The 288,358-nt window shown below is 38.2% G+C and overlaps 5 protein-coding genes, 1 long non-coding RNA gene and 3 pseudogenes across 13 annotated transcripts; 4 read left to right on the top strand and 5 right to left on the bottom strand.

The window, feature by feature from the left end:
- The first annotated feature begins 28,018 nt into the window (after positions 1 to 28,018).
- On the top strand, positions 28,019 to 59,782 carry LOC128567382 (complement component 1 Q subcomponent-binding protein, mitochondrial-like; annotated as a pseudogene).
- Positions 59,783 to 83,954: 24,172 nt separating this feature from the next.
- LOC128567381 (dual specificity protein phosphatase 12-like) lies at positions 83,955 to 101,559 on the top strand (annotated as a pseudogene).
- A 4,172-nt stretch (positions 101,560 to 105,731) lies between these two features.
- On the top strand, positions 105,732 to 123,997 carry N6AMT1 (N-6 adenine-specific DNA methyltransferase 1). Its single transcript, XM_053564945.1, has 6 exons — positions 105,732 to 105,865; positions 107,589 to 107,675; positions 108,399 to 108,489; positions 113,927 to 114,010; positions 119,940 to 120,081; positions 121,055 to 123,997. Exons 1-6 carry the CDS (start codon positions 105,732 to 105,734, stop codon positions 121,159 to 121,161), a joined length of 645 nt encoding a protein of 214 aa, XP_053420920.1. The 3' UTR covers positions 121,162 to 123,997.
- On the bottom strand, positions 118,557 to 119,955 carry LOC128567613 (high mobility group protein B1-like; annotated as a pseudogene).
- Positions 123,998 to 133,362: 9,365 nt separating the features above from the next.
- On the bottom strand, positions 133,363 to 205,739 carry LTN1 (listerin E3 ubiquitin protein ligase 1). The gene is made up of 30 exons (XM_053564932.1): positions 205,542 to 205,739; positions 200,534 to 200,737; positions 199,512 to 199,610; positions 198,711 to 198,941; positions 193,629 to 193,681; positions 192,164 to 192,344; positions 179,800 to 179,973; positions 178,956 to 179,146; positions 177,828 to 177,963; positions 174,482 to 175,291; positions 173,665 to 173,706; positions 168,412 to 168,601; positions 167,747 to 167,986; positions 166,784 to 166,937; positions 165,943 to 166,087; positions 165,328 to 165,514; positions 163,152 to 163,311; positions 162,008 to 162,112; positions 150,717 to 150,859; positions 148,842 to 148,977; positions 148,483 to 148,627; positions 147,405 to 147,618; positions 146,313 to 146,550; positions 145,672 to 145,746; positions 142,904 to 143,090; positions 138,511 to 138,682; positions 137,093 to 137,313; positions 135,367 to 135,561; positions 134,360 to 134,527; positions 133,363 to 133,798 (listed from the first exon to the last, which is right to left on the bottom strand). Exons 1-30 carry the CDS (start codon positions 205,581 to 205,583, stop codon positions 133,736 to 133,738), a joined length of 5,301 nt encoding a protein of 1,766 aa, XP_053420907.1. The 5' UTR covers positions 205,584 to 205,739; the 3' UTR covers positions 133,363 to 133,735.
- A 4,277-nt stretch (positions 205,740 to 210,016) lies between these two features.
- Positions 210,017 to 212,363, bottom strand: LOC128567614 (uncharacterized). The gene is made up of 2 exons (XR_008374902.1): positions 212,089 to 212,363; positions 210,017 to 211,819 (listed from the first exon to the last, which is right to left on the bottom strand). It is a non-coding gene; the product is annotated as an uncharacterized LOC128567614 (long non-coding RNA).
- A 271-nt stretch (positions 212,364 to 212,634) lies between these two features.
- Positions 212,635 to 226,151, bottom strand: RWDD2B (RWD domain containing 2B). 2 transcript variants are annotated; one of them, XM_053564942.1, is made up of 6 exons: positions 226,014 to 226,151; positions 223,420 to 223,535; positions 214,605 to 214,831; positions 214,447 to 214,514; positions 213,963 to 214,364; positions 212,635 to 213,025 (listed from the first exon to the last, which is right to left on the bottom strand). In XM_053564942.1, exons 2-6 carry the CDS (start codon positions 223,445 to 223,447, stop codon positions 212,791 to 212,793), a joined length of 960 nt encoding a protein of 319 aa, XP_053420917.1. In that variant the 5' UTR covers positions 223,448 to 223,535; positions 226,014 to 226,151; the 3' UTR covers positions 212,635 to 212,790. The 2 variants fall into 2 exon arrangements, with proteins under 2 accessions (XP_053420917.1, XP_053420918.1); XM_053564943.1 differs by having other exon boundaries at positions 213,963 to 214,325.
- A 3,357-nt stretch (positions 226,152 to 229,508) lies between these two features.
- On the top strand, positions 229,509 to 257,737 carry USP16 (ubiquitin specific peptidase 16). Of its 6 annotated transcripts, none has more exons than XM_053564936.1 (19): positions 229,525 to 229,662; positions 232,499 to 232,569; positions 233,156 to 233,257; positions 235,733 to 235,911; positions 239,446 to 239,549; positions 240,466 to 240,569; positions 242,764 to 242,951; positions 243,478 to 243,573; positions 244,140 to 244,270; positions 244,569 to 244,656; positions 245,751 to 245,829; positions 247,564 to 247,655; positions 247,995 to 248,051; positions 249,746 to 249,922; positions 251,978 to 252,641; positions 254,269 to 254,363; positions 255,491 to 255,577; positions 257,052 to 257,208; positions 257,308 to 257,737. In XM_053564936.1, the coding sequence occupies exons 3-19, from the start codon at positions 233,197 to 233,199 to the stop codon at positions 257,430 to 257,432; spliced, it is 2,484 nt and encodes an 827-aa protein (XP_053420911.1). In that variant the 5' UTR covers positions 229,525 to 229,662; positions 232,499 to 232,569; positions 233,156 to 233,196; the 3' UTR covers positions 257,433 to 257,737. The 6 variants fall into 6 exon arrangements, with proteins under 6 accessions (XP_053420909.1, XP_053420911.1, XP_053420912.1 ...); XM_053564933.1 differs by lacking the exon at positions 232,499 to 232,569 and adding an exon at positions 230,545 to 230,607 and having other exon boundaries at positions 229,551 to 229,662; XM_053564934.1 differs by lacking the exon at positions 232,499 to 232,569 and having other exon boundaries at positions 229,509 to 229,662.
- A 1,599-nt stretch (positions 257,738 to 259,336) lies between these two features.
- On the bottom strand, positions 259,337 to 273,829 carry CCT8 (chaperonin containing TCP1 subunit 8). 2 transcript variants are annotated; one of them, XM_053564940.1, is made up of 16 exons: positions 273,582 to 273,829; positions 272,085 to 272,175; positions 270,948 to 271,027; positions 268,533 to 268,682; positions 266,683 to 266,863; positions 266,515 to 266,576; positions 265,206 to 265,343; positions 263,944 to 264,122; positions 263,074 to 263,140; positions 262,912 to 262,999; positions 262,713 to 262,828; positions 262,178 to 262,249; positions 261,927 to 262,091; positions 261,230 to 261,349; positions 259,878 to 259,985; positions 259,337 to 259,556 (listed from the first exon to the last, which is right to left on the bottom strand). In XM_053564940.1, exons 1-15 carry the CDS (start codon positions 273,639 to 273,641, stop codon positions 259,890 to 259,892), a joined length of 1,665 nt encoding a protein of 554 aa, XP_053420915.1. In that variant the 5' UTR covers positions 273,642 to 273,829; the 3' UTR covers positions 259,337 to 259,556; positions 259,878 to 259,889. The 2 variants fall into 2 exon arrangements, with proteins under 2 accessions (XP_053420915.1, XP_053420916.1); XM_053564941.1 differs by lacking the exon at positions 259,878 to 259,985 and having other exon boundaries at positions 273,582 to 273,741.
- Between the last annotated feature and the right edge of the window lie 14,529 nt (positions 273,830 to 288,358).

The following is a 288,358-nucleotide window of genomic DNA, read 5'->3' as shown; positions in this document are numbered from 1 at the left end:
TTGGGTGATTTCTCGAGGGGCGTGGACAGTGCCTAAACTGCAGCTGGTTAGTGCTGACTCTGGGACACGGGAGTGAGGAGAGGACGGTCGGCTGAGAGGGAACCACACCAGAGCAGCAGTTCCCTGAGACAAAGAGCAGCAGCCATCTTTTAGCAACAATAGGGCTCACTCCCAGATATTCTGAAGCCACACCCCCTGTCTCCCTGGGAAATCAGAGGAGGATGGGCATCTACTCAGGTGGCAACCACCATGGAACAGATCTGGAATGGAAACGCAGGCCCTGTGAGTAAAGGGTTTGCCTGAGGCGGTACCGACCTGGGTGGAGCGCAGGGACTAGAAACGCACTCACAGACCCAGGAAGGTCCCAGGGTGGGGCTGACCTAGAGGGCCACTTTACTGAGCCTAAGACGCACCCGGCCCTCAGGGGATCATCAGCCTATAGACAAAGGAAGACAGGAGGCTAGAACTGACAGGAAACCGAATACAAACCTGCAGGAGCAAACACAGGGCCTGAGGTGCAGGCTCTGGGAACTCAAAACAGCTTCTCTTCTGCAGGGGAATTTAGCAGGGACAGAAACAAATTCCCACAAAGTTGTTCTGTTCTGTCAGTAACATCAATCAGGGGCGGGGCTGGATCTGAGTGAACACCCCCCAGCCTCCATCAAGCGTCCAAAGTTGTCAGGCCTCACCTCTCCCTGCTAGATAGAGGCAGAGAGCAGTGGCCTGGACAAGCAGAAATAGATTAACTTGTGATTCAGGCAGGTGCAAACCCCTGGAGTATCTGTGAACTACAGGCAACTGGGTCAGCCAACTGCGGGGCTATCCGTGACTGGGTGTAACAGAGGTGCAAGTTGGGGAAGGGGGCATCAACCTTCCCAGACTGATGATCCATTTGCAGGGTGGCTCCTCCCAACTCCATACAGCACTGGAGCAAGCCACCAGTGGCTTAGGATAGTCACCAGACCCCTGTGATCCAGTTGCTAGAGAACTTTTAAACTCTCCCACCTGAGACAGGTGCTGACTGAGACAATTGATTTGGACCTTTTGAACTGAGCCAATCGCCCAAGGACTATTCAGGTGATGCCCTGGGTGTGTGGTTGCAGAAATGTTTGATTTTCCTTTTCCAATTGTTGCCTGTGAGGGGCGGGGTGACTTAATTGCTGGTATTTCTCCACAGCTGAGACTTCAACTCAGAGTAACTGTTTCACTAGGGTCAAACAGAAACCAGCTGAAAACAAGACAGAACCACTTAGCCCCACCACACCAAACAGGGCCCCAGTTTCTCAGGTCATAGCACCGTATGGGTCCTCGACAAAGCTCCAGGGAAAAATCAAACAGTATAAAACAATCATGGGGCGGAATCAGCGGAAAAACTCTGGTAACATGAATGACCAGAATAGATCAACCCCCCCAAGGAAAGATATGGCAGATGTAACTGAAGATCCCATTCATAAACAGCTGGCCAAGATGTCAGAAATCAAATTCAGAACTTGGATTGCAAACAAGATTAATAAAATGGAAGAAAATTTGGAATTAGAAATTTGAGTGGCATTTCAAAAGTCGGAATTAGAAATTTGAGGAGAAATTCAAAAGTTGTCTCAAGAATTTAACAAATTTAAAGATCAAACCACCAAGGCTTTTGATGCACTGAAGCAAGAATTTGCAGCCTTCAAAGATCTGAAAAATACAGTAGAATCCCTCAGTAACAGAGTGGAGCAAGCAGAAGAAAGGGTTTCTGGCATTGAAGACAAAGCCTTTGAACGCTCCCAAACTCTCAAAGAGGAAGAGAAATGGAGAGCAAAAATGGATCATTCTCTCAGAGAGCTCTGGGATAATTCGAAGAAGGCTAATATTCACCTCATTGGAATCCCTGAAACTGATGAAGTGGTCTTATGGTGCAGACACAGCTGTGAAGTCTCAGGGGTGGAATTGCAGGCCCAATGGGGCCCTGAAGCTACAGAGACCAAGCCTTGGTCTTGGGCACAGTAAGAGCTTCAAAGGTGGCTCTGATTTGGGGGGAAGAACTATCCAAATGGGGGGCTTTCCCACGATTGTGGAGACTAATGATGTCCAGTTGCACAATTAGGGTGGCCTCAGTAGCCCAGGGTCCATGTAAGCAGGCTAGAGCTACTGGTTGGCTAAGGTTTTCCCCCCATACCTATGACTTATTGATTCAGTCACCCCAGGTGGGTGACTATGGTGTCTGGGGCTCCTACTCTGTTCAACTTCCACAACAGGGAGAAAGTGTGCTCAATCCCTAGTCATAGGGTATGACATAGGAGAGTATCTGTTCCTTCTCTAGGGCCTGGTAGGGGTGATACAAAGTCTACTGCTGGAAAGCTGGGCTATCAAGTGGACCTGGATCCATGTGCCATAGTGATCAAGATGGCATCCACCGAAGAAACCTGGGATTGGCAGGCACCAGATGTCTACTGCATCTGCTTTCTGGTAGAATGTCTCTGAACAGATTCTGAGCAGCTCCCTAATCAGCCCAGAGGTCTGCAGTGGAAGAGGGAGACCCTACATAGATTGAACTACCTGTAATTTTTATTTCTCTCCTAAAATGCAGTGTCCCCTTGAGTTGCTTCTATCCAACTGTCTTCACCTGTTCTCAAAAGTATGAATTGTTCTAAGACCCCCAGCTTAAACTCTGAGATGGTGTATGATGCTTGTAAGAATCAGCCTTTGAGCTACAGGTGCTGCCCATAGGTCCTAATGCTTTCTAATGTACTCCAAATTATGGCTCTTAGCTAGTCATTATTCTCACTTCTGGCTTTCTCTTATTTCTCCTGATACTCATCCTGGAGCTCAAGATACCAAATATTTCCTCCTGCTTGGAGGTTGCTTCTGACCCCTTACCAGGTACAGTAGGACTTCTCTCTTCAAAAGGCTTACAATGTTTGAAACTTGTCTTTTAGCTCAGTATCATATGAGAGGCCTTTCTTGTCTCCCCCAAAATGAAGGTCAAGGATCCCACTAGAACCTTCAATGAGGCAGAGCAAAGCCAGAGGTTTGGTTCCTAATAGCATTGTCTTTCATATTCCAGATGTAAATTTTCCGGAATATTTTTAAAGTGTAGTTGCAGAATCTTAGAGATGATACAAAATAATAAAATAATCATAGATATTTTAATTCCTTCAAATTTAAATATTTCCCATTGGAACAGACCCTCTTTTCCTTGCAATTGGTCATAATGATTCAAACAGACGACCAATGAACTTAAAATATTTTCCACAAAATCTATAAAGTGAAGCCTCTCTTATCCTATGTGGAAAATCCTGTACATAATAAAATCATCTTGCTCAAATTTTAGTTGTCTAGTTCCAAGGACAAAAAAAATCAGAACTTTCTAACTCTAAGGCTTTCTTATTTGTAATAATTCTAAATAAGCTTCCTTTGTGAACAATAGTTTTCACTGAATGAATTGTTCTGACTAAGCATCCTCTGCCTTTGGGCCAAAAGGTTGCATCAGAATTAAATTTGGAAGCATCGAGGTCATCTGCCAGTACTCTTGGCACCATAGGGCAGACTTCTAAGGCAATAGTAAGAACTGCTTGAGCACCATATATGAATGGTTTTTATTTGCCATCCCTGGAGCAGAGCTTTTGTAATGTTGAACAAGGCTTGTTCTTTCAGGTTGTACTTTCCAGATAACAAAAGATTTTGCAAGAAGGCACAGTTATGCACACCCTGACTGTGAGCAGGCCAATGTGTTCACAGTTGGAAGGAAATCTTTATTTCATGATTTTTCCTCTTCTCTATACTGTGGCCCACTCTCTGTAAGCCCCTTTACTGCCTTCTCTCTGGGCTTTTTATATTAGGTTTTCCCTGCCCATTCAGTGCTACCTGTTAGCAGGTGAAAAGAGGATGGGGAATGAGGCTTCTCAAAGAGGAGTCCAGCCTCCACAAGACACTGAGGCCTTTCTGAGTGCTGTGGTTTGAAGTACCCCATAAATTTCACATGGGGGAAACTTAATCTCCAATGCAACAGTGTTAGGAGATGAGGCATAATAAGAGACGATAAGGCTCTCATAATGGATTAATGCCACTATTGTGGGAATAGGTTAGTTATCATGAGAGTGGGTTGGTTATAATCATGAGTTTACTTCACTCTCTCCTCACCGTGGAATAATGTAGCAAGAATGTTCTGGCCAAATACCAGCACCTTGATATTGAATTTCCTATCCTCCAGAACCATGAGCCAAATAAACTCCTGTTTGTTTGTTTCTTTGTTTAAACTCCTGTTTGTTATAAATTACCCAGTGTGTGGTGTTCTGTTGGAGCAGCATCTAAATGGGCCTATGCACCAAGACTGAACTCCTCTTAAGATATTTCCTGACGTTGCTATGATACCTATCCATCTCTTCCTCCACCTTCAAGTCTGTGCCAAATGCCACCTCTCTTGAGCTAGCCATGACTCCAGTTGGAAAAATAAGATTAAAGGTGGAGAAAAACTCACACACAACCCACTAGAATGCATAAAGCACTTACTAAATGCTGTGATAAGTGTTTCAGAAACATCAAGCCAATTAATCCTTACAAACAACCCTATTATTCCTATTTTTTTTATTAAATCATAACTGTGTACATTAATGTGATCATGAGGCAACATACACTGGTTTTATAGACCATTTGACATATTTTCATCACATTGGTTAATATAGCCTTCCTGGCATTTTCTTAGTTATTGTGTTAAGACATTTATATTCTACATTTACTAAGTTTCACATGTACCCTTGTAAGATGCACCATAGGTGTAATCCTCCCCCCTCCACCCTCCCTCCACTCCCTCTTCCCCATATTCTTAGGTTATAACTGGGTTATAGCTTTTATATGAAAGCCATAAATTGGTTTCATAGTAGGGCCGAGTACATTGGATACTTTTTCTTCCATTCTTGAGATACTTTACTAAGAAGAATATGTTCCAGCTCCATCCATGCAACCATGAAAGAGGTAAAGTCTCCATCTTTCTTTAAGGCTGCATAATATTCCATGGTGTACATATACCACTATTTATTAATCCATTTGTGAATCGATGGGCACTTGGGCTTTTTCCATGACTTAGCAATTATGAATTGGGCTTCAGTAAACATTCTGGTACAAATATCTTTCTTACAAGGTGATTTTTGGTCTTCTGGGTGTATACCTAGTAGAGGAATTATAGGATTGAACAGCAGATCTATTTTTAGATCTCTAAGTGTTCTCCAAACATCTTTCCAAAAGGAATGTATTAATTTGCATTCCCACCAGCAGTGTAGAAGTGTTCCCTTTTCCCCACATCCACACCAACATCTCTGGTCTTGGGATTTTGTAATATGGGCTAATCTTACTGGAGTTAGATGATATCTCAAAGTGGTTTTGATTTGCATTTCTCTGATGATTAACGATGATGAGCATTTCTTCATATGTCTGTAGGCCATGCACCTGTCTTCTTCAGAGAAGTTTCTCTTCAAGTCCCTTGCCCAGCCTGCGATGGGATCACTTGTTCTTGTCTTGCTTATACATTGAGTTCTCTGTGGATTCTGGTTATTAAACCTTTGTCAGAGACATAACCTGCAAATATCTTCACCCATTCTGAGGGCTGTTTGCTTGCTTTACTTACTGTGTTCTTGGCTGTGCAGAAGCTTTTTAGTTTGATATAAAAACTAGTAGTTTTTAGTAGTGTATTTTTGTAGCTGCTTCAGTTGCCCGGGGGGTCCTCCTCATAAAATACTCGCCCAGACCAATTTCTTCAAGAGTTTTCCCTGCACTCTCCTCTAGTATTTTTATAGTTTCATGTCCTAAGTTTAAACCTTTAATCTAGTGAGAGTCTATCTTAGTTAATGTTGAAAGGTGTGGGTCCAGTTTCAGTCTTCTACAGGTTGCCAGCCAGTTCACCCAGCACCATTTGTTAAATAATGAATCTTTTCCCCACTGAATGTTTTTAATTGCCTTGTCAAAGATCAAATAACAGTAAGTAGCTGGGTTCATCTCTTGGTTCTCTATTCTATTCCATACATCTACCTCTGTTTTTGTGCCAGTACCATGCTGTTTTGATCACTATTGATTTATAGTATAGTCTGAGGTCCGGCAGTGTGATTCCTCCTGCTTTGTTTTTATTTCTGAGTAATGTCTTGGCTATTTGAGGTTTTTTCTGATTCCATATAAAATGAAGTATTATTTTTTCAAGATCTTTAAAGTATGACAGTGGAGCTTTAATAGGGATTGCATTAAAATTGTATATTGCTTTGGGTCGTATGGACATTTTAAAAATGTTGATTCTTTCCAGCCATGAGCATGGTATATTTTTCCATTTGTTAACATTTTCAGCTATTTCTTTTCTTAGAGTTTCATACTTCTCTTTATAGAGATCTTTCACGTCCTTTGTTAGATAAACTCCCAAATATTTCATCTTTGGCACTACTGTGAATGGAATAGAGTCCTTAACTGTTTTTTTAGCTTGACTATTGTTGGTATATATAAAGACTACTGATTTATGAATGTTGATTTTGTAACTTGAGACACTGCTGTATTCCTTGATCACTTCTAAGAGTTTTGTAGTAGAATGCCTGGTGTTTTCCAGATATACAATCATATCATCTGCAAAGAGTGAAAGTTTGATTTCTTCTGACCCTATATGGATACCCTTGATTGCCTTTTCTTCCCTAATGGCAATGGCTAAAACTTCCATTACAATGTTAAAGAGCAGTGGAGACAATGGGCAGCCTTGTCTGGTTCCTGTTCTGAGTGGAAAGGATTTCAATTTAACTCCATTCAATACGATATTGGCTGTGGGTTTGCTGTGATGGCCTCAATCAGTTTAAGAAATGTCCCTTCTATACCAATATTCTTAAGTGTTCTGATCATGAACGGATACTGGATATTATCAAAAACTTTTTCTGCATCAATTGAGAGAATCAAATGGTCTTTTTTTTTTTAATTTGTTTATGTGCTGAATTATACTTACAGTTCACGTATATTGAACCAGCCTTGAGACCTTGGGATAAAACCAACTTGGTTTTGATGTATAATTTGTTTAATGTGTTGCTAGATTCTGTTTGTTAGGATCTTGTTGAATATTTTTGCATCTATATTCATTAGTGATATTGGTCTATAATTTTCTTTTGTTGTCGGGTCTTTTCCTGGTTTGGGGATCAGGGTCATGTTTGCTTCATAGAACGTGTTGGGTATTCTTCCTTATTTTTCTATATTTTGGAACAGGTTGAGTAATATAGGTACTAGTTCCTCTTTAAAGGTTTGGTAGAATTCTGACGTGAATCCATCTGGTCCCAGGCTTTTCTTTCTAGGGAGATTTTGTATGGTTGATGCTATTTCAGAACTTGGTATTGGCCTGTTCAACATTTCCACTTGATTCTGGCTAAGTCTTGGAAGTTCAAAAGGTCCAAATAAAGTGTCTCAGTCAGCACCTGTCTCAGGTGGGAGAGTTTAAAAGATCTCTGGCAACTAGATCTTAGGGGTCTGCTGACAACTCAAATATGACTTGCTCTGGTGCTCCATGAAGTCAGAAGGACCCACCCAGCAAATAGATTAGTCTGGGAAGGTTGATGCCTCCTTCCCCACCTTGCACCTCTGTCACACCCAGTCACTGATAACCCCATGGAGCTGTGACCCAGTTGCCGCCAATGAGCAGATACTCCAGGGGTTTGCACCTGCCTGAATCACAAGGAAATCTATGTCTGCTCAGCCAGGCCGCTGCTCTCTGCCTCTATCCAGCAGGGTGAGGTAAGGCCTAACAACATCGGGCGCTTGATGGAGGCTGGGGGGTGTTCACTCAGTTCCAACCCTGCCCCTGATTGATGATACTGACAGAACAGAACAACTTTGCAGGAATTTGTTTCTGTCCCTGCTAAATTCCCCTGCAGAAGAGAAGCTGTTTTGAGTTCCCAGAACATGTGCCTCAGGTCCTTTCTTTGCTCTTGCAAGTTTGTATTCGCAGCACGGTTAGCTGTCAGCTCTAGCCTCCTGCCTTCTTTTGTCTATAGGCTGACGATCCCCTGAGGGCCAGGTGAGTCTTAGGCTCAGTAAAGTGGTCCTATGGGTCAACCCCACCTTGGGAGTCGGCCGGCACTACGTGTGCATTTTCTAGTCCCCACGCTCCACCCATCCTGTTACTGCCTCAGGCAAACCCTTTATTCACAGGGCCTGCGCTTCCGCTCCAAATCTTTTCCATGGTTGTTGCCACCTGAGAAGATGCCTGGCCTCCTCTGGTTGCCCAGAGAGTCAGGGGGATGTGACTTTGAAATATCTGGGGGTAAGCCCTATTGTTGCCAAAAAGGGCTGCTATTCTGCACCTTGGGGCACCACCGCTCCAGCATGGTTCCCTCTCAGCCAACCGTCCTCTCCTCACTCCCGTGCAGCATAATCAACACTGACCAGCTGCAGTCCAGGCCCTGTCCACAACCCTCAAGAAATCACCCAAGAATCTGGACTCCTGAGGGACAGGCCTCCAGATCTCAGAGTGAGAGTGGAGGGGAGTGCTGGGAGCTCAGAGTTGCAGGTAGAGAATATATACAGTTTTATACAGTTTTATGCCTGGCAGGAGAACACTGTGGCACCCTAGCAGGGGAGATAGGTCCAGTTTTTAGAGGGTCTCTCTCGTAGAGTGTAGTGGAAGGACTTTTGAACTCTGCTCGTTTGTTTGTGGGGCACTCCAAGCCTTTCTCATGGGGAATGGGACTCCCGTCCACTTGGTAATGGATTTTGTACTTTTTGTTTGTATCCTTGGGGTTGCAGCTTGCCTCAGTGGGGTTGATGTGCATTCTTCAACCTTCTATCTTGGTGCAGCCCTAATCCACCAGGTTACTTGCTAAATTTCTGTCCTTTAACTCTCCTTCTGGATGGGAGCCTCTGTGGAAAGCTGGCATCAGTCAGCCATCTTGTCTCCGTCCCCCTTATTCCTATTTTGTAGGTAAGGATATGAAGACATAGAGACCACACAACTCTTAAGTGGCAAATGAAGGTTCTGAATTCCAGTTTGAGGTCACTACCGTGCTCTGTGGACAGAATTTATCATGGTCAATACTATAGTACAATATTGGAACTTATATTCTCTGGAGCTACAGTTCAAGGGGAGACATTTTGGATGTATAAAGTCAGGTACTTTCTTTTCAATGTTCTCAACTGGGAGATGATTTGGCCCCCACCCCCACCCCAGGAACGTTTGGCCATGTCTGGTGACTTTTTGTTGTTGTTGTCACAAGCGGAGACTGCTACTGACATCTAATGATTAGAGAATGAGAATGATGTCAAGAACCCCACAATGCACAAGATACCCCCCACGACAAAGAATTACCCAGCCCAAAATGCCAGTGGTGTCAAGGTCCAGGTACCACCTGCCAGGGTTTGGTCTCATTGGAATATTTCCTTCTCTCCACCTCATTCTTCTCTGTGGATTTTGATTCTCTGTGTTCTCTATAACAATCTTGCCTTATATTAATTTTTTTATGGTGAGAGACCCCCAAGTCCTTTCAGGAAGCAATAAGAGCATAGCTAAAGGAAAAACTGACTGTCAAAGAATCTCCCAAGAAACAGCACCCTGCTTGGGAACAAATGCTCCTCCGAGGGCACTATTTTGGGAACAGTGTCCCAGCAAGCTAACTCTGCTGTTTACACACCCATCACGCTCACGGCTGGTGCTTCCCGGAATCCTGTCCCAAGAAAGTGGCTGGGAGGGTGGTAAGGAGGGTGTTTACCCTGGAACATACCATTGCAATGAGAAATTTTGAAAGGAAAAAAAAAAGGAATCAAAACAACAAACCTGTAACCTGATATGAGCCCTACATATTCTACACTAACCATAAGTCAAGAGAAAGTGAAATGATTTCCATCCCACTCACATGACACGTTCTCTGGGGTTTACAGAAACAAAAGAGGCAACGTGGACAAAGTGCATCCTTCTGTGGTTCTGAAATCAAAGCCTAATTAGTCGGAAAATAAATTCAACAGGCTTCAGTAATAAAACCTATGTCTCAACTATGCCTGTATTAAGCAAGGCCTAAAAGTCAAAGAAAGATAAGGCAACATTAGTGGAGAACATCTCTGTTTACATTACAGGACCCACATGTTACTTTGAAAGCATGCTCTCCAGTGAGGAAAATATTTTAATTGGCCTTTAAAATACTCCTATGGGAGCAAAACCAACTTGTGTAAAGTGTTGTCTGTCTGGTCTCTGGTATTGGCGGCTCATTATACTGTCTTAACTCCATAAGATTTATTAATCATTATGTCAGTTTCTCTAGAAAGCCTTCCAGATTTCGTCTAATTCTGATCTTAACTGCTTCATGTTAAAGGAAAATACAGAATGAGCCATAATTTTTACCTTGCTTGATATATTTTTAAATTATAATGTCTTAGCAAATTTTGCTTGTATACTTCTTTGAGTTTGGGATGGTTTTAATCCCCTCCCAGTCTCCCAAAAATATCCTCATCACTCAGAGCCTAACTCAAATGCCACTTCCCCCACAAACCTGTTTCTGATTCCCCTTTAGCATTAACCAAATACGTCTCTCTGCTCCTAACTGCATTGCCTTTACCTTCACTAAGCATCAATAATGATCATTTTGCTTTAAATTAGAATTATTTTTGTCTACCTTCCTGAATTAAAACACCTTTAGTGGGAAAAAAGCATCTTATTCATTTTGCATTCCAGGAAACTGATAGGGTATCTGGAATTAGTAAACAGCTAATAATGACTGAAATATGTGAAACTGTGTTTCATCGGATAGAAATCATTTTTCAGTTTATTCTCTTGGTTTGTCTGAAGCAGTTTGCTCATTTCAGTAGTGACATGAGACCCAAGGCTTAATCACTTAGAAGTAGCTCTGGTCCCTCTCCATGTAGACTTAATTTTGTGCTTCAATCCTGCCAGGAAATGAACAAAACATTTTCTGGTGCTCATAGAGTCTCAGATTGAAACCACACTAAATACCTCAATTTGTCTAGGTGAATAATGCACTGAATATTTGGCCTGATTTAGGTGCTGGCAGGCAAGCCAGCTAATAATTAATTAAGGTAGTTTCTTCTATAAATACTTTGTTTCAAAATTCCCCCACTTGTTCCCTTACTCAGTAACTCCCTCATTTGTTATTAACTAATGATGTATAAACACCACTAGTCCTCTTCAGCATCTAGAAATACAGAGTTCAGAAAGGACATAGAACTGACCTCCTATAAAGAAATATAGGCACTTATTAATAGACAGTTCTACCTTTTAATGTGAAAAAAATCTAAAAACTTTTGAACGATTGTTTAACAGAAAACATTCACTCAAATGTGGCCTAAGTGGATAAGAAGAATATGTTTTCAGGAAATACAGAAACTATTCTAGTAACTGCATTTTAAATATACACAATATGCCACTGAAGTCACATAAATAATGCACACCAAGGTCACTAGTCATGCCTGGGAAGAGTGACTACAAAAATTAATTCAAAACAAGGAACACCTCTGAGAAAACCCCAGCCTCAATGTTGCTCTGCCATTCTGTACTGTTGCTCGAGACCTTCTATCTGAGAGCCAAGGCCCACCACTCTGGTTAGATTTTGTTTTCTTCTGACCTGACACCTAATGTCTTATAATAGGGAAACTATTCACAAGTTGCAATTTGTGACTCAGAATCTGCTGACAAATATCAATAATGTATAAAGTTTCTAAGGTTGTGAGTTTATTTTCATAGAGGAGGATATTAGGTGCAATTTAAGAGGAGATTTCCAAGTTTTTCCTATCATTTGAATTCTTTTTTTTTGAGACAGAGCCTCAAGCTGTCAACTCCAGCTTGAGGTAGGGTGACTCCAACTCCTGAGCTCAAGTGATCTTCTTGCCTCAGCCTCCCAAGTAGCTGGGACTATAGGCGCCTACCACAAAGCCCAGCTATTCTTTTTTTTTTTTTTCGGTTGTAGTTGTCATTGTTGTTTAGCAGGCCCAGTCTGGATTTTAGTCCGCCAGCTCTGGTGTATGTGGCTGGCACCTTAGGCGCTTGAGCTACAGGCACCGAGCCTGTCATTTAAATCCTTAAACCTGCAATTCTGGCGAGAAATCCAGAGACATTGGTTCTAACCTGTATAGACTTTTCACAAGTTGTGTAAGTATCAGCAAATCACTTAACTTCTTGGTCTCAGCTTTCTCAGCTTCAAAATAAGTAGGCTGACAAGATGACCTGTGACATCCACTCCCAATATGGAGGTGTAACTTGTTTGGTTTTTAAATCCACATGTCTCAGATGTCGTCGGGAGCATGCTATCAAGATATTTGGAAAATCAAGCAGATCTACAAAAAACTGTTCCCAATATTGAAAAATGCCCATAAACATAGCAATTCAGACTCCCCTTGAAAATTTGTAAATTTAATTAACAAATTAAAATTTTGTTATTATTTCTCTCTAGTAATATGAAGATCTCATACAGACGTTACCAACGTCATCAAGAGTAGAAATATTTCCTTACCTCAAACCTACTGTTAAATACATAAAAATTATTTCCTTTATACCTGAATTATCTATTCCTGGGTGATGTGCAGCAATTAAAAAATGAACATCTTTGTAATAATTTGTTTAATTTTGACAAGAATATCTCTTCAACTTATCTTCAAGGTGCATCTAAATTTGAATCTATTTTGTTTTCAATACAGAATTCAAGAGAAAAACATAGCAGAAAGGAAGAGCTTTTCTTCAATAATGGGGATATTTATGTCATAATGAAAGAGTACCTTCAGATAAAACTCATCAAAAAGGTTTTTATTCATTTTTCATTTAATATTTTATGAGCTCAAAAAACTGAAAGTAACATCAGAGATGATCTAATGCAACCTTCTTATTTTGAAGATTGGGAAATTGAGGCCATGGTTTATGGTGCATGTAGGTGACTAATATTGCCATTTACTGAAACTGGAAGCTATAAAAGTTGAAGTCATTGGGGGGGGGCGGGTACAGGAAGAGGAAAGATGATGAGTCAAGGGTTTAAATTTACTGAGACTGAAATGCCTGCACAATTCTCCATCTGCCAAGAAGTGATGTCCAGAAAATAGAGAGATACACAAATCTTCAGCTCCGGAGAATTTGAAATATGTGTTTTTGAGTGTACATATAAAATATTGAAATATACATATGTGTGTAAAATTATCAGTATAGGAATGGTAAACTTTAGCCACAGTCATGTCTGAGAGATTGATAAAAACAAGGCAAAGGAGACACAGAAAAAACAACCCAAGGGTCAGAAGAAAAACCCAGAGAATAATGTTCTGTGGAAGCAAAGAAATGATACTTTTTTCCCAATTGTGTCAAATTCTTCTGAGAAGTTTAAGAAGAAAGGCTGTAGGCGTGACTGAATTTAGTGACATACGAGGTCGTTCTGGACATTAACACGAGTAGTTTCAGTGGAGTGATGGGTAACAAGGCCAAATGGTAAATGATGGAATAGTGAGTGGGAAAGAAGAAAATGGAGATTAAGTGTACACAACCCTGTCAAGTTGCTTCTGAAGAGGACAAGAGAAATTGGGCAATGCTGAAGAGCAAAATGAGGCAGAGAAAGAATTTTATTAATATGGGAGTGACTGAAACCGTCCTTTTGATATTAGTAAAGGGCTGTAGGTGGGAACTGCAGTAGTGGCCTGAAATCTGCAAAGGTACAGGCCTAGTTAGAGAATAATAATCCTAACAACCAGCTCCTGTTCTCTAGCTTGCCTTCCTGTCAACTTTTACTGCTCAGAACTCATGTATCCTTGACTAGGATAAGATTTGTGACTTTCCCAGTCACTTCATTTCTAGAGATATGTCGCTATTATAAAACCTAAGATGTATTTTCCAGATTTTGCACTTGAAAGGACCCACTGACACCCACCAAACCAGTGGCCTGACAGGGGAACTAATCCAACAGGTCCTGTGACCCTCTACCCAAGAACTATCTCAGTGCATGAAGATAGTTTCTGCTTCTCAAGTCTATGAGTTAATCCCCAACCACTCGGCAGATCCATTTCCCTAACCCTTTGTTCATCAAACTACCTTTAAAAACTTTAGCCTCAAAATTCTCCAGGAGAGGGCGGCACCTGTGGCTCAGTCGGTAAGGCGCTGGCCCCATATACCGAGGGTGGTGGGTTCAAACCCGGCCCCGGCCAAACTGCAACCAAAAAAATAGCCGGGCGTTGTGGCGGGTGCCTGTAGTCCCAGCTGCTCGGGAGGCTGAGGCAAGAGAATCACGTAAGCCCAGGAGTTGGAGGTTGCTGTGAGCTGTGTGAGGCCACAGCACTCTACCGAGGGCCATAGAGTGAGACCCTGTCTCTACAAAAAAAAAAAAAAAAATTCTCCAGGAGATGGGTTTCAGAAATTTCTCCTGTCTCCTCACTCAGCACACTAAAATATTAAACTCTTTTTCTGCTGCAACCACTACTGTCTCAGAGAATTGGCTTCCTGTGAGCTGCAGGTAAGACAACCTGGTTGAACAGAACCGTTAAGTGTTTAAATGTCACTGGAAAATATTCAGGAGAGGTAGAGGGAAGGCATAAACATGCGGTGACCTCTAGGGGATGTGGGCAGCAGGGCTCCTACCCAGGAGTTGCAGGCTCTAGTTCTTTAAGTTCTTAAGAGAAACAGGTCCCTTTTTTATTGAAGGAAGGGAGGAAATATAAGAGTAATGGTATAGAAAAAAGAGGCACTACCAGGAAGAGTTTGTGGACTTCTGGGAATGCCAAGGGTGACATCTCAAGCCTGAGAGTAGGGTAAGCACCCTGGCTTAGGATTTCTTTTTGAAACTTGAGGCATGAAGAAAACATGGGAGAATCTCCTATGCCTTCTATAGGCAGCCTACCTAACATGAAAGTGGACACCACAGGGCCAGCAGATTATCTGCCCCGTGGTTCAGCTGCACCAGTCCAGAATGTGGTGCAATTCAGAGACTCCTTGCCCCACCAATAAGCTGCTGGGTATAACCCTATGTTGAAAGAAGCTCACACAAGTGTGGGGAGAGTAGAGGAACGACTGTGGACTGTAGTTATTTTATTTATTATTGAAAACTTTGTTTTGGTAACATTTGCTCATTTGTTTTTCTGTAAGAATTAAGTGTATCTGTTAGAATGATTTCTATGCCAGTCACAGATTATGCAATTTGAAGAAGTTCAAACAATAACAAGCCTTGTGATAGGGCAATATGAGATTCTTTAATTCAGTGGCTAAACAATATCATCAAGAACCTTGATGTTGGGCGGCGCCTGTGGCTCAGTGGGTAGGGTGCCAGCCTCATATACTGAGGGTGATGGGTTTGAACCCAGCCCGGCCAAACTGCAACAAAAAAATAGCCAGGCATTGTGGTGGGTGCCTGTAGTCCCAGCTACTTGGGAGGCTGAGGCAGAGAATTGCCGAAGCCCAACAGTGGCTGTGAGGTGTGACGCCACAGCACTCTACCGAGGGTGATAAAGTGAGACTCTGTCTCTGAAAAAAAAAAAGAGAGAACCTTGATGTCTGTTGTATTTCAGTCTGGGCACCCCCAATATGTAAAGGTGACTTCCTTTAGAATCCAAACAACTCCAGAAACAACTATATCCAGGGAAAAGAAAGTGAGTTTTCCAGGATGTCTCAATTGATTTTAGTAAGGAAATTTTCAGAAGCTCCCCAAGGGACTTCTTCTCAGATCCTACTGTTTAGAAGTAGTCGTGTGCCCACCCCTAAATCAATACCTGTAAAGAGAATAAGTCTACCATGATTGCCTTACACGAGTCATAATTCATTCCCTGGGGTCCACTGCATTGTTACCTACCCTGAGCTCATGGCAAGGTGATGCCAGCACAAAACCAGGCCTCTGCCCTCAAGGAACAGGTGCAGGGAACGCAAACAATGGTCTCAACAGAATTAAAGAACGCATTCGGCAGAGGAAGAGGTCTGGCACAAATCAAGGACTTTTGTTATTAGACTGTAAACCAGTCTTGTCCTCCCAAAGATGCAACACAAGCTCCTAAACAGTGTTCGATTTCAAAGAGATTTTCAAAAGACTAGCGAGTGAATTCATTTATTTATTCAACAAAGTTAATGAAGATCTTGGGTCTGGGAGACACCATTAAAGTTGTAAGGAAAATTTCCTAAGTCTAAATAACATCTTTACTTACAAATAAGACCTCCAAAATCCACAAGAAGCTTTGTTTTAAAAATAAATATTTACACTTGATAACATTCTCTATAGTACAAAAGAATCGTTCTACTTTTTATTCCTATTCCAGTATGAGGTTTTAATTGAAAAATAAAGAATTACATGTGTTTATGGTATATAGCATGATGATTTGTAATATGTATACACTGTGGAATGATCATGGTAATTAATATATTCATTACCTCACATATTTATCACTTATTTGTGATGAGAACACATAAAATATACTTTCTTAGCAATTTTCAAATCTATAATACATTGTATACCAGATCTTGCGAACTTATTTCTCCTGAAATTTTGTACCCTTCGACGAACATTTCTCCCATCCTGTCCCTACCCCCAGCCCCCGGTAACGTCCCCTCTACCTTCTGCTTTTATTTGTCCCACTTAGATTCTATATGGAAGTGAGATTGTATGGTATTTGTCTTTCTGTGCCTGGTTCATTCCCCTAAACATCAAGTCCTCCAAGTTCATTCATGTTGTCACAAATGACAGAATTTTATTCTTTCTTATGGCTGAACAGTATTCCGTCGTGTATAAATACTGCAACATGCGCTCATCCACTGACGGGCACTTAGATTTCATATCTTGGCTATTGTGAACATGCCACAGTGAACATGGTGGTGCTGGTCTCTCTCCATATACTGATCTCATTTCCTTGGGACATATACCCAGGAGCAGGATGGCTGCATCACATGGTTGTTCTATTAAATATTTTCAACCTAAATTTCAACAGTTTTCTTAAATATCAAAGGGCAGAATAAAACTTTTCCTGGAATCCACAGGACAATTTTGAAATATGCGATGCCTTATATAATGACTGTGGACACAGTACTGTGCAGTACATCTAACAACCTACTCCTTCCTTCTGAGTCTTTGTACCTTTGACTAGCTTCCTAATCCCTCCCCTCAGCCTCTGGTAACCACCATCCTATTCCCTATAAGGTTGACTTTTTTGGATTTCACATATATGTGAGATCACGTGGTGTTTGCCATTCTGTGCCTGGGTTATTTCATTTCGCATACTATTCTCCAGGTTTATTCATGTTGTTGCAAATGACAGAATTTTCTTTCTTAAATGTCTGAATAGTATTTCTTTGTGTTGTATCCCACATTGGATGTGTCCCTTGATCCACTGATGGACATTTTGCTTGCTTCCGTATCTTGGCTATTGCAAATAATGTTGCAATGAACACGGGAGGGCAGATGTCTCTTCAACGTATTGATTTCAGTTTCTTTGAACATATACCCAGAAGTGAGATTGCTGGATCATATGGTAGTTCTATTTTTAGTTTTCTGAAGAACCAGAAAGACTAATCTTAATGTTCAGCATCAAGAAGCCACCTTGTCTTACAGCTTCTTGTCAGGCTCATCCAGTGAAAGGAACCAGCAGGAGGCTGGAGGGAATGGAGAGAGGTCATGGCACTTCCATCCTTTTTATGCCAGTTGCTTTGGGCTGACTGAATTCCTCCACCTAAGACCTAGACTCTATTTTATCCTTCTGTTCTCTCTGAGCTTTCAAGAGTAATTTAATTAATGATTTTTAAAAATGTTTGTGGCACACCTAAGATCCTCTCACAGCAGACCAATTGAAGATCATTCCTTGTCATTATTACTCACAGAAGTGTAAACTGGCAAACTTCTAAAAAGAACAATTATCAAAATAGAACTAACCACAGTGCACCTATCTTTTGACACAGCAACCCCATTTGTGGGAATTTATCTTACACTATATCCACACTTCTAGGAAATGTTGTATGTTCAAGGTTATTCATTATAGCATCATGCTTAATGTAAAAAGATGGAAAATAACCCAAGAGTCTGTTTATATGTGAATGGTAACATGAGCTTTAGTATGTTTGCTTAATGGTATACCATGCTGCTGTCAAAAAGAATGAAGAAAAGGTCTAGATACTAACACGGAAAGAGTTCCAAAATGTGTTAAATACAAAGTGAGGTGCACAACAGCATAAAGGATGCTCACTCATCAAGTGGGGAGAAAAATAAGATTCTATTGTCTGCGTGAAAAAATAGTGAAATTTGCTATATTAAAACAGTGTTAAGGACACAAGGCAGAAGTAGTGATAAAAGTCTGATTTCCATAGAAGTGTAGATATACCTGAAAGTTAACCAGCCATTGCTCCCTAACTTCCCTACTGCTATAACTGCCTATTATTAAGTGGTACACAGACTCCTTGACAGGGGCAAGATTTATAACTTCCTCAGTCACCTGGATAGCTAGCATCACTATTGTAAACCCTAAGAGTGGTCTTTGAGATATCTTCTAGACTCTGCATCCAAGGGCACCCGCTGACTTCCTCTGAACCCAAGCGAACAAACCTTGAGATCCCCTACCCAGGAATGATCCCAGCTGAGAAGACAATTTCTGCTTCCCAGCCCTGTGAGTTCGTCCCCACTCAGCAGACCCAATTCTCTAGCCCTTTGTTCACCAAACCACTAAAATCTTTAGCCCCCAAATTCTCAAGGAAATAGACTTGACAAAGTACTCCCATCTCCTCGACAGGAGCCTCATGAAATTAAATTTTTCCTCTGCCACAACATCTGCTGTCTCAGTATATGGGCCTTTCCTGGTGGTTGGCAAAGGACTCAGTTGGGTGGTGACAATAAGAGAGTACATGAAAATGTGACACAGTGTTACCATGACAGGGTGACCAGGAGCCAGAAGATAAGCAAGACTTCTCAATAAATAACTTTTTGTATAAGTTTAATATTTTGAACCATGCGAAAGTGTTATCAATAAAAATAACTTTTAAAAAAAATCATGTTTTCCTCCTTGAAACCCTAAAGTAGTTATGAATGGAGAGAAAATGATCAAAGGGTTCACTTAGCTCTCACTTCTTCTTTTCTCACAACTTAATTCTAGGACTCAACTATTCTAATTGTTAATAAATCTTCCAGCCTTCTGAGGTCCTTTTGATTTAACTATCCAAATAAAATTGAGGGTACAAATGATTAGGTTACATTGTGTTTCTAAGGTAAAAGTCAAGTTTCAGTAGTAAAACTAAAACTACATCCAGAGGGTGTACTACCAAAAAAAAAAAAAAATGCTCATCATCCCTAATCATGAGAGAAACGCAAATCAAAACCACTCTGAGATATCACCTAACTCCTAGAGAATAGCTCACATCACAAAATCTCAAAGCTGCTGATGCTGGCATGGATGTGAAGAAAAAGGTCCACCTAGCATTCTTAAGACAATAAACTACTTTATTCAAGAGGCAAAGATTGCTCAAACATCAATGTAATGTGTATCACATACTAACCACTCTCCCCTATGACCTTTCAAGACTGAATAGTCCTAATTCTTGCAGGACTAGCTTTGATCACAAGTGGGAGTGGCTTTATTTCTTTGGTCATCTTTCTTCCCTATTTTAATTATAGAGAACAGAATTCCACATAATAGTCAAGCTAGGTCCAATACTATAATATATAGATAATATTAGGAAAATATATTATGTCCAAAATGTTTCTCTTTGAACCCCAATGTTTATAGTCTCTTTAGGCCAAAAGAATGAACCTGTATCTTTATGAAACAATCAAGATTCAACAACCAAGGATTCCTTTTTGAGCTGAATGCAATAAACTCAATTCTATATTGAATGACCCAATTCAGTAATAATAAAAGTTATCTATTCATGCCTTATCTTGTGATTTCACTAATTCACATCAAATTATACCTATTTAAGAGGAAAATATAAATAGTTAAATAAAAATTAAAACTTCTTCACCTTGTACAAGGAGAAATGAGCCATCCAAAAACCTTGGTATTAATTCTAATATATAATAGGAAAACATTTTTAAATCCTTGATATATAAAGAACTCATAACAAGAAATGGAATGGATCTTTATGACTTTCTTTCAGATAATTAAAAGTTAAAAAAAATCTAGGAAAAGAGAAAACAAAGCTTTTCCTGGAAAATAAAATTTAAAACTGGCAATGATGTTTGGTAATGAAATATATGGGACAAAACTTATAAGTAGAAAGAACATTCAGTCAAAACAAATACACTAAAGTAAAATACAAACTTCAAGTAATAGCTTTATCATCATAAATATAATGTCTGTCATAGTCCTATATTTAAAAAAAAAATGAAATAAAGGAACTCTCTGCTATGAAACTCTGAAATTTCCAATAATGAAATGTAAGGATGTATTTGATCTGGAGCTTCTAAAGAATCCAGAATTTCAATTTGTTCTGCACGAAGAAAACCAAATTAACAATCAAATGAATTGTCAATGTTTTTTTTTCTATAAAAGCAGTCAAGGAGAAATTTCAGAGTGCAACATGTTTAAAAAGTGAGGAGCACATACATAATTAGATGATAGAAGATGCAGGAAATTTCAAAGAACATCCATTGTTGTCTTTGATTTTGCTGTCACAAAGATCTAAATAATATAGATAAGACCCACAAATAAAGTAACTCAGAATCACTCAAGACCAATATCATTACAAGGAATATGTGACAGTGGAAAGAGAAGAAATGGGGTAAAATCACAGGGTGTGGGTTACAGGCTGCTCCTTATAGCACCAGTGCAATAATGATCATTTACTAGTAGAAGGAAAGAAATAATTTGAAATAAAAGAAAAATGTGTTGTCTTCTTGAAATTATCTGAGCAAGAAGGAAGCCCACTAAGAAAGATATAAGATTATCTGAATTGGAACTGGAAAGAGAAGGAGAGTTTACTTTGATTGGACAGCTAAATGACCCAGACACAGGGCTTGGCATCCCAGGACACTGTTGTTGTCCTGGAGACTCGCAACAACCCAGGTAATGAATGTACACAGGGTATTATTGATCCTGTTTTACAAAAACAGCAGGGATGATTGTGTGCCAGGAACTACATTCATTAAGCCCCAAAATCTCTATTAAGTGAATGCATATGTTACTCACTTTATAGAAGCAGAAGCTGAGGTTCAGAATGTTTAGGTCCCTTGTGTATGACTGCACACGCATTAACAATACAGCTGGGATTTCAAGAACCCTGGACTCCTTCAGAGCACAGGTTCCTTCCACTATATAGACCATTTAATAAGGAGCTGTAGAAAGCATATAGATCCAGAAACTTACCCAGGCAAGTTTCTCATACAGGAAAGGAGAGGCACTCAAGGGAAGTCACTAAAAAAGGCTCCTAAGTATTCTTCATCCAAATATATTAATCGAATAACCAGTTGGTATCTGGCATATTGTCCAGTCTCTTTAGGAAGAATGAATCAAGCTACCCAGACCAAAGTCAGCCCAAGGCTACCAGTGTTAGACCTGGTGCACTCCCAGAGGCCATGGTTTAGGCAGATACCACAAAACTAAGTCCTGATGACAAACACTGTTTCCTTTCTCTGTGTGGACACAGACAGAAATCATCGAATAAACACATCAGAACAACAAAAAGCAAAATTTCAATCTTTCTTAGAGCCATTGAGATAGAGTTGTTCATTGTTGATTTGTATAGAAGGGGAATATTCACAGAACAGAGATCTAAATTCTCAGAGTTAGTTCTATAGCCACAGTGCAGTCATTAAGTGAGGGCTGTGTCTGCCCTCATACAGGTTACTTAGCAGGGGAGGTGACATTGAACAAATAATCATCAGAATGATAAATACCATGCATGATAAGAATTATGAAGGCTTACAAGTCATGGGTGGGGGCTAGGGATTGTTCAGTTGGCAGTTGATTGAAAGAGTTAAGCTTTATCCAGAGACCTAGAGTCAGTAGAAAGGAATGCTTGAGTTAAAGGGAGGGGGGTGGGGCCTTGGTGTGTGTCACACTTTATGGGGGCAAGACATGATTGCAAGAGGGACTTTACCTAACAATTGCAATCAGTGTAACCTGGCTTATTGTACCCTCAATGAATCCCCAACAATAAAAATAAAATAAAAAAAAAAAGAGGCATCTGCTTCAATGCTTGAGTTAAAATAGGAGATTTTTCTATCTGTCCAGTGATGCTATACTGGAATCAGGTTGGAAAGTATACCACGTTATACTGGGTTATAAAACTGGTTTACTGAGATGTTATCATTTCTAAGCCTGACTCATCAGGCCTCTTAAAAAGGAATTTGGGGATTTTGGCAAAAGAAAAAAAGGTCAGAGTTCAGTCCTCAAGGCTTTCCTGAGGAAGTAATATTTAAGGTGAAGGTGAGTAGAGATTGCCAGAGCGCAGGGTGTGTGTGTGCGCAGGGCCAGGTAAGGGTAAGTGTGTCCGGAATGGGGGCTGGGAGTTGACAGAGAACATCCTCGAAAAAGGGAGCAGCATTCCAATTATGTGCACAGGAAAGAAAGAGCACGGGACATGCAAGAACTCAAAGAAAATGATTGTGATTGGAGTAAAAGGAACTATGAGGGAGAGGCCAGGAGAGGCTGGAAAAGTAGGCAAGGGCATTCTCATTTCATTTCTCAGCCTTGTGAGCTGATGTAACAAGTCTGCTCAGGAGCAATTGATCCACTCTCTGTGTTCTGCCAAAATCCAATTTAAGAGCCTGCAAGACAGAAGGCCAGGCCAGACCTTGAGCTTCCCAAAGCAGTGATGCCACCCTCTTGGCCTCACGGGAAGCAACCCACCAGCCCTTGGTTCAGCTGCATGCTACAAAAGTGTATTTTGATTCTTCTGTTATTAGTCACAGCTTATCAGCACAAACACAAGATTCTGTGTGCTGATTTGTAAAAGACAACTTGTTGATGCATTTTGGTAGAAATCTACATATCTATTTGTTGCTGGGATTTTATACATTGGCCAAATATCCTCCTTAACCAAAATGTATATTGTAGTTGACCAACGTAAGTTTCTTTGGTTCTAAAACCCAATCAATAGGGTCCTTGCACAAATTCAGAGCATGCCTAGATTGTGATTTCTGTGCCTATTACATCTACACCTTATACACATAGAACAGTAATTATGATAACATAATTTAGCACAGTAATTCTGAATGTTTATGTTAAGCCCTCATAAGAATTTTACAGAATATCACTTAGTGAGATCTGGACCAAAAACCCTTTCTTGCAAGAAAAGTTTATGAAAATCTTAAAACTCAAGCTTTTCCTTTTGGTGCCCTGCCAAAATGTCTGAACACGAGTCTGAAAAATCACCATATCTAATGGTTATAATTTCCAGAAGCAGACAATTCTGGAAACAGATGTGGCTCTGCAATATGCTTAAAATTTTTCTACATTTTACCAACTTTTCTGTGCTAAACACTGAAAAAAGTAAGTTCAAAATTGATACGTAATATCTAAACCTTGAATGTACGTAGATAAAGGATACAGAGCTTTCTAAGTAAATTTTATAATTTGCAGTTTTGTATCATTGGATGTTCCCAAAGAAAAACAGAAAGTCAGTGTGATAAGATGAAGGCAGAGGAGGAAGATGAGAACCGTGAGTGTGGGGGGCTTAGCGGAGACCGGACTCAGTCCACACATGGCAATATTCCATGTGCTATGTTCTCACTTACAAGAGTCAGATGAGGCTGGATGTGGCCAATTTTCACCAGAGTTTGGTGACAGATAAGATATAAATTCATAGCCCATGTATACTAAGCATGATACTATAATATTAAAAAGCAAATCCTCAGCTCAGGATGAGTTGTGATGCTAATTGTCCACTTTTAAATCCAGAAGAATATTGAGTAATAGCAGGTCAGAAATGCTTGCGAAAGTGGCAGATCAGGTTGCAGGTAAAACACAAATGTCCAGTTAAATCTGCATTTCAGGTTGAATATCAAACAAGTGTAAGGATGTCCCATGCAATATTAGCAGTGTTTTTATTTTCTAAATTGGGCAACCCTTGTGATAGGAGACAACATTTTTATTCTTAATTTCCTACTGTTTTCCAAGGGTTTGAGATTACAAGTTTTCCTATCAGGTGCAGAGACAAAGCTCAGTTGCCCGTCACACAAAGAGGAGAGAAACAAATGCCCAACCAAAAGCTGGGAAGATTAGCACCAGCAAAGTAAGGGTCAGAGTCCTGAGGGACATGGGAGATAGGACACAGCAAGGAACAGTTATGAAATCTTACGGCACTTTCTGGAGGTGTAAGGTCATCCTCCTTATCTTCTACAAATGTATCAGTAAAATCTGCACTGCTCACTAACAGTACTTACGAGAAAGTAGATTCTTTCTAGAGTGGATTCTTACTTGTTCACTAAAAGATGCCAAGTCCTACTTAAAAGTTTGGCACAAAAAAGCCAACATATGGATTATATGAATAATTAGAGCAAGTCTTTTAAACCATGTTAAGTCCACATATATTTGTGTCAACTTCTAACCGGACAGTCTGCAAAACCACCCTGAATAAATGTGAACCAAAGTTGATAGGCTCTACTTGGGGATAGAACATGATAGCCCCTGAACAATTAAAAACAGAGTCTTTGGACCCAGAACAGACTGCAATCACAAACTCACTCACAGACAAGGGCATCAACACCATACTACTCGTGGGAGACTACACCAATACCTCTATGAAAATAATTGTATTATTGTTTAACATTGGTCTAATGCTGGAAAGTTTAAACACCAACATAGCACTGTTATCTCCAAACCCAACAAGTTATTTAACTAAACTCAGTGGTTCCATTTTTAACAACTGAACAAACTTGGCCATTTTACAAACACTTCATGGCTAATCACTTTATAATATAATATGTTTACATAAATGAAATGAATTTTGGTAATTTGAAGCAAGTGAACTACATCATAAAATATCTCTGGAATCTTCTGGAATGTCGGCTTTCAAAACAAAAACTTGGAAATGTGATTCCATTTTGATGATAAACACCTGCAATAAGTGAAGAACAATTTTCCAAACCACTCTCCCAGTTCTGCTGCGCATCGAAGTGCCATTTGGTTAGGCTTGGAGAAGTGAGTGGGGGTCCTGGTCGTTACCTAAAATGTTTTGTATTATTCAGAGAGAATTTAAGTCAGTAAAACCTGCACTTGTCAACCGTGTAGTGGACTGCCTCAGGGGCTACCAGCATTCAGGTGTGTTCTACTGATCCTTTGCTTTGAGCGTTGTGGAATGGTTCCGAGTACAATGGTTTCCATTTGGTGTTAACTGTGAAAGACAGAGCCCAGAACTGGTCCCATAGCTGGTGTGACAAAGCCAACCAGAAATATCTGATGAAACAGCACTGGGCACTGGGGGTGAAGGTTGATAAATACTCACTGAATGAATAAATATTTCTACAGCTTCACTCTAACTTTTAGGAAGAAAGATTAATGAAGGAAAGAAATGAATTCTGAATTCATTTTGGAATTCAGAATATTTTGGAAGTAACCTAAGTGATGCCATATTCTAAATGCAGTCTTGTCTTTTCTAAAAACCTCTGTCTGACAGTGTTCTCACTGTCAGCTAATGGCTGGACATAGAAAATGCTGGATTGAGGAGTGTGTAGACCCAGAGTTCTCAACATCTGCTGAGTGTTAATATTATCTCAGTTGCTTTTTTTAGAATCACAATTCTCAGACCATACCCCACAGTCATTAAACCAAAATCTGTGTGACTAGAACCCAGACATGAGTCTTTTAAAAAGGGATTTATTGGGGTGGGACACAATTATAAGAGTGACTTTACCTAACAAATGCAAACAGTGTAACCTAACTTTTTGTACCCTCCATGAACCTAAGGCAATATATTAAATAAATAAATAAATAAACTAAAAGGGACTAATTTCATTATGCAACTGAGGTTGAGAATGACTGGTATAGACTTTAATTCTCATCTCTTTCCATAGAAAAGTATGCCTAAGGCTCCATGCTAGATAAGGAATGGATAAACCCACTTTCCATTTCTGAGACAGTGGGACATTATCCCTCCATGGCTGAGAACCATTCATCTTCTACATTATGTTCCCAACTGGGAGGTGAGTGAAGCAGTCATCAAAAAAAAAGTATAATTTCTTAAAAAAAGAACAAAAAAAGGTGGGGAATGGAAAATTAAGGGAGGCTGGGCATTCTATGTTACCTCTTCTCTTGAGATTCCTTTATAGCGCTCTGTTTGATGTAACTTGATAAAAGTTACATTTAAAAGAAACATACAAATGCTTTCAAGAAATCCCTAATAGAAACAAAATTTTATGTTAGTCATAAAGGTCAAAGACCCACTACTCTAGAGCATTCTGCTTCTGGATTTGTTAAATTGGCGGCTGGGTTGGCCGTGAGCCAGTCACCAGTACCAAATCCCCAAAGCCCCAGGTGGGAGGGATGAGACTAACCTTCCTGTCCAGTGGAAGGTCCTCTGTGCCCTTGTCTTTTACCTACAAGAACAGGGTCCCACAGGTTATCTCTCAAGTCATGAAATCTTGCTGGGTGGATACTTGGACCAATAAGAGAATTGTGAATTCCACAAGAACCCCCAGATTGTGGAATGGTCTCACTCAGCAATTCTTCCCATCTCAGCTTCTATCTTCACAACAGCTGCTGAATTTACCAACCTCCTTCCACTGTACACTGTGTCTTGTCGACCTCATTGTGTCTCAAGAGGACAGCTCCCTACGCCTTCCTTTTTTCCCTCTGTCTGGATATTTTCATCATTTTCTCCCACTGCCCAGGGAAATCAGATTCTCTCCTGGAGCACCCAGGCATCAGTATCTTTTAAAGCTCCCCAGAGAATTCCACTGTTTAACCAAGGCAGAGAATCACTGCACCAAAAAGCAAGGGGTTCAGGTGAGCCAACTTGGATTTCTAATTACTGCCTTCACTAAAAACGAAGAATACCGGAGAAGGTGTCTCATAATGCCTGGGAATTCTGTTCTCCTTGCATTTTTGTTTTAATTCATTGTCTTCTCTGTAAATAGAGTATACATTAATTCATATGTAGTTTAGTATTTTAACTGTATTGTACTTAAGGGGAACCAAAAACTGCCCTATGAGGTGATGGTCTCTGAGAAGACATTTATGGGAGAAACCGATAGTCAAGAGTTGGTGTTCTCTAAGCCAAGACTCCCATCTAGTGGTCACTACCCCTGTATTGCAAACATGCATTTTCTCAACTTTTAACAAAGCTCTTGGGGAAACAGCTGGTCAGTTTCCACAACTCATCTGCCTACAGCATAATGCACCTATTTGCAAAAGAAGCCTTTTCCCTTTCAAGCTGTGTGTGCAAATATCCCCAGGAAAAGTTATTTTTATGAAACGTAACTTATAAAGGAAAACTAACTTCTTGATTCTGCCAAATAAGTTTGTTTTACTGAATTCAGAGGTTGTGTATCTGATACAATAAAAGTAAGTGGTTATTATGAAAAGTAAGTGGTTGTTATATGCACCTGTTAGGTAGTTAGCGTGATTTTAGCAGGGTGGATGACAGAAGCAGTTAGGCTATTTCGGACTGGTCTGGGTCAAGCTAGCCTGGGCTATTATGGGAATAAGATTGATTAAGCCCCTGCAGATGGGTTGTTTTTAAGACTTTGCATGTGGGCTATTTTGAGAACAGAGTTAATTAAGACTCTGGTAACCTTCCAAAAAGTAGCCGATACTCCTCAAGGTTGTGCATAAAACCCAAAGGCTGTGCTTTCTAGGGTGCCTGAAAGTCACTAGCACTGGCCCAACTAGCTGTGCTGGTCATTCATAAATACTTTCTTTTGCTTACTAAAATATTACTTGTTTTCTTCAATTATTTGGGTGACTACCTTGAGCCACCCCACCACTGTAACACCCCCAAAGTGAAATGATTAGTAATAAAACTTTAGCAGATGCTTGAAGGTGGCCCCTGAAAAGATAAGTTCACAACCTAACACCTGAAACCTGTGACCATGACCTTATTTGGAAAAAGGGTCTCTGTCGGAGTAATTTAGCTAAGGGTCTTGGAACCAGATTATCTTGGACTATCCATCTGGGCCCTAAATCCAAAGATAAGTGTCCTTCTAAGAGACACAGAAAAGAAGAGATGACGCAGGGAGAAGGCAGGGAAGGCCACGTGAAGCAGCAGCAGAAGCTGGAGGTGAGGCACAAGGAGCCACCAGAAGCTGCAGAGGGAAGGAAGGAATCTCACATTTCTGGCCGCCATAACTTTGAGAATAAACTTTCACTGTGTTGAGCCCTCATTTTATGGTAATTTGTTACAGCAGCCTCAGGAAACTAATAGAGTTTATTCTTTCTTCCTTTTCAGTAGACTCCTTCAGAAAATAAAAATAGTATATTTGGAAATGACTCAGACACTTAAAGTTTAAAAAAAACCAACATACATAAGAAAAACAAAAATAAAAAAGCATACATGTAAATTCATTGTTCTGTCATGGTTGTGATCTAGGCAACAACAGACACATTTCACTTTCTGGCCACTGTGTTCCATGGCATTTTAGATATCAAAATTTTCATTTCAGACATTTTTCTCTGAAAAATACCTAGGCTAAAAAAATTGGTCAACTAAAATTCTCTTCTCTAAGGTAGAACATGAAGCAACAAGAATTTGGCCTAAATATAGATATGTGATCATCGGAATAACTCCACTGTCAGATCCAGTTGGGACAACAGAGTAAATGCAACAGGAACGCTCATGGGCTGCCCGTCCCGGGAGGTATGTGGAAGATATGTGAACCCTGAGAACAACAATGTCATTACAATTGAATGGAGACATTAATAAAAATGTTGTTCAGATCAGCAGATGATCTTGTCACAGATATTTGAGAATCTGCGGGAAGAAAATGTACAAATAATCAAAGGCAGCAAATTCCCTTCAGGACATGTGGAATCCGCACATTGTATCACGGTTGGGTTTCACTGAATAATGCATGAAGACGTCTGGTTTGAATTACTCACTGACGGCAAGCAACCACTGAGAAACAATGGGATTTGGCCAACAGGAGCCTCTGTTTCTCGCCTGACTCTATGGTGGCTGTTCCCTGGCCCCGCAAAAGGGAATGAGGGGTTCCAGGTAATGTGAAACTCCAATAAGAAGTGCGGATTCTGTGGTATGCTCACGGATGGTTCCATTAAATGTGCTGATAGAATTCTAAGAGCCTAAGAGTCTGCAAATGGGTGCCACTGAAGTCCCCACCTGGCCAGAGCACTTTCATGTGTCAAAGATTTAGGTTCTGCCATTTTTCTTAACAAATATATCCAAATATAACACTACATAAAATTTTAAAATAAAATTGTAAGGTCCAAGGCATCTTTGGGCAGAGAATTATCAACGTCCCTGTGAGGACAAAGGGCTGTCTTTGTTGAATCTAGTCTATTACTTTTTGTTCACGTTGTTTTCAAAATGTTTTAGATACGCTGAGAAAGAAGGAACACAAGAGAGCTACTCCGATAACAATGGCTCTTACCTATAAATCCATGAAGAGTAATGTCGATTTCCTCCCTTAAAAGATGAGAAATCTAAAGCTCAGAATATTTGAGAAACTTGCCCTAATGTCACACAGCCAATAAATAAGGTCTTTGTCTCCCAGAGCCTGTACTATTTCCTGCTTGATGTCAAAACATACCCTACTAAGGACCTCAAAAATCTTTCTCATCAGGTGCCCCTAGCCAAGTGCCTCCCCTCTCCAGTTCCAGCTACTTGTGCTGGAAGTTTGGAAATTTCAGGGACCGATAACTTGGATTCCAAGATGTTGGGTTCCCTCTTCACCTTTACCTTTTCATCTGTACCACCTAGTGTGCATTAAGTATTTACTGAATGAACAGGTAAAAGGTACAGAAAAAGAGGAAGGGCTTGGGAAAAATAATATAGAACATTTCAGAAGTATTTGTCATTTCCATATGTAAATATCAATCATGAATAAACATGTTGATACATATGTAAAACACATTAAAAGAAACCCATGTATTCAGTAAGTGTAAACTATTTGCAGTGTGAGTTTGAGGCAAACTTTTTTTTTTTTTTTTTTTTTTATTGTTGGGGATTCATTGAGGGTACAATAAGCCAGTTACACTGATTGCAGTTGTTAGGTAAAGTCCCTCTTGCAATCATGTCTTGCCCCCATAAAGTGTGACACACACTAAGGCCCCACCCCCCTCCCTCCATCCCTCTTTCTGCTTCCCCCCCATAAACTTAATTGTCATTAATTGTCCTCATATCAAGATTGAGTACATAGGATTCATGCTTCTCCATTCTTGTGATGCTTTACTAAGAATAATGTCTTCCACTTCCATCCAGGTTAATACGAAGGATGTAAAGTCTCCATTTTTTTTAATGGCTGAATAGTATTCCATGGTATACATATACCACAGCTTGTTAATCCATTCCTGGGTTGGTGGCTGATCAAGAAGAAATTTCATTTAGCATTTTATAATGTTTTGGTGTGTGACCAAACTCCAGAGTCTAAGTAGAAACTAAATTAAGGGATGTGTGGTCACTCATTTCTTTTTTTTTTTGCAGTTTTTGGCCAGGGCTGGGTTTGAACCTGCCACCTCCAGCATATGGGGCTAGAGCCCTACTCCTTTGAGCCACAGGCACTGCCCTCTTTTTTCTTTTTGATCCCCTCCTTATGCTTTTTGGGAGTGAAGGCAGAAAAACAATGGTAGCGCCAGAGCTGCCAATGGATAAATAGTAGTATTAATAGCAGCAGTGGGGTCACAGCAGGCATCGTGCCTCTAGTAGTAAAAGCTATAGGAATAGCTCAAAGTCAGCCCATGATGGATGAGTGCCAGGGACTGTGCTAAGGACACAAATCCTCATCGCCACGCTCATTGACACTGTTCTTGGAGCAATTACATCTTCTCCAACAAAAGGCATCTCTGCTCTTCACCCAGGAAGTTGAGATGTCTGGGCCTTCCTGAGGATCTCTCAAGATCTGTCTGCCTGCTGGAACCCCCATTTGAGCAAGTCCTAAGATTATAAAGAAAACACTGAACTTGTGGTCTTCAAACTACATTATACACACCACAGAGATTTCCAAATTCCACAACACCTAGGGTTGGCAGGGCAGGAGGGAAGGCCAAGAACTTGGGTTCCAAGATGCAAACCCTCTTCACCCAGGGTACTTCTGCTGTGATGTTTTTCTGCCTCGACTTCCCCGCATCATCACTTCATTCTGAAAACTTTGGGCTCCCAGTTTTCAAAAGACTGCGAAAGCCAAGGCACTAAACTTGGTTCCCCTGAGTAAAGCAACAATTCTAAACCCTCTATAGTATGTCCACAGCACACCAATGTGTAATTCCTGAAGGTTTAGAAAGCCCTGTGAGCTTTTTAAAAATACTCCCATGTGAATATAAAACATTATACTTTCTTTGCTGTCTCATTCCTCTGTTCGTATATTTATTTGTACAAAACTGTCCTTACAGCTTGATTTTGATAAGGTATAAAGTTTGGCATGGCCAAATCTGGAATATCATTTATCGTTCCCTTCTCTGTGTGGGTTAGTGATGAGAAGGCCCACCTTCAGGCAAAGAAACCGACCCACGATAATAGCATTTGCCAAGAACACTCAAGTCTAGCAGTATGCACTCTGAGATCACAGTGTAGCTTTGCAATCCTGTTTCACACACATGATGCTGCACTTTATGTGCAATAATACTTTCCAAGACAGGGAAACTCCTAAGAGCTGTACTCAGGGGTCCAGAATGAAAATGGGTTGGGAAATCAAAACACTGTCACCATGATTAAGTCATCTGCCTCCTGCTTCCAAGTGGGCCCTTTGTTTTAAAGCAGTGATGCTTATATAAACACCAGACTGATTCGTCTCCTGCTTACATACCTATGAAATTCTCTAACTATACAACGTTGGGTTGCTCAGCATTGTAAAAAAAACTAACCCAATCACTAAAAAGTCCACTTAAAACAAAACCTTAATATAATCTTTTTTTTTAATATAGTAGAGGCAGAGAGAGGACACAAAAGCTCTGCGTTCGGAACCCTCCCAGACCATCCTTTATGTGCCTCCGTATTTGGCTGGTCCCAGTCTGTACCCTATATAATAAAACTAGAATCATAAATGTATATAATTTGTATGTTTACATATTTGTAATATATATCATAAATGTATTTGTCTTTATCATAAGTATGTGTGTGTGTACTCTATCTATATAAGAGATCTGATAGTTAAGCTCCCGAACTCATCCTAGAAAAAGTGCTAGAAAAAAAAGTGCATCCTAGAAAAATACATCATTGCTGAATATTACTACAGTCACCAGATGGCCAAGGGGAGTAGGACAAAGGTGTACTGTAGTGATCTTCAGCAATGAGGTATGTAGCACTTTCTTGAGGGTGAATTCGCAAACTTAATTGTCCAATCTTAGTAGAAGATTGCAAGACCTCTAAGGATTGGTTAAGCCCCAAATAGTCACTGTATTTTTTAAAAGAGCTCGTTTTCAATATATGGAGTGATAATGTTAATTCCTGAGTAAACACTCTCTTAGGAAAGGCCAATTTTCAATTATTTCAAGGAGCTCCTGTTATTTGGTAATAATCTCAGATTTCAAAGGTAGTCAAAAGAAAAGCAGAATAACCTATGGGCCCATGATGGAGTCAACAACCTTTCTACTCATCTCAAAAAATAAAGCAGGATAGTGAGAATGATAGAAGGAGTACACAGACAGGTGTCTGTGGGGCAGGACGGGGTACCAGGGTTGGGGGGGACAGGTGCAAGGAAAGAGGAACAGAATGTGCTACGGGAGAAAAGGGGGCACCAGCTCCACACCTGTGCCTAAGGTCAGCTCTGCCAACAGTGCTCTGAGCACATGACATGCTCTCTAAACAGTCATTCCCCAACTACACAGAGGGCACAGTACTGAGTAGGAAATAGTTGGTTAAAAAAAAATCTGATCAAAGTGTTAACCTCAGTCCCTCAAGTGCATCAGTCAGGATTGTTCAGAGAAACAGAACAAAAAGGATATATATAGTAGTATTTATTTTAAGGTATTGACTCACTCAATTGTGGAGTAACACATCTGAAATAAATGGGGTAAGCCGGCAGGCTAGAAATTCAGGTAGAAGCTCTCTTAAGCCTAAAATCTGTACAGCAGGCCAGGCAGGCTGGAAACTCGGGCATGATTTCTATGTTATAATCTCTCTCTCTCTCTCTTTTTTTTGTAGACACTTGCTCTGTCACTCAGGCTGGAATGCAGTAGTGTCATCATAGCTCACTAAAACCTCAAACTCCTGGGCTCAAGTGATCCTCCTACCTCAGCTTCCCTATTAGCTAGGATGACAGGCCCTGTTAATATTTTCTATTTTTAGTACAGAGAGGTCTTGTTCTTGCTTAGGCTGGGCTTGAGCTCTGGGCCTTAAACAATCCTCCTGCCTCAGCCTCCCAGACTGCTAGGATTACAAGCATGAGCCGCAGTGCCCAGCCCTACAATCTTGAGGCAGAATTGCTTCTCTAGGAAACCTTGGTCTTTGCTTGTAAGGCCTTCAACTGATTGGATGAGGCCCACCCTCGTTATGGAGGGTAATCTGCTTTACTTAAGGTCAACTATTTATAAATTTTAATTAAATCTAATAAAATGACTTTACAGCAACATCTACATTAGCATTTAACCAAACAACTAGGCACCATAGTCTAGCCAAGTTGACATATAGCCAAATAATCAAACTCTATTCTCTTCTCAATTTTCTACTGCTATAAATTAGCTTCCTCCAGAAAAAAAAAAAAAAAAAAGTTTTTTTTTTTGAGACAAGGTCTCACTGTATTGCCCAGGCTAGAGTATAGCAGTGTCATCATAACTCACTGCAAATTCAATCTACTGACTTCAAGTGATCCTTCCGCCTCAGCCTCCCAAACTGCTATTAACACAAAGCTGCTTCCATAGTACTTTATGTTCTAAACTAAAGCTATCGGGGCATTAAAATGAAAAATTACCCTTATTAAGAAAAATATTCTCTCTTGCTAGATGTTGCTTTGGGACACAGGGCTGATCTCAAAAATTAAAGCACTACAACCTTAAACTTCCTGCCACAGGAAGAGACACAGAAGTTAAAGAAACTAGAAGGACCCAAAATAAAGCTAAATGTTTACAGGGACTTAGCATATGATGAAGATGGCATATCAAGCAGCAGGGGGAAGGTCCTATTCAGTAAATAATTTTGTGTCAACTGGTTAGCCAACTAGAGAGAATAAAATAAAATGAAATGAAATTAGATCCATACCACACATATTATATCAGGACAAATTACAAATGAATCAAAGATTTTTATATTAAAAAGTAAAACTACAAATGTATATTTTTAAAAAAGAGAGAGATAACATCTTTATAATTTTGGCATTATAAAGGAATTCCTTTATAATTTTAAATAAGGATCTTTCTAATTATACTTTAAAAACAATAAACCATAAAATAAAAAATGATAATAGGGTGACAAAAAACTTCTATATGGACAGAAATATCGAAAAGCAAAAAGGGGGGAAATATTTGAAATTTTTATCACAAAAGACTAATCTACTTAATATATAAAGATCTCCTTGAAATCAGTAAGAAAAAGACCAACATGATATAGGTAAAGGATATGAGCAGACAAGTCAAACAAAAAGCATAATATTAAGTTGAATCATGTGAAATTGCAGTTTCTGTATGTCACGAAATGTTTGAAATGACAATTTCTTACTGTTCAAACTAATAACATAAACATGTGAAAGGATGTTCTATAATACTCATAATAAAAGAAATGCAGATCAGAACATCACTATGGGACTGGCAAAAATAAAGTTTGGATACCCACTATTTTGGTGAATAGTGGGAAACAGAGACTCACACACATTATTGGTATGAATTAATATGTCTTTGGGGCCAATCTGGCATATCTTTTCAAATTACAAATATACATAACCTTTGGCTAAGCAATTCTACTTTGGAAAATTTATTCTATACTGACACACGAGCAAAATAATGAATGTACAATGTCGCTTATTTCAGCCCTGATTATAACAGCAAAATACGAAAAATTAAACCACACGTCTAGCAACAGGGACCAGTTAAATACACAATGGGGCACTGACAAAACGCCTTTCTACATAGCTTGTAAAAAAAAAAAAAAAAAAAGAGGACATTTCTTATGTAAAGATATGTTAAGCTCTCCAAAAAATATTAAGTGGAAAATTAAGTACAAGAATAGTGTGTGTGATGTGTTACTTTTGTGTAAAAGAAGGAAGAGAGGGAAGACTCTACATTCATATTTCTTTTGTATTCACAAAGAAACTCTGAAAGGATACAGCTAAAAAACTAATGTTACCAGGAGAGGTATGGCTGAAACTTGATGAGTGGGGACAGAGATGGAAAAAACATTTTTTGTCAATTTTTCCATAATTTTATCATTTTCAACCAGCATTACCTATTCAAAAAACTTTAAAATAAGTTAGTTCTATGACTGATTAATAAAGAATTTGGAACAACGTTGCCATGTGTCATTTATACATGGGGTCATCTACATAATTTGTGGGGCCTAGTGAACATGAAAATATGAGGCCTCTTGTTAAAAAAATGTGTTTAAGAATTTCAAGATGGGCTTGGTGCTTGTAGCATGGTGGTTATGGCGCCAGCCACATACACAAGGCTGGTGGGTTCAAACCCGTCCCAGGCCTGCTTAACAACAGTGACAACTGCAACAAAAAATAGCCAGGTGTTGTGGCAGGCGCCTGTAGTCCCAGCTACTTGGGAGGCTGAGGCAAGAGAATTGCTTAAGTCCAAGAGTTTGAGGTTGCTGTGAGCTGTGATGCCACAGCACTCGACCAAGGACAACAGAGTGAGATTCTGTCTCAAAAAAAAAAAAAGAATTTCAAGATGAGGGCCGGGTGCGGTGGCTCATGCCTATAATCCTAGCACTCTGGGAGGCTGAGATGGGTGGATTGCCTGAGCTCACAAGTTTGAGACCAGCCTGAGACAAAGAAAGACCTCATCTCTAAAAATAGGCACTATGGTTTGTACAAAATGCCTTTCTACACAGCTTGTAAAAAAGAGGGAGGCTGAGGCAAGAGAATTGCTTGAGCCCAAGAGTTTGAGGTTTCTATGAGCTGTGACGCCACAGTACTCTACCGTGGGTGACAAAGTAAGACTGTCTCAAAAAATAAATTTTTTTTCAAGATGACAGTAGCAGAGTATTAAACAATCACAGGGCCCTTCTAAGCCTGGGTCACACTTTCATGAAGTTGGCCTTGGTTGTACACACGATTATGCTCATGAGAATGTATGGTTGGAAATACCAGTGTAGTTCCCAAACTAAAGCAACTTCCTTCTCAAAAATCTAGGCAACAGAAGTTTTAGAAAAATTCATATTAATTTCTCTCAATTTCTCACATGGTTCGTGTTTCTTAGTTCCTAAGTAATTAACCTGAGTATACAGTGATTAACATTCACAACCTAAATTCTGCACTTCGCGTCTAATTTGTCATTATCCAAAGTGATATAACCTTTATAAATGGCATTTGTAAACATAGTCATTTTTTTTGAAGTAATAAAGTTATCACTTTACTGCATTCAATTAAGTTGTGAAACTCAAATAAATCCTGGAGCCCAAAGTTATCCAATCTCAGCCTAGCACTGCAGTCAAAAAATCACAGTTTAGCAGCCAAAAGATAATGAAAGGAACTTCTAAGTTCCAGGCTCTTAAGGAAATGCCAAAAAAGGAAATACATTCTTAAGGCACAGGAAAATATCTTTAGAATCCCCCCCTCATTACTGTTGCTATCAGACTCCTCCAAATAGATGAAAGATTCCCCAAACTCTCCTTAGCTATTACTCCTCCCCTCCACCCACACAGAATTTCCATTTCTTACCCTTTTATTTCTACCTTCATTACTCATCCCTCTTCTCACATGTTGAAACGTCAATCACCCATTCCCATTACCTGGATACCCCAAGTATCGTAATTGTCTGACTAATATGTGTGTTGTGTGAGGGCTTCTCGAGCGGTCGGCAGTGCAGGTGCAGAGCCCGCTATTGAAATGGTATGGAGCAAGGAATGACTACAAGCTCTGAGTGGCAAGTAGTGACAAACTTTATTTTCTGCTGGCTTAAATAGCCAACTGGTCACGTACCCTCTATTAAACTATAATCTTTTTCAAAAAACAAAAAATACATCACAAGACATCATAAATGTTTTCTTGGATTAACTGATACTCTTTTTTTCTATATCTTACGTACAATTGACATAAAACTTCTTACGTCTTTCCTGACCCATAAACATTTGTTCTTCTTAGGGGAACTGTTGAATATCTTTCCAGTCTCAAAATGCCTTATGCCATCCGGAGATGCATAGAATTCTTATTTTATCAGAGCACAGCCCGGAGGTTCCATTAGCTTACCACATGTATGTTTTTTCCATGCATCGGTCTCCTGACCATGTCACCAGTTCTGAAGTATTATCTTCAAGGCACTAGGCTTAATGGTAGCTGTGTTCTCTGATGCCGGGTTGTTATGCCCAAAAGCGATCAGGCTTAACAGCTTTGTTTGTGTGAGTTCAGCCTGGCCTCTATGGAACAGGGCCTGTCAAACACAGAAGCTGCTCTCTGCAAAACGGCTTTTCTCTTTTAGACACTGAGACACATAGGATTTCATCCTATATATGTGTGAATGGTGAGGGCTGGACTGGGGGATAAGAGCTGCGGGGCAATGCCAGAATTGTCTTTCATTGGCAAGAGAAGGGGAAGAAGTTATCTATCCTCACAAATAATAATTTTTATCACTTCTATAGTTGCAATTATCAACTTTGTGCTCTTAGTAGTTCTCCCATAATGACCAGAGCGTATTCCTTAAGAAAAGTCACAACTAAAGATCATTCTGGAATGAAGAAATTTAGCAAAACACAATTAAGTACTCTATCGATGTCTAAAAAATGAAGTCAACATTCTAAATGATCTTGTTAAATTGACACATGGTATCTATTAGCTTTGTCTCTAAAATATAAATGTTACCTTTTTATGAACCAGGTTTTTTTTCCCCTATATTCTTCAGAATCATAAGGCTCAGATAAATTTACTTGATTTTCTGTGCACTTCAAACCACCCCAGGAGTTACTATCTGATCCATTGGTAACATTTAAGTTTAGCGAGAGGTGCTCCACTAAAAAAAAAAAAAAAAAAAGCACAAAACAAGACTTGAACATTTTGTAATTCAAAATAAAGATAAGAACAGCCAGATTTTTTTTTCAGCTGCCAACAGAAAAATTCCAGTAATAAGTTTGAATATGTCATATAATTAAATGTTGAAATCATTTTTAAAGGTAAAATGCACTCCCTTTGGTGAAGGGATCATGGCCTTTGGTAGGCTGATGGACCATAAACCAATAAGCCTATCCAAACATTTTATCACTCAGAACCCTTGGCTATATGGAGTCAGACAGACACTGGAAAAATAGCTCTGTGATGCTGTTCAACTCTGACCACGTTACATGAGCATATTTCTTTCATCCTGCATATATAAAGGAAGGGGTGGGGGAGAAAACTAGCATTTACTGAGTGCCAATGACACTACATGTCCTATTCTAGGCAGTTTGCATACCATTTGTAATTCGTGTAACTCAAAGCACCCTGAGGACTTATTAAGCAAACAGAAACCTGGGTTATTAAATATACAGATTCCCAAGCCCTTGCCTCTGAGAATTCTGACTCAGCAGGCTGTTGGAACTCAGGGATCTGTATTTTTAACAACAACAACAAAAAGTACTCTTCAGTGCAATTTTGTGAGACGATTTTCACTGTTCCTGTGCTGCAGAAGCATTGAGAATTAGAAAATTTGTCAGGCCACCCAGATGATGATATAAGGTAGAATTGAGTATTCAGTTTCTAATAAGTTGGCTGCAAAGCCAAATTTATGACTGGGCCACAACACAGACCAGTGAAACTCCACTTATGCCTTGTGCCTGAAACAGTGGCTTCAGGGTCTCATCTGTAGCAGCTCCTTACTGTCTGCTTCCCTTCCCACCACTTGCTCTTAAAACCAGGACCATGCTGTGTGGGTGCAGTAGCCCATACCTGTAAGCCTAGCACTCTGGGAGGCTAAGGAGAGAGGATCCCTTAAGTTTGGGAGTTTGAGACCAGCCTGAGCAAGAATGAGACCCTGTCTCTACTACAAAGAGAAAACTTAGCCAGGCTTTGTGGCAGACAACTGTAGTCCCAGCTACCAGGGAGGTTGAGGCAGGAGGATGACTTAAACCCAAGAGTTTGAGGTTGCCGTGAGCTAAGTTGACAGCACAGCACTCTAGCCTGTGCAAAAGAGTGAGATTCTGTCTCAAAAAACAAACAACCAAAAAAGAAAAAAACAGCAAAATAAAAGCCAGCACCATATAGGCTCTTGAGTTATAGTATTGGCTATTATGTGATAAAACTTTGCATGATAACTTGAGCAAAAAGACAAACTGATAAGTACTATATCCTATTTCTTAATTGTCTGTAACCATACAAATTTCAGTTACATAATTTTCATTTGAACATTTCAGGCTGATGTTATAAGTGTGCCCTTCACCCAGAATATATGCATTGCATATAATGAATATATTCATTAGGTGTGAATTTATCTTATCCCTCCCCCTCCCCCTCTAAGATTTCCATTGATTTTTACTTCTATATGTGCACATAAGTGTTAATCAACTATCACTAGCCACCTCTAATCAACACAACTTGTCAGAATTTGGAGGCTGCTATCAGCTGAGTTGCTTCTCAAACAAAACACAGCCTCAGATTCGAGAGTATGTCCCTGAATCTTTCAGCAGGGTAATATCTCCACAGACATTTCTGTATGATTTTACATTGTTTTACTTGAAATTTATGCCTTCTTTTTTCTGGAACTAGTGTATTTATTGCTGCTACATGCTTTAAAAGCATACAATTGTGAAAAATGATGTAACACTGAAGCCAGCAAACCCTTGACAGAAAGTTGAAATTAAGATTGTCCAAAAACTCAGTCAGAACATAGTGTTTCTGCCTACTCTTGATTCTTCAGCACTTTTGTGAGCTCTTTCCCCTTGTTTGTTTTTGAGTACACACATCAGTATGTCCTGTGGCGTGGTGTCTGTTCTCCAAAAATCCAGAAACATGAGTCAGCTGTTCGGCTATTATCTACAAATTTGGTAAATGCTGTATTCATGGAATTCAAGTGTGTTATCCAGGAATTGCATCTCCACAGTGCCTCCATACTGACTGTTGATCTGCATGGGATCTTCAGAAGTGTTCTGCATTTACTGTCTAGGGTAAGTGTCAGGATAGATCATTATGGGCTCTTATTTATTCAAAATGGATGTCAATGCTATGGTTTAATGATATAATATATTCTAGTTCATGAAAAATGTCACTTAATAGTATCTTTTTAATTCAGTAAACTTAGCAGAAAATTCTTGTAGGAGTCTTTTCTCAAAAAAGGTAGGTTGAAGCCCTAACCCCTGTAACTGAGAATGCACCCTTAGTTAGACATAAAGTCACTGCAGGTATAATTAGTTAAGTCACATTGAAGTAGGGATGGAACCTTGGTCCAGTATGACTGATGTCGTAAAAAAAGGGGAAAACTGGCATATAGACATAGGCACACACAGAGGAGAGATTATGTGAAGAGACACACAGGGAGAAGATGACCATGTAAAGATGCAAGCAGAGATTCAAGTTACACTGCCAGAAGCCTAAGAATGCCTGGGTCCACCAGGAGCTAGGAAGAGATAAGGAAGAATCCTCTCTAGATGTTTCAGAGGGACCATGGCCTTGCCAACATGTTGATTTCAAACTGCTAGCTTCAAAATTGTGAAATGGTACATTTTTGCTGTTATCAAGTCACTCAGTTTGTGGTACTTCTTTAAGATAGCCTGGGAACTAATATAGAGACCTACTTTTAGCTGTGACTGGTGGAAAATATCACAGGGAACCAAGACTAAATCCAGGAACCTGCTTAAGTAAACTTATCCAGCTCAAGATTTTAAATGCTATTTTTAACATGTGACTTCAAAAGGTATTAATTATAGCTATAACCTCTTTCTGAGTTCCAGAATCAAATCTCCAACTACCCACTGGACAGCTCCTCTGGTCTAATGGGATTTGAAAATAAGCACAACCAAAGTAGGACTGTGAATTCACTACCTGCCCATATTTTCCCTAGTCTACTCCATCTAAGTAAATGGCGTCACCACTTTTACTACATTATTTAAGCCAAAACCTTGGAGTCAATCCTGATACCTTCTTGTCTCCCCATCACCTCCAATCCACCTGTGAGTCCCGTAAGTTCTACCTCCAGGTCAGCTCCCTGAGTGACATACTCTGATATGGAGAACAACATGCAGGATTGCTATTAAGGATTATACTCAGAATCGACACCTGTGGATAGGGGGAGAAGCTGAAGTGCGATGCAATCATCACTAAGAGCTCAACTCATCCATGAAGAATTCTAGAGCTGAGGGCCATTTGGAGATATTCCACCTTGAGTTATCTTTACCCCCACTAGACTGACCAGTCAGTGAATGCAGGTTATCCCTGAGAAGGAGAAGTGGCCTTGGCTGTGGTGGTTCTTTTTGGCAGAGAAAAACTTCTAGAGAGGATCCTTACCAGAGAGTTATTAACTTCCAAAATTTTCAATAACTAGCTTGGTTCAAAAAGGAGCTCTGAGGAGCACACCACAGTATCTGCTATACTGGAAGTGAAAGAAGAACTATCTTAACCAAGCTAAATCCTACAAAACTAAAAGAATATAAAAATTTAGAAAAGAATGCAGTGACTGGCTATTGCAAGTGTGACAAGACAGTAATTTACAGCCAATGATTAATTTTCTTCTAGTAGTTTACTTTTTTCCTATATTTCCCCTCTCTGTTCTCACTGAAACAGGTAGTCTTTGTATTTTTTGCTTTAGGAGATGGATGTCAAGGAGTCTGCCAGGGCTGCATCTCTATCAACTGAGGCTTTCCAGAGTAGTAACTTCATGTCTAAAAAGAGAGTTTGAGAGAAGCAGAATATATAATAAAGAACATGAGGAGAGTACAGTCTGCTCACCCCAGAAACAAGATTGCCCTAAGATGAAGAAAGAGGAGACAAAAGAAAGATGTTGAGAGCAAAAATATCATGGCTCCAAGAAAAGGGCAAAATCTAAAGTCGGCTGCATGGATAGAGAGGAGAAGACATCTCATCAAAAATCCCTGTGAGGAATACTGTTCCAGTAGTCTTTTTTTTCAAAACTTATTCCAGTGTCACATTGGTTGCTTTACTATACCTTTATAGTAAGTCTTAAAGTCAGGTAGTGTAAGTCATCCAATGCTGTTCTTCTTTCCTAATATTTCCTGAATACTCTAGGTTCCCTGAATTTCCATATATATTTTTAAATGAGTTTGTCAAATTCTATCTCCCCCAAAAAAGCCTGCTGAAATTATTCTGAGTATTGCATTGAATCAGTAGATCAATTTGGCAAGAACAGACATCTCAACAATATTGAATCCTTCCATCCATGAACATGGTATATCTTTCCATTTATTTAGGTCTTGTGTAATTTCCTTCAGCAATAATTTGTGCCTTTCAACATAGAAATCTTATAAATGTATTTCAAAAAATGATGTGCCCTTAGGTTATTATAAATGCAATTGTTTTAATTTCACTTTCCAGTTATTTACTGCTAGTGTATTGAATCCTCGGACCTTGCTAAATTCACTTATAATTTCTAGTGGCTGTTTTGCAATATTTTAGGATTACTTATGTAAACTATATCATTTTCAAATAGACACAGTTTTACTTCTTCCTTTCTGATCTTTGTATTTTAACAAAATTCATTCAAGTAATTCAAAGTTAATAGTTTCAATTAAAAGAATGGTATTATTAATGTTAATCAAGATAACTCATTTTTAAAGCACTTAAGAAAAACAGGTCAAAACTATCATTTTATTCATCAAATTTTATGTACTCTTTTGCTAGTTTATACATAAACACATATATGTGTTTATACATAAAGCAGAATGAGATTCTACTCTTGATAAATTTGTCCTAGAGGAATTCATTATAGAGGTTATACATACATTGTGATTCCAAAAGATGGAAAGAATTACTGATTAGATGTATGAACTAAAAAATAAAAATTGATGCCTTTGAAGAAAGTTTAACATTTAGATTAATGCTAGGAAAGATATAGATATAGAGTAAGCAAAGGTACAAAAGATAAATAAATAAAACATGTTTCAAATACAGAAGCACTGATCAAATCAGAGTTTTAGGAGGAATACTGACATCTAGTAATAGAGAGTCTCAAATAACAAGCTACCAAGTTTGGATTTTATACTATACTTACTTAAAGATTTTTCACTAATGAAGTATGACAAGGGTAAACCTTCTAACTAGACAATAGTCAGAAAAAGCTAATTTTTGATAGGAGATAATAGGTATAAATACCACTATAGCAGACAGTCCACCTAAGGGCTGAGTACAGTTTTCCTACATCCCATTTTTTGTAAAGCCAAATAAATCATTCATGTTATTGAAAACATGCTGATAAATTCACTTAAAATGCCATAGCTGGAAGTCACTATGTTAGATCCTACAAGAATAACTTAATACAAGGTTGACATGCATTTAATATTCTAAAATGGGGAAGTAATTTCTAATATATAGATGAAATTGTTCTGTGAAAAAAATCTTACACCATAATTTTTAAAAATGTTTTGATATAGTATGCTGCAAAATTAGTATGTAAGTATTAATTACAGATAAGAATTCACTAAAAGTTGAATCTATCTTGAGTGCTACCCAAAGGGAGTTTCATCTTTGAAATATTCAGGGAAATGCTTCAAGGAATGAGTAGCAGTTGATCTAAACCTTTTAGTATATTGATGTCTAGGTATAAATTTCCTTGCATTCTTTCATTACCTTAAACTCCTACATGATTTCATGGTCTACAAGATTACTGAAATGGTATATAACAAAGCCCTACAAGTATGAATGCTCGGAGCCACTGTAGTCACAGAGCCCAATGCCAATGCCCTGTCCTGCAAGAAATGTGCTCCTCTCTATTTGGCAATATCCATGCCTCTAGTTATTAGGGAAACTATCTCTGGAAAAGTGCTAGATTAGGTTCCCCCAAAGGGCAAACACACCTTCCTATAGGTTCAAGCAGCAGTCTTTTCCCTTTGGTCAATCAGGTTTCCTTCAGGAAAACAGAAGCCACCCTAGGTATTCCAACCAAGAAATAATTTAATAAAGGGGATTCAGAGACTTACAAAACTGTTAAAGGACTGAAGAAGCAACAGTTGTGGACGCTTCCACTTATATTCAATAAATCAAAAAGTGCAAGAATCCCAAGAATTATCCACCAGCATCAGAGTGGCTAATTCTCAAGACTCACCCAGCAGCCATTTGAAAACCTCACTTTTGTCATCTGCTGATGACCATTTACCTGTCTGCTACTGCAACCAAAGCTCACTGGCTCCTGCTTTTCTGTTCCTTTAGATTCACATACATGAGGGAATCTAGACTTGAACTTGCCGATGAAGAAAACTGGGGAATGTTAACTTTTAGCAGTTAATCCCCGCAATGCAGCATGTGGTGCAGAGGACTGACAACCAATAGACAATATCCAGCACATCTTTCTTCCCTCCACAACCCATAGCCAAAACCACTTCCAAGAAGGAACAGTTGCGGAAGACTCATTCTCACTGTGGTGATTTCCCTTTGGAAATTGGTTCAGTCTTCTCCCTTCCCTTTCTGTGTTCTGCTGGTCCTTCTTGTAATTCTATCTGCTCCCCACTGGAAATCAGTATCCCCCACATCTCATCTTCCAAACAGCCACTTTTCCAGAGTCCAAATAACAATGTCTGGATTACAGTGGGTAAGAGATGGAGAAGGAATCATGTGGAAAGACATTCACCAAGCCCAAGATTAAGCCCCTGACATAAAAAAGTTAGGTTGTGCAATGTGTAGTGAATGGTGCTCCAGTGAGCCAGCCAAGCACATACAAACAAGTTCAGAAATAAATGCAGTACATTAGCACATTTCAATCTGAAAAGAATCTACAGATGAGGGTGAGGTGTCCTCACCATTTCACTCATCCTTCCATACACTTTGAGCACATCTCTTTAATAATTCTATATTCATCTGATTCTACATGTGTCTGAGTCATTCACTAGATTGTGAATAACTTGTGTGTTTTGTCAATCTTTGTGCTTCTGCTTATATAGATGGAATGGTTAAGTGAAGCTTGAAAATTTTACCACCCCATCTCCAACTGGCTCCATAATGTTCCTATGTATATATTATTTATTCACATCCACACCAAAAATAAAATTCATGAGTTGCTTGAAACTTTCTCCCCTTAACATATTAAAAATGATTTTTTTAACGCTACAGTTCACCAAAAAGGTGAATAAATCCTAAGGTTAAGGTGGCTTATGGATTTACATGGCTGCTGAAAACATTCAGGAAGCGATGTGGAGATGAAAAAATAGCAGTAGTAAAAGTTCTCTAGGAAAATAGAAATGAAGATTGCTGGACATTAGACAACTATTTGCCATCTATCCAGAGGAAGTGATGGCATTTTTAAAGTATCTGAATATCAGATGCTACTGAATGATAATGGTTTATTTCATATTGTTAAAGAATTTTAGAAAAAGCAATTCTATATACATTAGAACCTTCATAGTTGACCACCTCCCTACATAAACCACCTCCTAAAGTTGAACTAATTTTTGTAAACCATGTACATATCAATAGAGTAGGCCTAGATTTTTTGTGTTGACCACTTCCACATGTTGACCAGATTGTTACCATCCTTAGGTGATCAACTTACAGAGGTCCTCTTGTATTGTCACTCCTGTCCCAAATTTCATGAAAAGCAAAAAATAATAAATAAATAAATAAATATGTTCAACACCATGTTGAATGAAATTTGCAGACACTTTGAGGAAACTCAGAAAGGTAGTAAGCAGACAGACTCCTGTTTTAAGACTCACAAAACCAAAAAGAGCTTTATTACAAAAAACACATTCAGGAGAAAGCTGTGTGCAGCTAACTCTGAAAGTTCCAGAATCAGGCTAGATGGGATGGCTTACACCTGTAATCCCAGCACTCTAGGAGACTGAGGCAGGTAAATCACCTGAACTCAGGAGTTCAAGACTAGCCTGAGCAAGAGTGAGACCCCATCTCTAAAAAATAGCCAGGTGTTGTTGCAGGCACCTGTAGTCCTAGCTACTCAGGAGGTTGAGACAAGAGAATTGCTTGAGTCCAAGAATTTGAGGTTGCTGTGAGATATCACACTATGGCACTCAACCCCAGGGTGACTGAGACTCTGTCTGGAAAAAAAAAAAAAAAAAAAAAAGAAAGAAAGAAAGTTCTAGAATCAATACATAAAAGAATAGAGAAGAGTCTAAAGTAGTTTTGAGATGCCAATTTGGTTAATACCTCCCATATCCTACTAAATGGCTGCCAGGAAAAATATTGACAACTGGGCTAAAGCACCACTGTCAACTTCAGGGAAGACATAGGTGGTATCCAGGTAAAAACTGACCTAAGAAGGATCAGGGCAAAGTACCTCTTACCACCAGGGCATTCCATCTCTGCAAGCTAATCACTGGCAGTGAGCTAGTCACCATAATCAGCATTCTCAGGCAGGTGACAAAGATGAACAAACAACCAAAAATTATAAAACATTTGAGTGAAAGCAACAGCATCAAAGAATAGCACCAACTAAATAACTAATATCTGAGAAAAGAAAATTGATAGAACAATTGAGGAAAGAAGGTCTTGAAAGTAAAACTTACATGCAGTTGTTATAGACTGAATTTTGTTCTCCCCTCTCAAAATCAAAGCTCTACCATTCAACATGCTCAGAATATGACTGTATTTAGAAATAGGGCTTTTAACAACAGAATTAAGGTAAAATGAAGCCATTAGAATTGGGTCTAGTCACATCTGACTGGAGATCAGTACACACAAAGGGACACCAGGCATGTGCACCAGGATGACCACATGAGGAGACATCAAAGGATGGCCATCTGATAGCCAAGAAGAGAGGCCCCAGAGGAAATTAATCCTGCTGGCCCTTTGATCTGTGAGAGAACAAATTTCTTTTGTTCAAGCCACCCAGTTTGTGGTATTTTATTAAGGTACCCCTAGCAAACTATAGCAATATTCTCAGAAGTCAGGAAGACATTGCCACAGGAAAAAAAAAAAAACTGAAGAGTTTGGAAATTTTAAATGTGATTGATTGATAAGCTTAATTTTTAAAATGTTATATAAATGGAGCAATAACTGAAGAACAAATTGGTGAGATGGAAGATCAAGCTAAGCAATTCTCCCTAATTGTCGATTAAAAGAAAAGTGAGAAAGAAAGCGTGAAAGAAGAGAAAGAAGACTTGGAGGCTACATCCAAGAGTTTCAGCAGCTTGACTGGCAGGTGTTCTAGAGTGAAATCAGGGATAAGAGAAGAAATAAGATAATTTATAAGTCACTGAAGAAAAGTCCCCAAAGCTGAAGAAATACATGAACCTTTCCATTCAAATGAACCATCAAATGTCAAGCAAAGTGAACAAAAGAACCACAGCAAAACACATGTACGTGAAACCTCAAATATCCAATGAAAAACAAAGTGCTAAAGACTTCTGGGGTGAAGGTAGTGAGGATTATCAACTAATGAATGAGGATTAGATTAATATCTGTAATATCAACAACAACACTGGATGCTGGAAAATGCTGGAGTACTATGTTCAAATCTAAAGAAAAATTAACATTGAACCTAGAGTCCTATTCCCAGAAAAATTTCAAGCACAAAATAAAATAAAACATTTTCAGATATACACAGGCTCAGAGAGTTTATTTGTTCACACTTTCTGGAATAATGTCTCAAGGATACATCCCAGAAGTATTCAATATATACATTGTTTTATATATATATTCAATTATATATATATAAATATATATATTATATTATATCAATTATATATATAATATATATAATATAATATATTACATTATATTGATTTACTTTTATTATAATATATTATTATATATTATATTATATATTATTACATTATATAATTAATAATTCATTATATATTATATATAATATTTATATATATAAAACAAAGAGGAATATGTGAAATACAATAAGCTGTGGAAAGCAAATTTAAAAAATAGGTATTTCAGAAACTATGAGGTATTCCTTAATTTAATAATTGTTGATAATCAAAACCACAAATGATCACATGGCAGGTAAGAGATTCAGACAAAGGACAGAAGTGGGTATGTACTTCCCTTGTTTGGAGACATGCTTATTATCTCTAGATTTCAACTGACAAATGAAAGCCTAAGTATTTGTTTTTGAGAAATAAATACCCCATGGGAGTCACTGAGGAAGGAAAATGAGGCATCTTATTAAGATTAGTAATTGTACCAAGTAGCTGCTCACAGATGTCTGATGAAGGGAGGAAAATGGGTCTATGAACGCAGCAGTTAACAATGACCCATTTTAATTGCCCCTTGTAACCCTTGGCCATTAATGTTGGGAGGTGGTATAGTCATCAAAAGCATAGATGGGGCTTAAGTCCCAACTCCACAGTTACTAGTTATATGTCCTTAGTCATGACACTTAGCTTCTCAGAGCTATGGTTTGTCCATGGTTAAAGTGGAATGGATGTCTTCTTGTAAAATTGCTGTGCAAATAAAAGATAAGCCTCTCTTGCTGACCTACAATCTATGTATATGGAAGGAATATAGAGTGATAGAGAGAGTCTGACACACTCCTCCCCAAACATCTTCTGTTTTTCTCTCCCTTCCTATCTTTGCCCACTATCTCCCCAGGAGTTTTCAGCCAATTCAAATACTGAGACAGTTGTAGGAAGAAGTTGGCAAGATGGGCTTGCTGCAGTTGGATCCCATTGTGTTTTCCCTGGAATCTCACAGGACCTTCATCACACTTCATGACTCAAAATAAAGCCCTGTTAGCATCAGCTTAGCATCACCATTGATTGCTACCACACTGAGGTTAAGGGAACTAGGGAGTTCATGTCCACCTAAAATCAAATTACATGAAGAAGTGAAGAGGACCACAAGGAAAGGCATTAGGGTTCACTTCAAATGCCAAAAGCAATATAATCACAAAAGGATGTTCTTTCTGATTTAAACGTTGGTTTTTGGTATATTGATCTATGAACCCTATTTCTTGTTTTGTTTTAAATGTTCCTCCTCACATGTCCCTTCTTTGGCACTTCCAAGCCTAGGAACTGTGGGTTATCTATAATCAGTCATTAATGTTTTAGATACCCTCTCTTAGTGAATACTTGAAGAAACCGGAAATTCTTAAAACTCTGGTAGTTACTCAAGAAAAAGCCAACAAATAATAGGGTATAGAAAAGCCTCAAGTAAATCTAGATGGGTATTGTAGGGTCCCCATGACGTAAGGATACAACAAAGTCTGTTGTGTTGCAGACTGAATGTGTGCCCTATAAACAAAACAACAACCATGTAATTTATTAGCTTAAGAAAAAGCCTAGTCACGTAAATCTGTGTCATTTATGTATTTATAAGCATTTTTATATAATTTATGTACAAAAACTTTTAACTTCTTTGATTCAAGCATAGGTAAAAGTCATCAATTAATTCAAATTAATGTGAATATTTGGGCAACCTTTTGACTGATTGAATTTCTAGTCAGTGGAGGAGTTACAAATTGTTCTGTTAGCTTTTCACCTTTACTTTTTAATGATTTCTTTAGCAAGTCATCCCAGTTCCCTTACTCAATAGCTGTCTCTCACTTAAGGTATATGACTTTTCAACCGATGAGTTCTTATTTTAAAACACCTCAGGAATGTCATTCTGGCTTTCAATTTATTATGTTATAACTGATATGAATTCAGAGATAGAATATAGGAAATTTGTCTGATAGTATACTCAACCTAGATGATGACATTATGTGTCCTTTTTTGAAAAAAAAAAAAAATCTATCTAAAATTTACCTCTTTTTCATAAAAGTTAAATGGATAAGACAATGTCCAGATTTCATCATGATGTCCAAATGCTTTAAAGCATGCAGCTTTTGGTTTATTATCTTTCCGAGGCTTATTTTTGAATGTTCACTGTAATGGGTTATAAAAACGTAAAGAAGCCAAATGCAGGGAATCTGAAGCAATCCTAGGTGTTTTGCTTGACCTCAAACATGAGATATCCAAACAACATGGCTTGTTCTCAAACACACATATCAGGGGCTAAATTCCAAAAGTATCCCAGTTATCTGAGCACTCTCCACTCCCAAGAAGTGTGTTCCTATCCTTTTCCATTTTCCACAAGCCAAAAGTTTTCATTTCTTATATATTTTAAAGCTTTAACTCTTAAAGAAGAAAGTAAAGTACAAACAGTAAATACCTGAAAGATAGCTTTGGTCTGACTTGGGACTCATTCTGTTGTTCTGTTTTCTTTGCTCCCTCCCCACCACATCTGTTTCACTGACACCTTCCAAGACCTATTGTAATGTCTAGAGTTATCCTGCACCGAAGGGGCAGAGGGTGTGGGCTTCAGAATTAGCAATCTCAGCTTGAATTTCTGCTGTCCCACTGAGGAGGGCTGCGATATCAGGCAAGATTCTTAATTTCTCTGATGCTCTGTTTTCTCATCTGTAAAAGTGGAGATAATAGCGCAAACTAAGTAATCTTGAAATGTTTAAATAAGATGACCTATGTGAAAGAAACTGGCCCAGGGCGGCGCCTGTGGCTCAGTCGGTAAGGCGCTGGCCCCATATACCGAGGGTGGCGGGTTCAAGCCCAGCCCCGGCCGAACTGCAACCAAAAAATAGCCGGGCGTTGTGGCGGGCGCCTGTAGTCCCAGCTACTCGGGAGGCTGAGGCAAGAGAATCACTTAAGCCCAGGAGCTGGAGGTTGCTGTGAGCTGTGTGAGGCCACGGCACTCTACCGAGGGCCATAAAGTGAGACTCTGTCTCTACAAAAAAAGAAAAAAAAAAAAAGAAACTGGCCCATAATAGATACTTAATAAACACTAGTCTTTTTTACCCAGTTGAAGGAATTTGCAAAGAAGAATATCAATGATCATGTAAAACCTTGTGCCACTTTTCCACCACATGCCTTTATGTTAACAATCTAAATGAAAGTTCAATGGCAGAGTACCAAAAAACTAGGCTAAATTGTTTTTCCAAAAATATCAGTATGGTCTTCCACCAACTTCCCACAGTCTTAGAAAACTCAAGAATACTCTTTCTGAGAATGTCCAGTGTGCCTCCTTTAATTGCTCATGATAAGCAGTCCTACAGTCTTGACATTTGTTTGCTGCTAGAATATACAGGTGGTTCAATCTTCAATAAATTTTAGTATAATCAACTGTATTCAAATTAAAGCACAATGAGGCAGGGCTTTTACACATTAGAAGATATTTCATAGCCGGGCGTTGTGGCGGGCGCCTGTAATCCCAGCTACTTGGGAGGCTGAGGCAAGAGAATCGCCTAAGCCTAGGAGTTGGAGGTTGCTGTGAGCTGTGTGACGCCACGGCACTCTACCAAGGGTGATAAAGTGAGACTCCGTCTCTACAAAAAAAAAAAAAAAAGAAGATATTTCAAAACGCCCTATCTGTTTGCTGATGGGAACACCCATTAGTAATTCATTCTGGTTATTTTCACTGCTCACCTATTTGGAGCTGGATACTGGAAGTTTACTATAGTAATAAATCCTAGAGGACTAAAAAACAATAAGATAAACACAAATATTAGCATAACTGAATAAGGGAATATGGACAAACAAGTAGAAAGAAGAAAGTTATTCTATGTCATAGAATATCACATTCTCTTTCTCCTTTTATGGACCTTCTCCCTACTGTAGAATTCTAATCACCAGTTTAGCCACATTCCAAAAAGTCATTTTCCTACTCGACATTACAGTGGAACCAATGAGGAGGTATCTTATATACCATCTGGGACAAAGAAAAATTTTTTTCTCATTTCCTTGGCAGTTACAAACTTACCTAATGATATAATTCCAAATTAAGCAGAAAACAAGTTCAAATTATTTCAATCATTTGCCAATTATATTCTAAGTCCTATTAGAATATGGCGACACCTACAACTTAAATCACAAATCATATGAAATGGTAGTTTTCTTTAAAAATGCTAGATTTTGGATCCCATGTTCTAATAAGGTATTATATGGGACCATTTGCAGCAGAAGTTTTATAGAACATTTGTGGAATAAAATATGTGAGGGATTTCTCTAGTTTATTTCCTTAAAATGAGCCACACCATAAAAGTGGTTAAAATGCACTTTTATATATATAAACGTCCCTAGGCCCTCATAATTATTAGATTGTTAGACTAGCTTTGCTGTGAAAAAGCTGAAGAACTCCAGCTGGGGCCTTTCCTTTACCCAGTTGTTAGTGAAGGTTATATTTAATTATCTAGCTGAGCTGCTGTAATTAGCATCAACAAAACTTTGTCCCCACAATGAGTTGATACGCACACTTTTGGTAACCCTATTACACTGTGGATGGACCTTCTAAAATATAGCATTCCTACCTGGCAGCTAACCCCAGAAATTAATGTCCATTCAATTTCCATCCCCCCCTCCTAATGTGTTTATGTTCTGCTCACTGACAACTGTAACATGTTTGTAGTACAAATAGTACTTTGAATTTGGGGTTTAATTCTGTTCAGGCTCTCTCATGTGGCTGGAATGTTGGCATGGCTCAGAAAACAAAAGTCAGCTTAAAAAAAAAAAATTGGTTCCTCCAGGAAGCAAGAGATGGCTATCAAGCTTGACAGATGGACTGTAATGTGAACAGGGCGGCAGGGCTAATTCTGTTAAGTGATTGCTATAGACCTTTGCTTCTCTTGGACTTTTAGACTTTTGCAGCGAACAGGGTGGGCCTTGTGAAACTGCCAAGTCAACAATTTTATATCCAAAGGCTTTTGACAATTTTATATCCAAAGGTTTTGCTTTTCTGTTCTGATTTTTCAACAGGAAAGCTCAAAGTGGTCTGGTGGGGGGAGGGGCTTTCTTTTCTGAGGCCTGGATTAACACTTAGAAAATTCAATGGATCAATGTTTGCTGAATCCAAGTCTAGAAATCAGGTTCTAAGAGGAAAAAAAAAATAATAATTGAATAAAATCATTGATTTGGATATCATAGTGCACTCTGCTCATTTCTTTTGGGTGGGAGTTTTTTAAAATGTGTATAGGATTTCTGTTTCCTCACTAATCTCTTCCTGTTACTGGGGCATTTTCCAACTGAGTCAGGATACGAATACAGTGTAGAGGTATATACTGAGCTCTTACATTACATTGTCTATGTCAGATTTAACTGAAACCCAGAAAATTTTAAAAGTAGTTCTCAAGGTGTGGGGCTCTGTGCCCTACAATCTAAGAGCTGAGAAATTACTGCCACTTGGGCACAAACCAGCAAGCCTCATTTAGCACACATTTATCAAGTACCTACCATACGTTAAACCTTCCACTAACCTTGTGTTACACATTGTACAAAAAAGAAAGTTGACATTGAAGATTTCTAAAAGTGAACCAATCTGCCAACCATCTCCATCCAAACCCTTAAGTAAGTGTGTGTTATTAAGCAGATTCTTGAATCCCTTTTCAGATCTACTTTCATTAGAGGAGGGAGTTAATACTGCATTTCCTATAAGCTCCCCCCAAATGCTATTTGTGACTAATGTTTGAAAACTATTCTACACTCATGATTCTCAAACCTGGCTGCACATTTAAATCACCTAGTGAATTTAAGACCACCAATACCTAGCAACACAGCAGACCAATTAAATCAGACCCTCTGGGGTAAAACAGAGGCTGGGCATTAGTGGCAGTGGTCATGGTGGTTGTTAAGTCCCTAGGTGACTCTGATGGGCACCATAAAACAGAGACCCACAGTTCTAGACTGTAATCCCTGTAGGAATTCACAACAGAAAGAAATCACTTCCATCTGAGGTGATCAGAACTGGCTTTGATTTCCTTTCATGTCTTGCAAAAGACATTATCTTCTCTTTGGAAAGTGTCTGTGTACAAGTTTGTTATTGTTAATGAAATGACATATTTATATAACAACCATCCAAGAAATAGAGTATTTTTATAGATTCCACTTAATCTCATTTATCCTCAGTTCATCCCCATAATGTAATTAGAAAAAACATTTATTAGCATCCCAACTACAGATAAGCAAAAGATCAGTACTTTGCCTGAGATGACACAGCAAGTTCGTTCTAAAATCCTGACTCCACTGGAGTTGCTTCCTGGATTGGGTGGGGGCTGGGGGTGGGGAGGATAATAAGATTCTTTGAACAGGATTGGCTGCAGTGTGACCCCGTTCAACACTGAAAATCATTTAAGGATACAGTTAGAGCACACCAACACTATAACAAACAGTCTTTCTTTGGGCTTTTCTTTCTTTGGGTTGCAAAGGAGGGGATACTGTAAAGGATCAATAATCTTCTTTCTAATTCTCCATTTCTTTGCATAAGTCAAAAGCATTGACTGTGTTAATAGGCTTATTCACTTAGGGTTTTTATCCATCCAAGTTTGCCCAGAACTTTCCCAGTTTTAGTGCTGAAGTCCCATGCCCAGGAAACCCCTGTCCTGGGCAAACCTTGACAGTCCCTATCAGAAATGAAAGTAAACGGCACTTTGAAGATCCATTTAAGAATGAGAGCTCAAGGTCAGTCAGGAAGTTGATGAGCCAGGCCAGCAACAGACAGGGAACAAGACAAGACCCACCCAGGCAGGCAGACCTGGCTTTAGGCTTTATAGTCTAGCTGAGGAGGCCCAGTACATGACCTAGGGAAATGGCTCTCAAACTTGAGTGTGCATTAGAATCCCCTGAAGGGCTTGTTAAAATATAGACGGCTAGGCCCCACCTCCAGAGTTCCTGGTTCAGTAGATGTGGGGATGGACCTGAGAATTTGGCTTTCTAACACATCCTCCTGTGATTCTGATTTTGCTTGTCCTGAGATCACACCTGGAGAAGCACTGGTCTGGATGCCAGGTAGACTTCCAGTTGAGTGTAAGCAATAGGTGTGCAGGTGGGATCCTGGTAGAGCCAGAAGCAGGTCACATGAAACAGACAAGCAAGCTAGGGACAAAGGACAGGACTCAAGGCCCTGAGAAGATCTAAGCTAACACAGAGGACCTGGGCTAAGGAGCTGGAGTACCAGGCAGATAAACATGCCTAAACAAGTATGACCAAAATGTTTCCACTAGAAATTAGGCAGGGTGTTGGCCATAGAACCAGACAAAATTCAGAGCTGGAGCAATCACCCAAAGGCACAGACTTAACGTCCAGATGCTGAAGTCCTGAATTAGGAATTTTTAAAGATCCCCTGATAAGAATAAGAATAGGGGATCAACCATCAATCAACCATCCTGGTTTTCTTAGGACTTTTCTGATGGTAGTACTGAAAGTCCAGGGCCTAAAAAAACACCTCAGTCCTGAGACAATTGTTCACCCTAATTGTGATATCAGGAGACTAGATCCCAGATCCACCTGTATCTCCTGGTCAGTCAGCTCCAGCTGTGACAGAAGAAGGCGCAAGTGGGAAGAGGAGGGTGGAGAGCGAAGCACCAGGCTGGGGTGCTCATTGCAACCTGCAGCTTTCAAGAGAGAAAAAAGGGCATCAAGAAATATTGGCTATATATGGGGAAAGGAGAGAGTGAGGGGAGAGAAGGGGGGAGGATGAGTGGAGGGAGGGTAATTGGTGGGACCACACCTACTGTGCATCTTACAAGTGTATACGTGAAATTTACTAAATGTAGAATATAAATGTCTTAACACAATAATTAAGAGGGTGCTGTGAAGGCTATGTTAACCAGTTTGATGAAAGTATTTCAGAGTGTATATAAAACCAGCACATTGTACCCCATAATTGCATTAATGTACACAGCTATGATTTAATTAAAAAAAAAGAATCAAATTTAATGCAATTCCAATAAAAATCCTAAGAGGAAAAAAATAGAAATATCAGTTATAAAGGTTGATATGCATTTGCTTTAAATGGGCAAAACACGTTAAATGACTCCACAGTCCTGCAGCTTTTCTAAACTTACCGAAGTGGAAAAGTTCAGTACAAACACAGCAATCCAGACGCCCCGTAGATGGAATTACCCGCACTGCCTTTTGACAATCATCAAACACACTTAAGATCTCATTGCAAGCATAGCCTTAAAGGGCCCTGATATGCACACACCAGTAGGGAACAAAAAATTGTAAATATTACCAAAGAACCCATGTTCTTTTGGTTCCCTTCCTAAAAAAAAAAATAAGCTAAATGGAATGAACACACAATTCAAAATGATTAAAACACTAAAGAACATTTAAATCCGGGGAAAGACTCTCTGGTTGGAATGAGGATTTTACCCAGGATCCTTAGTGCCATCAGCTAGCATGCCAGAGCCATCTCACATCTCTTCCATGACCAAATATCAACTCATATTCCACCAGATGGGGAGCATGAAGGCCACTGTGGACAACAGCATGGCCTACTAATAATTATAGCTCTTGAAGGTCATCCATAGACTGTACAAAAATAAATTAACAACACAAAATATTCCAATAGTAGCAAGGTTCATCATCAAAGAAAGTGCTTAAATCATCCCAAAGAATCTGAAAAACAAACACAGAAGTAACCCATCCTCCTAGCAACTAAGTAAATTCTGCAAGTTGCTGATTATATAGAAATGATTTCCTCAATCACACTTGAAACATTTGGCCTATGTGGACTGAGTGTTTTCACATAATGAGGGTCTTCAAAATGCAACAACTGTATGACCTTCCTGAATGAGCCATCTCATCCAGGAAGCTGAAACAGGGATTTGACAAGGCGATTCCCTAAGATAGAAAGTGGGAGTTCAGAGCAGAGTGAACAGATTGAAAACCTTCCAGATAGTCTGTCGGGAAATGCCAGAAGAAACACAAACTTGCTTATCCATTCGGTCCTTCATTCAACAAATAGTTACATACTTTCTCAATGCCAGACCCCATGCTAGGTAGAAGGGCTACAAAATTTCACAGAACTGGTTCTGGGCATTCATAGTCAAATGGTGCAAACAGACAAATTAACAAATAACTGCAGCACCTCTAAAATACGTTATAATAGGGGGATATAGGCAACCCTAAACCCCAAAGAAGCACAGAAGAGAGAGAATTTTCCCCAACTTTTATATTGTTTTCAGCACAATGAATTGTTTTGTCATCTAAGAGTTAAGCCCTTCCTTCTTAAATGTTTGTTATTTGAGTCACTTGTGGGAAAAAGTAATTATTGCTTTTCTGAGAGATCAGAGTCCAATCAAATATGACTATGGCTGGCTCTAAGACTGTCACCAAGCACCATTTAGTGAGTATTTACTACGTACCAGATATCAAGTGGTTTACACACATAACACCCCTTAATCCTTAGCCCACATGACAGGCAACATGCTCCTTCACTTTATAAATCAAAGGAAAATGAATCACAGTGGGGTTTAGTAGTTTACCCAGAGTCAGTCAATGATGGGACCAGGAAGGGAACCCAGATAGTCCACTTCAAGTCCAAGATCTTAACCACTATGTTGGAATCACTTAGGTAAAGAACTTTTAGAAATTCTGTATTGATTGTTTTTATTCTATTGTTATATTTACATGCATCTAGTTTTTGCTTTGATGAGCTCTTGGAAGGAATTGCATGCTGCTTTTTTTTTTTTTTTTTTTTCGGTAGAGACAGAGTCTCACTTTATGGCCCTCGGTAGAGTGCCGTGGCGTCACACAGCTCACAGCAACCTCCAACTCCTGGGCTTAAGCGACTCTCTTGCCTCAGCCTCCCAAGTAGCTGGGACTACAGGCGCCTGCCACAACGCCCGGCTATTTTTTGGTTGCAGTTTGGCCGGGGCCGGGTTTGAACCCGCCACCCTCGGTATATGGGGCCGGCGCCTTACTGACTGAGCCACAGGCGCCACCCTGCATGCTGCTTTTAATTTTGGAGTAATTATGAAAGTTTTGAGATACTAAAAAATCAAGAAATGTAAAATCTGAACATGCAGAAACAGATGAAGCCCTTGCAGCAACACTGATCAGCCAACCAAGTTGAAACCTGAAGGGGTGATTCAGAAAGGTCGCTGTCAACTGTGTGTCTTAGAAGTAAAATAATGGACCATAGCACAGTCTGTCTCAAAACTTTCATAGTGATCGACATACCCCCTAATTTGAGTTGATAATCTGCAAGCATCTTATTTAAACCAACATTTGTGGCCTTAACTATAATAGCTGCAATTCATTGAAAACGTGCGCTAAGCCAGTATACGTGATCTCTTTCAACTCCCACAGATCCCTGAAGGGTGTCTGTATACATGTGTGCATATGTTTACATTTATGCATAAATGGTGCAGACCGGTAACTAACCAGTGGTCACATGTACACATAGTGAAGCTTAAACCGTAGCTCCCCCCTAGCATAGCACTTTCTAAGACCCCAGAAAGAGCCTTTAGAAACATGTCTTGTCATACATTTTCATACCTAACTTTTAAAGAGAATCTCAAAATGTGTATAAGTTTAAGATTCCCAAAGCAAAGCCTGATCCACGCCAGCACACCACAGGTCACAGAAACAGGGTTTGGGTGCGATAAGCTCAACTCTGAAAACTATGGGTTTAAACACCGCATGCGGTCAGTAAAGAGGAAGGGGTGGGGGATGGGGACAGAATTTAGACGAAAGCATTGGGCTCATCAGCAGAGATTTCAAGCTAAGGGGCAAGGAAAGCTGGTCTGAGGGGACCGAGTCTGTCTTATAATTTGACTTTGGAGCCCTCATTTTAACGCTTCACGTACCACCGACAAGTAGAGAATGTGGGTGATGCTCCCCTAACACCCAAGAACTAAGACCAAGGTGAACATGCACGATAGTGGTGCAAATTGAGAAGATAACTGGCCAGGAAACAGATCAGACAGACCAGAGGTGACTCCTAGGCACATAGTGTAGGCTGCCCTGGGACTGTCAATCCTCCATAATCTGGAAGCCATAGAGAAAAGTTCAGTATTGACCAACAACTGTCAAAAAAATGTTCTCTTTGCTCACATTTGCACATGTGGAGACTGCAGCCTCTGGCACGATGCTGCCTCTGCTCCGCTGTGTGCCCTGTGTCCTGGACCCCGCTGCTATGGATTGCTCTGCTTGAGCGCAGGGTCAAAGCAGCGGCACAGCCTCCTGCGGCCTCCCAGGCCCTGCGCCTGTGGCTGTGGCCGCTGCACACCAAAGAAGACAAAGCTTTTGTTGAATTTCCGAGTGATGAAATTAAGGAGAAAAAGAAAATCCAGAGCATAAGTCTCTCCCCAAGATGTCTGGAGGTTGGGAGTTGGAAGTGAATGGGACAGAAGCAAAATTAGTGCAGAAAGTTGTTGGGGAAAAGGTCACTGTCGCTTTCAACATTGACAACAGCATCCCACCAACATACCAGGGTGAAGAGGAGCTCTCACGAGGACAGAAGGTTGAGGAACCTGAACTGACATCAACTCCTAATTTCGTGGTTGAAGTTATTTAGAATGATAGCAAGAAGGCCTTGTGCTGGACTGCAGCTATCCAGAGGATGAGGTTGGAGAAGAAGAGGAGGCTGAAAGTGACATTTTCTCTATCAGGGCAGTTAGCTTTCAGTCCCCAATGATTCTGAACACACTCAACACAGATTCCCCGGACTGGGCCTTGTGTGACCATCTAATGGATTTCCTTGTGGACCGAGGGGTGGACAACACTTCTGCAGATGAGCTGGTAGAACTCAGCACAGCCCTGGAACACCGAGAGCACATTACTTTTCTCAAAGACCTCAAAAGTTTTGTTGACTGTGCCCTTGAGGTCTTATTCATATTTTCTTCTAGTGCTTTATAGTTCAAGGGCTTACATTTAGGTCTTTGATTCATTTTGAGTTGATTTTTGTAGGAGTAGGAGATGGGTGCAGAGTTTCATTCCTCTACATTTGAATATCCAGTTTTCCCAGAAACATTTATCTAAAAGAAGCAATTCTTTTTAAGGCAAAACTCCATTGATTGTAAGTTATCTAGATAGGGAAAGTTGATTACATATTTTGTAAGAGGTATTTTCCTTAGGCCTTCCAAGAACATTCAAATAGCTAGAAGGGAGATACTGGATGTTACAGCTTTAAAAAACCGACACTCACTTCTTACTCCTAAAACTTTGGAAAACAGAGATGTGGTTCCCATCAAAGCAAAAGTTTCATTGATACCCATTATAATGAACGTGTTTTACTTTAGCCAATTGACATTGGCTAAACATTTCACTAAATTGGAGGAAATCCCGGGAAAGGTGATTGGCTGAGGTTCCATCTCCCAATATGGAATCCTAAGGGACAGATGATCCTTCTGTCCCTAGTCCCAGAGAGTGGGCTTTTTCTACACTACGATCATAGCCACACTTTGCCTCCTTGCATTCTTGCCAGAGATAAGAATGTGAGTTATCCACACCAGTTCATTATATATGTATTTTATCCTATGTTAACTAGAGTCCAATTCTTAAATTCCACTATTTGAAACCAAGAACCCTGAGTATGGTATATCTCAAAAAAAAAAAAAAAAAATGAATGGATAGGAGAAAGGAGTAGAAGGAGAAAGGCAGAAAAGAAAGGAAAAACTAATATTCTAACCATCAATGGAAAAACTTTAAAAATATGTATTGTCTTTAATTCTCATTTCTTATGGATTTATGAGCCCATGACATTGGTATTGAGTAAATGGGCAGAAATCAATTTATAGATACAGGAGAGATGTAACATGATGTCACAGCTGCACAAAGAGCAGAAACTTAGAGATTAAAAACTACATAAAAGAACAACCTCACCTTCCAAGCAGAGAACAACCTCACCTTCCAAGCAGAGATTGTCTTAGACATTCAAATGCCAAGAACTGTCAGATTCAGGTCCCTTGGCACTCTGGGTCATGTTTCACCATATGTGCACAAGATAGAAGACAAAAAACACTGCTCAGTTCAGTGTTTTTTTTTTAATGTAATGTGCATACTAGAATTGTTTAGTAAAATAAAAATTATATTTGCAGGGGGTAGAGGGTTTAATTTATTAGCAAGCGGCTAAAGGGACTTTTCTATTTTTAAGAGAGATAATATACTTATGTAGCTCTCCACATAAGGCTTTTGATTTTCAGTTTTTCAGAATAAACCCCACAGAGCAGGGGTCAGACACTGGGCATTTTTCCCTGGAGTCACTCTGCCTTTTTATCGGGGCTGAACTTGAGTATCCTTCCCTGGAAAGAAAACAAGATCTCACATCCTTGAGCTGGTACAAAGAGGCACAGTAATATTTCAGGATGTGGTTTCAGTCAAAGGTGATAGAATCACAAGGCTGGGTTGCAAGAGGAAATGACAACCGTCAGTTGTCCTGAATGCGTCCCCATTACCTGGTGTCTTCCTGCTCTTTCCCCCTCCCTAACTCTCCAAGAGTCTCAGTTATCACTGATGGGAATAATTAGCAATAAGAGCAAGAGGCAAAAGCATTGGAGTACTTGAGCTTGTTTGAGAACAAATTTAATTGCACTAGTAAGTTAACAAATGAATCACTGAACTAAGGACAAGTTCATTTGTATTAAAGAATTTGCATGAGGACATAAATTGAGAAGATTGTCCTGAACTTCTCAAAACATCGTGTTTCACCTAAGAACCATCAATTCACCCATTCTCATAATCTGGGTGACAAATATTCACACTCTGAGTCTTTGGCCTGTCTCCCTTATCCATTACGAGATATAGAGCAACACACAGGTTATACACAGACACGGACTACTGCGTTAACTGTAATCACTCAAGTATTGACTCCTACTCGTAGGTGGCAACCATGAATTTCAGTATTTCAGTATTTGCCCCCAAGGAACTGAAATTCACATTCAGCTTATATTTTTGAGTAACAACCACATACCAGGTACTGAGCTAAATACTTAAACTTACATAGTTTTGTAGTAGTTACAAGCTCAAGCTTGAACAAGGACAGGCAAGGTTTGAATTCTGCCTTTACCATCTTCTCACTACATTTGTAACAGGTCACTAAACTTCTTTTAAGCTTCTACTTCTTCATCAGTAAAATGGGTATAACAACAATTTCTGTCTGAGCTGAAAAAAGTTAACTCAGCAGGCCTGAATCGTTCAAACCTTGCACATTAGCAAGAGGAGCTTGTTTTCCTGACTGGCCTTTGGCCAATTCCTGGAGTTGAGCTGTTAAATGTTCCAAGAACTAAAAGAGTTTTGCACTTTTGGGTCCATGGGCCACAATGTACCAGTTTATCTAGATAGTTGTGCAAACATCGTGGTTATGCTTGCCTTCTGGGGTTCTGGAGCCTCGATGGCTATGGCCAGTCATGTCTGTACATGAAAGATGCGCAGTAAAGCCCCTGGGCTGGTAGGCTCCAGGGAGCTTCACTGATAGCTTTCATATGTCTCGTCTGAACTCATTCCTGGAGGAATTAACCACGTCCTGTGCAACTCTACTGGAAGAGGACCCCTGGAAGCTCGAGCCTGGTTTCTTGTGGACTTAGTCTCATGAACCTTTCCCCTTTGCTAATTTTGCTAATTTTTATCCTTTCATTACAATAAATTGTAACTGTTAGGTATTACAACTGAGTCCTATGAGCCCTTCAGGCAAATCACTTTACCTGAGGGTGGTATGAGGGATGCCTGACCTGCTATTCCGAAAGTTGATTACAAATATTAGATGACAGCATGCATATTAAACCCTGGACACAATGCCTAACCCACAGCGTTCAGTGGGTGTTAGTGATATCATTATTCAATATTATGGTATACAGTCATATAAAATTATATCTTATTACATGGCATATATAACTATATAGTTGGGTACTACACTTCCCTAATAAAAGATTGAGATCATTCTTTCTTATCTTCTCAGTCCTTAAACATTCATGTACCTCTCTCATGCTTGTTGATATAATTACATTTCTACCAAATATACAAAACTCATATGCTAACTTCTAAGGCTGTTAACAGATGCCATGAAATAACTGGATTCTTGTTAGCAATTGGCCAGATAGTACTCAATTATGTTTCCTACAGCTCCTTTCTGATGCCGTGTACAGGATGGAAAAAGATGACATCTGGCAAATAGGTGCTCATGTGGCACAGCCACTGTTGATCGCCTACCCAAAGCCATCATTCTCCACCTGCATAACAGAATCTCAGTTTTGTTCAGCAACAATAAATCTTGATTGGTCTAAGCCATTGCTAGCAGTTAATTTTTTTTTAACCAATGATTGAAATAAAGACTTTCTCACACACACAATTTTTTAACCATGATTTGGGATGGTGATGTGACCCGATTATGAATGACGAAACAAAGAGAGAACATCCCAGAAAGTGACTGGGACAGACCTTCCCCTCTGATTGTACAGAGAGAGTCAGAGGGGCCCTTTGCTCCCCTTGTTGCCCAACTTTGGAGATGGATACATGAAGACCTGCTGTGCATCGTGTAATTGTGGAGACACCATCAAGTTACTGGAGATGGCAGGATGGAAGGTTAAGAGAGTTTGGATTCTTGATAAAATTGAGCCATAAAACTAACCCTGGAACAACTTATCTTCAGACTTCCTATAAATAAGGAAAATAAATCTTCATTTTGTTTAGTCTCTATTGGCCAAGTCTTCTCTAACTTGTGACTAATAGTATCCTGCTATACTGATTTCAACATGTGCTCTGTAAACACAAATCATGCGCAGCCCTTGTCTGGGAGTCCTAAAAAGGTAGCACATGTACACATTAGAACTTAGTGATGTGTGTGCTCTCCTCACACAAAAACACCTTGTGGAAATCACTACAAGGCAATAGGTAAAGCACTAATTCATTATTTTTAACGAGATTTTTGCCACTACATATACAAGGTCTTAACATAGCAATGTCTTTCTTCCTATGGTACAGAGTCCAAGGACTGAAATTGCTGGACCAAAAAGTATACATATTTTAAAAAAATTAATAGATGTTGGCAGATGTCTTTCTCAAAACCTATAACACCTCTTATTTCAACTAGCCATGAAAAGAATCCTTTCCTAAGGATTATTCTGTAATAGTTGTCATAGGTCTTTTCAATTTTCATCAGTCTGATTGGCATAAATTACATTTTATTTTTACTTTAATTTGCATTTTCCTTGCTAGTAATGAACTTGAGAATCTTTTTCTATATTTGTTAGCCATTCAAATTCACTTATCAACTGGATTATTCTTCTATATTTGTTGGCCATTCGTTATCGGCTGTTTGTTTCTCTTTGTCTCCAATGTTTAGCTATTTGGACAAAATAGTTACAAATGTTTTGTTCTAGACTGAATGCTTATTGTTTTACCTATGGTATCTTTTAGTATATCAAGGTTCCTAGCTTTCACAAATTCTTCTACATTTTCTGGAAAAGATGTTCTTAGTTCATATATTTTATACATTTAGTTATCTGGATCTTCTTGCAAGAATTTCACAATTCTGTCTTAACCATGTAAGCTTTCTTAGACATCCGGAATTTATATTTAAAGGTAGAATAAGATGGAGATCCACTTTTCTCTCCTTCCAGAGGGATAATCAGTTGTGCAAGCATCATTTATTAAATAAACTGATTCATTTTACACTAAAATGAGCTACTACTGCTTTAAAAATATATTAAACTCATCTATACTGTTCTTCTAGAGTTGGGGAAATCTGTGGTCTTGGGAGCATGAGTGGCCTTCTGGCTCCTTGAGTGCAGCCATATGACTAAATCCAATTTTTATAGAACAACATATTAACAAGTTGAATTAAAAATTAATGTTTAAGTAATATACTTTGGTCAAAATCAAAACCAATTTATGTGAAAATTAGTCACTATTTTCTTTTCTTTTCTTGATCTTTTTTTTGAAATTATCTTTTACTTTTATTTATAGATATTAGTTATGTATTTTTTCATACTTAAAAAAAAGTAATAAGAAGTTAACTGATGACTCCATGCTGAATCTCAGAGTCAAAGCATTCTACAGTAGTTATACTCTTGTCTGACAATGTGAATGTTACTTTCTTTGCATTATTATTATTATTATTACTTAATATTTCAATGCAGCAATTGTCTAATTCCTTTTATGAATGCATTTATGTTCGTTCATTCTTTACAAGGTTTTGGTTTCTGGTCCTTATCTTGGACATTGTTATTGTTGTTAAATTTTGAATCTTTTTAATTTTGTGAAGGCAAAAAAATGGAAACCTGATTAACACATGTATATGTAAAAATAAAAATTAAAAAAAAAGATGTGGTCATTTTATTATATATACCATGCAAATATCTGATAAGAAAAGAACTCTCCCTTTGCGTATTTTCTTAACTGTTCTGAAGTATTTACTCTTCAGTATGAACTTTAACCTTCTTAAACCAATCATCCCTCCAAAAAGTGCTGATTTTTATTTTAGTGCATTATATTCATACATCTGTTAAGTATATGTGTTTAGAGTTTGTGTTAGTAAGTATTCCTACTAAACATGCTATGCCCTTCCATTTGTTCACAGCTTAAGTAATTTTTTTCAGTAAGATTTTAGTTTTCTTTATACAGGTGCTTTTTTCTTATTCAATTTATTTGTACTATATTTTATAGTTTGCTAATGGTTGTAAAGATTCTTTTTCACTTCTATTCCTAAGTATTTTGTCAAAATAGAGAAAAACTATTGTTTTTTAAAAATATATCCTGTAGGCAAGAATGGAGGGGGATTGGTGTGCTCTCTCCTAACAGGCACACCTGAAATAGTATGTGGTACACCTCCTGGGGGAAGAGCTCAACTACAACTTGGACTTTACCTAACAAGGCAAACTATGGAAGCTAATTGTTTGTACCCTCAGAATTAATCTGAATTTTTTTAAAAAAACAGAAATACCCAAGGTGTTCAGCATGTCCCCTTGGGTGAAGGGCTCAATTACAACTTGAACTTCACCTTAGAATTGATAATAATGTAACCTAAACATTTGTACCCTCACATTAATTTGAAATTTTAAAAAGTCAAAAAAATAAATAAATAATTATTTAAATAAAAAATTAATTAAATAAAAAATTAATAAATAAAAATTTAATTAAATAAAAAATTAATTTAAAAAGGTAGAAATGAAGACTTTCTCTCTCACACATACACACACACATAAAATTTATCCTGTATCCATATGCTTATGAATTTCTTCTTTTTAAATCTAAGGATCTTTACTAGAATTTCTTAACGTTTTTAGGTGTACAATAAGAGGTAATCTGATTTTTTTTTAAAGTTTTAATAGTCTTTTTACTGTCTTACTTCACTACATTTACTAGCACTTCCAAGATAATGATGAATATAATGGTGATAATGGGCATTCCTATCTAGTAACTCACTAAATTAAAATAGTTCTAGTGTTTAAATATTTAAAGCATTGGCTGAGTGGCTTTATAATTTCTAATTTCATTATATTCTATTTTACTTGGTTAATTTTATTGGAAATAACTGATTTCTATCAAACATCTTTAAGTATCTATTAATTACATTTTATAGATATTGGTTATAGTAATTATGTTTTTCCTTCAATGTGCTGATATAGTAATGTTAATAAATTTCCTGCTATTGACAACTCCTGAAAATCTGAGAAAATAAATATGCTCTGAAAAATGCATTATTCTTTTGATACATTGATTATATTACTTGGTACAAATTATTTTTTTTTCAGTGTTTTAAAACCACAGCTTTATTCAAAGTAATGTTATTTCAGGTCAATACAGACTCTATTAACACTTATTTAAGACAGAGTTTGAAAGTACAGGTTTCAATGCCTCTGCTGCCATGTGACTAGAATATAGAATTAAGGAGAAATGGTAAGGGGCCTGATACATCTTCAAACAGTTGCAGGATTTTTATGCTCACATGATCCAAAAGGCAAAAACAAGATAAATAGTAAAATATATAGATGGATGCAAATTATTAATAATTATCCTCTATACTCCTTTCTTATAGATCTACCATTTTATATTTGTTGGCCATCTTTGGCAGGTTCTCTTTTAAAGTTATTTTGGCTTGATAAAATGCATTCAAAAGATTTTCTTTCATAGCTCAAATAATTTTGCAATTATATACTCTAAAGATAAAGCTATAGCTCACTGTGAAAATATCTGATTGTGTTGCATTTCTCAATGTTAAATTTATAATCATCTTTCCTATACCCCTATTAATCTCCTCTTAAGTCAGTTTTGGTAACTTTCATTTTGTAATGAAATCATTTTTGCTAGGTTTTCAAATTTGCAACCCCAGTGCTTCATGCATTTTTATCTTGCAGTTCTTTTAGGCCTTTCCCTATCTGTAATTACGTTTCTTTTCTCTTTTTTTAATCAGAACTGTAAGGTGAATCTATTTTATGGATATTTAAAAAAGAACTTTGTCATGTTTACACGGATGGAGCTGGAACATATTCTTCTTAGTAAAGTATCTCAAGAATGGAAGAAAAAGTACCCAATGTACTCAGCCCTACTATGAGACTAATTTAGGGTTTTCACATGAAAGCTATAACCCAGTTACAACCTAAGAATAGGGGGAAGGGGGAAAGGGACGGAAGGGAGGGGGGAGGTGGGTAGAGGGAAGGGGATTGGTGGGATTACACCAGCGGTGCATCTTACAAGGGTATATGTGAAACTTGGTAAACAGTCTGGGAAGCTAGTGAATGATGCCCCATGATCATATCAATGTACACAGCTATGATTTAATAAAAATAAAATAAAATAAATAAAATAAAAAAGAACTTTGGATAGGCACACTTAAAAAACAATAAGACATACTATTAGTGAACCATGTATTTATTATTTAAACAAAGACACACAATTAGGGTGATCTTTAACGAATTTCAAATACGTAAAGATTATTTGTTTGCAAAATTTCTGAAAAGTTGGAAGGTTGGAATTTTGTCTCTCTGTATATAAAAAATAAAAATGTAGCATATGTACATTTTTAATAAATAACCATATTCCCTAAAAAAGAACTTGGGACATGTTTATTTCTTTTTCTAATTTTTTTTGTTTGTTATTCATTAATTTTAGATTTTACTTCTTATAACTCATCTCTTCTTGTTTATTTTGTTTTTCCTTTTCTAATTTCTTAAGTGGAATTATTATTTTTAATAATGATGCCATTAAAAATCAAACTTTTCCTTTGAGTACAGCTTTTAATACCTCCCAAAGGTTTAGGTGTTAGGTATCTTCCTTTTCACTGTTTTTTAATACAGTTTATAGGGTGAATGAAAGGAGGTTGCTTGTGGGGTGCAAAGTGTGTTGCTTCAGTGATGGATACACTAAAGGCCCTGACTACACCACATTACAATAGATCAATGGTGCACAATTGTACTCTATGGATATACACAAATTAAAAATAAATTTTAAAAAATTAAATTAAATTAAATTTGTCCTCTGATTCAAACCAGAGAAGAAATTTAATCTGAAAATAAATGTGAAAAAAATTAGTTTTAAAATTTTAAAAAGGTGAGGGCAGCGCCTGTGGCGCAAGGAGTAGGGCGCCGGTCCCATATGCCAGAGGTGGCGGGTTCAAACCCAGCCCCGGCCAAAAAAATAAATTAATTAATTAATTAAAAAAAAAATTTAAAAAGTTGAAACTCTGAAAATAAATATGATCTGTTTATCTATCTATAGAGAGACACAGTGTCAGTTTATAATTTCCCTTTTTTTTTTCTGCTGGTTTTATTCTTTTTAATTAATTCAACTTGCTAACCAAGGATCTTCTGTTAACATCACTGTGTGTATACTTCAGCTCATTTTCCTCTGCAGACTCATCAATACATGAGTATATAAACAAGGAGGAAATTATACTATCCATACTCTTTTGTAACCTGCCTATTTTTCCTAATTTATTATATTTCTATTGAAAACCAATTGACTACAAATTTAGTGGCTTAACACAACAATATATCACAGTTCTGTAGGCCAGAAGTACAAGCAGGCTGGACTGGATTCTCTGCATAGACAAGACTCTCACAAGGTCAAAGTCAATATCCAGGCCCAGTCACTCCTGTCAACGGGATCTGGCAAGAATCTGCTTCCACACAGGTTGGGGAAGAATCAGTTCTCTTTGTGACTGTAGGACTGAGGACTTTTCTATTCTTTTTTTTAATTTTTTCTATACATATACTTGTGTTTATTTGGTTTCCACTTTTTGCCTTCACAAAATTAAAAAGGCTTAAAATTAAATAACAATAACAATGTTTAAGATAAGGACTAAAAACGAAAACCTCGAAAAGAACAAATGAAGATAAATACATTCAGAAAAGAAATCAGATGATTGCTGCAACAAAATATTGAGCAATAATAATAATAATAATGCAAAAAAAGTAACATTCACATTGTCAAATAAGAGTATGTCTCTCATAGAATGCTTTGACTCTGAGGTTCAGTATGGAGTCATCAGTTAACTTCTTCTTATTTTTTTTTCCAAAGTCTCAAAAAATAGACAACTAATATTTATAAATAAAAATAGAGGACAATTTCAAAAAACAGATCATACTAAATCTTACAGACAACAGAAAAAGAAGAAATACTTTAAAATCATTCTACTTCATCTGGGTACACCTGGTATTAAAATTGGAAAAAATATATTATTATAAAGGGAAATTACAAACATATTTCACTTATAAATGAGGATGCAATATCCTAAAAAATGAAAAACCTTTTATTATAAAGACACTTGACTAGAGTGTTTATCACAGCTCAATTTACAATTGTTAAAATGTAGAAACAGCCTAAATGCCCTTCAACCCAGGAATGGATCTGCAGCTGTGGTATAGGTATACCATGGACTACTATCCAGCCATTAAAAAAATGAAGATTTTGCAGCATTTGTATTAACCTGGATGGAGGTGGAACACATTATTTTTAGTGAAGTATCACAGGAATGGAGAAGCATGAATCCTATGTATTCAACTTTGATATAAGGTCAGTTAATGATAATTAATGACACAGTGGGGCATGGGGGAAGGGGAGAGCAGACAGAGAAGGAGGGAGGGGGTGAGGGAAAGGAATAGAAAAAAAAAGAAAAGAAAATAGTGACTAATTCTCACATAAGTTGGATTTAATTTTGATCAAAGTACATTATGTGAACAATAATTCTTAATTCAACTTGTTAATATGTTGTTTAGGATATAATTTCCCTTTCAATATTTTCTTTGGCCCAAGGGTTATCTAGAAGTATACATATTAATTTCCCCCCAAAATTAAAATTTGGGGTCATTTTATATTATTGTTTCTAAATCTTATTGAATTTGATGAAAAAAATTAAAATACAATTTTTACTTTAAAAACTGTTGAGGCCAGGCATAGTGGCTCATGCCTGTAATCCTAGCACTCAGGGAGGCCAAGGCAGGTGGATCCCTTGAACTCAGGAGTTCAAGACCAGCCTGAGCGAGAGCAAGATCCTGTCTCTACTAAAAATAAAAACTAGCTACTCAGGAGGGTGAGGCAAGAGGATCACTTGAGCCCAAGAGTTTAAGGTTGCTGTGAGCTATGACGCCATGACACTCTAATACCCAGGATGACAGAGTGAGACTGTCTCAAAAAAAAAAAATACTGTTGAGCTTTTCTGAAACCAGCCACAGTAAAAATACAAAACTATTTTCTAAAAGTTCCATGAACACATGTGAAAAAGTTTTCTTCCTTAGAAGAATGTAAGATTTAATATACAGGGTGGACATAGAGTTTGTGTGCAATTTGAAATAGTTTAACATTGTAAATTGCACACGAACTTTATGGACACCCTGTACTGCTATTAAATCAAGTCAATTGATTGTATCACTTTTTTGTGACTTTCTGTGTGTCTTTGTTTTTAATTATATCTGTCTAATTCTAGAAGAGGAATATTTTGTCTCCTTTGATAGTTTTTTTCTCAAAGTTGTAGTTAGCTGCTATTATTTAATGCAAACAGATTCATAAATGCAATACACTGTTCACTAACTGTTCTTATGATATTGCACCAATATCCCCTTCCTTACATTTAAATTTGTCTGTTGTTAAGACTACTGTTTGTTACATAAAATTGCACTCCTGTCAGAACATAGATATTCTAGGCCTTTCTTACTAAGAATGTCCAAAGCATGCCCTCTTTGGGGAAAAGGGATTCTGTGTGTTATTCTCTATGTAAGTTTTCACACCGTTCGGCATACAGTTAAGTCACAAAGCTATGTATATCCTAAAAACAGCGTTCTTGAGTGGTCAGCCGTTCATACGAATACCATTCAGATTGTGTCAGGTGTTGCGGTTGGTTTTGACTTTTCAACAGTAACAGACCTCTTGGTTCACAGGTCGTGCTGACCCACTCAGTTTATAATCCCACTGTACAGACCTTCTATCCTTGCTCTTATCTTTATGTGACTGGACCACAAAACAGCTGCCAAGTCCCACCACATGCTCATTCTTTCTTTTTATCTGAATTTGTCTCCTATCTCTTTGTTCAAGCTTCAATTTTAGCTGCTAACACTGCCTAAACGAGGTTTTATCCTCTTGTAAATAGTATATAGCTATGTTTTATTTTATCCCAGTCCACAGTCTCTGTTAACTATGTCCCACCCACACGTTCTCCCAGGATGTCCTACTTCACTTCTGCTTCTTCCTTAAGCCCCCTAAAATGAAGCCCATGGAAATTTCATCACAGCATTTCCTTCCTGTTTCAAGAGACTTGTTTATGGATCACATTTTGAGATATTATGTTCTTATTCAGATAGATGTAGAGATGTAAAGGAAAGGAAGGAAGGGAGGGAGGGAAGGAGGAAAAGAGGATGGGAGGGAAGAAGAGAGGAAAAGAAAGGAAGAAGAGAGAGAGGGAGGGAAGAGGGTGAAGGAAAGAAGGAAGGAAGGAAAGGAAGGAGGGAGGAAGGAATTACCAAATCTCACATCCAAGGTGCCTACATTTTCATTTTGTTTTGTTTTGTTATGTTTTCTCTAAAGCTGAACAAGCACCGGTCTTGAGATAAGTAATACTGAAACAACTGCAGGTCATCCACCGCCAGATGCTGACCCCACTGCCCTATTCCACAAGCCATAACTACAGCTTTGTTTTGGACAAAAGACTGATTTCCCCAAGTTGCCTACATTTTTTAATCAAGATTTTCCACTTGTGCTTTGAGACATTGCTTGCACCTGATTATTTAGGAGACCAATTTCAGGGTTAGCAATGACCATCCTGATCTTCCATGCATCAGCAGAGTTGTTTAATTGAGAAATCACGTTGTTAAATTAAAAGAAGTCTTTGCTGTCTTAAGTGCCATTAAATTTTTTTTTTGAATTGAGTCATTCCTCAGCTCCTCTAACAATTCTCTTTGTGCTCTAATATATATTGTTTGTTTGTTTGCTTTTCTGTCACCAATGGGGCCCTTACATTTGTTGTTAATTATCTTTGACAGGCTGGGTGTGATGGCTCACTCCTGTAATCCTAGCGCTCTGGAAGGCTGAGGTGGGTGAATTGCTTGAGCTCGGGAGTTTGAAACCAGCCTGAGCAAGAGGGCTACCCTTCCATCTCTACTAAAAATAGAAAAATTAGCTGGGTGTAGTGATGGGCACCTGTAGTTCCAGCTCCTCGGGAGGCTGAAATAGGAGGATCACTTGAGCCCAGGAATTTGGGGTTGCAGTGAGCTATGATGATGCCACTGTACTCTAGCCCAGGCAACAGAGCAAGACTCTGTATCAAAAATAAAAATAAAAAATAATTATCTTTAATAATTCATCAGGACCCTAAGTGTACTGTGAAAAATTCTTAATGGCTGGACTCTCAAGTGCTGAGTGCGCGTAGCTTCTCCCTGCTTCCCCCGGCCCCCAAACCTCTCCCTCCAGGCCTTCGTATGGAAACCTCACACTATATAGAGAAAAGGAACTAAATCCAGGTCACAAGTCCCCCAAATCCCTACTGCTATCCATCCTTTTCATCAGTATTTATGAATGAATAAATAAACTGTTGGAGCTTTATCTTTTGAAACAGGTATACTGAGGTTCCACTTTATTCTACTACCAGGCTTTAGGAAAACGTTAATTGGTTCTTAATTTCTGGGCAATCACAGTTATTAGTGAGAAACAAAGCCAGACATACTTTCTGTAGAAGATTTACAAATTTTATTTTTATTTATTTGTTTTTTTGAGACAGTCTCACTCTGTCACCCTGGGTAAAGGGCCCTGGTGTCATAACTCACAGCAACCTTAAACTCCTGGGGTCAAGCAATCCTTTCCCCTTAGTTTCCTGAGTGGCTAGGATGACAGGCATTCTCCATAATGCCCAGCTAGTTTTCCTGTTTTTAGGAGAAACAGGCTCTCACTCTTGCTCAGGCTGGTCTCAAACTCCTGAGCTCAGGCAATCCACCCACCTCAGCCTCCCAGAGTGCTAGCCTTACAACCATGTCTATATTTTTGTTAAAGCATCATTTTGGCTATTAAGACGTGGCCCAGAGGAATTTCTGGGGAATAATAATCAACGTAAGGAACTGGTGACCCAAAACACATCAGTCATTAATTTTGTTGAAATACCTAAGCTCATATCTGGTGGGCAAAAGAAGCAAATAGAAAACTCTTAATAGGTAGTACACTTTTATTGCTGTTCACATGAAGACTTTCATAAAACTTCATGGTCCGACCAAAATGGCTTAGCATTCCATCCAATAGAGCAAATAATCTTTATGAGTCACTCTCAAATGCAGAAACTATTTGAAAGGTTTCCTTCTGACTTAGGACTTATTAGGTTGTTTGACTTGGTTTTGGGTATTTTCTTTTTAGTGTAACGTAAGTAATTCAATTTTTCACAGCAATGTTATATTTTGGAAAAGGAATTTGTAATAGATGATTCAAGTTATAATCTTAGTCACCCCAGAAAGTACTACTGACCTGACCTTAATGAACCTTCTAGCAAAATAGGAATAGTAACCTCCCATCCAGAAAAACAGTATAAACTCTGTTGACATGAAGAATTTTTACATATTTGTCTTTCTTGAAAGACACATTTTTAAAAGACATTATTTCTAAAAGCTCTATTTTTAGTAACAAAGAAAGCTTTGTATTTATAGTATTAAATCTCTCAGAGTAATAAGCTTATTATGAATATACTGGTTAGGGATAAAGGTGACTGAGATTCCAGTGAAGTCACAGATTTGACTAAAAAATTATGGGTATCAACATAATGATTATACTGCTGGTGTGTACAGCATAAGACTTGATGGGTAAGCTTAATTACTACAGCAAACCTATGTATTCAGACCTTGGAGGGCTTAAAATTTAAAAACAATAAAATAAACATAGTATAATCAATATAATTTTCTTTCTTTTTTTTTTTTGAGACAGAGTCTTACTGTTATCCCTAGATATAGTGCCATGGCGTCAGCCTACTCACGGCAACCTCAACTCCTGGGTACAAACTATCCTCCTACCTCAGCCTCCCAAGAAGCTGAACTACAGGTAACCACCACAATGTTTGTCTAATTTTTTCTATGTTTAGTAGAGATGGGGTCTTGCTTTGATCAGGCTGGTCTCAAGAATTTGGAATCCTCCCACCTTGACTCCCAGAATGCTAGGATTAGAGCCCGCAGCACCATATCCAGCTATACTCTAACAAATATAATTTTCTTTAATTAACATAGAGAAAATACAATTTTCTTAACCAAAGACAAATATAAATTAAATTTTTATCACAGCTAGTTCTTCATTAAACCGCTGACTCTTGTAGCTGCTAGACTCATTTTTAATTAAACATGAGGCTTATAATTTACTGTTGCCAACCTAGTATGCCAATAATAATAATAATTATAACAATAATGATAATATAAAAAGTAATACTGACTGCTTATAATGTTCCAGGATTTTAATTATGAATATTTTATTTAATCCCCCTAACTACCCCATGAAGTGGCTACTATTATGATACTCATTTTACAAATGAGATGAAAGTTTAAAGAAGTGAAGGTGGCTTGGCACCTATAGCTCAGTGAGTAAGGGCACGGGCCACATACACTAGGGTGGCGGGTTCAAGCCCAGCCCAGGCCTGCTGAACAACAATGACAATGGCATCCAAAAATAGCTGCAGCATTGTGGCGGGTGCCTGTAGTCCCACCTACTTAAGAGGCTGAGGCAGGAGAATCACTTAAGCCTAAGAGTTTGAGGTTGCTGTGAACTGTGATGCCAGAGCACTCTACCTAGGGTGACATAGTGAGACTCTGTCTGAAAGGAAGGAAGGAAGGAAGGAAGGGAAGGTCACAGAACTAGAAAGAGGTAGATTCCCTTCCAATCTTTGCTTTTTGAGTTAAACCAGGTCAAAGAGTAGAAAGTGTGAGTTAGATAGTATGAACAAATTCTGGAGATCTATCGTATAGCATGGTGACTACAGTCAGTAGTAACATATTATAAACTTGAAAATTGCTAAGAAAATAGATCTTAAATGCTCTTACCACAAAAAAAACTATGTGAAATGAAGAATATGTTAATTATGTTTGATTTAATAATTTTACAATGTATATACATACCAAAATATCACATTATATAATATTTTAAAATTTTATAGGGCAATGTATAAATAAAATTTAACCAAAAAGACAAAAGAGTTAAACTGTTTGTACCTTTCATTGTTAAAGAAGCTGAAGTTCCTGAAATGCCCTTTTTTCATAACAGAAATTAGTATGATGGTGCTGTTTTTAATAGGACACTGCATATCTGAGGTGTGGTCATCACATGCTTCTTTCCACAAAATATCACTTTCTAGTCTCTTTTCTCTACCATTCTGCCTTCCTTTATTTCCTCTCTTTTTTTTAATCACTTTAATCTATGATTCCTTTCCTTAACCAATACCTGTTCCCCCAACTTTTCTTTCATTATCTTTGTGTATACAATAAACTTGCCAAGAGCATCCAGCAATACCCCAAAACTCCTGAAAGGTGACCTTAAGACTTCAAAGGCTGATGGTTCTTAAGCCAGCAATTGGAGATTGGGAACAGAACCTGGGGAAACAGAACTTTTTCCCCTCCTACTGACTTTATATTGTAAATTCTTTCTATCTCCCATTTATCTAAGTGTAAATACCAAAATAATAATGATAACAACACCTGTCTAAGATAAAATCAATGGGATATTTGTAAATTTTTTGAATTTCAGAGTCGAATGTCCTGGGGTGGCACGGGGGGGTGGTAAGTGAGATAGAAGCATCATTTATTTTGGCTCTTACCTTCCAGTAGGCAAATTGTTATTACCTTATTTAACCTTAATTATTTTCTTAGAGGCCCGTCTCCAAATACAGATGCAATGGGGTAGGGTTCCAGGGTATGAATTTTGGAGGGATATGCACATTCAGTCCATAACACACACTTTAACTAAAAAACAAGAACAAAAGGATGGAAAATGAAATGTGGGGAAAAGCTAAAACATGCTTAATACCAAAAAACAAACAAACAAAAAAAAAAAAAACCCTAATGTTACAGACTGAATGTGTCCCCCCAAAATTCATATGTTGTAATCCTAACCCCAAGTGTGATGATATTAGGAGGTGGGGCCTTTGGTAGGTAATTTAGGTCTTGAAAGTAGAGCCCTTGTCCCTAATAAAAGGAACTCCAGGAATCTCTCCAGCTCTCATTCTGCACTGTGAGGATACATTGAGAAGGTGTCAGTCTGCAGCCTGGAAGAGAGCCCTTACCCCCAACCCAACCATGCTGATACCCTGCTCTTAGACTTCCAGATTTAAATTTCTGTTGTTTGTAAGCCCTCTAGTCTATAGTACTCTGTTATGACAACTCAAACTGACTAAGACATAGCTGTAATACTAGTATCGCACAAAATAGACATTCAGGTAGGTAAGAAGTTTTACTAAAGATGAAAGAGAACATTTTACAGTGATAAAGATCAGATTCACCAGGAAAACATAATTATGCTAAATCTGGTCATCTATCAACGTACATTCAAATTCTGTTATACAAAATTGAAAAATCTAACAGAAAAAATAAAATTATCCACAATCATAATGGGAGACTTTAACACACCTCCCTGTATAACTGATAGAATAAGCAGACAAAAACAAGTCATTGAGGGCATAGAAAATTCAAACAATGTGAAAGTTATCTTTAAAAGACTAGGACCAAAACAAAGAAAAAGATAATGACTCAGAATTATTACAACTCTAGAAAATATTAGCATAAGATGTGGGATAGCGGTGGGGAAAGAGAACAGAGTGAGAGGAAGCACACTAAATTGCTTGTCCGCGTTAGAGGAAATAAGGACACTGAAAAACATACAAACTCGATAGATGAAAATAAATAAGACACTGGGCTTATCTATAGGTAATCACCATACGTATAAAAATGCAATGTATAGCTTTAAACCCAGAGAAGAAAACTTAATCTATACAATTACAAGTAGTAAATTGAAATGATAGCTGAAAACTTCCGCTCTTAAAAAAGAAAAACACCCAGGTAGTTTCAATGAGTTCTAGCAAATTTTTAGGAAACAAAGAATTTTGTGCCTAGGACTCTGTGAGGTTACTTTAGCACTCTGAAGTTTGGTTTTTTCTTCTGTTAAATAATAGTTTTAATTGCAGACAAAGAGCCTCACATGGTACCTAGGTAGACAGCATTCAATAAACATTAACTATTACTTTTACCATTTTTTCCCACTATTGTTTTTATTACTTCTACTACTATTATTTATGCATCTTTATAGTCCCCTGAGTACCTGACAGGTGCTGATATTGGGGCAAAGATAAATCTATTGGCATTTCAAAAATTTGACTTGTGGGTATTAGATAATTCATTCTTATAGGCATGGGGAAGGTTTCTTAGGATAATGAAAAGTTTGAATTAATTCCAAAGTAAATGAGAAGTCATATTATATGGTACCACTGCTAATGGAGTAGAATGCATTGCAAAATGTCAGTTACAAAAACTGACAGATTGGGTTTGAGAGTCAAATTCCTACCTTCTTTGCGTAACTTAGAAAATAAGAAGCTGGAAAGAGCTCATTCTTACCAGAATAAGAAAGAACAGTGCTAATGAGCTGCCTACTCCAAGCCGCAACATCTTTGCTTCCACTTGGAAGTTTAGCTTTATGTATTGTTGGTGCTTAAGAAATATTTATTTTCACCATCTTCTTTATGGCTGCATAGTATTCCACAGTATACATGTACCACAATGCTGGAACATATTCTTCTTAATAAAGTATCTCAAGGATGAAAGAAAAAGTATCCAATGTACTCAATACTACTATGAAACCAATATATAATCACCTGTACATTCATATGAATGATAAAACACAACTATAACCCAGAAAGGAAGGAAGAGGGAAGGGGGGAGCGGGAGGAGGGAGTAGGGAGTATTTGGTGGGACCTCACCTAATGTGCATAATGCAATGGTACATTTGAAAACTATTAAGAGTAGAGTATAAATGTCTTACCACAACAAATAAGTAAAGGAGGGGATGGTTATGTTAATTAGTTTGATGTAAGCATTCCACGTTGTATATCAAATCAGCATGTTATACCCCATAAATGCATTAATGTACACATTAATGTAATACATTAATACATTAATGTATGCATTAATAAAAAAAGAAATATTTATTTATCAATTTGTTGATTTTGGTCATTTTGTTGACTTAATTTGAATCACTATATCTTTATTAATTAGGTCATTCATGATCTAGTCACTCTTCAGATAGCAAGCATAATTAACTTATTTATAAATATCAGATCCTCAAATTGTAAAGACCCTACTTAACAGAGTGAAACTCAAACCAGGATTTGTGTTCCTTACTACATTTAATCACATATATATGTACATATGTGATTATGCATATAATCTCTCTCTTCAAAGATACGGTGACCAACTACATTTAAAGAAGCTTAACTTGAAAATTTAGTAAAATATTTACTGGAAACAAGAAAAACGAACACCTGAACAGGCTGCAAAAATGTATCGGGAATAAATGCCTGAGCTCATAGCAAAATGTTTGGCAAGAGAAAGAATGTTAGTGTGAAAAACAGAAAATGCAGTAATAAATTTCTCCCATTAAAGTTTCATTTCAAAAAACAAACAGTGCAGACTAGACCATGTTTCATAATGGGAAGAGCATACCTTAGGAACGAGTTTGGGAGATAAGTTAGTTCTCTTTGTTTTCTCAATTAATCATTTGACATTTTGTGCATTTCCTTTCCTTGGGGAAATACTCTGACTCTGATCTGACTTTTCTTAAGGATATTTCATTGTGTGCAAAATACTTTCGGTATTTTTGAATTTACAAAATGTCCTTGACCTCAGAGAAAATAAATAAGTTAGAGAAAATTAAAACAAGTCCAAGCCATTAAGTTCATTTTTTAAAATCCCTCAAGAGTAGGAAGAATGTAGGTATAATAGAACAACAGTCACACCTGGGCCAGCACCTAGAGAAATCTGAGCTCGTCAGAAATGATTTCATATAACGAGGAGTGTTTTTTTTTTTCCTTTGTGTTGTCTTCAAAAGAAGAGGAGGAGTTGGAGGAAAACATGAAAATTCTTATCAGAATGCAAGACTTGGCAAAGATACGTTGGTGTACATAGCCTTCCCAAGCTCATCAAGCTTACCTTGCAAAGATGATTAATCCAACTCAAATTAAAAAGAAGGCCTGGCAGCAGAGTGGCTCATGCCTATAATCACAGTGCTTCGGGAGGCCAAGGCAGAAGGATGGCTTGAGGTCAGGAGTTCAAGACCAACCTGGACAACACAGTAAGACCTTGTCTTTGCAAAAAAATTACAAAGTTTGCCAAGTGGCATGCTTCTGTAACCCTAACTACTTGGGCCTGGGCAACATAACAAGTCCTAGCTACTCAGGAGGCTGAGGCAGGAGGATCATTTAAGCCCAGAAGTTCTAGGCTGCAGTGAACTATGATCATGCCACTGTACTTGGGCCTGGGTGACAGAGTGAGACCCTAGCTCAAAAACAAAAACAAAAAGAAGGTGATACATGGTGCTGAGCTTATAAGAAATATGAACAAGATTTGATTCTAAGGAGGCCAGGTGTTGTGGTCATGCTGGTAATCCCAGCACTTAGGAAGGGTGAGGCAGGAGGATTTCTTGAGGCTAGGAGCTTCAACCAACCTGGGCAACATAGTGAGACCTCCATTTCTACAAAAACTTATCTCTACAAAAAATAATTTAAAAACTAGCCAGGCATGGCATGGAAGCATGGGTCTGTGATTCCAGCTATTCAGGAAGCTGAAGTGGGAGGATCACCTGGACTCAGGAGGTTGAGGCTGCACTGAGCTGCATTAGTGCCACTGCACTCCAGCCTGGGCAGCAGAGCCAGAGTCCAACTCAAAAAAAATAAATAAATAAAAAATGGCTCGGTGCCCATAGCACAATTGTTACAGTGCCAGCCACATACGCCAAGGGTGGCGGGTTCAAACCCGACCCGGGCCAGCTGCAACCAGAAAAAAATAGCTAGACGTTGTGGCGGGCGCCTGTAGTCCCAGCTACTTGGGAGGCTGAGGCAAGAGAATCTCTTAAGCCCAACAGTTTAAGGTTGCTGTGAACTGTGATGCCAGGGCACTCTACCAAGGGTGACATAGTGAGATTCTGTCTCAAAAAATATTTTAAAAATAATAATTAAAAAAATGGATTCCAGGGCGGCGCCTGTGGCTCAGTGAGTAGGGCGCCGGTCCCATATGCCGGAGGTGGCGGGTTCAAACCCAGCCCCGGCCAAAAAAAAAAAAAAAAAAAATAATGGATTCCAACCCATACAAGCTGTTTAAAATGGTGGTGAACGGCAATGAAGAAACTGGGTTAAACATGAAAAATAATACTATAATATTTTATAAGATGATAATATTTTAGAGAGAATTTCAAGTTAACTTCTCCCAGAAGTCAAAGGGAGATGAACTCTACTTTTGACCTGTTCAAATCCTACCCATCATTCAAGGACAAATTTACTCCCACGTCTGGTTCAAACTCTTCAAAACTTTCTTGCCTGTTATTCATATCACAAATATGATGCAATTATAAACACACCTCTTGGCCCTGGGTTCAGTGGCTAATACCTGTAATCCTAGCACTCTGGGAAGCAAAGTGGAGTATCACTTGGGCTCAGGAGTTTGAGAACAGCCTGAGCAAAGTGAAATCCCGTCTCTATCAAAAAAATAGAAAAATAAGCTGGGCATTAAGGAAAGCACCTGTTTTCCCAGCTACTCAGGAGGCTGAGGTAGGAAAATGGCTTGAACCCAGCAGTTTGAGGCTGTGGTGATCTAGGCTGATGCCATGACACTCTGCCCTGAGCAACAGAATGAGACTCTTGTCTCAAAAAACAAACAAACACCTCTTGATTACATCTAAGGAGTTTCTTTTGTGCTGAACAAGAAGACAGCATAACATATAGAGGCAGAGAACAGGTTTCAAGGCCAGATAACTTTGCTACAAATCCTAGGATCACCACTGGGCAACTCTAAGAAAGTTGAAACTCTCTAAACCTCAGTTTCCCCATTTGCAAAATGGGAATATTAGTAGTTTCTACCTCATAGAGTTTAAATGAGGTAGCAACTGTACTTAGAACAGTAGGGGCACACCAGGCACGTGACACCAGGCTGTAGACTCAGGCACTTGGGGTTATCACTTGAGCCCAGGAGTTTGAGTTCAGCCTGGGCAATATAACAAAACCTCATCTTTAAAAAAAAATGTGGGAAGGAGAAAGGAGGCATAAACACTAGCTAAATAAATGACTAACATTTATTCATGCATTATGCAAATATTTCCTGGGTGCCTTTTCTGTGGCAGATACTTTTCTAGACACTGATCTGAAGGGTAGACAAAACAAAGCTCCAGACGTCGTAAGCCTCCATTCTCTTCTTAACCAGAGAATAACACCATTTAGCATGAAATGCCATTTTGCGTCTCCCATGGTGCTTTACAGAAAATAGAAAACAGGTGTTTGTGAGGGAGCTGTAATAAGTGGAAGAAGAAAGACAGGTTTGGAAAACCTTCCACTCCTGGACAAGGAAAATAACAGTCATGTGAGCAAACCAATAGTATCCTGCTAAGAGGGACTTTTAGAATCCAGTCCTTTAGCATTTCATAAAATTCAACTCATTGGTAATTCGAAATGGAATGGATTACACAAAGTTTCCATTGTGCCATGCCACATTTTGCTCACAGGGCAGAGGAATGCGTGGAGCACACTTTGGATTGTGACATTCAGCCAGGTGAGCCCAGATCACGTTGTGGTTCATGGCCATTCAGTCTGGAGCCCTACTGGTGGTGAGAAGGCTTGGCTTTGCTCTTTGGTCTTAGAACAGCAGGAGGCAACCATGTGGTCAGAGTTACTGCAGGAGGCCCCGGGAGGCTCAGAGATGCCTAGCTAAAGAGTTTTACTTCTTTAAGACTTGTGGTACTATTAAAACCCATGTCCCTGTAGGACAGTTAGTAATTTAGGCTATTAACATTTATTCAATCCTTACAGTAAATAAGGACCAGATATCTTCTTTTTTAAAAAAGGAATTTCAGGAGTTTTCAGCCTAATTACAAAAGTATGTTTTGTTCATTGTTAGCAACTGGAAGCTATAAATTTATACACACACACAGTCTTTCTTTCTGCTCACTCTGTTGCCCTGGGTAGAGTGCCGTGGTGTCATGATATTCCACAGCAACCTCAAACACTTGGGTTTCAGCAATCCTTTTGCCTCAGCCTCCTGAGTACCTGGGATGATAGGTGCCCACCACAATGCCTGGCTATTTTTAGGGATGGAATCTCGCCCTTGCTCAGGCTGGTCTCCAAATCCTGAGCTCAAGCAATCCACCAGCCTTGGCCTCCCAGAGTGCTGGGATTACAGGCATAAGCCACCGTGCCCTGGCCACACACAGTCTTTCTCAAAAACAGTTTTTGAGAACTGTGGAGAAACTTAAAAGGAGCTGGCAAAGGCACTGGCCTGGAAGTTCAGGAGACCTGGGTTCTAGTTTTGAGTGCAATAAGGCAACTGGCTGTACTTAAACAAGGTAAATAATTTCTCAAGCCCCAGTTTTCACATCTGTAAAATAAGAAGGCTTAGGTACCCATTCCATCTGCTTTGTAAAAGTGTTTATTAAATAATCATCTACCACGTGCCTACCTCTTTCATACAGTATTTTGAACAACAACCTTGCATGATAAGGTCTTAGTCTGTTTTGTACTATTACAACAGAATGCCTGAAACTGGGTAGTCTACAAAGAACAGAAACATATTTTCTCACAGTTTTGGAGGCAGGGAATTCTAAGTTCAAGGTGGTATCTGGTGAGGGCCTTCTGACTGCGACCTCTAGAGGGGAGGATTGCTTGTCCTCACATGTGAGAAGTCAGAAGGGCAAGAGGCCCTGGGATAGCCCTTCATAATGGCATTAACCCATCTGTGACGATGCAGCTTTCATGACTGAAACGTCTCCCGCAAAGCCTCACTTTTCAAAACTGTAGCAGTGAGGATTAAGCTTCCAATCCATGAATTGGGGCAGAGGGAGGACACATTCAGACCATAGCAGATAGTTACATTTGAAATTATAACAGAACCTCGTTGCCTACTTGACCCTTTGGCCTAAGATTGCTGTGTGACTTACCAATAGAGTAATCTCTTTATGTTTTGCATTTCTCAGGTGAACAAGTTAAAAAGTTAAGTCTTCCTAGGGAAGGCATCTGAGTTTCATTAAATGGACATTCAAAGCTTGCTTCCAAACAAAGAGGGCCTTTGTCTTCTTTCCACCTGAGCCTCAATGCTCCACTGTGGAGAAATGTGATCTGAATGCCTGCAGATCTCACCCAACCCTGACAAACTCCCAAGTCACAATTGTAACCCTGGACAAAGGAAATGATCCATCCATTCCCCTGCTGCGGAGGAGCACCTTAACGACCACCCATAATTAGATTAGGGGTAAAGAGCTGTCCCCTAGCCAGCCAATCCATAGACTGGCCACTGAACTAAAATGTAGCCTGGCCAATAAATCTTAGCCCAAACAGGCCAGAATTCCTGTTTGAGGAATAAGAATTGAGAAATACAGAAAAAGTAGGCCATCTGGTAGCTAGGGGAGTATGAAGAAGACAGAGAAGATGCTGGATGTGAGTTGGGTACTAACAGTGAAATCCAGGGACTCCTTCTCCGAGGACCCCAGACATGTCTTGGGTTCCAAATCATTTTCTACTTCCTGTTCCATTTTGGACTGTTCTATCATGATTCTTGCTGAATCAAGATTGATTGATTCTTTATGAATCAAGATTGTTCTATCATGATTCTTGCTCTTGGATTTCTGAAAGATGATCTTTCTAAAGAATATATAGGGGGGCATAGAAAAGATGGCTGACTAAAGCCAGCTTTCCACAGAGGCTGCCATCCAGAATGAGAGTTAAAGGACAGAAATTTAGCAAGTAACCTGGTGGATTAGAGCTGCACCAAGAGAGAAGGTTGAAGAATGCACATCAACCCTGCTGAGGTGAGCTGTGACCCAAGGATAAAAACGGAAGGTACAAAATCAATCACCAAGCAGACGGGAGTCCCCTCCCCCATGAGAATGGCTCAGAGTACCCCATAACAAACAAGCAGAGTTCAAAAGTTCTTCCATTATACTCCACGGGAGAGACACTCTAAAAACTGGACCTACTTCTCCTACTAGGATGTCATGGCGCTCTCCTGCCAGGCATAAAACTGTATAAAACTGTATATATTCTCTACCTGCAATTCTGAGCTCCCAGCACTCCCCTCCACTCTCACTCTGAGGTCTGGAGGCCTATCCCCCAGGAGTCCAGATTCTCGGGTGTTTTCTGGAGAGATGTCAACAGAGCATGGACTGCTGCGGGCCAATGCTGATTCTGCGGCATGGGAGTGAGGAGAGGACAGTCAGCTGAAAGGGAACCACACTGGAGGAGCGGTACCATAAGGCACAGAGCAGCAGCTGTTTTTGGCAACTATAGGGCTTACCCCTGGATATTCCAGAGTCACAAACCCTGTCTCTCTGGGCAATCAGAAGAGGCCAGGCATCTTCTCAGGTGGCAACCACCAGGAAAACAGATCTGTGATGGAAATGCAGGCCCCATGAGTAAAGGGTTTGCCTGAGGCGGTACCAGCCTGGGTAAAGCGTGGGGACTAGAAAATGTGCGCACAGTGCTGTCTGATTCCCAGGGTGGGGCTGACACAGAGGACCGCTTTACTGAGCCTACGATGCACCTGGCCCCAGGGGATCATCAGCCTAGACAAAGGAGGGCAGGGGGCTTGAACTGACAGCTAACTGTGCTGAGAATATAAACCTGCAGCAGCAAAGACAGGGCCTGAGGCACAGGTTCTGGGAACTCAAAACAGTTTATCTTCTGCAGGAGAATTTATCTGGGACAGAAACAAATTACACAAAGTTGTTCTGTTCTGTCAGTATCATCAATCAGGGGTGGGGCTGGAACTGAGGGAACAGCTCAGCCTCCATCAAGTGCCCAAGGTTATCAGGCCTCTCCTCCCTCTGCTGGATAGTGGCAGAGAGCAGCAGCCTGGCTGAGGAGACATAGATTTCCTTGTGATGAAGGCGGGTGCAAACCCCTGGAGTATCTGCTCACTGGAGGCAACTGGGTCACAGTCCTGCGGGGTTATCAGTGACGAGGTGTGACAGAGGTGCAAGGTGGGGAAGGAGGCATCAGCCTTCCCAGACTAATCTATTTGTTGGGTGGATCCTTCTGACCTCATGGAGCACCTGAGCAAGTCATATTTGAGTTGTCAGCAGACACCTGTGATCTAGTTGCCAAAGACCTTTTTGAACTCTCCCACCTGAGACAAATGCTGACTGAGACAATTGACTTGGACCTTTTGAACTGAGCCAATTGCCCAAGGACTATCCAAGTGGTGCCCTGGGTGTGTGGTTGTAGGACTTTCCTTTTCCAATGGTTGCCCGTGGGGGGTGGGGTGACTTAATTGCTGGTATTTCTCCACAGCTGACATTTCAACCCAGAGTAACTGTTTCACTAAGGTCAGACCAGCTGAAAACAAGACAGAGCCACTTAGCCTCACCGCACCAAGCAGGTCCCCAGTTTCTCAGGCTATAGCATTGTACAGGTCCTCAGCAAAGCTCCAGGGGAAAAGGTATAGACACCAATCACAGCTTCTGGGCAAAGGGCTGGTTAATCACTACTCCTGGAGAGCTGAGCCCAACTTTTCTTTATCCACTAATTTAGTCAAATGGTGTAAAATAATCATAGGACAGAATCAGCAGAAAAACTCTTGTAACATGAATAACCAGAGTAGATCGACCCCCCCAAAGAAAAATATGGCAAATGTAACTGAAGATCCCATTCATAAACAGATGGCCAAGATGTCAGAAAACTAATTCAGAATTTGGATTGCAAACAAGATTAATAGAATGGAGGAAAAGTCGGAATTAGAAATTTGAGGAGAAATTCAAAAGTTGTCACAAGAATTCAACGAATTTAAAGACAAAACCACCAAAGATTTTGACACATTGAAGCTAGAATTTGCAGCCCTCAAAGATCTGAAAAACACAGTAGAATCCCTCAGTCACAGAGTGCACCAAGCAGAAGAAAGGATTTCTGACATTGAAGACAAAGCTTTTGAACACTCCCAAACTCTCAAAGAGGAAGAGAAATGGAGAGCAAAAATGGATCATTCTCTCAGAGAGCTCTAGGATAATTCGAAGAAGGCTAATATCCACCTCATTGGAATCCTTGAAAGCGATGAAGTGGCTTCACAAGGCACAGAGGCTCTTCTCCCTAAAATTATGAAAGAGAATTTTCCAGACATGCCAAGAGATTCTTAAATTCAGATAGCAGAAAGTTTCAGAACCTAAGCACGACTCAACCAGAATAAGACATCCCCCAGGCACATCATAATTAACTTCACTAAAGTTAGTATGAAGGAGAAAATTCTGAAAGCAGCAAGATGTAAGAAAACCATAACCTACAAAGGGAAGAATATTAGAATGACCACAGAGGTCTCTGCTGAAATCTTTCAAACCCAAAGAGGGTGGTCATCAACTTTTAATCTCCTAAAACAAAATGACTGTCAATCCTGGATCCTGTATCCAACTAAACTGAGTTTCATTTATTATGGAGAAATTAAATACTTTAATGACATTCACATGTTGAAGAAATTTGCCATAACCAAACCAGCTCTTCAGGATACTCTCAGACCTATCCTCCATAATGACCAGACCAATGCTCTATCACAAAAGTAAATTCACTCAGAAACTTTTGATCAAACTCCAACATCCACAGTGGCGAAAGGATTAAAAATGTCCACTGGACTTTCGAAAAACTCGATACCCAAAATTTTACCAGACCCATCAATATTCTCCATTAATGTGAATGGCTTAAACTGTCCTCTAAAGAGGCACAGGTTGGCTGACTGGATACAAAAACTCAGGCCAGATATTTGCTGCATACCAGAATCTCATCTTACCTTAAAAGATAAATATAGACTCAGGGTGAAAGGATGGTCATCTTTATTTCAGGCAAATGAAAATAAGAAAAAGGCATGTGTTGCAATTCTATTTGCAGATACAGTAGGCTTTAAACCAAAAAATGGAAGGAAGGATAAGAATGGTCGCTTCATATTTGTTAAGGGTAATACTCAATATGATGAGATTTAATTATTAATATTTATGCACCCAACCAGAATGCATCTCAATTTATAAGAGAAACTCTAACAGACATGAGCAACTTGATTTCCTCCAGCTCCATAATAGTTGGAGATTTTAACACTCCTTTGGCAGTGTCAGATAGATCCTCCAATAAGAAGCTGAGCAAAGAAATTTTAGATTTAAACCTAATCATCCAAAATTTGGATTTAGCAGACATCTACAGAACATTTCATCCCAACAAAACTCAATACACATACTTCTCATCAGCCCATGGAACTGACTCCAAAATCGATCACATCTTAGGTCACAAGTATAACCTCAAGTAAATTTAAAGAAATAGAAATTATCCCTTACATCTTCTCGGACCACCATGGAATAAAAGTCAAACTCAGTAACAACAAGAATCTGCATACTCATACAAAAACATGGAAGTTAAATAACCTTATGCTGAATTATATCTGGGTCATAGATGAGATTAAGAAGGAAATTGCCAAATTTTTGGAACAAAATGACAATGAAGACATGAATTATCAGAACCTCTGGGATACCACAAAGGCAGTCCTAAGAGGGAAATTTATAGCACTGCAAGCCTTCCTCAAGAGAACGGAAAGAGAAGAAGTTAACAACTTAATGGAACATCTCAAGCAACTGGAAAATGAAGAACATTCCAACCCTAAATGCAGTAGAAGAAAAAAATAACCAAAATTAGAGCAGAATTAAATGAAATTGAAAACAAAAGAATTATACAACAGATCAAGAAATCAAAAAGTTGGTTTTTTGAAAAGGTCAATATAATAGATAAACCTCTGGCTAACCTACCAGGAAAAAAAGAGTAAAATCTCTAATCTCATCAATCAGAAATGACAAAGATGAAATAACAAGACTCCTCAGAAATTCAAAAAATCCTTAATGAATATTACAAGAAAATTTATTCTCAGAAATATGAAAATCTGAAGGAAATTGACCAATACTTGGAAGCACATAACCTTCCAAGACTTAGCCAGAATCAAGTGGAAATGTTGAACAGGCCTATATCAAGTTCTGAAATAGCATCAACCATACAAAATCTCCCTAAAAAGAAAGTCTGGGACCAGATGCTTCATGTCAGAATTCTACCAAACCTTTAAAGAGGAACTAGTAACCTATATTACCCAACCTGTTCCAAAGTATAGAAAAAGAAAGAATACAACTCAACACATTCTCTGAAGCAAACATCACCCTCATCCTCAAACCAGGAAAAGACTCAACAAGAAAAGAAAATTTTAGACCAATATCACTAATGAATATAGATGCAAAAATATTCAACAAGATCCTAACAAACAGAATCCAGCAACACATCAAACAAATTATACATCATGACCAAGTCAGTTTTATCCCAGGGTCTCAAGGCTGGTTCAATATACATAAATCTATAAATATAATTCAGCACATAAACAAATTAAAAAACAAAGATCATACGATTCTCTCAATTGATGCAGAAAAAGGTTTTGATAATGTCCAGCATCCCTTCATGATCAAAATACTTAAAAAAATTGGTATAGAAGGGACATTTCTTAAACTGATAGAGGCCATCTACAGCAAACCCACAGCCAATATTGTATTGAATGGAGTTAAATTGAAATCATTTCCACTCTGATCAGGAACCAGACAAGGCTGCCCATTGTCTCCATTGCTTTTCAACATTGTAATGGAAGTTTTAGCCACCGCAATTAAGGAAGAAAAGGCGATCAAGGGTATCCATATAGGGTCAGAAGAGATCAAACTTTCGTTCTTCACAGATGATATGATTGTGTGCCTGGAAAACACCAGGGATTCTACTACAAAACTCTTAGAAGTGATGAAGGAATACAGCAGTGTCTCAGGCTACAAAATCAACATTCATAAATCGGTAGCCTTTATATATACCAACAATAGTCAAGTTGAAAAAACAGTTAAGGACTCTATTCCAATCACAGTAGTGCCAAAGAAGATGAAATATTGGGAGTTTATCTAACAAAGGACATGAAAGATCTCTATAAAGAGAACTATGAAACTCTAAAGAGCTGAAAATGTTAACAAATGAAATAACATACCATGCTCATGGCTGGGAAGAATCAACATTGTTAAAATGTCCATAATACCCAAAGCAATATACAATTTTAATGCAATCCCTATTAAAGTTCCACTGTCATACTTTAAAGATCTTGAAAAAATACTTTGTTTTATATTGAATCAGAAAAAACTTCGAATAGCCAAGACATTACTCAGAAATAAAAACAAAGCAGGAGGAATCATGCTACCAGACCTCAGACTATACTATAAATCAATAGTGATCAAAACAGCATGGTACTGGCACAAAAACAGAGAGGTAGATGTCTGGAACAGAATACAGAACCAAGAGATGAACCCAGCTACTTATCATTATTTGATCTTTGTCAAGCAAATTAAAAACATTCAGTGGGGAAAAGATTCCCTATTTAACAAATGGTGCTGGGTGAACTGGCTGGCCACCTGTAGAAGACTGAAACTGGACCCATACCTTTCACCATTAACTAAGATAGACTCTCACCGGACTAAAGATTTAAACTTAAGACATGAAACTATAAAAATACTAGAAGAAAGTGCAGGGAAAAACCCTTAAACAAATCAGTCTGGGCGAATATTTTATGAGGATGACCCCCCCCCGCCCCGGGCAATTGAAGCAGCTTCAAAAATACACTACTGGGACCTGATCAAACTAACAAGCTTCTGCACAGCCAAGAACACAGTAAGTAAAGCAAGCAGACAGCCCTCAGAATGGGAGAAGATATTTGCAGGTTATGTCTCCAGCAAAGGTTTTATAACCAGAATCCACGGAGAACTCAAATGTATAAGCAAGAAAAGAACAAGCGATCCCATCGCAGGTTGGGCAAGGGACTTGAAGAGAAACTTCTCTGAAGAAGACAGGTGCACGGCCTACAGACATATGAAAAAATGCTCATTAATCATCAGAGAAATGCAAATCAAAACTACTTTGAGATATCATCTAACTCCAGTAAGATTAGCCCATATCACAAAATCCCAAGACCAGAGATGTTGGCGTGGATGTGGAAAAAAGGGCACACTTTTACACTGCTGGTGGGAATGCAAATTAATACATTCCTTTTGGAAAGATGTTTGGAGAACACTTAGAGATCTAAAAATAGATCTGCCATTCAATCCTATAATTCCTCTACTAGGTATATACCCAGAAGACAGAAAATTACATTATAACAAAGATATTTGTGCCAGGATGTTCATTGCAGCCCAATTCATAATTGCTAAGTCATGGAAAAAGCCCAGGTGCCCATCAATCTACGAATGGATTAATAAATTGTGGTATGTACACCATGGAATATTATGCAGCCTTAAAGAAAGATGGAGACTTTACCTCTTTCATGTTTACATGGATGGAGCTGGAACATATTCTTCTTAGAAAAGTATCTCAAGAATGGAAGAAAAAGTATCCAATGTACTCAGCCCTACTAAGAAAATAATTATGGCTTTCATATGAAAGCTATAACCCAGTTATAACCTAAGAATATGGGGAAGGGGGAGAGGGTAGGGAGGGAGGGTGGAGGATGAGCGGATGGAGGGTGATTGGTGGAATTACAGCTATGGTACATCTTACAAGGGTACCTGTGAAACTTAGTAAATATAGAATATAAATGTCCTAACACAATAGCTAAGAAAGTGCCAGGAAGGCTATGTTAACCAGTGTGATGAAAATGTGTCAAATGGTGTATAAAACCAGTGTATGGTGCCCCATGATCGCATTAATGTACACAGCTATGATTTAATTAAAGAAAATAAAGTATACATATATATAATCTCCACATGAATGATAAAACACTAATATAGTCTAGTTTAGCAAGGGCAAGGGGAAAGGAGGAAAAGGGGATTGGGAGGAAGGAGAGAGATTGGCGGGATCTCACTTAATGTGCACAATGTGAGGGTGTTCGGCACACCCCTTGGGTGAAGGGCTCAAATACAACTTGAACTTTACCTTAGAATCAAAAACAATGTAACCTAGGCATTTGTATCCTCCTATCAGTAATGAAAATAAATAAATAATAAAAACACTACATGGTATCCAAAAAGTTTGTGTACAATTTAAAATAGTTGTAAATGCTTATGTATTTAATGTACACTGAGTTAATGGGAATTTAGTACCTGGTGTGCCTGTTCTGAGTCCTGATTTATAATTGCTGCTTTATACTGCCTGTCATTCTTTTGGTTACTCCAACTGGCTCACTTATTACCATTTAGAAGCAAAAGAATTCAGTAGGACCTACTGTCAAGAGACATCTTGTATCATGACCAATTCTAAGATTAGTTCTATATTTTCTGAGGATGAATTTTAAGCATTTAGTTTTAATCCACTTATAACTTCTATACCACTAAGAAGCTAAATGTTTAAAGATATGATGAAACTATATGTAGAAAAATGTGGTATTGATTATTTGTGGAAGCAAGAAATGTTCTCACAATAGGGCAAGCGAGTTTCTCTTTAGACAAACCCCTCTGTTCGCCTAATAAAAACTGGTCAATAAAGTTGAACCAGAGGGTTTCTAACCTCTGACTTATGCGAGGCACTCAGCCTTATTGATTTTGCTTCCATCAGCAGTAATGAGTTCTGCATGCCTTAGAAAAGAGCAAAGCATTTGGTTCTTTCCCTGATTCTGACTCTCAATATCCCTAACTTGTCCAGCTCATCTGATGCTTGGAGGAACCCTTCACATAATTACATTTAATGTTAGAATTTCCTTCGTTGGCTCATTAATTGCCCTTTAGTGCAGGTTAAACAGTGACCCCAAAAGAGATCTCCAGTTGCTCTGGGAGGGTGATGAACAATTCTCACCCTGCGCTGCAGCCAACAAAAATGTTGTGCCATTTTACAAGCAGCAGAAGTCCCAAAAGGCCACACAGTTCCATGGCATGATATATACAGAATAATAATAAAAAATTTTACAGCTCCAGAGAAGCCAACTAGTCCCAGTAGTGCCCCAAGGCAGGTAAAGCTGATGTGTCCTCACTCGGCCTCACGCCTCAACAACTTTGCCAAAAGCCAAGAGACTTAGACCTGAAATGCATGGTCTACAGCATGAAAACAGGTCTGAATGTGGGATGACCAGAGTCTTCCAGTGCACATTTCTATCTGCCTGTATGTTATCTTAGAAATCAGGGGAATTTTTTATTTGAAGCATGAAAGCTAAGTTAGTTTAATGAGTGGAATGTTTTTGTATCGTTGAAAAGCCAAAACATACATTCCACTGCCCACTGGGAAAAGACGGGACACTGGCCCATGGAAGCCCAGTCAGGATGTCAGCCTCTGAACCCGACTCCCATCTCATCCTAGTGCTCTTTGCAAATTTGCTCTGTTCCCCTTTTGGATACCACAACAATAGATGTACACCGGGATTTGTCAGGAAGTGCGAAACCTCCAGTATAGGTTATCATCTCATTATAGTTGGTTGGAATTGACTCCAATTTAGAGATGCTGAGTACGGCAGCACCTACGAAATAAAGAACTGGGTTGGGGGGAGATGAGCTAAGTAATTTAAGGACAAATCCTCCCACTAATAATAATTTCGAACATTTATAAAATTGTAAAGTTTGTATAAATTTTCTTGACATATATATTTGTTCATGCTGACCACCAAACTATAAGCCTCATGTCTTAGGGGATATGTGGTATTCCCAAAATGGCATGGAGTACCCAGAAAGAAAATTCTTTATCTTTTATGAAACATTCATCATTTTGCTTTTATACATATCTCTATGTGTGTCTATGTATACACACATACACTCATATACACACACATATATCTACATTCCTAATACACACGTGTAGTTTTTTCCACACTGAATTCTAAGGTAATTGCCACCCCAAATATAATTGCTTTCAGATTCTGTTTAGTTGCCTAAGATTTCTTGACCATACAAACATTAATCTAGTCCAGGAAATTACACTGGCTAGATGCCTTCATAAAACACTTACTGGATTTCAAAAGAAATTTGTATTTGTGCAGGAAGAGAAAGATGTGATGTTTATGAAGCCTTTGTGAGAAGACAAAATACTTGAATGATTCAAAGCTCCCTTTGTGGCTGGCAGGCGAGAAGGCATCTGTATCCCAAATGTTGAAACCACCCTACTACCTTTTTCATATTCCTAAACTATGTAGAATCCACCAACGGTTCAGGAAGTTCTACTAATCACTCATTTGATAGCATACTCTATTCCCATCCAGACACATGGGTGCTAATGAATCTTGAAGATTTAGTTTTTTCCTAATGGCTTCAAGAGGGTGATTTTATTCTGAGAAGCAAGCTGCCTCAGCTTCTTAATCCTATGGCTTCCCCGAGAGGCAGATAAAAATATGCTTTTAATTTTATAAAGAAAATTACCTACGTTAAGATTTTTATGGTTATAATGTCTTCATAGCCACAGACCAGCTTTCCTTCCTTTGGGGGAAAAAAGCAACAAAACACACACACAGATCACTTTCGTCCATCACAGAAAACCCTGCTTTCTCTCTATCCAAAAATGCCACCTTTGAGTTGCCAACAGTATTTTTCACAATCCCTTAGGCTTTCCTCGATCTTTATTCAAAGCTGACTTAACTCACCACAATGGAACTTAAGATTTGTAGAGGTCAGGCTCCAGGAGAATATGACTACAAAAAAAAAAATGGAGATATGGAGATAATTACTTTTAAAGTACATTAATGTGCGTATAAGTAAACTCATTAACTCTGTCAACTGCACTGGCCTAATCATTAGTCAATAATACATTAGTTGATGTGCTAAATAATCTATGTTATATTGATTACATTATTATATAGCATTCATCTGTTTAGAGCACTACTGACCCAGATGGTAACTTAGATTTTCTTATAAGCATATTGAAAAAAAGTAAAAAGCCGAAAATAAATTTAATAATGTATTTTGTTTAACCCAATGTATCCACACTAGTATCATTTCAACATGTGATCAGTATTTTTAAATTATCAGTGAGATATTTTGCACTTTTCTTCACAAAATCCATAGTGTATCTTATTCCTACAGCACATCTCATTATATTGAAGATCATTTCCAGTGTTCAGGTGCTGCAGGTGGTGCTACAGGGCAGATGTAGAGGGTGCAGGGTATTAAAGGATTGAATGGAACTGTGGGATTACTCCCTCCTCTCCCAGCTTTTGATGTGCCATTCAGGAATTTAAATTAGCCAGTCTTTTATATCTACCATGTTTGTTTCTTTAGAGATTTTAAAACTAGTGTGAACAGTTTTAAATTGCTTTTAAGTTTGGTATTAATTGTACCATTTCAAGAAAATAAAATCAGTGTGGATTTGCTGTATTCTTTTCCCATTGCTACTATAACTGCCACAAACGTACTGGCTTAAAGCAACACATATTTGTTATCTTACAATTCAGAAGATCTGAAGTCTAAAATGGGTTGGCAGGGCTGAATCATCTTTCCGGATTCTCTTTAGAGGAGAGAATCTATTTTCTGACCTTTTCCGGCTTCTAGAAGTGGTGTGCATTCCTTGGCTCACAGCTGCTCCCTTCATCTTCAAAATAAAACCAGAAGCATAAAATCATTAAATCTCTCTGTCTCTCTCGTGCACTCTCTGGCCTCTCCTTCCCTCATCCTATCTCCTACCGTTTTTCTGACCCTTCTACCTTCCTCTTAGAAGGACTCTTGTTATGACATTGAACCCACCTGGGTGATCCAAGATAATCTCCCTATTCAAGACTCTTAACTTAATCATATATGAAGGTAAACCTATTCACAGGTTCTGGAGATTAAGATAACTTTGGAGAATCATTTATGCTGTCTACCACAATTAAATATGCCCAGCTCAGATGTACAGGTGAAATTCTGTCACAACACATCGAGTTATGACATAGATTCACATAAGACAAAAAACTATGCTTTAGATGAATCTTTACCTGTTTCGAGCAGTATTCATAAAAAATAAAAAGATTATACAATAAATATTAGACATGCTTTGCATTTGCTTTTAATAGGTGGATTTGGCAGATTCTAGAAGTAATTTAAATATTAAATTGAAAACCTAAGGAACGCCAAGATAATAGTACGTGAGTTGAGGCTGGAAAGAAGGACTTTTCCAGTGTGTATTACAAATTTTTGAGCTGCTTTTCCAAATTTGCCCATCTTCACACTCACTTCCAAGTAATTAGTGGCAACATGTAGCATGGAGTATACTTTCTCACAAGGATGTAATAAAGGCGTTCATAGAAATCCTACTCTTTGCTAAATATATATCATGAAGAAACCATCTTCAAACAAATCAACAAATACTTAATAAGAATATAATGAGGAAGAAACCATGCCCAGTTCAGAATACTCCCTAACTTAAATTATAAATTTAACTTCTTAAGAATAATAACTTCTTTTACAAATTCCCTTCATTAGCAAATTAGCAAGAGGCAAACCGGTAATTACACTTACAAACTGTTCATTGAGTCCACTAGAACACCACCGTTTCCATGCTAGCTCTTCAATTTAACCTTTTTCTGGGGTTCTACTTCTATGATAAAAGAGAATATTGAGGCAATAATTCTCATGTGAAAACATGTGTTCCTGAACTGCCTGGATCAACATCTGGACCTCTCATGTGTGCTCAGGCTCTAAGTCTCTTGTCCATGGGAGATGCACAAATGCACCTCAACTTACGATGGGGTTACGTTCTGATAAATCAGTCACAAGTTGAAAATATCTTAAGTTGAAAATACATTTAACATACCTAACATACAGAAGGTCACACCTTAGCCTAACCATCCTTAAATATGCCCAGAACACTTCCATTAGCTGGCAAAATCATCTACACAAAGCCTATTTTATAATACAATGGGATCTCTTGTAATTTATTAAATACTGTACCGAAAGTGAGCAACAGAATGGTTGTCTGGGTACTTGGGTACTCAAGTATGGTTTCCCCTGAAAGGGTATTACTTTCTCATCATCATAAAGTCCAAAAACAGTGTGGAGCCATTGTAACCTGGGGACTGTCTATAGTAGTCCTAACAATATATCATAGATTGGGTGGCTTAAGTGACAGATACTTATTTCTCACAGTTCTGGAAGCTGGAAGTGTGACGTCAGAATACCAGGCTGGTTGGGTTACGGTGAGGGCCCTCTTCCTGGCTTGCAGAGGGCCACCTTCTCACTGTGTGCTCACATGGGAGAGAGCGAGAGAAGTGGGATGTGAAGAGGGCACAAGCTATCTGGTGTCTTTTCTAAGAAGAGCACAAATCCCTGGAGTGAGGGCCACATCTCATGGCCTCATCTAAACTTATCTCCCAAAGGCTCCATCTCCAAATACCATGACATTGGGGGATTGAGCCTTCAAAACATGAGTTTTTCAGGAACACAGTTCAGTCCATAGCAGGGAATATGCAAGATCCAGACATCTAAGAGCCTCAGGTGATGTACCTCATCCAGGAAAAGTCATCATATAGTCATCCTCTAGCTCTCCAAGCGGCTTCTTCCAAATGCCAAGAATAAATGTGATTACCGCTGGAAAGTCATTTCTCAGGATCCCTAATTGTGGTTTCAATGTGCAACCCCCAAAGTGCATTTTCTACCAAAAACTGTAACTTTGCATCTGAGCAATTACATTCTTGAAATGATGTCTAAGGACACCGAGTTTTCTTGAATGGCATTTCTAAGGAAAAATAGAATGCCAAGCTAGGAAGAAAACTTTCTTGCCTAATCTAACTTTTTTGGGGAGGGAGACAGAGTCTCACTCAGACATCCTGGGGTTGAGTGCCATGGTGTCATAGTTCACAGCAACCTCAAACTCTTAGGCTCAAGTGATTCTCTTTGCCTCTGTGTCCCAAATAGCTGGGACTACAGGCACCTGCAACCAACCCCCGGCTAGTTTTTTAGAGATGGGAGTCTCACTGTTGCTCAGCCTGGTCTCGAACTCCTGAGCTCAGGCGATCCAGCCACCTTGGCCTCCTAGAGTGCTAGGATCCTTTTTAAAAATCTTGCTTTTTAAAATTATTTTCATTTCCTTGATATAGAAATAAGTAGGGTGAGGAGGTTTTAAAAGCTGGGAGATTCACTTACTCGGATGATTCCTGAACTGAAATACCACTGTGCTCAAAAGAGAAGTGGACTATGAGTACCTATGACAATCATTTTCATAAAAACTCAATTTCAGAGAGACACTTAATTTCATTTATCATTTTTTCTAAAGAAAAAGTGTAATCATCGACCACAGTGATAATCGGAAAGATTGTCAAAAAGTAACTGTTCTTTATTCTGGGTAAATGAAGTGTAATTATGGATTTTGTTGTGAATTTCAGTAAAACATGATTTACTACTACAGCAAGGGTGCCATTAAAAACGTGGGTATTAACTTTCCAACAATTTCTAGAAATTGAAATGAAATCTGCTTGGCAATAACATGACATTTTGACACCAATGAAAATATTTTATGCCGTTATGTAAGTGATAAAAATAAATGTTTTATAAAAATTTATCCAGAAGGACCTATAACTAGGAAAAACAATAATAATTAACAAGATTTCATGAAATGTGCAGCAGCCAAAGACAACATTTATACCAGCTGAAGGTGATGAGGTCATTTCTGGTCCTAAGTTCATAAGATCTGACCACCTGTACAGATTTTCTTAAAAGCACTTTAAAAAATTAATTTTCCAAATACAAACAGGCTGAGAGAGTATCCCCTTTTTGCACGATTATCTATTGTGCCAAAGTAATAGAATCAAATGCACACGTCAGCTTTTTAAGCAGCTGTTCCTATGGTGCAGGAATAAATGTGTAAACTCCACCAGCACAAGCTGGAAAAAAGAACCAGCCTACTATTTTTTGAATGGATTATGGAGCCTAGATTTTGTTTCCAGGATAGAGTGTCCAAAGAAACCAAATAAAGAAGCGGGTTGTGAAATTATCCAGTGGATGAGGAATCATCTTGACAATTCAACTGGCTGACACAAACAAACCTGTAGGCAGGTAACCATGCCTCTTGCTGCATTAGCTATGCAGAGTCCACGGCAATATTGGAGATATTTTTTTCTTGAAGGCAGGGTCTTGTTCTCTTGCCTGGAGGGGAGTAGAGTGGTGTCACTATAGCTCACTGCAACTTCAAACTTCTGGGCTCATGTGATCCTCCTGCTTCAACCTCCTGAGTAGCTGAGACTGTAAGTTGCACCACCACACTCGGCTAATTTTTCTGTCTTTTTGTAGAAAGTGATCTTGCTGTGTTGCCCAAGCTGGTATTAAACTCCTCCTGCCTCAGCCTCCCAAATTGCTGGGATTATAAGCCACCCCACCTGGCTTCTTTTCATATTTTGAATTGAGATCATTATAGCATGAGAATATAAACTGTAGCAACATCAGAAGAAGAACCAATTTTATCAAGTGTGTGTATACATGCACACTTGCACACTATTTTTTAATATGAACATCACTGATCTATAAATTCATAAAGTCTAGTAAAACTTTAAAGTCAAATAATAATGATAATAGTAATAATAGAAAACATCTCATTAACTAAAATATTTAAATATATGTTTTGACATACTTTAAAAGGTAATTTTAGTAAAATTACATTTCCAAGTATGGCCAAATAACAATTTTTTCTGTTTTAGTGTGTCATGTTGTCTTTTTTTTTTTTTTTTTTTTGAGAAGGTCTCATTATGTTCCCCTGGGTAGAGTGTAGCGTCACAGCTCACAGCAACCTCAAACTCTTGGGCTTAAGCGATTCTCTTGCCTCAGCCTCCCAAGTAGCTGGGACTACAGGCACCTGCCACAACGCCAGCAATTTTTTGTTGCAATTGTTGTTGTTTTTAGCTGGCTGGGGCTGGGTTCGAATCTGCCAACCTCGGCGTACGTGGCTGGCGCCATAACCACTGTGCTATGGAAGCCAAGCCCCATATTGTCTTTTTAAATAAACTTTATTGTTTAGAACAGTTTTAGGTTCACAGCAAAATTGAGTAAAAATATATAAACCCTGTTCTCCACACACAACCTCCTCTGTATCAGTATTATACAAACCTACATTTACACAGCTTTATCACCCCATATCCAGAGTTTACATTATGGTTCACTCTTGGTATTGTGCATTCTATGGGTCTGGACAAATGTATAATGACATGTAGTCATCATTACAGTAGCATAAAAAAGTTTCACGGCCCCAAAAATTCTCTGCGCTCCACCTCTTTGTCCTTCCATCCTCCTTAACCCCTGGCAACACATACTCCACACTTTTGCCTTTCCCAGACTGTCCTACAGTGGGAACCTTACCATCTGCAGCCTTCCCAGCTCGCCTTCTTTCACTTAGCGTTTAAGTCTTCTCCGTGTTTTTTCAGGGCTTGATAGCTCATTTCTTTTTAGTGTTGAATAACATTCTGTTGAAAGGATATACCACAGTTTCTTTATCCGTTTACCTAGTGAAGGGCATGTTGATCACTTCCAAATTTGGCAATTATGAATAAAGCTGCTGAGCTGAGGCAGGATGGCTGGAGTCCAGGAGTTCGAGGTTGCTGTGAGGTGTGACGCCAGGGCATTTTAGCCTGGGCGACAGAGGGATAAACAAATAAAAATAAAAAAGGATCAAGGGCGGAAAAAGGCAGCTCTTTTGAATGGGATTTATTTTATTTTTATTTTTGAGACAGAATCTCACTTTGTCACCCTCTCAGAGTGCTGTGGCGTCCCAGCTCACAGCAACCTCAAACTCTTGGGCCCAAGCGATTCTCTTGCCTCAGCCTCCCAAGCCGTCACAACGCCCTGCTATTTTTAAAGACCGGGTCTCGCTCTTCCTGGGACTGGTCTGGAAGTCCTGAGCTCACGCGACCCAGCCGCCCTGGTCTCCCAGAGAGCCGGGACTACAGGCGGGAGCCACCGCGCGGGGCCTGCTCCGGTGAATCTGGGCTCCGGCGACAGCTGCGGGCCTCTGAGGGGGCCACCGAGCGCTGAGGCCCGCAGGGTCCAGTGAAGGGGGTTCTAGCCGCCGCCCGCTCAGTGGTGGGGCCTTCGGCAGCCTGGTCCGCAGCCTGGTCCGCAGCCTGGCCTCCGGGCGCCGCCGTGTTGGAGGCTCAGGGCCCCAGCGGTAGCTCCGACGGCCGGAGGCCGCGCGCGAGCCAGGCCAGCTACGCCGGGCAGGTGCTGGAAGTGCTGCCGCAGGTGCACCGGAGTGGGCCGCGGCCAGCTCGGAGCCGGACCACCATGGCAGCGGTGCTGCCAGTGGACTCGGAGGAGCCCAGCTGCAAGGTGGGGGCTGAGGTCGAGGGACTACGGAGGCTGTTTGTGCCAGCGTTGGACAGACCCAAGACCGACCTGCTCAGCCATCCTGACCCGTGTGTGGCCTCCTTCATCGGTAAGTTCCGCGCCAAGGACCGTGCGATGTTAGTGCGCTGTGATGCAGGAGTCACTCGGAGTGTCGCTGTAGCGTCGCTGTAGTGACTGCTTTAGTGATGAAGACTGATCAGTTACCTTTGAAGAAGCCTATGGATATCTCCAGACTGTCTCAAACCAGAAGCTAACATGAATGAAGGGTTTGAGCGGTAACTAGTGCAATGTATAAGCAATATCGTTTACAAATGGTTACAGAGAAGTATCCAGAGCTGCAGAATATACCTCAAGAACTCTTTGCTGTTGACCCAACCACCACTATGGAAGGATCAAAAGATAAGGTCCTCTACAAATGTAGGAAGTGCAGGAGATCCTTATTTCGAAGTTCTAGTATTTGGGATCATAATGAGAAGGAAGTGGGCCTGAAGCCTTTGTCCACAAGAGAATAACACTACCTTTCATGGTTAGCATAGGGCATCAGCCTCAGTGTACATCTTATTTCATTGAGCCTGTTCAGTGGATGGAATCCGCTTTGTTGAGAGTAATAGACAGCTTCTTTGACCAAAATGTAGTGCCAAGTTGGGTTCCTTCCAACTGGTATGGTGAACAGTGCTTGCTCCTGCAGGAGATGGATAACACCTGCTTTTTAAATACATAAGAATAGGGTGGATGAAATTAAAGTACTGCCAGTTTGGGGGTCACAAACAAGAACAATATGAACTTGTAATATCTGGTATCCTGGGAAGAAACTTGCTGATGATATTTGCTACCCTCGATAGGCTATCAACATTTCATTTGAAAAATGAGAAGATAAAATCACTTGATGTAACATGGAAATTATCCTTGTTTAGCTTAATTATATTCATGGTATAAGTAAGGAACAGAGCTTTTTAATCATGTAAATTTTATTTGATATTAAAATACTTTGTGATGCAGATTTAAAAAATGAATGAAGCTGCTATAAATGTCTGCATGCAGGTTTTTGTGTGGATATAAGTTTTCCACTCATGTGAGTAAACACCTAGCAGTATTAGCCGTATGTCACATAGTAAAGGCACACTTAGTTCTGTAAGAAACTGCCAAGTTGTTGAAACTTGCAGCCAAGTTCCAACGTGGCTATACCAGGTCACATCCCTACCAGCAGTGAGTGAGAGCTCCTCCTATTTCACATGCTCACCAGCATGTGCTGTCAGTGCTTTGGATTTTGGCTCTTATAATAAGTGTGTGATGGCATCTCATTGTTTTATTTTGCAATTTCCTAATGTCATATAATTTTGAGCAACTCCTCGCATGCTTATTTGCCATCTGTATCTCTACTTCAATGAGTTGTCTGTTCAACTCTTTTGCCCATTTTTTAAATCAGGTTATTTCTTTTCTTACTGTTGAGCTTTATGAGTTCTTTGTCTATTTTGGATAGTAGTCCTTTATCAAATATGTCTTTTGCAAATATTTTTCTCCATCTGTGTCTTAGTCTTTTAAGGGTAATGGTTAACCTTTGGTGGGGGGATGAAGCTTTGTGGAGCCAAAAGAACATTTTAAAAGAATTCTATGATTTAGAACAACTCTTGAAGCTGCATTGTTAATATGATTTATGTTAGATTCATACATTATTTCATTATCTACCATGAAACCTGTCAGAATCAAAATGGCGCTCCTAACGTTAAAAAAAACAAAACAAAAACCCTAACAAATAAAATGAGGGAAGGTCATGAAGAGAGGGTTCTCATGATAACAAAAACTATCACAAGAGCCTCTGCAAAACCACAATAGTGCACAAAGCCCATTGCAACGTTACACAAAAAATACTTTTGCAAGGTAGTTTCTTTGGCCTAGCAACTGCCTATCTAGCCTTGGGGTGGTGTCACTCTTATTATTTATCTTTGTGGCCAAGGATAATCATTTTGAAACAATTATGTAATCCTCTTCATTTTGCTTTTAAAAATCGTTTTGTTCCTTTACCTCCCACACCCCTGGAATATGCACAAGGATTAACATGGCATGCACATTCTCATTGCAATGCCCTATTCCTGAATAAACATTTTCTTTTAGTGGGACTCTCTCTGTTTGTTATTTACACTGGTGCTACTAAACCAAGGTGGGATTTAACTGGGATCCCTAAAAAATCCCCTTATATTAAGAGAGACTTGGAATCCAGCAAAGGCTGATGCCACTTCTGGATCTCGGGAGGAAAGCCAGCTCCAGCCTGTGGTTCCTGTTAAAATGCAAGCCAGGCTTAGGTGAGACAAGAAATTCTTGTCTACTAAATTCTTCTTACTGGAAGAAAGAAGAGGTATTAGCTCTTAAGCTGAAAGAGGCTTGGACCAAAGCCTTCTTAAGAGTAAAAATATCCCTTATTACAACATGTTATTAGACTGTTGACTCTGAGAAAAATTCATTCTCACTAAGAAGACAGAAATCATAATCGCTGACTGAGCACTTGATTCCACCACCAATACTACCCAAACCCACTAGCAATGGTGGAATCAAATACCTGTGAAATAATTTAAAATATCTCTGGTGCAAGAAGACACGACTGCAGCATACTAGAAAATGAGAACTCACATATATCAACATTCTATTGCCTACAATAGAAAGTGCTCAGGTTACCCTATTTTGCCATGTATAATATGCTTCTGTGCTTTTTGGCCCAAACTTTCAGGAAAAAAATCTTTCATCTTAATTTTTATTTATTTATTTATTTATTTATTTATTGCAGTTTTTGGCTGGCGCCGGGTTTGAACCTGCCACCTCTGGTACATGGGGCCAGCGCCCTACTCCTTTGAGCCACAGGCACCGCTCTCATCTTAATTTTTTAATTTAAAATTTTATTTGTTTATATTTAGGTACTTTTTTTGCATAATAAAGGAATTTTAGTGCTTATTTTTAAACATATTTTGGTACAACAAATTTTATTAACTAAAAATATCAGCTAGATCGTTAGCTCCTGCCTAAAACGTATGAAGAAGAGAAATACATTGCTCTTTGTTGGCTAAAAATGCTTTCATTGAAAGTTTATTGTTAAGTTCCACAAAACTGATTATTGTATTCCAGGATATCACTTTGCATATGAATATCATTATTCTTGATGCATAAGCCTAACCCTAACCCTTTTAAATAAAATAATTAAAAACATGTGTGTAGGGCAGCACCTGTAGCTCAGAGGAGTAGGGCGCCGGCACCATATGCCAGAGGTGACGGGTTCAAACCCAGCCCTGGCCAAAAAAATAAATAAAACATTTATATAGACACGGAATGAGTATTACTTGTATATAATGTGTGTCCTTATTCTTCTGTCAAAAATGTGGGCAAAAAGTGCCCATAACATGTGACAAAGTACAGTAGTTTAAGCTAGGAGGACTTTATTATACCATATCTATCATAGTCACAGAAAGGTCTGAATAAGATCACCTTTGGGATGAGCTTTCAAAAAGTCTCCTAAAGCCACATTGGACAACTGAGTTTGTGGCCCTGCCACTATCAGGAAACTTCTGATCCTGCCACTGCCAGGACTCAGTTACTATAGCTGCGAGCTCCAAACCAGCAGCCATCAACAGCAGCAAAAATGAAGGAGCTGTGTATAGAGAATTCCTGTAATTTTATGTTGCCTTGGTGTTCGTTTTTTTGAGTACAAGCTTAACTTTCTCATAGCAAAAGCCAGCCTCAGTCACTCCCAACAGTTTCTAGTTCTATGCCACAGCCAAATGGCTGCAGGTAGTGGCCAGTGCTAACAAGTTAAAGACCTCTTTTCAGCTGGCAGAATGGACTCCTGCTGCTTCCTATATATGGACCATTCAGGCATTTGCCTGTGAAGTTAAAGTGGCCCATATCCTATTTCCTCACACGCACTTCCGGTTACCTACTGACTGCTTCTATCTTCAGCCTGACTCTTCATTCTTGTCTTGTGTCACCTGGGGACATAAGACTGCCCTCCTGATTCACTACTTCTTCCTTGCCCAGGATCTCTTTGAATTTGTTTTCTATTGGAAAAGAAGGTCTCTTTTGGAAGTGGGACCTCCCTAGACATCAAATCAGCCAGCACCTTGATCTTGGACTTCTCAGTCTCCAGGACAGTGAGAAATACATTTCTGCAGTTTATAAGCCACAAATCTGTGGTATTAGCAGCCCAAATAATTTAAGACATTCATCCTCCCAACCACATGTAAAGTAGGTATTTTTAATATGCTTATTCACTAGACACAGGAATCAAAATCAGAAAGGTGAAGTGGTTTGGTCATGTATTGAATTTCTGCAGTTTTCCCTGAAACACCAAGAACACTAGGTCAGTGAGGGCTTCAGAGGTAGTGTGTGCGGGGGTCTGTAAGAAGGAGAGGCAGCCAGTCCAGGGATTGGAAAGACTTCATTGGCAGAGAAAAGAGAGAAAAAGAGCAGGGTGGAGTCTGACCATTGAGTCAGATTGGTTGAGTAAGGTTTATAAAAAGTGCATTTATGTCTCAATATCAGGAAGACAATTTTTCTAACGACAGCAGCACGGCAACAAATTAAATGAGAAAAAAATCTTAAAGCTCGGCTGATGTAAAAGAAGAACACAGTAAAATTTGTTAATATATATATTTTCAAATCTTTGCAAACTAGCAATTTAAGGAAATTTACACAAATATCATTAGAATGTAGAAGCATTCACCTTAGTCAAAAACAATTCATGATGTCCAATACCAAGTGCTACTCTGCAAAAAGAAATCAATTTAAATGTTCAAGAAAGCAAGTGTCAACAACTGTAGATTATATAACTGTCTACTTTTTAATTCAAACAGCGTCCACAAACTTTGAATTAAAACCCATAGTAGACGCTCCGCCTCCGCGTTCCGGGTCCCACTGCCTGGCCTGCGCCAGTGGGCGTTTGAGACGCATGCGCGTGGGATAGAGAGAAAAGATGGCGGCGCCCAGCTTACCCACGCCAAAGCACGGGCACGTGGGCCGCGGCCGCTTTCGTGATGTGTACGAGCCCGCGGAGGACACGTTCTTGCTGCTGGATGCGCTCGAGGCAGCAGCGGCTGACCTGACTGGGTGCGAGGAGGGCGCGGGCGAGGCCCCTGGCGGGAGAGGGCTTGGGTGTCCTGCAGAGCGGCGGCAGGATGCCGGGGAGGATCACAGCCCTCAGCCCGAGGAGGCGGTGTCGGCCCACTTTGCAATGATTGATACCATAATGCAAGAAATGAGAATATACCGGTAGATGAAAGTAAAGACCGTGCCAGGGATATATCTCCTTTTGCCAAGGCGTTGCTTTGGTCTCGCGAGCTCTCTGCCTACTTGGCTTGCAGATGTATCTTTTCCTGTCAGCTGTTAATCTGAACAACACATTCCGCTAAAAGAGGTGTCATATTTCAAAGATCTGTATTGTATTTATGCCCTCTTAAATTTGGTGATATTTTTCCCCTAATAAAATGCCTCAACTCTTATTAAACTAGTTTTTCACTGTGGACGGTGGAACTCTGGGATTTACTGGACTATGGAGTGGAACAGTACTGTTTTATAACTTGTCTTTTATTTTCAAGATATCCCAGAAAGATTTACAAGCACAACTTGCTTTGCAAAGTATGCTGTAAAAGGAGCTGATTTTGTTGTAAAGTCTTGGTTGGATATTTCTAGCCTTGGAATTCTAATTATTTATGAGACCATGATAGTTACTTTCAAAGAGAAGCCACCTGGTAAGATACAGCCTTCTCAGAAAGGTTAGTCAGATGTGTGGACTGGTTCCTAAAGCTTGTAGCTGGGTAGTTGTTTGAGAATTTAAGATCTCTAGACAGTTGCATAAATGCCATCACACTGATCTTTGGAAGGGAGATAATTGGTGCTTTTGATGAGGCAAGGAAATAACTGAAAGATACAGTAGGATGAAGATTTTATTATATTTTAACAACATTCTAAGATTATTATTAGCTTTCTAAAATCAGATACTCAGATATTTTCCTAATTTGTATATACAAATACGGAATTTCTTTGCTGCTCTAAATCTATTAACAGTAAGATGGGGGACCCTTTTTCCCTAGGATATGATGTTTGATTTATGAATGTTACTTACTTAAAATTTGTAGAATGCAGGCTCAACACCTGTGGCTCAAGCGGTTAAAGTGCCAGCCACATACACCTGAGCTGGCGGTTCGAATCCAGCGTGGGACACCAAACTACAATGAGAGCTGCAACCAAAAAATAGCCGTCGATGTGGCAGGCGCCTGTAATCCCAGCTACTTAGGAGGCGGAGGCAGGAGAATAGCTTGAGCCCGGGAGTTGGAGGTTGCTGTGAGCTGTGATGCCACAGTACTCTACCCAGGGCAACAGCTTGAGGCTCTGTCTCCAAAAAAAATTGTAGAATACAATAAGTACATATGGTAAAGATACAAACCATATCATTTTAGGAACTATTAACTAGGAGCTCCATTTGGGAAGGGGTGATACCTTTAATATTAGTATTTCCAATCCTATGTTAACATTATTACATACTTTTTATGTAATGTTTTATTGAAATTAATTGAAAACCATCTGTGGTAATATATAACTATTTTATGAACTTAAAATATATTGTACACCCAAAATATTAGCAATTTGGGGTTATAAAATATTAAGCACAAAGTAGACATTAGAAATTATTTGTACATTTCCTATATATTTGCAGGTGGGTGATGATGCTGGAGAAATACACATTATAACTAGCATGAAAGTTGTTTCCTGTGAAATGTATTTTAATTCTACTATGCTAATCTTTTTTTTTGTTTGTTTTGTTTTTTTTTAGAGTAGAAATATGCCTTGAAGTAGGCTCAGGATCTGGTGTAGTATCTGCATTCCTAGCCACTATGATAGGTCCTCAGGCTTTGTACATGTAAGTATATCATATTTATCCAGATCTTCATTGAAAAATGCTCTATGATTGCTTGAATGAAATAATATTATAAGAAGACAATATGCATTTGATAATGTTATACTTAAGTATTGTAAAAGCCAATACTGCAAATTATGCTTCCCTAAAAATTATAATTTCATATTCAAAACTGCTCCATCATACTATAATACATAATTATAAAAGCAGCATAATTTTAGATCTCTAAATTTGATTCTTTTTTTAGGTAAATTATTTGATTATCAGAAAAAAGTTACTTAAATGTCTTTCTAAAAATTGGAAAATATAGAAAAATATAAAGAAGAAAAATTACCAGTAAATTTTAACCACATGTGATCAAAGTGCATGCCCTTCATTTTTGTTCTTTTCCTATGTTTTCAATTTAATATTGACTTATGATCATTTTCCTATTAAAAATTGCTTTTACATTTTATTTTTGGTGGCTGCATAGTATTCCTTCACTGTATATATCATAAATTCCTTCAGATGTATGTGTTTATATGTGTATTTTTCTATTCTTGGACCTTATATTAATATAATTGTCTTTCTTATAACAAATCTTTGTTCTCTTTTTCTTTGCTGTTAAAGCATTCTAATTTTGTTTTGTAATTCTGCTCTATATAGAATTAATTGAAAATTCCTTAAAACGTCCAGTAACAGATTTGCCTCATGGACATAGGGCATAGTTTTATTCTCTGTTTATAGGTGCACTGATATCAACCCCGAGGCAGCAGCTTGTACCCTGGAGACAGCACACTGTAACAAAGTCCACATTCAGCCAGTAATTACAGATTTGGTGAGTTGTTAATTTTTGTCCAGTAATAATTTTTTTTTCAAATAAGTTGAAGTCAAGATTTTTTTGGTCAAAGAAACTTAAGTAATTGAACAGTATACTCACTGAACAGTATACCCTATACAAAGTAAATCCTTTATTGATAGAATCCAATTTCTCCACAATTCAAAAGGAATTTATTGATATTGTGGATTGGGTATGTCAGGCATCTTATGATCAGAAGTGATCCCAGTTCAAACTAGCTTAAATAAAAGTTGATAACTTCACACATAGCTGCCTCCAGAAATTGAATTGATGTCATAGGCATCTTTTTCTTAGCTCTGAACTTCTCTATCTGCTAACTCTATTCCTAAGCAGTCTTTCTCTTCATACGAAGATGTTTGCATGTCTGTATGTTACTTCTCAGTCACTCCCCAAGGAAAGAAACTTTTCTATCAGTTACTTTAGCAGAAGCCCCAGAATGAGTATTGTTTGGGTCAATTTGGTTCCTATGCGTAACTCTCAATCTCTTGTTGTGGTTTAGGAGGATTAGAATATGGTGTTGATGGGCTTCTACCTGGATAATAGTCCCATCCCAGGAAGTAGGTTAGGATAAACCCTACCCAAGCCACTTGGATTAAGAGTGACAGGAGTTGTGCTCTCTGAACAAAAGTCAGAGATATAAAATGAGAAGAAAAGGAGAATGTGTCCTGGGCAGGTAAAAACCACTGTAGAAGCAGTATTTTATTTTAAGGTTGTTAACATCATGCATTTTCAAGTTGCAGTTGTTACAGTGTTTTAGATGATGTTGGTAAGATGTGGATAATTTTAAATTTGTAGACCTTTTTAGCTGTAAATGTGAAATGCCTTTTTATAAGCAAAAATCATAATAGCATGTACCAGGTGAACATAAGAGACACAAAATTGTTTCAGTGTTTCTTGACCAATATTATCTTACATTTATCAGGGTAAGTAATGTCTCACCTTTTTACATTTGCAAATGATTTTACAGCTTCAGAAATTAACCCAAAGACATAAGAAGTTCTTTTACTGGGCAGCTCCTGTGGCTCAAGGAGTAGGGCACTAGCTCCATATACCGGAGGTGGTGGGTTCAAACCCAGCCCTGGCCAAAAACTGCACAAAAGAAAAAAAAAAAAAAGAGGTTCTTCTCCTGTTATTAGAAGTTGTGCTGCTAATAAAAGCCAGAGTATCAAGAAAGGTACTCAACTGATTTATAGGAGATCAATGTAGTGACTTTTAATTTTTTAAAACATTTCTCTAACATGCCCATAATTAGTATTAAATGTATGCATTTGGTAGAAAAGTAAATTATTAGAAACAACACAGAATGTCTGTTTTTTTAAACAGGTGTGGAAACTGAAGTGAATGACCTTTTTGAAAGTTATACAGCTTGTAAAATAACAAATCTAGAATTTAAGCCCAGAGCTTCCAAATCCAAATCAGAAGTCTCACAGTTGTGTTAGGACATAACTGGTGGTTGTCTATTTCAGAATCAGTTCTTCAGTAGTTGACCGTCGTGATACTGAATATCAACTCTTGGCAAATAAATAAGCAAGAGAAAGGCACAAACATAGATATTAGGGTCAATTAACAAACTCTTTACATTTACCTGTATTCGGAACACTGGGCATAAATTATCACAACTATCATATAAAATAAAATCATTGTTTTGGATAGCTGAGATTACCTATTTAAAAAGTAGTATTTTCATTATATTTCATTTTTACTTTTAGGAGAATCTTTTGTTAAATTATGTTGTGTATTATTTATATACCTAAAACAAGCTGAATGTAATTTTACCTTTTATTGACGTAGAATCATTAATATGAATATTGATTATTACTGTTATGTGCAGGGTAGACATAAGTGCAGTTGCAGGCAAACTTTATGTTTCACCCTGTCTAGTGATAACCAAGGCCTTTCCAGACATTCTTTTACACCAGCTGTAGTCTGTAGTAATTTTGCATTTTTATTTTCTCTTTTTTTTTAAATTATTTATTTAGTTAGTTTTTTGAGACAGAGTCTCACTATGTCGCCCTTGGTAGAGTGCTGTCGTGTGATAGCTCACAGCAAACTCTTGGGCTTAAGTGATTCTCAGCCTCCCGAGTAGCTGGGACTATAGGTGCCCGCCACAATTCCTGGCTATTTTTTGGTTGCAGTTGTTATTGTTGTTCAGCAGGCCGGGGCTGGGCTCGAACCCGCCAGCCTTGGTGTATGTGGCCGGCGCCCTACTCACTGAGCTAAGAGCGCTGAGCCTTTGTTTTCTCTGTATATTTTTACTTGCTTTTTGTTGTTACATTTCGCTGCAGTCTATCAGTAGAACCTCTTCTCTCCCTTTTCATTGTGCTTTGTGCTAGAAAAGCAACAACCAATTTAGTTGACTTGTATTTAAACTAAGAGTAAGCTTTAAATTAACTCTGAATAAGTGTCTCTCATGTAAGTAAAGTCTCTCAAGAAAGTCTAGGTTTTTTGCTCTGTGATTTAAAACCTTATCACAGGCTCTTTTTGCTTACTTCTTAATTCTCGAATAAATTCCAGAGCTGTGAGACTACTCAAAAGCTGAATAGGGTGATTGAGGTGGGTGAGGAATGCTCATAATTATATCCCATTCTTAGTGACTTTCTTTTTAAGATCTATTTTCTCTTTAACTCAAAGACTTTCAATTTTTTTCTTAATTTAGTCAGTTTTTCCCTTTATTTAAAATCCAGTACTAAAATGATTATTACTACATGGTACCTCAGGGGCCATCATAAACAGTTACAAGGCAAATTCTTTTTTTAGTTTCCTTGCTCAACATTTCTGGAAAATTAATTTTTGGTATTCTTTTTTACCGTTTGAGAAAGTTAATTTCTTTATGGAACTGAAAAAAAAAAAAGATTTTGGCTATTTGAAATGTATTTCCTCCTCAGCATTATAACTGTGGGGGACACAAATTAGTCATCTTTTGACCTGCAGGCAAGGTTACATCTGAATTACTTCCCCCAGATGCTTAGCTTTTCTATTTTTAATTAAGTAAAGAAGTTCCCTTTGTAAGCCTCTCTTCAGAGGTAGTTACCTGTTCTCTTTCAACTGCATGATGAACAAGCTTACTAGGGTGAGAAAAATGGGATCACTTATAGACATGTGGATACAATGGAAATTCTTTTTTTTTTTTTTTTTTGTAGAGACAGAGTCTCACTTTATGGCCCTCGGTAGAGTGCCGTGGCCTCACACAGCTCACAGCAACCTCCAACTCCTGGGCTTAAGCGATTCTCTTGCCTCAGCCTCCCAAGTAGCTGGGACTACAGGTGCCTGCCACAACGCCCAGCTATTTTTTGGTTGCAGTTCAGCCGGGGCTGGGTTTGAACCCGCCACCCTCGGTATATGGGGCCGGCGCCTTACCGACTGAGCCACAGGTGCCGCCCCGATACAATGGAAATTCTAAGGAGTTGTTTCACATGTAAGCAGCCCAGTGATCTGCACAATATTCAGGTGGTATGACGAGTTATTAAATAACTTTGAATCATATAATGTGAAAGTTACTGACTCTTTAATTCTCTTTCAGTCATTATGATCACATTAAAAAGAAGGTCTCAGTTTGGCCTTTTTAGTACCTTTAGTAGAGAGAGAGCAGGCATGGGTTACACTGAGCCTGGCAACGGTAACTGTAACTTAGTAACATTTTTTTTTTTTTTTTTGGTTTTATTCTTTTTTTTTCTCCCAAATATAAATGTCATTTGGTTTTATTGCAAAGAGTTTGGGAGGTACAGAAAAGCACAGATATACAGAGAAGATAATAAGACAGTGAAAATCACCTGTGATCTACCATAAAGCCCAGCTAATTTCCATAATTTTCTTAGGTGTAAACTTAAGAGTATACACATTTGTAATGTTTTTGGCATATTATACTACTAATGTTTTGAGGCAAGACAATGACAATATGCATTTATTGTTATAATCATTTAAGTTATTTCCAGAAAATAACACTGATTTTTTCATGTATTGTAGTAATGTAAAGTCTCCCTCTGCAGTTAATTTATTTAACAAGAAAAGGGTTCATTTAAGAACAGTATCCAGTAATAATGGCAGGTATCTTGAAGAGATGGGGGAAAATGTGAAAACGTTAATAAAATAACTAAAGGTTTGGACACTGCCTTGAGATGCTTCGATATCCCATCTCAAAATACAGGCCCAGAATTCATGGGTAAGAATCAGAACAAAATCAATGTACACAGCTATGATTTAATACAAAAAAAAAAAAAAAAAGAATCAGAACAAAGTGATAACTGAAATTATTTTGTGGGTGAGAACTGATCCAGATAATAGTGTTTTTACTTTACTGTGTCTAAAAAAACAGAACAAAATCAAACACAATTTTTAAAACATTTATTTAATTCAATGAGAAACCACTTTAAATAGCACTTTGCCCTAAATGTACTTTCTTTAAAAAGACATTTTCTAGTTCCATAGAAAATTATACACAGTTTAAAGATTTTCCAAATGCCAACCTATTGCTATTTTCAGTGCCTCTTTCCAATACTTTTTTTTAACTTTTAAGTATTTTATTTTTAAAATTTATTTTTTCTACTGTAGAATCATTCCAGTATTTTCAACTTTTTCTTTCTTAGATATCTAGTACTCTGGGCCAATATATTTATAAGTAACTGAAGTAGAAAATAAAAATCCATCTCCTAATGTTTTCTGTTGTTCAGAGTCATTTTCTGTCATCTCATAAAACATTTCTCCTTATAAGAGCAAAAGCCTTTTAAAAATATTTTTTTTCTCTTATAAAAGATAAATGGTTAAGTTAGTGGATACTATGTAAGCTGTAAAGTTATGTTCAAATCTATGCAGAGTATATGCTATATAATTAGAGCTTGCCTCCTTCTTAGTTCATTTTCTTTTTTCTTTCTTTTTTTTTTTTTAAGAGACAGAGTCTCATTTTGTCACCCTGGGTAGAGTGCCTTTGCATCACAGCTCACAGCAACCTCCAGCTCTTGGGCTTAGGCAATTCTCTTGCCTCAGCCTCTCGAGTATCTGGGACTACAGGCGCTGGCCAGAAGGCCTGGCTATTTTTTGTTGCAGTTTGGCCAGTGCTGGGTTCGAACCCGCCACCCTCTGTATATGGGGTTGGTGCCTACTCACTGAGCCACAGGCACCAACCCTTAGTTCATTTTTTAAAAGTGAACCCAGAATGTAAATATCTGTACTATTAAAGAACAGAGATTTTGCTGAACATCTCATGTTTATACTGATAGTTTAATTTTCTTATTTTTAGTGAAGCACATTTAATCTTTATCTGAATGAAAATGTAAAAATATTTATCTCCACTTCTGTCTGTAAGTGTAGCCATCTAATGCATTTTTTTCTAAAACACGGGGGAATATTTTTAAAAATTGATTTGTTAATTATTTAACCCAAAGTCCTGCTTTGAATTAAAGCTGTTGTTGGATACATTTAGGTCAAAGGCTTGCTACCGAGATTGAAGGAAAAAGTGGATCTTCTGGTGTTTAATCCCCCATATGTAGTGACTCCCCCTGAAGAGGTAAGTTATCCCACGAAATTCAGTTATTAAATATTTTTGGATATTTTGTTTCTAAAAGCAAATGAACACTTCATTGTGTGACATTGGTCAGCTGCTACTAACACAAATTGTTTTGATTTTATTCCTCATTATCGGTAGTTGGGTACTAGGGGGTAGACACAGTAAAGGAACCTAAAAGTAATGGAAATACAAACTTTTCCCATGTCTGTCCTTAAAAATCCCATCCCAACTCATGCCGTGGTGTTTAAATTCACAAATTTATATATGAGGTTGGACAATTAAGTTCATGAACTCATCCTAGAAAAGTGCAACATACCTCACTGCTGAATGTCACCGCAGTCACCTTCAAAGTAAGCCACTTGCAGTGAAGACTTTGTTAACCAGTTTGATGAAAATATTTCAAATGGTATATAAAACCAGCACATTGTACCCCATGATTGCATGAATGTACACAGCTATGATTGAATAAAAAACACCACCACCAACAAAAGCCGCTTGGGAAGCTACGCACTGACGCCAGCGCCTAGTCCACTCTTCAAAGCAATTTTGGAAGTCTTTTCTGGAATGGCCGTCAGAGCTGTAGTTGTATTATCCTTGATGTCCTGCATGTCATCAGAATATCTTCCTTTCAATATTACTTTTATTTTCAGGTAAAGAAAAAAGTCACTGGGGGCCAGATAAGGTGAGTAGGGAGGGTGTTCTAACAGTTATTTATTTATTGGCTAAGAACTCCCTCACATACAGTACCATGTGAGCTGGTGCATTGTTGTGATACAAGAGCCATTAGCTGGGGCGGCGCCTGTGGCTCAGTGAGTAGGGCGCCGGCCCCATATGCCAAGGGTGGCGGGTTCAAACCCAGCCCCGGCCAAATTGCAATAAAAAAAATAGCCAGGCATTGTGGTCCTGGCTACTTGGGAGGTCCTAGCCTGTAGTCCCGGCTACTTGGGAGGCTGAGGCAAGAGAATTGCTAAGCCCAGGAGTTAGAGGTTGCTGTGAGCTGTGACAGCACAGCACTCTACTGAGGGTGACAAAGTGAGACTCTGTCTCTAAAAAAAAAAAAAAAAGAAAACAAAAAAGAGCCATGAGCTGTTTGTCAGTATTTTTAGTTAAGATTTTCCTGTCTCTATCAGTGTTTACTTGGCCTGATTTTGACGCACAGTTTGATGAATTTTTGCCATGTTTTTCAGCATTTGTGCTTGTTACTGGCTACCCTGACCTCTAGTTATCAGTGAGGTTTTCTCTCCCCTCACAAAAACATTTAATCAATTTGTACACTGCCATCGTCTTCACAGCATTATCCTCGTAAACTTGGACTGATATGTTTCTGATTTTACTTCCACTCTTGGGAAGATTAATAAGAAATTTACAAATGTTTATTTGTTGCTCTAATGTTCACACAGCAGCACATAAAATACACAACAGCAATAATGCATGCCACTCAGCAAGACAACACAAACTAGTGGGGAGACTAGTGAATAAAAAAAGGATATTCTGAAAACCCGGTGACTCGAATAGACTTCCTTTCTCTCCCATTCTGTTGCCTAAGCTGTGCACTTCTGAGCCCTGGCTGCCCAGACCTAAGAGGTAAGCAAGGCCTTGGGCTTTTTTTTGCATTTGCAACAAAGAGAACTAATTTAGTAATTCCTGTGAGCTGAGCAATTAACAAGAGAGCAGGATCAAAATACAATACAACCAAGGTGTCTTGGGGCTTAAAACATGTTGTATACACTAAAACATTAGGAAATGAATGAAAAAAGAATGTGGTCCCTGTCAAGACCTTAGTCTGTAATCTGCAAACTCAATGAAAGAAATAACTTCGGTGCACAGAACATGAAGATAAAAAGAAGAAAATCGCAAAGGTAAAAGGTAAGACACTTAGAGACCCAGGAGTCATAATATACACATAATAGGAGTTTGTACTTAAAAAAAAAGTTGTGGGTGAACTTACTGGTATAGCCAAAAATGTGATATAAGGTGCTGCTGGTTTGCCCTTGTGGTGTCTGAGGAGTGGACAAGTAGAAGGCAGACAGAAGGCCACCAAACCTGGCTGCTCTCCCGTGAAGACGGAGACCTCCTTTCTGTGGCCTGTAAGAATGCGACTGGTACCAGGCGAACTTCCTGGAGGGTTGTCTCTGGTGCGAGAGGATGAACATGGCTGAGTGTCCTTGGCGAGTAATATCACAGAGGGACCCTGATCCTTCTTGGAGCAGATGCTCCAAGGCAATAGGCCTGGCAGAGCCTGTCATCACCATGTGCGCCAGCACAGACAGTCTTACTGAAGAAACATCCAGAGAACGTGCTCCATCAAAATAAGAGAGTAAATGGAGAAAGTCATGAGTTCCAGAAAAAGGGAGAGTTTAATCCAGAAGCAAAGCAAAGAGAGTGCCGGAAAAGAGAAGTTTCTAGAAGGAAAGTCTTGACAAGAAACAGGAACTGATAAATTTCCTATTATGATTAAATTTGTGCAAAATTGTATTGAGAAGCTTATGATAGGCATGGGAATAATTACATTCAGTGAAAATGAATAGACATAGTGAATGCCCTTCAATAGCTAAATAAGATGTGATACTTTTCTACCATGAAATATTATCCAGTCATTACAAGAATGAATGAGGACTCTACCAGGTGACATGAAGAGATTCCCATTGGTGTAGTTGAATGAGAAAAGCAAGATGTACGTACGCATATGGAATTTAATAGTGTCTTTGTAAAATATGGACAAAGTGAAAACCTGTGTTTATAGAAGATAGTGCAGGGGCAGATGAGTAAAACAGTAAGGAAGGAAAAAGTGAAGCTTTTTTAAAGCAGCCATATGAACATATTCTCTTCTTTGTAAAATTACATATGCATATAGTTATAACAATAAATGAATTATTTTTAATGGGGAATTATTTGCCTTATTAAATGAATAAATAGCATGATGTATATAAACTGAATGATGTACAAAAGCCAGAAAAGGAAATCTTTTTTTTTGCAGTTTTTGGCCAGGGCCGGGCTTGAACCCATCACCCCCGGTATATGGGGCCAGCGCCCTACTCTTGAGCCACAGGCACTGCCCAGAAAAGGACATCTTTTTTTTTTTTTTTTTTTTTTTGTAGAGACAGTCTCACTTTATGGCCCTCGGTAGAGTGCTGTGGCCTCACACAGCTCACAGCAACCTCCAACTCCTGGGCTTAAGCGATTCTCTTGCCTCAGCCTCCCAAGTAGCTGGGACTACAGGCGCCCGCCACAACGCCCGGCTATTTTTTGGTTGCAGTTTGGCCGGGGCCGGGTCTGAACCCGCCACCCTCGGTATATGGGGCCGGCGCCTTACCGACTGAGCCACAGGCGTCGCCCCAGAAAAGGACATCTTAATAGGAAGAAAATAGTTGTGTTGGGGTTAAAGTAATTTCTTCAAAATATTCCTTAATTTTGAAAAAAACAGTAAACTCGTGGATTTTGTTTCAAGAGTATAATTAGGTTGGGGAGGTCGTGGTGGCTCATGCTTCTAATCCTAACATTCTGGGAGGCCAAGGAGGGTGGATTGCTTGAGGTCAGGAGTTCAAGACCAACCTGAGCTAGAGGGAGATACCATCCCAAAAAATAGCCTGGTGTTGGCTTGATGCCTATAGCACAGTGGTACAGTGCTAGCCACATACACTGAGAGTGGCGGGTGCCTGTAGTCTCAGCTACTTGGGAGGCTGAGGCAAGAGAATCACTTACGCCCAATAGTTTGAGGTTGCTGTGAGCCGTGACGCCACATACTCTACCAAGGGCAACATCATGAGACTGTCTCAAAAAAAAAAAAAAGCCTGGTGTGGTGGCAGATACCTGTAGTCTTAGCTACTTGGGAGCCTGAGACAAGAGAATTGCTTGAGCCCAGGAGTTTGCGGTTGTTGTGAGCTATGAAGCCACAGCACTATACCAAGAGTCTCAAAGTGAGACTGTGTCAAAAAAAATTAAAAAAAGAAAGGAACATAAAAGAATATAATTAGGTTGTTAGAGGAGAAATGCTTCCTTATACATAATGCACGGGTTCTTTAAAAAGGTCTGTTTCATACTTTAAATGATGTAGAAGAGAGCCAGATGAATCGAGACACTCTGAAATCTTGTCTGTGCAGTGATCTCTTACAATACAAGCATTTCTGATTTCTACTATATTAAGTGTGAAAGCTACTCTTGTCTCTCAGTTTAAGCATTGTATTCATAGTACCAAATATTAGCGAACCTTTACTATGTGCAGGGCAGTGTTCTGAAAACTTTAAATATACATTGTTTATTCTTAACAGTGGATAAAAATATTATATCAGTTTTTGGGTGTGGTGCCTGTGGCTCAGTGGGTAGGACGCTGGCCCGATATACTGAGGCGGGTAGGGAACCTAGCCCCAGCCAAACCGCAACAACAACAAAAAATAGCCGGGCATTGTGGTGGGTGCTACTCGGAAAGCGGAGGCAAGAAAATCGCCCAAGCCCAAGACCTGGAGATTGCTGTCACAGCACTCTATTGAGGGCGACAAAGTGAGACTGTCTTTAAAAAATGTGTTTATATATATATTAGTTTTCTTATTGTATATATAGAACTATTATTTTTCTAGTTTTACAGATAAGGGAGGAAACTAATTCACACAGTTTTCTTTTAATTAAAAAAATTGTATTAGAAGCATTCAGAATGTCAACAAAACAGCTGCAACTTTTTTTTGCAATTACAGAGTGGTATTCAGTTAACAGAACAATAATTATTTCATATAAGATGCATCAGAGACAACTGAAGATGAAAAAACTACCATCCCCACATATAACTAATTTGTCCTGTGCACCAACAAGAACCTGCTGTAAATTTCCATGCCAATTTACAACCCCCATACTGTACCAGGCAAGGTTAGTGGCTACTGAAAATACCACCAGGACAGGGCTATCTAAAGACATTCAGTAGTGTGTTAACTATACAAAAAAAGACTCTGTACAGTTTAAAAACAAATCTTACACACTTACATTTCAATTTTTTTCTTTAAAAGGAGTGAGTTGTGTACAGGGGGGTTAAATGCTTTATAGACAAGAAAAAAAACTGCACTAGAACCAACTTATTCATCATCTTCATCTTCTTCATCTCCCTCCCCTCCTTTTTCTTTCTTTTTTCAGCCTTGACGACTCCCTTTTTCGCTGCATCAAGCTTTCCTTGAGCTCAGTCTGCAGCAATATCCTTTTCGTATTTTTCCTTCAGCTTTGCAGCCTTCTTTTCATCATGCTGCTTGTCATCCGCAGCAGTGTAATTCCACATCTCTCCCAGCTTCTTTGCAACATCACCAATGGACAGGCCAGGATGTTCTCCTTTGATTTTTGGGCGATACTCAGAACAGAACAAGAGAAAGGCCGAAGGAGGCCTCTTGGGTGCATTGGGATCCTTGAACTTTTTTGTTTCATAATGGGCCTTGTCCGTCTTTGCCATACCTTCAAATTTTCCTTTCCTTTAGCAGACATGGTCTTCCGCCTCTCTGAACGCTTCTTAGAAAACTCTGAGAAGTTGACTGAAGCATCTGGGTGCTGCTTCTTGTGCTCCTCCCAACAAGTTTGCACAAGGAATGCATGTGATGACATTTTGCCTCTCAGCTTCTTAGGAGCTCCTTTGCCCATGTTTAGGTATTTTTCCTCAGCGAGGCACAGGGTGGCCCGGTGCCCATCCAGCTCTCACTTGCCCCGGCGCTGTCTCTATGGAGCTCAATGTACTGCAATGGCTGTCTAATTCACAGTGATTATTAATTTACCCAAGGTCACATAAACAAGGAAACTGTGGAACTTAGAGTCAAGGTTACTGCCTTTTTTGTCAGTAGTGAAATGTTATATACTTGTTTGTGCTATCATTTGTCAAAAGAGTTTATATATAAAAAAAGATTCAGCTTATGATCTAATGGAACTTGACTTAACAGCAAACAGTCTTTCCAACTGGTCACAGGTAGGAAGTCAAGGAATAACAGCAGCCTGGGCTGGCGGCAGAAACGGTCGAGAAGTCATGGACAGATTCTTCCCAGTGGCTTCAGATCTCCTTTCACCAAGAGGATTATTCTATTTAGTTACCATTAAAGAAAACAACCCAGGTAATATAGACCAGTTTATCATTTAACTATTTACTTTGCTGAAATCAAAAGTTAATAACAAACCATAAGATAACCTGACATGTTAATGAATTTAATCACTGCCAAGGCATAAATTCATGTTGAAAGAGGAAAGAGATTTTTAAAAGGTCATTTTTCATTTTAAAAAGTATCATTGTCTTTTTTGTTGGCAGTTTTTTCCCCATTTGTAAACTCATACTCAAACACAAAATCTCTAATTTCTTCTAACAGCGCATAACAGCGCACCCTCAGCCTTGCAGATTCTCTCTACCCTCTAGTCTTCATGCCCTTCCCAATCATGCTGTATACTCTTTGGTTCAGATGAAGTTTTGTCATGAAAGCTACTTTTTTTTTTTTTTTTTTAATAGATTTTTATGTCTTGTTTAGGTTACTTTAGGTTACAATTTATCATAATCTTTCTTTTTCTATATACCTCATGTTTGATTATATTCTCAACCCCCAATCACAATAAATGGTTACTAAGTTTTCTTTCTTGTAACTCCATTTTTTTAGTCTTTTTATATACTTATAAAAGATTTTTCTTTTCTCAGTATGCCTGAAAGAAGCAAGCTACTCCATTTACCCTGTGTAGTACCACTGTTCAGTTTCTCCCACTTTCATTGACCTTTTTTATCCAAAGAGAAGAGTATAGGGCAGAGATTGAGGTTAGTAACAAGTAAAATTAACTTTCCTATTGAGTTCACAGTAGGCTGCCACTGCAAAGCAAGACATTCAGTGTAGTTAGAATCCTCAGCCACACTTTGAAAATACAAGGTGCACCTGGCTGTGTGAAGTCCAGGTTCATTTCAGCAGACATTTGCTTGCTATACATTGTTTTGTCAGACGAATATAATTTGTATGTAATCTGTGTTTATTATCTTATTAAACTATTTAGTAATCATACACATCCAAATGATTGAATGGGCTTTACCTTTTATTTTTATTTTTATTTTAGAGGACATTTTAAAAACAATGAAGACAAAAGGTCTGCGAGGGACCACTGCACTTTCCAGGCAAGCAGGCCAAGAAGTCCTTTCAGTCCTCAAGTTCACCAAGTCCTGACAGACAGTGCGTTCTGAGTGCTACTGGAAACAGTGCATTCAGCATGTTTTGGAACTGAAGTCGTTCCTTGTTAATCAAGGAATGACATTTGAGTTATTTCAAATTTCTCAAAATTTCTTTGTTATCGTACCTTTTATATATAACAGTTTCTTATATTGTTATGGATATAAAGGTAGGATATTTCCTTTCACCCAGGAATCAGGCCTACAGAGTTATTTACACAAGTGTAAGTAAATATGTGTATATTTTTATTTTATACATAAAAGGTACATCTTTGCAAACGTCTTTTTCTCTGTACCTATCCTATCCCAATCCCCAACAGAAGCAGTTTCCTTCTAAAGTTTAGTCAGATTTATTTCCTACCCTCTGACATGTAAATGTTGTGCCAGTAAGTCTAGAATAGTGGCTACTTTGACTTCACTAAGTCCAGTCAGCAAAATGTCATCAATAGAAGAAGTTTGTTATATATCATCAATATAAGAATTTGTTATAAACAAATTCCCTTGTTAATCAAGGAACGACATTTGAGTCATTTCAAATTTCTCAAAGAAGAAGATGGAAAGGTGGGGTATTTCCTTTCACCCAGGAATCAGGCCTACAGAGTTATTTGCACAAGTGCAAGTAAATATGTGTATGATATTTATATTTTATATATAAAAGGTACATATGAAAGGATGTTTATTTCAGCATTGTTTATAATTGCAAAACAATAGAATCAACTTAACTATCCAGCAGTAAGGAGATTGGTTAAATAAATTACAGCATGTTCATTTCACGGAACTTGCAGCCATTGAACATGAGTCAGTCTGTACGTACCAGACGGGGATCCATGATGTGAAGAGATCAAGTTGCAGTATGATACTTTGCTATATGCATATTTTTAAAAAACCAACGAGGGCGGCGCCTGTGGCTCAAGGAGTAGGGCGCCGGTCCCATATGCCGGAGGTGGTGGGTTCAAACCTAACCCTGGCCAAAAACCACAAAAAAAAAAAAAAAAAAAAAAAAAATGAGGGATGTTTATGTATATAAATGCATCTTGGAGATTATAGAAAATGGGAATGGAGGAACTTGAGTGGTGGCCTTTGATTTGCATAGTGATAATGTTGGAGAATGACAGTGGATTTTCATAAGCTTACCCAGGTGGTGACTCCACTTGGAACTGCTGTACCAGATGTGGTTTCATTACTGAGCAAATGAACATATCCGCTGGTGCCTATTTTGCAGCTGTTCATAGGCAAATGTCTTTTTTCTCTGTACCTATCCTATCCTAATCCCCAACAGCAGTTTCCTGCTAAAGTTTAGTCAGGTTTATTTCCTACCCTCTGACATGTAAATGTTTTGCCAATAAGTCTAGAATAGTGGCTATTTTGACTTAGCACTAAGTCCAGTCAGCAAAATGTCATCAGTATAAGAAGTCAGTGTGATATCATGAAGGGAAAGGTGATCAGAATCCCTGCAAACTAAATTATGACATGGAGCTGGAGAGTTGATATACCACTGAGGTAGAGGATAGCATCCCTGGAGTTCCTCATTCAGGAGGTCTGGGGTGGGACCGGAGAATGTGCATTTCCAACAAGTTCACAGGTTTGATAAATTAAATGGTAGTCCACAAAGATATCAGAGCCTAATCCCTAGAATCTGTACATGTTGTTTTACATGACAAAAGGTGAATATTGTAAATCAAAAGATGTTATTAAATGGGAGATTTTGAAATGGGGAGATTACCTGGGTTATCTTTGTGGACCTTACATGCGGTCACTTACATCCTTTAAGAAGGAGGCAGAAGAAAATGCTACCACAGCAGAGAAAGTGATGGGACTGATCCCGGAGATAGTGATCGGAGTGATGTGATCAAGAAGTGTCAGCAGCCAGCAGTTAGCTGGAAGAGGAAAGGAACAGGTTGTCTTCTAGAGCTTCAGGAGGAAGCGTGGCTCTGCTTACACATTAATATTGGCCCAGTGTAATTTATTTCAGACTCTGTGGGAGAATATATTTCTGTTATTTGAAGCCACCACATTTGTGATAATTTGCCATAGCAGCCACAGGAAACTAATATACCATGTGATGATAATGATGTTGGTCTTCAAGAAATAAAGTTTACCAAAAGTAATAAGAATAAAAAGCCTAGGTAATTATATGTTCATTATGAAACTCCCCCTAAAAAATTAAAACAATTTTTGGTACACATAAGTTGAGTTTTGTAGCATTTTCAAAAAGATTTCAGTTTTATACAGTCTTCCAGAGAAACAAAAAGAATGCCCAGTCCCTATATTAATGAGAATAAGATAATAGTTAATAACCCCAGAATCTGCAGAGCTTAGCAATTTAAAAAGTTCTAGTTGTTCAGGTTATAATCCTGAGTGGTCATGGGGAGGAGAAAAAAAAGAAGAGCTCTCAAAGCCCATGATGTTATTCAGGAACCCAGAATCTTTCCATCTTGTGATACCCCATCTTCAACATAGACTTGTGAGGATGGAATTGACACATTGGAAATTTCTAAGGGCTGGGTCTCTACATGGCTTCCATCTGCATTTGTTTCATTGGCCAGAACTCTTGACGTGTGGTCCCAGCATAACTGCAAAGGTCTCCAAAGCAATTCAGCCATCCCAGAGACATGAGGGAATAAAGGGACATTGAAGAGCACAAGCCGCTTTTGCTTTGGGGGAGGAACCCTTCTCACTTGCTCTTGTGATTCAACTCCACCTTTCAAAATCTTCTGCCTTATCTATTCTTTCCCTTGGCCACATTTGACATGTTACCTGGTGCCAGCATCACATCCAATCTCTAACCTCAAAGTGACCGTGGAAAGGGGCAAGAACAGTGGAATACAACTTGGAGTACCACACGTCCCCAACCCTGATCCTTCTAGAACTTTGGGGGGACTGAGAGATTTTTGCAATTGTCTTCCTCTCAATGGTTGTTTTAGGAATATTCAGGATTCATAGTTGTTTTGTTTTTTTTTTTTGAGTGTGCTATGTTTTGGGGTTTTTTAGGACAATTTACATAAAAACATACTAGGCTTCTAATATATTTTCTGCCAGTCAGTCCTAAATGCTGGTTCATTACCTGTAACTTATTTTCTCCTAGAGATAGTTCTCAGGTCTCTTTTGTATGTTTGCTTCCTCCTACCAATGCCTTTTCTTTTTTTAGAAATGGTGGCTCCTAATAAGACTACATTATCCTTACTATTTGGGATCTAGAAGCTGTCAGATTTCTTGATCCTTTAATACCCCACATTTGTAGGCTCTATGACTTATTACCTGTTATAAGTTGTCTGGTTTTTTCCTATAACACCTTGCCAAGTGTAATCAATGACAATCAACATACACTACAAATACTGTTTTCCAACCTGTTCCCCTTAAGTTCAGTTGGTAATTAATGCCATAGATCACAGTTTTACCAGTTGTTTTGCCAATGTATAAATAACTTCAGTGGTCGCCACCTTTCCAGCTTCTGACAGTAGTTTCCTTACCTCTCCTCACCCCTCTCCCCCAAATGACTAAACCACTACCAAGTATTTTAGGGTTTTATCACAGCAGCCTTCCACTACCGTGCATCAAGTCCTTCATTAGTGACACAATAAAAGTTTATCGCTCGTTCATAGTACAGTCTAATGAGATTTGTCCAGGGAATGGCAAGTATTCTATTCCATTCAGATACTCAGGATCCTTCTATTTTGTGCCACCATCACAGTCAGCCTGTAATCTGTCAGCATGGAGAGGGGAAGAAAAGGGATAGCATGCATGGGAGGTTTTTATGAGCCAGTCCTGGAAGGAGCGTAAGTCCCTTCACAGTCCAGTGGCTGGAACCCAGTCAGATGATGCCAATATACTTGAGCTGTATGCCCAAGAAAGGAGGTAATTCTTGTAATTATTTCCCCAGATAATTGTATTAAACCTTATAACAAAACCTTAATAACAAAACCAGATAAGGGTTATGTAAGAAAGGAAAATTACAGGCCAATCACATCCACATGGAGGAAAAAAAATAATAAAATTTCAACAAACTGAATCTAGCAGTATATATAAAACAGATGATACATCATAACCAAATTGAGTTTACCTAGGAGTGTAACCATGGTTTAATAGAAAAATCTATAAACTCCATTTATCATTCTAATAGATTAAAGGAAAGAAAAATAATACTGTATCACCTCAACAGATGTGGAAAAACATTTGTTAAAATTCAATATACATAGCAAACTAGGAAGACAAGGAACTTTGACCTGATATAGTCTGTATACAAAAAACTATGGCAAATATTCTTAAAGTGGAAAACACTGGAAGCATTCTCTTTAAGTCAGAAACCAAAGAAAGACACTACCTATTACCACTCCCATTCAGGATCTCCACGGGAAGTCCTAGCCAGCAAATAAGAAAAGAAAAAGAAATGAAAGGGGAAAGGATAGGACAAACCCAACATTAACAGAAGAAAATTGAAATAATAATCTCAGACAAGAACAGTTACACCAGTGAATTTTATTTGTGAACAAAGATGCAAAATTTGAAATTATTTTTAAGTTCACAAATAAGAGCAAAAGAACAATAGCCAAATAGGGTTTATCTGCAAAATACAAGGATGGTTCAGAATTACAAAACCTATTTATGTAATCCACCACAAGAATAGAAAGGGAGGGGGAAAAAACCATAGTCAGCTCAATAGATGTAGAAAAAGCATTTGATAAAACTCATCATCCATTCAGGACTTAAAAATATAAGCAAATAGGAACTTCCTGACCAAAACAGTGGATGTAACCCAAGCCTGGGGTACATCACAGTTAGTGACAAACTAAATTCCACTTTAAAATTAATCAAAAGACAAGGATAGAATTGTTTACTCTGAAGTCTTGCCACCACAGTAAGATAAGAAAACAAGTAAGACGTTAAATTCATAGGCATTGCTTAAAAGCTAATATGAAACAGACTATGACAATGTTTGTGCTATGTAGCCATGAAAAGGAGTGTGTGTTAAGATAAAGGGATGTTAAATCAAGGGAAATGTTGTCTAAAAAATGTAATTACTTAATTGACAAGGCAAGTATAAATGCTGTAAGCTCGAGGATAACCTTAAATAATAAACTGTTATTTTTATAATGTAAAATAATAGAATAGAAAATGCAAATAATGAAAAAAAAGTATTCAATCCAATAAAAAGACAAAAAGAGAGAAAAAGAACACAAAACAGGACTATTAGATAATTATGTAAGTAATTATATTACATAAATAGAATAAACATAATTAAAAAAGATTGTCAGACTGGCTAGAAAAGATTGCACATCTACATTAAAGGCATGTTCAACTGTAGAAAATTATGGTCTTTCAAGCTTGCAAATATTGACGAGTATTAGGAAAGACTACACTGTTTACATAACTATCAGATGCAATAAACACTGTCAGCTGTCTCCTAAATCTGTTCTACTTTTCTTCAGCAATAAAACTTGATTTTTAGGTGGGCATATGATTGCTTAGAATAAAGATTTTATTTGCCAGCTTCTCTTGCAGCTAGGTGTGGACACAAGAATAAATTCTTTCCAATGTGTGTGACTTCTGAGTAATGTCCTTAAAGTAAGGAAACATACTCTTTTCATCTTTCATTTGTGCTGAGTTAACATGCAAAACATGGCTGGTGCTTGAACACTTGGGCCATAAGTGGAAATCATACATTCCGAATAATAGAGCAACAAGATAGAAAACAGCCTCGGTCCTTGATGATATAATAAGTTATCACAAAATAGTCCTGAACTGCTTATATCTAGACTTCATTTACATAAGACAGAAATAAATGATTTCTTATTTAAATCACATTTACTTTGGATGTTTTCATTTTTTTGTGGGGGGGAGGAGAGTTTACTCAAAGTCAGACTTAATTCCAATACTAAATTCTAAGACATAGAAACAGCCCAAATATCCATCAAATGATTAATGGAAGCGAACTATGGCAAATACTGACTATGCAATGGAATACACAGATTATTTAGCAATAGAAAGAAATGAAGTACTGATGTTGCGAGTACAAACCTCAAAAACATTATGCATACACAAAAGTTCACATTTAACGAGTCAAAAATTCACTGCCTTGGCTTGGTGCCCATAGCTCAGTGGGTAGGGCGCCAGCCATACACCAAGGCCGGTGGGTTTGAACCTGGCCTGGGCCAGCTAAGAACAACAATGACAACTGCAACAAAAAAAATAGCAAGGCATGTGGTAGGCATCTGTAGTCCCAGCTGCTAGGGAGGCAAGAGAATCGCTTAAGCCTAAGAGTTGGAGGTTGCTGTGAGCTGTGATGCCATAGCACTCCACCGAGGGTGACAGCTTAAGACTGTCTCAAAAAATAAAAAATTCATTGCCTCAGTTGAAGCATTTTCAGATCTTGTACTAAGTTCACCTTTAAATCAGACTGTATCACACATAGCTATCATCACAAAGATAAAAGACTGAACACTTTCCCCTAGTCATAAAAAAAATGTCTACTCTCATTATTTTTATTCAATGCCGGAGGTTCTAGCCAAAACAGAGATTTAAAAAGAGAGAGAGGGTTAAGGTTATGGGGGGGGGGGGAGGAAAAGCAGAAAGAGGGATGGAGGGAGGGGCGTGGGGCCTTGGTGTGTGTCACACTTTATGGGGGCAAGACATGATTGCAAGAGGGACTTTACCTAACAATTGCAATCAGTGTAACCTGGCTTATTGTACCCTCAATGAATCCCCAACAATAAAAAAAAAGAGAGAGAGAGAGGGAGAAAAAGAAAAGGAGAGAAGAAGAAAGAAAGAAAAGGTATCCATACTGGAAAAGAAGTGAAACTATCTCTGCTTGGCAGATGATATTCTCTAGTATGTAGAAAATCCTAAGCAGTCCATTAGGAAAACCATTAGAAATGCTGGGCATGGTGGTTGACGACTGTACTCTCAGTACCTGTGGGAGGCTGAGATAAGAGGATTTCAGTTGTTCAAGACCATCCTGCCAACACAGGGAGACCCCATCTCTACAGTACATTTTTTAAAAACTTAGCCATGCATGGTGGTGCATGCCTGTAATCCCAGCTACTTGGTGCGCTCAGGCAGGATTGCTTCACATGTGCCTAGGAGTTTATGGCTACAGTGAGCTATGATGGCACCACTGCACTCCAGCTTGAGTGACAAAGACCCTGTGTCTAAAACTAATTGAGTTCAGCACAGTTGTAGAGTACAAGATCAATGTGCAAAAAAAAAACAGTGATACCACATAAAGGATATTACTGTCTCCTCATCTGACCATTTACTAGTATTATCTTTTGAAACTGAGAAACTCTACTACCATTAGCTGATGAAGGTGAAACCCATGCTATGATTCTGCAATTCTGGAAGTGTCCATGCCTAGCACAGACATTTTGAACACTCCCCTATCAAATTCTCACAAATACTTCTTATTAACGGGTTTTAAACAATGAAAAGAACAATGCCAACTGACTATGCAATAACTACACCACTGAAGAATCCAGTACCTTGCCAAAAGTCAATAGGTTCAAAGTGGCCAAAATTGTGGTCTTATTGGACATGTCAAAACTGTGAATAACTTACAGCCAGTGTATTTTTTAAATAGCTTTATGAATTCATGTAATGGAAAGAAAGTAGTCTCTGAATCCCCTTATGTTCCTCTATAAAATCTGGAAACTAAGTATACAAATTATTTGATGCCTCAATGCTACCAAAAAGGTTCTTGTCCTTAAAAAGAAATCCATAGACCTGGTGGGGTGGCTCACGCCTGTAATCCTAGCACTCTGGGATGCCGAGGCAGGTGGATAGCTTGAGCTCACAAGTTAAAGAGCAACCTGAGCAAAAACAAGACCCTGTCTCTACTAAAAATAGAAAAAAAAAAAAAAGACTGAGGCAAGAGGATTGCTTGAGCCCAACAGTTGGAGGTTGTTGTGAGCTGTGACGCCGCAGCACTCTACACAGGGTAACAGCTTGAGACTCTGTCTCAAAAATAAATAAATAAATAAATATCCACAGTAAGAAAAAAAAAGACATTATCAACAATATTAGAAATAAAAGACCTTCATGATAAACACTGCCCTAACAAAAGTCGTTTGCAAAAAATTTATAAAATAGAAACCTATGGAGAGATTAAAGGATTCCACCACAAATAAAATATTTGCCTCCAATTTTGAAGAAAAAAAAAATTTTAGAATAATTGAGTTGTAAGATCTTGAGGATAAAATCTGGCAAAATCAGAAAAGCCACCTGGTCATACCAGATAAAGCCTAAGATGGACACTTGTCAAATTCTTCTTGAGAAAATCCATTATAGTGAGAACAAATTGGCAATGATATTAAATAAATAGGGGAAGAGAAGGTTCTTAGGTAGAAGATATGGCCATCCAAGGATGCAAAGAAGTTGTTTTGACAAAAAAGATCAAAGGACTACCCATCTACCCTTCAAGATTAATTGTAAATCTTTAAAGAAAAAAAAAAAAAACACGTAGAATTAGCAAAGATAAATAGATAATGGAACAGAACAGAGTCCAGAAACCAAGGAGATTATTAAGTAATACATCTAAGAGATGAGGTACTACAAACTAGGTGGGGGAATGGGTATATATTTAATAAATAATTCTGTGAAGTTGGTTATCAGCATAGAGTAAGAATTCTAACAACAGTTATAAAAATTATTTCCAGATGAATTAAACACATTTTGAAATTTAAAACTTAGAATAAAGTATAATGAAATTTTTTTAAACCTAAGGAAAGTAACAAATTTTTAAAACAACATAAAAAGCCTCCATCTTAAAAGAAAAAAATGATTAATTTGATTAAATTTAACAGAAAAATTCAGTAAAATTAAAGGTAATCACAGACCTTGTTAAAGACAAACCACAAGCTAGAAGTCCTATAACAGATAAAAGTGCTATAACCAATAAGAACGCAAGTAGTCTAGTAAAAAAAATAGGGACAGATCATGGACAATTTACAAAATAATGTCGAAACAAATATATAAAACAAAGCTAAGATTCTTAGAGAAATATAAGTTAAAACAAGGAGCTACCATCTCATAGCTCTCAATCTGGAAAACTTAGCAATTCTAATAAGACTAATGTTGGTGACAAGGTAGGAAAACCAGAATTTTCTTGTACTGCTGCCGGGAGTGCAAACTTGTGCACTACAATGGAAGGCAATTTGATAAACCCTAAAGCTATAGTATATATGTATCCTACTACCTGAATTTCCATTTGTAGGCGTACGTCCACATCTGCATTAGGTGACATGTTCAAGAATGTACGCTTGGCTCGTCGCATGTAGCTCAAGTGGCTAAGGTGCCAGCCACATTCACCAGAACCGGCAGGTACAAAACCAGCCCTGGCCTGCCAAACAACAACGACAACTGCAACCAAAAAAAAAAAAAATAATAGCTGGGCGTTGTGGTGGGTGCCTGTAGTCCCAGCTACTTGGGAGGCAGAGAGGCAAGAGAATTGCTTAAGCCCAGGAGTTGGAGGTTGCTGTGAGCTGTGATGCCACGTACTCTACCCAGGGCGACAGCTTGAGGTTCTGTCTCAAAAAACAATAATAATAATAATACTAAAAATAAATAGGGCGGCGCCTTTGGCTCAGTGAAGAGGCGCCGGCCCCATAGGCTGAGGGTGGCGCGTTTGAACCCGGCCCCGGCCTAACTGCAAGGAAAAAAAACAGCCAGGCGTTGTGGTGGGCGCCTGTAGTCCCAGCTACTCCGGAGGCTGAGGCAAGAGAATCGCTTAAGCCCAAGAGTTGGAGGTTGCTGTGAGCTGTGACACCACAACACTCTACCAAGGGCGACAGCTTGAGACTCTGTCACAAAAAAAATGAATAAATAAATAAAATGTACGCTTGTATCGCTGTTCAAAATGGCAAAAAAAAAAAAAAATTATAACAATTACTGGGGGGAAAGGCTAAGTAAACAAATAAGATACTGAACACTATACTGTCTTAAATGAAAAAGCAAGTTAAAAAAGATTACGTAGTGAATATAAATTTTTTTAAAAATTGCTACATATTGTTTATGGATACAAACACATGGAAAAGTTAAAAATCTTATATAGGAGTCACACCACTTTCAGAATAATGGGTTAGCTCTAGGAAGGGAAGGAGGAGAATGACGCCAGGAGGGGTAGGAAAAAGTAACATTTTATTTCTTTAAAAATCAGAAGCAAATTTGGCAAAATAGTATGTGAGGAATACAAGGGCATTTATATTATTATTTTTCTGAATATTTAAAAAGAATTTTAATGTAATTAAAATTAAGAATTTTGTAATTAAAAAGAATTTTAATGGGCATATATAACAATCAAATAATAACATTAATTATTCATACCACAAAAATGTTATCAGGTAATAACATATTATTTAAGCCACAAAACTTGGGTGGTAAATTAAAAAGTCAAAAATAGGGCGGCGCCTGTGGCTCAATAGGGATCTGGCCCCATATACCGGAGGTGGTGGGTTCAAACCCAGCCCCGGCCAAAAAAATAAATAAATAAAAAACTGCAAAAAAAAAAAAAAGTCAAAAATAAATTTAAAAATTTGTCGTCTACTTTGGGGGTCTTAAATTAATAATTTTGCTAACGGGCTCTGAATTTCATGCAATTTTTAAATGTCCTTATCTTTATATTTTAATGGCTGCTTTTTGTTATAGTTTTCAAAGGTATATAAATAAAACTTTAAAGTAGTATTCTGAATTTCAGTCTTATTTTGGAAAGCTTTTTTTTTTTAGCGTTATAAACAGTAACAAGCTTTACAATTATACTTACAAGTCTTAAAGAAATGTATTGAATCCTAAATATGAAGAGTAATTAATTATAACTACATAATTGTAGTGTTTTACCAAGAACCTGATGCCTTAATACTAATGTGGAAAAATAATACGTCAATATTCTCTTTTCTACATGAGGCCTGGGTCAGAAGCCAAGAAGTACCAATACTGGAAAGGTTATAGACAAAGTCTTCTTATAAAACCATTTTTAAAGGAAAAGTGTATAGTTTCCACTGGGGAGTAACACAATCCTTTTAGATTATTATGTCAGAGTGAGACACAGATAAGAGAACATTTCAAGAAAGGGATTAATAAGAGGTAGTAAAATTTTGCTATCTGTACTTCACTTATTCTTTAAGCCTCAAGGTAATAATAAATACTACACAGAAAAATTCAGGAGACAGACAAAACTGGATAGGGCAATGCATCTACAAATACACTCAAGAGCTCTGTAACTCATACGTAATACTTCACTCTTCACTACAATCCTCTGACCACATTCATACTATTTCAATAACAGTCATTTTACTCAGTTGATGGTAAGCATAATTTTATTTGATGTGAGTTGCTTTTTACTAGTTAAACATTTGCAGCACAGATGACTGGCTGATCTCTCAGGTAACCTTGCTATTAGATATGCTATTTCCCATGTAATGGAAGACTGCAATAAAATTTTTCCAAGTTCCAAATTTCCAAACTTTTATATTTTCAACCCAATTTTTAAGGGTAATAGTACCATGGCAAAAAGGCAGGCTTTCACTTAACTCCACCACTTCAGCTTGTTATACTAAATTTATCTACTGTTAAAATCCTTAATTTTCACTTCTGAAGGCTGAAAAAAGTTTGCTCCCCCAAATCCCTTATTAGTGAAACCGTGCCTGGTAAGAACAGCAAAAATTTGCTTACAAAAATGAAAGCTTCCTACAATATTTTTAAATGTTTTGTTTTTTTCACCAATCTTTAAGTTTCAATAATATTTATTCATGTATTTCTTCTCTCTCAATAGAGAAATAACTATCCTTCTGCTTCACAAATGAAAGAACTGAATTATTATTTCTTGAAATTCTCACCCTCGGGAGATTCAAACTGAATAATAAATTCACTGACAAGTTTACAATGTAAATTTCACCAATCCATGGAAATAATTCTTCCACAAGCAAAAGGTCAGTGTCATCAATTTAATTTTCTGAATTTCATAACCCTTGATAAATGGAAGTACCTTAAAATTCAGTTTCCACTCTTTTATATAGGATTTCAGAGCATGCTTTAAGTAGCTTAAGATAAGCCATATTAATAACTTAGTATCATTTTATCATTAAAATAATCTATAATCAGAATACTACTAATTTTATTGTCATAACTAATAAATAAAGTTTTAAAATATCTGTAGATGTAAATCGGCTCTCTCAATTCACTTTGCTTCCCTTGGGCTATTCTAGAACATGGATCAACAAACTGAATGGGTTTAATAATATAATATAGTTGTACAATGTTTTCACAAATTCCAATTCTGTAATTTAGGGTTTTTTCATATTTATTCAATATACAAAGAGATTAAACCATTAATATAAATATTTTCTCTCAAGTATGTAATATTATTTTGTAAAAGAAAAGGTTTCTAAACATTTACAAAGCAATCTAAAGATAAGCAAACCTGATTTCAGGATTATTATATTAACCAAAATAATTTTCCAGAGAAGGTCCTATTGGAAAGTAATGTTCACTGGCTTCCACACATGAGCACTTTATGATGGATCTGAATCCAATGCCTTTGCTTGAGTTACTTCAGGGATAACCGCTTCCAATGGGGAGAAAAAAACTCAGAAAAAGGTCTCACGACAGAGTGGACAAGTGGATTTGTTGCTAGATGTAAACCATTTGTACTGAAAAAGAAAAGGTTTTAAATGTTAAAGAAATTTTTAAAGCTGTCACCTTAAACACACACACACGTCTAAAGTAACCTTCAAAATATAAAATGAAAAGGGAAGAACACTAAAATTTTTATCTCCAAAATCAGCACAACTGAATATTACTTGCAAAGGCTACACTAAGATTCTTTCAACCTAGGCTCAAGCGCACACCACTGAGATACGAGGAAGATCTCCCACAAAGCAACTAAACATAGGACAGCCTCCTTTCCAACGTGATGTTTAAAAAGAGCAAAGGGCTCCGATGTCAGATGCCTCCAATTCCAGTCCTTGTAGTTTCCTCAATGGTTTGGATCTCACAAGATCACCTATTTCTTGAGTGCTGACAGCTGTTATTAGAAACACTGCTTTATTAAACTACTCTGATACCACCATAGAGTCAGTAAATTAGTAATCATCTTTTAAAGATTTTGAAAAATTACTTTTTAACGTGTTTCCCATTAACTACAATTAAGAGTTCAATATACATTGCTTTTCCTCCAATGTTAAGGTAAGTTTAATTCTCCTTAGACTTACCAAGCAGGCTGAATGGAACTTTTTCTTGCAGGTTCTACAGGCTTTTTTGGGAAGAGAATAGTTGAAACCATGAATGACTGAGAAACAGATCATACAATCTTCAACACCCTCAAAACGTTTGTCTACATTATTTTTCCACAATGCTAAGCCTTCCATTATACTTCCATTCTGTTAACAAGAAGAAAAGTAAGAGGCATTATATGTTGAAGACCACCTATACTATTTTTATTCAATTTCACAAATTTAAAAGTTGAATTATAATCCTGAAAGAAGAGAAACTGCTTGACTACATACACATTCTGAAGTTTTATAAATGTTAGTTTTTTTTTTGATAACTTCTCAAATTTAAAAAACCAGCTATAATTTTGCTCCATTCAAGATAAACTTTGAAGGCTTTTGAAATTATACTTCAATTCTTATGGCCTCAGCTTATTATATGATATCTTTTAATAATTACATCATTTAGATCTTTCTCCTAATTTTTAACTGAAAATGATACAATTATCTCACCTTCCCAACTGCTTTTTTCCAATTCTACAATATTGCTGAACATAATCTCTTTTAAAATAATTCCCTGTGATATTCATAGTGTGCAACGAGGACTGAAGAAGATTTATAATTTGATTAAAGGTCAAAAGTCTTTGAGAAGAGTGGTATTTCTCTAACCAAAGAAGAGATGATGAAATCTAAGAATAAAGGTAGCTCAGGAAGAATGCATCTGTCTGAATGTATCTTTCAAAAGATTTCCTTCACACAAGTTTTTTACTATCACATATTTTTCTACATCTTCTACAGTACCAATGAAAAGTCACTCCTTTTCAAACACTAGAAAGCAAATTCTGAGCCTTAAAAATTAAAACAGAGATGGGAGTTTCAAGCCATTTATCCATGGAAAATTAACGTCTATTAGTATCTTAGGCAGAAGAGATATATTTTGTGTTTAACTATCCTTTGAAATAGATCATCTCTTTCTTGTCTGGAAAGCCCCAGGGCTGACGGACACTCACCTGATGGGTGAGGTAGGTGCTCAGCTGCAGCATCCAGTTCCGCCACTGCTGAACAGCCACTCCAACTCTTTTCCCACTTTCCACCGTTATTGAACCCAGTGGGTAATTTGAAGGCAACTGTATAATAAGTTCAATGACTATGTCCTCAATAGTATAAGTAGCCATTACTTCCCGAGTAGTAGCTCGAGCTTTAACCTGTAACACAGTAAAGGTAACTTTTTCTGCCAAATTTCCTTCATTCATCAAAAAACATTTTGACAGGTTGACTACTAGCAGCTAAAGTCTTTGTTCACAGAAAATGCACATAAACACATTTATTTATCTAACATGAGATACTCAATAAATGGGTTTAAATAAAATCTGGCATGATTTATGGGAATTTTATGGTATACAAAGTTTGTTTTTTAAAAAATGCATTGTTCATAATTATGTTTTATTAAATTAGACTTACAACATAATAAATAGTTCTTCAGTAGATAAATGACAAAATATGTTACTAATTATCTCTTCTCTTCCACACCCAGAGAATAAAATGTCACTTCTATGTCACCTCAGGCTTTGTCTACCACAGTATTCTCCTGAGTTTTTGGAGCTAACCAGGAACTTCTACAACATTTATACCTGATTTTTTTTTCATACTAACATACAAACTCAACATAAAACACACATTATCATCCTTTAAAAACTTGCTCTTACTTTCTTATTTCCAAGCTAAAAACCATAGCATCATCTGAAATTTCTCCTTCCACCCCAACTTAGATATTAATCAGTTGCAAGTTTAACTAAATCACCACTACAAATTTCTCACATCCCTCCTCTTCTACATTCCCCCTGATACTATCTCATGCAGACCCTACTTCTTTGCTCATAATGTCTACCCCACTCTTCTCCCCAACTACTCACTGGAATCCCACTTCTATGCCAACAACTCATGCTATATATTGCAGTCAGAGCAATTTCACAGATTGTAACTCTATGTTACTAGCTGAATGGAAAATCTTTAGAAGTTGAACAGAACCAAATATTTTAGACTGTTAATTTGAGGCCCTTCCCAACATAGCTTTAATCCATTGTTGAAGCAGTCTGCTCTCTATTTCCCTTCGGGATCTCTGCTCTACATGAATACTGGGTTATTCATCGTAACTTGGGCAATCACAGAAATGACATTCTCATCCCCATGCTTTTAGATTTTGCCCTACTGTTTTCTCTGTTAAATTCCTTGCTGTTTTCCCCATAACAAAATCCTGCTCAACTCAAATTAATCTTCCTCTATAAAGTCTCATTTAATTCCCTCAGCCAGATGAACCTTTTCCACTCAGATCACAGAGCACACTTTTTTCTTACTGTGCCACTTTCCAATGCAAAAATTCTTATCAGTATCACTCTCTTCCCTTTGCTAGACTGTATGTTATTACAGGACAGGAACTCAACACTACTCAACTGTTCATTTCTCAGGTGATTGAGGACACACTGCTTGGCATGTGCTAAGTATTCCAATATATATTTTCAATGAACTAATGAATACTCAAAAACTTTTTGGTGGGCAAATGAAATTATACTACCATTTCAATCCACAGATAAAATAATGTTGGGATTTTATACATGAGAATCAGAAAATAAGGCAGACAATTTCTATAAATTCTGAATCAAGGCTCCCAGGTTTATTATATTCACAGTGACAACCAATATTCAAACAACTTTTCTAGAAAGTTAAGACAATACTAACCGTCATGCCATTAAACAGTTGTGTACTTGTTTGCACAGAAGATATTTCTTGAAAAGAAAGAACACTGCTGACATACTTGCTTGTAAATCTATCTACAATATTGAAAACACGCTTCTCGCTGCTATTCCACCACAACCTAACCATGGCAGGCAAGTCTTTCAATGTCATGTGATAGACTGAACAAGCCAAGTGTGGAATATGGTACGGAAGAGTCGCTGTTTCTGAGAAAAAAACAAATTCTTGGTTAGTAACATGTATTTCTTACATAGAATAATAGACTAATAAAAGTATTTTCCTTAGAAAATCACCATTATTCCTCAACAGTAGTGCTATAGCTCATAATAAAAACATAGCAGAGAAACCAGAACTCTGGAGTAGTAGCATCCTCCCAGACATTCAAAATGAACGATAAGAACAGCAAAATAAATTAAAAAAAAAAAAAAGTAAAAATACAACTGACACTGAAAATTTTACCTAGAAATAGCACTGTATATTTCACTTGAAAAAGTACAAACAAAATATAACACATGTTTACAAAAAGATTCTTCATGTTACAAATTATGAAATGAAGTTTGGCTTCCTTTACTTTCCCTGGAGCTTGCCGAGGTTCATAAAAGTCCTAGAACACCCACCTCAATACTCACAAGATGCAATCCATCCTCAGATCATCAAGACATTTAAAAAGTTCCTATTCTTAGTAAATTGCTTATAATCCTATAGCATAGCTGGATGTACATGTCTACTCTCTCAGCTAAAATTTGAGCTCACAGAGTGAAGGAAACAAATTTTATGCATCTTTGTTTCCTCAACAGAAGACTACTTATTTACATGCCTACCGGCTGGGGGCAGTGGCTCACACCTGTAATCCCAGCACTCTGGGATACCAGGGCTGGTGGACTGCATGAGCTCACAAGTTTAAGATCAGCCTGCACAAGAGTGAAAACCTATCTCTATTAAAAATAGAAAAACTAGCCGGGCATTATGGTAAGCACCTGTAGTCCCAGCTATTCAGGACACTGAGGCAAGAAGATCTCTTGAGTCCAAGAATTTGACTCTATAATGCCACACCATTCTACCCAGGGCAACGGAGTGAGACTCTGTCTCAAAAAATAAAACTAAAATAAATGAAATACATGACTAAAAAATGTCATCATATGACAAATATTTGTTTATAGACTAAAAGATAACAGTCTCAACATGCTAAGCTTCAAAAATATACTAAATTCTTCACAACTGTATCCATAAAGTCTAATTATCTGTCCTATATAAAGAATTATAAAAAAACTTTCTATTTCAAAATTCAGAAAACCAGAACCCACAGTTCAGTGTTATTCTCCATACCACCAGAAAAGAGTTTAATACAACCTAGTATGAACCTTGTCTTTAAAAGACAGAACACAAACACTTATCTTACTGACCTCTAATACTTAGCTGGAGCTCCTCAGTAAAGAATGTCTTAGGGTCTTTATTTGAGACCTCAATAGCTGTCTCTGAATAGGTTGGGTTTTCTGGCATAAGCCTGAACAGGTGATAAAGCAATTTATTTAAACTCTTTGTTTTCCGAAGGTACATTGAATACAAAGCCCGAAGCTGGTGGACAGTAAAAACTTGGTTAGTAAAACCAACTAAACCAAGACAATCAGAAGAAATAAATCAAGGTACAACAGAGTTCATTTCCTCATAAACTAGCAGATATTCTCACTATCCCTTCATTATTAGCATTGATTTCTAACATCTTTCTCAAATTGTCCTTGTTAATATGCTTACCTTAACTTGGCATCTCTGTATGAGCCAAGAAAATCTATTTACCATTCCCATAGAAGACTTGCTCACTCTCCTCCCAAGTCTTCCACACATTCTTTCCACACCATACTTCTTAATTTTTCAAATTCCTGCCTACAACGAATCCCATTTTTATGGCTGATCAACAAACAGTCCAGCATCCCTTTGGGATACACAACAAAATTGCACATAAAAATATGGAATTCTGGTTTCTCTCTTTAAAATAGGAAAATCTGACACCACAGGGAGCTCTATAAGCATCTGTGTGAGACTTGTGCTTTTCAAAGCCTCCTCATCCTTTAATAATGCAATTTTTTGCATTTTTCACATTTACTTTGTAGTCTTTTGATACATGTATTTGTTTTAACGTGATTTCTTCCACCATACCATGCATCGCCTTCTACACATAGTATAGACACCATTTTCTGAACACTATAAATACTCAAATACAAGAATCAAGCCATAGGATTTGGAATTGATTCTTAAAATATGTTGGCCAAAGCACCATTATAGTAGAGCAATCTGGGGGGGGGGGGCACTACCTTTACCGACTTAACATTGCTAATATAGGTGGGGAAACCAAATCCAAAAATTTCAAAATTTTATGCTCCAAAATCTGAAACATTTTGAGCTCCAACATGATGCTCAAAGGAAATGCTCACTTTAGGATTTGGGTTTCAGATGCTTAACTTTTAAGTAAAGTGCAAGTATTCCAAAATCTAAAAAATCTGAAATCCAAAAATGTTCTAGTCCCAAGCGTGTTAGATAAGGGATATTCAAGCTGTAAAAGAATACAAAGACACCCTCTGCGTCCTGAGGCACACAAACTGAGGACACATCACAACTGGAACAGTAAATACTCCTGCTGAAAATGAACCAGAATTTTTGAGGAAATTATCAGACAAATCCAAATTGTAAAAAGAGTCTACAAAACAGCTGGCTAAAACCATGACAGAAAAGACAGGAAAATTACAGACTGAAGAAATTTTTAAAATATGGCAAACAAATGCAAACATGATCATTGACTGAATCTTCAATAGAGAAGAAAATAAAACTATAAAGTATATTACCGGTAGCAACTGGGGAAATCCAAACTTTACAAAAGATAGTATTGTATCAAAATCAAATTTTTTGAGTGTAACAATATATTACCCTCATGTTGGAACACGTTCTTGTTTTCAAGGAGGTAAACACTTAAATAATTTTGGTAAAGCATTGTGATGTTTGTAACTTACTTTTAAGTAGATTTGCAAAAAAATAAAAATATAAAGAAAACACGTGCAACAGGTTAAAACTTACTAAATGTAGACGGGCATATAACTTTTCATTGAATTATTCTTTGCTAGTAAGTTTGAATTTTTTTCAAAATAAAAGGAGAGAAAAGAGAATTTTTAGAAAATTTATCAGCCACATCAATGGGCTTTAAAACAGATACGTAAATGACGGCAATCCTACATTCAGGTATGCAACACAAGAGAAATGAAAATGTGTCTTACACAAAAACTTATCCACGAATGTTCATACAGCTTTATTTATAATAGCTCAAATGTGAGAACAACAGATGAACAGATAAAAAAAAAAAAAACAAAGAAAAAGAGATGAACAGATAATCAACACATTGTATTATGCATAAAATGGTACCGACTTAACATTGCTAATATAGGTGGGGAAACCAACTATATTATTTTATTACTATTCAGCCATAAAAAAAAAGAGAGGCAGTACTGATACGTGTCATATCACGGAGAAATCTCCAGAACTCATTGCTGAGTGACATAAGCCAGACACAAAAGGTCACATGTATGTACCATATCAATAAGAGGCGAATCTAGAGACAGAACCTAGATTAATGGTTGCCAGGAGCTGTGGGGTTGAGAGGAAATGGGAAATGACTATTAACAGATGTAAGTCAGTACCACAGGGGAATACAGAAAATAAAAATGTTCTAAAATTAGACAGTTGGCAATAGCTGCACAACTCTATGAATACAGTTAGTCCTCCATGGCCACAGATTCCACATCTGTGGATTCAACCAACCGTGGATGGAAAATATTCAGGGGGAAAATGTGGTAAAAAATAACAATACAAGAAAAAATAATACAAATAAAAAATACAGCATAACTGTTTAATAGCATAAATACAGCATAACTGTTTAATATCGTATTAGATATTACGAGTAATATAGCATTGGTTTAAGATTGTACATAAGTTATATGCAAATACTAGTCAGTTTATATAAGGGACTTGAGCATCTGCGGATTTTGGTATCCACAGGTGGTGCTAGAAGCAATCCCCCATGGATACCAAAGGACAGCTGTACACCAAAACCAACAAACTGTATACTCTTCAGTGGGGAAATTTATATTTATGGTATATAAAATATCTCAGTAAAAATATCAAATACACACATAGCTTTGCTTCCAGTTCAATGTGATTTGCTAGGAGCTCAACAGAACCAATGAAAGTTCTTTTTTAAAAAATCTCAGGATTCATCTAATTGGCATTATTTACTGGGTTGTTCTGATTTATCTGTCCATAGTTAAGCTCACATTTCAGCCTCCATAATAATTGCTGTGGTGGCTCCCGCCTATACTCCTAGCACTCTGGGAGTCTGAGATGGGTGGATTGCTTGAGCTCACAACTTCAAGACCAGCCTGAGCAAGAACAAGACCCAGCCTCTAAAAAAAAAAAAAAAAAATTGCCAAGTGTTGTGGTGGGTGCCTGTAGTCCCAGCTACCTGGGAGGCTGAGGCAAGAGAATCGTTTGAGCTCAAGAGTTTGAGGTTGCCAAGAACAATGACGCCAGGGCACTCTACTGAGGGTGACAAAGTGAAACTCCATTTTCAAAAACAAAACAAAATAAAATAAATGCTGCTGTATAATTCTATGCACACCTGCCCCATCAGGCTTAGGGGAAAAAGTGATACATGGCTATTTTCTTAACTTCTTAATATAAAATGACAACAACAAAATTATTCTTATATACTGAGGCCTCAATCTGCTGCAATTTTCTAGAGATAAATAATATTTTAAGAAACAAATGTAAACATCCAATTGTCCCTTAAAATACATCACCAGCAAATAAAACTAGCTTAAGTAACAAACATAAGTGGCAGGACTCACTAATCTATTTGATCACTATATCAATGCTGCCTCTGTGATTTGATATTACTCTTGGATATAGAAATACAAACATGCATAGACTGATTAGTACTGATTGTACTAAGTTATTTTATTGATATGGGCCACAACATAAATTACAATTTAAGAATTCTCAAAAACCACATTGGAATAAATGTCATGAATATTCAATTACATATTAAATAAGAAGGGATATAAAAGTCTTTTTGTATTGAACTGTTAAAGAAAGCACATACTTTATTAGGCTGATTCACAGTGTGAGATTTTTAGGTGGGAAACTTCCTAAAAGAAATAAAAACTGGAATAGAACTTTCCAGTTTCCTCCTGAAACCTGAGCTCTGTCTTCCCAAACATGAGATAACAGTGACATCTAGTGGCTGTTATAATAAATCATGCAAAATAATTATGACAGGCTACTTTCACCATTTAGAATTTGAAAGATAGGTAATGTTTCATGGACTCTTTCCCTGAACCCTTTATACTTTCATATAAAGTAAATGTGCAGTGATGTGTCAACTGAAATTTCCATAACAGTCAGAAGTTTCCCCCCCAAAAATCAAGATCTAATTCATTTGAAATTATTACTATGAGAATACATATTAAATAACTATTATTTCTTGCAATACAAGAACTTGGTGCTTAGTTCAGCTAGAAGAAAATCAATCTAGCCACATATCAGAGATTAACTACTTTTGCAAAAACTGTGCACTTGGAGGGATGAAGAAGTAGGGACAGGAGTAAACTCATTGGCAGAATATCTGAAGTTAGCCAGGTAAGATTACATTAAAATGCAAGGCATTTCCCCTTTCCTTCAAAAGGAAGGTATTTAGAACAGCAACAGAGAATATATTAGGACAGAACTATCAAAGACTGTCACATATTTATTTACCTGAGATGAAGCAGCTTTGAAAAAAGTAAGTATTAATTTCCAAGTGAGGAGGTATCCCAGAACATAATAGAAGTCTTCACTCAGCGGCTTAATAGTAACTATCTGTCCAACAGGAACACACCCCAAAACATTTTCCAATAAATCCTCTTGAGTGCTAAGAAGAGACATCAGCACTGCTGGTGGTGACCTAAGAATCAACAATTAAGCACCACAGTTTTCTCTGTAAGTTACCTCTTAACAAACTGACAGCATTTATTAACTTTAGCCATTTTAGAAAAACCTTTCTCTATTTTCCAAAAACCATGTTTTTAATTCCCCTGTACAGATCCTATTTTAATTCCTGATTTCACAAAATGGCAACAATCTGAAAGATATGCTATAAAAATATGGACCTTAGGCCAAGTGAGGTGACTTGTACCTATAATCCTAGCACTCTGGAAGGCTGAGGAGCAAGGATCGCTTGAGCTCAGGAGTTTGAGACCAGCCTGAGCAAAGCAAGACCCCATTTCTGCTAAAAATGGAAATATTAGCCAGATGTTGTGGCAGACAGCTACAGTCCTACCTACTTGGGAGGAGGACAGCTTGAGTCCAAGAGTTTGAAGTTGCTGTGAGCTAGGCTAACACTATGGCACTTTAGCCTGGGACAATAGTGAGACTCTTATCTCAAAAGAAAAAAAAAAAAAAAAGGACCTTAGCTCATAGTAGTTGAAGGAAAGGCATTTTTAGAAAATATCTATTTCAATTTTCTGTTTTACAGAACAAAAAAAAGCTCCCACACAGAGAAGCCATGTTTAATCCAAAATCCCTCAGCTAGTCAGGGGAATTATTAGGGCTTTTAAATCCTACCAACTCCTCAATCATCCTATAAAGGGCAAAGAGAAGACGAAGACTTCGATAAACACAGGAAACAATTTGCATGCTTTTAAAAACATCCTAAGAGTATATGTCTTTTCAGCAAAGTAAATTTAACATTCACATTACTTCATGAAAATGTTAATTTTCTTCTTTACTGAACTATTATATTCACTTATACTTTCAGTTAAACGTATGAAATTCTCAAAAAGAGAAGCATTTACATTCCTTTGAACTTTCTTCTTTATGATACTGCAGCGTGGGTCTCTCCTTTCACCTCTGTCATCCTTCCTCCCTTGTGGCTTTCTTCCCCCAGCCCTGTATGGCCTACTCCAGGCTTCTGTACTAAGTCTTCTCTGTTCTTTACTGATGGTCACTAGATCTTACAAAGACCAGCTCTGGAATCTCTTCACTTTCCACACTGACCTCCACATATTATTTAATTCTAAAATAACCTCCACTTCTGCTTGCCTCTTTCTGTAATTTATACTTCATACTATTAAAGAAATCAGCTGGGGGTATCCTATCTCCTACCAAATAATGTCTCTGACTCTAAAAATGTCATTTTTAAGGCCATTCATTACCTTACCCCATCTCCTTAACTACCCTTCCAGTTGCAACTTCCACCATACCCTGCCTACTCTATTGGGTCATCTATTCTTTCACTATCCAACAAATGAGCACTATTCATGAGTCTGCTACAGGTCAGGAAATATTCTGAGTGCTGTGCACATAGTCAGCAGAAACAAGAGACAAAAATTCCTTGGGGCTTTGGTGAAGGGAATTGTGTCCTTATTTAGCCTCTCATCTTGGCTATTATTGGCATACACTGATTTTATATCCTGAGACATTACTGTATTTTTTACTGACTTCAAGGGTCTTGTGGTTGAGTCTTTGGGGTTCTCTATGTATAAGATCATATCATCAGCAAAGAGGGAGAGTTTGACCTCTTCTGCTCCCATTTGGATGCCCTTTATTTTCTTGTCTTGCCTAATTGTATTGGCTAGAACTTCCAGCACTATTTTGAATAGTAATGGTGACAGAGGAACAACCTCGTCGTGTTCCAGTTCTAAGTGGAAAAGCTTCCAGTTTAACTTCATTCAGTAAAATATTAGCTGTGGGTTTGTCATAGATAGCTTCAATCAGTTTAAGAAATGTGCCACCTATGCCTAAACTCTTCAGGAAAGTAATGAAATGTAAAAATTGCTGCCCTCAGGGAGCTTACATTCTAGTGAAGGAAGATACTGCAACAACAACAAAAATGTTAAATGGCAACTATTCAACACATTCCCTGAGCACATCCTGAATATTCATGCTTCGGTGAATACCTTTATTCATGATCTTTCCTTAACTTAAGTAACCTTTCCTGTCCTGATGAAATGGTACCTAACGTCAAAGGTCCAGTTTAAGTATCTCTTCCTCAAGACAAAGTCTTCACTTTCTGATGGATATTAATTATGCCCCAAAACATGCTATCTATCCTTTTTCTTAGTACCTGACATACAGGACAGAATCATGTATGTTACATTATAAGCTCTATCAGAATGTGTTTACTAAACGTTGTATTCCCCCCAGCATTTAATTAATACTTTGCACCAAGTGGGTGCTCAGTGAATATTTGAACTGATAGACTCTTTCCACAGCTACCATGTGTCCACACAGTTTTACTAAATAATAACAAACTAAAAATGTGATTTAGAAACAAGACAGAGAAACAATCTTTTGGGTGAACTCTAGATTTTATTTATGTTTTAGAAATATGTTTAAAAGGGTCACTGTGTAGAATGAATATACGTGTACCTTAAATTTAGAGCTTCTATGTTGCTCTAGTCTTCTAAAGACATTCTAAGTGAGGTGAATTATGAGAATTTAGTAAAACAAATTATTAAAAAAAAAAGAAAAAGAAAAACCCTTACAAGGCTGGTTCTTCTTCTTCATCTCCATAGGACTTTAGATTATCCTGATCATATTGTGGTAACTCAGGCATCAATCTGGAAATTAGAACATTATTTTTAAATACTTTATTTTAAATGGCCCACTGTTAAATAATGTTCAAGAGCAGAAAGACTAATTTAATGAGTTTTCTTTCTCTGACATAACTGTCTGTGGCCAAGACTATCTAAATATAAATGTGAATGGAGAACAATAATCTAAAAGATCAAACAACCTTGTGTCCCTGTTCTGAAATAAATAATCAACATTTCCTATTACTTTTTTAAATTTGACATTTTTTAAGAATCAAAAAAATTAGATGGGCACAGTGGCTCAAACCTGTAACCCTAATACTCTGGGAGGCCGAGATGGGTAGATGGCTTGAGCTCAGAAATTCAGAGACCAGCCTCAGCAAGAATAAGGCTCCATCTCTACTATAAATGAAAAACTGAGTCAAGAGGATCACTTGAGCCCAAGAGTGTGAGGTTTCTGTGAACTATGATACTTTGGCACTCTACCAAGGGCAACAAAGTGAGACTGTCTCAAATAAATAAATGTAAAAACTAAATATACATTCTACTTTTTAGACCACTAATAACACTGATTCAATTAGAAAAATGCTTACTTGTATAACATATGATAAACAGCAATTTGCACAGGTCTAGCTCTGAAGAGGAGTAATGGGGCCAATGTATTTAGCAAAGTCTGGAGATATTCTGGCAAGTTTGTTTTTTGGTCAGCAACCAATCTTACAGGAAGTTTGTGACTCAAAAGCTGATCTTTTGATATATATTTTAATGTTTCACACATGGGCTTCAGCATTGCATTCTGAAAGGATGTTTCAGATATGTCTTTGTTTTCTCCTGATGAGAAAAAGAAAAAGAACATCCATATCCCAAAAGAAAGTCAGTTGTAATATGGCTCAACTGATCTATATGCAATCAAATATAAGAAAGTGAAATAAAAACTAGACAAACATCATAGCATTCCTAACTAGAAATAAGAATTGAATATGTAACCAACCCAGGAATGGATTAACAAGCTGTGGTATATGTATACCATGGAATACTATTCAGCTATTAAAAAAAATGGAGATTTTACATCCTTCGTATTAACCTGGATGGAAGTGGAAGACATTATTCTTAGTAAAGCATCACAAGAATGGAGAAGCATGAATCCTATGTACTCAATTTTGATATGAGGACAATTAATGACAATTAAGGTTATGGGGGGGGAAGCAGAAAGAGGGACGGAGGGAGGGGGGTGGGGCCTTGGTGTGTGTCACACTTTATGGGGACAAGACATGATTGCAAGAGGGACTCTACCTAACAATTGCAATCAGTGTAACCTGGCTTATTGTACCCTCAATGAATCCCCAACAATAAAAAAAAAAAGAATTGAATATGTAGATTTCAGTTAATCTTAACTGTTCTAATGACTTTTATCTCATTCTTAAAAAAGAAAGCAAATGTTCAATGGAAAGGTTATATTATGTAATCTATTCATGTTATGTGAATTACTGTTTTAATTCGCAATGATCATTGTATTACTTGGCCATTTTTCAATTCTTATTTATAAAACAAAAGCTAAGCTTTCTCTTCTGGCTCTTTTCTTTTACTATTTAGGAGTATTTGATTTAAACATCCAAAGACTTTGTTTTGAATTTTTCAATATGTCATTTCCAATAAATCTCATTAATATTCTCTTTTTCACTTGCCTGTAACAGTCACCAAAATAGGTAAAAGCAAACTGTGGATGCCTTGAGAAAAAAATTCTTTCCATTCACTGATTAGATTTACAGGAAGCTTGCCAGCAGTATCCTGAGTTGTGGAATCAAAATAAGCACTGAGGTCACAGGCCAAATCACAGCTGACACAGGCAAACAATTGCACGAGTGGAAGAGGATATAATGCCTGATTCTCACTTGCTGTCTGAAGAAATAATAAAAATGAAATAAACAGATTTCTATCAGAATACTATAAATAAAGGCAATAAAGAGAGGTTCCTCTTTCTTTAAATTTTAAAATAAAAAGCAGTTTAAGTGTATAATCTCAGGAAAAATGTATATTTTACATCAAAATAACTTTTACTAAAAATGAAATACTATGAATTAGAATCATTAATGAGCAATTTATTCTGAAATGTCTTTATTTCTAAACTATGCAAGAAAATATCTCCTACCATTTACCAAGTCAAATACATTAAATACACATTCCTAATCTTCTTAGTAGCTCTACAAGTTGTGTGGTATCAATTTAAAATAAGAAAACTAACATTCGAATAGTTCAAGTTTAAAATCGTAAGTTATAACAGCTAATTGCTGGCAAAGCAGAGATTCAGACCAATTTCACCCCAATTGACTTGCTGCCTTAGAACCCAAAAGTATTATATCTCTGTTTTGCTTTGGGTCATAAAAATTAGACTAGTTCCCTCTGAATGTGCTAATCTTTAATGCATTACTCTGACAATATGGACACAGTACATTTTAGAAATAATTAAAACCAAAAAAGACCAGAAACTTGTCATGAAAAGATAAAAAAAAACCCTGAGAGTTGTGCTGCAAATATTGTAATATGGCAATGGAGAGAAAAGTTTAATAGTAGTTAGGAATTTGGTCACTGAAGGATACTGAGAGTTATTAAACTTCCAGCAGGTACAAAATCTCCTCAAGTATTTTAAATGTTCACAGAGGAGCAGAGTAGAATCACTTCTCGAAGAATAAGATTAGTAAATAGTTCTGATACAAAGGTATGTAAAAGACCCAAAAAAGGTGATTACATAGCAAGTTAATTTACCTCCAACCAAGCCAACATGGAGCACATGATGAAGTCCCATTCACTCTCTGCCAAAGGAGATGAGCAATATTTCAGAAATAGGCACAGGAAACGGATTATTTCTATATTTATACCCAAAACCTCGGGACTTGCTTCTGACAGATTACTGTGATAAAGACAAAATCAAAATAACAACAAAAAAGTATTAAAGAATTATAGTGACACTCCATTAGAAGGTATTCTATTTTAAGTTTTATATACCTATAAATTGACTGCCTTAAATGTCTACCATTATTACTCTATAATGCTGTGACTATAAAATATATGATCTGCATATGCATTGTAAATAGGGAGAAAGCATAGTAAAGCATATCACCTACCAACTGAAAAGAAAAATATCTTCATGTTCTTTCTTCCAGGACATTATAATTTTTATTATACCATGTAATAGCTCTCCATCATCTATGCTTTTTGTTTGCAGACAAGAATTGAAAATGGCAAGATGTCCAAAACCTCCTAAAGAAAAATTCAAAATGAAGACACTTTTTAAATTGCATTACTGCTACAAAACAGAAAGTCTACTTTAGGTAGTTGAAAACTTCTCCAGCTGTGCCTAGGTTGAGAACTATAAAAATGGCTTATATGAAAGAGTAAAGAAATGAGCTTGTAAGCTCCACAGCCCAGAGGCCCTGTCTCCATACCCAGCACCTAGCACAGAATAGGGAATCTGGGAGTCAGTAAGGGAATGATGTTGTGATTTAAACTAACCTATACTGTTTTTTGGTTTGGTCTCTTTTGTATAAGACATAGTCAGCACACTCACCTCTCAAATAAAAACAAAAAAAACCTCATAGTCAGAGAGTATATAAGTCAATACATGGATAGTTCCAACTGGCTGGCATTTAAGGTTAGAAGGTTGGGGACTGAGGTTCTTAATATGCACCAGAGGATAGATTTTGAGAAATGGTAGGGATTCTAAAGACTGGAGACGCTATACAAATTAACCACAGATAGTACATGCTTACTGAGTGAATATATGAATTGGTGAACAGTATGTTCTACTTTCCATCCATGTGTACACAGTGTACACCCGTGTACATTTTTGTGCAACAGGAATGTCCTTCCCTAACTATGTCTATATGGAACACTATTTGTTCTTCAACATCCATCTGAAATATTTGTGAAATCGTCATTGCCATCTAAAAGCAGAGGGGAAGCTCCTTTCTGCAACTAGACACATAGTACATCTTGTTTTTTACATCAGTGACCGCTTGATATATATTTATGTCTGTCTTCTCTAAAATGGGAACTGCCACGTAGCTAGTACTCAGTGTTTATTATTAATAGCAAAGGAATAAAGTGCAGAGCCCTCAAAACAGATTCAAATACAATAAAAGCTAGTCCCTCCTTTGCCTTTTTAGAAAGAAAGAAATGAGGCAATGCTTTAAAAACTACAGATGGAGGCTGGGTGCAGTGGCTCACGCCTGTAATCCTAGCACCCTGGGAGGCCAAGGTGGGTGGATAGCTTAAGCTTAGGAGTTCGAGACCCCTGTCTCTACTAAAAATAGGGAAAAAAAACTGAGGTGCTTGAGCCCAACAGCCTGAGGTTGCTGTGAGCTATGATGCCACAGCACTCTATTCAGGATGCCAGAGTGAGAGACTGTCTCAAAAAAAAAAAAAAAAAAAATGATGCAGGGGTGGCCGCATGCAGATTATTTGAGAACTGTTTTGTTTACCTGTGGTGGTGGATACATAGGTCATTTTGAGATACATAAAAATCAAGAAATGTAAAATTCATGTGGATGGAAACAAATGAGCCCCTCCCAGCAAGAACAATCAGCCAAGCAAGTTGAAACTTGCACAAATGCATCAGAAAGCGCACTGTTGATTGTGTCTCAAACTTTCACAGTGACCCACATGTTACAAAAAGTATGCACAGACCTTTTGCTCATCAACTTTCGTTAGTGTTTGAGTATTTACTGTGTGGCCCAAGACAACTCATTCTTCCAATGTGCAGCAGAAAAGAAAAAAGGGTGGACACTTTGAAGGTTATTTGTAGGTATAAATCTTCCCTTAAAGCTGTACCATTTCTATACACCCAAATGGTAATAGTCACTGTTTAATGACACTCATCCATATAAACTGGAACAAATCAGCTATAATTTATCTCTGCTAGATTTGATGTTATACATTAAGAAACACTTCATTCATCTCAAGCAATAATTAAATTAGTGAAATATGATCAAGCAACTAACCATTAGTACTGCAAAGGTCTTTCTTAGTCCAGCCCAAAAGAGCAGGTACACATGGGGCGCTAAATTCTTTCTTTTCTTCTTTTGACAAAAATGGACACAGACTTTGAATGGTATGCAAATTGCCTTTAGTTAATGGGAAAAAACTGTTTAAAAGAAAATAAAAAGTAAAATTACATTTATTCTCAATATTCACTTATTTCATAATATTCCTCTTAGACTATTCAAAAAGTCTAATAATTCTACCATATAAACAATTATACACAAAAATAAAAGAAACTAAGATAAGAGATTGACAAATACTGACTTGATAAAATTGTGGATGTTTCTTTGCTGCTTGTTTCTCTTTTCTGCATATTTATAATTTTTTAAATGAGCATATATACCTTCCCCCATGTATGATTTTTGAAAATTATACTAGCAATATGAGATTACAGTCTAAGTGTCAATTGACTTAATTTAAACAGTACCACTTATGTGCCCTTTCTTTGAACATATACATATATAGTAGCTTTTATTCACAGAAAAGGGATTACACTAAACATATTATCCTAATATTTCTACTTATACACGTTATAGATTGTCCTGTCAAAACATATACATAGAAGGTATTCTGTTTAAAGCTACATAACAAAAGCAAAGTCTATAAAACACTCCCTACTATGGTATATCATTGTTTAGCTATTTTCCTACTAGCGGACGTTTAGTTATTTTTCCCCCAAAATTTTTGCTCTTAGAAATTATGTCTCAATAAATGCCCTTTAGCAAATATTATTCTGCACATGCACAAAAATCTCTTTAGACTAGATTCCTAGAAGCAGAACTGAAGGATCAAAGGATCTGAATGTATTATGTTATAGCAATCTCAAATGGCTTTCCAAAAAAGTGTAATCAACTTACACTTTCATCAAAAATGCACAAGTGTGACTATTTTGCTACAAACTTAATGTATCTTTTTAATTTCTGCTAATATGGTAAATAAAATGTGCTGCTTTTAATTTGTACTTCTGCCATGACTAAAAAGACGAATCCTTTCATTTTCTACATTTCATTAGTGTATTACCTTTGAACAATTCATCTATGAATTAGCTGCTCAAGTCCTTATTTATTTATTGAAACAGTGTCTCACTTTGTCACCCTCTATATAGTGCTAGGACTGCATAGCTCACAGCAACCTCAAATTCTTGGGTTCAATTGATCCTCTTGCTTCAGCCTCCCGAGCTGCTGGGTCTATAGGTGTCCACCACAATACCTGGCTAGTTTTTTACAGAAGGGGTCTCACTCTTGCTCAGGCTGGTCTCAAACTCCTGAGCTCAAGCGGTCTACCCACTTTTGGCCTCCCAAAATGCTAAGATTAGACATGAGTCACTGCACCCAGCTACAATTTTTAATTTAGACATCTTTACTGATTTAAAGGATTACATTATTACAGAAATTTTTGTTAACTTGCAAATATATCCTTCTATTTTGTCATTTGTTCTATAATCTTTATTACATTTTTGTCACTGGAAGTTTTCATTTTTCAAAGGAATTTAAAAATTTTTTTAATTATAGTAAAATACATATAACATAAAATTTATTCATTTATTTAATTTTTTGAGAGAGGGTCTTAACTCTGTCACCCAGGTGGAGTGTAATAGCATGATCACACCTCACTGTAGCCTTGAAGCTCAAGTGATCTTCCTGCCTAGGCTACCAAGTAGCTAGGACCATAGGTGTGTGCTACTGCACTAAGCTAATTTTTTTATATTTGGTAGAGATGTGATCTTGCTTATGTTGCCATGGCTGGTCTCAAACTCCTAGCCTCAGGTGAAAATCTGTATTTATATATTAACCATTTTTACTGTTTTCTTGTTTATTTTGTTTTTGAGATAGAGTCTCACTTTGTTGACCTTGGTAGAGAGTGCCATGGTGTCACAGCTCATAGCAACCTCAGACTCTTGGGCTCAAGCAATCCTCTTGCCTCAGCCTCCCAAGTAGTTGGGACTACAGGCACCTACCTGGCACAATGCTCAACTATTTTTAGAGATGGGGTCTCACTCTTGCCCAAGCTGGTCTCAAACCTGTGAGCTTAGGCAATCCACCCTCCTTGGCCTCCCACAGTGCTACGATTACAGGTGAGAGACACCACGCCCAGCCCATATTAACCATTTTTAAATGTATAAGGTTTAACAGTGTTAAGGTCATTCACATTGTTGTGCAAAATGTGCAGAAAATTCTCTAGAACAGTGGTTCTCAACCTTCCTAATGCCGCGACCCTTTAATATAGTTCTTCATGTTTTGGTGACCCCCAACCATAAAATTATTTTCACTGCTACTTCAAAACTGTAATTTTGCTACTGTTATAAACCGTAATATAAATATTTGATATGCAGGATGTATTTTCATTGTTACAAAGGGGTCATGACCTACAGGTTGAGAACCGCTGCTCAAGAAATTTTTCCATTTTGCAAAACTAAAACTATAATGTATTAAAGAATTCTCCATTTCTCTCTTCACCCAGCCCTGGGCAACCACTATGCTACTTTTTGTCTGTGTGAATTGGACTATTCTAGGTAGCTCACGTAAGAGGAATCATAGAGTATAGGTCTGGGGTTTATTTGCTTATAATGTCATCAAGACTCATCCACGTGGTAGCATGTGTTAGAATTTCCTTCCTTTTAAAGGGTAAATAATATTTCATTGATGTATATACCACACTTTCATTCATTCATCCCACTGATGGGCACTTCAATTGCAAGAAGTTTTCATTTTTACAAAATAAAATATATAACTTTTTATGTATACTGTAAAGGAGGGGGGATCATTTTATTTTTTTCCAAACACTTGTCCAATTCTCCTGTTATTGTTTATTATTGTCTCACTTCAATGATTTGAAATGCCACATACATCAAAAACTAAATTCACATTTGTGTGGATTAGTTTCTAAACTCTAGAGCCACTAATATGTCTGGGGTTTTGGACTCTATAGCCACTGATTTGCCTTATGCTGTCCAATTTTATATTGCTTAATCATGATACTTTAATAGTATATTTTACATTTGGTAAGGTTAATCCCTTTCACTTTTTCCTTTCAACAATTTCCTAGCTATTCTTAAGCATTTGCCCTTCAAATGTATATACTTCATTAAGACAGTTTACCAAGTTTTTAAAAAATTGTTGCTGAGGAATGAGAGCAAGATGGCGGCCAAGTAACAGCTTCCCTGCAACTGGGCACGGTAAGTCTGGGGAGATAAGGCTCCAAGCATCTCTGGCTGGTGGGATCTGCCTATAATCATCCCTTTGAGGATACAGGGAGTCAGCAAGAGACTTCTGGACCCCAAGAGGAGAACAAAAAAAGTGGAAAACTTGCAAGTGGTTGTGTGTTCAACCGGTCTAATCCCCCCAGCAGCAGTAAGTACAGCAGCAGCGAGACTGTAAACTGGAAAGGCCTCACTGCTGTTTTGAACTGTTTTGTTGTTTTTAGACTTGGCATTCAGTTGAACTGCCTTGGGGAGAGCTTGAGCAGGAGTGCAGAGAACTTTGGGCATTGTATAGGGCTCCAGACTGAGCCGCTGACCCGGACGGAGCTAATAGTGTTCGGCTGTGGGCCGCAGGGAGCATTGTGAGAGAACTGCCCCAGAAAGCTCCGCCCTCAGGGTCGCAGAGCAAGGATTGGGCGGGAGCTCGTAATCCAGTGACTGAGCAGCCTAAAGGTGGGGACTTAGCCACCTTACAGCCTTAATCCTCAGGGGCAGGGTGAGATCAGTTTTGGCACTGGGTAAGAGGATAGCCACTTCAGCAGTGATCCCGGCGACAAGCACTTTCCTGGGAAAGCTTCTGCTTAGCCAAGTTTAGAAGTTTAAAGTGCCTTTTAAGAGGGCTGAAGAGAGATTTAGGGTTTCCACCCTGCGGGGTTTAAGAAATCAGCCAAGGGCTCCAGTTGTATCAGCATTGTGATTAACATCTCATACCTCTGTTGCCCAGACCACCTGTTCCCAGACAATATTCAACAAGATATATATACTGCTTTGTTTTTGTTAATTTTTGGTTTATTTTTTATTTTGTTGTTGTTTTGTTTTTTAATTTCAACCTTTTCATTACAGATTTTTTCTTTTCTTTTCTTTCTTTTCTTTCTCCATTTTTCTAGTTTAAATACAATTTCCCATTGCAGCCTTTTTCAATAATTAGAACATCATTTTCGCTAGTGTTTCTACACATATTATTTGGTTTTTCACCCAATTTTATCCCGTCAAGTTTTCTGTTTGCTTGGTTTGATTTATAGCATTTTTGTCTTTCCCCTCTACTTGGTGGAGGTGGGGTACTGTGACCGATCAGGTTAGCAAAGAGTTGCTGACCTCAAGGGAACCACCCAACCGGGTACCTACAGAGGTTAAGGTTTTTTTAAGGTTGTGTCAAAGTACCCTACTGTTCACCTATATTGCTCTGTCTCCCTCTTTCTGTGCCTCTCTTCCTTTTGTCAATATTCCCTTTTAACCACCCCCTCTCCTTTCTCTATTTTCTTTTCTTTCTTTGTTTCCTTTCTTTTATCCCTTCTTGCTCTTCAACCTTCTCATCCTTCTGGTCATGTACCAAAAGGACTCATCGAAACCTTAGTCCACTGGCACGGGACCTTAAAGAGCAAGAGGAAGTGAAAGGAAAATTAGGGCAAGGAAACAGTTAAAAGAAATCACTCATGAGGAAGAATCAGCAGAAAACTCCAGGCAACATGAAGAACTAGTCAAGAGCAACCCCTCCAAGGGATCATGAGGTAGCTACTGCTGAGGATTCCACCTATAAAGAAATGTTAGGAATGACAGAAAGGGAATTTAGAATACACATGATGAAAACAATGTAGGAAATGATGGAAACAATGAAGGAAACTGCTAATAAAGTGGAAAATAACCAAAAAAAAATCCAAAAACAGAATCAAATAAGAGATGAATGATATGAAGAATATAGAAAGGATATAGCAGAGCTGAAGGAACTGAAGCAGTCAATTAGGGAACTTAAAGATGCAACAGAAAGTATCAGCAACAGGTTAGACCATGCAGAAGAAAGAATTTCAGAGGTAGAGGACAAAGTTCTTGAGATAACTCAGATAGTTAAAGAGGCAGAAGAAGAAGAGAGAGAAAGCAGAATGTTCACTGTCAGAATACGGGATTTTATGAAGCATTTCAACATACAAGTTATAGGAATTCCAGAAGGGGAAGAAGAATGCCCCAGAGGAATGGAAGCCATACTAGAGAATATTATAAATGAAAATTTCCCAAATATCACCAAAGATTCTGACACACTGCTTTCAGGGATATCGGACCCGAGGTCGATTCAACTCTAACCGAGCTTCTCCAAGACACATTGTGATGAACCTGTCCAAAGTCAAGACAAAAGAAAAGATTCTGCAAGCTGCCAGGAGTAAGTGCCAGTTAACCTATAGGGGCAAATCCATCAGAGTGACTGCGGACTTCTCTAATGAAACTTTCCAAGCAAGAAGACAATAGTCATCTACCTTTAATCTACTTAAACAGAACAATTTCCAGCCCAGAATTCTATATCCTGCTAAGCTAAGCTTTAAAATTGACGGAGAAATCAAACCATTTATGGATATACAAACATCGAGGAAATTTGCCACAACAAGACCATCTCTACAGGAAATACTTCAACCTGTCCTACACACTGACCATCACAATGGATCAGCAGCAAAGTAAAAATTCAGAAATTAAAGGACAGAACCTAACTTCCACACGGACGCAAAAGATAAAATTAAGCATTGGACTCTCACAAAACAAGATGAATAGAACACTACCACACTTATCAATTATCTCAATAACTGTTAATGGCTTGAATTCCCCACTAAAGAGACATAGATTGGCTGACTGGATTAAAAAACACAAGCCATCCATTTGCTGTCTGCAGAAAACACACCTGGCTTCAAAAGACAAATTAAAACTCTGACTCAAGGGTTGGAAGACAATTTTTCAGCCAAATGGCATTCAGAAGAAAAGAGGAGTTGTGATCTTATTTTCAGATACATGTGGATTTAAAGCAACTAAAGTCAAAAAAGACAAAGATGGTCACTTTATATTGGTCAAGGGAAAAATACAACAAGAAGATGTTTCAATTCTAAATATTTATGCACCCAATTTAAATGCTCCCAGATTCTTGAAACAGACCTTACTCAGTCTGAGCAATATGATATCTGATAATACCATCATAACAGGGGACTTTAACACTCCTCTTACAGAGCTGGACAGATACTCAACAGAAATTAAACAAAGAGGGCGGCGCCTATGGCTCAGTCGGTAAGGCGCCGGCCCCATATACCGAGGGTGATGGGTTCAAACCAGGCCCCGGCCAAAGTGCAACCAAAAAATAGCTGGGCGTTGTGGCAGGCACCTGTAGTCCCAGCTACTTGGGAGGCTGAGGCAAGAGAATCGCTTAAGCCCAGGAGTTGGAGGTTGTTGTGAGCTGTGTGAGGCCACGGCACTCTACCGAGGGCAATAAAGTGAGACTCTGTCTCTACCAAAAAAAAAAAGATCAAAAAAAAAAAAGAAATTAAACAAAGATATAAGAGATATAAATGAGACCCTAGAACAACTGTGCTTGATAGACGCATATAGAACACTCCATCCCAAAGATAAAGAATATACATTCTTCTCATCACCCCATGGAACATTCTCCAAAATTGATCATATCCTGGGACACAAAACAAATATCAACAGAATAAAAAGAACTGAAATTTTACATTGTATCTTCTCAGACCATAAGGCACTAAAGGTGGAACTTAACTCTAACAAAAACGTTCGACCCCACACAAATTAAAAAACCTTCTGTTGAATAACAGATGGGTGCAGGAAGAAATAAAACAGGAAATCATTAACTTCCTTGAGCATAACAACAATGAAGACACAAGCTACCAAAACCTGGGGATATTGCAAAAGAGGAAAATGTATCACTTTAGATGCATACATTCGAAAAACAGAGAGAGAGCACATCAACAAACTCACAAGCCATCTTATGGAATTGGAAAAAGAAGAACAATCTAAGCCTAAATCCAGTAGAAGAAAAGAAATATCCAAAATCAAATCAGAGATCAAAGAAATTGAAAACAAAAGAATCATTCAGAAAATTAATGAAACAAGGAGTTGGTTTTTTGAAAAAATAAATAAAATAGATAAACCATTGGCCAGACTAACAAGACATAGAAAAGTAAAATCTCTAGTACCTCAATCAAAAATGATAAAGGGAAAATAACAACTGATCCCACAGACATACTAGAGATCATCTCTGAATACTATGCCCAGAAACTCTATGCCCAGAAATTTGACAATGTGAAAAAAAAGGATCAATATTTGGAATCACACCCTCTCCCTAGACTTACCCAGGAAGAAATAGAGCTCCTGAACAGACCAATTTCAAGCACTGAGATCAAAGAAACAATAAAAAATCTTCCAACCAAAAAATGCCCTGGTCCAGATGGCTTCACACCAGAATTCTATCAAACCTTCAAGGAAGAGCTTATTCCTGTACTGCAGAAATTATTCCAAAAAATTGAGGAGGAAGAAATTTCCCCAATACGTTCTATGAAGCAAACATCACCCTGATACCAAAACCAGGAAAAGACCCAACCAAAAAGGAGCATTTCAGACCAATCTCACTAATGAAAATAGATGCAAAAATTCTCAGCAAAATCCTAGCCAACAGATTACAGCTTATCATCAAAAAAGTCATACATCATGATCAAGGAGGCTTCATCCCAGGGATGCATGGCTGGTTTAACATACGCACGTCCATAAACATTATCCACCGTATTAACAGAAGCAAAAATAAAGATCATATGATCCTCTCAATAGATGAAGAAAAAGCATTTGATAATATCCAGCATCCTTTTCTAATTAGAATACTGAAGATTATAGGCATAGGTGGCACATTTCTAAAACTGATTGAAGCTATCTATGACAAACCCACAGCTAATATTTTACTGAATGGAGTAAAACTGAAAGCTTTTCCTCTTAGAACTGGAACCAGACAAGGTTGTCCTCTGTCACCTTTACTATTCAACATAGTGCTAGAAGTTCTAGCTAATACAATTAGGCAAGACAAGGAAATAAAGGGAATCCAAATGGGAGCAGAAGAGGTCAAACTCTACCTTTTTGCTGACGACATGATCTTATACTTAGAGAATCCCAAAGACTCAACCACAAGACTCCTAGAAGTCATCAAAAAATACAGTAATGTTTCAGGATATAAAATCAATGTCCACAAGTCAGCAGCCTTTGTATATGCCAATAACAGTCAAGAAGAGAAGCTAATTAAGGACACAACTCCCTTCACCATAGTTTCAAAGAAAATGAAATACCTAGGAATATACCTAACGAAGGAGGTGAAGGACCTCTATAAAGAAAACTATGAAATCCTCAGAAAGGAAATAGCAGAGGATATTAACAAATGGAAGAACATACCATGCTCATGGACGGGAAGAATCAACATTGTTAAAATGTCTATACTTCCCAAAGCAATCTACCTATTCAATGCCATTCCTATTAAAATACCAACATCGTACTTTCAAGATTTGGAGAAAATGATTCTGCATTTTGTATGGAACCAGAAAAAACCTGGTATAGCTAAGGCAGTTCTCAGTAATAAAAATAAAGCTGGGGGCATCACCACACCAGATTTTAGGCTGTACTACAAAGCCGTAGTTGTCAAGACAGCATGGTACTAGCACAAAAATAGAGACATAGACACTTGGAATCAAACAGAAAACCAGGAAATGAAACTAACATCTTACAGCCACCTCATCTTCAATAAACCAAACAGGAACATACCTTGGGGGAAAGACTCCCTATTCAATAAATGGTGTTGGGAGAACTGGATATCCATATGTAAAAGACTGAAACTGGACCTACACCTTTCCCCACTCACAAAAATTGATTCAAGATGGATAAAAGACTTAAATTTAAGGCATGAAACAATAAAAATCCTTATAGAAAGCATAGGAAAAACACTGGAAGATATTGACCTGGGGAAAGACTTCATGAAGAAGACTGCTATGGCAATTGTAACAACAACAAAAATAAACAAATGGGACTTCATTAAACTGAAAAGCTTCTGTACATCTAAGGAGACAACAACCAAAGCAAAGAGACAACCTACACAATGGGAAAGGATATTTCAGTATTCTGAATCAGACAAAAGCTTTATAACTAGGATGTATAGAGAACTCAAATTAATCCACATGAAAAAAGCCAAAAATCTCATATATCAATGGGCAAGAGACATGAATAGAACCTTCTCTAAAGAAGACAGACGAATGGCTAACAAACATATGAAAAAATGTTCATCATCTCTATCTATTAGAGAAATGCAAATCAAAACAACCCTGAGATACCATCTAACCCCGGCGAGAATGGCCCACATCACAAAATCTCAAAACTGCCGATGCTGGCGTGGATGTGGAGAGAAGGGAACACTTTTACACTGCTGGTGGGACTGCAAACTAGTACAATCTTTCTGGAAGGAAGTATGGAGAAACCTCAAAGCACTCAAGCTAGACCTCCCATTTGATCCTGCAATCCCATTACTGGGCATCTACCCAGAAGGAAAGAAATCCTTTTATCATAAGGACACTTGTACTGGACTGTTTATTGCAGCTTAATTTACAATCACCAAAATGTGGAAACAGCCTAAATGCCCACCAACCCAGGAATGGATTAACAAGCTGTGGTATATGTATACCATGGAATACTATTCAGCTATTAAAAAAAATAGAGACTTTACATCCTTCATATTAACCTGGATGGAAGTGGAAGACATTATTCTTAGTAAAGCATCACAAGAATGGAGAAGCATGAATCCTATGTACTCAATTTTGATATGAGGACAATTAATGACAATTAAGGTCACGGTGAAGGTGAGGGAAGGGGAGAGCATAGAGAGAAAGGAGGGCGGGGTGGGGAAAGGAAGAGCAGAGAGAGGGAAGGAAGGAGGGGCGTGGGGCCTTGGTGCATGCCACACTTTTTGGGGCCAAGATAGGTTTGCAAGAAGGACGTCACGTAACAAATGCAATCAGTGTAACCTGGCTTATTGTACCCTCAATGAATTCCCAACAATAAAAAAAAAAAAAAAATTGTTGCTGAAATTTTGATTAAGTCTGTACTGACATTATAGGTTGATATAACTATTTTTTCCTACCTTTTGTGATCTTTATTAAAGTTTTATAATTATAATTTTAGTTAAACTTATTCTTAGGTAGTTATAGTTTTTTGTTGTCATTGTGGATGGAATCTTTCTTCCCCCATGCCATTTTTTAAATTTATAAGTAAATAAGAAAAGTATTGATTTTTTAACGTCAAATATATATTCATCTCCTAAGTAATGAGTTCTAACAGTTCCTTAGCTAATTCCGTATTTTAGAATAATATTTTAGAAAAAATTATGCCAAATAAAAAACTAATATTAAAAAGTTATATACTGTACGATTCCACTTATATAATATTCTTAAATAACATAATTATAGAGATGGAGAACAGATTAGTAGTTGCTAGGGATGAGGAGAATGGTAGGAAGGTAAGTGACTGAGGATACAGTCGGCTAACTAACATGAGAGATCCTTCTAATGAAATGGTTCTATACTTGAAGGCTATTCTTTGTATTATTTCTTACATGTTCATGTGGTTTCACAGTTACTTCAAACTAAAAAGGATTTTAATTTTTTTAAATAAGATTTTAAAAAGCCAAAATTAATTTAAAATTCTACTATCATAGGACATACTTTTATCGTTTCAGAATTCTCCTTGGTAAGTTAGTAAATTCAAAATGCTTTTGGTAAGTCTCAGCTAAGCATCAATTTGGATGCTGAGCTTCACTATTAAGCCCAAACCCACAATCTACTTGTCTTAAGAATATATTTACTACATTTCTAGACTATATTTCAATAGGATGATTCTTAAAATTTAAGAAGAGAGGAGTAAGTAACTTTCTCTACCACTTTGATATAGCAAAGTGATGGAAGGGTGTTAGGGAGGGAAAAAAAGATTTCTGAGGAAAAGAGAATAAGTTTATACAATACCATTAGTTAAAATAAGTACTGTATAAAATTCCACAAGAGGTTATATCGTTAAAAATGCTTAGTAAAAATAAGTACATTCTTAACCTAAAATAATTTTAGTCTTAATTCTAATTTCTATTAATTACATTTCCTCATTTCCTAAGCTTTCTGGTCCTGATTCATTAGACATTATGCATCACTTAGGCATTGCCAAGGTGACCAATGACAATACATTACAAATTAAAAATATTTTAAATAAGAACACCTTTCTTTTCTCCTATAATGTGGTTTTACTTCATCAGATGAAATGCTTCGGGAAATAATCAACTTAGCAATAATAAGAGACCAAAGTGTGCCATGTTCTCTGGATCTGAAAAAGGAAAAAAAAATTACATTTCATTTAGAAGTGTTCTTAATGAAATTTTAAAAAACTGGCTACCTATATTCCTTTTACAGAATTAAATAGATCACTTGGGAGGGCATTAATTCACCCAGGACATTGCACCAAGCAACTGCCATTAATTGACCAAAGGATTGGGGTTTAGGCTTTCACTACTCCCTTCACAACTAGTACTGCGCTCTCACCTCAAGGTAACCACAGAGGCCCTCCTGTCCCAATGGGGGAGATGACCTTAGCTTGAAGATCAGAGGCTGTAGCTTAGAAGAAACATCTCCCAGAAGACACCCAGGCTATCTTAAGTTGAAGAACCAAGGAGGTACTGATATTCACAGACAAAAATTGAGTATCAAGTAAGTGTAGTAGGATTGGAGAGGAAGCATGCTGAAATGCTATAGACAAGTGACAAATTATAGAGGAAGGAGTTCAACACAGTCACTTCAATAAGCTAAACATCTAACTGCTATAAACTCTGAGGATTCTGTTTTCATACCACCTTCCTCATCTAGGGGAAAGTGTATTGTGATTATAAAATCAAGACATACGTATAACAACAGGAAAGATAAAAGTTAAACTTGAGAGGATGGGTCACAGAGATAAATTCAACAACTTCTATAGGGTTCTAATTTCTTTTATTGTCATCTCCCTAAATGTACTCATGGATTTAATAAAAAAGGCAGAGTCTAAATATCTCACCAGAAGATTAAATGAAGTATTTAATATCTAAAAGCATTTATTATTAAGAATAGGGATCAATGGGCGGCGCCTATGGCTCAAAGGAGTAGGGCACCGGCCCCATATATTGGAGGTGGCGGGTTCAAACCCAGCCCCGGCCAAAAACTGCAAAAAAAAAAAAAAAAAAAAAAAGAATAGGGATTATATTAGATCATCTCTCTGACCAATACATTAGCATAAAGTAGGTTTATATCTTAACAGAAGGCAAAGCCATAAACAAGTAAAATATTCAGTTAAAAAATGGAAATTCAAAGGTATTCTTAAAAGGGATCATTACCTGTTAAATAACAGCTGCAAAAGGCCAGAAGTATTACCAAGTACACGTAAGTTATCATATGTAATATTCATTTTTTGAAGCATTTCACAAAATCCAGTTAGAAAAATAGGAGGATTGTCTAATTCTTCACACCACTGCAGTGAATACAGTAGCTCTGCAACTAATAGAATGGATGGCACCAAATTATCAAATGAACTTTGTCAACAAACCCTTCAATTATTTTCACTTTTTTGTCCCATTTTCTCACACTGTTAAGCCCACTCCCATCTCAAACATCTAGGAACTGATTTTCCAATCTGCTTTAAGAAGTTCAAGGATAATGAAAAAGGAAAACACTTGTCTGTAGAAACTTGGTAGAAACGAAAAAAAGGAAAACATTTGATATAAAATACCACACCTCTTCCAAATCTTACTTGGTTCTTTTTCTCATTAGTTAAAAATGTGACAAGAACCTAAGTTACTAGGGGGATACTTAAAGAATTTTCCTACTGCTTGCCACATGATAAGAAGATGTATATATATAAAAAATACTAAGATTTGCACTGGTGTATTGTAACCAAAAAAACTCACCTAATGTGCACAATGTGAGGGTGTTCAGCACACCCCTTGGGTGAAGGGCTCAACTACAACTTTAACTTTACCTTAGAAATGAAAACATGGTAACCTAAACATTTGTAGTCACATTAATCTGAAATTAAAAAAAAAAAATCATACCTATAAGCCAGGTGATCTTGTTAAATAAATAGTTAAATAACTTTTCTGTTCTCATTTCCCTCATCTGTAAGATACAATAGCACTACTTCCACACAGGTGCTGTATGGAATGAGTGAATACATACGTGTTTAGAAGAGAAACACGTATGTAAAAAAAAAAAATCACAAAACACCAAACAAACCCAGTAAGACCTGAGATGATCCAGTAATCCAATGGGTATTTATCCAAAGGAAAGGAAAACAGTATATCAAAGGGATACTTGCACTCTCATTTTTACTACAACTCTATTCACAATAGCCAAGAAATATGGAATTAACCTAAGTGTTCTTCAGCAGATGAATGAAGAAGTGGTATGTACACATATGCAGAATATTTTTCAGCCATAAAAAAGAATGAAATCCTGTCACTTGCAATACATGGATAAAACTATAGGTCATTAAGTTAAGTGAAATAAGCTGGGTACAGAAAGACACATAACACATTCTCACACATACACGAGACCTAAAAAAGTGCTCCTCATAGCACTTTGGGAGGCCAAGGCGGGTGGACTGCCTGACTTCACTGGTTTGAGATCAACCTGAGCAAGAGCAAGACCCCTGTCTCTAAAACACAGCCAGGCATTGTGGCGGGCACCTGTAGTCCCAGCTACTCAGGAGGCTGAAGCAAGACAATTGCTTGAGCCCAAGAGTTTGAGAGTGCTGTGAGCTATGATGCTACAGCACTCTACTGAGGGCAAAAGTTAGACTCTGTCTCAAAAAAAAAAAAAAAACCCACAAAAGTTGATCTCATGAAGAGTAGATTCGTGGTTACCAGATTACCAGAGACTGAGAAAGGTAGAAGGGAGGGAGAAATAAAGAGAAGTTGGTTAATGATTAATAGGTATAAAAGTATAGTTAAGTAGAAGATACAAGACCTAGGGTTCAATGGAACAGTAGGATGACCATGGTTAACAATAATTTATTGTATATTTCAAAATAGCTAGAAGATCTGAAATGTTCCCAACACAAAGAAATGATAAATGTTTCAGGTAATAAACATCCCAATTACCCTGATTTACCATTACAAATTGTATGAATACATCAAAATATCACATATTTCTTATAAATATATAAAATTATTTTGTATCAATTTTCAAAAATCAAGAATCCTTGATAAAACAGCAAAACTGCACTCATTTTCTTTAGGGTATGTGCCACCGTATCTACTTACATGATGTCATGCCAGCTTGAGTAAGTAACCTCATACCAAATTATGCTCTACAATTAATAAGATTATAGTAAGATTTCCGTATGTTTCCATACAATTTGCATTTTAACATTTATCACTTAAGTAACCTTAAGTTTCTCATCACTAAAATAGTTAATAGGGAGATGAAAAATTCCTGAATTAAAGGTTTAGATTACAGTACAGGCAAAATTAGATTTGTACATTATACTTTACCTGAATGCTTGTAAATACTTACTTATTTTCTCGAGTTCATTATTTTCTAGGACTATTTCCTTTTTCAGTGCAACTAAGATCATTTTGCTCAATAATGCTGAAGTACATAAATGGCTGGGAAGTGTCTTTATATCTTGTTCCTTAAAATCTGTTTTGAAACACTCATAATTCAAACTCAGTCTTCCCTCTAAAAGAGGTCTATGTAACCACTGTAAGAAGAATACAATAAATTATAAACAAAATCATTATTTATTTTAAATTATTTACTTATACTACCTATGTAATTCAGGTACAAAATGAACAAAAATGAACTAACAGAATATCTATAGTAGTTTACTAGTAAAACCATAGAAACCTGTAAGTTTAGTTTCTGTACAGGAAATCATCAACACGTATAAATCTCCTTAAGGACAGAATTGGGTCTTATTCATCTCTGTACCATGGTTACTGCCAGTGTCAACGGGACCTTTCAAACAACAAATATCCCGATATATGAGTGTTTATAGAAACATAAAAGCAAAGCAAGATAATAATTTCATTTACTTTTTTCCCTTCTGCAGAATAAAATAAAAATACTTAAGCTTCCATGAAATTCAAACTACAGAATGAGATATGCATTCTTCACTTTGAAAAATACCTGCATAGGAAGAGATTGTCTCATCTTTTCCCATTCACTGTTGTCTGGCATTACACTTCCAATGTAAACTCTCAGAAGATAAGAATCCTCACTCTCCAAAAGTGCATTTAGCAAATCATCAACAGCAGACAAGAGGACTTGAAGACTAAAAATAATGCAAAGAATTTAACTGCAGTAGTTATGTTAAACTAGTTTGAAAATCCTGGTACATATCATTATAAAAACCCTATAGTAGCTTATCTGAACAAAAAGAACAGATAAAAATAAAAATAGAGGTAAGTGACTCCTCCCATGCCAGACATACGAGTAACACAAAGTGAGGGTTTTAATCCAACATCTACAGTTGTTCGACTTAGGAGTCGAACAGGTATGCTATTAAAAATCATTCCTCTGCCAGTATGGAAAAACAAACACCATATGTATTTAACACTACATTGGAACTATTCGATCAACACTTATGCACATTTATGGAAGTAAAACTCAATGGGAATCAGCTAGAGGTAGAGTCAGGTTAATTTGCAACTGATAGGTACAATGCACATGTCCTGGGTGAAGGGCACACTTACTTATAACTTTGACCTGAAATGTATAAAAATAAATTATGTAATCAGAATGTGCATACCCTTGTAATATTCTGAAGCAAAAAAAAAAAAAAAATCATTCTTCAATTAACTGACAGTTAAAATGCTTTTGGAAACATTTGTTTGGATTGTCTCTCAGAGTCCTGCAAATTTCTCACCTAAAAAGTCATTTTTATAGGTATTCCTATTAATCATGGAATCTTATTTAAGGAGACTAATCATATATAGGAGACACACTGCGACTGAGCACATAAAGTTACCTTTTGATATCCAAAGACGAAGACTGAACTTGGTTCTTCAGCCACAGAGCAGACAAATGTAGGAAGGTACTTTCTTTATGTGTACTGCCAGTTTGATGAACCAATAAATTTACACCAGAGAGCCAAGTGTTTTTCAGTTTACAGATAAGAAAATCTAAAATCAAGATGTCAATAGGAATTTGTAATCTCACTGAATAAAATCTAGTACAAAATTATCTGAAAGAACTCTGTAGGTCTAAGATTTTTAAGATACCATTAAAAAAGAAAACATGATCAACTGCCAAAACAAAGTGATTCTGTCATAAACATGCAATAACATAAGCTAGATCATGCCATATAAATGTAAAATGGTAAGATGTTAAAAGTTGGATTATTTTCTACTCTGAATTTATTTACAACAGAGTTGTTCTTTTTGCAAAGTGAAAAAAAATTACATTTTTTCCAAGTAGAGAAGTTAGTAATAAAGAAAGGTGTGAGGAAGGAGAGCTCTCTACCAACAGTATTTTTTATAGTTCTTTCATTAAGTCTGAATTAGCACAAAACGCAAGAATATAGTCCTTAAAGATAAACTCCATTCTATTCTGATATACACCACGATTAAATTTCTACTATAATACAAAGATGAGATATTATTATCCCCCTTTCATGAATGAGGAAACTGAGGCATTAAACAATATACCACAGCTACTGACTAGAAGGACTGAGATTCCAACTCATCTATTACAGGCTCTTCCAAATTTACATGGCGTCAAGTAAGAACACTTAGGACAAAAAGATGTCTACATACATCTTCAACTTGGATTCTCATACAGTTGAAAGTGTGTAAGACTGCAGACCTTTACTCAAAAAGCTTTAAACTTTCAAACACATTATGATTCAATTAATAAAGCCTGGGCACTTACACTCACTATGAAGGTCAGAGCCGGAGATTCCCAACAAAACATTTGAGCAGTAGGCTATTACCTGGCAAATGTGTTTTTTCTGTGCTCTGAGCACATAACTGAAAGAGAGTTAATAATAAATCTTCAGATGATGGCATTAGCAAGCATCCTTTTGCTGAGCTGAAATAATTATAGGCCACATCACAGATAAAAGACACTGATGAGTCACTATTTTCAGCTTCTGACAATTTCTTTGTTTCGGATAAAGTTTCATGAAGTTTAACAATAATTCTTTCAACATATACTTCTCCAATCAAGTAATCTAAAGAAAAAAGTTTAAACAGACAAAAGGTTTTAAATATTAATAATACGTGGGTCTTTCCTTGTATTGTTTTTTAAAAATTGTATATATGTTAGACAAAAATTTTATCAATAAATTAATCCATTTTCTCACACATAAAAGCCCTTGGATTAAAAAAAAAAAACTATTTTGAATTAAGTAGAAAATAGCAACTGTCTACAAAATTAGTGAACAACTCTGCTATACTCAAAATCCTTTATATTATAAAACTATTATCTTCTAAAAGTTGTGCTACAAAGATTAATAAAAATGTAGAGCGCTTATAAAATTAAGATATTTGAATGAATAAATCTTGTTATTCTCAACCAATATGCAATCCTTTGTACCTTTTAGGGAGGTACAAAGGATTATCCTCTACTAGAAAACAAAAGCCATATTTTTCCTACCATTTTTAACATGTTGAGACAATACCAAGCTTAGAAGAGTCCATCTTTCTGAGAAGTAAGATTCCGAAGATAGTCTGGATTTCAAGTCCTTATTACAAAGACAATCTGCCAAGGTTACCATTTTCTCTCCAAGGACATTGCCTTTCAGCCAAAGAGTTACTAAAGCATGTTTATCTGAACTAGAACATGCCTAAAACCATAAAATTAAAGCAAAGATTAGAAGATGAAAAAGTATATAAAATTTTATTTTAGACTCTAAAATATCACTTGCACCTATTACCTCCCTTCATCACTGTAACCCCAATTCTATCCCCACTCCTCCTCCTCCTGAAGTGCTAGAAGACCGGTTATCTTCCCAGTTCCCCACTAAGCCTGGCTATGTGCACCTCCATGCTTTGCTTATGTTACCTTCTCAACCACAAATAACCCTCCCTCTCTTTTCCTTAGTATTAAAATCCCATCCATTCTTTGAAAATTAATACGAATCCCACCTGTTTTATGGAGTCCCCCCATCCACTCCAGCCCACAATGATCACTGCTTTTCTCTGAATTTCTAAAGCACTTACTGGATTATATTATTATTTAAATGTTTCGTCTGTGTATGTCTTGTCTTTCCAATGAGACTGTAAGTTCCTTGAGAGCAGAGACTGTCTTAAACTTCTTTGATACCTGCTATCAACACTGCAGATATGTTCAATGAATAATGAATGGAGAAACTTTTAAAGATAGACTTATAAATACTCAACAGATATTAAATTTTGTTCATTAATTTTGCTAAAATTAAAGAACAATTCATGTATTATAATTGTAAATTACTTCGATATGAACAATGGGGCTTATTTCCCCCGATCCGTTGAAATAGTTACTGGGGCCAGGTTATTTGACAGCAACTTGTTTTATTTTCATGGGGTGGGGAAGCAAGAAAAAAAATTGTAAATCCTCCCCCAAAAGCATGCTGATCCATGTTCCCAGAGCTTCTTTTGCTTTAAGGGCTGAGAAGAAAGGAATTTGCAACTTGGTTCATTTCAAAGCAATCTGGAAAAAAAAAAATCCAGGTGCAGATTGGGTAGTGCCTGAAAAACGGTTTATTCTTTTATTTTAAAAATTGTAAATAACTAGAGCTTATATTTAATTCAAGCTTTACCACTATACCAGACCTATGACTTGGACAAATATCTCACCCAACCTGTCCTTATCTAATTTGAAAACTGAAAAAAATTAACCTAGAAAACCTCTAAGGTCCTTTTCTGATTCCAAAATCCAGGTCTGTTTTTTATTTGTCTTTAAAGAAGCTGACTTTAGGACTCTGCTCATGAAGTATTAGGTTTCATAACATAAAAACTACTTTAGAATTTAGATGGCTATATCAGTTTTCCGAATAGAGTTTACTGAATAAAACCAATCTGTTCTATAGAATCCTGCTAGACAAACTAAACTCTTCTGAATAAAATGTCTCTCAAGTGAGCAAGATATGAAGTTCAACTTTTCAGTGTACAGGTGTATCTCATGTTACTGTGTTTCATTCTATTGAGTTTTGCAGATGTTGCATTTTTCACAAACTGCTGTGGCAACCCTGCACAGAGCAAGTCTCTTGGTGTCATTTTTTGACAGCATGTGCTCACTTCCTGTCTGAGTCATACTTTGGTAATTCTCATAGTGTTTCCTACTTTTTTGTTATTATATCTGCTATGGTTATTTGTGATCAGTGATCTCTGATGTTATTACTGTAAATGTTTTGTGATGTCATGAACTACACCCATATGAAATGGCAAATGTAATCAATAAATATGTGTTCTGACTGCTCCACTGGCCAGACCTTCCTCCATTTCTCTCTCTCCTCTTAGGCTTCCTTATTCCCTGAGACACAATGATATTAAAATTAGGCCAATTAATTAATAACCCTAAAATGGCCTCTAAGTGTTCAAGTGAAAGTGTTCATTCTTCTCTCATTTTAAATCAAAAGCTAGAAATGATTAAGCTTAGTGAGGAAGGCATACTGAAAGCCAAGACAGGACAAAAGCTAGGCTTTTTACACCAAATACTTAGGCAACATGTAGATGCAAAGAAAAAGTACTTGAATAAAATTGAAAGTATTCTCTAATTAACACGTGAAGGATAAGAAAGCAAAAAAGTCTACTGCTGATACAGAGAAAGTTTTACTGGTCTAGATAGACAATCAAATCAACAACATTCCCTTCAGCCAAAACCTCACCTACAGCAAGGTTCTAACTCTTCAATTTCAAGAAGGCTGAAGGGAGTGAAGCTGCAAAAAAGTTTAAAGGTCGGAGAGGTTGGTTCATGAGGTTGAAGGAAAAAAGCTGTCTACAGAACATAAAAGATGAAGCAGCAAGTGGTGATGGAAATCAAGCTATCCAGAAGAACTACTTAAGATAATTAATGAAGTTATGCTACACTAAATAGCACATTTTCAATGTTGACAAAAAGTCTTCTACTGGAAGAAGATAACAGCTAGGACTGTCATTGCTAGAAAGCATCAAAGAACTAATGCAGCTGGTTATTTTTAGCCTAGGCAATGTTCATTTCTCATTCCAAAAGTCTCAAGGCTCTTAAGGATTACACTAAATCTACTTTCCAAAGGCTCTATAAGTGAGATGAGAAAAGCCTAAATGACAGCACCTCTGTTTATGGCATGTTTACTGAGTATTTTAAGTCCACTGTTGAGAAATACTACTCAGAAAAAACAGGTTCCTTTCAAAATATTACTACTCACTGACAAGGCACCTGGTCACTCAAGACCTCTAAGGGAGATGTAGAAGGAGATCAATGTTGTTTCATGCCTATTAACACAACCTCTATTCTCTAGCCCACGTATCAAGGAGCCATTTCATCAACTTTTCAAGTTCCATTATTTAAGCTCTAGTCGCCATAGACTGTGATTCTCTTCATGGATCTGAACAAAGTTAGCTGTACCTAAAAAGGATTCACCACTCCTAGATGCCATTAAGAATACTCATGATTCATGCGAGGAGGTCAAAATAACATTAACAGAAATCTGAAATGAGTTGATTCTAATCCTGAAGGATGACTTGGAGGAGTTCAAGACTTCAAAGTAAGTGCAGATGTGTTGGAGCCTGAAGATGTGACTGAATTGTTGCAATCTCATAACGAAACTTGAATAGATGAGGAGCTACGTTTTAAGGATGAGTAAAGAAAGTAGTTACTTGAGATAAAGTCTACTCCTGAGGAAGATACTGTGAACGTTACTGAAATGACAATAAAGGACATAGATAATATTACATAAATTTAGTATATAAAGCAATGATAGGGTTAGAAGTGACTCCGATTTTGAAACAAGTTTTAATGTGAATAAAATGCTGGCAAACAGCATCATATGCTATTTGAAGAGTCAATTGTTGTGGCAAACTTTGAAGAGTCAATTGTTGTGGCAAACTTCATTATTGTCTTATTTTAAGAAACTGCCAAACTGACACAGCAATCAATTAGCAGCCACCATCCAGACAAGACTCTTCACCAGCAAAACAACTCACTGAAGGCTCAGATGATTGTTAGTACTCTTTGACAATGAAGAATTTTTTATGTACTCCTTTCTGTCTAATAAATCCTATCTTATCACTGGGGAAGAAAAAGAATTTCTTATGAAGGTATTTACACTCTTTTTAGAGATACTGCTATTGCATTTTTAAGACTAAAAGATAGCGTAAACATACCTTTTATATGAACTGGGAAGCTAAAAAATTCCTGTGATTCGCTTTATTGTGACACTTGCATTATTGTGGTGGTCTAAAACCAAACCTGCAATATCTGAAGTATGCTTGTATTTTAACATTTAATCAAAGAATTGGTCCAGCTGCAAGGAGACAGGGAGGCTAGTGAGTCTTTCAGGCACAGGAGGCAAATAATGAGTGGGAACTTCCAATATTGCTCAGATACAGGATGTTCTTCCAACCAGATGTGAGTATCTGAACTACAAAGTACACATATTCCTAAATTGGAAATGGATCTATCAGTCTGCTCTTGTCAAATTATTTACTCCTTATGCTCTGATTCTAGCTTATCAAGCAGCTTTCTGATAATCTGGCTTTTCATGCAGCTTGCCTACACAGGAAGGAGGCACTGGATAAAGTAATGCTAATAAATTATATTTCTCATTGAAATATAATAAATTAACACTCTATTTTGTGAAAATAAACTATTGGGGAAAATAAGCAGGTATTGTTTAATGGATCTAGGGTTTCAGTTTTGCAAGATGAAAAAGTTCTAGACTGTACAATATTTAACATTATTGTACATTTAGAAATGATGAAAGAAAGATGGCATATTTTATGCTATGTATTTTTTAGAATAATCTAAAAAATAGAAAAAAAGAAATGTGTAAATTCAAAAAAGTGACCTATCTAAAATAATAAAAAAATAACTAAAAAACAGATGATGAATTTTAGGTAGTTAGTCATACTAACATTTCTATGGTGGGAAATGTTACATATGTCATTTAGGGGCATCCAACCTTTTTTCTTCTCTGTTGCAAATGACAAGTATGAGTTGCCTTAAGCCACACAGTAAATACGCAAACAATAACAAAAGTTGATGAGCAAAATAAAAAAGGTCCATCCACACTTTTCGGGATATCCAACACTGCAGATAAGCCAAACAGGCCTCAAATAATGTGCACACAGTCTGCAGGCTGCAGACTGGACACCCTAACTGACATCCTCATTAGGAAAAAAGATTTAAGTCATTTTAAAAATTTTATAATTATTTATGTTTTTTATTTCTTTTCATTATTCTTATCACCAACTTTCTTATTTAGGCAAATGGAAATCAGTCAAATATGAATACATAAAGGCTAGAAGATTTAAATTTGCCAACATATTCCAGAGTAAACTAAACTTCCTAATTTGTTGTGTCTAAAGCTAGACCCAGGCAATCCATTTTTACAAAAAGAAAATTAACTACTATAAGAGCAAAAAACTGTAGTCTTAATTAAAAGATACCAAAAGTTTTATACCAAATATACCAAAAGATCTGCCCTTGTTATCTGCTAAGGAGGAAATACCGATTTTCTAGAATCTCTTCATTCTTCCCTAATATTCCTAACCAAAAATAAATTCTATAGAAAAGCAATGATTAAATTTCTTCCCATAAAATTTACAATAATAAGAGAGCTCTCTAAGATTTTATTACTGACTACTTTGATCATATTTAGTGTGCGAATATGACTATAGTTTTTTCTATACCCATAAATACAAAAAAGAAAAAAAATCCCTAAAATACCTTTTTAATAATCTGAAGAAGCGAATTGCAATTCAGGTCCACCTGAAAGAAGAAAAAGAGAAATAATCTGCTACAATAAACAGTGAAGCATTTTTGGATTTTTTCTTTCTTTTTCCTTTTTTTTTTTTTAGAGATAGAGTCTTCTTATGTTCCCTAGGCTGATCTCAAACTTCTGGACCCCAGTGATCCACTTGCCCCAGCCTCCTAAGTAATTGAGACTATATGTACATACCACACAGTCCTGCTAAAACTTTTTAAAAGGAAATGAAGTCCCCACATAATCAATATAAAAGTAAAACTGTTTTAGCTAGTTCAACTTTAGAGAAGTATGAACTGAAAGAACTCAGCCTTTTATTACCAAAGCTTTGGTCAACTTGGTACTCCTGTACCTCTACCTAGCAGCTTCGGATACTTCTCAAGTCACAAACAAGAATACACTGGTTGTTTTTAAAACTGACATTCATAGTAAAGAAACAATCTAAAAATAACCTCTATACAAGCTCATTCTACTCATCCATAGTTTTAAAAGACATAAAACAGGGCGGCACCTGTGGCTCAGTCGGTAGGGCGCCGGCCCCATATACCGAGGGTGGCGGGTTCAAACCCGGCCCTGGCCAAACTGCAACCAAAAAATAGCCAGGCGTTGTGGCGGGCGCCTGTAGTCCCAGCTACTCGGGAGACTGAGGCAAGAGAATTGCTTAAGCCCAGGAGTTGGAGGTTGCTGTGAGCTGTGTGAGGCCACGGCACTCTACCAAGGGCCATAAAGTGAGACTCTGTCTCTACAAAAAAAAAAAAAAAAGACATAAAACAGTAATACCTCAGTAAGATCATCCAAGACATCTTTTCTTTCAATGTCACTGTCACAGCAACGAAGGGCACTGTACAAAATGTCTATCAGAAAATCAGCATCCTTCTTTTGGTCTTCATTTAGCCAACCTATTAGTTTCTGGTATAAAAACTGCACTGCAGGATTTTTTTGTGCAAGTTTAGCTATTTCAAGAGGTTTGGCTTTGACAATACTCTGTTTTTCATCACCAAGAAGTATTTTAAATACTTGGCTTGAAGCAAAGGAGTCAAGTATAGTAGAAAGAAACTTTAGATGTTGCTCTGATTTTTGTTCATTGACATAATTAATACTCATCTCTGAGAGTTTACAGATTAAGTCTTCCAAAGGTTTCTTCCTTAAAGGAGACAAAAGGTCTGAAGAATTAGGAGTGAGAGACGGTTCATTCTTTAATTCCAAGGTTTCATTCTTCTCTCCTTCTGAAGATACGCTTTTTTCATTCTCTTTAGTAGTTTCGGGTATCTCATCAGCAAATCTAACTTTACCATTTTTTTTTTTATTTGACTTCAGTGAGCTCTTTGGCTTCTGAAGAACCTGTAGCAGATTTGATACACCCAGAATGGACTCAACTTCAGCTTCTGGCTCGTTGATTTTCGTGACACAGATCTCTGACAGTCTTTCCCAGAAATGTAGCAGTATGTTCTCCAACTTCTGAGCTGTTTTATCATCTTTTTCCACGTCTGCTTTGGCTTCCCAGGAACTTAAAGTTTCTGCTAAATGGTTAAACAGCTCCCCACGCTGCAATTCTGAGTCTCTGAGAACAGCGTCAATAAATGGGATCAACTGCAAAAAAAGGTATACTATTGTAAAATACATACTTGGTCTTCAACCCCCATTTCCTGGCAGACAACACTAATATCCTTGGACTATCCCAAGCGATGCCTTTTTGTATGCTAATAACTTGACAGATGGTAGTCAGCCCCTACACAGCTGAAAATGGAGGACAGACACTGGAAAGACTAAGGCAGGATTAAAGAGTTAGGATTTCCAGTATCACCCAAGCTCTGGGAAAAGGAGAGCCACTGAAGGTCAAGTTGATCAACAATAGCCAATAATTTAATCAATCACATCTAGTTATGAGCCCTCCATAAAAATCCAAAAGTGGAGGGTTCACTTCAGATAGCTGAAGATGTAGGTTTGTGGAGGACAGAGTACCAAAGAGGGCATGGAACTTTCATGCCCCATCCTATACCTCACTCTATGCATCTCTTTTATTGTTTGTAATATTCTTAATGCTTTTTTTTCCTTTTTATTGACACAGTCTTAATTTGTCACCCTCAGTAGAGTGCCATGGCCATGGCATCATAGCTCACAGCAACCTCAAACTCTTTGGGTTTAACCAATTCTCTTGCTTCAGCCTTCCAAGTAGCTGGGACTATAGGCACCTGCCACAACACCTGGCTATTTTTCTTTTGTTGTTGTTGTCATTGTTGGGGGGCTGGATTTGGACCCGGCAGCTCTGGTGTCTGTGGCTGATGCCCTAGCTGCTGAGTTACAGGCGCTGTGCCCATTTGTAATTTTCTTTATAATAAACTGGGTTCCCTGAGCTCCATGAACCACTCTAGAAAATTAATCAAACTCAAGAAGGTCACAGGATCCTTGATTTATAGCCAGTAGTCAGGAGCACAAGTAAAAGAATCTGGAGCTTATGGCTAGCACCGGAAGTAAGGTGGGGGGAGCAGTCTTGTGGTACTGAGCCTACAACCTGTGGGGTCTAACACTAATCTCCAGTAGACAGAGTCAGAATTGAATTGGAAGAGCCCAGTTTGTGTCCACTGCAGAACTGACTGCTTGTTTGGTAGTGAGAAATCCCCACACGTTTGGTCACATAAGTCTTCTATGTTATTGTTTTGGTATGACTGTAGAGGAAAAAACAGTTTGTTCTTTGCACTGACAAAAAGTAAAAAATATAGACGTTCGGTCTTCAAGAGAAATAAAATTTAAACAAGGTATTAAGCTGGGCATGGTGGCTCATGCCTGTAATCCTAGCATTTTGGAAGGCCAGGGTGGATGGATTGCCTAAACAAGAGCAAGACCCCATCTTTAAAAAAAAGAAAAGGAAAAGAAAAATACAATAGCTGGGTGTTGTGGCCAGTGCCTACAGTCCCAGCTACTCGGATGACTGAGCCAAGAGGATTGCTTGAGCCCAGGACATTAGAGGTTGCTGTGAGCTATGATACCATGGCATTCTACCAGGGGTGACAAAGTGAGACTATGTTTCAAAAAATAAATAAATAAATAAATAAAATAAACAAGGTATTAGTAAAAGACTATAAAATGTGCATATTTAATAACTGAAAACCATGAATTTTTCCCCAGAATTCTAAAAGTTAACTTGAAGATAACTTCCATATCACGTAAAAATCTTAATGGTTTTACCGCATTTCTCCTGAATTATTTCTAAAAAATAATCCATTTTTCTTTGCATCTTCTGGATTTATTCAAGTTTGTTGCTTTTCTCCCTTAATTATATGCAAACCTAAGATATGAAACTTAAACCAATATGAAAAACACATAGGGCCCTAAAATTCAGAATTCTTTTTCTCTAAACCACAAAGTAAGAGAAATTAAGATAAACTATTTGTCTGAGATATCAACTAGGATTGGGCTTCTATAATCTCATTAATTTCTTATCATAAGGGATCATATTTCACAACCTGTTCTCATCGCTTGTTCTAAAAAGCCAAACCCAGGCTTGGCGCCTGTGGCTCAAGCGGCTAAGGCGCCAGCCACATCCGGCCCGGGCCTGCCAAACAACAATGACGGCTGGAACCAAAAAATAGCTGGGCATTGTGGCGGGGGCCTGTAGTCCCAGCTACTTGGGAGGCAGAGACAGGAGACTCGCTTGAGCCCAGGAGTTTGAGGTTGCTGTGAGCTATGATGCCACAGCACTCTACCCAGGGCAACAGCTTGAGGCTCTGTCTCAAAAAAAATAATAAAAAAATAAAAGCCAAACCCAATTGTTCACCAAGCTTAAATGCATTTGAATATTTCAGAAGTAAAAAGATTATTATCACATGATTTAAACTTAATACAAAAGATCACAAATGGCATCTTCCAAATTGCTTTGCATTACATCTTTCTAAAACAGTCAGGGCTTTTATATCCAGACACTAACTCAGACAATATATAATGCTAACAACTAAGCATACAGAATTTTTACTTACCTGGTCAGAAAAACATATTATTTGATTTGTAAATTACAAAAATAAAATTTTTACAAGGAAAGCTAATTATTAAAAATGACAACCAGACATATGAGCTTGATTCTTTGATAGTCAGTATGCAAAGGCACTGATGATTTTTACGTGATAGATACCTGATCATTGACGAGCATCTGTTCGATCTCTTCCTCACCTAAGTTTTGCTGCATTATAAAACGCAAACATTCAAAAAAAGCAGATATTACTGCTGAGCTCTCTGAAAAGCTAGTTTTCGTTCTTTCTGTTGACAGCCTAAGAAATAATAAATAATTGTGGATTACACTTTTATGAAGAACAATATAAAAACTCAGAATCACCAAAATGAAGACATCGAAAAGGCATCATACCAAAAGAGGATTTTTAAAAAATAAATGCTAAAATTAAAAACTAAGAACAACCAAAATACATATAGCCCCATGAAAACATGAAGTTAAAATACTATGGACAAAAATTATTTTCAAAAATGTTATCAGTAGCTGGGAATGATGGCTCAAGCCTGCAATACTAGCACTTTGGGAGGCCAACGTGGGAGTGGATAACTTGAGACCAGCCAGGGAAACATAATAAAACCTCATCTATAATTAACAACAACAAAAAAAAGGATCAGGAAAAAATAAGAGATATTTGTTTTATATTCAGAGAAAACAATCCACCTGCAAATATAAAAGCTGGAACATAACCAAACATAATGGTATAGTGAAAAAAAATTTTTAATCATTAGTAAAACTATTTATCTTTTAAGTCCAATAAATTCACTGAAATAGTTTTTTAAGTGTGAATTTAAACACCTATAATACTTTATGAAAGTTTTTAAAACTTCATTTGTTAATTTTCTGCTTTGGGGCATTTGTATTTATAAATATTAAAACAAAAAAAGGCTCATTAGGAAAATGCCCTATTTCCAAATAAGAGTCTCACTTTTTTTACCTAACTTTCCGTTGTATTCTACCACTGAAACTCCGTAAAGTACTCAAGAAAAGAACACAAATTGGGCGGCGCCTGTGGCTCAAGAAGTAGGGCGCCGGTCCCATATGCCGGAGGTGGCGGGTTCAAACCCAGCCCCGGCCAAAAAAAAAAATAAAAAAAAAAGAAAAGAACACAAATTAATAATTCTCTGAAAACTTTACCAGTGTTGAAAGAACAGAAAAACAATTTGGAGAAATTTAAGAAAGAAAATGATTAGTATGAAAATAAGAACATTAATCTCTTCTGCTTTTAAGAAAAAAAAAATTTGAATTACTTACCCTGCAACCAGAGAGGTAAGGAAATTTTTGAAGAAATCCAACTTTGGATCTGTAATGGACTGAGGGAGTTTGCTGATGAATGGCAAAAGATAAGGATATATAACAGTAGCTAGACCCCGACCACCTTCACGAACCACAGCTGACAGCTTGGGAAAAACACTTTTTTTTGCATTTACATGAAGCCAACAGTCCTAACCAAAAAAAAAAAAAGAGAGAGAGATTACATTAGTAATTAAAGATCATAAACATACTTTTCCCAATTAAAAGAGAAGACATATTTAGGCTCTCAAAAATGTTTTAAAATCAAGTATTTTTCCTAAAGAAGCTAAAATTTCTTATCACCATTAAAAACTATGACTCTTGAAATTATACATGTTCCCACATACAATAATCATGTATTCCGTATGTTTAGGATTGATTAGAAATAATCATTTAGCTCAAGGAGTAGGGCGCCGGTCCCATATGCAGGAAGGTGGCAGGTTCATATCCAGCCCCGCCAGAAAAAAAAAAAAAAAAAAAAAAAAAAAGAAATAATCATTTAACTTAAAGGATTTCAACAGAGCTGCTTTCCAAAAGGGATAACTATATTTCATATTAAATACAAGTTCAGATATGCTGACTGCACTGGGCCACATAATGTTAAAAGAATAATTAATACTAGGTAAACAAATTCAAATAAAATTCTGTACCATTTTAGTCAGTTTGATTTATGCCAAGTTCAGATTAAGTATTTTACTTCCAAGAAGACATTTTCCCAGTAAGATTTAGATATTTTTATCTGATAGGCTCTTTCTCATACGATCTAAGGGTTCTCCAATGTACTAAATGAATCTCTCTTACATACCTCAACGGTTGTAAGGGTATAAAGCACAGCTTCCCAGAGAGCTGGGCAGACAACTGGGTCACTGTCATCAATGCTGAGTAGGACCGATGGACTCACTTTGGAGGCTTCCTCTTTCATCAACTGTGGAATGCGCTGGCACAAAGCAGAAACTAACTCAAAATAAGCTGAGCGAATCTAAAAAAACAAATGCAAAGCTGAATTAAATTAAATCCTAGTAAAGCTTAATAAGATTTTTTATTTATGTAATAGCAGATTATTCACACTAATTCCCCCTCTAATAAAATTAAAATAGCTAGAAAAAATATCCTTAAAAAGATTTTTAAGAGTATCAACTGGCTAAAAAACAGCATTAGGAATTACCAAGATAAAGTGAAGGCAGAAAGAATTAATTCAGCTTTCTTTTCCTTGGCTGAAGCAAACACAAATCCTCTTAAGTGGCAGAAGCCTTCCTCTGGGGTTCCATTATGGACAAAAAATAAAAAACCAAGAGCGACAATCAGTAGAAACAGAAGATAGCACAGAAATCCAAGACTTTGTATCTGTGAATCACAAACTCCACAACAAAAAATGCTTATTTTATTTAAAGAAATGAAATTTAAATGTATTTGCAGGAAAATGAATCCTGGAAAAAGCATTAGTAGATGTGAAATAGAACCAAGCACTATTCCTAAATTAAATGTAAACAAATTAAAACTTAAAGCTCAATGTGGCTGGGTGCAGTAGCTTACACCTGTAATCCTAGCACTCTGGGAGGCTGCAGCGGTAGGATCTCACCAGCTCAGGAGTTGAAGACCAGCCTGAGCAAAAGTGAGAAAAATGAGGCAGGATTGTCTGAGGCAGGAGTTTGAGGTTGCAGTGAGCAATGATGATGCACTGCCCCCTACTCAGGGCAACAGAACGAGACTTTATCACCCCCTGCCCCTGCGCCAAAAAGCTCAATTCACTTTCAGGGCGGTGCTATGTGATCCCCCCAGATTAATATGTTGAAACTAAAATTGTTAGTGTGACAATATTAAGAAGTGGCAAATGTAGGAGGTGATTAGATCTTGAAGGCACCATTCTAATGAATGGGATTAGCACCCTTGTAAAAGGGCTTGAGAGAACAAGTTTGCCCCTTCGGCCAAGTGAGGACAGAGAAAGAAGGTGCCATCTTTGAAGCAGACAAAATAAACCCTCACCAGGCACCGACCTGCTGGTGCTTCAATCTTGAGCTTCCAGCCTATACCACAAGAAATAAATTCCTATTATTTAAAGGTGTCAAAGGTTTGTTTTTTTGAGACAGAGTCTTACTCTGTTACCCCAAGCTAGCTGGAGTGCCATGGTATCAGCCTACCTCACAGCAACCTCAAACTCGTGGGCTCAAGTGATCCTCTTACCTCAGCCTCTTGAGCAGCTGGGACTATAGGTACCCACATTAACACTCAGCTCATTTTTCTATTTTTAGTAAAGGTGGGGTCTCACTCTTGCTCAGGCTGGTCTCAAACTCCTGAGCTCAAATGATCCTCCTACCTTGGCCTCCCAGAATGCTAGGATTACAGGAATGAGCCACAGCACTCAGCAGGTATTAAAGGTACAGTTGTCCCTCAGTATTTAGGGGGATTAATTCCAGGATGCCATGCCCCACAAACATAGATTCATTCCCCCAAACATAGATTCATTCATGATAGAAATACTTAGCCAACTAAGAATAAGAAAGAAATTCTTAAACCTTAAGAAATCTAAACAAGCATCATACTTAAAATATTAAATTATTTCTATTAAAGTTAGTAACAAGAAAAGGATATTTGCCATCACCACCTTTATTCAACACAATACTAGAGGACCCTGTCTTAGTCTGTTCTCTGTTCCTTATAACAGAATACCTGAAAATGGGTAATTTATAAAGAAAAGGAATTTATTTCTTAAATCCCTGGAGTCTGGTAAGTCCAAGGTTGAGGCAGTGCAGCTGGTTAAGAGCCTTCTTGCTAGTGAGGACTCTTTTCAAAGTCCCAAGGTAACACAGGGTATCACAAGCCAGTGGGCTACGCATGCTAGCTCAGGTCTCTCTTCTTATAAAGCTACCATTCCTCATTCTAACCCATTAATCCATTAATCCATGAATGGATAAATCTATTCATGAAAATTCAACCATCTTTTAAAGGCCTCACCTTTCAAATACTGCCACATTGGGGCTTAAGTGTCAAGGTAAGTTTTAAAGGAGAAAAACATTCAAACCATAGCAGACCTAATCAATATGAAAAAACAAGGAAAAAAATTGGAAAGGAACCCAAATAACTATGTCAAGCGATATAACCAGTTAGAAAAAGTATTCAAAAAAAGCTAGTAAAACAATTAGATCTAACAGGAGTTTGGAAGAGTTGCTAGATACAAAATTAACATACAAAAGCATAGCATTCTTACATACCAGTAGAAACAGAATAGAAAATATAATAAAAAAAATAGTAATGAAAACCATAAAGGCAAACTCACTGTGGAGAATATTATAAAACACTATTCTATTATGCAAAAGACCTAAAATAACCAAAAGAATTTTGAAAAGGAAGAACTTGGAAGTTTTCAACAAAATATAAAAGAGTAGTAAGCAAGAGAGTAAGGTATTGGTATAAGGACAGACATATAGATTAATGGTACAAAATACAGAGTTCAAAATTAAAATTCCACATATATGGCCGATGAATTAGGACAAAGGTGCCAGAATAACACATGGTAGACTTTTTTTCTTTCTTTTTTCTTTTTTGTGGTTTTTGACCGGGGCTGGGTTTGAACCTGCCACCTCTGATATATGGGACCAGCACCCTACCCCTTTGAGCCACAGGTCCCACCCAACAGGGTAGACTTTTAATAGCTAGATATGTATATAATATCTACATATCTAGATAAGTAGAAAAATATTTGAATCTAACCTTTACTCTATATACACAAAAATTAACTCTAACTGCACTGCATAGACCTAAATTAAAAAAATTCTAAAATATAACACAGAAAATCTCTGTGTGGCTCGGCACCCATAGCACAGTGGTTACGGTGCCAGCCACATACACCGAGGCTGGCAGGCTCAAACCCAGCCCGAGCCAGCTAAACAACAATAACAACTGCAACAAAAATAGCTGGGTGTTGTGGCAGGTGCCTATAGTTCCAGCTACTTGGGAGGCTGAGGCAAGAGAATCACTTAAGCCCAAGAGTTGGAGGTTGCTGTGAGCTGTGATGCCACTGCACTCTATTGAGGGCAACATAGTGAGACTCTGTCTCAAACAAAAAAAAAAAAAAGAAAGAAAGAAAAGAAAATCTCTGTGAAATCCTGAGGTAGGAAAAGATTTCTTAGATATCAAAAGCACAAACCATTAAAGAAAAAAAGGATAAATTAAAACTTCATCAAAATTAAAGTATCTATGTTTCAAAAAACATTTACAAAATGGAAAGGCAAGGCACAGAAGAAATTATTCATGATAGTTTGACAAAATACTTTTATTCTGAATAAATATAGCACACTCACAACTCAAAAATGAAAAAAAAAATCTAATTAAAAAATGGACCAAAAAATGTAAAAGAGTAAAAGCCTGATATATCAATCCTCCTCAAAGAACAGCTTTAGGTTCTGGGCAGCGCCTGTGGCTCAAGGAGTAGGGCGCCGGCCCCATACTACTACCTGAGGGTTCCAGAGACTCAAATACAGACACAGTTTAGAGGAGAATCAAACAAGAAGTGGTAAGTGATCCACATAGATTGAGTTCTCAATTTTGGTAGCTTTGGCTGAAGGTAGTCGCAGCCGCCACCACAAAGGCACAAAACTAGCTATAACTCCAATAAAAAGAATGACATATTAGGGCGGTGCCTGTGGCTCAAAGGAGTAGGGCACCAGCCCCATATGCCTTCTTTCAAACCCAGCCCCGGCCAAAAACTAAAAAAAAAAAAAAAAAAAAGAATAACATATTTCTACTTGGAGAAAGTAGAAGAACCAGGAAAAGCAGCTCAAAATAAAAGGGTTGCAAGAGAGTGGAGAAGAACTCTGGAAAGAAACAGAGAAGGGAATTCCTATATTCTGTATTCAAACAACCTAAATCTACAGCTGATCTCTCACCATGCATCTACAGAATAAATTGATTAAAGCTAAGACTTAGAGGAACTGAACTGACAGCGGAGCTGCTGTCTACCATAGTCATGAGAGTTTGGTGTTAGTCTAACCACTATCCACCATAGGCACCAGAGTTTGGTATGAGTCTATAACTGCTACCAATACACAAATACCAACATCCTTTAGATCGATATAAAAGAATCCAGTCTCCAAAACATAAATTTGCAATGTCCAGTATACACGAAATTACTGAACCAAGAGATAGAAAAATGTCATCTCATCTCAAGGAATAAGACAGTTTTAATTGATATCAATCCCAAAATGACCTAGATGTTATCAGATACAGACTTTAAAATAGCTATTATAACTGTACTCAATGAAATAAAGGAAACATGATAAGGATGAATAGAAAAAAATAGGCAAGTTCATCTGAGAAACAGAAAATACAAAAAACAAAAGTAGAACATGACAAAATAAAAAGTATATAAAATAAAAAATAAAGAAAAGATTTGGACAACTCAAAAAAGAAGAAAGTACCAATAAGCACATTTAAAGATGTTAAAGAACATTAATCACCAGGAAAATGCAAATTAAAACCACAATAGGAGAGAGCTCTAACCCAGAAGTCAGTCAGAATTTTCTATGAAGAGCCAGAGAGTAATATGTCAGGTTTTGCAGACATGCTGTCTCTGACACAACTACTCAGCTTGCTTTGAAGCAGGAAAGTAGGCACAGACAATATATAAAACAATTTATAAAAACAGGTGTGCCAGATATGACCTAAGAACTACAGTTTGAAACCCCTGGTCCCATACATAAAGAATGGCTTCAAGCAACCGACAAAAAACCAAACATGAGGATATGCAGAAAATAGAAATTTCACACATTGCTGGTGAGATAGCATTTGCCACTTCAGAAAACAGTTTAGTAGCTTCCTATAGAGCTAAAGATATACTTACCATAATGACACATCGATTCCTCTCCTCATCCAAGAAAAGCAAAAAATATATCCATAAAAAGACTACATAAAACTACGCAATAAAAAGGAATAAAATACCGATGCATAACATAAATGAATCTTGAAAACATTATGCTGAGCAAAAGAAGCTAGATAGAGAGTAACGCATAGCTCCATTTATATGAAACCACAGGAAAGGCAAATCTCACCTGTAGTGATAGAAAGCAGATCAATGATTGTGTAGGGTAAAGAAAGAGGATGACTTGTAAGACACAATGAACCCATTCTGGGTGAAAAAAATGTTCCATTTCTTGACTGTGGTGGTTGGTTACATAGGTATGTATTCATACATAGGTACGTCTGTCAGAATGTAACAAACTGTACCCCCAAAATGGCTACATATTACAGGATTGTGTGTAAATAACACCTCAATAAATCTGATTTTAAAAAGTTATTGTAGGAGGGGGCGGTGCCAGTAGCTCAGTGGGTAGGGCGCCAGCCACATACAGGGAGCCTGGCAGATTCGAACCTGGCCTGGGCCAGCTAAAATAACAATGACAAACGCCAACAACAAAAAAATAGCCACGCATTTTGATAGGTACCTGTAGTCCCAGCTATTTGGGAGACTAATGTAAGAGAATCGCTTAAGCCCAAGAGTTTGAGGTTGCTGTGAGATGTGATGCCACAGCTCTCTACTGAGGGCACCATAGTGAGACCCTGTCTCAAAAAAAAAAAAATTTTTTTTGTACAGAGCAATTTGGCCAAATTGAAATCTCCAACAATGACCCTCTGCCCAAATGCCAAATTCAACAACTATCCACACAAGGCAACTCTTTCAGAAGAACCAAAACTCAGGTGAGCCACCACAGTACCTGGTTTTAACATTATATCAAGCAAAGAGGCACTAAAGAAGGCAGAGAAGACAGTCTTACACTACCTTTGGCACCCCTACCCCAGAGCAATGCTGCACCACAGTACCTAGTTGGTAGAGAATTTACATGACTGAGAGAGGGAGACTGAACTGGAATCAAGGCCACCCTATTACAGGAAACATAGCACAGGGCAGAATACTGCCAGTGCCCACGGAGAGAACATTCAGACCAGCTAAAACAGAGGAAAATGTCCAAAAGCAGGAGTTCTAGCTAGCCCCATCCCACGTGACAAAAATCTTCCTGGGGCCTAGAATAAAATTCATAAGGCGGTCAGGACACAAAGGCTGCAGTCCTTGGGGAATTCCTGGGGCTATGCTGGCTTGGAACTGATGGACTTGGGATGCATGTCACCCAGAAACACACCAGCAGCAGTCTCCAAGCCAGTGCCTGTGTCACCCCTCCCCCCATCCCTCAATACCAGGCCATGCAGAGAGTTTTCTTCTACTTGAAGGAAAAGGAAGAGTTCAGGGAATTTTGTTTTGCAACTTGAGTATCAGCTCAGCCACAGTAAAATAAAATACCAAGCAGACTCCTGAAGGGCATAGTTCCTAGATGGCATTTCTAGACCCACTCTGGGCAAGAAAGAAATGCTGCCCTGAGGGAAAGACCCAGTCCTGGAAGGATTCAACACCTGCTGACTAAAGAACCTTTGGGCTTTGAATAAACAGCCCAGGCAATAGTCACTGGGCTTTGGGGAAGACTGGGCGGCCTTCAGGCATGACCTGGCGCTGATGCCAAGGAAGTGCCCACATCACATCTCGCCCAACTCCAGCAGCCCAGTACAGAGCGTGAGGGAAGAGAGTGGAAGACTGCCTGATAAACCAGGGAATTCTCCATTATTTTACCCAAATCCACTGAAGCAGTACCACCAGAGGTCTGCAAGAGTCACAGCACCATTGGGCCTAGGGCACCTGCAGTACTGATACAACTACAGTGACCAAATCCTTAGATCACAACACTCAATTCCCTTAAATACCTGGAAAGCATTCTCAAGAAGGATAATTCAAAAAGCCCAGATTAGAATAAATAGAACATCCGTAAGGCAAGGACATCCAGGAAAATATCTCCTCACCAAAGTGAGGTGCCAATCCTGGAGATATGTAAAGTTTCCAAGGAAGAACTCAAAATAGCTGCCCTAAAGAAGCTCAATGAACTTCAGCACAACACAGAGAAGGGATTCAGAAACCTATCTGAGAAATGTAACACAAATACCGATATAATATAAAAAAATTAAGGAGAAATTCTGGAGCTGAAGAATTCAATTAACAAACTGAGAAATGCATCAGAGTCTCTCAATAGAAGAATTGATTAATAAGAAGAATTAGTGAGTTTGAAGACAGTCTATTTGAAAGTGCACAAATAGAAGAGAAAAAAGAGAATAGAATAAAAATGAATAAAGCATGACTATGAGATCTAAAAGAAAGAAATTAACAACTGACATAATGAAGAAACTCAAAGGATCATTGGAGACTACTATGAGCAACTATATGTCACTAAATGGGAAATCCTAGAAGAAATGAATAAATGCCTAGACACATACAACCCACCAAGATTAAACCAGGAAGAAATTGAAGGCCTCAATAAAACAATAACAAGTAACAAGATAGAAGCAGTAATAAAAAGTCCTGCATGAACACAATTATAAGAAGGACTTTACCTAACAAATGTAATCAGTGTAACCTAATTCTTTGTTACCCTTAATGAATCCTAAACAATAAAAAAAAAAGAAATAACCACTCCGCATATCAGAGCTGTTTGAAATTTAAATTAAAAAATAAGTAAGTAAATAAATAAAAAGCCCTGCATCAAAGAAAAGCCTAGGACCTGATGGCTTCACTGCTGAAGTCTACCAATCATTCAATGAAGAGCTAATAACAATTCTACTTAAGCCATTCCAAAAAATAGAGGAAGGAATACTCTCAAACTCATTCTATGAAGCCTGTATCCCCCTGATACCAAAACCAGACAAAGACACAATACAAAAAGAAAATTATAGGCCAATATCTATGATGAACACAGATACAAAATCCTCAACCAAATACAACAACGTATTAAAAAGATTATTTATCATGTTCAAGTGGAATTCATCCCAGGCAGGCAAGGATGGTTTAACATATGCAAATTAATAAATGTGCTACATCACACTAAAATAAGAACAAAAATCGTATGTTGCTAAGGGGTGGAAGGAAATAAAGTATGGCTGATTAATGGCTGTGAAAATATAGTTAGGTAGAATGGACAATATTTGATAGCACAAAAAAAGTGACTATAATTGACAGTAAATTAGGGTATACTTTTATTTTTTATTTTTATTTTTGAGACAGAATTTCACTTTGCCGCCCTTGGCAGAGTGCCATGGTGTCACACAGCTTATAGCAACCTTCAGCTCTTGGGCTTAGGCGATTCTCTTGCCTCAGCCCCCCAGTAGCTGGGACTACAGGCACCCGCACAACGCCCAGCTATTTTTTGTTGCAGTTTGGTTGGGGCAGGGTTTGAACCCGCCACCTTCGGTATATGGGGCCGGTGCCCTACTTACTGAGCCACAGGTGCCGCCCAGGGTATACTTTTAAATAACTAAAGGAATACAGCTGGAATGTTCCTAACACAAAGAAATATAAAGGCCTTAGGTGATGCATACCTCAATTACCCTAATTTGATTAATTCCATTATTCCTATACCAAAACATCATGGTACCCTATAAAGGGTGCCTATAATAATTAAAAACAAATTTTTTTAAAGTTTAAAATAAACTGTGAAAGTAAGGTCAAAAAGATTACTGTAGGATAAATAAAGACAGCAAGTCTCCCCAAATCACTCTATAAATACAGTAGAACCTTAATTAAAATTCCAGTTAGATTTTGAGAAATTCAATACATTTACTGAAATTTTATGAAAGAATAAAATTCAAAACAAATTAATCTTGAAGAAAACTAGAAAAGAATGACTCACATGGGCAGCTATTAGGATATATCACATAACATTATATGGACAGTGGCTCCAGCATTAAGAGGAGACAGAAGCCAATGCATCCGAACATAGTTTAGAGATAAATTTATGAATATATGAGAATTTAATGTACCATAATGGCAGGACCACAGATAATAGGATAATGTTAAGAAAACTGGATCACCACATATGAAGAAAAATAAGTAAATCTCTACTTACAACCACATAAAAGATAGGTTGGTAATTAAAGAATTTATATGAAATATAAACTATATAAAAAGATGCAACGATTTACAAAATTTAAAAATATAAGAATATCTTTATGATTTAAGTGTGGGAAAGGCCTTCCTAAGGCAAAAAACAATGACTTTGATTACACCAAAATTAAGATTTCTTTCTAACAAAGGACGCATGGAAGAGAGGACAGAATAGTTTTTTTGCAATGCCTAAAAATGAGAAAAGGACTAATATTCATAACATACAGGGAACTCCTGCAGAATAAAGAGAGTAACTCCAATAAAAAAAAAAAAAAGAGGAAAGAAGAAGAAACAAAGAAACTAAAAGCCTCTGAAGAGATGCTAAAAATCACTAGTAAGGAGAGTAATTAAAATTAAAGATATCACCTGAATTCCTATTAGACTGGTGAAAAATTAAGGAGCTGAATGCTGCCTAGAGATTGGAAGATTTAAAGCTATACAGCACTGATCTTCAACTGGTGTGCCTGGAGAGAATCTTAGGCGTGCCATGAAAATCTTTAAAGATCGTTAATTAAATTATTTTGAAAAGAAGTTCAAAGCAAAGTATATTATTTTCTTTTTTTTTTGTAAAGACAGAGTTTCACTTTATTGCCCTCAGTAGAGTGCCATGGCGTCACATGGCTCACAGCAACCTCCAACTCCTGGGCTTAGGCGATTCTCTTGCCTCAGCCTCCCGAGCAGCTGGGACGACAGGCGCCCGCCACAACGCCCAGCTATCTTTTTGTTGCAGTTTGGCTGGGGCTGGGTTTGAACGGGCCACCCTCGGTATATGGGGCCGGTGCCCTGCTCACTGAGCCACAGGCACCGCCCGTATATTATTTTGTTGATCAACATAATTTTCATGTGTCACAGAAGTTCATAGGTTCAAGTGTGCCCTGATATAAAAAAAAAAAAAAAAGGCTGAAAAACAGTGTTACACAGCATAAAATTCATCATGTATTGATGGCTGAGTCTAGAGTAATTCAGCCATTCTGGTAAGCATGGTGGCACTACTTTATGAAATTAGGTAGGTGCACAATGACTCAGCAATTCAGAGAATTTCTTAAAGATCCAAGTATACATGAGTGAAGATGTTCATTGCTGCATTATGTATAAGAGTGAGGAGTTGGAGTGGTGCCTGTGGCTCAAAGGAGGAGGGCGCTGGCCCCATATGCCGGAGGTGGTGGGTTCAAACCCAGCCCCGGCCAAAAAACTGCAAAAAAAAAAAAAAAGAGTGAGGAGTTGGAGACAATTAGAACACCTGCCTATCACTGGAGGAAGGGACAGGTAAAATGGACAGTAGATACAAGTTTCTGAATATTACACAGCAATTAGAAGGTAGAGATCAGAGGCACACACAGGAACAAGATACTTTTTAAACAACTTAAAAACTAACAAGTGGAATGAAATATAACACACAATACCATTTATGTAAATTAAAAATTCACATTTGTTGCTGGCATGGATGTGGAGAGAAGGGAACACTTCTACACTGCTGGTGGGATTGCAAACTAATACAGCCCTTTTTGGAGAGAAGAATGGAGAATCCTCAAAGATCTAAATGTAGACCTTCCATTTGACCTTGCAATCCCATTACTGGATATCCATCCAGAAGAACAAAAATAATTTTACCACAAAAGATATTTGCACTAGAATGTTTTTTACAGCTCAATTCATAATAGCCAAGTTGTGGGAGCAACCTAAGTGCCCATCAACCCATGAGTGGATCAACAAACTATGGTATATGTATACCAGGGAATATTATGCAGCCATTAAAAAAGATGGAGACTTTACATCTTTTACATTTACGTGTATGGAGTTGAAATAGATTCTTCTTAGTAAAGTAGAATGGAAAGATGAATATCCAATGTACTCCATACTAATATGAAATCAATATATAAACAATTACATGTTCCTAAGAACAATAAAGCACTATTATAGTCCAGTTCAGGGGTCAAGGGAAGCAGGAAGGGAAAGGACGGGTGGCAGAGGGAGGGAGGGCATGAAGCAGGATCTCAACTAACGTGCACATTGTGAGAGTGTATAACACGCCCCCTGGGTGAGAGGATCTTGTACAAATGTTACTTTGCCCTGGAAGTGAGAACAATGTAACCTAAATATTGTACCCTCATATTAATTTGAATAAAGTTAAAAAAAAAAAAAAAAGATGAGGGGATCAAGATGGCATTTACTTATTTTGAAAGTAAAAATAAATAAATAAAAATTCACATTTTTAAATACAAAAGCACATTTTTTAAAAACAGGGTTGATCAATCCTCATGCTCACGAATTCCATTTAGGTGACTTTATCTGCTAAAATTATTTGTAACCCCCCAAATCAAAGCTCACCATGCTTCTGCAGCAATTGATGGGCATGCACAGAATGGCAAAACATTTAAATCATCAACCTGCAGCTTAGGTTGCACAAGGGAAAACTCTTATTTCAGCACTCATAATGTTAAACGAGTATCCTTTTCATAGTATTTCTTCAAATTTTTGTGCTTTTGATTAGGGATTCTGTATTTTAAAAGGCCTCCTAGAAGTAGCACTGAAGCACTATCTACTGCATCTGAGCACAAAAAGGCTATGATGTGCCTTACACAGAAAATGTTTGTTAGATAAGCCTGTTCTAGTGCTATTGGCCAAGAGTTCAATGTCATCAAGCCAACAATAGATATTAAATGTGTCTTTAAGCAAAAACACATATAAAACCAGATTATGTATTATCAACTGACAAAAATGTGACAAGAGGCTCATAGGTACCTAACCTCTTATTTCCCTTAAGGGCAATGTCTAGCATTTACTAAGTCAGTGTTCCTGATGACTTTACAGAACATAACTGCTATGAATAATGAGAATCAACTGTACAAATGAAAGGACTACATAAAACACATCAGAACAGTCAGCCAGTAGAAGTAGAGAATAGAAGTAAAGACAGGGACAAAAACAGAAAAAATAAAAACATTAAATGAGAAAAGCCTCAACATGCTAATTTTAAGGTGCTAAGACAAAGAAGTATGATAATTAAACTTTGAACTTGAGGCCTAAACCAAATAAAAAAGTGAAAACAGAATAACATTCAAGTAAAAGAGAGAATTCAGTAAATGAATGACTTACCACAAGGATGTGCTTGCAGAGTTTTAAATGTAAACAATAAATATAAATTAACAAGATGGGGGAAGAACCATAGAAATGACTTAAAATAAAAGATTTGGGATACCTGAGGTACACTGTGTTTTCCATACTTCCAAAATTTATTCTGTGATAAAAGAGACTTAAATTTCTCCTCCAGAGAATCAAGCTCATTATCAGGTAAAAGGCAAATCAATTTCTTTAATGCCAGTAAGGAACAAGTTACAACCCGGTAGAATTTAGCTTCTCTTTCTTCCTCTGGAACAGTTCTTGATGTGAAAAGAAAATAAATATAAGGATTGAGAATAACTTAAAATACATACTTAGCATTTCTATTTTATTTATTTATTTATTTTTGTTTGAGACAGAGCCTCAAGCTGTTGTCCTGGGTAGAGTGCCGTGGCATCACAGCTCACAGCAACCTCCAACTCCTGGGCTCAAGTGATTCTCTTGCCTCTGCCTCCCAAGTAGCTGGGACTACAGGCACCCGCCACAACGCCCGGCTATTTTTTGGTAGCAGCTATCATTGCTGCTTGGCAGGCGTGGGCTGGATTCGAACCTGCCAGCTCAGGTGTATGTGGCTGGTGCCTTAGCCGCTTGAGCCACAGGTGCTGAGCCAGCATTTCTATTTTAAATTATATCATTAAATATCTACCAAAATTGCTTTATTTTTATTTATTTCCCCTGTGCTTACCTCCTTCAAAATAGAAACACACATACCAGAATTTAATCACATTTTTAAAAAGTAAACAAGACAATTTACTGCTCTTTCAATAAAATTATAGTACTTCAACTAGGTTCAGCCAAATCTTAAAATAATTCCTGCTATCACATCAAAAAGTAAACCTAAAATCCTCCTAAAAATCTAAAAACTCTCCAAAAGAACTAAATGTGTAGTTCCCAGATAATACAAGTTAAATACCAGGAAAATTTGCAAGTAAAATCCCTTAACACAGTACCTCACATATACCATTATATTAATTATTTTCATCCCTACATTTAAAATATCTGGTTTCTTTTTTTTTTTTTTTTTTTTAAGACATGGTCTCACTTTTACTTAGACTGGTCTCAAAATTCTTGAGCTCAAGCAACCCACCAGCCTCAATCTCCTAGAGTGCTAGCATTACAAGCATGACTCACATCACTGGCCTAAAATTCCTTCTTTTTAAAAATATTCCATGGCCGTACATGACGGCTTATACCTGTAATCATGACACTCTGGGAGGTTGAGGTGGGTGGAATGCCTGAGCTCACATGTTTGAGACCAGTTTGAGCCAGAGTAAGACCTCGTCTCTTAAAAAAAAAAATAGCTGAGCGTTGTGGCAGGCACCTGTAGTGCCAGCTACTCAGGAGACTGAGGCAAGGGTATGGCTTGAGCCCAAGAGTTCAAGATTGTTGTGGCTATGATGCCACAGCACTCTGCCGAGAGTAATGAAGTGAGACTCTTTCTCAAAATAAATAAATAAATAAATAAATTTCACATTTTAACTCTCTGATTACCTATTAGTGAAACAAATCCTGACCATGAATTACACAGAAATAATACCACTTACTGTGGATCACTGAGTGTATCAGGTGTTTCTTTTATAAGATGATCCTGCAGCACCTACAAAAGGGAGAAAGAAATAAGCCTTGAGATTTTGCTGAACTGTCAACGGTAAACAGATAGAGCCTAGTAAGGTAAAGTCTATTTTTAAAAATCCCCATAAACCTCATCTTAACTAAGAGTAAAATCAAACAGCAACGCTAAAAAGTTTTCTTTGCCTATCAATCCCCAAGGCTACTGTTGAAGTAAGAAGAATAGAGTATTTCTTCCCCACGCTCCTAAAAATATTCCTGGCCACTGTTCCTCCATTTCTCTTGCACACAGCAGTGAAGTAGAAAAATTAATTAGCAAACATGGGACAGAAATTAGCCTCTGCTTTCCCCTCCCCTCTTTCTGTGAGCCTCCTTGACTATAGGAAACATCATACATTGTGCTTTGCTCCATCGGAACAAGCTCTAAGGTTTTCAAATGTTGAGTATGTCTGCCTACCTGAAATGTAGTACTAGGAGTCCACTGTTTCAGTATTAACTTTATCAGCAATACCAATAGCTAATATTTATTGAGCTTTTCCATATGCTAGTTACTGCTTTGAGCACATTTATGCATTAACTAAATTAATCCGCCCAATTCCATGAAGTTACTAACTTCTTCTTTAGATTTGGAAATGTAGGCACAGAAGCTTGTCCAAGGTCACACACCTAGTTAATGGCAGAGTAGAACTGGAACCAATAGTGTGATTCAGAGCCCATGTCTTATAGACGGTATGATACACATACTACCTATATCGCCAACATTTTGGTCTTCATTTGCCTTATCCCTCTCTGTAAGTTGGTTTTGAACTTGAGACAGTTCAATCCCAAGAACTATAATGAACTATGACACAGACAACTAAAAGGAAAATAAAATGGAGAAAATAATCCCTATATGCAATGATCAGCTATCCACCCATAACAAAGCCAAGAAAAAGAAAAATTTAAACCCCATGAACCACCAAATCAATTGTCTCAGAATCCATTCTCAAGTTTAATGTTTAAATTCATGACACTTCATTCTCATATTTATCCCTTGTTTTTTTAAATCAATCAATGATTGTTAATTTACAGATTGGTTAGAAAATTCCCTTTGAGAATATGATTAAAGCTACAAACGCTCTTCCTAAAAAACCAAGCTCAGTACACCTGAGAAATAAAGAAGGGAAGAACTTAAATGGGGAGCTAGAATCAAGTAATGAGTTAGGGAAGAGGTGTTGAGTGAAAAGAACAAATTAAGTAAGCAGGTACCAGATCTTGCAAAACTTTGTATGCCAAGATAAAAAAACCCTGAACTTTAAGTGTAATGGAAGTCCACAGGAAAGATGACTAATTGAAAGGAAGAAAGAAAAGGAGGATTATTCACAGGGTGCACTGAAAACACAGGAGTACTAATTAAGGGAGTATTAATGAATGCAAGCATGAATTTTTTTAAATGCTCAGTTCCTCCCCACCACAATTCTAGTTCATCCACTTTTCTTTCTTTCTTTTTTTTTTTTTTTAATTTTTTAAGTAAATTTATTTCAGGTTAAAGTGAGGGTACAAGCACAAGGTCAAAATATTTGATGTTGTTAGGTACAGTCTATCTTGTGGTTATGCCCCACCCACCCCATGCCCATTCAGTGAGAGCACCCAATTGAAATGAGTGTTTCTCCTATTTGGGCCTGCATTGGATCATCTACTTACTTCACATTAGTATTGAGCACATTGGATACTTGCTTTTCCATTCTTGTGACACTTTACTAAGAAGAATGTGTTTCAACAACATCCAGGATATTACAAAAGATGGGAAGTCACCATCTTTTTTATGGTAGAATAGTATTCCATGGTGTGCATGTACCAAAATGTGTTAATCCATTCCTGAGTTGATGGGCATTTAGGCTGTTTCCACATCCTGGTGATAAGCCTCACTTTGTCACCCTGGGTAGAGTGCCATAGAATCATAGCTCACAGCAACCTCAAACTCTTGGGCAGAAGTGATGCTCTTGGCCTGAGCCACTTAAGTAGCTAGAGCTACAGGCGCAACCTCAAACTCTTAGGCAGAAGCAATCCTCTTGCCTGAGTCCCCCAAGTACCTGGGACTACACACACCTCCCATAATGCCCGTCTATTTTTAGAGATGAGGTCTTGCTCATGTTCAGGCTGGTCTCCAACTCCTGAGTTCAAGCAGTCCACCTGCCTCAACCTCCCAGAGTCCTAGGATTATAAACATGAGCCACCGTGCCCAGCCTACTATTCTTTCTTGATATAATTCCAACAAACTTGGTTGTCTGCTTTTCCAGTCCATATATTGGTAATAGCAAATGAGAAAGGAAAAAGTCAGACACTACCAAACATAGACACATTGACCCACTGAAAGCCACAAATAGTTATGACTGATCACTTTTCATGCAAAATATATGGCTGAAGTGTTGTTGGCCAATTATGGAGAAACTTTTTTTCTTTTATCTTACTGTTGGGGGTTCATTGAGGGTACAAGAAACCAGGTTACACTGATTGTATTTGTTAGGTAAAGTCCCTCTTATACTTGTGTCTTGCCCTCAAAAGGTGTGTCACACACTGAGATCCCCACCTCCTTACCCCCTTTCCTCTCTCTGCTTTTCCTTCTCCCATCCCCCTCCCTCCTTCCCACTCTCTGCTCTTCCTTTCCCTCACCTCCCACTGTGTACTAGGTCATTAATTGTCCTCATATCAAAACTGAGTACATAGGATTCATGATTCTCCATTCTTGTGATGCTTTACTAAGAAAAATGTGTTCCACTTCCATCCAGGTTAATACAAACAATGTAAAGTCCCCATCTTTTTAATGGCTGAATACTATTCCATAGTATACATATACCACAGCTTGTTAATGTATCCCTGGGCTGGGGGGCATTTAGGCTATTTCCACATTTGGCAAATGTAAATTGAGCTGCAATAAACAGTCTAGTGCAAATCTCCTTGTGGTAAAAGGATTTTTTTCCTTCTGGGTAGATGCCCAGTAATGGGATTGAAGGATCAAATGGGAGGTCTAGCTTAAGTTCTTTGAGGGTTCTCCACACTTCCTTCCAAAAAGCTTGTATTAGTTTGCTGTCCCACCAACAGTGTAAAAGTGTTCCTTTCTCTCCACATCCACATCAACATCTACAGTTTTGAGATTTTTGTGATGTGGGCCATTCTTGCTGGAGATAGATGATATCTAAGAGTGGTTTTGATTTGCAGTTCTCTAATAATTAGGGATGACGAGAATTCTTTCATATGTTTGCTAGCCATTTGTCTGTTTTTCTTTGTTTTTTTTTACACAGTCTCAAGCTGTCGCCCTGGGTAAAGTACCCCATGGCGTCACAAACTCTTGGGCTTAAGCGATTCTCTTACCTCAGCCTCCCAAGTAGTTGGGACTACAGGCACCCACCACAACACCCGGCTATTTTTCAGTTATAGTTGTCATTGCTGTTTGGCAGGCCCGGACTAGATTCGAACTCACCAGCTCCAGTGTACATGGCTGGCGCCCTAGCCTCTGAGCTATAGGCACTGCCTCGTCTGTCTTCTTTAGAAAAGGTTCTATTCATGTCTCTTGCCCATTGATATATGGGATTGTTGGCTTTTTTCATGTGGATGAATTTGAGTTCTCTATAGATCCTAGTTATCAAGCTTTTGTCTGATTAAAAATATGCAAATATCCTTTCCCGTTGCGTAGGTTATCTACTTGCTTTGGTTGTTATCTCCTTAGCTGCACAGAAGCTTTTCAGATTAAGTGCCACTTGTTTATTTTTGTTGTTGTTGTAATTGCCATGTAAGTCTTCTTCATAAAGTCTTTTCCAAGTTTTATATCTTCAAGTATTTTTCCTATGCTTTCTTTGAGGATTTTTATCGTTTCATGCCTTAAATTTAGGTCTTTTATCCATCTTGAATCAATTTTTGTGAGTGGAGAAAGGTGCAGGTTTTTTTTTTTTTCTTTTGAGACAGAGTCCTACTATGTTGCCTTCGGTAGAGTGCCATGGCGTCATAGCTCATAGCAACCTCAAACTTTTGGGCTTAAGCAATTCTCTTGCCTCAGCCTCCCACATAGCTGGGACTACAGGTACCCGCCACAACGCCTATTTTTTTGTTGTAAGTGTCATTGTTGTCTGGCAGGCCCAGGCTGAGTCTGAACCCACAACCCTTGAGTATGTGGCTGGCACCCTACCACTGAACTACAGGCGCCCAGCCGAGAAACTTTCTTATCTGTTAATGGTAATATGTATTTGTTTGTTTTTTCGAAAGGCCATTTAACAATATCTATAAAAATGTTTAATGTTCTTGTCCTTTGACTCAACATATAGTTACTATAAGTTCTAGTAAGTATCAGTCTCACAAGGTATGGTGCTTGTGGCTCAGTGAGTAGGGCGCCGGCCCCATGTATGGAGGGTGGTGGGTTCAAACCCAGACCCAGTTGAACTGCAAAAAAAAAAAACAGCCGGGCATTGTGGCAGTCACCTATAGTCCTAGCTACTCAGGAGGCTGAGACAAGAGAATCGCCTAAGCCCAAGAGCTGGAGGTTGCTGTGAGCTGTGACACCATGGCAGATGGAGTGAGACTCTGTCTCTTAAAAAAAAAAAAAAAAAAAATGTTCACTGAAGCAGCGCGTGTTATAATAAAATTTGGGGGGGAAATCCACTAACATACAAGGTATTAAATAAACTATTGTGCATTCATATAAAATAATACCAGGAAGCCAATAAAAGGAATGTGATAGATAGATGTATGCATATCTATTGACATGGAAATACAAGAGAAAATAATTTTAGATTAATTTTTACATATATTCATTGTTTAGATTATATATTGTAAAGCATATATCTAATTTTTTAGATATATAATAAAGAATTATAAATTTAAAAAGGATATTTAATTACTATAGAAAGATCCAATGTGAAATGTTAATTTTGTTAAACACCATTTTAAAAAGACAACCTTCAGTTGGAAATATTTCACTTACTGATTCCCCTACAATCCCAAGTAAAAGAGTTGTCATTATACTATGCTTATAATCCTTAAATACTGAAGAAAAAAATAAATTTAGAATGGCTCCAAGAACTTACACTTGTAATTTCATCCTTACAAAATGCTATGGCTTCTGGTTGCTTGCTTGGAGGGAAAGCCGCTTCAAATGCATCTTTTGCTGCAAATGCAGCAGGTGTGTAAGTATCACACTGAGCCATTAGCCAATATCCCATTAAACTTTTTAAATAGGGAGCCAACTGTTTCTTTACTTTAAGGATAAGTTTTTCGAAAGCTTGCTGTGTGGCTTCTCGAACCCGGCGGTCATGATCCTATTGAAAATATAAATGTGAAAAAAAAAAAAATAAAGAAAATATAAATGTGGTTTAAAATATCTCTAGCCCCTAAAAACACACACAGACATTTCTGGATATGCTATAATATCCTTTACTAAGAATTCACCTGTGTACAAATCAAAATTGAAATTATATTTTAAACATCAAAATTGTAGGGTTTTCTAAAGGAGAAATTATATGAAATAATTATTCCTTTTCCCTTTTATGAGATAAGGCTGTATTCAAGACAGATTCAAGGCCAAGTCTTGAGTAATTAAGAAATTCACTCTCATTCTTCTGCAGCAAATATACAAAGAAATAAAATAATTGCCAAAATTCATTATAGGTAGAAAGCATCTGAGTAAATTTCTAGTAATAACCTAATTTATGAAAACAGACTCCTTACACTTATCACAACTCAACATGATCCAATCTGCCTAACAATGTAACCACTTTATAACCCTCAAGAAAAATCAATTACATATAAATTTAACAGTCCCAATGATGACTTCAGCCAAAAAAAAAAAAATTGCAGCAGAAATAAATTAGTAAAGTTTTAATACTTACAAGTGAAATTTTACAGAAAATTCTTGGCCAATATGGAAGAACTCCTTTTACAACTTCTGTGTCTCTCTCTGTACACATGGTTCCAAATTCTTGCATTGCCTAAAAATAATTAACATTATCAAGGATTAACAGCCAAAATATTGGCTATTGATTGTATTTACTCTGTTCTACAGCTTCTCTTTTATTTAACAGGAAAAATACATCATTTCTATTTGCAGAATTCCTTCATAAGCTACTATAGTAAAAAAAAAATATATATATATATATATAATATATATATATATACAAACAAAAAAAATCTCATATAAAATTATAGGTTAAGGTCAGGCATGGTGGCTCACACCTATAATACTAACACCTTGGGAGGCCAAGCTGGGAGGACTGCTTGAGAACAGGAGTTCAAAACCACCTTGAGCAAGAGTGAATCCCCCATCTCTATAAAAATTAGGAAAATTGGCTGACCATAGTGGTACATGCCTGTAATACCAGCTACTTGGGAGGGTAAGGGAGGAGGGTCACTTAAACCCAAAATTGAGGCTGCAGTGAGCTATCATGACACCATTATACTCTAGCCCAGACAACAGAGTGAGACTATTTCAAATAAATAAATAAAAACAAAATACAATTGGGGGTCAACATTATATTCCCTAATGGTAAAAACTAAACAGCCAAAATTCCAAAGAGGTTAAGTTTAATACAACAAACTAATTTATAATCCAGAAGATAAGAATCAATGAAGCTTAAGTCTGTGTCAGAAAAAAGTACAATTGTAAAAAAAAACTTATTAACTAAGAAAATGCCAGGAAGGTCATGTTAACCATTGTGATGAAAATATGTCAAATGGTCTATGAAGCTAGTGTATGATGCCCCATGATCATATCTATGTACACAGCTATGATTTAATAAAACAAAACAAAACAACTTATTAGTAAATTACTGTTCATATTTCATTACATAGAACATGCTAATGACATTTTAACAATAGGACTTTTTTATCATTTTTAAGAAAACAGAAAACTTGCTTTTAATTTTGTTGTGACATCTTTCTTAGAAAGCTTCCGCAGCACCATTCGGAAATCAGAATCTACAAGACTATCAATTTCTTCAGCTCCTTGAATAGCAGGAACATAGCCTAGGTCACTCTGAGATGTTCCAAAACCAATAAATCCAGGCACGGTTCCCTGTTCTTTGGCAAGGAGTTCTGCAGCTCGACCACTGTTTGAAGGCTGGTAAGAAAGTCAGAAAGAAAAAACTTCAGGGCTCAGAAAGAATTCAGAATTTAACTTTATAATTCCTTTACAATTCCCATGATCAGAACAAGCTTTTACTTGAGTACCTTTTCATTGTTTCTAGCCTATGATTTCATCTATTTTAATGTTTCCCACAGATGAATGTTTGTCACCAAGAATTTATCAATAATGTTTCTGGGAGCTATTTCCTGGTTTCTTGAACATTAGAACAATGTTTTTTAAGCCATGGATATAATCCATTAGCGCAGCGGTTCTCAACCTGTGGGTTGTGACCCACAGGAACTGTATGAAAGGGTCATGGCATTACGAAGTTTGAGAACCACTGCATTAGTGGGTCATGATAGCCCATGACAGAATTTTAAAGAAATATAATAAAATTTTACATATGAAACCACTTGGTAAAATTGTCATTAAAAAATTTATAAAACAACATTTATTTCCAACTTTCATATGAAGATTACACACACTGTGTAATGATGTAAAGTTAACTTATATATAAATGGATCTCATCTTTTCATTCATCTGTTCACTCAACAAATAATTATTAAGCAATAGCCATTAGCCTAATGGTATCTGCTTCTTGATGGCAGATACCCAAAGAATAGCCTAGCCTAACTTCTTTGGGCTAAAATTACATTATTATGGCCATAAAAATCAACACAATAGTCAAGAAATAAGATACATGCCTAGTTTTGAACCACTGCCAGTGACTTGTTCAACTGATACATAATACAGTAGTTTCCTGGTACTAAAAGTTAGGGAGTTAGTTGTTCTAGATAAAATATATATATATATTTGAACTGCAAAAAGAAATTAACTTATTGTCATCTCAGAGAAAAATGCCTCACAGTTTGACCACCAAGATGACTTCACAAACCATCTAAGCTCATCTATTTCTTATTTTTCTCTAAGACTGTTACCCAGAGGGTTACTCAAACATGTGATTCAAATTGCTCATACTTAGTAAAATTATGTTTGTAACACTCATTTGACAAGAAATAATATAGCTCTCCTTCTAAACTGAATTGAGGAACCTGAAATGAAAATGATGGCCTGAATTACATTTTTTTTCCCCAAACTGTAGCATGTAAGAGTAATTCAAAAAAGATTCTCTAATTTTAAATTTCATTAAAATGTGGCATGGTACTCCCAGATATTCAGGAGGCTGTGGCAAGAGGATAGCTTAAGCGTTAGAGTTTGAGGTTGCTGTGAGCTATGATGCCATAGCACTCTACCCAAGGCATCAGAGTGAGACTCTGTCTCAAAAAGAAAAAAAAAATTATTAAAATCAACTAACATCATTCTGTTTGCCTTTCTCAGTACAAGTACATGAATAAAGAGCTACAAAGGAAGCTTGTGAATTTCAACAGAAATTCTAAAAACTAATTATATCAGAATATCGGAATTTTCTATAACCTCATTTTAAAATAGTTTTTTATGAAGCAAAATAACTAATTATTGCTAAAAGTTAAAGAAGTTGAGGCTGAATTCTGACCTAAACTGAAATACTTCAGTTGACAGTGATAACTAGAAGCACAAGAAAGATAATAAATTTCGAGTTTTAATTGAAAAGTAACAAATTATCTTGAAATGCACTAATTGTATCTTTTACTTTGAACTCAAAATGTAGTTGCAAGGTTGCCCTGTGTGTGTGGCTCATGCCTTGTAATCTTAGCATTCTGGATTGAGTGAGACCAGCCTGAGCAAAAGCCAGACACCCACCCGCCTACTGAAACTTAAGGGTATTGTGGTGGGAGCCTGTAGTTCTAGCTACTTGGGAGGCTGAGGCAAGAGGATCACTTGGGCTGAAGATTGAGGTTCCTGTGAGCTATGACACTGTGGCACTTTACCCAGGGTGACAAGAGTGAGACACGGTCTCAAAAAAAAAAAAAAGCCATCACTATTAGGATCTTTTTTATGTTAGATGCTTATACCATAGTTCAGCAAAAATCAAGAACACTGATTCTATTTCTGGCATTTAATTTTTTTTTACACCACCCCTCTTTCTGTCTACAATCTTTTGTGCCTGGCATCTTGACATTATGTGACATGTCAATCCTGAGCCTGTAGGATTCACAAATTGAGGAAAACTTAGATCTTTCACCATCTGACCTCGACTTCCCAGTCTTACATCCACCCTTTCCTTCTCTTGCCTGGCTTCCCCACTTCCTTTTCCTAATTATGCAGCCATCATCTATGCTCTAGTACCAAACTGAATTCAAGGCTTTCTGAATATGTTCTACCCTTTCACAATTTGATCTTTGTTTAATCATTTCTCTCTGCCTGGAAAATTTCCTTCCTATTCATTGCCTGACAAACTACTCACTTCAAAATTCTCAGAATTTGCAACACTTGCCTTCCTTGGATCAATAGCCATTCTTTTCTGTTCTCCCACATTCTTTCTGCTCACACCTGCATCATAATTCTTTAGCATATTACAATACTTGTTTAGTTATCTATCTCTATCATCAAACTACCAGTTTCAAGAAAAGCAGACATTTGTCTATCATCTTTGAACACATGGCATCCAATATCAAAGTTGTCTGTCAAATGAATGACTGATACTCTGAAGTTCAAATCCTAATTCTGCAACTTTCTGGCTACATAAATTTAGGCAAGTTCATTTCGCTAAACCTCAGTTCTATCACCTTTAAAATGAGATAAGAATAACTATTTGTTTATTACTTTGGTTACTGTCAGGATTAAATTTTTTTAACCACCAAGATAATAACAGATTCCAGTTAAGAATCATCAAAGGGTGCTCTAACCATTAGGTGAAAAGTTGGTGGTAGAACAGGACATTCATAGTCTCAAACTAGCATATTATTTATTACACTTGATCTTAGCCAAAAGGCTGAGAAGCGATAGCATATTATTTATTATGAGCCAATGGAAAAAGATAACTTTTCAATAGATACCATCTTAACCAAGTGATTAAACTAATAACACCAATAATGGGAGAAACATAAGTATCATGTGTCCTGGTGTACTGCATTAAGAAAGATCCATCATCTATGAAGAAATACTTCCAAAAAATTGTTTAAGCTAAATCTAATCATAAGGAAACAATTAGACAAATCTAAATTAAGAAAATAATCAGCCCAGACTCTTCCAAATTGCCATGACACTCCTTCCCCTATACCCCACCAAAAAGCCCTTGCAAACTGTCTAAATCAAGGAGCCTAAATGGAATGAGTGATCCTTGATAGGTGTTCAAATGTTTTCTTTAAAATGGTGGATCTTAAAAATCATACAAAATATTATTATTGACAATGACGGAAACTAAATATAAAACTGTATACTAGATTATGGTATTATATCAAAGTTAAAGTTTCTGTAATTGCTCATGATTACATAGAAGAATGGCATTGTTGGATGGCGCTTGTAGCTCAGTGAGTAGGGCGGTGGCCCCATATTGAGGGTGGCAGGTTCAAACCCGGTCCCGGACAAACTGCAACACAAAAATAGCTGGGTGTTGTGACAGGCACCTTTAGTCCCAGCTACCTGGGAGGCTGAGGCAAGAGAATCGCTTAAGCCCAAGAGTTTGAGGTTGCTGTGAGCTGGGACACCACGGCCCTCTACCAAGGGCGACATAGTGAGATTCTGTCTCAAAAAATAAAAAAGAAAAATAAAAAAAATTGGATAATATTTTTATAAAAAACATTAAATAACAATGCAAGTAAGTGCTTACCACAATACTTAACAAAATAATTTGCTATCATTGCTGGTATTATTATCTTCCAAAACAGATTAAGTGATTGATCTAAGAAAACATGGAACTTAAATCACTAAAATTAACTAGATCAGAAACAGGGAGAAAAAGCGTTCTCATAATAAATCTAACAGCACAAAAAAAATTACCATGATAACATTCCCAGTCATGTAGCTTTACATGAAGTCACTTCAAGGTCTTCTCAAAAAAGTATTTAGTGAGCTTCCTCTACATGTCAGTCCCTATTCTAGACTCTAAAGATGATAGCAGCAGATGAAAACACGTGCCTTCAAAATACTTATATCTTATTGAAGACAATAAATTACATAGTATATTATAAGTCATAAATGCAGTAGAGTAAAATGAAGCAGGGCAGAAAAACAGGGAGTGGGAGAGAGCTACAATTTAAAAATAGGCAATCATGGGAAACCTCACTGAAGTGTCTAGAGCAAAATTTGGAGCCACGTAATGGAAGAGCCTTGGGAATCTGCCAGGCAAGGTTAAGGCATGATGAAGAAGTCAATGTGGTTGGATAGAGTGAACCAAGAGGTGGAAGTTGAAGATGGAACTGGAGAAGGAAAGGAGCGACCGGCAGACCACATAAACCAAGTACACCATCGTAGGGGCTTTGGCCTTTATCCGGAGGGCTGTGGGGAGCCACTGTAGATTTTGTGCAAAGAAGGGACTGACGTGATCCGAAGCAACCTGCAAACTGGGCTCACTTTAACTTCCTACCCCTCAACTTCCCTTGTTCCTAGCGCCACCCTCCCCCCCATCAACCCGGCTACCTCTGCCAAGTAATCTTCCAGTTTAAGCTGTCACTGAATCATTTCTTAATGTATACTGTGGGTGTGTGCTCGGATGGATACAGCTCTGGCATGGAACATCTTTTCTCTCACAATTCTCAAACCTGCTCTCAGGGACGCACACACAACAGAGAGGTCACTCTTGACACGCAAACACACGCTTCCCCGCAGCCGCGCTCCACACACCTTCCAGCCACGCGTAGGGCTGAGCCATCTGCTGCGAGACGAGGCCCCCCAGTCAGCCAAGCCACCCGCCACTCACCCTGAGGTTCCCTTTCGTCCGCTGCTTGTTCTTCCCGCCCATGGTTACTGTCGCAGCCGCACTCTCAGCCTACAGCCCCGGGGTTGACACAACCGGGCCACAACTTCCGCTCCCTAGTGCCGGAAGAGGGCTCCTTGTAATAACTTCCCCCGGCCCTCCCTTTCCGCCACCCACCCCGCCCTCTTGCTGCCCACTTCCGCTCCCGCCTCCCTCTGTTACTAAGCATCAGCCGCCGGAGACGTCACAATTAAAGCCGCCCCTGTCAGAGTGACGTCATCTCGACCAATAGGAAGCCAAGCATTGGACCCTTGGCGCCAAATCCTGCCTATAGCGCTTTCCGAAGCTAGATTTGTTCCTTGCTTAGCTGGTAGGAAATCGACATGAGCCATAAGAGAGGCAGCTACACAAAGGGAAGCGATAGAATGCTATGTATAGTACTGGGTGTGCGAAGGTGGGAAATGTTAGAATTCTAATGTGATACAATCATCAGCATCACCTGGGCATTTGCTAAAACGGCAAACTCGCAGGCTTAACTTGGAACTAGTGAATTAGATTTTGCATTTTGTCAACATTCCCATTCCAAGATTTTGCATTTTGTCAACAAATCCCATTCCAAGATTTTGTGAAAACTTTTGTATGCTTGGGGCAGCACCTATGGCTCAACGGGGTGGGGCGTCAGCCCCATATTCCAGAAGTGGCGGGTTCAAACCCAGCCCCGGCCAAAAACCTGCAAAAATAAAATAAAACGAGAGCTATATGTATCTCTTCCACTTAAAAAAAAAAAAAAAAAAAAAAAACTTATGTATGCTCTACCAGGCGTCCTCAAACTTTTTAAACAGGGAGCCAATTCACTGTCCCTCAGACGGTTGGAGGGCCCGACTATAGTTTAAAAAAAAAACAAAACTATGAGCAAATTCCTATGCACACTGCACATATCTTATTTTGAAGTAAAAAAAACAAAACGGGAACAAATACAATCACCTCATGTGGCCTGTGGGCCACAGTTTGAGGACCCCTGCTAGGCAATATTCTCTCTAAATCCACGATATTTTCCAAGTCAAAAGTGTTATGTGCAGTTTTTAGAAAACAAGGTAATATGGCCGTTTCTTTAAAAAATTGAAATGCACAGATCTTAGTGATTTTGCTTCTCAGAATCACACTAGAGAAACATAAGCACATATGTGCTGGTCACCATCTCTATTGTCCACACAGTCACCTTTTAATACTCAATTCTATGATAGTAGGGTTCCACAAACTGTCTCATTCAGGTAGCTTCCATCAGCAAAGAGAACTAGAGGGAAATGACAGCAGAAGGAAGAAGGAACTTAACCCCATTCTCCATCATCCAAGCAGAAGCTCTTTACCCTGGCAGGAGCAATTCCTTTAGCCACAGTTGGATTTATTGTCCATCTTTTTTCCAAAGGTCACAAAATCAGAGGTATTGCACTCCTCAGAGGTATAAGCAGCAGCCAGGTGATGCTTTCCTCAGAGGTGTGAGTCTTAGCTCCCTGGGGCCCCTCCCAAGAGATCTTAAAATAGCCAATGGTGCCTCTCCTCTTTAAGTTTGAGTCAACACCATGGGATCCCTTTTTCCAGCTCCAGAGGACAAGCAACAGCCATACATCACCCTCTCTCTGCACAGGCCTGAATAAGTCTCAAGTGAGCTTTTCAAGGTCCTCCTCCAAGCTTTATATAACCTGATGACCATAACAGTCAATTGCTGAAGTCAATTACAGGACACTCATTCAGCGGAATACAATGTAGTCTTTAAAATGTCGCTGAAATTATTTATTCATTTTATTTATTTAAGACAAAGTCTCACTCAGTCACACTGGAGTTGAGTGCCATGGCATCACAGCTCACAGCCACCTCAAACTCTTGGGCTCAAACGATCCTCTTGTTTCAGCCTCCCAAGAAGCTAGGACCACAGGCTCCCACCACAATTCCAGCTAGTTTTTCCATTTTTCGTAGAGAGGGGTCTCAGTTTGCTCAGGCAATGTACTTGCCTTGGTCTCCCAGAGTGTTAGGATTACAGCCATGAACCACTGCCCCCAGCATAGAAAATTATTTAATGTCCTGAAAATGTTTACCAACTATTGTGTAATGAAAGAAAGCAGATAAAAAGGAACATATACAATATGATGTGTTTAAAAAGAAGAAGAAAAAGCCGAATAAACACATATGCAAAAGATACTAGCAAATTAAATGTAAAGCCAAAATTTAATATTGACTTCTTGGACATGGGTTTATGGGTGATTTTAAAATCCAGCTATTTCTACATTTTCTATAATAACCATCTTTTCTAATGAAAATATATTATATATATATTTCCTTAAGTCTATATAATTTGTTGGGGGAAGGACAGTGGAAAGTACATTTACAATATTTTAAATGCCAAATACCGCACCCACCCCCACCCCGGCGCTGTAAACGTCTATGTCAGTAATTCCCTGATTAAAATCCGGAGACACCCTGGACCACCCGGGTCCCAGGGAGCATCATTCCTCTAATGTACGCACTGCAGCAACAGGTGGAAAACCCTAAGAGAATGTGGATAGATACCTCTTTTTCCAAAAGATAACACGGGTCAAAAAAAAAAAAAATCTGGGTACCAGGAGGCACTTAGCACCGCGCGATGCCCACTCGGAGGGCAAGTCCGCAGCAGAGGACTCAAGCCTGAGGACAGACTTTGCCCAGACCCGAAACGCAGAGCTGACTGCTGCGTTAACACGACCTACCCACCAGCCCCCGCGCACACCACGAGTTAGTGCTTCTGGGGCACACCGGATAGGTACGCGCATGCTCAAAGCGTCTCAAGTGTCTGCCTTGGGGAAATTGCACATGGGGAGCACCAATGCTCAGGAACTGCGGGGGTAACAAGAGAAGGCCTGGCTATAGGTCGCAGCGCCGAGGCGCCTTGGAGTCGCGCAGCACTAAGGTGTTCACGGGTAGCCTGGCACAGGTTTCTGTGAAGAGTTGGAATCTTCTCTCGCCCAGCCCTGCGCCTCTCAGAAGTCCTACTTTGACATTTCGAGGTGGATGGCCTAGGATAATAAGAACTACACCCCAACTCCCACCCGCTGGCGTCAGATAGACAGATTGTACTGAAGTAGAAGGCTAGTGGTTCCCCTTTGCTGCATTTTATGGACTCAGTTTGTTCTAAGTAGTTGTAATCCTAGCTGGGGGGCGGGGAAGAAATACCTGCACTTGCCTTTAAATGCCATTAACTCTTAGCTGCCTTGCGGCTTCTTGTATGGAATTTCACCAGTGATTATTTATTTCGTTCGATTTTCCTGATAAACATCTTTCAGTAAAAAACAAAGCTATGCAATGGTTTTTAAATGCTGAAAAATAAGTAGTTCACAACAGATTTTTTTAAATGAAGTTACATTTATCAAGTTAATGTGTAGATCATAAGACTGGCTTTGATTCAAGTTCAACTAGTTTGAATTTGTGGATATAATTTTATAGAATGTTTTTTGGTTTTGTTTTGTAAGCTTAATACTAGTATTTGTATAGCAATTTCTTTTACAAACAAAAATTGGCATGTAGCCAGTGTTTCCTGCACACACTTGTTTTCTTTAGAAAACAAACATAATGGGCGGTGCCTGTGGCTCAAAGGGGTAGGGCACAGGCCCCATATGCCGGACGTAGCGGGTTCAAACCCACCCCGGGCCAAAAAAAAAGGAAAAAGAAAACAAACATAATTTGAGTGGAGATTGTTTCTTTTCCGGATTTATCATTATTTCCTTATGGATGCATTCCAATTCAAAATATATATCGGATCAATACATTGACAAACTGTCATAGTGGAACAAGTATACATGCAATCATACTGAAGAAAATTAAATTTTATATTTAAATGATTTTTATATATCAAATATATGTATTGCTCCTTGTTAGTGTAGTGGTTAGTTAAAAAAAAAATGAATAAAATTAGCCATATTGCTAATACCATAACATTTAACTATAATTTATCCATTTTCAAAGGAATTCACTAATCATGAGGTTTGAAAATCTGGATTTCTCTTGCTTTTCATGGCTTAATAACCATAAATGTCTAAATTTGACAGGTCTAACTCAAGGAAGAAAATTTATAAAGCTGGGCCAGGCACAGTGGTTCATGCCTATAATCCTAGCACTCTGGGAGGCTGAGATGGGTGGGTTGGTGGAGTTCAGAAGTTCCAGACCAGCCTGAGCAAGAGAGAGGACCTTTCTCTAAAAACTAGCCGGGCATTGTGGCCGGTGCCTGCAGTCCCAGCTTTTTGGGAGGCTGAGACAAGAGGATCACTTGAACCCAGGAGTTGGAGTTTGCTGTGAGCTTCTACTCCATAGTTCAACTCCACAGCACTCTACCAAGGGCAAGAATCTAGGGTGATTCTGTCTCCAAAAAAAATTTTTTAAATTGCATTCTTTATTACATTGAGGTCCATATGTTTATATATAGCAAAGTTTTTAAGGTACTATACAAAGACTGACAATGTTTTAGCAGTTTATTTCTTCTAAAAGTAATATATGCATCATTTGCCACCTTTGGTGCTCTCTAGGAATGTCAGATCCCATGCTCTGTAGAGTACTTCATCCAAGTCTGGTAGTGGCTGGAGGAGTTAGAAACCTTAGACACACAGTCCACCTGGCTGTCGGGGAAGAACTGGGATTTCCAGGGCAACTGACAAGGTGAATGGGAGGTGGGCATCAGGGAAGATATCTGAGGCACATAAGACTTATGTCCAGTACAAGCACTGCAGTTTATATGCCATCCTGCTTCTCATTTGTGTTTATTTGCCTTTTATTTAAGATATATCATATTGGCCTGGCGCAGTGGCTCACGCCTATAATCCTAGCACTCTGGGAGGCCAAGGTGGGTGGATTGCTTGAGCTCATGAGTTCAAGACCAGCCTGAGCAAAAAGTGAGAACCTGTCTCTACTAAAAATAGAAAAACTGAGGCAAGAGGATCGCTTGAGCCCAAGAATTAGAGGTTGCTGTGAGCTATGATGACATGGCACTCTACCCAGAGTGACAGCTTAAGACGCTGTCTCAAAAAAAAAAAAAAATACAATTTATCTTATTGTCTTATTCTATTTTTATTTCCTGACTTCTACATTTTATTCTTTAATATATACTATATATGACTTATGGGTCACTTAGATATGGGCATAGTTTGCATCTGACTTTTTTACTAAATTCTCGCCCCAACTACATTCCAGGCTTCTTAAAGAGTCTGACTCTTTAAAAAACATCCAACAGGGCAGCGCCTGTGGCTCAAAGGAGTAGGGTGCCAGCCCCATATGCCGGAGGTGGCCGGTTCAAACCCAGCCCCGTCCTGAAACTGAAAAAAAAAAAAAAAATCCAACAAATGGTAGCAACCTGTGTACTAGCAATTAACTGAATATTTAATGAATGCTTTGGGAACTGATTTATGGAGGGCCTTAAAAGCTAGTTTATTTGACTCTAGGTCATTTTTCTAAGAATAAATTTATAGAAAGCCAGAATGAAAAGTTTGTCTAAATACAACTTGCCAAAAGTGAATTCTCTACAATACCAATTTGATGAATTGTTGAGAACTATTAAAGACATATGAGCTCCACTCATGCCTCAGCCTCCTGTGATGCAAGCCCAAAAAGCAGGGGCAGAGGATAAGCATATAAAAGTAGAGACAACTGCAAACTCTATTTAAGGAAAAACTATGCCTATTTGTACATCAAATGGCCAATGAAAAACTAAAGCTTTAAAAAAAAACTAATAAACTAGCTTCCAACTACTAGTTAAACAAAACTGATTTTATTTCATAATAACACCTTTAGAGATAGTTAGGGGCTGACGTTGGACCAGCAGCTCAACAACATGAGGACTGGCATTTCTGGTTCTCTTGGCCCTTCCTTCCTTGCTTGTAGTTGAGTGGACTACTCCAGGGCCAGGAAAGGTGGCTCTCACCTATAATCCTAACATTCTGGGAGGCTAAGTGGGGTGGATTGCCTGAGCTGGGGAGTTGGCGACCAGCCTGAGCAAGAGCAAGACTCCATTTCTACTAAAAATAGAAAAACTAGGTGGGTATTGGGGCAGGCACCTATAGTCCCTGCTACTAGGGAGGCTGAGGTAAGAGGAGCTCTTGAGCCCAAGAGTTTGAAGTTGCTGTGTGATCTACGGTAACACCATGGAACTCTACCCAGGGCAGCAGAGTGAGAATCTGTCTAACGAGAGACAAAGGACCACTCCAGCTCTAGGCATCATTTCAGTGTTTATGGCAGAGAAAGGGGAAGAAATGACCTAACTGCACCTGTCACTTTTTTTTTTTTTGTAGAGACAGAGTCTCACTTTATGCCCCTTGGTAGAGTGCCGTGGCATCACACAGCTCACAGCAACCTCCAGCTCCTGGGCTTAAGTGATTCTCTTGCCTCAGCCTCCCAAGTAGCTGGGACTACAGGTGCCCGCCACAGCACCCGGCTATTTTTTTGTTGCAGTTTGGCTGGGGCTGGGTTTGAACCCGCCACCCTCGGCATATGGGGCCGGCGCCCTACTCACTGAGCCACAGGCGCCGCCCTGCACCTGTCACTTTAATCAGGAAGCAAAAGTCTTCCCAGACATCTTGAGGCCACCTGAGCTTCAGAAGAGGCTAACAAGGTAAGCAATTAGCTTTTCCAGGTTCTGTAATGGAGACAGGGAAGGGAGAAAGGGGTTGGGAATGGCTGGCAAGTTAGACTGCCTATATTACCTTTACAGATAATTGAGTTCTCATTAAAAATGGGTAGTTTATATTGTCAAGACACTTCTATCAACAATTTTAAGATTAAAATTTGAAACTCAATTCTGCTTTTAGTAATATTTTTTTTTTTTTTTTTTTTTGTAGAGACAGAGTCTCACTTTATGGCCCTCGGTAGAGTGCCGTGGCCTCACACAGCTCACAGCAACCTCCAACTCCTGGGCTTAAGCGATTCTCTTGCCTCAGCCTCCCGAGTAGCTGGGACTACAGGCGCCCGCCACAACGCCCGGCTATTTTTTGGTTGCAGTTTGGCCGGGGCTGGGTTTGAACCCGCCACCCTCGGCATATGGGGCCGGCGCCTTACTGACTGAGCCACAGGTGCCGCCCTGCTTTTAGTAATATTTTTAACAGATGCATTCCAGCTACACTAGTTCCCTCCCCTCAGCAATCTATAATTGAGCTAAAATAAAATTACTTAATCTTTCTAGAAAAGGTGGGAGAAAAATAAAAAAGCCAACAGCGACAAATACTTTCAAGTCCTCTTCTGCTCATTGTCCTTCCACACCAAAGAACATCTGGAAAACGTCCCCACATCCTTTGGCATTTAAGAACTGATAGAGCTGACCAAAATCCATGTGGTTTCCTCTGGCTCCACTAACACTGAACACCTTTTCTTCAAAAATAGAAAATTTCCTTTGCTTTTCCATTTCATCATTTGTACCATCAAAAGGAATGTCTTCTCGATGGCGAATTAAAATTCTCTTCCAGTTTAATTTTCTGAGTCTGAAAAGAAATTTACACAGCAAAAATTATCAAAATGTGTTATATATTCCAGAGCACTAAAAGAAGTTATAAAACAGATTTGTCAATGCCTCTTCCTTGAAGTAATGACGTCTACTTTTATCTTACAGGTATTTATTATCTTAATAAAATGTGATTCTGGTCATAACCCCATCCCCAGAATCATTTGTTACCATTATTAATGATTCATATCAGTATTTTAGAAATGTGGAAAATTGGTGAATTTCAAACTACTAAAGGGCCTCAGAAACTTCATATAGGATATCAGTAGACAAATGAAAAGGCTAGCAGCAATTCTAATGCTTCTGGAAAGCCCCTTGTTTCACAGGGTGTACAGCTTATGGTGTCAATAAGAGGGAAGAATCAGATACATGGAAAAAGATCATAGTGTCCTGAGCAAGAGTTCAATTTGTTGAACAGATATTTACAGAATGTCTCAATGTGCACTGTGTCAGATGCGGGGGGAATGCTGACTATATGTGATTTCTGCCTTATCTACTGAGTTGAGACTTAATCCCCATGAAGATACAGCTCCTGGAACATGCTTACTTCCACATCTCTAGGTCAGTCACACACTGTTTACCAATGCATTCAGAGAAATGCATCTTTAAGCTATTTTGTCATTTTGTGAACATCATAGAGCCTACTTACACAAATCCAGATAGTATGTATCTTTTTATTTAAGTGTATTTTTTCACACGGAAAATCAAACGCCCCAGCACCATTACTGAATATCAATCACTTGCCCTACTTGATCTGCCATGCCAATATCAAGTTCCTACATATGCTCCATTGTAAGCTTCTGGGACCACCGTATATATGGTCTATGGCTGAACGAAACATCGCCGTGTAGCATATTACTGTAACTTGTTTAATATTGAAATTATTGACATGACATATAAAATATGTAAAAGCAAACCTTGACCAGAATTCTTCACAGGCACTTTGTGGGCCTTCCACACAAACAACACCAGGCTTTCCAGGCATGCTAAACCCAGACAGGGAAAGCTCCTTTGCCCACTCTAGAATATTCTTTCTTTTGCATTTGTTGTAGATATGATGGCTGTAGATCCACAGTCTTGTGAGGATGAGATCGACTGCCTGGACTGTGCTTACTGTGATGGAGGAAGATGAGATATCTTTCCTGACATAGCCAGAGCCATGTTCTCTAACCCACTCTGTGGCATTCAGTATGCACACATCTCCAAGACAATTCTTTTGCAGGTATGTGTTCAGATCTGTGTTCAACTGAGTCTGCTGGGATCTACTTAATAATATTGATCTGATGGAAAAGATATGAGGAAAAATTAAATCAATTTGCCTGGAAGAGAAAAAATTTATAATTACTTTTACTCTCAGATTAATTTTGACCTCTAAAGTTGGGAAGAGTTTCTATAACATACCTGACAGTAATTTCAGGCAGAACTGCAGGGTATTTAAAGGGAAGAATACAGGCCAGAGAAAACATCACCTGATTAAAAAAAAAAAAGAAGGCAATCACCCTAAGTGCTTTTTTAAACCTTGACATGTTTCAGTTTTTCCAAAAACAAAATTGAGTTACCATTGTTCCCTCAGATAGGTCCAAGTTCATATTGATAGTAAAGTAAACTTTTGAAGATCGTCCCTCCATTGTCCTCTTTTCAATACAAGCTTTCAGTTCTGCTAAAGCCAGCTGGTCGTTCACTATAAGCTCATTCTCACCAGGGAACATACTGGCTAGCAGGTCTAACTCAGAGAGCTGGGCCTCAGCCTGCTCTATCTCAATCATTTTTGGACACCTGTAAGTTTCTAAGGAAGTAAAGAAAAGTAATTTATATATACTCAACAGATCAACAGTTATTCAACAAAAAATTTGATTTCTTCATAAATTGTAAAAATTAATCAATCTCTTCCCCATTATTCTACTTTCAGATTTAATATGCTAAAAATAAAAATAAAGGACAATCCATTGAAAAACATGAAACTTTAATAACTAGGCATTAAATTCCTCTGTAACCAGGTAGTTGATCTGGCATCTTTAGCTACCACAGGAGCAATTTCATTGAAGTAAACCAATTATATAGTCAAAAAAGCTCTATTATAATATAGCCAGAAGACAGGATCTGAGCAGTTATCTTGGAAACCTAGAATGAATAGAATAAATAAAGTGTAGTGATGTGGATGGTTAATTTCTTTTTCTTAAACGAATGCTAATGTAATTAGTTTTTAAGAAGAAAAACTTAGTTTTTAAGAAGAAAGAAAAATAACGGTGAATTATTCCACAGCTCAAGTAACCTGATAACATTAAAACAAAACCTACAAGGTTAGAAAAATTTAAATGGTAGAGGAAGGTTAAAAAAGGAAGAGTGTCTCCTGCTGCAGGTCTCTACCCACCTAATTTTCTCATACAAGACTAAGAGTGTCTGGTGTTTCATATCAGAACAAATTTTAAGCATTATACATACACATATATGTAAAATATATGTTGTGTATGTGTAAATGTATGGAGTGAGATATACACAGCATACATATTGAAAATCCAAAGAGAATTATATATATATATATATATCCCTACTTCCTAGCTTCCTCCCTTCCAAACCTGTTTTGGAGATCTGGTCACTGTCAGCACATACCTCTCTCATTCCCATGTTCCCATGGCTGCCTGTACTACTAATCATGTAGCTACGCTGTAATCTGCCATAGTTTACGGACTGATGAGCACTTGTTATTTCCATATTTTTGCTAATATGAATAATTTTTTTAAGTATTATTTTATTTTTACATTCTTGCCCTCACCTAGATCCTTTTTTTTTTTTTTTTTTTTTGCAGTTTTTGGTCAGGGCTGGGTTTGAACCCTCCGCCTCTGGCATATGGGGCCAGCGCCCTACTCCTTTGAGCCACAGGTGCTGCCCTAATATGAAAAATTCTATAACGGAAATTATTTTTATATATACAGTGTGGTGAACTATAATATTACATATTCAGAAATAAACTTGTAGATGTGGATTGTTCAATCAATAGGTAAAACATTTTAAATTTTAATAAATAATGCTAAACTGCCTTCCAGAAAGTTGCCATACAGATGTTTAAAATTTGTACTTAATCCCCTGCTCCTTTTTAAAAAAAATTCTTAATACATTTTTAGAAAAGATTTTACCACTCTCTTCTTTTATAAGTTTTATGCCCTGATTACAAAAGACTTCTCTATGCAAGATTATTTTAAAATTTTTCTATTTTTAACCTGGAATATTTATATTTTCAATTTCTACATTTAAATGTATTCAATCCATCTGTAATTTACTTCATTTTAAACAGTAAGAGAAATCTCCAGCTTAATTTTTTTTTCCATTTGGCTAGTCATCTGTACCAATACATCTTATAATACATGTGAAATCCCTTTTTCTGTATGTACTAAGTGACCATAATTATTTTGTTACACTGATGTGTCTGCCGTATCATGGCCCAATACTCTACTCATCAAATGACCAGGATGGGGGTTAGTAAATCACTTCTTCTTCATCTCTTCATGGCTGTCACTCTTCTAGAATTTTTAAGTTTCCTGGATCTTCTCAGATGTTTTTGCCATATAAACTTTAGAAAAATTCTGTCAACCTTGGAAAACAAGAAAAACTGATAATAGCACTGAAATTAAAGAATAAGGTATGGAAAATGATGTGTTTATAACACAGAACTTTCCCTCCCTGTTTTTTTTTTTTTTTAACAGCCTTAATGAATTATGATTTACATAGTGTGCTATACTATGGCTGAACAAGATCTTTAAAATGTTAGCATCCCTTAGGATTTGGTCTGACCCTCTTCACTTTCTCTATCATCCCATGGTGCCAAATATCATCAAATATTAAATGTCCACAATTCTCAAATTTGTATCTAGTGCTCCAAATTCCTCAGCCCATTATTTTATAAATTTAGCTGCATCTCTCTATTTCTATTGTAGTGTGCTTGTGTCTGTTTTTTACCACATGTGTAACAGAGCATACAAGACTGCGTAGTTTGCAATGCATAGAAATTTATTTGGTTCATGGTGCTGATAGCTGGGGAGTCCAAGGGCATAGTTCTGGCATCTTGCAGGGGCCTTCTTACTGAGCCATCCCATGGTGGAAGGTGAAAGACAAAAAGAGGGTGAGAATGAGAGGACGAGGGATGAAGAGGGCCAAATTCATTCTTTATCAGGAACCCACTCCCACAATAACTCTGAAAGTTTCTACCTCTTAACACTATTGCATTGAGGATTAAGTTTCCAACATATGAATATTTGGAGACACATTCAAACCATAACAGTCTCAGTCTTAACAGTTAACAGGTCTAAATTGTGATATTTCTTTCACAATACAGGTAATTATGTCTTTTTAGAGAACTTGTTTTAACCAATCTTTTGAAGTATCATGGCCCAATACTCTACTCATCAAATGACTAGGATGGGGGTTAGTAAAAACTGTTGTATTTCCTTCATCTTAAAATGCCTAAAGGATATTTCCACTGCATACAGTATTCTGGCTTGACTGTTCTTTACTTTTACTACTTGAAAAATGTTCTCTCTCTTCCATTTGACCTCAGTAGTTTCTGAGAAATCCTCTCTCCTTTGAACTGTTATTTTTTCTTCCTTTTTTTTTTTTAATTTATTTTTAAGAGACAGAGTCATAGCTCATGGTAGCTGGGATTACAGGCATATACCACTGTGCCTGGGTAATTTTTTAACTTTTTGTAGGGATGGGGTTTTGCTGTGTTGCCCAGGCTGATCTTGAACTCCTGGCCTTAAATGATCCTCTCACATTGGCCTCCCAAAGTGTAAGCCACCGTGCCTGGTCTGAACTTCTTTCATGTGTAAGGTTCATTTTTTTCTACTGCTTTCAAGATTTTGTCTTTAGCTTTCAACAGTGTGATTTTGATATGTACTGATGATTTCTACAGGTTTAGGCTGCTTGTAGCTCACTAAGCTTCCTGAATCTGTAGGTTCATGTCTTTTGACAAACTTGGGAGGTCTTCAGTCCCTATTTCCATGAGTGGTTTTTCAACCAAGCCCTCTTTCTTCTGTCCTCCTAAGACTCTGACTACACAAATGTTAGATATTTTGTTATAGTCCTGCATATCCACAAAACTCTACTTGTTTATTGTTGGGCTTTGTTAAGCAGATTCAATAATTCATATTGTTGTATCTTCCAGTTTACTGATTCTTTCCTCTATCTCTTTCCTTCTGTTGTTGGGTCCGTCCACTACATTTTTATTTTATTTTTATTATTATTATTTTTTTGGAGACAGAGTCTCACTATGTTGCCCTCAGTAGAGTACCATGGTGTCACAGCTCACAGCAACCTCAAACTCTTGGGCTTAAGCGATTCTCTTGCTTTAGTTTCCCACGTAGCTAAGACTACAGGCACCTGCCACAACACCTGGCTATTTTTTGTTGCAGGTGTCATTGTTTAGCTGGCCCGGGTCAGGTTCCAACCTGCCACCCTCAGTGTATGTGGCTGGCACCGTAACCACTGTGCTATGGTTGCTGAGCCCCACTATGTTTTTAATTTTGGATACTGTACTTTTCTTTTCTTTTTTCATTTTCTTTCTTTCTTTTTTTCTTTTCTTTTCTTTTTTTTTTTTTTTGAGACAGAGTCTTACTCTGTCATCCTGGGTAGAGTACTATGGCATCATAGCTCACAGCAACCTCAGTCTCTTGGGCTCAAGTTATCCTCTTGCCTCAGCCTCCCAAATAGCTGGGACTATAGGTGCCTGCCACCAAGCCCGGCTAGTTTTTCTATTTCTTTTTTTTTTTAAAGACAGAGTCTCACTGTGTCACCCTTGGTAGAGTGCCATGGCATCACAGCTCACAGCAACCTCAAACTCTTGGGCTTAAGCGATTCTCTTGCCTCATCCTCCCAAGTAGCTGGGACTACTTGTGCCCACCACAATGCCCAGCTATTTTTGTTCTTGTTGTAGCTGTTATTGTTGTTTAGCAGGCCTGGGCAGGGTTTGAACCCGCCAGCCTCAAGGTATGTGGCCGGCACCCAAACCACTGAGCCGATTTTTCATGTGTTTTAGTAGAGACTGGGTCTCATTCTCACTTGGTTGATCTTGAACTGCTGAGCTCAAGAGATCCTCCCACCTTGGTTTCCCAGAGTGCTAAGATAACATGGGTGAGCCACCATGTGCAGCCTATATTTCTCATTTCTAATATTTACCTTTAGTTCTTCTTTATATAATATCTTCCATTTATTTGCCGAGAATTTCTACTTTTTTTGTTTGTTTCAAGTGTGTTTGTAATTGCACAGTGAAAAATTTTAAGTTCACTGTTTTAAGTTCTTTATCAGATAATTATATTATCTCTGTCATCCTGGTGTTAGGATCTATTGATTATCTTCTTTTTTTCATTTAGTTTGAGATATTCCTGGTTCTTGATATGATGAATGATTTCTGATTAAAACCTGACATTCTGGGTATTAAGGAACTCTGGATATCATTAGATTTTCTTTCTAAAAAGGATTTTAGCATCCTTTTTCTGATACTCCTAGAGCAAGAAAAAGAGTGCTGCCTTGCCTTGGCACCTATGGCTCAGCAGCTAGGGTGCCAGCCACATACACCAGAGCTGGTTTGAACCCAGCCCGTGCCTGCCAAACAACAATGACACCTACAACCAAAAATGACTGGGTGTTGTGGCAGGTGCCTATAGTCCCAGCTATTTGGGAGGCTGAAGCAAGATAATCACTTAAGCCCAAGAGTTAGAAGTTGCTGCGAGCTGTGACGCCACAGCACTCTACCAAGGGCGACATAGTGAGACTCTCTCAAAAACAAACAAACAAAAAAAAAAGGGTACTGCCTGTGAGGTAGAAGGCCTGGTCTCCTGCTTAGTATCTACTGACATTTGGGAGAGGGAGCTCTTCATTATTGCTGGGTAAAGATACAAGTTGTGACTCTACCAGAGGACCCTAATGATAAGCCCTGGCTAAGAAGGACAGTTATGCCTTGTTATTCTTCCCCCAGTGGTGTCCATTGACAGCATGGTGGAGGGTAGCCTTGTTAATGCCAGGCAATGGTCAGAGTTCTTACTGTCCAGTAGGGTGCTCTTTTACTGCTGCATCAGGGTAGAAGTACAGGCTCCCATGTGGTCCAACATGGACCTGACATGGGACTGATACTGACATTGTTAGTCCCTTTTGGGAAGGAAAGGCCTGAGTCCCTATTCAGACTTTTTCGGCACCATCTTGATGAGGAGTGGGAATTGAGGTGTCTTATTACAGTTTAATGATGGTGGAATCTTGGTTCTCTTTGCTGGTGTAGGTTTGGGCAGAACCACAGTATTTTCTGTGGTACTTAGCTAGTATAAAGCATTTAGTCTAAATGTTTTCTGTTTCGCTAGTCTGCCCCTTTCTTGACCCTTTAGCTACAGAGAGCAGGCTTTTGTTAAGGTATTTATTTGTTTATTTTTCAGTCTGAAGATAAAAAATTCTGGCTTGCTGCTGCTTTACTGACAAGTCTGGGATATCTGAGATTAAAAATAACACCCAGTAAAGTCAGCACCATGTCGTTTCTTGGGTCCCAAGGTCCCTAGCCAGTCTGCCTTCTTCTCTCCACATTTTAGAGTCTTTTTATGTTTTGTATTTTATATATGGTATCCAAAATTCTTAGTTGTACTTAGCAGAAATAAAGAAAAATATGTGTACTCCAATTTTGCCAAAAGGTGTAAGTCCCCTCAATACCATGTACAGTTTGTAGCAATTTGGCAAAAGAAAAACAACAACAACAATGTTTAGTAATTGTCATAAAAGAAAAGGTTTTTATAAGTAAAACTTATCCAGAAATTTCAGTCATATAAAGGTGACCTAAGTAATAAATCAGACAGCATATAAAGACATGTTTATAAAGATATTCATTGCATTACTGTTTATACTCAGAAAAACATCATAAATGTCTTATGGAAGACTAGTTTAATAAATATACATCCAGGGCGGCGCCTGTGGCTCAGTGAGTAGGGCGCCAGTCCCATATGCCGAGGGTGGCGGGTTCAAACCCAGCCCCGGCCAAACTGCAACCAAAAAATAGCCGGGCGTTGTGGCGGGCGCCTGTAGTCCCAGCTGCTCGGGAGGCTGAGGCAAGAGAATCGCGTAAGCCCAAGAGTTAAGAGGTTGCTGTGAGCCGTGTGACGCCACAGCACTCTACCCGAGGGCGGTACGATGAGACTCTGTCTCTACAAAAAAAAAAAAAATAAATAAATAAATGTACATCCAAACAGTTGAATATTATGAGGTCATTGAAAGTATCTACTGATGGGCAGAGCCTGTGGCTCAGTGAATAGGGTGCCGGCCCCAAGTAACTGAGGATGGCGGGTTTGAACCTGGTCCCGGCCAAACTGCAACAAAAAAATAGCCAGGCATTGTGGTGGGCACCTGTAATCCCAGCTACTCGGGAGGCTGAGGCAAGAGAATGGCCGAAGCCCAAGAGCTGGAGGTTGCTGTGAGCTGTGATGCCACCGCACTCTATGGAAGGCGACAAAATGAGACTCTGGCTCTAAAAATAAAAGTGTCTACTGATGCCAGGCATGGTGGCTCATGCCTGTAATGCCAGTACTTCGAGAGGCAAAGGGGGGAGGATTACTTGAGAACGGGAGTTCAAGACTAGCCTGAGTAATACAGCAAAATTCCATCTCTACAAAAAACACACAAAAATTAGGTGGGTGTGATGTCACACGCCTGTAGTACTAGGGAAGGCAGGAGGATTACTTGAGCCCAAGAGTTTGAACTATGATCACACCACTGCACTCCAGGTGAGGGCAACAAAGTAGAACCTCGTCTCTATTGGGAAAAAAATCTATATTGACACTGATGTTCAGGATATATGGTAACCTGAAAAGAATGGACCGTAGAGAAATATAAATAGTATATTATCCTTACATGTTCATGTTCATTTGCAGAAAATAGTCAGAATTCACCGAACAATTAAGAGTTGGCTAAAAATGACTGAGGGAACTAGGAAAAGAGTTTTACTTTGTGTTTTTTTTGTACTTTGATGTTATTTGAAGTTTTAGGATTAGCACTTCTAAATTAGGATTAGTACTTCTAAATTCATTAGAAAAAAAAGAAGTGTTATACTTTGGTGGGGGAAAGCTCCATACCATTGCTGCAAAGGAAAATTTGGCTTACCTTATCAATTTCTTTGTGGCGGGCGCCTGTAGTCCCAGCTACTCGGGAGGCTGAGGCAAGAGAATCACTAAGCCCAAGAGCTGGAGGTTGCTATGAGCTGTGATGCTATGGCACTCTATGGAGGGCAACAAAGTGAGACTTTGTCTCTAAAAATAAAAGTGTCTACTGATGACAGGCATGGTGGCTCATGTTTGGTTTCTGTGAAACCAAACGCAATCATTAATATTTAGGTCCGTGGTATCTTCATGATATTTTTTCTCATCATCGGTAAAAATTTATAGCACAGCACTATATGTTGAGCTTTATTCTGCATGCTTTCCTGCAGCTTTCTATTTAGTCTGAGCATCTGGATGTATATCTAATAAGATACATAATAAAAAGACTAAAGGTTAAATGACCAAAAAGGTATTGTCATGGGATTAAGGTGAGGGCATGATAAATGAAAGGGCCACTAAGAAAGATCTAAGGAAGGAAGCAAGGTTCTGAGCTGAACCTTGAAAGAACAGCGGAACTTATCAGGTAAGTGGAAGAGGAAGCATGGTGGGGCGTGCTTCTAGAAGAAAAGACTTTTAAGGCAGAAAAGCAGAATAATCATAGCTCACAGCAACCTCAAACTCTTGCCTCAAGTGATAGTCTTGCTTCAGCCTCCTGAGTGGTTGGGACTACAGGCACCCACCACAATGCCCAGCTAGTTTTAGAGGCGGAGTCTGGCTCTTGCTCAGGATGTATTCCCCTCCCCAAGTATGAAAAAAACATAATAGACTGGAACCTGTCTCATGCTCACAAACCCAACTACCAAGGCCTAATTCAGGGATACATCATTTGGATTATTTTCTCATATAGTAGTTATTTTGTTTGTCCCCTAAACCTATTCTTGGACCTTCTTTTCCCCAGCTAGTACTGTGCACAGCTGACCTCCACAGCTGACTGTTCTGCCTGTCTTGTGTTGGGGTCAGCCAATGGTTGGGCAGGAAGTAGGAGGATGGGAAGATAAAAGGTTCCAGGGTATTTCTTTACTACTCCTTCCTTGCTTTAGTAGGATTCTAACAATAACTGTGGCCCTAGAAAACCTTTTGACTTCTGCAGCCAGCCTTTCCTCTCTGGTTTCGGCAGACCTCTAGGACCTAGGGGTAGTAATGATTCCTTTAAACCTGTGACACCTTCGCAAACAGCTGCTTTATTAAACAATCTCTTCAAAGTCTCAAAGGTGAATATGTGTCTTTTTCTTGCCAGAATCTTGATTCCTCTTACCTGGATTCTGCCTCTTATGTCTCTTCATAAACTCTCCCTCCACTCTGACTTTACAGTGATCAATGTGATGATCTCTAATAGACGTCTAAGGAGGTAGGCAAGAGAGTTTCAATTGTCTATTAGGAAAAAGTTCACACAATTAGTGGCTGGTCACCAGTGTTGCAATTTGAAAAGAAAGAAAGAGGACATGTTAGGCTCTTATAGGGAACATGAGTTGACCACCCTAATAGCTTACTCAGTGGAGTAAATTTATCCTCAGTTCATGATCTGACTGTTAGTTCAACGACTTGGCAGCATAAAACATCAGCACATTCACAAATGGGGCCTTGGACCATCTATTAACAAGCCCTTTAGAAACATGTCTTTCCCCCTATTCAAGTCTTCCTTATTTCATTCAATATATACTAGAATCTTGGTGAGTTGACCACCCAAGGGATTATAACAAACTGGTCTACACACAGAGGTGGTCAACATAGAGAACTAGGCCTGCTGCTGTACATGTGGTGCATGTCTGATCTATAAAAATTAAGTCAACTTAAGGAGGTAGTCAATGTAGGGAGGTAATCAACTATGGAGTTTCTGCTGTCCAGTTAGATATTTTTCTTTTTTTAATTTTGAACAGAGTCTCACTTTGTCACCTTGGGTAGAGTGCTGTGGTATTATAGCTCTCAGCAATCTCAAACTCTTGGGCTCAAGTGATCCTCTTGCCTCAGCCTCCTGAGTAGCTGGGACTATAGGCACTCATCACAACATCCTGCTATTTTTAGAGACAGGGTCTGGCTCTTGCTCACACTGGTCTCAAACTCCTAAGCTCAAGCAATCCAGCCACCTCTGCCTCCCAGAATGGTGGGAATATAGGCATGACCACCACATCCAGCCTGGATCATTTCTTTAATATCAGGAAATGGTGAACAATTTAGCTAGTTCATTGCATAATACTTCTGAAGAGCAAACAAAGTTCTTCTACTTAAAAAGAAATGCAAATTACTTACAGGTGATAGGTCAGTTACTACAATGGTTCCTGCCAAAAACTCATTTAAATATTATGGTAATTAGTAAACATGGTGGGGTATTCTACCCAGGGCGACAAAGTGAGACTCTGTCTCAAACTAAATAAATAAATAAATAGAAAGAATAAAAAAATTAAAAATCCTCACAAATATTTAAAATTCCTAGACTTTCTAGAATTTCATAAGCATTTTTTGTAAGTATTTTTGCTATTGACAAATATAGGGAACAATTGATTAAATGCTTATTAGAGGAAGTGAATTTACTTTTTTTTTACTGTGGTAGTTTAAATTATGGATTTTGTTACCAGATTGCCAAGGGTGCAACTCCCAAGTATGCCACTTACCAACTGTGTCACCTTTGGCAAGTGGCTTAATTTATCTTTGCCCTTTCTCCAAAATGGAATGGGAGGATTGCTATGAGGATGAAAAGAGAACGTGTGGTACGTGCCTGGCAACAGAATGTTACAAGAGTGCTTGCTGTTATTATTATTGGCCATACTTTCAACAAATGTTTCTCAAGCACCCAATATCTTCCATGGCACTAAGAATGAAACAATGAATGAAAGCAACAGAACTTCTCTGTCATAGAGTTTAATCTAGTGGGAGGAGACCATGAAATCATAATACAAATATATACACCTACTGGATATTTATTATGAAGAAGCCTAAAGAAAATAAGGAGCTACAGCGGGGCAGCAAGAGTGAGAATGTACACAGGGTTGTCAAGAAAGGCCTTTCTTCTAAGGTGACTATAGGAAAAGAATCGAAGGAACTGAAGGAAGCTACGTGTTTATCTGGGCAAGCAAAGGGGACACAGCATGTTCAGAGTGCCAGACCAGCCGGCTAGGGCAGAGTGAGCTGGGGACGGGGTCACAGAAAAGGAGGTTACTGGGACGACAAAGCAACAAAACTTCTCTGTCATAGAGAAGTGGGAAAATGTGGGGAAATTTATGTTAAGACTCGTAAGGCACAGCCAGGACTTTGGATTTTAACCTTTGGTTTTATCTTACACTCCTGGTGGAGTATAAGAGCTTCAGCTAGAGATATAATTTTGTTTGTCATCAACACTTATTTAAAGTTATGCATTTGTTTAAAGTCACCCCGGGAGTGAGTGAAGTTGGGAGAAGGCCCTGTTGATTGTGGGGTCTGGAAGATGAAACGGAACTTCTCTGCACTACCAAAGAAGTGCGGGACGGAGGGACCCTTGAAAGGACATCTAAGGGAACTGTGTTAAAAGTCACTTATTTGCCAAATTATTTCCGTTGATGAGATTTCAGCCACCCAAAAAACCTTCAAGAGAATTTTGTGGCTGGAGAGTTCATAGAATGCAGTAACAACTCAGACTGAAACTTGGGATTCCTGAGTGAAATCATTCCCTTTCCTCCGCAAGTTATTACTATTTTTCTTGAAGAGCAGAGCACTGTACGGCACGTGCACGTCGCCCCGCCCACCCCACGGCTCTCTCCAATCAGCGAACGTACAGCGCCAACGGAGGCGGTGCCGCACCTCAGCTGCTAGTACCAGAAAGGCGGTGTATGTCGGGCGTGGAAAATACCCACTGGAGGCAGTGGATGGGAGACTCACCTCGATCCGTGCGCCGCTCACTGCTGTAAATCCGGGTTTCCTGACTACTCGGGCAGTTCAATTTTCATAGAAACGGAGCCTCAAAATTCCAGGATTCGGTGATCCGAAACTTGCAAACCGCCCGGCAGGCCAGTCTGGGGGAACTGACATCGCGCATTCCCCGGAGGCGCGCGCGTGCGCACAAGGCCAAGGAGCCCGGAAGCCGGAGCCGCCGCGACCCGTAAGGTCAGGGCTTGCCACGGTGTGTTTTCCTCCGGACTGGAAACGACCAAGGGAATTCTTTGGTCCCGCTAGGTGCTTCTCGTTCGCAGAGTTTTTCTTACATCTTTCCGTCCCAACCCCATAGTCATTTCTCTGCTGCTGTCACTGTCAGCGTAGAGCGGGCGCTGTTGTCCTAGGACAAGGATTGATCCATTAAAATGACGCATCTCAAACTCGGACTTGGGTAGGAATCATTTGGAAATCCTGTTGAAATGCAAATCTGGATTCGGTAGGTAGGGATGGAGGGGGTCCAAAATTCTGCATTTTTAATATCTTCTCACACAATAGGGTTCTCCCTTGTCCCTAAACCGCAGGGTAGGAGGGAATTAGGGAGCCGTGAACGTAAATGGATGATGGCCTTAGGTGTTCCTGCCTAATAACCAAGCTGGGATTAACTGTATGAATTCACAGATTTATTTCTGGTAATTAAAAAAAGTTTGAAGGAGATTCCAACTCAAGAGTAATTAGAAATGTTTTTCTTCCTAATCCAATTATATGCAGTACACTTTTATGTCATCCATTCATTTTAGAAATGTCATAAGGTGTTATGTTTTCAGTTTTTTTTTTTTTTTGTAGAGACAGGGTCTCACTTTACTGCCCTCGGTAGAGTGCCGTGGCGTCACACGGCTCACAGCAACGTCCAGCTCTTGGGCTTATGTGATTCTCTTGCCTCAGCCTCCCGAGCAGCTGGGACTACAGGCGCCCGCCACAACGCCCGGCTATTATGTTTTCAGTTTTTTAAATAAAAAAATAGTACATAGATCTTCATAGCTGCATCTTCTTTGTATTTTATGAGCGTTTTTCAAAGTTTTATAATTTACTTCTTCCTCTAATTTTTATTCTGAAGAATTTCAAGTATAAAGCAAAGTTGAGAGAATTTACAGTGGAGCAGTTCTCAAGAGAAAGAAAAGAAGGATTTTTCTCCCTCTTCTGAAGACATTTTAGATTGGATATCTGGAAGGATGCTGCTGAAATAGAGTAGACAGAGCCCAGGAAGGTTGCTCCACTTCTACAATGCACAGGGTATCTTCCTACAAGAAAAAACTGGTGGTTCAAAGTGTTGAGACTATTGAAGTTAAGAAATGCTGATCCAGAGACTATCATAACCTTTTACCAGCTTTGTCAGGTATCTGACCAATCCATCTGTTGTGATATATTTCAAAGTGTAGACATTATAGTTCTCCCTAAGTACACATCACTGCAGTTCAAATTAAGTTTTTTGAGATAAAAATGGAATACATATCTTCAATATATATTTGAATTCTGACAAATAACATACACCTATGTAATTCAAATCCTATTAATATGAAGAATATTATACCATTACCCCAAAAAGTTTCTTCATGTTCCTTCCTAGTCAGTCCCTATCCAGCTCTCCCAAGAGGCAACCACTATTCTGATTTTTTTTTTTAGCACTGTCTTGCTTTAGTTGTTTCATTATATTTTGATTTTTTTCTTACCATAATTAGTTTTACCGAGTCTAGAACTTCATATGTTGGAATCATACATTAGGCAATTATTGTGTAAGGCTTCTTTCACTTGGTATAATATTTAAAAAATTCATTTATGTTATTGTATTACCAGCTTCTTTTGATTGCTTAGTAGCGTTCCATAGTATGAATACACCAGTTTTTCCATTGTTTTGATGGAAACCCGGGCTATTTCCAGATTTGGCTATTAACTGTAGGGCTACTGTTAACATTCTTGTACAGTATTACCTTTCTAATGACTGCATTTCTTTTAATATTTATTAAGCACTTACTGTGTTCCAGGTACTTCTAGGTACGAGAGTTATAGCCATGAACAAGACGAAAATGTGCTATCTCTTCAAGACCTTAAATTTGCATATTGCTATGTATATATGAGGAGGGAAAATATGTAGGTAAAATTGAAAGAGAAATACCAGATAGTGACTGCTGGACAAAGAAGTAAAATAAAGTGCTGTTAGTGATCAGATGAACAGTTAACTGGATTGCTCTGCAAATACCTTTGTGAGGAAGTGACTTTTAATGTGTAAACAGAATGATAAGGCACCACTCTGAGAAGATGAAGGGGAGGAGCGTTCCAGTCAGAGGAAGCATGAGTACTGTGACCCAAAGCCTCTGTTACAATAGGGCCCCAAAGCAAACCAAAACAAAAAAGGCCTGTGTGGCTGAAGAGAAGAAAGTTTTAATAAATCATCTCAGCAGTAAAGAGCAGGAGAGTCAGTTTCCCCTGAATTTAACCACATCTTACTCTGGCCAATATGGCAAGTTAGTATGCCACTATCTTAATCTAACTTTATCTAATTACTAGTAAGGATGGACATGTCTTTACTTATTTTACGACCAACTGTTCTTCTATGGCAAATCACCTGTGTACAGGGTTTGCGTATTTCTCTACTGAAAATTGTCAGATTATTGTGTTTTTATTAAAAACTTTATTAAAAGTTTTATTAAAAACTCCAGGGCAGAAAGGCCCATATTCAATTCATTTCAGAGAAGGCTTGGCACAAAATATGCACTTAAGTATTTTAACGAATAAAAAAATGTTTGGAAATTTTACCTCCGGCAATTTCTCTTTAATACTGTCTTTCAGCTCTGCTTTAAAATTCACTCTTGGAGCCCAGGGTGCGGTGGCTCAGGCCTGTAATCCTCGCACTCTGGGAGACTGAGTCCGGTGGACTGCTTGAGCTCAGAGACCAGCCAGAGCAAGAGTGACTAGCCCGGTGACGGCAGCTTGTAGTCCCAGTTATTTGGGAGGCTGAGGCAAGAGGATGGCTGGAGCCCAGGAGTTTTGAGGTTGCTGTGACCTACGATTATAACACGGCACTCTAGCCCAGGCAGAAGAGTGAGACCGTGTCTCAAAAAAGAAAAAAAAAAATCACTCTTGGAATTTTTACCCTTTTGTCTGATGTGGTGCAGCAAGGTTAATTCAAGAGAATTTACTTACTCAATTATAGAAGCAAATAGGACAGGATTAAGGGAACTGAGAGAAAAATGTTCCCCCTTTAGCCAGCCTTCATGCGTAACGTATTTAAGAAAGGTTTACCGTCCTAGATACTCCAGGGCTCAGACCACAACGAGGTACCCACAATTTAGAAGCATTTAAATAACTTCATAATTAAACCTGAGCAGAAAAATCATTTGACGGCCGAACACCTTCGCGTTGAAGCTTCGCCTTGAATGCCGGGCGGGCCGCGCGCCTGCGCAGATTAACAACGCAGAGCCGGGTGACTTTGAAGCCGAGCCACTTCCCAGAATGCTGCGTCCCGGAAGTTGTTGCTTGCTATAGGTCACTCTAGCTTCAGCTCTGTCGCTCTATATTCGTCACCGCGAGGAAGACGGACCTGGCTACCCAGTCCACAGGCCCATTAGTGGGGATGCAGTTATGGGCGCTGTCGCCGTGGGTGAGTTCTGGTCCCACTGACTCAGAGTCACCAATTTCCCCACTTCCTGTGCTCTGAAAGCCCGAATTTTCTGCCCCAACCCGGTTCTCTTCTCAAAGGCCCCTCTTAAGCACGTTACCCGACTCCTTCTCCGTACACTCTTCTTATTGGCTGCATGTCTTGTCAGTTCAGCAGCTAGCCAATGAGTTGCTGGTGCTGCCGCCCTTCTCGACCCCGTAGACCCCGAGGTTCCCTCCCGGGTGCCCAGCAGTTGGGAGGGGAGGTGTGGCGGGCGCACAGTTTGTGGGCGCACAGCTTCCTAGGAGTTGGGGCTGTATTTGCAGCTGCGTCCATATGGTTGTTTAGAAAAGCAGGATCTGTCACCTATACGAAGGGATGATCCTAGGAGGGAACCGATCCACAAAAACTTGAGACCTGTTGACAGAGTTTTCCACACGTTCACATCTTTATCCGAACCGAGCAGGCAGGGGAAAAGTGAGAGGGCAGAGAGAGAAGGGAATTGGATCAGTGGGATAGCTGACAAGACTAGCTTTAATTTAAATTTTGTGTGGAGTGTTGCAAAAAATATTTTCACTAAGATGATAAGTTTCCTCTGAAGACTCTACTTGAAGAATCTAATAAATTTCTTGATGTTTTATAGTTGTTGGCATTCACAGTATGCCCTTCTTAGGACTTGTTAATTACCTTTATAGTTGTCAAAATTTTACTGGAGTTCTTTCAAGCATCGGAATGACTCTGTCCTCAGTCTGCAGCAATTACAATTTGTCCTTCAAGTTTTTCTTTAGTGTCTGAGCTATTGCAATCCTCAAACCAGATTTACTAGTGCTTTCTTCACTACTGCAGACTTCTGACTTTATTCTTCACCCTTTTCTTTTTCACCAGAATTTGTCTGCTTCATTCTTATGCACCTACCTTTGCACCTTGTAATCATCCTTTATACCTCAGGTACTAGTCTATTTTTCTATTTCAATGCAAGAAGTATTTCTTGACCTTCTATATACTAACTCTATGCTAGATGCTCTAGGCAATTCAGAAAGTGGCTAAAACCCTTTCTCCAGAACTTCAGATTCCAAATAGAGAAATAACATATGTCCAGATTAAAGATTTAACACATTGGTTGCAACATTAGAAAAAAAAATTTTTATTTTCCTTTGGGGCCACAGTGTTTAATTAGGTCAAGGTAGGTCAAGAGATATGTGAGTTATATATCCTTCAGAATGCCCTGGTCTCAAAGCTAGCATAAGTTAAGTACAATTCATATGGCAATTGATATATTGAGAAGCAGTTCACTATGGTATCTGATGAGACCAGATGAATAGCACACACTATAAACCCTGGGGAAGTTCAGTGGAGAGGTTTATTTGGAGTGAATGGTGTGGTGGCAAAAGATTTCATTGAAATGGAGAACTTAAAAGAAGGTAAGATGTGTGTGTATCACACTTTATGGGGGCAAGACATGATTGCAAGAGGGACTTTACCTAACAATTGCAATCAGTGTAACCTGGCTTATTGTACCCTCAATGAATCCCCAACAAAAAAAAATAAATAAAAGAAAAAGATTTGGATAGGTGTACAGAACATTACAGCCAGAGGCAGAGTGTTGTGGAGTATACTGGAGAAGTAACCTTGATTTGGCAAGGAGGAGTGGTGTTCTTAGAACCCAAAGATCTGTGTTTTAATTTATATCTGTACCCCTGTTATCTTTCACCATCTTGTTTCTGTGTCCTCCTATAGTGAAATGCCTCTGTTTACAGCAGTGGTTCTCAACCTTACTAATGCTGCAAGCCTTTAATACAGTTCCTCATGTTGTGGTGACCCCCAACCATAAAATTATTTTCGTTGCTACTTAATAACTGTAATTTTGCTACTGTTATGAATCGTAATGTAAATATCTGATATGCGGGATGATCTTAGGTGACCCCTGTGAAAGGGTTGTTCAACCCCCACAGTGGTGGTGATCCACAGATTGAGAACCTCTGATTTAAAGTGTTGTTATGAAAATCAGATGTGATAATGTTTGTGAAGGGGTTTTGAGATCAGAAGCACCATACAATTATAATTTTAATTTTTTTATAGACGAATAATGAGAGTCAGAGTCACCAGAGAATTGGTACCAAATTATAAAGGCCCATGAGTGCAAAGTTCAACAGTGTGTACTAGGAAACTATTAAATTCTTTTAGTCAAGAATGATGTAATAAAAATGGTATTGTTGGAATGCTGCACAAATTAGAGGGAGTTGGATTGGAGAGAACTTGTGTGCTGTTTTATTTTGTTTCTAAAATCTGTAGTTCTACATGAGTTATATTAAATGCCATTTGTAGAGTGGAGAAAATGCATAAAATTTACCTAATTTTATGTATACCCATGTACACGGGTATAGTTAGTACATAGGTACTAACTATATTGTTCATTCATTTTGTAAACATTTTAGATTATCATTGGAAGGATATTCTTACCATTTATTTGATGTGATACTTATTTTTTATATTCAAACCTTTTTGACTTAGCTTCAATTACACTAAATCTATCAAGAACTAAAAGAATACTTCTAATCTAAGTCAGGGTAGTGTTGAGAGCTAACTATCAGAATTAGCTGGAAGTGTTTTCAAAATATGTATGTTGAAATATATATATTTCCATTTATTGAATCAGAATTTTAATAAGCATCTCAGGTACTATAACTGTTACAATTATTTAAAAGATTTGACATTAATTAGTTATTCTAATGCATGTAAAATACAACTTTTCAAAATCATTATTATTTAAGGTTAAGTATAGCTATATGTACTTTTAATAATGTTCATATTTTCTGATTTTGAATTGTTGTCTAAAAAGATGAAGATTTGATGTGAAGCTAGATTTGTCATAGCCTTCCAGACTGGTTTTGGCAGTAATGCATGTATAATGTAAGTAGTTGAGAATGAAGTTGTCATCAGTTCTCATTTTGCTAATACCCATGGGAAATCCTGGTGTAGAACATGCAGAACATTGTATCATTTTTTTTATATTTGGGTTTGAAATTACTTTGCAAATTCTTTAACTTCCTTTAGGAGGTTGTTTTTAGAATTATTTTAAATTTTTCTTAGAGAAATTATCAATTTGCATAGACTACAGACCTAAGATGTAAAACTGCTACCACTATTCTACATTTATGTAGTGAGATTTTGAATTCTTAGTAATGTCATGTTCTGAGATCTTTCAAGATCTGTGTAAGAAGACAAAAGCTGTTTCCTCACCTTTGCATTTATTGAAAACGACTTAACCTTGCTAAGAATCAGTTTTTCACGCTGTGGAAAACAGAAGCAATACTATCTTTTCTGTCTAATTCAGAGTTCTTATTGAAAATTAGATGATGTATATGAATGACCTTTGTAAATTTTAAGGTGTAATAGACATTAAAAATATTATATGTGGCTTGGTTACATTGCTGTCTCCTAGAGAAATATAAAATATACCTTTTATTGGTCGAGCTAACTTTATCTTGTTTTCTAGATTGTTATTTTGTATCAGTAAGTAATCCATAAAGTGCCACCATGGGAAAGAAACGGACAAAGGGAAAAACTGTTCCAATTGATGATTCCTCTGAATCTTTAGGTATATTTCACTAATTAAATTTTTAAAGTAGTGTTACTATCACTAAGTGGGTATATATTAAAAATATAAAAATGGGATCAAAGTATATACTATTGTTATATAATCTGCATTTAATGTATTGTTTATATCTACATATCTTTTAATAGTATTCCACATTTTTAATGGCATATTATTTCATTGATAGAAGGGACCTTCAATGCATGTAATTTATTTATTAACTAATTCCCTACTATTACAGATTTAGGTACTCTTTAACTTACTAGTATTATGAGTGGAGCAATTGTAAAAACATTGTTGTAGCTAAATCTCTGTACATATGTAGATATTTTCTTGGTACAGATCCTACAAGTAGAATTGCTGAATCAGAAGTTCTAAGTATTTTCAAGGCTTTTATTTTTTGAGACAGACTCTCACTATGTTGCCCACAGTAGAGTGCAGTGCGATCAAAGCTCACAGCAACCTCCAACTCTTGAGCGTAAGCAATTCTCTTGCCTCAGCCTCCTGAGTAGCTGTGACTTCAGGCGCTTGCCACAACACCCGGCTATTTTTTGGTTGCAGTTGCTGTTTAGCAGGTCCGGGCTGGGCTCAAACCTGTCAGCCTCGATGTATGTGGCTGGCGCCCTTATTCACTGAGCTACGAGCACCGAGCCTTTCAAGGCTCTTTTGATTCTTTGGTTAAATTGTCATCCAGAAATGGTTTACTAATTTACAGGGCCCCTGAGCTGCATAAGAGAGTGCCCGTTTCCCTAAACCTTCATCAATATCGATAAGTATTATTTGTTAATTATGTGCTGATTCAGTAGTTGAAAACCTTTTTTTAGTTTGTATTTCTTTGACTGCTACTGAGATTCAGTAGTTTTCCACTGATTTCATTTGCATTTATATTTCTTCTTTTGGTACAAGTTCATTAGACATAAGCTAACTGTGACACTTGATAAGTTTCTAAACCTCCTGTGTCCCTGAAACAACTCAGGCTCTTTAGAATAGCTTATTGGCCAAAACAGAGTTTTCAGTCTCAGATCTAGCTGCTGGTTTTTCCCCATTGTATGACTCTGCCATCTCTGGGGACAGCATATACTTTTTTTTTTTTTTTAATTTGGCCGGGGCTGGGTTTGAATCCGCCACCTCCGGCATATGGGACCGGCCCCCTACCCGCTGAGCCACAGGCGCCGCCCGGGACAGCATATACTTTTGATGCCTTTGTTCATGGGATTGAAGATTGCCATTTACTCCCTAAGGTCGTGGTTTAGAGTGTGAGCTATTATGTCAAAAAGACTTGAGTCCAGATTCTGGCATAACCACTCAGTAGTTATGTGACCTTGGCATGAAATTTTATTTTTTTCATTTGTCATTGGGATTAATAGTGTCTTCCTTCTAGCGTGATTGTGCATTACATGAGCTAATATATACAAAACATTTAGCAAAGCTCATAGGAAGTATTTAATCAGTATCAGAAATTTTTATCATTATTGATATCTTCCAGGACTGTATATTTCACCTCCCCTGTGAAACTTTTGGTGACTTTAGCCTTCTCTTCTTTTGCTGCTGTAGCATGTTTAGGGGACTCTTACACCTCAATTCATTAATTGCCTCTCCTGCCAGAATCTGAGCTATTCAAAAGAGAAGAGCTGTGACTTGGTCAGTTTTAGATCCCTGAACATCTAGTACACTACCTGGCCTATATCAGATGTATTGCTGACTGAATGAAATACCTTCTCTGCAAACCTTTAAAGATAAAAAAGAATCATAAATATGATAAGGGGCTTTCATTTAAAGGAAATGGCCAAATTGAATTTATAAGGGTATTGGAGATGATATTTAAGACTTCAAAAAAGCAAAATTTCAAGTTTGGATACAATCTCTTACATATTCATCTCATAATATTCAAATACCAAAATTTTAACTTTTCAGATTACTTAACTCATTACTTCTTTATGGAGTACAGTTGACCCTTGAATATTGTAGAGGTTAGAGGTGCTGAACCCTCACATGGTCATAAATCTGAGTATAACTTTGATTCTCTGCAAACTTAACTACTAATAGCCAACTGTTGACTAGATGTCTCACTGACAACATAAACTGTGATCAAGACATATTTTGTATGTTATATGTATTATATGTTATATTCTTATGATAAAGCAAGATAGACAAAAGAAAAAGTTATTAAGGAAATTACAAGGAAGAGAAAATATATTTACTGTTCCTTAAAGGGAAGCAGATTACTGTAAAGGTCTTCATCCTTGTCTTCATGTAGAGTAGGCTGAGGGGGAGGATAAAGAGGGATTGATCTTGCTGTCTCAAGGGGTGGCACACGTCAAAGAAAATCCACATAGAAGTGTACCCAGCCAGTCCAGCACTGTGTTGTGCAACAGCCAACTATAAGTTCATTTTTGAAGTTTGAATGAAGGGTAAGTTTTAAGATTAACTGAAGAAAGCCATTTTTGACCTCACATTCTTTATTATTCATTTTCATAGAGCCTATGTGCAGACACATTAGAAAAGGATTGGAACAAGGTAATTTGAAAAAGGCTTTAGTGAATGTGGAATGGAACATTTGCCAAGACTGTAAGACAGACAATAAAGTAAAAGATAAATCTGAAGAAGAAACAGAAGAAAACCCTTCAGTTTGGCTATGTCTTAAATGTGGCCATCAGGTATGCTTACATTTTCATCAAAAGGGGATTTCAGAAAACTCTGGACTTGTTTTAGAAAGTATTGCCTAAAAGTTAAGTATCGGTGAATAGGCTATCAGGTGGCATAGGTCTTGTTCTCTGGAGAAGTTACTCTGAGACTGACATTTGTGCACACTTGGTTTATGGAGGAGCATTCTCAGGTACCACACCAGTAAGAATGTGAGGGAGGCAGGGTTAGGGAGAGGGAGAAGTTGAAGGAAGAGGCAGTTGCAATAAGGTCTTAGTCAAACTGGTGGCGAATTCTTACCTAAACTAGTCAAGGGGTCAGGCCTTTCCCCCTATAGAGCAATCATTGTGGTGGCCTGCCCCTGGAAAGGGGAGTAACCATGGGCAAGGTAGCTCCCATTGTTGAGCATTCCTGAGGATGATGGACTGGGCTATGAGCTCTTAGCAGGCCACATTCCCAGCAGCCTTGATCTTAAGGAATGCAAGAGGCATTTGGTTGGCACATCACTGTGGCTCCTAACCAGCTCATAGGTATCACCATGTACTAAAAGTCAGGCCTCTCAGTCAACCTTAGTGGTGACAACTTAAGTTTATATGTTAGGAAAGTGGGCTAGCAGGCGTTCTTTCATGTAGATTCAAGATGGGGCAGACAGCTTTTTTAAAGTTGAAAATTGTGCTGATATAATTATAGATTCATGCACAGTTCTGGCCAATAATTACAGAAATATATCCTTTGCACAGTTTCTCACAGTGGTAACATTTTACAGAACTACTAATATCGCAACCAGGATCTCCACATTGATACAGTCCACCAGTCCCAATCAGATCTGTCCAGTTTTGTGTTCTGTACACTTTTGTCACCTGTGTAAATTGGTATGTCCACCACCACAGTCCAGGGTGGGTAGTGCCATCATCACCTGGATCTCTCATATTGTTATCTATAGGCATACCCACCACCCTACTGCCACCCACCTCTCCAGCCTCTAGCAACCACTAGTCTGTTCTCTGTTCCTAAAGTGTTGCCCTTTCATTTCTGATTGACACTGGAGATGAAAAAAGAAAATAGTCTAAAAACTAAAGAAATAAAATTTTATCATTTCAAAAATGTTGCTTATATGGAATCATACAGTATGCATTTTGGGATTGGCTTTTTTTTTTCTCTCTCTCTTTTTTTGAGACATAGTCTCACTCTGTCTCCCAGGCTAGAGTACAGGAAATCATCATAGCTCACAGCAACCTCAGACTCTTGTGCTTAAGAGATTGTCTTGCCACAGGCACCCACCACAACATCTGGCTAGGTTTTTTTGTCCTTTTTTAATAGACATGGGGTCTCACTCTTGCTCAGGCTAGTCTCAAACTTCTCAGCTCAAGCAATTCACCCACCTTGGCCTCCCAGAGTGTTAGGATTATAGGTGTAAACCACTGGGCCCGCCCAGGACAGCTCATGGTGTTTCAAATGATCTCAAATAGAGATCATTTAATTCATTTATTATGGAATTGTTGATTGGGATAAATTAAACCAATTGTGTTTGATATTATAGTTAAAAGTTTAGAAGCTACCTATATGTATTTCTTCCCTGAAGTATATATTTAACTGTAATAGAAACAGAACCAATTATTATAGTATGGTACAACACTGGCTAGCTTGGTTCAGATATATACATGGTAAAGATGAGTTTCTTAGCAGTGATCTGACTAGCTAAGGGCAGAAGATCTGGCTGTGTCCTTTTATGAATAATTCTGTCTACCTTCTAGATATATTTACTTGTTTGATTAGAACTTATTGCCCACCTCCTATATGCTAGATTTTCTGGTAATAGAAAGATTAATTGTGGGGCGGCGCCTGTGGCTCAGTCGGTAGGGCGCCGGCCCCATATACCAAGGGTGGCGGGTTCAAGCCCGGCCCCGGCCAAACTGCAACCAAAAAATAGTCGGGTGTTGTGGCGGGCGCCTGTAGTCCCAGCTACTTGGGAGGCCGAGGCAAGAGAATCGCTTAAGCCCAGGAGTTGGAGGTTGCTGTGAGCTGTGTGAGGCCATGGCACTCTACTGAGGGCAATAAAGTGAAACTCTGTCTCTACAAAAAAAAAAAAAAAAAAAAGAAAGATTAATTGTGTTAATTTGAGCCTTCAGGATTTGTAGTCTACGGGAGAAAACACATTAAAAATTAATAACTTCCATGCAAGGTAGAAAAAAAATAAAGAAGGGGCCAGGCATGGTGGCTCCAGCCTCTGGGAGACCGAGGCAGGTGGATTGCTTGAGCTTATGAGTTTGAGACCAGCCTGAGCAAAAGCAAGATCCTGTCTCTACTAAAATAGAAAAACTGAGGCAAGGGCGGCGCCTGTGGCTCAGTCGGTAAGGCGCCTGCCCCATATACCAAGGGTGGCGAGTTCAAACCCAGCCCCGGCTGAACTGCAACCAAAAAATAGCTGGGCGTTGTGGCGGGCGCCTGTAGTCCCAGCTACTCGGGAGGCTAAGGCAAGAGAATCGCTTAAGCCCAGGAGTTGCTGTGAGCTGTGTGATGCCATGGCACTCTACCGAGGGCCATAAAGTGAGACTCTGTCTCTACAAAAAAAAAAAAAAAAACCAAGGCAAGAGGATTGCTTGAGCCCAAGAGTTGGAGCTTGCTGTGAGCTATATATGATACCACGGCACTCCACCCAGGGCAACAGCTGGAGACTCTTGTCTAAAAAGAAAAAAAAAAGAATGTCACAAGGACTGTATACTATATTTTATAGGAGTTTGTTAACAGGAAAAATACAGTATTTTCTAATTTGGAAGGATATATGCCGTTTTCTAAGAGGAGATGGCTTTTGAGCAATATTCTGAAGAGTGGGTAAAATTTGGTTAGGTGGCAGTAATGGTGTTTGTTTGTTTGCCCAAGGCTGGGCTTGAACCCGCCACCCCTGGTATATGGGTCCGGCGCCTAATCCTTGAGCCACAGGGGCCACAGGTGGCAGTGATGGTAAAGGATTCCAGGATAAACAGAATAACAAGAACACAATTGTATAAAGTGCTTAGTGTGTTTTTAGCTGCTAGGTCCTTGGTATGTAAATAGGAGAATATGGAAGTTAATGCTGGAAAGGTAGCTTGGCGTCCGAGGGTGTCACCTTTGTTCACTAGGAGTTTAAGAGAGAAATTCATAATTTTTGAATTGCATATGAACAGGACTTTATTCTAGGAACATTATGCTAATAGAATGTGTGTGTGAAGAAGGATGCTAAAGTTAGGAGAATTTTTAGGAGACCATTAAGGAGTCCAGACCAGATCTAATGAGTAATTTCATTACTGTGGTTTAAATAGTGCGGAGAGTTGGAGGAGAAGAGCACTTCAGTGCACAGTTGTTTCAGTACCTTCTTCCTTAAATGTCTTTCATTGCTTATGGGTATTTAAGTTATAACAAAACCCAGAATCTAAAGTATAATACATTTTGTTCTCAAAATTACAAGAATGGCAGAATTGCTTGAACCACTTCCTTGTTCATGATAAATTTTGAATTCTGTCTTTTCATAAATTTTTGTGGCTTTGAGATTTTTGATTTTGATTTCCTAGGGTTGTGGCAGAAATTCTCAGGAGCAGCATGCCTTGAAGCACTACATGACGCCAAGATCTGAACCTCACTGCCTGGTTCTTAGTTTGGACAACTGGAGTGTCTGGTTAGTTTCAGTTCCTATAACTGTTGGGTGGAAATTATTTGAAATATTGGAAAATGGAATGGAAATGTGTACTAAGTGGGAAAGTTAAAATTTTTTAAGTATTTGTTTTAATAGCATCACTTTAAGAAGTCTACAGAATGTGGTGTTATGAGAAGCTTTTGCTCATTGCACAAACACAAAAATTATAGAGCGTAGAAGACTTAAGAATCTTGATCCTTTTTTCTTGTTTGTGATATTATAAGGTATGTGATGGAGATTGGGACACTAAGAACAATATTCAAATGCATGAGAATATATTATAATAAAATTTTGGCAATGAACTTACATGCAAGTAAATGTCAGGCTGGTATGTTATATTTGCTGTATTTTAACATCATTATAATTGACATTTACATCATTAAAAATCATTTCCACAATAGATTTCACCAAATGTCATCCATTACTTATAAAATGTATTAATTTTATTGAGGTAGGCCTATATTCAGAAATATGTATAGATAATTTTTTTGATTTTAATGCTATAACATTCCCAGTAAAATGTTTGGAGTCCTGGGTTACGAACAAGATAGGGTTGTTCTTAAGTTAAATTCATATGTAACTCAGAACAGGTGCATTTACCTATTAGATGTAATAGCTTCTGTTGGTAAGTGCAAATTGTACGTAAGTCAGATGTTTGTAACTTGAGGACTGCCTATACCATTTATATGTAGCTATTTTATGTAATTTTAGCTAACCTTATTAATAATACATCAGAGTTAACATACATAATCTTAGAGAAAACATAGAATTTTTATTTTTAGTCTCTCTAATAGAATAACTTAGTGATGATTACACTTTGGGTTTCAGGAATCATAATTTGTCTCCCCTTTTTCTATTGTCAGTTTGTCATTTTTTTCTGTCATCTTTTGAAACATAGGTGTTACTTATGTGATGGTGAGGTCCAGTATTGTAGTTCAAGTCGATTGGGTCAAGTGGTTGATTACGTTAGAAAGCAAGCCAGTGTTACAACTCCCAAACCAGGTAAAGTTATTTCTTAATGTCCACTATAATGTTGATTTATGAACGTGCTGATATAAATTTAGATTTATTTGTTATACTATCTAGCCTTACATACAACTGAATAACATTAGTGACAGTTGATTTCAAACTATGAAACTATTTTCGTTTTAACTATAAGGTGTTAGAATTAGTAAGAATGTAGGCTGGGTGCAGTGGCTCAAGGCTGTAATCCCAGCACTCTGGGAGGCCGAGGCGGGTAGATTGCCTGAGCTCACAGGTTCGAGACCAGCCAGATCAAGAGTGAGACCCCGTCTCAAAAGCCAGGTGTTGTGGCAGATGTCTGTAGTCCCAGCTACTTGGGAGATTGGAGAAGCCCAAGAGTTTGAGTTTGCTGTGAGCTAAGACACTCATGGAACTCTACCGAGGTTAACAAAATGAGACTCTGTTTCAAAAAAAAAGAATTAGCAGGGACGTGAGGAATGATCTCTTCAGATGTGGTGATGATGGGTCTGCACGAAGTGAATGGGCAGAAGGCCTATTCCCATAACCCTGACTGGGACTTAACTGTAGACCTGCCTTATGCTGTACTTACTATGGTACATTTTATAATAGCAAGATTTCAGTCTGTCTGCTGGAATGAAAAGTAAAATAAAGTAGGACCTTGTAGTCAACTACTTCCCTACTGTAGCAGCCCATATAGCCTATGGCTAGGAGGAGTGAGAGTTATAAGAAATACCTGTATAGCTCAATAATGGAACACCTTGGTGGAAAGGGCATAGAGAGGGATTTAGCTCTCCTAACAAGCATGAGAGCTCACAAGATGAGAGCAGTGGTGAATTGGCAGTCTCTACACCTGTGGTGTTGAGAGGCACGAGGTCAGCCTTATATTAGGCTGGAGGAGCAGGCAGTCAGGAGCATGCGCATTCTGTCACAGACCCGCTTACTCTGATTCTGTCTCCTCTCCTGCCTGCAGAACGCCAGCACGGCGTCTCTCTGCTGAACATCACTCTGCTAAAGACTAAGATCTATCTATTCTAAGAAGACTGCTTTACTCTCTCTAAGACACACTCTCCCTCTCCAGCTAAAGTAGATAGCCCTGAGGCATCTAAGAGACCTGAGCAAGGTAACTCAGAAATCCACGTCCAGAACCTAGTTGAGCCAGCCTGAGACCTGGCCAGTCCTGGGCCCTGACAAGTGGTGTCAGAAGTGAAATGTGACACCCTATGTTGACCACCGCCTTAAGTTAACCTAATTTTCATAGACTGGACATGCACGGCAAGTATATATCAGTACAATAGACCTAGTTCCTTATGTTGACTACCTGGAACAAACTGGTCAGCAGTCCCTCCGTTGGTCCGTCAACTTACAGGAAGGCCTGCTGTATTTGTAACTCTAGTAGGCAGATACTTCTTAGGTTCTTTATTTCCCTGCATAATTAAATTAATTAATTGGTATGTAGCATTTGCTTTAAGCTTGTTCTTTAATTTTTTTTTTTTTTTGAGACAGAGTCTCACTTTGTTGCCCTGGGTACTGTGCCGTGGTGTTACAGCTCACAGCAACCTCAAACTCTTGAGCTTAAGTGATTCTCTTGCCTCGGCCTTCCAAGTAGCTGGGACTACAGGCTCTTGCCACAACGCCTGGCTATTTTTTGGTAGTAGTTGTCATTGTTTAGCAGGCCTGGGTGGGGTTTGAACCAGCCATCCCCAGTGTATGTGGCCAGTGCCCTAACCACTGAGCTACGGGCACCAAGCCATTGTTCTTTAAATTTTGTCACAAGAACATTTGTCAGGGCCAGAATTGTTTCATGTTTTTTTTTAAACTTCAGGATTAGTTTTTGAACCACAGAATTTATTTGAAAATTTATTTCATGTCCATGTTCCTGACTTGTTTTCTACTCTAATTTCACAAAGTAAGATTTGCTCATCTGTAAAGAATTTTTGTGTAGTACAAAGAGGAAGATTTATACTGAAGCATCTGCTATTTGGTTTCATTTATCAAACTAATGCTTGTATCAGTTCTGAATATTTTTTGTTTATTGGGTCTCTTTCAATGATAATTTACCTATATTTGTTAGATAATATCTTAAAATCAGATAGGTGCCAAATAATGGCATTAGATAAAAATCACAAATTCCATTTCTCTATCTCAAGTATAATTTTGCATTTGGCATGGCTGTATTATACATTTTACTAAATCTTTTATTTTTCTTTTAAAGCAGATAAAGATAATGGTAACATTGAACTTGAAAATAAAAAATCAGAAAAAGAGAGTAAAAATGAGCAAGAGAGAGAAAAAAAGGAAAACATGGCTAAAGAAAATCCTCCTGGGAATTCTGCTTCCCAAATAAGTGTGAAAGGACTCAGCAATTTGGGAAATACATGTTTCTTCAATGCAGTTATGCAGGTGCCAGTATCAATTTTTCCCCTTTTTAAAAAAACCTACTTTTCCTCATATGATCTGTTAAGAGTATTGAGTTCTTCCCCTAAATAGTTTATTTTTACATATTCAAGAAACTCAAGGAAAAGCTTATTGCGGGACAGTAAGATGTGGTGAGCTCTGGGGCATGATGGAGTCTGAAACAAACAGGGTCCTTGCCTTCTTGTAGTTTGCACTGGGGTGGGGGAGGCAGAGGATGATTTAGTGCAGAAGCACGAGTGGTGGTGAGTGGTAGCTGGGGCAGAGATAGCTACTTCCAGTGGGTGGGTGGAGGATGCCCCTCTGAGGTGATGAATGAGCTCAGAATTGAGTTATGAGCCTAAGAGAGTGGGAAGTGAAACATGCTGTAACTTTTCATTTCCCAAGTATAGATACAATAAAGATTTCAGTGTTGGTCATGATTTTCTGTTTTGGTAAAATAGACACTAAAAAATTTTAATGAATTGATTTTCCTTTATATAATTTTCCTTTTCCTTTCCATCCTATATTCCAGAATTTGTCACAAACACCAGTGCTTAGAGAACTACTAAAAGAAGTGAAAATGTCTGGAACAATCGTAAAAATTGAACCACCTGATTTGGCACTAACAGTATGTTCTTTAAAGTTTTCTTTATAATTTATAACTTTCCTCTTGTGAATATGCATATTGTAATTATTTCAAAGGACTGACAATTATTTCCACCTTTTTGTTTGGCTTTGTTTTATTTTAGGTTACCAAGTTAAACAATTTCAGACTAATAGAAATTATAAAGAGTTCTTACATTTGTTTGTTCTATCTATGCTGTTTTTCTGTTCTTAGGTGTGTTCAGCTTCCTTCTTAGGGATGTTGTTTCTATTTGTGAAGTTCTAAACCTACCCTGTTATTAACATCACTTAGTGTGACTTAGGGCGGTGTAGCCAATGATTGTTACTGCATCCATTTTTATTATTTACATTTTGCTTTGGCTCTTCCCAGTTTTTAGGTAGTAAGTTCTTGATAATCTAAAAACTAAGTCTATTACTAGAAAGTTTCTGTATCTTCTGATGTACATTTTAAACTTTGAAATACGGCAGGTGTTTCAGGAACATTGGTAAGGTATATATATGTTAACTAATTACGTTTTGGGAAATGTTTCAAATTTGACTAAAGAAAGTAATTTTTATTCCCATGTTTAGGAACCCTTAGAAATAAACCTTGAGCCTCCAGGCCCTCTTACTTTAGCCTTGAGCCAATTTCTGAATGAGATGCAAGAGACCAAAAAGGGAATTGTGACACCTAAAGAACTCTTTTCTCAGGTCTGTAAAAAGTGAGTATCCACTTTATAGTTTCTGTGCCTCATATGTTGAGAAATAATATAAAAGAGATTAATAGCATTAGACTCAACCCAGTACATGTATGTTAAAGCTTAGTTTATTTTATTTAGATTAAAAAATGTACTTTGTGTAATAATTAGATCTTCAAAGGGTGTTATTGGGTTAAACAGAAATTTTGAGAAACTAGAACCTGTTTTAGATTTGGGAAATGATCTCAAGATTCTGTAAAAGTAGTTTTGTATTTTAGGAGACTATCATTGCTTATGGGTTTTTGTTTTTGTTTTCCTGTAGAGCAGTGCGGTTTAAAGGCTATCAGCAGCAAGACAGCCAGGAGCTGCTTCGCTATTTACTGGATGGGATGAGAGCAGAAGAACACCAAGTTAGCATACTATGACCATTGTATTTTATAACCCGTCTTTCTGAACGTGTCTGTCATTTTATATCAAAAGGGTTGTTATAGCAATGAAAGCTACTTATTCAATGAAAGCTTTCATATCAAAAGCTTTCATATTGTTATAGCAATGAAAACTTTAAAATGTTTTCCTCTGTCAGCTTTTTCAGTCAGTTATTTTTCATTATTAGAATGAATTAAGAGAGTTAGAAACGATCTCTTTGTCATGATGCCTTAGTTTACGTGATGTTAACAGCATTATTATCCTTTAAGGGTTCTTTCATACTCCCCTCTACCTCGAGGGCTGCAAAATATTGGAAAATTTTTCTCCTCAAACAATTCCCAGTTCCAATGTACTCTTACTTGTATTCTGAATGTGATTTAACACAGATTTTTGATCTAAGAAGTGTTTTCATTTTGTAAGAGTCAGGGAGCATTTGTTGAATTTTAAAATTTTTGCTAATTGCCAGGATGTAAACTAATATATTTGGAGATGTACATTAATACTAGTAATAATAATATTGCCTAATGTTTATTTTTTCCTTATTTTATGCCAAGAGTTGTTCGCACTGAATAGAACAATTCAGTATTTTATATGAATTGCTTTCCTCAGTGTTCACAATGTCTCTATGAGGTAGATACTGTTATTGTCTCACTTCGTAGATCTGAAGGTAGCATGTGCAAAAGTTCATTATACCGAGGTGAAGATCACCCAGTAATGATGGAGCCGGGCTTTGCGTGCTTTAGTCAGTCCCTGTAACCAGATTGCTTTTAGGGCAAGATATTTCAGTGTCTTTCTAAAGATGGTGGGCATATTCTGAAAAGCTTTGGTTTGAAAGGTTTAAGCTCTTCAAGTGATGAGATACCTTTTTTCCAGAGGTTAGTGATTGCATTGTAGGCATAATTCTTTTTAGCTCCTTCAATTAATTTTGAAGATGTGATTTTGGAAATACTAATTTTTTTTACTTCATAAAATCTGGGGAGCTACATCTTAGTCACTTTCTTGATTTGATTACATATATTCTAAGGAAAATAAAAATTTAAATTTAATAGTACATATATATCCATTTTATTACTTTTAGAGAGTGAGTAAAGGAATTCTTAAAGCATTTGGTAATTCTACTGAAAAATTGGATGAAGAACTAAAAAATAAAGTTAAAGGTAATGTCTGACTTTTTGAACTAAAACAATATAGTTGAATTCCTCTGTACCTCAGGACAAGATTGCTGGCACATGTATTTCAAAAGCACAATTATTAACATATAATTCTTATTACCATTGATTTTAAAAAAGTATTAAGTACTCCAACAGTGAATATTTTAGAAAAATTTAATTTGTGGTATATTCTTATATTGTGTGTCATTACAATGAAATTTATAAAAGTAGAGCTAAGATGAATCTCAATTTTATTTTTCAAAAGCTGAGAATTATCAGCAATACATGAATTATACTTGTAAGTATGAGTTGTCAATAGGTGGCTTATTAATCACAGAGCCAACTTCTTACTGTTGTATGGCATGTAAGAATTTAAGACAGATCTGTCCAATAGAACTCTCTGTGTTGGTGGGACACTTCTCTATGCTTTTTTTTTTCTGTAATTTAACTTAACCCCCACAGTGATAGCGTATACTATTCTGAATAAAAGCTATTAGCCACATGTGGCTGTTGAATACTTGAAATGTAACTTGTAAAACTGAGGAACTAAATTTTTATTTTATTTAATTACAACTAAATTTAAATGGCCACAGGTGATTAAGAGCTACTGTATTGTAAGGCATAGGTTCAAATCAGCTCCTAGCAACTGTTTACCTTCTTGGTGCCTTTTACAGCCAGCCAGTAACTGAATGGTTGTGCCTGCTGGAATCTCATAAAAATGTCTTTCTGCATAAATAGACACTTATCATTTGCATAATGCTTATACATTTTATGTATTTGGAACACTGGCTGATCAGGTAGTAAAATTATGTCACCTTTTAAACTTAATAAGATTATTTCTGGGAACACAGAAAAATAAAAGGAAGATTTTATTGAAATATTTTCCTGGGGTTTTTGTTTTTGTTTTTTAAGTACCATATAAAAGGTGTTCAATCTTAGAGTTACAGAACAAGTTCCATACATTTCCATTTTGTCTGTTTGCTGCTATGGTATCCTTTATCAATCCTGAATGTTGGAATGTTAGAGCTAAAACTAAGGAGCTAGACTATCATTCAACCTAGTCCAAGCTGATGCTTTTTCTAACGGAATTGCCGAAAGTGTTGTTGATTGCACAAATGTATTTTCACTGACTAGATCTTGCGTAAAAACATTTTTTTCCTATTCATAAAAGGTGATTGCAGCCAGGTGCTGTGGCTCATGCCTGTAATCCCAGCACTTGGGAGGCCAAGGCGGGTGGATTGTCTGAGCTCAGACCCTGTCAGACCCCGTCAGACCCCGTCTCTAAAATAGCCAGGCGTTGTGATGGGCGCCTGTAGTCCTAGCTACTTGGGAGGCTGAGGCAAGAGAATTGCTTAAGCCAGTGGTTCTCAACCTTCCTGATGCCACAACCCTTTAATACAATTCCTGTGGGTCGCAACACAGGAGAGAACCACTGGCTTAAGCCCAAGAGTTAGAAGTTACTGTGAGCTGTGACACCATGGCACTCTACCTATGGTGAAAAAATGAGACTGTCTCAACAAAAAGAAAAAAAAAGGTGATAGTGTTAGATTTTATTATGCTCAGAGGTGGAATATATGTTGCTTGACTTCCATCGCATAAATATAAAATTATGAATAGAGAAAAAAGTCTATGGGACAGGACATTTAAAATAAGATTTTAGAGGTTGACATATAAATAGTTTAACTTCTCTTATTTAATTAATTATATAATGGTAATTTGTAAACTTCTTTTTCTTTACAGATTATGAAAAGAAAAAATCAGTACCAAGTTTTGTGGACCGCATCTTTGGTGGTGAACTAACTAGTACAATCATGTGTGATGAATGCAGAACTGTAAGTAGATGTCGTGTGGGCTGGTTTCATTCATTAATGTTCATAGAGTCCAGTTTATCAGTTACATCTTTCAAAAACAGAAATGTATATTCTTTTTTGAATTACCTAAATGTGGATGGTTCTTTGCTGGAAATACGAGTATTCCTTAATCTTAAATAAGTTAGTTTACATTTTAGTTTATTTTCCTCAACATAATGTTTGTAATTTTTTCATTTCAAAATTTCTTAAGCCTTTATTTAAAAACCTACTTCCACCCTGGAGGGCAGGGAGATTCTTACTATTTAATGTTTAAAGTGAGTCTTTTACTTCCTTTTACATTTTCTTTTTTGATTGGTTAAGGTCTCCTTGGTTCATGAATCTTTCCTTGACTTGTCTCTCCCAGTTTTAGATGATCAGGTAAGACGATTGAGTTTATTTTATTAAAGCAGATTCTTTTTTTCCTGTTAAATTTTATGGAAATAGCCTTGTCACCTTTTTCAAGTTTGTACATTAGTAACTGATGGAGAAATTTTTCTTAATCTGTTTGAGATAGAGTAGTTTTTACTATTTGAATAGAATGGGGTAAATACTTGGTTTGAAAGTGAGGATGGTATGTCTAGGATTCTTTATTGGTAATTAACTTGATTAGTTTACATGTACAGAAGTGTTTTTCTCATATTAAAATTACTGTTTGTTTTCATTATTTAATACTAACCACAAATCCCTTGAACACTTAGATACCTTTTTTTTTTTTTTTTTTTTTAAATAAGAGGAAGGGCTTTATTTACCTGCTGGGAGTTCACAGCATAGAAGAATTTGAAATGGCCAAGCTCCCCAACATCTTGGTCTTTCCCTTTTTATCAACAGTCAAAAAGTTCCTCCCCACAGGTACCCTTCTCATTGGCCAGTTTGAATCAAGCAGGAAATGCTATTCTAGCCCCTACAGAACTACAAGATTTCACAGAACTTGGAAATTTCCAAGTTCTAGGAAGTTAAGTTTACAAATTCCCAAGAGCTGAGTACCTGTGGAGAGGACCCTGCAGGTATATCCTTGTGGTCTCCTTGAGAAGACCTGTTCTTCTAGACCTCACCCTTCTCGGGTATCCTCTCTCATTCCTTTTGAGACTGCAATATATTTTAATTTGGGGTCTCAATATCAGCTTGTTTCTGCAGGTGCTGATATTAATTAGCACTGAGGTTTTAGGGAGTATGACTCTTCTTGGTTTCTCTCCTCAAGCCTTAATGTTCCCTGTGACATTATCTTAGCTTTAAGCCATATTAGTTCGGTTCCTTTTAAGTAGTAGTAGGAAAAAATAACATGTTATGAATATTGGCTAAATCATCATTTAACTTTATATAACTTATGAGTCCCGTTGTCTATTCCTTAGTGATTAAAATCTCACCAAACGTACTTAATTTTTTCTTTCTCTGAAAGTCATTTAAATGCAAAGAAGGAAAAGAATAAGAAGGAATATCTGTAGTGTGATGTGTACATCACTTACAAACAGAAAGTGCATTTAAGAATGGAAATATTTGCAGTGTGATAAGCATGTGTGTGATAAAATTAATTGTATTTCCATTACATTTGCATGTGAAGTTGCCTTCTTGCTGTTGTGTTGGTTTGCTTCTTTTTCTCAGTATGTAAAGGTTGCTTTCTAGTAAATGACATGAATGAATTTTGTCCTAGATATATTTTCTTTTCTCTTTTTTTTTTTGAGACAGTCTCACTATGTCACCCTCTGTAGAGTGCTGTAGCGTCACTGCTCACAGCAACCTCCAACTCTTGGGCTTAAGCAATTCCCTTGCCTCTGCCTCCCAAGTAGCTGGGACTACAGGTGCCCACCACAATGCCCAGCTATTTTTTTTTTTTTTTTTCGGTTGTAGTTGTCATCGTTGTTTGGCAGGCCCGGGCTGGATTCAAACCCGCCAACTTCGGTGTATGTGGCTGGTGCCCTAGCCACTTGAGCCACAGACTCTAGATATATTTTCAAGTATTCTGGAAAATAAAGCTAGTATAAAATAGAAAAGGAAAAATTTTTAGGTTTTGATTTTCTTTTTACCAAGCAGTTGTAAAGTTTTGGTTTTGACCTACATCCTCTCTATATTTTAAGAGTGGTAAGAAAAGTATAAATGACAAAAATCTGAAAAAGACAATGGAAGATGTAGATAAAGACAGCGAAGAAGAAAAAGATAATGACAGTTACATAAAAGAGAGAAATGATATGCCTTCTGGAACAAGTAAGCACTTACAGAAAAAGGCAAAGAAGCAAGCCAAAAAGCAAGCCAAGGTGGGTAATTGGGAGGAGAAGCGTGCTTTTTCTGGTTTTGTATTTTGTATTATTGAGGTTGTAGGGTGGATGACATCGGCAGACATGTCTGTTATTTTATATACAGCACTTCCATTTGGCAATTACAGACAGCATTAGGTCATTTTTTATTGTTTTCAGGGAAATTGCTTTGAGCATATGTGAACAAAACATACTTTTTGAAAATCACTTATGACAACTATTTTTAATAAGTTTTAGTTCATTTTAACTTAATTTTTTGAGTTTTTAATACATTCACAAATTTAAAAATATATAAATGTATACAGTAAAAGTCACCTTCCCACTGCTATCCTTTCATAGACAACCACTTTCATTGGTTTTTTCTGTATCCTGGAGTTTCCCTTGGAAAATATGTAGCCTTGGTTTTTTTCTTCACTTTTTAACCATGTACACTGTTGTGGACCTTGTTTTTTGTTTGTTTGTACTTAATCTTAGAGACCTTTTCATTCTGGTATACAAAGCTGCTGCTTTTTTTAGCTGCATGGTATTTTCTGTTTTATGGATGTACCTTAATTAATTTAATCATTTCCTTATTGATTTAGATTGTTTCTAGTCTTTTGCTATAATGGCCTATACATATGTCATCTGTGGAGTAAATTTTGAGAAGAGAGATTACATTTGTAACTTGGATAGATATCACCTAATTGTCCTTCCCAAAGGTCACTGCAGTTTATATTCACATCAACAATATATGAGAATTCTTGTTTCTCCTTATCCTTAACAGCCATGTGTTAACAAAACTCCACAGTCTTGCTCTGTTGCCTGTGCTGGAGTACAGTGGCTCCATCATAGCTCACTGTAACCTCGAATTCCTGGGCTTAAGTGATCTTTCTGCCTCAGCCTCCCTAGTAGCCAGGACTATGGACACACACCATCACACGTGGCTCATTTCTATTTTAAAATTTTTTGTAGCAATAAGGCCTGTATTTTATAGAGATAGGCTGTCTTGCCCAGGCTGGTCTCGAACTCCTAGCTTCAGGCAGTCCTTTTGCATCGGCCTCTCAAAGTTCTGAGATTATAGGCATGAGCCACTGTGCCCAGCCAGATTTCTGGATCTACTAGTCTGTTAGATAGAAAATATAGCAGTGTAGTTTTATTTTGCAAGTATTTTAGTATAAATGGGGTTAAACATACTTTTGTGTTTCAGAGCCATTTGTGTTTTACTCTTTTTGAAGTACTTGCTCCCCTCTACCCAGGTTTTGTTCAGGTGCTCTTGTTTTCACCCAAACACTTTGGGACATGTCTGTGTTCTGCATGCTGCTCTCCATCATTCATGTTTCACAGATTAGCCTCACTCTCTTTTCAGTTATGACCAAAATTCTAACTGCTTTGGGTTTTTAGGCGTTCTAGTAAAGGGAATCTTGATGAAAGGCCTTTTCCCCTCTGCCCAGGAAATAGGCAACAAGTGGCAAAAAGGATGATCTATGATGATCTCTGCATTTGGCCTCTTTGCTTCTTTAATAACTTTGGACTGTTTTTCCCCAGAATGCTTTCGGCCCTTTCTCTGACCAAAGCAGGCCTGTACCATGCATTCTTGAGTTTTCAGTTTGATTTTTATCTCCTCAATGAAACCTTGACTCAACAATTATGAATTAGCTGGATACGTACCTTTTTGTTGTGTGTGTAGTTAGACCCACCACTTGGTTTAATACTTGGCTGCCTGGCTTTAACAGTCTCAGTGCTCTGTCTAGATTACATTTCCTAAAGCAGAAACCATGTCTCATCTGCTTTTATTTCTCTGATGGGATAGTTTTTAATGATTGGTGATGATTTATGCCTAATTTCATTTAAGGACCTTTTATTTGTAATTGATGTGATCCCTGATAGGAACAGAACTTACATAAGATCAGATTCTGCGAGTGAACACTTTTTTACAAAATTATTTATTTTTGATTGATGAATACCAAAATTGACGTGGTATATGTATACTCTTTCATTCTTTTCCTTTGTCTGTCTTTTTCTTTTTCACTGTCTTTAATGTTTTAAATGTTTAAATGTTTTAAACTTTCTACGCAGAACCAACGAAGACAACAAAAAATTCAAGGAAAAGTTCTTCATTTAAAAGATATCTGTACTAGTGACCATCCTGAAGATAATGAATGTGAGGCTGAAATGTCACTTCAGGGAGAAGTGGATATTAAATCCAACCACATTTCTCAAGAGGAAGTTACCCATAAAGAATATTATATTAACCAGAAAGATTTGAATGGCCAAGAAAAAATGATAGAAAGCATAACTGACAATCAGAAATGCACAGAGGAAGTAGATATGAAAAATGTCAACGTGGATAATGATCTTGAGGTTTTGCCATCTTCTCCCACTGAATGTTCTAGGAATTTAAATGGTGCCTACCTGAAGGAAGGAAGCAATGGAGAAGTGGACATTTCTAGTGGTTTCCAAAACCTTAACTTGAATGCTGTTCTTCATCCCGATGAAATAAATATAGAGATTGTGAATGACAGTCATTCTCCTGGGACAAAGGTATATGAAGTTGTAAATGAAGATCCAGAAACTGCTTTCTCTACTCTTGCCAACAGAGAAGCTTTCAATACGGATGACTATTCAATTCAGCATTGTTTGTATCAGTTTACCCGTAATGAGAAACTGCGAGATGCGAATAAACTGCTTTGTGAAGTGTGCACAGGGAGACAGTATAATGGACCAAAGGCAAATATGAAAGGTATTTAGATGCTGTTACTGTAAGTAAAATTAATACTCATTAATTAATGAGGGGCTCATTTTGCACTGCATAGGTAGAGTACTCCTATTATAATTGTATCAAGATTTGGGTGGCATAAATAAGTGCCTTTCTCTGTGTAAACATTTTATTTTATTTTATTTATTTTTGAGACAGAGTCTTACCTTGGTAGAGTACTATGACAGCTCACTGCAACCTCAAACTCTTGGGCTTAAGCAATTCTCTTGCCTCAGGCTCCCAAGTAGCTGGGACTACAGGCGCCCTCCACAATGCCTGGTTATTTTTTTTTGTTGTTGTAATTGTCATTGTTATTTGACAGACCTGGGCTGGGTTCGAACCCACCAGCTCCAGTGTATATGGCTGGTGCCCTAGCCGCTGAGCTACAGGGGTCGAATCTATTTATTTATTTTTTGAGTAAGAGTCTCAAGTCATCACCCTGGGTAGAGTGCCATGGCATCATAGCTCACAGCAACCTCCAACTTGGCTCCAAGTGATCCACTTGCCTCAGTTTTTTTTTTTTTTCTATTTTTAGTAGAGATGGGTCTCGCTTTTGCTGCGGTTGGTCTCGAACTCATGAGCTTAAGCAGGCCACCTGCCTTGGCCTCCCAGAGTGCTAGGATTACAGGCGTGAGCAACCGTGCTCATCCAATGTGTAAATATTTTAGTAGAAGGATGAAGAAACAGAACTTCATTGAAGTGGCTCGTACTCTGTGACATCCCAGCAGCAGTTAAAGCAGGGTAGTTTGCTCTCTGACACGGGCCCTGTGGGTCAGTCATCCCACGGTTATGCTACCACCACAGCATCCTGACAGATAGTGGCTATTTCTTGCCTTATCAGTTCCCTGTCAGCTTTATGATGACTCTCCTCTCCCTTGCACGGAAGAAGTCACCTGAGAATTCATCAGTATTCTAATGTGACATGTCTGCACAGGGTACTGGGAGGACAGACAGGGCTTTGTTAATAATCTTCCTCAGATGGGGAAGAGGCAGATATTGACGTTTTCCTCCCGTTCCCCTTCCTTTTAAGTTTAGGTAACTGGGGTAGGGAGGAGCCCTGGATTCCTAAGGATTTTTACTAGAATTGCTGAAAAGTTTTAAAATTCTAGTTTTTTATTTATTTACATGTAGACACAAGAAGTAAATTGTGTTGATTTTATGTAGTTTGATTTATCTTAGAGCAAACATAGCAAACTAAGGTCATCCGTGGGCCAGTTTTAACCTTCTGCTGTTTTTGGATGGTCTCTGAACTAAAAAATGGTTTTTATAGATGATTTTTGCAAATGATTTGATGATAGGGAACACTAACCTTGAACCCCAAAATATGTCCCCCACAATAATTTCATTCTTCTAATAGAGTATAATTGTCTTTTATTGTTACTACTTTGATTTCAAACAGTAAGAATTTATAGAAATTTTTCTCATACATAAATGCCTGCAAAGTATTTTTGATTTTGCCTCTTTGTCCACAAAGCCTAAAATATTTGCCTGGTCCTTTATAGAAAGTTTGCTGAGCCTTGCTTTAGATTTTTGAAATGATTTTATGTCAAATTTGAATGCTTTGAAGATCTAAAACAATTTTCACATTGCTGTAATTTTTTCCTGTCTTTAGGTGAAAGGAAGCATGTTTACACCAATGCTAAAAAGCAGATGCTAATCTCCCTTGCTCCTCCTGTTCTCACTCTTCATTTAAAGAGATTTCAGCAGGTACCCTTGTTTATTACCCCGAATTTGTTTTAAATGTTTAATGCCTACTTTGTTATTGCCTCAACATATTACTGTTATAGCTTCAAAGAAGTAGGAGAGTAAAAAATATGATGGGCAAGACAAAGATGCAGGTCAAGGTGAAAGAAAATTTAGGCACAATCCTTTCTCAGATTTACTACAACTCTTGTTTTTTTAGTAAGATTAGCATCTTATTTTAATCTTAATTTCAGCTTTAAAAAAAGAACAGTGTACTATGTATGTCATGTTTAGGAATATTTGTGATGTTTTTCTGTTTGTGTATGACATAATTTTTACTAATCATTGATAAAAAGACACTGATACCTGCATTTTCATCATTTGGTGACCCTGTCTTTTCTTTTTTCTCTTTTTTTTTTTTGAGACAAAGTCTCATGATGACACCCTGGGTAGAGTGCTGTGGTGTCACAGCTCACAGCAACCTTAAACTCTTGGGCTTAAGCGATTCTCTTGCCTCAGCCTCCCAAGTACCTGGGACTATAGGTGCTTGCCACAGTGCCCAGCTATTTTTTGGTTGTAGTTGTCATTGTTGTTTGGTAGGCCTGGACTGGATTCAAACCCGCCAGCTCCAGTGTACGTAGCTGACGCACTAGCTGCTGAGCTACAGGCGCTGAGCCAACCCTGTTTTTTCTAGAAAACTTTTGCTGTAAGCAGTACTATTCTCAAATTCTGTTCCAAATTCCAAATACTTTCAGAATCTTCAGAATGTTGGTATGGTTGGTATGGGCTTGACTAATTCGGTGGTTCTTAATTAACAATTAGTCTAGTTAGGCCATGAGGTTGAGAGTGTGTTTCAGAAAAATATTCTACTCTTGCTGAGTTTAAAGTACTCAGAACTTTTTGTCTAATCTGGCTTTTCTGAATGGCTAATGCAGAAACATTGAGAATTTTCTCATGGGAGTAAGATTCTCAATGTATTGGGGATATGTGTGTGGTATGTGTGCTTTTAACAAAAACAAACCAACTTGGAATCAATTAATGTTCAGGAAGAATAGAATCTCCTAAGGAAATTGAATGAGGGCTAGATGTTGATGTTCTTTGGGGGATCGTTGTTTTCCATTAAAAGAATTCAATCTGTTCTTCTTTTTCAGGCTGGTTTTAACCTACGCAAAGTTAACAAACATATTAAGTTTCCAGAAATCTTAGATTTGGCTCCTTTTTGTACCCTTAAATGTAAGGTAGGTAAAAATGGTCTTTTTCAAGAAAATCCTTTAAAGGCAAATGATAGCTTATCAAATACTAAATATGAAATTGATAAGAATTATTGAGAATAGTGGGACTTTGATCATTGTGCCTTTATAGTTTGAAGATCTGTGATGAATCAGTTTGAAGATTATGTCAGTTCAACATGAACCCTCTTATTATGGTAGACATTGTCTTGGGAGCTGAGGACACAGAAATAAAGGTGAGGGAATATATTAATGGATAACCTCCATTTAAAATGGTTGAGTGTTAAGATTGGTATATATAGAATTGGGATGGTAAACACTTAGCATATTGCTGCTTCAGGAAAGGCTCTGTAAAGTAGACCATACCTCAGTTAATACTTAAATGATTAAAGTTAGTATGAAGAATTAAGATGAAATGAGTTTTATAGGCAGAATAGCAGGAGCAAAGTTGAGTGTAGAAAAGGGTAGTGTGTGCCAAGGGCTGGTAGTGGGAGCACTTTTAGACCTTACAGTGCTAGGGGAGGGTGTTAGGGGAGTTGGGCAATGAAGCCTGAGGAGTGAGGTTTTGGAGGGCTGTCATGGTGAGGAACGTGGACTTTACTGGTGTGCAGTGGGGAGCCAACGAAGAGTTTGAACAGTGAAGTGACATCATTAGATCAGTATATAATGTTGTTACTTGCTTAGCTATGAAGGCTAAATTTTAGGAGGGAAAAACTAGAGGCAGGGAAATGAGTTAGGAAGCTGTTGCATTAATTCAGCCAGTAGATGATAAAGGCTAAAAGTAAGGCAGGTCAGTAGGAGATTGAAGAAAATTTCAGGAGGTAAAATAAACCATTTATGACTGATTGGTACTGGAAGGTGAGGGCAGAGGCACAGCTTGCAGAGATGAAGGTAGACAGTACTACCGAAGGGCAGTGATGCCTGCTCAGGACTTTTTTTACAAGAGGACATGGCTAGGTGTATTTAAGTGGCCTGTGGATAAGGGAATGCCCAGACCTGTTGCCAGCCCCATGGCATACAGTGCTTTGAAATAAGCAGCAGCATCCACTCTGGGTGGGAAAGAAGTACTCAGAAGAGTTTGAGTGTGCTTCTGACTCCCCAGGGGGTATTTGATAACGTAAAAGGTGTTTTGGTCAAAACCTAAATACTGTCCTCTTCCTGTTAAGTCATTTTGGCCAGGGACCAATAGTTAGGGTTGTTATGATATTTTGTAATTATACTAGGACAAAATAAACTAGCAACTCCCAAATAAACTGGCAAGTTGAATCCAGTTTTTTAGTTTCTGGGCAAGCAAACAGCTATGGCAACATTCTAATAAAAATAGAGATGTCTCAGTAGGCTGAGAAGAGGTAGACAAATAGTCAAGTTCAGACTCAAGATTTTTGCATTCTCAAAGGTTAAACCTTTGCATAGTGTAAACTTATCTTGCCAATGACATCTATAAGCAGTCTAGAACTAACTTGAATTCTATTCATTTTTAAAGAATGTTGCAGAAGAAAATACAAGAGTTATGTATTCTTTATATGGAGTTGTTGAACACAGTGGTACTATGAGGTCAGGGCACTACACTGCTTATGCCAAGGCAAGGACAGCAAACAGTCATCTTTCTAATCTTGTTCTTCATGGAGATGTTCCACAAGGTAAGACGTTTTGAAGAATTCAGGCATTCAGATTATGGCAGTACCAAATTTAATGAATTTGAATCTTTCCATTTTTAATTTTACATTTCCTCTTGACAGATTTTGAAATGGAATCAACCAAAGGGCAGTGGTTTCACATCAGTGATACTCATGTGCAAGCTGTGCCTGCAACTAAAGTACTCAACTCCCAAGCGTACCTCCTATTTTATGAGAGAATACTGTAACAATATCAAAAAGTACTTTCTCTGGAAACACAGTATGGCTTTTATAATGGCTGCAATAACAATAAAAAAGTAAAGACTATAAATCATGTTCACTTACCATTAAATACATGCCAGAAGAAATTATGTTTATTTAACTATCAAAGGGGAAAAAAAAACCCTAAAAATTTACAAAATGGTTTTGTATTGTCATAGTGGTTTTTATTCCTGCTTCCAGTTTCTGGAAGGGAAAGTTGATTTACTTAAGTCTTTTGTGCTTAGTTATGTTTGGGTGGTGGGTCACAATGCATCAATAAACTGACTTACCCCCAAAACTTGTTTTATTACTTAGATTTTAAGTTCTATTAATTTGCCCTAATAGGTATCATTTATAAAAAATGTTTCAGACTGGCTAATGAAAACTCAATTACAAGTGTGTTAATTTTATAAGCATGTATGTTGGCAGTAATAACGGGGAAGAACACCTATCTGTAGTCCGTAATGTGCGTAAAGCTGAGGAAAGACCTCACTCTTTGTGCTAGTTGTCAGCTGACCCAACGCAGACAAGTCAGTCTCCCTCCTAGGACAATAATTAGGTACAAAGTCCCCCTTACTGCCAGCATGTCCAGAGAAAAAGTCCAATTCAGCCAGTGTTTGAGTTATATACAGTCTAAAGAGGCTTAAGGACACAAAGCCTGTTGTGAGGCTTTGTTTTCTGGAGACAAGTCTTTTTTGCCCTCAGTAGAGTGCATTAGCATCACAGCTCACAGCAACCTCAAACTCTTAGGCTCAAGCGATTCTCTTGCCTCAGCTTCTCAAGAAGCTGAAACTATAGGTGCCCGCCACAATGCCCGGCTATTTTTTTAATAGGCCCGGGCTGGGTTTGAACCCACACGCCCTGGTGCATGTGTCAGTGCCTTACCCAGTGAGCTATGGGTGCTGCTCCCTGTCTGAACTTCCTTTAAGGTTCTCTTCCAGTGAACTCTTCTGACCTTCCATGGCAGAGAGATATCTTAACGTTCCTAACATCTGTTGAGTTTAAGACCCAGCAATATTGCTTCCAAAATTCTTTTGAAATACCAAAAATATACATTTTCAAACAGATTTAAGAATCTTACATAAACATATTTAGTACTGCATCCTATCAATCAGTGTAATTTTAACTTTTTAGAAATGTTTTTTCAACACTCCTTATTGACCTTAGAGAAGTAAGATCTGCTTTATGAAAACTGACTTGTTAAATCTGTATATACAATTAGGAGATATCATTTGTATCATAAACACCTTGTTTGTACTTACTAGAGCATATTTTCCTTTCAACAATCAGTAATTACTATTGAAACAAGTCACCTGAATCAGGATTTCCAGAGCTGTGGAAAACACTCTGGAAAATCTAGGTTAGGTGTCAGCAGACCTTTCCTGTAAAGCAGTGGTTCTCAACCTTCCTAGTGCGACCTAATGCAGTGACCCTTTAATAAATACAGTTCATGTTGCGGTGACCCCCAACCATAAAATAATATTTTCATTGCTACTCCGTAACTGTAATTTTGCTAGTGTTATGAATCATAAGGTAAATATCTGATATGTATGATCTATTTTCATTGTTAGAAAGGGGTCAAGACCCACAGGTTGTGTAAAGGGTCAGAGAGTAGCCTTTTCAGGTTTTGCGGGCCCATCTGGTCTGTGTCAGAACTACTCAGCTGTGCCATCCCCTTATTAGAAAGCAACCTGCAGAGAACATGTAAACTATGAGCATGAGTATGTTCTAGTTTATGTATGTTCCAATACAAAAACATGCAGCAGAGCCTGACCTAAATGGGAAGTAGATCTCTACTGACATAACAACTAGCTAATGTGACTGACGAGGTTGAGACAAACAGGTCATATTTAGATCCCATTAACAATGGTCCCGAGACGATGAGGCTTTAACAGTAACAACGTGTTTATTACAACAGCCAACTGAGGATAAGAACACGGAACACTTCTTAACTTAAGGAGAGTAAGAAAACGCCAGGCAATTTCCACAGCACTACTACAAACAGTCTTCACCTACAGTAAAAATCAAGCCATTCAATCATTTTGGTCATCATCCCAGTCTTTCTTCCCACTTGGAGGCTTGGGCCCACCAGCTGGTTTTGCCATGATGATCTGTGTAACAAAACAAAACCACACAAAAATATGCTTACAACTCAACCTTTAGAATGAAGAAAAAGTATTTTTCTATTAGTCTGAATATTAAGCAATCTTATTTTATAACACTTACGAAACACTATAGCACAAAGTTTGCTAGTTTCCTTGTTAGAAATTATAAAGTCTAGCAGACTTGAGAAAGTTCCTTGCTTTGTGGATAACAACAGCAACAAAATCCACACAGATTAGTGAAGGGCATTCTAAGACATGCACTTCAATAACACAGTAAGTGGAATGTGACTATTTGCATGCAGTAGGTGGTATGCATCAGTCAGGCACCTGATTTGCTATTTATAAATGAGGTTCATCTTGCCAACCATCTTTATCATCCCAGTTTCCTTGTGGTTTAGGAGCTTTAGGTCCACCTGCCAGTTTTGCCATTATAATCTAAAGTAGTTGATACATAAATAAAAAAAGTTCAACACTGAAATTTCCTAGAGCCTGTTACTATTCAAAGAGCAAGAAGTGTTTGTCATGAACAAAAATCGAAGCACCTAGTTTCCTGGTTAACAAGCCTCATACCTGTAATCCCAGCACTCTGGGAGGCTGAGGCTGAGGCAGGTGGGTTGCCTGAGCTCATGAGTTTGAGACTGGCCTAAGTAAGAGAGAGACCCCATCTCTAAAAATATCTGGGTGTTGTGGTGGATGCTATAATCCTAGCACCTTCAAGAGACTGAGGCAAGGCGATCACTTGAGCCCAAGAGTTTGAGGTTGCTGTGAGCCATGAAGCCAGGCACTCTATGGAGGGCAACAAAGTAACACTCTGTCTCCAAAAAAAAAAAAAGACAAGCCTCTTTTAAGTTTCTCTAAAATGTGCTAACCCAGTATTTTCTAAGTTATAACCATCTAACATTTAAAACAAATGTTAAAAAGCAATGGTGGTCAAACCAAATTAGCTGGCTTTAATCAAAATAGAGCTCCGAGCTCTCATATATTCTGAATCTTAGGAATACACTATTTGTTGCCAAATTAATATAAAGAACTTCTGGTATAGAATCAAGGAATTTGGCTTCTGTTTCCAGCAACAGAAATTAATCTTCACTGCCATCTCCAATGGATTACATATCCCCCTCCCCCTCTTCTTTTTGTTAATAGATAGGGTCTTGCTCTGTTGTGTTCTGGCTGGAGTTCAGAGGCATGATCATAGATAGCTCGCAGCCTTAAATTCCTGGGCCCAAACCACCCTCCCACCCCACCCCAACCTCTTAAAGTAGCAGTAGCTAGGTATGTACCACCACACCAGGCTAATTTTTAATTTTTTTGTACAGACAGGGTCTCACTACATTGCCCAGGCTGGTCTCAAACTCCTGGCCTCAAGTTACAGCTAAAAGCCACCACACCATTCATTCCACATCCCCTTTTATAAGCTTCTATAAAGAAATCTAAACCCGAAATTCTTGTAATGACAATTTACTGATTAAGAGTATGTTAAGACTGAATTAAAGTAAAGGCCTAAGCATAATTTCAGAATCTAAGTGCTCACAATTAAAAGAGTCACTTTAACATCTCTAAAGTAAAGATACAAAGGTTTGAATACTTTTGGAACTATGCTGTTTTACTGCTATGAAAATATGCTATTGAACCACATGAAAACCAGCATTTTAAGGATCAAAATTCTACTTTTTGCTCACCTGATCCACTCTAAGTACAGTGACTGCAGCATTAGTAGCTAGTTTGATAGCCCAATATTTTCCCAGGTAAGTATCAAGAATACCAGCTTCCAACATATCCTTTACAGCAGGGACTTCAGCCTGTAAAACAAAATTTTTATCTTTTCATTTGAATTCTTCTATGAGAAAATGTTTATAAGAAAACAAAACCTTGCACAGCTCCTGAAATAGTACAAAGACTATATACAGTACCTTGGCAGTTGTTGGGTCCAGGACCCCTGTGAACACTATCATCTATGGATGCTCAAGTCCCTTATACAAAATGCCTATATGCATCCTCTCATATACTTTGAATAATCTCTAATTGTGATACCTAACGCAATATAACAAGTTGTTACATTTTATTTTTAAAATGTACACTATTTTTAGTTTTCATAAATTGTTCTGATGTGCAGATGGTTGAATGCACACATGTAGAACTTATGGATATGGAGAGCTGACTGTAATTTACACACTATGAACAGAAGGGTATCTATAAAACCAAAGGAAACTAGATTTTCCTTTATCAGACAAGCTATGTAAAAACTAGTTAAAAGAAACTACTTTGCTCATAAATCAGAACACTTTCTCACTGATTTTCCCTTTAAACTTACTGCTTCTATTTTCAGGTTGTATGTTCACAAAATAAAGCAATTTAAGTTCGGTGTTTTTTAAATACCTCAATATCTAATCCAACGTTTTTATTTCCCTCTTGATGTACAGCATAAAGTTTAGAGATTACTTCATTGGCCTTAACTCCAGAGTTTTCTGCTAGTGCTCGTGGAATAACTTCAAATGCCTCCGCAAACTTCTTAATAGCATACTGTTCAAGTCCAGGACATGTCTAAAACAAAAATATTGTTTATTACTGAATTTTTTACTCAAGTAATGAAAAACAAAAATCAATTTATATAGAAAAAGCTGTGCTACCTCTCCATATGACGTGATCTGCTTGGCTAATTCAATTTCCGTTGCTCCACCTCCGGGCACAAGACGTTTATCCTTTAAGTAGACCCCCAAAAAAAGTCACTAGTAAGCAATCTGCAGTTGTCTAATCTTTTCAGCTTCTAGTACTCTACCAGAGTGGAGTTCTTAACCAGGCACTGTTACTTAAAACTCAATTATAAATTTGGTCAGGTAAAATTTTCTTACTATACAGTGTCTGATATATGAAAAGGGAGGGACCAAAGTAAAGAATGGGAATAAGAGCAACAGTGATTTAGCAATTAAAGGTTCATTATAAAAAATCTCTTTACAACAATTTTTTTTAAAAAGTTCTTTGCTACTTCTTGCTTTGCACAATCATTTTAGGGAACTATCATACGGAACAGCAGTGCACATTTAACACATATAAAAAATAAATATCTTGCTTTAAGTCATTCATTCTGGAGTTCTCATGTTTAGGAGTCTGCCCAATGTGTTTTTAAAACCTTACAAAATACTAAAGATTATTGCTAATACCAACCCTTGTGAGAACTTTGAAAGTATTAACACCATCATCTACTGCCCTTTCTATATCATCCATCAGATTGTCTGTAGAGCCTCGAAGCACTATGGTAGAAATGGCACCGTCTTCCTTTTCTGTCAATAAATTAAATAAATTTGATTAAATAAAAGAAAATGAACATACTTATAAACATTTTTTTTAAACCACTACTACATACCATGCTTAAAAACCACCACCTGAGTATCTCCAACTTCTGAGAGGTAAACACTATCACAATGTCCCATTTCTTCAAGGACAGGAGGAGTCTGTAATAAAGTGACTATTGTAATAAAAATTCAAGTAGCTTCAACTATCTTTTAATGTTTTCCAAAACACATACCAATCTAGGAAGAGCTGTAGCACCCACTGTTTTGCATAGTCTTCTGAGATCCCATTTTGAGTTTAGCCTTTGGGGGGGGAAAAAATCCCAAAGACCATTATAGAAATTTTATCGGCTAGCATATAGAGATTAAACAAGAAACTACACACCAGCCCCACACCACATTCTTCTGCCTACAATTTAAGCTCAGAACACACACGGCGTGCACTAAGTACTGAGGCCAGAAGCTGATTCCTGACCCTGGCGAGTGAGCCCAGTAGCACAGCTAGCCAGTAGTGCTGCCCTGTAAGTCTGGGTTGTGTGGCATTATTCTAGAATTGGTATCACGTTAGTATTCCAGGGGTTTATAGTTCTAGAACACCAGAGAAACCCCTACAGAACTGAACAGTATATAGAAAACTTTTGCTTTACTTTATGCAATCAATATGCTGTGAATAGGAATACAGCGCTTTACTCTGGACATTTCACTGGGTGCTATGAATGGGGGTAGGTGGAAATAGGTAGGTAAGCTGTCTAATGTGCCTGTAGGTAAATTCACGGACTAAAAGGCATCTTCCTGACTCCATACCGTAGCTGACACGCAACGTGCTTAGGCTTACATCTGGTCTCTTGAATAAACCATTCCTTTTGCCTGGAATGCTTTTCCTACTTCCTCCTCAAATAACATCTTCTGTTCATTGGTCCTTCGGCTTTAAATTTTTTCAGAGATGTTTCCTGTCTCCCTACACAAAGTCCTCTTGCTATCTTATTTTTACATTTTCCCTTTATTAACAGTTTTCATACTCTATTCATAGTCTAAAAAACCATTTATAATATTGGTCAACAGAATGCAGCTTAAAAGGTGAAACAAAGAATGCAGTTCTCTCTTACCTCACCAACATGATACTGTATTTGTTTGCATAATGAAGAGCCATGTCAGCCACTTTGCCACCTGTTACTACAACATTTGCACCAGTATCAGCAATAGCTCTGACTTGTGCGTCCATGAGATTTTCTTCTCCCTTACTAAAATTCATCAGTTCTTCAGCAGTCTTTATCAGTACTGTTCCCTGGCAAAACAAGCACTCTTTAAAACAATTTCACTACTTCAGGGATCAAAGTCATAGGATAATACAGTAGTTTACTAAAGAAATAATTAAAATGTTAGACAAAAAATACAGGGATGAATATGCCTGTATTATAAAGGAAAATACAAATCTGTATGAAATAGAAACTTGGCTTATTCCTAGCTCTCCCTCTCAAAACAGATGCACTTGCTTTTTTGGTTCTTTGGTGGAAAGCTGGAGAAATACTTTCATTTTAAGTACGTCAGGCAGATGTCCTGGTATTTTGTCTTTGACAAAACTCAACTAGGGTCACCAAAATGATGTTGTGTTCTCAATCTTTTCTTAAGATATGGACTAAACACTCAATAACCTCCAATCCTGTAAAACTTTAAACCATCAATAACTTAGATGAGAATTCTAGAGATGACGTCAGCCACTATTGATCATAAACTCAAACTTCAAATTTTTTTTTCTTTTTTTAGATTTTTTTTTTTTTTTTGGTAGAGACAGAGTCTCACTTTATGGCCCTCGGTAGAGTGCCGTGGCATCACACAGCTCACAGCAACCTCCAACTCCTGGGCATAAGCGATTCTCTTGCCTCAGCCTCCCAAGTAGCTGGGACTATAGGCGCCTGCCACAACACCTGGCTATTTTTTTGTTGCAGTTTGGCCGGGGCCAGGTTTGAACCCACCACCCTCGGTATATGGGGCTGGCACCTTACCGACTGAGCCACAGGTGCCACCCTCAAACTTTAAATTTTCTAACATGTATTTTTAAAAATATACTTATCATCTTCAAATTACATTAGCAAATCTTATTTCAGGACACATTTAAAAAAACTTTTGTGAAGAGTACACAAAATAATCTCTCACTTAACAGAATAGTAAGTTCTCATATATATGAACATATATAGATAAGCATGTAAATAACACACCACCATTTAATATTTCAAGTTTAATCATTTAGTAGTTGGAATCAGATACTCAAATAATATAAATCTTTGTATAAAAATACATAAAAACAAACTCAACCTCTAACATTAAGAGCAACCCCAATTTTTGCTTTTACAGTTTGAAATCTACGTACTTTAGTTTCTGTTATCATTCCATCAAAAGGACAAGAGTACACGGCTATTTTTGCATCTTTGACAGATGTCACATCACCTTCGGTTTCCTTCTTAAACACCATGCCATGCAATACTGAAGATGAATAGATACCAGAGCCCTGAGGAGTGGAACAAGCAAACTATCAGTAACCTCTTGAAAATAACAAGGCTAAGGTGATTCTGCATGTATCAAAAATATGCTTTTCTGAAGTAAAGCAATATACTGAGACGGTGACTCCCCGGGATAAAGGGTGAATTGGAAGGTATAAAGCACACCATTCTGCTTAAGGGAAGAATCACTATGGTAGTAAGTCTCTGTTAGGAAGGAGAGGTCCTTCCGTGTACCAGGAAGAGCCAAACGTATAGAACTGCTCTTAGCCATTCATTCACCAAGTACTTGGTGCTGATGTACCCAGCACAGTTGTCAGTACTAGACACAGAATAGAGAACAAAGCAAAGATTCTGTTCTCACAAGCTTACAATTTAATGAGAAAGCTGGGTAGTAATGAAGGGAGACAGAAAACGCCACACACACATACAAATACCTATAGAGAGAGCACATGTACTTGTGTAAGCTAAAGTCATGTTGAAAATCAGTACACCAAAGAGAAAAACCAAAACCAGTCCAATTACAGGTTTTCATAGACCATGTAATTTTTTATTGAAAATATACGTGAATATTTCAATACTAACATGAAAGTATGACTTTTATTATTGCAAAATAGAACAAATTCTATTCTACTCAAAGTTGCACATTAAGCTTATTCCTATGATTCAGCACAAACAAACTGCGAAATGCAGTTTATACACTATTCTCAACTCAAAAGATGTCATGAAAAATGACTTTACAAGAAGATAATGTATCAACACCCTTTAAAATTTGAATAGGTAGTGGCCAGTCACGGTGGCTCACACCTGTAATCCTAGCATTCTGGGAGGCTGAGGTGTGTGGATAGCTTGAGCTCATGGGTTCAAGACCAGCTTGAGCAAAAAGCAAGACCCTGTCTTACTAAAAATAGAAAAATTGAGGCAAGAGGATTGCTTGAACCCAAGAGTTGGAGGTTGCTGCCAGCTATGATGCCACCGCACTCTACCCAGAGTGACAAAGTGAGACTCTGTCTCAAAAAAAATAAAATAAATAAAAAATTTAAATAGGTAGTAAGTAGTAATAACAACTCAGCAATATCATAAGGGTCCAAATTTTAAGATAAAATTTATGTTTGGATTAACACAATTTGTTTCCCAAAAAATAATTAACAAATGTAAGTTAATGCATTTTTCTAAACTTACCAGAATTTTACAAACCCTGATGTTGTCAACATTAAAATGACCGGAATCAGGAAAAATAGATACTGTTGAGAAACATCAGATATATCAGAGATTTGAAGACAACAGAGAAAACATCTTGTCATGTTAAAAATATACTTCAGAACTTTTCATTTGCTAAAATTTACTTACCACACGCCTGAGCAATAAGCCTGGCCAGAAATGTTTCATTACCATATTGTTTACTCATTATGGAGGTTTGTAGAAGGGATGATACTTCATCAACATCGCGAAGGTTTTTTGCAGAACAACATACTAAATTAGGCAGAATCTCATGAGCTTTTCTGCAGGCTATTTCGTAACCTTCTATGACCTAAAATATAAACAAAAACATTTCTCTAACTTTGACATGACTTAAAGTAGCCTTTTGGTAACCCAATACATATGGTTGTTTTTTTTTCAATATAAAATGACAAATAATATACTGTTTATCTACGGTAATACACATAGCAGAGCCTACTAGCTGTGAGTATAGGCTTTGATAACACCCCAAATTTGAATTCTAGCTCTACCTAACTTACTAGCTGTGAGATCCTGGGAAATTTTTTTCTAATTTTAGTCTCACTTTCCTCATCTAAAATTAAAAAGGGTTTAAAATAAACTCCCTGTTACCCAAACTCAAGTATCCAGCATGCAACCCAGTTAAAAAAAAAAAAAAAAAAAAGTTTAAACTAGATGTGCCACCAGTAAGCAGATGCTTCTTGCCTCACTCCTGCAGCTCCCACGTGTTCTCTGTGTTACTGTGTTATCTGAAGTTAAAAAAATACGGTCATGAAGCTGAAAAGTATACTGATTGCCATTTAACTAAAATTGTACACTGCATTTACAAAGCTGTTTTGTAATACTTAAAAATATGTATTTATTACATAAAATTATGTATACAGTAAGTGAAGTTTCTCTTAATTTGCTTTTAGTGTATTTCAGGCCAGACAGGGTGCCTTAGTGCCTGCAATCCCAGCACTCTGGGAGGCCGAGGCACGTGGATTGCTGGGAGCTCAGGAGTTCCAGACCAGCCTAAGCAAGTGTGAGACCCCGTCTCTAAAAACAGGTAGATGTTGTGGCAGATGCCTGTAGTCTCAGCGACTTGGGAGACTGAAGCAAGAGAATCACTTGACCCTAGGAGTTTAAAATTGTTGTGAGCTATGACACTATTGCACTCTACTAAGGGCAACAAAGTCAGACTGTGTCAAAAAAACAAAAAAATAAGGCTTAGCACAGCAGCTCACACCTGTAATCCTAGCACTCTGGGAAGCTGACGTGGGTGGACTGCCTGAGCCCACAAGTTGGGAGATCAGCCTGAGCCAGAGAAAGAGCCCACCTCTAAAAATACCTGGGCACTTGTTTGGGGGGGGGGGGGTGCCTGCAGTCCCAGCTCCTTCAGTGGCTGAGGCAAGAGAATTACTAGAGCCCAGAAGTCTGAGGTTGCTGTGAGCTATGACATCACACCACTGCACTGGGGGGTAACAAAGTGAGACTCTGTCTCAAAAAAAAGTGTATTTCAATATCAAGTCAATAATATATAAGTTTATGGCATAATATGCAATACAGAATTATGCCTGAGCAAAGTGAGATCCTATCTCTACTAAAAATAGAAAAAAATCAACCAGGTGTGGTGGCACAATCTTATAATCCCAGCTACTCTAGCTTGGGCAACAAAGAGAGACTCTTGTCCCTAAAAAAAAAAAAAGTTAACTCTCAAGCAATGGGAATATTTATCCATAATCTACCAATCTCCTCAAGTGTTGGATAAAGACATTACTACATGTATTTTATTTTAGATATAAGCCTCACTAATAGAGGTCTCGTGAGGATAAAATGATATACTGCATGTGAAGCATATGTACTATAATGCCTGGTGCAGAGTAAACTGCTCAATGAATGTTAGCTACTATTTAAAATCATGATTTTAGTTTAAGTTTTAAGCAGTAGGTATATATACCAGCAAAAATTAAGTAGGAGTATATTATAAAAGGAACATTCACCTCTGACACTGACAGGCCAATTCTCAGAAGTTCTTCAGCTAATTCCAGAAGTGCTCCAGCAAACACCAGAACGAAGTTTGTACCATCTCCAACCTCCTGCTCTTGCATGTGAGAGGCCATTACAATCATCTTTGCAGCAGGGTGCTGTACCTGTTAGAAGAGGTAACACCAAGATAAACATCTGACTCTTAATGCAACATAAAATCATTAATTTCCACTTCTAAATTAATAGAGTCCAACTTCCCTGTGTCTACATAACTCCCATTTTTAAAGTAATTTTTAAATTTTTATTTCTAATTATTACGGGCCTAACAGTTCCATTATCTTTATAGGGTACATGTGATATTTAGATACAGACATACAATGTGAAATCAAATCATTTATCATTTGTGTTAGGCATGTTCCAATTCCACTTTTTTAGTTATTTTAAAGTATACCCTAACTTACCTAACTTACTGTGGATTACAGTCACTTTGCTGTGCCATCAAATATTATTCATTCTATCTAAATATCGTTTTGTACCCATTAACCATCCCCATTTTAACCCCCCCACCCCACCCCTGGCCTCTGGCAACCATCTTTCTACTTTCTGTATCCATGAGATCAACTGTTTTTAACGTTAACTCCCATTTGATCACACTGCTAGAGGTGTACACTACTTAAGGTGTGGTCATTAAGGAAAAAATCCAAGTTCCTATAGGCTTATCAGCATAAATGCATCACTAAATATAAAGCCTCAAAAGTGCATCTTCTTTTACTGCTCCAACATGCAGCACATACAGTTCCATACGTAAGGTTCAGCATATCATTATACGTTCATGAAATTAAAAAACAAAAAAATAATTCCAACCACAAAACCTAGGCATTTTTTAAAAGTCTTCAGGAGAACTAAAATAGACATCACTTTACTTGATCAGAAGTCTCAGTATCTATTTCACAGTATTGTAAGGGCTATCATTTGTGGGTTTTAAGAAAGCGGGAGTGTAAAGTTTTTGTTAAAGTACATAATTTTATGTGGATTTTATTTTTTGGACTTAAAAATTTAGATACTTTATAGAAACAAGCCAACAAATAACAAGTGACAGCAGTGAGAAAACTATATACATCAGTATTGTGACTTTATTATTTTTTTTTTGAGACAGAGTCTCACTATGTCGCCCTGGGTAGAGTGCCATGGTGTCACAGCTCACAGCAACCTCAAACTCTTGGGCTTACGTGATTCTCTTGCCTCAGCCTCCTGAGTAGCTGGGACTACAGGCACCTACCACAACACCCGGCTGTTTTTCAGTTGTAGCTGTCGTTGTTTAGCACCCTGGGCTGGGCTCGAACCCACCACCTTCAGTGTAGGTGACCAGTGCCCTACTCAATGAGTTACAGGTGCCGAGCCTGACTTTATAATTTTTACAATATCCCCATTATAATTTAATAACTCCTGAAAACATTAGAGTGTACAACATTAACATTCATAATGACAAAACCCCCCACAAATATTTTGTGAAGTTAAAATTTAAGATTTGTTCAACAAGTTCTTTTTTTTTTTTGAGACAGAATCTCTAGCTGTCGCCCTGGGTAGAGTGCCCTGGTGTCACAGCTCACAGCAACCGCAAATTCTTGGGCTTAAAAGGTTCTCCCCCCTCAGCCTCCCAAGCAGCTGGGACCACATGTGCCCAGCACAACATCAGGCCATTTTTTGGTTGTAGTTGTCATTGTTGTTTGGGAGGCCCAGGCCAGGCTTGAACCTGCCAGCCTTGGTGTATGTGGCTAGTGCCCTTACTCACTGAGCTACGAGCGCTAAGCCTGTTCAACAAGTTCTTGAAGAATATATTGTTATCTGGGCAACCAGACTTTTTATTTACAGTTTCATTTAAAACACAGGATTAATAAGCTCCAGTTCTTTTAAGGGTTAGCTTCAGGAGAATTTCCTGAGGTTGAACATAATTCTTTAATTACAAGACCACCAGATGAGGAATGGCTCTCCATATGTGTTCTAATGGTATCTGCTCTATAGATCCTGCAACATCAAAAGTGCAACTGAACAAAGTAAGAATTCCATCAACTGATTCTTCTTTTCAGAAAGCCACACAGTTTGATATTTCAAAAACACAGTTTTATATACCATGCTTGTGCATTATAGAATAATTTACTTCACTGTCACTCTTTTAGAATAAGACTATAGTAATCAATTTCATATGATTGTTAGCAAATATACTTTTATCACAAATCAGTAACTTTATTTTTTTGAGTAGCTAAAATGTTCTATCTAAACGACTCTATAATTAGAAAAAAATCTGTATAATAAATTTTCAAGTTGGAAAGAATGCCCCATACTATCCAACCTAAAATATTTCTTTTATGTTAAAATATACGTTAACTTTGATACCAGAACAAGTGGCTCTTTTTAAAAAAGTAACTTACTTCTAGTTCTCTTAGAATAGTTGCTGCATCATTTGTCACAAACAACTTCTCCAGATGGTTGATAACCATTTTGTTCATTCCTCAAAAATAATAGTTAGAAAAGAAAAAAAAAATATTAATTAAATTCTTTCCCAAATACCCGGAAAAATCTAGCAAAAAAATATAAATTGGTGTTTCTTTAAATAGAGTATTTTAAGAACTCAACATACACCATCTATTCCAGTCTATCTCATAGCCATTTGAGCATTCCCTGATGACTTACCCATCTCATTTCTTCTAATTTCCTACAATGACTATTAAAGATGCCAAACCTCACATTTTTGCCAAATTCTATCTTGTTTGCAATACATGTGGGCATGTAGCAAGTGCTCAATAAGCATAATTATGTTAACATGTAAAAAAGACTAAACTAATCTACCTAATGGTATATTTTTATGTTTACTCCATAAATCTGTATCAATTTTAATTAATGGTTGAATGCAAAAGACAGAATATTTTACTGTAAACTATGTCACTTTTTACAAAAGAACTGTTTAGTGTCTGTCACAATGAACATCAGGTACTATCACAACAGTGAAAGGGCTACCATTTTTGTACCCTCTCAACAAGATAAAAATAACATTTTGGTTCGTATTTTTCTAAAGAGATCCCAATTGCTTTTATTTCTAATTATTATGGGTACCTAATAGTTTTTTGCTGCGAAAACTGAAAATTCTCTACTAGTATCACTGAACTATGAATTAACTTTCAAAGCACACCATAAAAATAAAATCCTGGGAACAAATATGAAACAAAAATCTAGTACACAAAATTCTATTACTGTTTATTTAGTATAGTATATAGTATCTTTTTTTTTGTAGAGACAGAGTCTCACTTTATGGCGCTCCGTAGAGTGCCATGGCATCACACAGCTCACAGCAACCTCCAACTCCTGGGCTTAAGCGATTCTCTTGCCTCAGCCTGCCGAGTAGCTGGGACTACAGGCGCCTGCCACAACGCCCAGCTATTTTTTGGTTGCAGTTCAGCCGGGCCGGGTTTGAACCCGCCACCCTCGGTATATGGGGCCGGCGCCTTACCAACTGAGCCACAGGCGCTGCCCTATTACTGTTTATTTTAAAACGTGAATTTAGAAATTACCATTTGGTCCATATGCTGTCCGAGTGGTTTGGGCAAGTTCCTTGCAAGCTTGTATGTTTCTATACACAGCCTCTTCTAATCCTGAAAAATGCTGTTAAAAAAAAAAAACCTTCTAATTAGATAGGACAGTGAAACAAAGATTTTTTTTTCTTTTGAGACAGAGTCTTACTATGTCCCCCGAGGTAGAGTGCCGTGGTGTCACAGCTCACTGCAAACTCAAACTCTTGAGCTTAAGCGATTCTCTTGCCTCAGCCTCCCAAGTAGCTAGGACTATAGGCCCCCGCCACAACACCCAGCTATTTTTCTGCTGCAGTTGTCCTTATTGCTTAGCTGGCCCAGGCTGGGTTCAAACATGCCAGCCTGGGTGCATGTGGCCAACAGCATAACCACTGTGCTATGGATGTTGAGCCAGAAACAAGTATTTTGCTTATCTTACTTCTTTTTTATGAGACAGAGCCTCAAGCTGTTGCCCTGGGTACAGTGCCGTAGCATCACAGCTCACAGCAATCTCCAAGTCCTGGGCTCAAGCCATTCTCCTGCCTCCGCCTCCCAAGTAGCTGGGCCTACAGGTGCTCGCCACAACGCCCGGCTTTTTTTGGTTGCAGCCATCATTGCTGTTTGGCGGGCCCGGGCTGGATTCGAACCCGCCAGCTCAGGTGTATGTGGCTGGCGCCTTAGCCGCTTGAGCCACAGGTGGATGACAAAGAAACAACACAATTTGAATAGCCAAAACACCAAATTTATCGATAGTGTAGTAATCTCTCTTTTTAAACTGTGCTCCTGAAATTATATGAAGAATAGGACATAAAACAAAATACTGTTACTTGGGCCAAGGTATCGCTTATGCTGTGGGTTACCCAAGTCAAAGACATCATCTTTTGGCCCAATCTCCTCAATATAAAGATGAAGAAAAGGGTACGTTTACATCAAGCTAACATTAAAATGAGACTGAGATGTATTTGGCTACAACACACTGCTTCTGAGAACTAAACTGGGAGCCCTGTTTCTCATTACGAAGGAAGCAACCTTGTTCCAATGGTCTGGATCGCTTATTTCTTAACCCTTCCCATCCTGCGAACTCATCTGCCCATCTACGTCGCAGCTCCCAAAGAAGTTTCACTCATTCAACTACACCCTCCCACTACCCTTTCAGGGTGGAGGTACTAATCACGTCCATTTTGCTAACAAAGGAAAAAAATGCACGCATGGCTTTTACGTCTGCCCAGCTAGAAAGTGTAGAACGCGAACTCTACGGTCTCTTCCCTATCCCATCGCTTCTGTCTTTTAGCCTTTCCCTGGGTCAAGAAAGAACGGAAGGACAGACAGACTTGCAGGGCCGAACACCCACCGCCCTCGACAACACCTCCCTTTCTGGAATCTTCCCCCGACCGCTGTGCCAAGGGAGCACGCCAGCGCGTTAGTGCAAGTTCTCCTCTGCTGCGGGCGTTGCGGCCCCACGTCCACTCTCCCACCGCATCCCCTTCTTCCATTCCTTACTTTCGTTCCCTCCTTGAGCATCTGGGCAAAGCCCGGGGCCTTGGGAACGTGAAGTGCCATAGTCAGCCTTCAGGAAGCCGTCCACACACCCGCTCGGAAAACCTCAGAGGAAGCGAGGGACGCCCACAGCCTTCTGGGAACACAGCGTGCTGCTGCCTCACGCTCCTTTTTTTTCCAGCGGGCCCGCCTCTTCCGGTGCCGCCAGTCTGAAGTCTCGCGAGATCGACAGCGACCTCCACAGTCAGAACAGAACCGACGATCCTCGATCGGGTCGATCGACAGACAGACCGCAAGGTCTGTGAGCAGAGAAGTGAGCAGGTGGCCGGGGCGGTTGGGTCTCGTTCCAGACTGTTCTTGCTGCCCAGATTACGGCTATGCGAGGACGTTGATTTCTGCCGTTTTTGACCTGGAAGCCACACTTTCAAGCTTGAGTTCCACGTACTCTTCCAGACCCAATATCAGGGCAGGTGCGCCTTTTCTTCCCGAAGCACAGCACTTGCCCTCACCCCCAAAACCTATTTTTAGGGTGTCAGCTCTGTGTGAGGCAAGTGGAGGTGATAATTAAAGTCATTCCTAAGGGTAGCTGTGTATCGAGCGCTCATATGTGCCAGGTCCTGTGTGACTTGCTTTACGTATGGTCAGTTTTATAAGTTAATATTATCTCCATTTTTTAAAAGGGAAACTGAAGTTCACAAACGGTAAATGATTTGCCCGAAAACACAAAACTAGTGGTAAATGTTAAAGCTAGAATTCCTACCCCGATCAGAGTGGTTGCAAACTACCTGTTCTTACCACTATCTGCAGTCCTCTTTTCTACCGCTTCTTGGAAATATAAATTCCTTTTACTCTCAGAATCTTTTAAAACCTAATCTCTATGTCTTTACCATTAACACCTGGCTGATATAAAAAAATAATTTTCACACTGTGAAAGTGTTCTCTTTGCTGAGAACACAGAAAACACGAAGCAGACCGTTTTGATGCGACATTTGACTTGGGCATGCATAAATCAACGTAAAACGTTTAACTTAGACAAATTTTAAGTGTCCGTCAGGGGGGTCCAGTCTTTCCACATTAGAAGAATAAAAGTTGCTTTGGATCACATATTAAATATACAAACTAATGAAAGCTGATTAGCAAAAAAAATAAAAATAAAAAAGAGGTCTGTGCATACTTTTCAAGATAGCCAACACACCAGATAAGCAAAACAAATTCCTCACAAAATCAGCATGTGGCCCATCCCCCCCTTAAACAATCTCTTGTCAAGTGTATCATCAGGTATCACTTCTCGGCCTTTTGGCTAAGATCAAGTGTGAAGTGTATCATCAGTTACTATTTTTTCTAATAAGCATTAAAAATACATAATTATGAAATTTAAACAACGCTTTTTTGACACCTCAAATAAAATGGTATGTAATCCACCCATTGATAAACAGGGCAATAGAGAAGTGATTAAACTACATGATTAAAGATTTGCAAAAGGTAAAATACTGACACTCTTCGCAATTTTGGAAAGTAGAGGTATTTTTACTTAAAAAATGTGTGTTAAGGCTTGGCGCTTGTAGCTCAAGTGGCTAAGACGCCAGCTCCATACACCAGAGCTAGCGAGTTCCAATCCAGCCTGGGCCTGCCAAACAATTACAACTACAACCAAAAAATAGCTGGGCATTGTGGCAGGTGCCTGTAATCCCAGCTACTTGGGAGGCTGAGGCAAGAGAATCGCTTAAGCCTAGGAGTTGGAGGTTGCTGTGAGCTGTGATTCCCTAGCCCTCTACACAGGGCAACAGCTTGAGGCTCTGTCCCCCCAAAAATAAAAATAATAAGATAAAATAAATGTGTGTTAAGAAGGGATGAGTTGATTTTTTTTTTTTTATTAATGTTAAAATGTTACCCATTTGGGCTACACGCCTATAGCCTATAGCTCAGCGGGCTAGGGCACTGGCCACATACACCAGGGCTGGCGTGTTCGAACCCAGCCTGGGGCCTGCCAAACAATAATGACAACTACAACTACAAACGAAAAATAGCCAGGCATTGTGGCAGGCGCCTGTAATCCCCGCTACAAAGGGGGGTGGGGGGTTGGGGGAGGATGCTGAGGCAAGAGAATCACTTGAGCCCAAGAGTTTGAGGTTGCTGTGAGCTGTGACGTCACAGTACTCTACGGAGGGTGAAATAGACTCTGTTTCAAACAAACAAACAAAAAAAGTCACCAATTTAATTAATATTATGGTAAGTATTGGTAGTTTTTGAGGACTTCAATAATTTTTAAGAGGCCAGGCTTTGTGTCTCACACGTGTAATCCTAGCACTCTCAGAAGCCCAGGCAGGAAGATCCCTTGAGGTCCCCTGTGTCTATAAAAATAGCCAAACTAATTGGGTATGGTGGCACCTACCTGTAGTTCCAGCTATTCAGGAGGCTGAAGCAAGAAGATCACTTGAACCCTGGAGTTTGAGGTTGTAGTGACCTATGATGACACCACTGTCCTCTAGCCAGGATAATAGAGTAAGATACTGTCTCAAAAAAAAAAAAAACAGAAAAAAATTATTTTAAGAGTCTAAAGAGGTCCTGAGATTGAAAACTTAGAGAAACACTTCAATAGAACAGTTGTAAACAACAGAACAATTCAAGATTTTGTCATCTATTAGCTAGGAATTAATCAAGTCATTTGTTTTTGACTCAAAGAGCATATTACTTATAAACAGCTAACATAAAACTGAAAGGGCCTAAAATGACACTTGATAAAATTTTATTAATTAAAAATGTCTGAGGGCAAAAAAAATATCTGAGGAATCAAATCTTGAAAAAAATTATGTCTAGACCACGGAAAATTGAGTATAAAATATTTGATGTATCAAACTTCTGTTGAAAAGTCTATAAGAAAAATTGCTCTTATGTAAATTTTAATACATTGGAAATGGGAAGAATTAAAATCAATTTAAATCTGTATGGTCATTTATTAAGGAATGAAATTTATTGAATTACTAAGAATTTTTTGATGAAAATTCATTAATTTTATGAAATTTGGATTACATTATACTCTATCAAGACATTAAGGTCCAAATTTGCACCGGATCTAAGTAGTAGGTCAAATATTTCTTGCGTCCCAAAGAAAACAAGCATAAACAATGTAGCTTCAATGCTTAGTTTCTGGCCCTTGCTTGTCTCCCCCTTCTGCCTCTTGTCCTTACTGCCTGTCTTCCGGCCCCAATATCCAGAATACTAGTTGTTTATGTTTTCTGCCTTGCCTCTTCTGCTTCAGGGCCTTTGTCCATGCTGTTCTACCTAAAATGCTCTTTCACTCCTTTGGGGCTAGGTTAATTCTCCTTCAATAGTGAGAGAATTAACCCTTCAGAAAGTCTTTGAAGACTTCTCAAGACATTTCTTATTTGTCATTCTCACAGCTTCTATGCTTCTTCATAGCACTTACTAATAGTGATAATGAAAACATTATTTATTATATTTTTTCACCAGTAGGTGGGTGCTGTATCACTAGCACTTATACTATAATTGGACATTGATGGACTATGAATTCAATAAACAGTTGTCATTAAACATTTGTTCAATAAACAAATGGATGACCAAATAAGTATCCAGAAGAGTAGACTAAAGAGCTAGAGAGCTACGGTCTTAATGCTTTTGTCCCCTCAAAATTCGTATGTTGAAATCCAAACTTCCAAGGTGATAGTATTAGGATGTGGGGTCTTTTGGGAGGTGATTAGTTCATGAGGGCAGAACTTTCACAAATAGGATTAATGTCCTTATAGGATAGGGCCAAGGGAGCTTGTTTGCCCTTCCACACCATGTGATGACACACTGAGAAGGTGCTAATGTATGAACTAGGGAGTGGGCCCTCACCAGACACTGCATCTGCTGACTCCTTGACCTTGGACATTCAGCCTCTGGAAATGTGAGAAATAAATTTCTGTTGTTTGTAAGATACCTACTCTGTAGTATTTTGTTATAGCCGATTCAAAAGGCCAGAAGCCTCATGTTACCTACCAACTGAAAACATGGGCTACAGCCGCCAGGCAAGAGCTAAATGCCTTGAAGATTGGGGATGTAAGCCTCCCTGACTCCCCTCCCATTCTGGAGGAACTTGATCATGGGCTAGGGATGTCTGAGACAACTCAGGACTCTGAAAAGGACTCAGTTCATCATTTTCTTTGTTCTATTTTGAGACATAGTCTCACCTCCATGCTTGGCTAATTTTTCTATTTTTTTTCCTTTTCTTTTTTTTTGTAGCACTTCTCTATGCTTGGCCTCCCAAAATGCTGAGATTACAGGTGTGAACCACCATAACTGGCTCAATGTACCATTTGTTTTCAGTTACTTTGTTTCTATTTTTGGATTCTTCTTCTTTTGTTTTTTCATTTCAAATATATGGCTTCTTTTTTTTAATATTATTGAATCATAGCTGTGTACTTTAGTGCAGTCAAGGGGTACAATGTGCTGGTTTCATATACAATCTGAAATATTTTCATCAAACTATTTAACATAGCCTTCATGGCATTTTCTTAGTTACTGTATGAAGACATTTGTATTCTGCATTTAGTAAGTTTCACCTGTACCCATTCTAAGATGCACCATAAGTGTGGCCCCACCGATTACCCACCCTCCACCCCAACTTCCCTTGGATTCTTCTTTTATTTGTCTTAAATTTTTAACACCTGTACTTCAGAATTGTTTGAATGTTTTTACCCTGTTTATGTGTTCTAATTTTTTTTGTATTCTTATTTAATTTTACCAACTCCCATTAAATCTTTTAACTTTCTTTCTTTTTTTCCCTATTTATATTATTTACTTTATGCTACTATATCACCTTAATTTTCATTATTTTTCCATTAAGTTTTAATTCTCTTTCTTTGATTTTGGACTTTATGACTCATTTTGTTTTAGCTTGTAATTCTACATAAGTTTTTTTACATTCTTTTATAAATTTAAATATTTTTGTTTTAATCAAATTTCTTTGAACGGGGGGGTAATAAGTTATACACCTATTCCCTTTTCAAGTTTGGAAATAATCAAGAAAATATTAGTGAGAGTCAGGCAGTATAATTCAGTCTCTCTGGGCTAGGGAGAATATGGCTTAGCGTGAAAGCACAGAGCTGCTTGAACACCTTTGCTGCTTTGCGCCAAATTGAATTGGAGAAGCAGAACAGAGAGTGGGAGACTTTAACTGCTTAACTCCATGCGATCAGAAAAGGAAGCCCCATGTCAGTCACTTACCAAAGAGATAGCTCCTTTCAGTAAGGAGTGAGTTGAAAGGCCAAGAGGGTTTGGGAAAACCACTCTCCTCCCAATATAATTGTTACTTTTATTTTTTAAATCTTTCTGTATGCCTCCCAAATGCTGCCTTTTCTCTATGGCGTTTAGACAGTGCAGGAAAAAGACTTGGGCCTTATTTCTGACCAAGGGAGACAACGTGAACCAGCCTAATTAACTGTAGAAGGAAAAAAAATCAAATGACCACCTGGCCACTAGAATGTAGTAGTCCATACTCATAGAAAGAGGGGACCCAATTGTCTGTCTCTTGACCAGTGTTTTCTAAAATCACTGAAGCAAGATGCTGACTCAGGCTGATAAGGAACTTAGCTACAAAGTTCTGATCACCTCAAACCAAAAAGGACCCCCATGCTGACCTTACCCTGACCCTTTCCTCATTGTAATATCATTTTAATGCCAAATATCATGCCCAGGGGTCGAGATTTAACATGCTAATGAGACCTACAAAGCATGTGATAGCAGGTGCCCAAGAAAATCACCTTTATCTTTGTACACTTCACCCTTTTCTGCCTAAGACTCTTTAAGACTGTCCCCAAACTCCCCTCAAGGAGCCAGACTGAGGCTTTTTTCTTTGTGTAGTCTACCTTAGGTTCAAGCATGAGCCCCAATAAAGCCTTGCCTGTGACTGCCATTTGGCCTCTGGCTAATTTCTGCCAGTACAGAGAATCCAAGGGTAATAGGATGGGGCTGAGGTTGTGGGGAGACTGAGGTTGTAGGACTGTCACATGGATCCCGCAGCTTCACTTAGTTTCCGTCAAGCGCATGTAAGCCTTGGCAAGGACGAGGTTAGGCTGCTTCAGCAGGTAAAGATACAATGAGCTACTTTTAGAATCATTTCTCTACTTACACAGACCGTAGGTGTTAGCTCATTAAGATCATCATTCCACACATCAAGAAGAAGGGCACAGAAAGGAAAATCTGTGGCAGAGGCGCTCACTCTAGACTGAGGCTAGTGGTGTATTACACTGTCACTCTATAATGATGGGATGGGGCAGGGCAGCCCATACCCCATCAGAACACTGCAGGTCATAATAAACTGCCTCCTGACAGTTTCCCAGGGGAGGCTGGGAGGATAGAAGGAGATGGCCTCAGAGAAGCTCTTCAAAGGCCTTTCATGCTCTTGTGTTCCAGGAGGATCACAAGTTATTTGGCCAAGACTGATCAGGTTGTCTTTGCCTGCACGTCCTTTGTGGATATGCACAGGTCACCATGGCACCATGGCAGAGCCATGCCCCTGCAGTCTCTTGGTACTGTTTCTCCTGTGCCCCTTGAGTGGTGATTCTTGGTCCTCAGTAAGGCTCATCTTGCCTTCCCACCATCCGGATGCTTATTCTTCCTGCTCACTTTCTGAAGGGGTCTTCCTCTATAAGACATCTTGCACCCTTTGGGTTATTTCCTCGGTTCCCTAAAACATCACTGAGACAATATGTCCATGAGAAAAAGCTGAGTTTATGCTCACTGCAGTGAGAGAGAACAATACTTTGACAGTCTTAGGAGCATCTGGGGGGCGAGTGGATAGACAGGGGAAATTGGGATATGTATGAGCTTTTGAAGTCTGGTTGAGGCAGGTCTTTCAATGCAAGGGATTGAATAGGTTAAAGTAAGGCCTCGTGGGCACATCAGGGTAGTGATTTTGAGGCAAGGGATTTGTAGAGCCTTGGTGTATAAATTGTCATTTGATGCTTTGTACTGAGGAGTTGATGGATTTTTCAGGAAGTTTCTTGAGTGAACAATAAATTTATTTGCAACTCTTATCTTTCTGGGTCAATGTTTCAGGGAATAAAATTATGTCAACGAAGACATTAGAACAGTAAAATTATGCTAATGTGGACAGCAAGCTTTTGTAGATAGTTTCAGCTGCAACTTAGAACACTTTTTCTGGTGACAGTCAAAAAGGGTCCTCTCCAGATGATTGACTCTCCTGTGAGCTTTAAGCATCAGGGCTGTTGACTTGGTCCATGTAGCCTTTATATTTTCTTTACTCTAAAATCTGGTGTTGCAGGGCCTGTTTGGATTCAAAGGGTGATCTAGGTTGAAACTGAGCTCATGGCAGTCAAGACAGGTAATTTCTCCACAAACAGTGCATTGCTAAAAATAAAGGAGCACTACCATCTGTTTTCAACATGAAATGCCACACACTTAGAACTGCAACATAAAACTTCATTGCACAGACTTACTGTAGTTAATTTTGTCATAGACCCTGAATCTATGGACTGAATCTCATGCTTCCAAAAACGTTTGCAAATAGCAAACATTGTTATGCAAGAAATTATAAAATGAAGATTTATACCATTGTGGTTTAAGCTGTACTGAACTAAATCTGTGGAAGGCATTGTGAACTGTAAAAGCGAAGTATCAATAAAGCTTATAGACTTAAAAAAAAAAAAAGAAAAGAAACTGAGCTCATGGAGTCTTGTAGGATGCAGCATAGGCAGTAGAGACAAAATAATCTAGGAAAAAGCCAAGCATCACTTCTGGCCCTTAGTACTAAAACTCAACTAGGCACAGTATATTGTCTTAGCCCTAAGTCATATTTAGCACTGATAAGAAAAAGGCCAATCAGAAGTGCAGTAAACAGAACATGTTAAGAGTTGCATCATGCAATTAAAGAAAAACTCCTTGTTTTTTAACCTTGACTCTCTTTGAAGCTTGCCACTGTGCTGTATTTTCTCCTGCCTGAGATTTCAATGAAAGCCTGTGAGGGTAGTTGGGAGGGACCACATCTCCATGTAGAGATACTTATTTGGAATAGGTCTCCCAGGGTCCCTCAGTTCATGCAAAATGGACTAAGTAGATGTTATTAGTTTTGCACTGAGTCACACCAACAGAGACAAATGCAGCATTTGCTAACAACAATTCCCATGCTATGACCAATGTATCTATTCTCTATTAATAATTTGGGTTTTTTGGCCGGATATTGTTGTCCTTCCAATAAGTAAGTTTCTTCTACTAGAATGTGGCATAGTTGAGGCCCTAAGATAAGGTTCCTAAATTACCTTATTTTAAAAACTTTAAGCAAAGTTACTATATCTACTTTGTGTATATTAATCATCTGACTGCCAGAGCCCATAAATCCTAGGTTTTAGTTTCCTCTTTTCCTAGTTATAGGAGAAAAATCTTTGACAGAGATAAAGATGGGCTAGTTGTGCTCATTTTTTTTCAAATTTGTAGGGGGCAGGAGGATGATGATTATCAAACTCTGTATTTTCTCAGGCTGCCACAACCAGATATTACAGACCGGGTGGCTTAAAATAACCAACATTTATTTTCTTCCAGGTCTAGAGGCTGGAAGATCAAGGTGCCGGTGTCAGGATTCCTCTCTGGGCTTTCAGGCAGCTCTGCATTGCTGTGTGTCCACCTGATTTCTCCTGTGCATGCGTGGGGGAGAGATACAGCAAACCCGCAGTCTCTGATACAGGGCTGGGTTAGGAAGAAACATGCGGCCTCTGAGTACAGAACTAATAGTCATGTCCTGTAGGTGATCTGAGGGACAGGCTTCTGCAAATTCATAAATCATATCTGGGAATACTTGCTGAACAAGGTTTGGGATAGCAAACCCAACAGTGAGAGAGGTCCGCAAAAGAGGCGATAGCCTGGGAAATTCTTACTGAGAATTTCTCCCCATCCTATAGAAAGAACAAATGATCAAAGAAAGGTTAAGAAAAAAATATCAATTTTAATTTTTCCTTCTTCTTAAACTTCAGAGCACCTAAAGGCTGGCCCTTTCATGGGGGCTCAGGTTTTCTTCTTCCATGGAGCATCTCTTTACTCCAGTATGTTGAACCCAAAGTTCTTACTTCTGACAAGTTCAATGAGGTGTGAATTGTTAGAGTCACTCCTTAAGGTCCCTTCCACTTCTCTGCATCCCATGAAAGCAGGGGCCTGAAAGAGACAAACTCACACCTCGCAGTCAGCATCTGACCCACTCACTTGACCCTCATATTGCTTTACTCTGCTTTCTTACTCATGATTATATCACCATACTTACCTAGGGTACTAGGAAGGGTCTCTCAGAAACTATTTCTTAGGAGCTTAACTTAAGGCTGCATCTGAGGGTTACCCATGTCCAGAGAAGGACAGCATCACTTTCCCACTGTGGACGGGTTTCCTGCACCAATTCCAGGGTGCATGCAATTTATGTTCTTGATGTTGTCTTTGCTTACTTTCTGGGTTACTTTGCTTACTTACCTCTGATACAAAAGAGGGTTTGCATCACTCTGTTTGAAGGAAGGGAGCTTATGAACATTTTGATGACCTGTGAGATCACTGTGTCCAGCTCTGTGGAGAAACGGCTCACCAGGTTTCCACTGGGGTCCACTCAAAGAAGCTCGTGGGCGACTACAGGACATGGAGCAGCAGATCTAGGTATAGATGGTAGGGAGCAAAGAATCCCCTGATGGGTGCTGCCATTGAGTAGCCAAACATGGTGATACCTTGAGCTGTCAAGCTTTCTGCAGCTGCCTGCCTACCACACCCATCTCTGGCATGCAGTTGTCCATCTTCTTGGCCTTTCCCCCAGACTGCTCATGCCTATAATGCCATCATTCTCTGAGGGCTGTATCTGCTCCATCCTGGCACATGTGCACAGGAACTCAGAGAAGGCCCTGCCGGGCCAGCAGCTCCTGGTGGGAACCCATCTCAGAACTTCAGATGCTCTGTCCCATACAATAGAACACACCTCTACCCAGTCCAAAAAAATATCTACTTATACAAGGTTAGGCATCTGAGTAGCATTCATTTTCTTCAGTCATCCAAACTCCACATGTTAGGTCCCTATGCAGCAGGCCACTTTTCTGTCTTTGTATCATTTTGAACTTGCAGCATCCTCTCAAAGGAGGTCCCACCACACCCGTTCAGGCATCACACCCATAACATGTGCATTCATGCAGGTGCCTCATAAGAGCCAGATGGCGCTGTGAGCATGCACAACCATAAGAGCACAGAGTCTGCATAAATGTTTGCCTTTATTCCTCTTGATAACAGAAGAGTTCTGGTAAAAAGCAATCAGCTTGGCTTTCAGGGTTGAAGATCCAGGTGGCAAAGCTGCTGCCATGATCACTGCAAATCCTGCCCCTCATGATCCATAAATCTGTTCCCATCAGTGGAAAGATCCCAGTCTGGCTTTGGCATCAGCTGATCTGACAGATCCATTTTGCTAGAACTGATAGCCTCCAGAACCTCTAAGCCAGGCGTCCTCAAACTGCGGCCCACAGGCCACATGAAGCAGTGTGAATTGTATTTGTTCCCGTTTTGTTTTTTACTTAAAAATAAGATATGTGCAGTGTGCATAGGAATTTGTTCATAGTTTTTTTGTTTAAACTATAGTCTGGCCCTCCAACGGTTTGAGGGACAGTGAATTGGCTCCCTGTTTAAAAAGTTTGAGGACGCCTGCTCTAAGCAGTCATGCCAAAAGGGCTTATTTGCTTTTGTTTGGTAATAGGGTGGTAGGGTTGAGAACAGACACAGTCTTTAATAACAACTCACCAGTGGCGGCTGCCGCCCAGAGGCAAGGAGGCTCTTCTCTTCCACTCAGTGGCTTTGACAAAAGTGCTACTGGCTGTGGAATGTCTCCCCACATCTGTATTAGGGTGACCTCAAATCAGGCAGTCATATGACTCTTGTTTAATTTTTCAAAGGCATTTTGACCATCTGTGGTCCAGATCAGGGGCCCTATATCTGTCTCTTTAAGGGCCCCATGTAAGGCCTTTGCTATTCATCCAAAGTTTGGAATCCAGACATGACTCATCCCTGCTGTTCCTAGGAAACCACACAGTTGCCACAGGGTTCCCCTGCAAATTTGGAATCCCAGATAAGCAACATGCTGTTTCAAAATATGTCCAAATGCAGGTTATATAAGTAGCCTGCTAAGCTCCCATAGAACAGGGCAGGGGAGCCCTTTTAAACCCTCCAGGAAACACAGTCCAGTGGCAGCATAAGGCCACGGCCGCAGGATTCTGACACTCAAATGAAACTGAGTATTTACCATTCATAGACTCTGGCAGGTGAGTTCCTCAGCTGCCACTTGCCTGTAGCTGTGCCTGGCACCTCCCCCACTGTCTGGTTCATAGAGCACCATGCCTGGCTGGTGCCCACCAGGTGCTAGGGGCCAGGGTGTTGATTGGGAGGAGGAGCCCAGACCAGTTCTACCCATGTGGCTTAACATCAGTTGAGGCCCTGCTGTCAACTGCACCCAGGGCCCCCGTGGAAAACATTAAGATTGTAGCCCCTAGTGAGGCAGGAGGCCCTAGGCTTCCTCTTTCATGATATGAGTTCTGGACTTGAACTCTCCTGGAGGTTTCTTTTTACTTGGAGCCCTTTGCAATGCTTTGGCAGTGTTTTAGCCAATATCCTTCTTTTTTACAAAAAGTACACTGATTGTACATCAATCACCTTGCTCAGGGTATGTGAGCCCTTTGGCCAAATTGAGTTCAATTAACAGGGGTTCTCAACCTGTGGGTTGTGACCCCTTTGTAACAATGAAAATACATCACAGCATTAGGAAGGTTGAGAACCACTGTCTTAGAATAAGGCATCATTCTCTCCCCGAGAGAGGGCTGTCAGTTCTAGCCAGCCCTCCCACAGTACCAAGATGGCAGCAACAGGTTTCACACAGGGCTGCTTCCTGGGCCAGCTCTGGGCCTTTGGCTGGGGACCCCCACCAGTGCAAGCTCAAGTGCATGTTTTTCTGTGGATTGCCCCAGCTGAGGCTAATGTTGCAGCCACCCTGCTGTATCGTGTGCATTCACATGTCTAGGGTAAACAGTGGGCATTCTTTCCCCCTCTCTGCTCTGTTTCCTCCTTCTCATGGGTCGCTCTATGGAGGGCCTTGTGCACTGGTCAGCACTGGTGCAGACCTGGGGCATCTGTTTAATTAAAGGGCTCAAGAAATCATCACATGGGATCTGACTATCCCACTCCCTGCCAGTGGGGGTCTCCCTTGTACCATTGACTTTATCCCAGGCCTTTATGCAATCCAGTTGTCAAAGCTTCATTCAATAGCCTTTTCTCACACTCCAGCATGTACATTGGACTGCAATAACACTGTTCTCTTTCAGACATAGACATATACTTACAAGTTGTCCTTTCAGTCAACATTCTCCCCAAGGGGCTTTGACATGGAACTTTCCTATGTTGCAACAAAACTCACAAACAGGCTCAGCGCCTATGGGTCAAGTGGCTAAGGTGCCAGCCACATATATCTGAGCTGGTGGGTTCAAATCCAGCCTGGGCCTGCCAAAAAACACTGACGGCTGCAACCAAAAAATAGCCGGGAGTTGTGGCAGGCACCGTAGTCCCAGCTACTTGGGAGGCAGAGGCAGGAGAATTGCTTGAGCCCAGGAGTTGGAGGTTGCTGTGAGCTGTGATGCCACGGCACTCTACCCAGGGTGATAGCTTGAGGTTTTGTCTCAAAACAACAAAAACAACAAACTCTCACAAACAACAAACAGACAATGCACAAAATGGTAAGGCCTTACCATATGGAAACCTCAAAGTGAGAACCAGATTCTCTCAATCGGGAACCAACATCTAATCCAAAGGGGACAAAATGAGAACCAACATCTCCCAATCCCACCTGGGAACCACAAATGAGCCCCCAAATACAAACCAGATTCCCTAGATCCACTCAGCCTCATGATTTCCGTCCTAAATGGTGTCTCCAAACAAATACTACAGGAAGGTCTGAAAATGTACCAACTGAGTGGAATCAGGGTCTTGGTGTGCATACTAGGAAATTTTTTGTCTGTTTTCATCTCCTCAATAAGTTTCAGATTGGTTGCACCTGTGTCCAAGTGCGAGCAGAGAGAGGCATTCTTTAGCACTAATTAGGCTTCAGCAGTTGCTGGGGGTGGTCCCTTGCTTTCTTACTTGAAAAGGCAATACTTCTAACCCACTCCTTGGCTTGGGGATGCTCCCTGACTCTTCCAATTAGCAGTCACAGGATGCCATTCCACCAGGACATGATGGTCCCACTCAAGGATTCCATATTCTGTTACCAAAAGCTTAGCTTTTGTCTCCAAGGCCACATCAGAAGAGTGAGGACAAGTGGGTTGAGGAAAAGGAAAGAAGAGTTTATTAATTTGCTGGCAAATGAGGAGAATGGTAGACTTCTATCCCAAAGTACCATTGTTCTCCTCATAAGAAGAAATACAGAGCTTTCAAAGGGAGGATTTTCAGCTTCAGGGTATTGTACAGTTGATGGTTCTGATGAATCCTATCTCTTGCCAAGACAATCTTATTACTTCTGCCCACCCAGACCTCCCTGATCTCTACCTGGACAATTCCATTGAGCCATCTCTGTGGTACAAAGAATGAAGGACAATCCGCTGCCCCTCTTAACCACTGGTCTGAGGCTGGGATGCAGACTTCTTAAAAAAAAGGTGAGCTAGTTTAAAGACACAGAAAACATTTTTATCCTTTTCCAGGACATTCTCTCTGTTACACAGCATATGTATGGGAGCCTTCTGAGTGAAAACAACCCCCCAGTGGGATTCAGAAGCATGCGTACCTTTCTAGTAAAATAGGAGGGAAGAAAGATATTCTGTTAAGGGGCAATAAAGAATTGCTAGGAAGGATGACTGGATGGAAACAAAGATTAGCTGGTGAATAGTTCTCTTTGTATTTCTCTTTGTGTCTGACTGGCATTATCTTTTTAAAGAGTCTGTTCAGGTGTGGTCACATTTCTAGTCTTTCAGGGAGAGGAAGAAAAGAACAATTGTTCTCCTGTTTCATCTGCATCTTAGTCAGAAAAAGAACCTTCCACTTTCTGGTTGAGTGAGAGGTCAGAGAGAACTTGAGATGGCTTCCATCAGGCCAGCCTGTCAAAGTGACTTGGGGTGTTGGTTTATGAGTCCCAATACCACCCCTATGACCTTATTTAACCTTAACTGCCTCCTCAGGTATGTCCTACTTCCAAGTAAAGTCAAATTGGTGGTTAGAGTTTCAACATACGAATTTTTGGAGAAACAATTCAGTTCATGACACTCTATTCTCTCTTTTTTTGTGACACTCTATTCTTATAGAAATGCTTTTGTCCTGATTAATTTCTCTGTTTGCCTGAATCAGACCATCCATTGTATGCTTGGGTATTAGGACACAGTTCTGTGATAATTGGACTTTTATGTATTCTATGAGCCCTATAGTAGGAAAAATTATTTAAATACTCAGTTTGGAAAAGAATCAATGGATCCCACCCTCAAACCACTGAGAGACAAAAGACTTCCCATTAGCCACTTCTCTGGGGACCACAGGGGAATGTTGAATAGAAAATTCCTTACTGACTTTATTTGAATATACAATCTGCTCAATCTGAATGGGTAACACACGAGATAAATCTGGAGGTAATTTTCTTCTATTCTGGGAGCTTTGGTATATGAATTAGTCTCTTTGAGTTTTCAAGGAAAGGAAACCTACAAGCTGAGAACACTTCAGAGAGTGTGTTTCATTAAGTATTGTAGAAAAGAAAGTGTAAGAAAGAAAAAAACTGGCCTAGAAGCCAG

Source organism: Nycticebus coucang, chromosome 16 (genome assembly GCF_027406575.1).
Source record: "Nycticebus coucang isolate mNycCou1 chromosome 16, mNycCou1.pri, whole genome shotgun sequence".
In the NCBI taxonomy this organism is placed as follows: domain Eukaryota; kingdom Metazoa; phylum Chordata; class Mammalia; order Primates; family Lorisidae; genus Nycticebus; species Nycticebus coucang.
This window is presented reverse-complemented; position numbering and strand designations above follow the sequence as displayed.

Coding starts and splice junctions, on each gene's coding strand:
- N6AMT1 (XM_053564945.1), top strand. CDS start 105,732: ATGGCGGCGCCCAGCTTACCCACGCCAAAGCACGGGCACGTGGGCCGC. Junction 107,676..108,398: donor GGTCCTCAGGCTTTGTACAT/GTAAGTATATCA, acceptor CTCTGTTTATAG/GTGCACTGATATCAACCCCG. Junction 108,490..113,926: donor AGCCAGTAATTACAGATTTG/GTGAGTTGTTAA, acceptor GGATACATTTAG/GTCAAAGGCTTGCTACCGAG.
- USP16 (XM_053564934.1), top strand. CDS start 233,197: ATGGGAAAGAAACGGACAAAGGGAAAAACTGTTCCAATTGATGATTCC. Junction 244,271..244,568: donor TTTTCTCAGGTCTGTAAAAA/GTGAGTATCCAC, acceptor GTTTTCCTGTAG/AGCAGTGCGGTTTAAAGGCT. Junction 252,642..254,268: donor ACCAAAGGCAAATATGAAAG/GTATTTAGATGC, acceptor TCCTGTCTTTAG/GTGAAAGGAAGCATGTTTAC.
- RWDD2B (XM_053564942.1), bottom strand. CDS start 223,447: ATGAAGAGACATAAGAGGCAGAATCCAG. Junction 214,832..223,419: donor ACATAAGAGGCAGAATCCAG/GTAAGAGGAATC, acceptor TTACTTCCTTAG/AAACTTACAGGTGTCCAAAA. Junction 213,026..213,962: donor TGTGAAGAATTCTGGTCAAG/GTTTGCTTTTAC, acceptor ATTTCTTTTCAG/ACTCAGAAAATTAAACTGGA.
- CCT8 (XM_053564940.1), bottom strand. CDS start 273,641: ATGGCACTTCACGTTCCCAAGGCCCCGGGCTTTGCCCAGATGCTCAAG. Junction 266,577..266,682: donor GCTTATTGCTCAGGCGTGTG/GTAAGTAAATTT, acceptor GTTTCTCAACAG/TATCTATTTTTCCTGATTCC. Junction 262,250..262,712: donor CTTTCAAAGTTCTCACAAGG/GTTGGTATTAGC, acceptor GTCTACTTAAAG/GATAAACGTCTTGTGCCCGG.
- LTN1 (XM_053564932.1), bottom strand. CDS start 205,583: ATGGGCGGGAAGAACAAGCAGCGGACGAAAGGGAACCTCAGG. Junction 177,964..178,955: donor CTTACCTCTCTGGTTGCAGG/GTAAGTAATTCA, acceptor ATTATTTCTTAG/GCTGTCAACAGAAAGAACGA. Junction 166,938..167,746: donor AGAAAAAACACATTTGCCAG/GTAATAGCCTAC, acceptor TCTTGATTTTAG/ATTTTCTTATCTGTAAACTG.